This window comes from Electrophorus electricus, chromosome 2, assembly GCF_041902795.1.
Source record: "Electrophorus electricus isolate QZ-2024a chromosome 2, ASM4190279v1, whole genome shotgun sequence".
NCBI classification, from domain to species: domain Eukaryota; kingdom Metazoa; phylum Chordata; class Actinopteri; order Gymnotiformes; family Gymnotidae; genus Electrophorus; species Electrophorus electricus.
This window is the reverse complement of record NC_137498.1, coordinates 18,402,809-18,689,401: the sequence shown is the minus strand read 5'-3', so window position 1 is coordinate 18,689,401 and position 286,593 is coordinate 18,402,809. Positions and strand designations below refer to the sequence as shown.

The window sequence follows — 286,593 nt, the reverse complement described above, 5'->3', positions numbered from 1 at the left end:
CCAGTCAGCTTGGGCTGGAATATCTGTTTGCCGTTGTCAGATGTTAGTTGACTCCATGCAACACAGATGTAAAGCAGTTATCAGACATAAAGGCTAAACAACTAAATATTAGTTCAGTGATCAACAGAAAAGCTAAATCTGTAAACAACTTCAAGTTTATACTGTAAATATTCGAGTTTGTAAATGAAAATGAAGACACTGCTGGTTTTTTTTTTGAACAACCCATTACTTTTTCTTCTTCATTTTCAGTTTAAATACTTCATTCATTTTTTCATTTGGAATCGAATGTGCAGTGCTCCCAGTGCCTTTGTGTATATGGAAATAAATGCTATTATGAGGATTGAGCTTTTTCTCAGTTGATTTAAACACACTGCTATTATTTTGCATATAACTGTATATCTGCCTCGGTCTGTTCGATTAGCTGCCCATTAGCGTAGATACATTGAATACCCATTTGCTTCAGATGTTTGTTCAGGTATCTCCAGGGATGCCTGAAATCCTGTCACTAGTCCCCAATACAACAGAGCCATTCTCTCTTCTCAGCCCTGATCATAGAGGAGGCACAAGCTGGCACAGAAAGACAGTGTGAGAGTGAGTGCCTATTAGGGAAGATATCTCCATACATTTCCTAAATGGCATGGGTTAAAACTGCTCAAGGTCTTGATATTGGAATGCTGGCATCGCCAGGTTTGTGCAAGGAGAGAGAAATATAATTTTCAGCTGTTTAGAAGTTAAGAGGTCTGAATTTGACTTAAAAATGAACATCACCACTATCTAATGCAGGCAAGACATGCATGAATAATATTACTGCTGTGCTGCACCATCCTGGAGGAGACTCACCTTATCTAAATGAGACGAAAGTATTAGCTTTAAGGACAAGTGCAGTGGGTATGTGCACTACTAGTTCTGACTGAAAGGACTCGAAGCTTCATTTCAGAGTTAGCTCTGGAAAGTGAGAGACCAAACCAAGAATGGGACAAAGAGACAGATGGATGGAAAGATGTGGGGAGTTGGGGGCAAAAACAGAGAGATAAGAGAAAGGGAGCAAGGAAGAGAACAATCTAGAAGACAAAAGGTATCCTCTTTGCTAAATATCTGACGCAGTGGTGAGTGTGGGCGAGAGGTTTTGAAAAGCAGCTGGTTGCAGTTCCCTCATGCCCCTAGGGTAGGTAGGCCTGACAGGAGAGAGGCTTGTACCACATTGTAGTCTGCACAGGCTCATGATATGAACACAGCACCCTGCGGATGGAACTATAGGAGGGTTTGCTTCGGCTTTGCAGAGCCAGGAACATATTACATAAGGAGACAGGCCACTGTAAAAGACGAATGTGATCGCAATAGTTCACTGAACATTGAACTTCCTTTTCAATAAGAAGAGCCCAAATTCCTTGGTGCTGAAGGACTGCATTGCATGATCATACTAATGTATGTGTGAAAGGGCCTCATCACCTGCTTAGGCCGGGATAAGATTGCAAAAACAAAACAAAACGAAACGATGACAATGTAAAATGAAGTTTACAAGAATCCATAAATAAATAGATGTGCAAACTTTCAATGTAAAAAGATCAGAGTAGTGAGTTCACATATAGTCCAGTCCAAATCCCCCCATACAAAAAAGGAACACCACCACAAAAAAAAAAAAAAACTTTCATGTTTCCCTGGTATTACTTATTCTGTCTTGCTGGTTCCTTATTCTCACAATGCTTAGTGCTTCACACACAAGACTTCATAATAAATATCAATCCCTATTATAAAGTAGTATCTAATTAATGCCTCATATCGGTCTCATTACACATAACAAAGAACTAATAGTCTTGACATTGCAAGTGTCACACAAACAATGAAGCGGCTAAATCTTTCAAGGCTTGAATTCAGAAAGCAAGACAGAGCTCAGTGCCACTGTATTAAATGGGAAAGGCACCAGCTGGGCATCCATAACTACCATGCATTTAACTTAAAAAAATTTATAAATAAAAATCCCTTTACCCATGAAAGTTTTTCAATTACTTTAATAATATTCCACACCACAAGAACACCAGGATATTACAAATTCTTAATCTGCAATTTTGAACATTACAAATGCAACTGAAGAATGTCACATTCCAATTTCAATATAGTGTGCAAGCTTGTTCATTAGTGAGATGATTGCAGTTCACTGAAACCTCTGTTAAGTCTAGACATAAAACAGCTCCGTTAAGAAAGCCTCATTCAGACTTGCAGCTCAAATCTCCTCTGATTGTTGGTGCAGTGCATCACGGGTGGCATGCCCACTGGGTACATTTAGTACATGCTATAGTACATGCCAGACGTAGATTTGGTGATCCCGATGCTGACTGTTTGATTCTAGTATCTTTGCTGAACTGTGATGTGGAGAATCTTAAACAGTAAGATCGCCTGGCATAAATATTATCCGTTCCTTTTTTTCCAGCGGATTCTCCATTGTTGGCTCTACAGTAACGCAACAGCAGCAGCTGCACACTGATGCATACACACAGATATCCACAGGGGAGCTGCACGGCGCCTCAGAGTGAGGTCAGGTTCTGGACTACTACACTAACGCCCGCTCCCACAGCACTGGGTGAACAGCCGCAGGTCAGCTGGATGTGCTGCTCTCGACAGTCGCTCAGGGAATGCTGCTGCCGAGCTCAGCCCCATGCTGGCCTTAATTAAGTCATCATCGAGCGAGAAATGACGTACATTATTAGATCTTCCTGAGGACAAATTATGCATGCTTCACTAATCCAGATAAATAATGCGGAGAGCCGGTACTAAACGAATGCTTCAGGCACTTCAGATGTTTTATTTAATTCTTTATTTTTGCTTGCTCCCTGAAGCACTGGCTCACCGTTTCAGATCATCACAAAGAGAGACAGAAAGAGAGATGTTACCTTGATTGTCCCGAAATGGCCTTCAGTGTTAATACCTGTCAGCAACTTGAAAACAAATCCCCAAAACAACCACAAGCCCCCCCCCCCCAAAAAAACCCTAAGACAAACACTCTCATCTCTCAGTTTTTAGCAGTAAGGCATGTCCAACCAGAAGCGTGGTGGGTGGGAGCGAGGGTGAAATTAATAATATCTATCTCAGTCCATGGCATCAATTACTTTAGGGCAATTTCCTTTTGTGAAGCAGAGGTGCAGGCGGACTCTACACAAGGGTAGACGTTTGATACTGTGACCCTCCATCTGATAGCCGTTGCTCATAAAACCAAATGACAAAGCTAATTTTTCTCAGGCTCCAAGGCTGTGCCCCAACCTCATATTTGGACAAACATTTACAGGGCTTTACATGAATTTGAACAGTGCAGAACAAAGTGGAGGGCAAAAGGGAAACTAGGAATGTACAGGTGTCATCTTTTAACCACACAACCATTTTTGGATCATATTTAGGATTGTGGTTGAAAGAAAAGGAGATTCTGGTGAAGGTTCGTAAACATGGTGCAAAGACTGCCATCTGGAATGTGTGTTCAACTCGCTATCATTGCCATCTGCAGTGATGACATTCTATTTTGTAATTAATACACAACTCTCTCTCTCTCTCTCTCTCTCTCTCTACATTCATGAGTGAACATAAATGCACACGGAAAATTTCCAAGCACACAAACATATCTGAAAAGAAACTGAGATGATGGGCATCTAAATGGTAGAAATAAGCTCATTTTTTTTGTAGTAATTACTCATACTGGGGTAAAGCAGCATTTCATCACAGTATTGACGCAAGGTGTCTGTTCGTCTTTTGGCTCTGTGTCTCAGTGGACAAACTCCCCTGAGACCTTTGCAATTCCTCATAAGCACCTCTCTGTCTTACTCCTTTTGGGGATGCAGCACAGCACTCCCTGATTTCAGAGCCCATTCCCATGCCTTCCTCCCAGTCCCCTCCAGGTAATCAATACATGCATATGGTCTGTTAGAAGACACACATGCATACACATCGATCTCCCACAGGTACTGTATCCTTGCTCTGCACATTCAATGTAATTTAACAGGCTTTCTCTAACTGCAAATCTAACTGTGTGCACATGTGTGTCTGTGAATTTTTGTTAAGAAAGAAAGAAAGAAAGAAAGAAAGAAAGAAAGAAAGAAAGAAAGAAAGAAAGAAAGAAAGAAAGAAAGAAAGAAAGAAAGAAAGAAAGAAAGAAAGAAAGAAAGAAAGAAAGAAAGAAAGAAAGAAAGAAAGAAAGAAAGAAAGAAAGAAAGAAAGAAAGAGTAAAAATGCACAGGTTTACAGTCACTTTCATTATTTCAATATGAATTCATCTCATGAACTGAGAGTACTCGGTCAAATAATACCCACTGGCAACTATGAAGGACTGTTGTAAGTATGAGAGATTGGTTTACTTTTTATGCCATTAAATTGAGTTCTATAATTACAGTTTTTACGAATCACTTGAATAAAAGACTGATTAACAGATGATATGCTGTACAGCCTAGCGGGATTGTGTCTGTATCTTGGGAGTCCTGCAGCTGTTGCTGTGTAAAGTTCTTTGGGCATAATATTGAATTTCAGCTGCAGAAGACACTTCCATGTCAGAAGTACATCGGATAACAGCCAATTAGAGTCTGCCACTTCACTTTATGCGCTGTTTGATGCTCTGTCTAAATGCGTAGAGAGAAATACAGAACCTAGTTTTTAAAACAGACACACACACACAAAAAAAAACAAAACACACCCACAGCACTCCTTATAGTTACTTATTGTAGATGAAAGCTGTCGGAAATGCCAAAAAAGCCTTGCTCTCCAATATTTCATGTAACACTAAAATAGAAGCTTTATTGAGGTGGAATGTATGGTGTGTCTGTGTGTATGTGACTACAGGCGACCATTAATAAGAGCTAGGGGCGAGGGCTTTGGTTGATGGCTGGTGACACTATGGCAGACATGGTCTTCCTGGAATTTTCAATAGGTGGCTGCATTATCTGAAATGTGTCGGCTTGTGCTCAATCCCACATAATCACACTCACTCTCTACTCTCCCTCCTGGGGGAAAGTATCTCTCCACGAGGGGACAACTGCCATTCTTACATCTGCTCACTTCCCCCAAGATCTGAGCCAGAGTTTATTTCTGTGAACAAACCAGATTCCCAGTTTGGAAAGATTTCACGCAACTTGTACCCTTTCAAATTGACTGAATAAGTGACTCAAGCTTTCCTCTGTGATGTAGGATGTAATACACACATTTTAGAGTGCCATACAGACCAAATGGATTAATAAACAGAAATTGGTGGGATAACTATATAAATCCATATTTATTATCTAGCAATTAGCAGAACCTTGCTTTTAGGCAATATCCACAATCAAATGCTTTCTGTGCCTTTTTATCAGGTTCTACTAGGAGATTTCTGATAATGTTTTAGTTCACATATAATTCAGCAGGGAATTGTTTCAGATCATGCCTTTGACATTTGAATGAGACTGAACGACTTAAGGGAATTTAAAAGATGGAACTGACAGCGACTGACCTGGGTTTTAGGACATTGTGATTTTGCACTACTCACTGTTTTTGGATTTTAGGTCACTATCAGACACCCTGACAATATGCTTTATAATTTCCTGACACAACTCGAAATTGACCTTTACTTCATTAGACAGTGAAGCAGCCATCTAGGTGCTGGCAGTGCGTTACTCATCTGTCCAGAGGACATCATTCTAACAATGTTGTGGAACACCCAGGTCATCCTTAGCAAACCTGAGATGGCCAGCGCAACTTTTGAAAAAAGCAGTGGTTACTTCAAAAGGTACTTTAATAGTAACCAAACAAAACACCAAATCTGTTCAGCAAATGTCTTGTAGTAGACTTTTGAACAATTATGAAAATCAAATTCAGAGATGCTTGTTAGGTGACTGCAATAATGGTGTGCGGTTTGATAAATTTTTTTTCATTATGACCTAGATGATCAGACGACATTTAAGATGTTTGTACAGAAAACCAAATAAATCCAAAAAGGGTTCCCAAACCTTTTCTTATAACTGTAATATTCTAATCACACAACCCTCTACAAAAACACTGAATTAGAGCAGAAAGTTGGATCTTAAACCAAACCCACTTGGATCCAGATAGCAGATAGACATTCATTTCTAATTACTGCACTATCTTATTTAGTTGCTAAATTATCATTGCAGGAAACCCAGGCAAATCATCCTATGGTGAAACAAGGGGAGAAAATGCACTTTGCTTACCAGATAATCTTAAAAAATGATTAAAAACTAACGTGTTTTTATCTCAATGTCCTCAAAAAAAGAAAAAAAAGAAAGAAAAAAGGTGCCCTTACTTTTCTGCCTTATCTTCTCCAGTAATTGCCCTACCTATTACCAAAAAGCACTCTTTTCACTTCTAAAAAAACCCCACAGTTGTACTCTGATCGTTTTTTTGTTTATGTGCTCAGTGATCATGGCCGGTGATTATATGCCCGTGTCGGACGTGTTTGCACTGTGTATTAATCAGATAAATGTTTTTTCCCCCTATGCAGTTCACATCCATGTATGGAAAATGAAGTACTAATTTATGATGTAGGGGAAATCCAGAGTGAGAGGATAAAATGATCCAAGAAAACCAAAGGGATATAAACCAAATGGTGTAAGGGGAAAATTAACAAGTATAAGGTAAAAAGTGATCAGTATTTTGAATAAATCAATGGTGATGTAACACTTCCCATCATAACACTGACTAACTGTGAAACAGTGACACTGTAAGAACCCTATATTAGAATATTCCTGTACTAACCCAAACTCTAGCAACTTCTACCTCCAGTTTTTCTTTCTGTCCTCAGAAATTGAGATACACAATAATGTACTGTACATGTCAACACAGTTTACATATAACTAATGCAAATTAGTGTGAACTAATCGTACATTTCTTTGAACATTAAATTGGATGGAAACACAAAATGTGGCACGACAAACACAAAACATACTGGCAAATAAACGTGATTCTGATGCCAACATGCATCAGCCTGCCGCAGAAACCACCACAGACATAAGACAAACCGTACATGTACATGGGATGTGTGAGTCATAGACCAATCCGTTCTCATACACCCACAATTATATGAAACTGCTCTGAGCCCAGCACAGAGCCCTGACTAACAGCTCGGCACAGTGCGTGACTGGAGTTTGGGGATCTGATGCAAATGCAGCACTGAGCCCTCTGACGGCTGGCATTGGTGTTATTGTAGTGCCGGGGATTGATCATGGAAGCAGGTGCAGACCCAATAACAGGCTGGTATTATGGTGTGACGGCAGCATTGGGAACATTAGTGGTTTCTTCTGTGTGATTCATCTGGACTCATGCCAAAGCAGTCATTAATAGCTTGAGACAGACAGGAACACGCCTACGTACACATTTGAACCCTTGATTCATCTTCACGATGCATGTTTATAGGCTGCTGGGGTAGGTAAGGGATGTCAGGTATTATGCTGATTATTACAAACTATGTTTCGCATGGACATGTAGTATGTCTTGCTTCTGCACAGTGCACAAATCTACAACATTGACAACAAGACAGTGGAAGTCGATTGCTTCTTGCAGTCAGGTGAAGGGGACAGATTGTTTGGGTAGCAAGTTACCACTCATCCTGAGGTGCTCCCAGCCAAGTTGAGACCCATCTACAGGTGACTGGAGAGACTAACTAATTGGTGAAAATACAACTGCTTTCTCGTAAATTCTTCAGTGCCTCAAATGTTTCTTACCTTATATAAAATGTGCTTTAAACATTTTAATATTCAAACAGCAAGCATAAGTGCCATCTGCAAGACTGCCATTTGAAATGGAGCAGAATGTTCAGTGATACAGAATGTTTTCCATGCTCTCTGGACTAGCCTTTTCAGACAGTCAGAAGAACGAGCAAAGACTGAACATCTTGTTCTGACACAGTACGAAGGACATGAGTGTCTCTCTTTACAAGGCTGCTTCATAACCAACAGCCCTAAGCACCGTTTGATGACCAGGTGAATTTAAACAAAAACATGGATCACAGAGGGTGCCATAGCGTGACAGAGAACCTAGTACATTTATAAATGCAAGACAAAATTACCATCATAACCAGATCATGGAGGATTACCAGCCCTGCAAATATTACACAGTACTTGTTATGGCTGGCAGCGGCATGTGCCTATGATAGTGTTTTTCTGTAAAGACGTGGCCACTAACAAAGTTCCTCCGTTTTCTGCCTTGGCTGAGCAATAATACTGTGTGTGATCGGGTATCAGCTGGCAAGAACCACCTCACAGATCAGACACTGCACCTACATTATCCACATGTGCAGAGACAAAAGCACATAAAGGTGGGGGCCTAGAGAGTTCTCTCTAACCCCGGCAGTGAGAGGCCTTTGCACTATATTGGCAAGTCCAACCGGACCTCAGACAGATTGATTTAATAATAATTTTTTTTTTAATTATGACATTCTAGGGCTACTCATATCCTCAGTAATTAGGCTCTTAGGACGCAGCATATTTTAAGGTTATGCTTTCTGGCCAGCTGCCTGTGGCTCAGAGCTCATGGCCACACTAAGACAGGAAAACCAGCATGAAAAATGAACCTCCCCTCTGCTCTCTCAGAGCTCAGGTTCAATATGACTTCATTCTCCCAGGCCTTTGCTGTTCAAGCCTTACATTCGCTTAGTTGGGGTGGCTGTCTTGTTCATTTACAGAAAAGTCACTCACTCTGACCAGGATCCCATGGTGCCCAGTTTCCTGGCAGTAGCAGTCACGAGCTCTGGATTCAGTACAGTTTTGCACTGGAACTGAGCCAGACTCCCATCAGCAGCGTGCACGTGTGCCATGCACGAAGGAGGAAGGTAGCAAATTCCACCTCATCACAGGCTGGTACTTATTTGTGACGCTAAGAAAACGTTGACTTGATTTTCAGACATGCTCTCAATCCCCCAATGTAAAGGGGGTAGGGATTCCAGTCTTGACTACTCTAATTGTAAAGGGGTAGGGGGAAATCATGCTGTGTGATCATTAAAGCCACCATTCAGTAGTGGAAATGTGTTGCACTATTGATGATGGTCCAAAATCCCCACCTGAGTTCAACAGGACCTGATGAAGCACAGTTTGAGGGCTTCAAATGACTCATGATCATAAACCAATGGCATTGAAATAAGTGACGTTCATGAGTCAGCGGACCTCGGTTGTTTTGGACTACACTAATTATTCATGAATATGAGCAAGATGTACTCAGAACTCACTAATTGAAGCAATAATGAGTTCTGAGTTAAAGGGAAGTGATAGGGTAGCCAAACGGAGACCCGGAAGGACACAGATAGAGGGCTTGATTCCAGCCGTGATCCCTGGCATTAATTTTGGAAATGAGACATTAATTTGGGTGCTCTGAAACAGAGGGGGTTTTTTTGGCCAGCCATACAGGCAGCAGTCCACTTATTTGTTTGTTTCTCATGAGTTGGATTTGGATGTACACCAGCTCCCTGCCAAACTGCATCTGCATGCTGACATTCTGCTCCCCGCCAACCAAGACGAGCAGGAAATGTGGAGAGATTGCATGCACGCACACACACACGCACACACGCACGCACACACGCACGCACACACGCACACGCACACGCACACACGCACACACGCACACACACACACGCGCACACACACACACACACAATCCACTAACCATTGTTTATCGTCTCAGCAGAGCATGAGAGAGATAAAGTTAAAGTGAAAGAAGTAGTGAATTTATAAAATGACAGAGACAGAGAGAGAGTGAGAAGGGGAGGAAAGCATGCTGTGCCCAGAGAAGATTTTATTATCAGATTTCAGAGATATGCAGATTAACACGATATGTGATAGATCTCAACATCTCCATCACTTATACACTACCATCAGGAGTGGAAATCACCAACCAGCAGGAGATCAAAACCAATCATGTGTCAACAAGGAAGATACTTTTGGGATACAAAAGTCACTCTAACCTGAACTTTACCCTTAGCATTAATACTTGATTATTGAAAGCACATTCAAAGTACCATTGCTGTTGTTTGCCTTAAAACCCACACTTTTTGGAGAAGAGTCGGTACAATCAGGTATAAATTTAATGCTTTAAGATCCTGAGGGATTGTAGCTTCTCTCATAACCAGAAGTGCTAGATGAGAGAAAGTGAGAGCAGAGACTTTGGTTTGGCAACAAGCACCTTTGAATTTTCTGAACTCCTGAAATCCAGTCCTGCATAAAGAATGCATCAAAGCCCCTGGTTCTGCTCATAGACATATGAAAAAATGTCAAAGTTTTCATTTACATAATTTGGCAGATGCTCTTATCCAGAGCTACTTACAGAAGTGCTCTATAGACCATATCAAAAAGATATCCTCATGTGAGCATAGATAGGTTAGTACCAAGATATCAGGCTGAAGCTCTGGCTATTTTTTTTTTTTAAATAAGTGCATTTTCAAGTGTTTAGGAAACTTGAAAATTCACCTCTTCTTGAGTTCCTAAAGTCTTCCGTAAACATAAAGCAATGGTTTGAGAATGAACAATCAAATAACTGCACATCCTGAATTGCTTCGGCTGACCTTAGCATTCTGCTGAAGTCTGTGCATGAACCTGTATATGAATGTAGCAAACCAGGTCTTCACCCATGCCCTCCTTCACCTGCACTGGCTTTGTACCTGAGGACCAAGCAGATTACAACCAAGGGACACCAGAGCTACTGTAAGTTGTTTACAAATGACGATGATCATGTTGAGGAAGTCAAAGGCCCAGTGCCCAGGCTCTGCGAGTAAGCTCCAGTCTATCAGAGGAAACTGCTTATTCTAATCGCCTCACTCCATGGCAGCACAAAGAAGCCCCTGGCAGAAACATGAACACCCCTAAATGTCACTCCCACTCTCACGTAATCTCCCTGCGTGAATTCATTTCATGATAGTCCTGGAGATGTGAAGCTCTGTGAAGGCACAGAGTCCATTTTGAAGTTGTAGCAACCACCTCTTGAGCGGGATCAGCTGTGTGTCCGTCAACGGGATGTCAATATAGAGCAGATGCATGTGCCAAGTCCAGACACGGACAGAACATGCACTCTGCACAAGAGCGGCTTCAGCTCTGGACACCCAGCTGTACAGAGGCGCCTTTGAGCCCACTCGTCCTTGCTGCTGTTTGTCTGGAGGCTGGAAGTTGTTGACAGGGGACTAATGTGGCTGACAATTCCTGGGCATCGGCAGATAACAGTTTAGAGGCACCAGCGAGAGGCAAGCATCACCCATGGAGACGGCGAAACAGAGAGGGATAAAGGGTGAGAGAAAGAGAGAGATGAATGAGCAGAGGAAGAGAAATAACTAGCAACACCTACGTGCTGCTCTCAGAATGATGACCAGCCCCTCTGAGGTGGAGCTCTGATCACAGTCACAGAGCTGCACTACCGTAGGGTTTGGTTTAATCAAAGACGTGAGCTTTTGGCTCCCCTGGAGCTGCACTGGGGTCCTGGGTTGGAACGAAGAGAGCGCTCTAAAGCAAACACCTGCTGTACACTAGCACTGGAAAATGGGTTTAATGCTCTGTAATACACAGTGGAGCAACAACTGGGAGGTCATTTTCACCAAACAGCCACTTTGGGTTCATGCTTCTGGACCCATGAGTGAACATCTTTAGATTGAATTAGAGGGTGTGGGTGTGTGTGGGCGTGTGTGTGTGGGTGTGTGTGTACACACACACACACACACACACACACACACACACACACACACGTACGTACACATGCATGTGTGTGCGGATGTGTGTCTGCAGCTGAGCTCTACTCACCCCGATGGGCTGAAAGATCAGGCCATCAACTTCATGACTGACCTGAGAGGTGAAACTGCCTTCCAAGAGCTGCAGGAGAAACACACAGACAATGTGTTTATCAACACTGGAGAGAGGAAGGAGCATAGTTTAGGTGAGTGGTAGAGAAAGGGAGGCAGGACTGGGCTGCCTGAGGGACAGAAAGAGGAGAACAGGTGGAAGAGGAGAACAGTGGTAGTGACTTGGGGGTGGTGGGAGATGAAACCTATGTGAGAGAACAAGATAAAACGGAGCAAGGCAGGGATTCCATCGCAGTCCTTGGCTGGCTCAGCTGGCATACATGCACAAACAAATGACCAAGAGACAACATTCACAACATCGCAAGTGCACACCCAACAAGGACGCAGATGCATGCACACCACACACCCACACCCACAACAACCACCTCACCTTCTGGGCAGATTCAAATTAAAAACTCAAAACATAAAACCCAAAAGCCCCAAAAACATTTCCAACCAATCACTGGCATCCAATATAGAACATTGTTATTTGATCATTTTGTAGTAGACTGCAGTGTAATTAAGTGCACAACTGTGAGATCAGTGAAGCAGTTAACCATCGTATGAACTGCTGGGGAGAACAGATGTTCATTTGGACAGAACACAACCTTGTACCCATCTGCAGCACTAACAAGGTTAGCAAAGCCTTCCCTATGACAGAGTTGCAACTTTCTACTTATCCAAGTTCAGATTTTTAGTATTCTCTCAAAATGGTCAGGGTTGAAACTTCAGTATGGAACACTGATCCTAAAATCATGGGCAAATCCCTCTTGCCAGTACAGGCTCTCTTACTGGGACAAGTTTAAAGATTGCAGAGGCTGTATAAGACCTTGCCTTTAATGCACAGCTATTGAATCAAGTGTTTTGGAAAGCAAAATGCTTGAATGTTCTCTTGACAAGAAAGTCAAGCAACTGAGAGGGCTTTGTACATATGCCATGCACTGTTCAAAGGGAGAATGTTCTGGATTCTGTCCTGCAGAAAGAATGAAGAGAATGTTCCAGTCAGGTTTGTGAAGGGCAAAGTAATGTGTTCAATGCTGAGCTCTGCTGATCAAGGTTATTAGTCTAGAGTGAAAAAAGGGTTCAGCTACATAATAACATAAGATAGGACACAAAAACATACACACAACAAGTGTACATGTGTAGTACTCACACCCACACACATCCCTGCACATCCCTGCACACCCACAAAGAGTTATGTAACGTCGGGATACACAATACCTTAATCCTTACAAATAAACACAAAAAGGACCAAGGACATGAAACAAGTCAATACAAAGATTTCACTTTTTTATAACCACTGTACTTTGGATGAATACTTTTTATTACTTCCGTTTCTTCAATGTGTGAGGTGCTGAACAAGATTTGCTGAACCTCCCTTGACAAATCTTCTAAAATCCCATTATACTTTACATTAATACCCACTTTCTTCACCCCAAACACAGCATCAGATATGAAAGCCAATTCATTTCACATTCAGTAAAGAGTAAATTGCATTAATGCACAAGAACAACTAAGAACCTCTGCTTGCAATTTCAGTGCATTAGACACAAGCAGTGCTTATGTTTGTGTAATTTTGAATGCAGTACTGTTTCAAGTGTTGGGGGGCGGGGTGGGTGGTAGGCATACACACACAAATACAAAAACACCTTTTCTTGATGCCGTTCTGTCCCTGAATTAGAAAAGTTCAACAGGTGAGAATGATGGTTGTACATAAGTTCAGAAAAGTTCACAAAACAATACTCATTGCCATTATGGGTTTTCTCTTCTTGGAGTTCTCTTCCTCAGGGGGCCTCTGATCTCAGACCAGGGTAGAACTTGAAACTGTAAACACTCCGGCTGGTGAGTCAAAAATGTCACTGCTGAGTCAAAGCTGTCAAAAACTTTATTTCAAAATCTCACTCACGGGAAGCAGAGAGAGAGATGATGAGGGACAAATCTTGGCACAGTAAATTCATCTTTGCACTTTAGTTTACATGACTTGAATTGCAGTACTTGTTAGAGAATTTGCATTTCTGCCATAGCAAGTCAGTGCACTTTGAGAACAGGCTTAATATTAACATCAAATGGATTAAAAGGTTTGCTGATTCCACAAGTCAATCATGAGGTGTTCTGAGAATCCCTCCATTTCAAATGTCTCGACTGTTGTCCATGAAGGAAAAAAAGCATTAATGAGGAATCCTCACAGCAAGATGCCCGACTATGATTAAGCAAACCTCAGACACCCTGAAGAAGCATTTCATGATTTGTTTTGTTACACGAGACCCTTCCTTGGATGCTTAGACCAAACCAAAGCAGCCCAGTTGCTTTGAGAAGCTTCCACTCTGGCTGGCTCTGAGGACACGTAAGGGGAGATTGCTCAGTCCAGCCATAACTCAGGGGGTGCTGAAGTGGAGAGAGGTTATGGCGCTTGGTCCAAGACGGGTCCAATTCAGCAGGGGAGCATGTGAGTCTGTCGGCTCCTGCCTGGCTGGAGGCGATATGTGTACAGGCACTCGTGCCTTAACAAGCAGAGAGGAGGACTGTCTCTGGCCCACTCCCCACTCCGTATGCCCATGGTAAGTCATCCACTAGAGCCACTTTTCTTTAGCAGAAACCACCAATCTTTTCTGTCAAAATGCAGAGAACTGAAGCTTTCCCATGCATAGGAACACATTAAATAACCAAGCACTGTGTTTGGTTGGTTGTAATTTTTTTCCATGTGGTGTATTTCAATGGCATGCTTTCCTCTGAGACAGGAGTCAAATGTCTCTCCTGACTCTCCAGATAAGACTGGTGAGATGTAATAAAAGCATAGGAAATGAAAAGAAAGAAAAAAAGGTTCTAGGTCTGTGCAAAAGATGCTGACCCATGCCACTTCTTTCAGCCATTTTCAAACTGATGCTGCAGGATTTAACCATGGCCATAAGATCAAACTTTTCAGCAAACCCCCATTTCCCTCGAGCTGTCTCAAGAGCTTAGCGGTTACTTCTCATAGTGACTGTTTGTCTGCTAGAACAGCCACCTTGCACCTCAGTATAGTTCTCTTTATGATGGAGGCCCACAAAAGGTTAACCCCACCTCCTCAGAATTAGCAGCACTGACTCAAGAGCACAGCTCACAGCTCTGACTTTGAGGCCACCTCCCACTCAAATGTCACAAGAGTTGCACTGATTTAAACTCTGGCATTTAAGTACCCATGAGTTCTCCCAATCGCTGTCTGACAATGAGCTCTTACATCTGGGGTAATGCCCGCAAAGATAATTACATCATTGGCTCTGAGAGGAGTCTGGGTGGCTGAATATATAAAGGTCTGCTAAAAACCAGCCAATTGGGTGGGTCTCAGCTGTGTGTGTGAAGGTCTGCTGAAGACAGACATTTTTTCAGCCGGACTGTCCTTAAACTCCAGTATGGGTTCAATTCTAATGAGGTGTATGAGCATTCTGAGTCAGAGGAGACCCAATAGTGCTGAGGTGCTGAGCTGTCACTTTTCTCAGGAAGGCTTTGTGTTTGTCACTGTCATGTTTAAAAGAATGACAAACAAAGAGCAAAAGAAAAAAAGAACAAAACAACTCTCTAAAAAAAGTCACACATTCTAGTCTCCCCATGTATCCAGTAACATGAACACTTATAAAGGAACTATTATATTCACACCACGTGCTAAATTAAAGGAGATGCTATACAGAGTGATGCACAGAGCATGCATAACGTATGAAAACGAACAGGACTGGAGATAACATTCGAAATACAGAGATTCAATATAAATCAACTTGGCCTGTACGCAATAGCATTTCATTTGTGAAATCCACCACAGAACACACAGTGCCACTCAATCAATCAGTAGTTCATTTTGCAGTCTGAAAACATCTCCACAGATGTAGTATGTTGAGGTGGACCTAATGTCTTTTTTAATTAGGAGTCTGCATCTGCTTTTATCCTCTGCCATTATAAACACTTCAGCACCTCCCCATACAAACACCTACACACCCTCCCACCCAAAGTTGTGAAGGGCTGACAGAATGTTAAGTAAATAATGCATCCCAAACTAGCAGCTTATTAATTTAACTTCAGAGATGACAAGCCCCCTTCTACTTAGAAATAATCGCTTTAGGCTGAGTCTATCAAGAAATCTATCAAAGTCTCTCCACACGGCCGACAACTTAATAACTGTTCCTTCAGCATGCCCAAGCCCCAATCAGTCCATCAAGATGACATGCAGATTCAGAGGACAAACTAATGGGAATGGCAAATGAAAAAGGCATCAGAACTTTAACTGACTAAGTCTCAAACAAAATGGCGTTCCTCGTTAATGCTAATGCTTCTTCTAAACAACAGAGAGTGATGTTACACAGGCTTTAAAACCAACACAGAAGTTTTTAAAGCTGAATGAGATGTCCTAGGACTTGTTAAAGGGGGTGAGGTGCAGGTACAGTGCAGATGCGTCAGTCTCACCCGCAGAAAGCATTTCGAGTTCGTCAGGAAGAACAGTGTCAGAAGTCAAGACAGCGAAGCCAAGGTCTGCCTAAGGGGAGCAGTCACTGTAAATCGAGGCTTGCTGGGCTGTGACTGAGAGAAATATGGAGGATGTCGGTAACAAATCAAGTGACAATCCCCAAAGTCGATCTGCATGTCTTGGCCTCAGACAGAATGGAGATCATTAGTCATGGTGGAGCTGACAGGCTGTTCAGCTGGAAACTACTTTGAACCAAACCCGTGTTAAATGATACAGTGCTGGATTAGCATGTGCTGCATCATCAACTACACACATTGCAAAAGGTTTCTGGCCAACACGTAGATGATCTGGGAAGGTGAACCGACATGCCCTTTGCCACTAGCACCATTTTGGAACGCAGTTAATGTGTCTCACAGGCCAGTCATATGCCAGAACGACACTGGATCCCCCTCGCTGCGAGTCTCTACCTATCGGAGCAGAGCGGCCTGGAAATGAAAACTCCCAAAGTCAGTCACAGTGTCACATCACATCCCCACAGCATGGGCTTACCCTCCGCTCCTGACAGTGTTCAGGGAACATTTCTGTTCCCTAAAGGCGCAAGCAAACAAACAGGAGGAAGTGTGTCTCAGCTTCTTGAGGTGTTTGGGGAACGCCATACTGCTGCCTGATGCATTTTACTGCAACAAAGTGCACAGAGGTGTATAAACATCAATAGCAGCTGAACCCTTCAGGGAGTGGGAGAAAGAGAGAGAGAGATACAGAGAGAGAGAGAGATGAACTAATATGTTGCATAGCTGCTGAATGGAAACAATACATCATACGTTACGTTGCAAAATAAAAGGCATATTTGAAATACATGATGGGATGGAAAGAATGTCAAGAGAGCTGCTGAACTGCAGAGTCTCCTGCAAGTGACAAAGCTCTGAGTGTCCATCAGCCCTTCAGGAACTCCAGGCTCAGTTGTATCCTCAGTACTCCTCCACACCTCTGATTACCCACAACACACCTGGAGTGAATTCAGGAGACCCCTCACTCCCCAACAGGTTCCTTTATTTTCTTTTGTCTTCCACACTCAGTAACCGAACCCCGTTGAGTGTGGGTGAGAGGGAGAGAGAGAGAGAGAGAGAGAGAGAGAGCGCAGTAGATTGATATTCCAGTCATTCGTCCTTATGCTGGAGGCGTCTTTCATGCCTAATTCAACACTCCCAAACCCCAGAGGAAGAGACACTTTCCAAGCATTGCTCCCAAGATTGCAGAGGCTGGTCATGACTGGAGCTCAAACCCTCCCGTCACACAAGACCAGCACGTCTGCAGTCACGCCCAACCCAAGTGGCCCAGGTCTCTGGCAGCTAGGTTTAATTAGACCCTTTGCTCCTATTACAGACTCTAAACCGCTCATATGAACTGAATGAAAAATTGGCAATAAGAGGAAAGCAGGCATGGTTTTAGCTGTTGAGATTCAAATTAATGGAGTATTCTGTATGCATGCCTCATCTCTGCCAAGAGAAGAGGTCCGGTAGGGGCGAATTAAATATTTTGCAGGGGAGATTTAGAGTCCTTTTATTAAAAATTAATGCACAGAGGGTAATGGGAAATTAAACTTTTAGCACTATCTAAAGATTAAGGAATGTTATGTTCACCGTTTAAAAACATCTTACAGTATAAGGGCACATTTAAATGCCAATGCAAACAATCTTATCTAGGGAATTTACACACATCACCATTCTACTTTTCATATTCAGAGGCAGAACAGCTTTAATCTTCATATAGATAATTTGAAACAGTCACCCCTATATGAGGTAATATTGGGTCAATTTGAGTCAATCTGACTCATTTTGCAATAGGCACTGTATCATTCTAATGGCTACCACTTTTTCTGGTATATAGCCTATTAGTAGGCAACTGAGTAGATGGTACTATTACCATAGACACACACAGCAGTGTTAGGTCTTACATGATAAACTGATTTATTTATATAAAGATGTAAAGGCACATCATAAGCATGGCTTTTTTCCCCCAAGGATACCCAATTGTTTCCATAAATGGCTGATCTGGCCACATGCTTTTAGCTTTTAGCTACAGCACTTTACATTAGTAAACTAATTTAAGGCCTAAGATGAAGACAACAGCAGCTTAGTTTGAGTTTGGTGTGTTATTCATGTGCAGTCTGTCCACTGTGGTCAGTGCATCTTTAACCCAAAATAGTAATATACTGAACACCCTCTCTCATCCCATGGTGTCTTGAGAGATGGTGTTCAGTGTATTACCACATTTGAGAGATGACGAACCCAAGCATTGCTGGCCACTGTCAGCTGTCCAACTGTACAGCTGCTTCTTGGTGGGCAGTAGTTTTGCTGTGCGCCAGCTCAGGGTCAATACCAGGCTCCCCAATGACCCCGGACTCCTGGCCACCAGTATTTACTCCTTGATTAGTTTCGATTGGCTGGCTTTGCTCTGCCTCTGACACACACCACTCGGATACACACTGACACACACCACTCCGCCCAGCGGAGGGACAACCCGCTCAATGAGTCATACTGGAAATATCACAAAACAAAGATCTGTGGATCCCTGAGAAGCAGCAGCACAACGTCCGAGTAGGGAAGGCAATTTGACAATATTCTACTGTTATTGAGATATTAACATTGTCACAATACACATTTCTGAGCATATTGTGGGCATCACTGTTTCTAGCACATTGACCAGCAGCAACGGTATAAAGAGGTTATGCTCTACATCCCAGAAATCTAAGGTTTTGTCCTCTTATCAAGACAACACAAGTTCAAACCCCAGTGATACCCCAATGATACAACGTTCTCCCCTTATACCATCACCTGGTGCAGTGGTAGCTCAGTGGTTAAGGTACTTGACTTATAATTGGAAGGTTGTTGGTTCAAGCCCCACCAATGCCAAGTTGCTGCTGTTGGGGCCCTGAGCAAGGTCCTTAACCCTCAAGTTGTACTCAGTCATAATTGTAAGTTGCTTTGTATAAAAGCATCAGCTAAATGCCACAAATGTAAATCTTATTTGTTCTCTTCCGCCACCTTTCCTTTCCTAATAGTTCCTAGCTTTATTATTTTATTTCATTTTTATACAGCATTCATGTTGTTCATTGTGTACCTGTTCCAATTTGTTAAGAAACCTCAAAAGAATGTGATGTGTATCGACTACCATGAGAAGTTCTTGTGAAGTATTGTGAATATTTTTGGAATGTCAACCATTCCTACTTACATGGTAAAATGGACAGTACAAGGGGATCTTGGCAAAGCCACAACAGGCAGACTAAGGTTTCAACCAAAGCTTTTCTGGGCCAACTGACACAGGAGGCGGCAGAAAAAGAAAATCTCTAGACAAAAACATGCAAAGGCCACGATGACATACCACTGTCTTCTGAACATGAACTCTTCTGGGGGCAGTTAGACAGTAAAGCAGAGCTTGTATCCCACATTTGCTGGCTCGTTAGACTTTATGTAATCTCTTTGAAAAAGCTCTGCTGAAGCTCGCCTCAAAGCCCAACACAACCGAGGTAAACAACTGATACACTATGAGTCACCAATACAATATGAGTCTGGTATCATGTGGCATCAAGCAATCTCAGAATAAATACCAAGCATTTTTGAACTGCTCTGCATGTAATGCCATAAAGCAGTGGAATGGGCTTAGTGGAAAGCACAGACCCCTAACTCTTAGAGTGTGAGCTGGTCCATGCCCATGAATGGCCAGCATCCAGTGAGAGAGGAGGAGGCAAGCCATCCTTCCAAGTAAGCAGGGTTCCATGAATGTCATCTATAGCCATTGACAACTGCTGAGGAGTCATTGGGATTCAAACCTGGGGTCTCAGAGGCAGGACCCAGTTCTCTTAACCAGCTGAACTCTACAATTACATTTTACACAACATTTGTGTTTATGAAGCAAAATTTCAGTGAAGAATGTACCCAAATCTGAAATTTAATACAAAACTAGGTTAAATGTGAGACCACATCAATAAGTCAGGTAAATGTGTATAGTGAAAATGTCAAAAGGTATACATCCATGACCAAAAAAACCCTGGAAAAATTCAAAAATGTTAGAATATCCTATAAGATGCAACCACGAGCCAGAAATGTCATTTATGTTGCATTGATCACAAAGAGAGAAAGGCAGCAGCTAAAGAGCTGAAAACGTACCATTTGAGGGGAACGCAATGAGGTATTACACGCCTCCCTGGTTTGGAGGAAATTAAACACTGATGACAGCAGAGTGGCAAGGCCTTATCAGCTACACAAATATATGCAATTAGTGCAAAGTGAAATGCATAAATGACTCTCAGTAAATACAGAGTCCTATAGTAGCGCAAGCAAAGCTGCACAGACAAACTATATGAAGCGTTAAAATGAGGATACTGATGCTGATAGCCAAAAAAACACCTCAGCCTGAAAATCCAACAAACAGCATTCAATTTATGCCAGAGATATGCTATGTTCACATGCATATCTAATTATGCATGTGAGACAAGTTCATTGCCATTGATAATTTGGTCAAGGTATTTACATGCATTTGTAATAATGGGATTTCTTTATTAACACAAGTATACATGACTTGTTTGATAGACCGTTAAGCATGATGTGATTTGCAGGTGCAGAAGCATGTGCAGTAGATAAAATATCACAAGCACAGTCGCCACAGCAAACGGAGTCAAAAGATTTAAGAAAAATCTAGGTCTGTTGATCAGTTTATATTTACACCAATTTCTACCTGATCTCCACTGCAATAATCTGATTAAGATGTTTACAGGACAGATACAATAACTGGCATACTGCCTTAATGTAATTATAATCCAATTTTCAGCATGCATGTAAATGTACTAATAGACATATTGGTAAAAGAAAATGCACTCAATTTAATACACAAGTGAAACATGAACAGATTCTCTCCAACAGGTCTAATGACTCAGCATGATGGTTCAAATAAAAACTGAATTTAGATCATACGATTTCTTCATAGTTACCAAACTGATTTTAATAACTGTAGTTCCAGAGTTTGTAGACTTTAGCCATGTTATAACTAACCACAGTCCTTTAAGCTTAGGATCAATGCCTTTTCTTTCAGGAACCTCCATATTTAAAACTGCTGAGTAGAAATGATACATCATTGATTTTTCAATTTGAAAGGGCAGCTACACCCAATGCACTGCTCACAAGCCCAAACTGTGTTACTCCTCTTTTGTTTCCCTCTCAGGTGAGGAAGACAGATTGGTAAAGTGAAGGTCACAGGGTCAATAAAAGGACAGCTAGACAGGTGCTCCTCTGACAGGGACATTCTAACAAGCTCCAGCACTTCAGCAAAGCCACCGCCACTCTGCCAGCCGTTCTGAGCACCGCCTGAGAGGTGCCCATGCCTCCACCCTTTTTTCACAGGAAACCCAGTGGCAACATGTGCCAATTGGTCAAAAATGGACTAACGGGAGCGGGCTGCCAATTGGAGTGAGGCAGCTCTGGCAGTCAAAGGAGAAGATGGGTTTTTGCTGATCTGTGTGGCGAGTAAAACGAATGAGAGGCGCAGTTCACGCTGTGCTGAGGGATAACCTTCTGCTTCAATGAGCAGGCAGATCATTTCACATAAGCATTAGATTGTCGTTATACACCCAGGATCTTGCAGCAAAGTGGCAGCCACTACTTCAGATAAGCCTTCAATCTTCCAGCATGGGCTTCAAATTCAAAGTGTACTCTGTGAGAATGGTGGCAAAAAAAAATAAAAATGCAATAAGGTATGAAAGTTTGCAATCATTTGTCTCAAAAAATTCAATTTCATCCTTAAAGTGATCCCTTTTTTTTTTTTTTTTTTTAAATACATGAGCTGATTGGATCAGGCTTTTTAAATGCACACTTTCAAGTGAATGTGTGGAAGTATATACAGATACACGCCTCTTGGGGTAACTGATTTCCCAAGAAACATGGGGACTAAAGAAACTGCAGAGAATAACTAATCAGAATAATCTAAAGGCCTAATTAAATGTTTTACAAGCCTAATTGCTGAGGATGGTTCATTTACAAGGACTGAATATTGGACTGTTGGGGAACAGAGATACCTGCAGATCACTTAATTAAAAGAAGATAAATTTAGCTAACAGCAGACATCTAGGAGTCAAATTTCATTAGACACAGAGCAGAGGGCTGTTGAAGCCATATTTGGTGATTCCATCACCAAATACAAAAGGTATTAGTAATGTAATACAAGAATCAATTTAAATGACACAGGGAAATGTGTACATCCTTTCTACAGAAGATGCACCTGAGGCAGGAGTATGAAACTCAAGCCTCGGTGGGAAAGTTTTAAATTGCCTGAATCAAAGCATCAGTTCATTATGAAAAAGAAGTGATGTGTCAGACAACCAAACCCCAGTGCCTTGGAGTTTGACCTCCCTATCTACAGGGTAATACGCTACCATGTTTACCATGAATCATTTTATCAGTTTAGCTTTCCATGATCATTAGGACACAAAGTGATGAGTAATTTGCACATGCACGGCATGCAGTGACTGAGTTTGCACTTGGTCACTCTCTTCCCAGGATCTGTTTAAGGACTGTGCATTGCAACATGTGCCAATTACTTTAGGCAAACAGGCTTCAAATGCTTTGAGATTAATTTGATATAATCATTATATTAAATGCTGCTTCTGTGCAGAATTTGTGAAATTGATTTCTAATATAACAGTCGTGACTTTTGTTTGACAAAATTGACTATCCATTAGTAAAAGTTCACTTTGTTAAAGTTTTTGGTGTGTGAAATCAAGCTGGTATGGGATAAATGAATGGATATGTTGTGGCCATACTGAATACAGTTCTGTGCAGCTGAGACATTTTTGGTTATAGTGCCCACAATGTTTGATATATTGATACTCCATGAATCTTAAAATGTGATATAAAGTCATTGTTCAGTCACATTTTATTTTAGGCCCTTTAAGATTTGGTGAAAGTAGTGTGACATACCACACTTAAATAATTGTTATTTAAATAATATATTTCACTGCTTTTTTGAAGGGGGAAAAAAAAACAACACTTTAGAAAACTTTCAAACACAACAGTTGGTTTCCCATAAGTAAAGATATGCTCTCACATGTTGCATTCACAAATTTCTAAACTTACACCTCATATTTCCAGCTTTATGTCCATATTTCTTTACGCAGTGCTCTAGGTCAAAGGGTTCCTCATTAGGAAGGGAGCTGAAATCGGTCTAAACCTTTTGACATGAAACATAGTGTCATGCTATAAGAAAGGACCCTTAAAGTGAATTTAAGAAAATATGCCAAAACTGAGTAAATGCCCTGAGACTTCAGTGGGTTAAACCATGCATTTTGATCTATGTAAAATACTGGTATTGTATTTATACTCAAACATTGCCCATGCAGCATTGTAGCAGAGCAGACAACATGCAAAGCTCAATTTTCAGATGTGTACATTTAACTTGCTAAATAATAGTTCCCATAATGTATTGTTCATATCTCTGCTTACACAGCAAAAAAGAAAACGGTATTCGCACAGTGGCTCTGAGTCCCAATATCAGCCTCGACAGGCCCCTTAGTGTGCAAGCTCTGCTTCTCGGTGAGCTAATTCTAGGCTGATCCATGACAATATACGACAATGTGTACATTCATGATCTTAGAATATGAATAAGCTTCTCTTCTGTTCACTTAAATAAATAAATAGAATAGAATAGAATAGAATAGAATAAAAACATTTTTTAAAAATTAGCTCATGAATGCATGAGGGAAGTTAAACCACTTAGCATTTGCTGATTACAATCAACTCCACTACATGTATTTTTTGGTTCAGTTTAATTTAATTTTGTCAGGCAGTTACTGCAGAGGATGGAATCTCAGAACTACTGCAGAGTAGTAACAATCTCATCTCTGCCTCTCCATGAGCTGTGTGCTTCTGGTTTTCATACATCACCCCTCCGAATTCCCTTTTTAATCTGGCCTCTAATTGGTTCCTGATGTGACACTGCCTTCAGCCTGCCAAACAACCGAGTTGCGTGTGATACTGAAACCTACATACCCTAACTGACCTGATTGTGCAACTGAACTAGCACCCACACTTTGCTTGTCTCGGAAAGGGGTGGGGGGTGTCTGTGGGGTCACGAGAGGGCTGTGGTAGAGTCGAATGCAACCCCGAGGCTACCTATTGCCACATCATCATCTCTCCCCTTTCTCTGCAGCCCAATAATTGGCCCTTAACAGGGCCACCGACTGTGAATCTAATCTGGGCATTCACCTCCTTATCGCTGGCCAGGATGGCAGATGCCTGTCACTGTCCGCAGCCGTTTCAAGATTATGGAGGGCCCAGGAAAGCAATGTGTGCTGTTGCTTGGGAGCAGATGTTCCAACATGAGTGCGCTGTTCTCCAAGCATGAAGGGAAGGACCCTTTTTGATTTTCCGACAGGCGTTTGAGATGCAGCTGTGTCAGATTTGGACAGATGATGCGATTATGGAGCAACAGCGATATGACTGAGACCCTCAATTTACCACAGTGACCTCGCCAGACAGAAGTTCTCAAGAGCCGGAATAGACGTAGGAGGAGAAGGGGATTTCCAGAATATATACCTCGCGAATATCTGTCCATATGAATGGGCAAATCAGATTCCCACTGTCGTTCTTGTCTTTCTCTCATCCTTTGAAACAGAGGCAGTGCTGTGCACTAAGCAGATGGTCCTCCAGAAGAAGAATAAGACCCTTTCACTCGCTAAGGGCCCGCCACCATGACTTCATGCTTCAAGCACGTGTGCAGTGGGACCCCAGAATGGGGAAGGGCCAGTGGGTCACGAAGAGCCAGTGCGGGGTCTCAGGCCGCAGACAAGACCCAAGGTCAACCAGAGGCAACCGTCCCGCTCATGCGTGCCAAGCAAGGGACCAGTAAGATGTAGCAACAAAGAGGTGACTGATAAAGCTGAAGATAGTTCACTGTGCATGAGAATACAGCCCTCAGAAATTCTCAGACAGATTAGTTCTGGGAAACAGCCATGGCCTGTACTGAAGCGTGTGCCCAGGAGAAGTCTGCCTGAGTTTGGTACAACACTGGAATGAATTAACAGACAGACACACACACTGCCAGCAACATGGTGCAGAGGCGGGATAACTGCTCTATGTCCTTGAACACTGCAGGAACATCATCTGAGACTGGACAAACAGTCATGCTTATTCTCTGAGATTTCTATAAAGTTTTGTATAGTAAAAACATCCATTTCTATGGAGCACTCTATAGGTGATACTTCAAAAAGAACTACATTATATTTACTTGTTATTGCTTCATCTGCAATGAAAACAATCTAGGATAAACATGTGCATAAAATCAGGCTCTAATGTACTGGCCTGGCTGCATGTCAGAATGCAACCTGCCCACAGTCACGTCAGAGCTCCACCGGTAGCCATTTCTCATAGAGGTGAGCGGCTGAGAAGCTTTTTCCATTCAGGTCCTCCTGACACATGGCTTCGCCTATGAAAGAGATGCAGCTCCTCGTGGGCTCTTCCGCTTTGGTAATTAGTGAGCGCCAAGAGATCGGTCTCGCAAACCACACCGACCGATTTGTGCTAATTAAAAATGAGCTCTGAACCATAGCCTTTTCATTCTTTCCTGTTTCAGTTTCCGTTCAAAAGGGCTACGTGAAAACGTCGCAGAGCGGGCAAAACAAGTCGCCCACGGTGAAGCGTGACTACCCAGGTCACGTCTATCTGAACTGCACTCATCACGGTGGGAAAACATGACTAAAAACATTAAATTTTTGCGAGCAGTGGAAGTTAAATACTGTTGTTGGATACCTCATGGCAGAAGCCTTTAAGGATGCTCGTTCTAAAGAGACCTCCCTCCCCCAATAATTTAATTGTGTTGTTCAAGGACACAACCGAAGTATTCAAAATGGCATTTGCAGCACACTACATGGCATCATGATCAACTGTAATGCCCTGTACAGTAGCCCTCCAGCACCAATATCTTGCCATCAATAACGCACAGCAGGAACCCTTTACTCAAAGGATAATGTATTAGTTTAGCTTTGCCATTAAAAATGGCATTAAATGATTGAAAATTAAATGCACTTATTGATTTACACCCAGGAAGCTTTCAAGACAACGGAATTTAAAAAGAGTTAACCAACTTGATTTTTACAAGTTAGCAAACCGAGGGGGGTTGGGTTGGGGCTGGTTGCAGGTGTATGTATGACTCACTCACACTCTCACCTTCCGTGCTGCATTAAGGTCGAAGAATGGCTTGTTCCTCACGCTGAATGGCTCCTTGGTCTTGTCGATCTGTCCCATTTTTATTTTCTCAGAACGAGGGAAGATTATTTCCTTCTCTATGCACAGGAGCCGTCTGCTGAAGTCGCACTGACCAACTGGCTGGCCCTGCCACACAAGTGCAAGCAGCATTAATTTAATTGCATTACACAAACTTTTTTGTTTGTTTTTTGTTTATGTGTGTGTGTGCAAAAATACAGAGATCTCGGCTGGTCAGAACCAAGCCTACATGACCAGGGCTCCTTTGTTTAGGCGTATGACATAGATATCATTACAGAAACATACTATTGTAATCTCATTATTCAAATAGGCATATTATAATGTTTAATTTACATCATAAAACTTAATTGACTGGTTGCCATCTATAACCATGGCAACAGGGCACTTAACTGTGATGGACGGGGGACAGCATATAAGCATGTGCTTTCGTATGTATTTCGGTATGCTTTAATGTGCGTCTCTCTACACAGATAAGCACTAAGTGTTGGTATATATAATATCATATTGATGTTTATATGTCTGGGTGCTTTTGTTTTGTGTTTTTGCACAAACCAATTTAAGATATAAGGTTAGCAGTTGCACAGTGGTGTTACACTAAGGGGATTCAAACCAGCAACCTCTTGGCCTGTTACCAGTGACACAAACCAGTTGTGTTCATTCTGTATGGAAGCGTTCAGAAGAGTACATGCAGCACACATCTGTGTTTGGACATGCAGGCAGCTGAGCAAGGAGGGGTGTGGCCACAAGCTATGTGGTAATGACCGTGTATTTAATCAGCCTCCATGCCCCAACCGCTCCCTCAGCAGCCGTTTCCATGACAACGGCTCCCCTCTAATGGGTGTCTGTTTTGTTTGTGTCACAGGCTGCCTGCTGGGACAGCGGCTGTGACCCCAACCCCCGCACCCGCGCCACAGACCCCTGGATAATGACCTACGACCCTTGACAAAGATGTATAATCTCTGCGCGTGGCAGGGAGGCATTTTGCCTACCTCGTGCACTCGTTAAGGAGCAGTTGGAAGTGGCTAGAGAGTGTTAAGCTGTTGTCCTGGTGCAGAAGTTTTTAAGAGTTGTATTTGCCTTGAGCGTGAAGCAGTGTTTTAAAGTTATGAACTGTCTATTTAGAATTAGTTCAAACATATACTAAAAGAATGGCTCGAAATATCAGGAAAGTATTCACATTTGTGCTATAACAAATAAATAATGTTAAGAAAGCAATCATCCTTCCAAATGCTTACTGACACACCTGCATTACGTGTTAATGAGAGATTAATAAATCCCTAATGGGTGTGATAAATAAATTAAATGAATGGCAGCAAGATGAGGCTGAACACATGTTCACACAGCTACCCACTGCCTACAAGCCTGCATTCTAAAAGCACTGTCAATTAAAGGTACAGGCCAGTCTGAGTGTGTGTGTGCGTGCACGCACATGTATCACTTCCGTATTAACATGGTAATGGATACTATCTTCAGTGCAGTCATGAACACCAGTATCACAGCCAGCTCCTTCATTAGTGAGTCGTGATTTGAAAATCTTAACACCTCCACTACTCATCTGGTATGTCAATTTATGAGAAGTAGACAGTAAGTGAGACTGAGAGCGAGATGGAATCATGCCAAAATCAACCAGCAGAATGTACTTTCCACTTGCAATTTCCTTGTTTTTCTATCCCCTCAAGTGCACCTGCATCAAAATCAGAGTTCCAGGGTCCTGGCTGGAAGCTTTCAAGTGCAAATTGGCACAGAACGGTCGATCCAAACACATGCTGAGGTCTTTATAATTCAGTTGAAATCTTTAGTGTCACGTTCTAGGTCAGAATATGAGTGGTGCAGGGAGAGAATGACAGAAGTAAGAAATGAATGAGAAAAAGGAAAAATCAATACAGAGTGATGACAGACCAGCATGAAGACAGGAGAAGAGGGAGGATAAAACAAAGAAGGAAGCAGAAAAAAGAAAATATCTGAAAGATGGAAGACCACAGACCTGGATCAGCGAGTCAGGTGAAAAAAGGCAAGATGCTTAATGCTACTATGACTGCAATACTTGGCTAAGAATGGAAGTTTGTCATTGGCAATACACTCCAAAACAAAACTAAGAAAGCTGAGAAATGTGGAGTGGCAGTGTTTTCTTGCAGTTTTAAGTGAACTGGAGGTTAAAAACAAAAAAACAAACAAACAAAAAAAAAACCAGACACTAAAACTGATAGCTTAAAGTTCATGAATTGCTAAATTAATGGTGTTGTCGCCCTGGTCTGGCTCTGAGCTTATTAACAGAGAGCTGGGTACTGGATGCTTCAGGCAGTCAGCTGTATTTACAAACCCATAATGTCACCAGACCCAAATGCCACAAGAACTGGCATCTGAGGCCCCGAACCACAGGAGCCAAACTGAAGTGACTGGGAGCTGCACCTAATGCAGCCCAGACAACCGCACTGGCTCGGCAACGGAAACCCACTGAAAATTCATGAGTTTCAGATTCAAAAGTAACGATTGACTGACATTTAAAGACTCCATCCTGACACAGACACAGTAGGCAGGCTGTGCACATCATTTCAGGATCAATTCTCCCGTTGTGAGGGGGCAGCAGAGGCGAGGAAATGCTCCCTTTAGAATCATAGACTCCAAGAAGTTTATAGGTAGTTAAAAGGTCACCATTTTGCCACTGCCTCTTTGTGGCTTCCCAGGCCAATATAGGATGATGAAAAGCCCCTTCAGAAATGTGGATTTCCACTCCTGATAACACTGTATGGAGCGAAGCTTCAGCATTCCTTGTGCATGTGTAATGCTAGTGGGATTTCTGTCTTCCACAAAGCATTTCACCCACAGGAGCAACCAGAAAACACATCGATCTACTACCCATTTCTTTACTTTGCCAGAGGCCAGCAGCCCAGGAAGTCGGTCCCGTGAATTAAGCAAAACAAGATCAACGTGTGATCACAGCTCAAACAGCTCACTGTTAGCACCTCAGGAGCTTTGTTCAATTAAAAACCATGTACTGCTACATAGCACACTGGGATGGCAACAAGCACCAGGAGCAGAAGAGGAAGCTCTGTCTTTGAAGATTTTACACTTTGAATTAAACGATTGGGAGGGGGGAGGATTAGCCTTTTCTTACCCCCACCCAGATTAAGAAGGCTCTGAAGGCTTGCCTGTGATGAGCAGAAGACAGATTTCTATCTGTAAGATGGTTAGAGGCTCAAGAAATCATTAATGTGAGGCTCTCTACTTGCACTTTTGCATTTACTAAAATACACTGCTCTTCATACTAATCACTAGGCTCAGAAGGAAGTAAATGTAAAATGTCTTCTTTTGTTCAGATGACTTGGCTTTGCATACACCTATACACTCCACAGCAGTATAGTTTACACAGCCCAACACCAAGCTGCCTAGGCGTTACCATGGCAGCCAGCAGTGAACTTGTGTCAGAAAAACCTATGTAGTGCAATTTGGGCAAAGTGAGGCTCTTGTGCATGCAAAGAACAATTAAGATGACACTGCATGCGCCCTTGTAGGTCTAAACCATTTGTTAGCTGGCCTTATAAGATACAAACCACAGATAGTGCTTAACCAGCTCTAAATATTATGCTGGCTTTCCGTTTGTTTCATGATTTGCGGTTTCAAATGGGTGTCGTTATAGTGGTTTCTGAAAGCTTGCTAACCTACAGGTACACACTGCTCAATAGCTTCACTATGTAAACACATCCCTCATGTAGCTCACACCAAGGGAAATGCTCAAAACATACGTGTGAAAATGGTTAGGTAACTGATGTGTCAAAACAGAAAGGCAGACAGGGTGGGGGGTGGTCTCACAATTCTTTGTGATTCTGCATTAATATGCAAATTCCATTTTCCTATGCAAAGTAGCTGAATGTCCCACAACCTCCTAAATTTCTGATGGCTTGGGTTAATATTGGGTTTGTACAATATGCAGACGTATATGTGAGAAAACTGGGGACTCTCCAATGTCTGCACATACTTCACCAGAGCTTCTCCCTTATGATGTAAATTGGGCAGTCCTAATCTTGAGGGAAGTTTGTGTAAGATTTACCATCTGTGAACATCTCAGTGGTATCATGCAAATATTTTACACTATGTTCACTGGGCTTGGAAATCCTTTGGGCCTTTGACTCTGACCCAAAGCACACATGACAATTTTAAGAACCTAAAAGATATTTAAGAAACACAATAGTCATGTTTTATTTCAAATTGGAAAAAAGTACTGGAAAAAATGTACATGGAAGATAATGTTAATGTTAATGTTATTCTCTCTCTTACTTTTCTGAGTAAAATACGGTGCAAAACATTTTTGGCTATTTGCCCTAAAACAGTATTATATGAACAAATGGATGGCTACATCTCGCTATAGTAGGAATTAAAGAGAGAAAATAAATAGAAATTTAATGTCACAGACTATATTTCATGTTATACATCCACTGCATGGCATCCATTACAGTGAACGTAAGTGATCTGCACAGATCATGTCAAATTTCGAGTAATGGTAAGAAGCATTACCAATGTTGTTTGGACTATGCGAATGCATAATAATTGGTAATAGATCTGACACCATGCATGAAAGGAATACACTGAGAACCACTGAAAATGTATCAGTGTTAGAAAGAGAAAAAGCAATACAGACCATAAACCTTTAAAAAAATCCTCTTAAAAACAGTATTATGCTCTTAACAAGACAAGGCCAGGCAGGCACCAGTGATATACCTGCACAAGGAGATCAGGCAATCAGAATGCCAAACTAGCTCTGGTGTTGCACCCTTCAGTGAACAGCAGAACCTGCCTGGTTAATTCCAAACCATCTACCTGAATGCACCCCAGATAACAAAATGGCCACCAGAGAGATATCTGAACACTGCGCAGAGTGCTTCTAAAATGACGGAGGATGATTTGGGAAGTGTCTCCCTTTCCCCAGATCCAAATCATCCTCCATTATGAGTGTGAATGGATAAACTGGTCTCAGGTCAACAGAAAAAAAAGGCAAAGCTATCAATGGTGTGCTAAGCACATGATTGGCTTCCCCAGCAGTCGTGGGTTCCTTATTGATTCTGTGCATGCACTGACGATGATTGCTCACCCTGTCTCAGCGCTACATGTTCCAACACTCGCGTACTGGGGCTCAACAGTGCATTGGCCTCAACAAAGATGGGAAAGGCACTTGGCAGACTGTGACTGCTTCATTCATTGTTTCTGATTTAAAAGGAAAACAGACTATGGGAAAGATGACCAGTGTCTTGGTTGGACCTGGAGATTGATTCAGATCACTCTCATAGCAGGTGAAAGCTAGCTAGCAGATGATTTCAAGCATAAGTAAATGTCCATCACTAATGCAGTGTTTTAATCTGTACAAACTAGGTTAAAATGCACTATTACTATTTTAACACAGGAAACTTCTGAGCTTGACATAAATGAATAAAGACAGAACAATTAAACCATAAACAGAATCCAAGAGAAGAAATATTTAATCGGCTTTATTTACCAGTCAATTGGATTAGAATAGGAGGGTAAGTAAATGCTCTTCTACGAATGGGTTAATCAAATAGAAAATAGAGCATCTTAATAGCACTAAACAAAAAATCTTGTTGGCATGAATGCTTCAAATTATAGGGAAGATTATGGAAAGAAGTCCCCAATGCAGCTAATTCAGCCTCCAAGAGAAGATTCTATATATAAATTGGTATAAGGCCACAACATGTTCCTGCCAACCAAATGCACACAAATTAAGTTGTCATACAGACAAAGGAAGAGGTAGGGAAAGAGAAAATGTGTGACAGGATTTAAAAAAGAGTTTGAATAAACAATAAACAGGAAACAGCACTGGATACAGAAATTGCACCATATCACCACCTAATCTGAAGCAATATGATTTCAAGACAATTAAGCAACACACGGCACAGCTATGACGAAATGGCATTCTAATCTGCACAAGAAGAAAGATTTGCCTGAAAATTAGCACTTCAAAAGCTGGATTTCAGATGAGGACCATTCTGGCTCATTTGCTCAATGTCTGCTTGGCAATTGTTCCTTGTGAGCAATCTTTGAAACTGAAGAATGTACACAAACAGCACACATACAGAGCACCTCATAAAACATCACCCTCTGCAAATCCCTAGACTGGGATGTGAAGGCATTCGCAAGTCACAACAGATCAAACCATAATGGCTAAGTGCTGGTTTGAGACGGAGGATGTGTGGCACCTCTCAAGATTCTAAATGAAAGGTGGAATGCAGTAGCCTGGTGAAGATGAACACATTAAACACACCATTTAATGAGGTACGGATATTATGCTGCAGTCGCACCTTGTTGTGTCAAATAAGCAATGTACTGTAACTGCTGTCAAATTATGTATTTCTGAAGCCATCACCTTCCTCTCCTGAGTGAAGAGAAACAAGTGCTAACTGACATTTTGCTGCAGCACAGAAACAAACAAATGGAGACAAAACTGGCTGGTGGACTTAAAGCTTCATTTGTTTCAAAATGGGATCCTTGTAACCATGAAAAAAAATAGCAGTTTAACACCAATTATCCTTGAATAAAACTGACTCCATTGTCACAGAATCAGAGACCTGACTAGCCTTGCCACAACTTTTTTTTTTTTTTGGGGGGGGGGGTTAAACATGAGGAAAAAGTAAAACAAAGGGAAACTTCACTTACCAACTCTGACACAGTACAGCACTACAGCAACATTACTTTTTTCCAATTTCAAATAAACTCCGTAAATGCTTATGAGTATAAGCATACAAATCAGACAGAAAAAAATTCTAATTTTCCTCATGACTAATCCACCACAATTTCATGCTGCTCTTCCTTTAAGAGCATCTCATGTATGGATGAAGCCCAGGAAGGCAGGTCTGCAGCTGAATGAAGCAACGCTCCTTTATCTTAAACCATTTGTCGGCTCTGGCTCCTGGGCAGCTGCCTTTCTGAGTTCCAGCCTGGTGCAAAGGTGACAAGAGTTCAAAATAATGGACCTGTGATCGATGTGTGGTCAGCAGAGCCACAGATATGGACCCCATGCTGAGATACTAACCTTTGCAACTCAATTCAACCAACACAGGCACACATCTCCACTTTTTGTGTGTGTGTGTGTGTGTGTGTGTGTGTGTGTGTGTGTGTGTGTGTGTGTGTGTGTGTGTGTGTGTAGTGAGGGGCAGAGAGAGGGATGAAGGATGAGTATGCATAGAGGAGTAAAGGCTGTGCCTGCAGGTGCAACACAGACAAAAAATACTAAACTATGCAAGCTGCCTTTGCAGAAATGCTGTGTCATTAGAACAAGTGGTAATTTAATGTACATCATAACTCTTTGGGGGGGACTATCTTTGCTTCTGTCCATTTGCAGCTCAATTTAGAATATTTCTCTTTGTACTTTTGTGTGTAAAGTAATGTGTGACACATAACTGTCCGAACTGGGGGCGATAGCAGAAAAGCGAAGATAATTAGTGTTTGAGAACAAATATTTCACGCTGGGTGCTCTCGTCGGTGATTACAGCAGCCGCTAAATGAACTCTAAACTCCATAATGATCCATTTTGTGCGAGAGCTGTCAAATGCCACATAATGCAATCTGGTCATGGACATGGTTCTTTCAGAGTGAGAAAACGCATCTCTTCAGAGTCACCATTTCCAGTCCATCAGCACATGTTCTGTGCATTTGTTTTTAAGATACAAAATCAATTGTTAGCATTGCATAGGTCGCTGAAGTAAAGGTGTGAATTGAGGTCACACACTGAAGTCTATTTGGGGCAATGTATCAAGCCAAAGCAAAGGTGCCACTAATAAGCATTATGCTAATTATTTGGCAATGCTAGCATTTTAGTCCAATGTGACATTTTACTAAGCACCAAACCTGTGCTCTTGCCCATCTCCTGTCACTATCAATGACTCCAACGTTGCCATGGAGAAAATTTTTTAAGCAAGCTTTGACTGACAGATCATCTGAACGTGGTGTTCTTTCACTGGGTCCGCTTCCAGACTTCAGTGGGCATTTATACTAGAGAACATTCTTCCAATCAACACACAAGGCCACTTTTAATAACTTATTTGTGAACAGTATTCACCATTTCTTCCAGCAGATTAAAAAGGCAAATGTCAACTAATTTGTGTATCTTTGAATGCAAGCTAACCTTGGAGCGATACTCAATTAAAAAAATGAATACAGGTGATGTAAATGCCCTGGTACTGGCAAAGGAAGGTCAACTTGCAGATCTCGTATTCAGAACATGTTCCTGGAGCTTTATTTATTTTTATTTATTTATTTATTTTTAAAAGCTGGGTTTTCAAGTCTGTCTGATAAGACAGCAGATAAGGCAGTGAGTCCAAAATGGCTCAAACCAGCACTGGACGTGATCAAAGTGCATGCTCGCTATCGGCTTGTGTAGCTTTGACACTACTGACAATACATTGTCAGACAACAGTCCAAATCTAAGGGTGCCAGGGAGGTCTGTCACTTAGCTTACTGCCTGAAAACCAGGACCGCCTTAAATTTTACAATTTATCAATCACAGAGATAAGTTAGTGGCAGATGTGCAAGAGGGCCCTGGAAAGCACACTTTATTATTCAGGCTGTCAGTGCTGAAGACAGGACATGTCTCTAATCTTAGAGCTCCAGCTTAGCCACTGATGCTGTTGGGTACCTGTAGAGACACTCACACTAATTTTGATGATGTCGTAGATGAGGTAGCGTGGGATCGGGTGTCCATTCACTTTGTCAATAATCATCTCCTGTAAAACAGATTGGGGGGGGGGGGGTGGCAGAGAAGATATCTTATAATTCTGAGCATCTCTCATGCCTGAGGGCTAGTTTCAGGATTAAAAAACTTTTAACGAATTTTTCTTCAATTTGAGAGAACCCTCAAAAGGTCTTTTTTTCCAAATAGAGATGGTGAACACAAGAAATCAAAAGTGTAGATGCATTTGAATAAGTGTGTGTGTAGTGTGTGCATGACAGAGAAAGAAAGACAGACAGAGAGAGACACAAAAGTAGAAAGGTACATTTTGTTTAGTAATGAGGTTCAATGTACCAGAACAGAACTCGTCACATAGGCTAATGTGTTACATTAGAGGGTGAGACTACTGCAGTTCTTTCACCTCATCACAGCAGAACACTAACTAAAAGTAGGCAGTAAGCAGGCTGTTTTTGTTATTTGTTTTTCGCAAAATGTCCAAAAGACAAGCAGAAAAAATACATCATTAAATAAATAATAATAATAAAGCATCTGATGATTTGGGAATTCTGACAGATCAGATGCATTCATAGTGCTCGCAGAATGCAATCGCTTTTTAATCTGTGCCTTAATCATGTATTGAATGTCCACAAGTATTGAATGTCCACACATACGATGTCATGAGTCCTATCACAGTTTTAATATTCAGTAATATAATAACATTATGACACAATCCCAAGAGATTTCAGAGAGAGTTTAGCGACTGAAAATGTGTGCTGGAGACAGAGAAGAAAGATAAAGCAAAGCACGAGAATGGGAGAACGACATGACAGAGAGTGAGAAACAGAATGAGTGTGAGCGTGGAGTGAGGGAGGGATCAAGAGTGTCTCTTTTCCAAAGGGGTGCACAAATGATAAAAAGACAGAGGACAAGAACGCAAGTGTTATTAAGAAGATGGAGACAGGTTGCCAGATCGAGGGTGCCATCCTCAGAGGGGCGGACCGCCTCTCCCCATGAGCAGCTGGTGCTCTCGACCTAGCGGCAGGGTGCAAGGGAACTGGGTCAGCAGTGGCTGCAGCTGGCCTCTGAATCTTCCAGGATTCTTGGTCCATGCATGCTGCTTTTTGGGCTGATAAGTACTGGTAAAATTAGCTCCAACAGAGCCACTGATTATCTGTAAGCAATGGGCCACATGCATGCGTACTGCTTCCTGTTAACTGCTGCGTTTAAAGGCCTCTGTTTGCATGTCAGGGGCAATGATGAGGGGGATCGAGTGATGTCACATCTGCTCTTTAGCAGCACATTTATAGCCCCGCACTAAACTTGTCCAACAGAGCTCATAAGGGCTCTCCACTGTCAATCAGCAGACCAGATCAGTGATATAAAGGAAGGTGGTGTTTAATGGATTAAAAAACACACTTTTTTTTGTAAGTAGGGCTACTTTTGTTAGGGCCAACCTAGCTTGTTTACAAGATGGTTCAAGATGGAATTAATAATAAGAGAGACTACAAACTCACCCCATCCAGAAGTGTGTTAGAAAGGTGGGCATTCATGTTCTTGCGACAGGGGAACTCCAAGTTAGAAATGTGAAACACAGAGTTGTCCCTGTCGATCATGTGCACCTCATTTTTGCCATCGATCAGCATCATATACCTGCAAAGGCAACAGGAAGTATTATTTTAGCAATATGCCCAGATTCACAATGAAGAGTTTTCTTATTGGAGGAAATGATAGGCTATCGCAAAGTAAAATAAATCTATATATAGATAAAAAAAATTTTAAAAAAGTGTCAAAAAGACAAATTTAAAGACTGGCCCATATTGCTGCTGAGGAATTAAAATCAGAGGCTTTTGGCTGAAATGGAGAAAAAGCCAATATTTTCTCTCTCCCTCACTTTCTGGGATAGTTAGAAATTTATCAACCTATAAAAATCTAAATGAAGACAAACGATACTGGATAGGCCTGATAAAAGCAATAAAAGCACACGTTGCTATGTGTTGTCAGCACCACTGCCTTGGTTGTGATGGCAACTGACCCAATCACAGCTGTACCAATAACCCCAAAAACACAAAACTTCTGAGTTTTATTTGTGTTCTTCTGAATTATAGAGGCCATTACACCACAATCTGCTGAATACCAAGACCATCACACCAGCATAAACATACTGCAAAGCAGAAGCGCATGGTTGGTACCTGAGACACTGACACTTTCTCAACAGAAGTTTACTTAATGAAAATGTAGGCACAACTAGCTACTGTAAAGTCTGCTCTTCAGTGCATCGCCAGGAGTACAATTGCCTTCAGAATTGATACTGGACTTTAATGGACAACTGGGCTGAGGGGAAGGTTTAAGAAGGTTCTCATTAGTTTTCTGACTCATTTTCCTGAGTCTCTGGAAAGACATTCCATGATATAATCCAGCCACTTAAACTCATCTCTTTACTGCCAAAGGCAAACTAGTGTTGGTCATACACAGGAAAAACTGAAAGGTAGGGAGAAGGTTTGGTTAAGCAGGTGCAAACCTGCCAGGTTTGACTGCTGGCTAGCCATCACATTTAAATATAGCAGGTTTAAAGAATAAGGTAGTTGTGGGGGGGGGGGGGGGGGGGGGGGGAGCATCACTGATACACCACTATCCAGAACGGTGAAGTTCCAAAGGGCGGTCTCTCTAGGCATCTCCAGGACATGGTTGCACCATTACCTGGAAGTTAAAATCACATTTATATCACATTACATTAAAGGTCTTTTGATTGGCTAGACTGTTGAGAAAAAGGCCTTGATTGGATGTCATTTCACTCCAGAGAATGGAGAATCGCATATCTACAGAGGTACAGTGATGGCGAGCCAGGAAGCAGGTAGTGGGATGATGGGACATGCTGTGACAGCTGAATCGGAGAGTTCTTCACTCTGGCAGGATGCATTTCACTACCACGGCCATGTAACTGCAGCTTCCGGACTAAGGACAACTCGCAGACCAAGCCAAATCAACCAGCATGATTACAAAAAAAAACAAAAAAACATTTACACATACAGAATGCTAAACACATAAATTGTTAATTCCTTAACAGGTTCCCCTCACTTCACTAATGAGTTCTTGCCCAAAGTATGTGTGTTTAGTAGGGACAAAGATAATCACAGAGCTTTTGCCTTCAGAGTTGCAAGAGTAGGAGTGATGTGGATCAGAACAAAATGGAACTGTATACCTGTGCACTATGTTCATACAACTCAGGTCTGAGAAAACACACAGTATACAAAGTTATGAAAAAATACAATTATAAATTTTATTTACAAAATCCAACACAACACATTCATCAAAAATCAAAGTGTTTCATCTTGATTTAAAAGAAAAACATACCCCTTTTAAAAATCTTCTTTGCCTTCTGGGTGCCCTTGAAATAGTGAGGAGATATAGTAAAAGAAACTCTTTAGACTCCCACACAAACAAAGAGACAGACATAAATTGATATAGCAGTCATAGTGATTAGAAGTGGTACGTGTTGTGTCTCTGCAGTTTGACAGGTGGTGGAACATCAGGAACCAATTAAAGACCAGATTAAAATAGGAATTTAGGGTTAATGTCTGAAAATTGCAGGATCATATCTTAGACACAGGTGAACGTGTTACTACTCTATAATAACTGTGAACTACCATCCACTGTTTTGTTTAATCAAGCGTTTAATCAATCAATTTGAATCAATTAACTGGTTGAACCCAACACAGTCTATACCGCAATATAACTGGTAATCACATCTGGCACATGCATCAATATATGCTATAGTAAACCTGTTTTGAACAGACCCATCAGTGATGACACCAAACCCATCACAGCCTCCACTAGTTATAAATTTTGGGAAAGGTTTAAAAATGTCTGCTATAAAACTGAATAAACTGAAAACAAAAAGATACACAGCAACAGTAATCAAAAAAGGAATACTGGCTTTCACATTATATTCTTCCTACAACTTATCTGAATTCATGCAACCTACCCCATCCAATGAGGTTTGCTGTGCTTTCACCAGACAAGAAAAGAACAGAAGGGCAGCCAACAACCTCCGGGGACCAAAATCAGATGGAGGAGTGAATTCTTAAAGCTGCCACCCTCTTGGTTCCTTTAATCTTCCCTCTGCGTTCTACAGATGAAACAGAGCAAGAGTTTCAGAACTGAACACCGCTGAGCTGGGAGTGTCCCAGTCAAAACCTCTCCCTGGAGAGATGTTTATGCTTTTACAGAGCAACATCTCACTGATTTCTATGGACTACAGAAGCACACGTATTGTTTTAAAATTAACAAAATAAGTAAACTTGTCAAAAATCGACCAATGGAACATCTCTAACAGGACCAGTGATCTGGGATGACTCCACTTGACATCAATAAACAATCTTTAAAACCTAATTAAGGTTAATTAATTTAATTAACTTCATACCAAAGAAGCCCCACCATTACTCCCACAACACCTGATCAACCATCAAACAAATTCTAACAAACGTGCACACAGCACTCCGTCTGCCAACTTATCCTCAGCTTGTCAAGATGTGTCCTCACCTCTCAGACAGACTGACTTTTAACACAATGCTGTATACTTTCCCACTCCTTACTCTACACCTTGGTGTACCACCGACTCAACAGAGTGACTGTGGAGAGCACCACCATCACAGGATTAATCGCTTGAAGTGATGAGAAGATGAGGAAAGAAGGAAAAGGTGCATCCTTCTACATTTCACAACTCGGCAGTCAATAACAGCACCAAAGAGTTCAAATCTGTATCTGATAAGGCTCCAGCACGTGCAAAACTACTGAACAAAGCAGTAGTCCTTGTGTCTAAAAAAACAGACACTGCCAAAGAGTTTGATTTCCTGTTCATGTTCCCTCTTGAAAGGTTAACCATTACAATTAAACACACCCTGAACCATTCACAATCATTAAGACAGCAATTAAACTCATTACCATGCTTTATCAAATCAACAAAATCACACATATCTTCCAAAAGTACTCACTCACACACACACACACACACACACGAAAATAAACCCTTATCAAGCAGGCAAAAGAAATGTAGGAAATTAACAGCTCTCTGATTAGCAACAACTGGATAGTTGTTTATTGGCCAGCTGTGTATCATTAGTAACATAAGAGATGTAACCAAGTATATGTCACATTTACATATAGCCACCATGGTCAAAAAATAGGGTCAAAAACTTTGCAAAAAAACAGTTTAAGGATGTCATGAATTATGAAGACAGAACTGACAGCAGCACTATCCAGGATGAAGCCACAGATGTCTCCTACCATAAACTACCATAAAGACAACAATTCACCAGCAGGACCTCGAGGGGTTCATCAACAGATGCAAATGATTGGTAAACGACAAACATTATTTGCTGCTACATACATGTGAAAGCTATAAGAAAAGATAGATCGAGGAAGGTTTTGTACAGAAAAAATTAAATCGTTCATGATCCACCTGAAACATGCTGCAATGTATGGCTGTTAGTGGAGTGACTTGCTTGCCTTCATTGTAATATTCTGGGACAAAGTGTCAAGAACATATATAATTGCTGCCCGAGCTAAACAGAAGAAGATCTCTTCACTGCCTGGATCCTACTAAATGTAAAACTCCTCAGAACACAGCAGACGGCGCTTCACCTTGCAGCAGGACAGCGACCCCAAAATAAAACACTAAAGCAGAACACAGGAACTTTCTTAACTAAACTGAATCTCTTGGAGCATTGAACTCTCATTAACAGCTGACCGAAATACAAATCATTAGGAATTATAATGCGTTTTACAATATTAATTACAGGAGAATTAGTGCATTCAGGTAATGAGTGGGACATGTGCCTTACTGATGGACTATGCAATAACGGCACATATGGGGCGAGGATCCAAAAAAAAACCTGTTCCACTCAGTGCACCAAGTTCTGAAAAATTCTGGCCCACCTGCTATTTTGACAGTGCCTCTGGGCGGCTGCAAAAGCCAGGTGCTCGAGTGGAGAGAGAAAGATAGGGGGAAGAAGAGAGCTTTTCTCCAGAAAGTATAAGTAAAATCCATCAAGCAAAGCTGAGGCCAGCTCCAGCACCTTATTCCGGCGATCTGTCTTCCTGCCTCCATTGCGTACTGGCTCGGCACAGCTAATTCTGAGACACTTTTCATGAACCCAGCTCTCTGTTTTTCACTTACTGTCTGCTTTTTTTGTTTACTGCCCGTTTTCATCCCTCTTACTTTTCTTGTTTTAAGCTTATTGGATTTTATGTTTGAAACAGCTTTATCACTGTGCTCAGAGATGTAAATGCACCCCACAGAAATGCGAGTGAGAGGTTAATGTGACAGTCTTTAAAGTCCCATGCAGTGAATAAATGCGTGTTCTGTGAGAGGGAAATAAACTGTTGTGAGGATCCGGCTCATGGTCCTTGATACCTGTACAATCCTAAAGCATCTGAAATTAAATGACTTTTTCCACAAGCATGGATATATACACCCACACCCATAAACACTGTCTAGTGCAGGAAGAAAAGGGTTGCAGTGGCTCTAAAAGGGGGCTTTTGGGGGGGGTATCAATGTAATCTCATTCCTGCTATTACTGGGAGCTGGACGCTGCTTGGTCACGCTCAGAGCCGAGGAGGCAACAGCACTTCGCACTTCCACAGTTATACAGGGATCGATACTTGGTGCCACAGTCTAACCCCAGCCCTGCAGCCTACCCAATCACAACTGGGGTGGTAAAGAAAGAGCAAAGTGAAGAAAGAAGGGGAGAGAGAGAGAGAGCACATGCAAGTAAAGAAGAGAAAAAAGAAAAAGATACAAAGAAAGCTCTCTCTCTCTCCCTCACCCCCCCAAAAGCCCCCCAGAGAGAGAGAGAGAGAGAGAGAGAAAAGAAAGAATCTGGAGGAAAGGAGGTGGAAGACTGACAGGTGAGGGAGGCAGGCAGGGGACAGCTGGGATGTGAGTAGAACATGTGAAAGCTAAAGGCAGAATGAAGCCATCAATCCCACCACCGCATTCCTCTTCATATCCATCACTGGCGTTACATACTACGGCGGAAAGACATGATTGCACAAGACAGAAATGAACCAGCAAATCTGTGGGCTTCTTCTCTTGAAACAAGTGTGCACTGAGGGCAGAGGAAGCCCAAAAGACTGCCTTGCTTTGCCTTCTGGGGCCTGAGGAGAGGCTGCTAGCGAGGTACACACTCGATCCCCTCCCAACCTTTGTCAGGAGCTGCACCGCTCGGCATCCGCCAACATGGAAACCTCTGTCCTCTTCTATATCAAACAGGAACAGCCTTCCCATGGTGCAGCTGGGTGAGGGGCCAGGGCCTAGGGGAAGCCCAGACTCCAGGGTCTGATGCTGCTAATCGGGTAGCTAGCGTACATCATCCACTCACAGCAATTTGTGTGGATGAGGTCATCTGTTCGACATCTCAACTAGAGTGAGTGTTTCATAGAGGATAAAAAAATATTTTGTACATGAGACTGCCTAGTGAAAAACTGGGGAAACTCAAAACTAGGCACAATCTATAGGTTAGTCCTTCTTCTGCCCCAAGAGGAGGCAAAGTAACACGCTGTTCAAGTGCTATGCAAAATCCACTATCCAATGAGCTATACACTGAGGTGGCCTTTGGCCAGTGAATCAGCTGGTGATGAACCTAACAGATATTTAGACTGTTTTTTAAAAAAAAATAAAAAAATCATCAAGCGTGACAGGCCTCCTGACTGCCCCCGACTCCACCCCCAAAGACACACAGCTTTAGCCTAATTAGAGCACAGAGCCTGGAGAGGAGGCTAAGGGGGTTAAAAGCTTCTTAAGCCCTCTAACACAAGATCATTACTGGACCTGACCCACAATAGAAGGCTTCTAACAAACCCCTCTCTCCCCAGACAGGGGAGCTTCAGGCCTGGTGAGAAGGGGCAAGTCTGCCCAGCAGGCTTTGACAGGATATCTGATGCAGCGATGGCCACGAAGCAGGCAGCTGTCGTACTTGAAAGTCCTGACAATAGAGCCCAGATACAATCTAATCCTGTACTTCAGCCATCTCCTCTACTGATAACTCATTTTGCACAATCAAATCTGAGAGTGGTGGAGAGGGAGAAGAGGAGGGAAAGGGAGAGAAAGAAAGGGAAGCAAAACAGATAAGCAGATCGAACACAGTCTCCTTTCCACAAGACCAAGACAGGAAAAAGACCTGCCACCCTGGGTCTGGGAAGGTGGTTACTGCATGACAGGTGTGGACAGCCCCTCGCAGTTAACTCATTACCAGTCATTACCTCTGGTCAACTGAAATTATAATTATCCAGCTTTGAACAGCACTGTTAAATATAATAACAATGTTAAATATTTACATTTTTTTAAATTATTTAGCAGCTCTGAAAAACAGCATTTCTAAACTGTGACTTATGAAGGAACATCACTGTAATTGTGTCTTGAACATTACTTGCTGAACCATAGATTATGTTATGTTAATCTTTTTTAAAGTTTACACTTTAACAGTTGTATTGTTAAAATGCAATAGTGAATGCTTATTTTGCCAGTTTTCAAAAACAGTCCGTTGGGGAAAAAAAAAAAAAAAAAAGAGAATTGTAATAAACCTAATGGCATAAACTCTCCAGTGCCTTTCTGGAACTTCAGGGGTAAAGAAATTCTGAAGCAAACACTACCAACATATGGATTGATCTAGAAATCACTCCAATTTAACTTCTTTATTCAACCTAAAAAACGAGGAAGAGTTGTACAAGTAAACTTAACAAAGAGAGTTCATGGACATGGATTTGCATGTAATTCTAATGTGTGCATGTGATTTCCGATTCAGCAAGAACATGTCAGAGAGAATGAGTAAATGTGATGAAGAAATGAATGTGCCTGCAGGGAAAATGCCTCCTACCAATCTGGCCATCCTGTGCTGGCTCCAGAGGATTTCACACATTTCAAACTGAAAATACACTCACCACTTAAATTACGCAGGGCACACGACACAGAATATTAAACAGCACAAGATAAACACCCCCCCTCTTACAGTGCAAAGCATAATCCACACACAGCCTTAGAAATCAAATTAATACTACTTTTATGGTCAAGAAATCCAAACAGGCCTTTCTAAATTTAAAAAATACCTACATTTAAAACTGCCCATAGACAGACACATGCATAAAATCATCTTCCACTGTCAAATACATTTTCTTTATTAAAGGCCATGCTTAGGCAGTTGAACACGTGTTAATCAGTACAACAGTTCTCCCCAGAGTGGTTGAGCAAGGAAGATTAGGAGCAGAACTAATCACTTCAATGGGAAGGATTTGCCTCTCCAGAGCGCTAACACTAACCAGGGTGTTTGACCTGGGGAGGAAACTGAGGCAGCTGTCTCAGCCTTAATTAATGAAGCTCTCAGATACTCCATGATCTTCCCTCATTCGTACACAAAGCATGGTAGTGAGAGAAGCGGGAGCAATAGACCAAGAAAGCATCATCAACACATGCATGTGTACGTGTACGTACACACACACACACACACACCCCATGTCCAATATAATACCAGGAAACAATGCATGAGAAATGACATCTGATTGAAGTCCCTTTGTACTCTACAAGCCAAATAACACATTAAGTGCACCAAGCATCCACTAAAAATATTTAATGAGCTCCCTCTACACACACGCGCGCACACAGCCAAACATGCACAGAGAAACACTCATCTCTCTGAATAAGGCCGCAGTACGGACCCATTTCCATAACGCTCTCCATAATGTTCTCAAATAGACCAATTACTCCTGCACAATAAGAGACACACTTTCAGAAATATGATGAAGGCCATCTCTCTCCCTTTCTCTCTCATGCACTCTCTCACTCTGCCTCTCGGAGACAAGCAGCCTATTTTCCATCATGTGAGAAAGGTGGAATTGTCACCTGTCCTTGGGGAGAAAGCTACAGCTCATTACATAGAGGGCAAAAAAATAAAACATGGACAAATAACACTGCTCAAGACCTCATAATACTGCAGAGCACATTACTGCAGCTCACCCTCCAAAACAAAGCACTTCCAGAAAATTCTGCTGCAAAAGACCTTTCAACTTCAAATAAAACAAAATGAAATTTTTACAGTCCAAAACCCACACCCCCACTGGCCACAAACCACATACGGGTTTCCTTCCCAGTTTGTTAAAGTCTCACTCGGAAACCCATAAGGTTGAGCCCCCTCAAGCATAAGAAATCTGCTAAGATATTTGCAGAACAGAGAATAAACAGTGCTTTTATTTCTGGTAATGCACAGATTTGGATACATGGCTTGAGTAGACAAAATATAATAAATGGTGGGTAGATGAAGTCAGTGAAACCAGGGTATGTTCTGAATTTACCACCAAAGAGTGTGATGAATGCCCTGCATGCTCGCTGCTGTTCTTGGGCCTCTCAGCACTCCAAGAACATTTGAAGGTCTCCTCTCCTGTAAGCTTCCAGCAAATGTTTTAACTCACTTTCATTCACAGTTAATGACTGTGAACCTCAAAGTTGAAAAATTTGGTTAAAGATACAGAGCAAAATGCAAACACCCCAACCACAATCACTTTTCAAGGGTACACTGGGCAGGAACCTGAATGCACATGCAAGAGCATGTTCAGTTTGACTTGTGGAAGGTGATCACAATAAATCAGGGGTGGGTCTAATCACAACAGCAAAGACGTCTCAGCACGGAGTAAAAAATGGATCTGGCAACTTTATCTAAAACCAGTCGAGGTCGGCTTGGAGGAGTTTGGTTTGGCTTTGCTTGGAGGAGTCAGAGGTTAACTGGAACCGATGCAATGAATGCTTTAGTCTAGCATAGCTCATGGAAGCCATAGACAAACTGCAGCATGACATTTTCCTATTTACACAAATAAAAAAAATATAATGAAAAAGTACATCATGTGAGAACTGACTGCCTATGAATATCAAACCTTAGTTCATTACGCCTCATATCTAACCATGTTATATTTCTGCCATTCTCATTCTATAACATAAGCCATGAAAAATGCCACCATGAGAATCTATAAAAATGTCACAATGCAATTTTTATACCATATTGCCCACCTGTAGTTGACAAGCAACAGTACAAACATTTAACGGTAGATTAGAGTGTTAACCAGGGCTCAAGATCAAAGAGGGGGATCGTTGCTCTCTGGAGCTAATGAGTAACTCCTCGCTGTTCCTGTGCACACATTAAGCACCAATTCAGATCGATCGCAGCATGCTAACGTTGTTACCTACAGCTCTTTAAGGCTCCTCTCGCCTGCGCTTGTCATTAGGGAAATCAGAACATGATGCAGGGAGAATGTTCCATGCTGATTTAGGCTGTTTTTGTACACGTGTGTGTGTCTGTCTCTACATAAGAGAGAGATGTGGGGTGATGAGGGCAGAAGAAAGTAGGGAGTGCGAGGAGAAAAACAGTAAACAAACTGAAAAGTACGCAAACTATGTACCTTCTGTGACTAAAAATGTTTATTTTATAGACATTCAGTACTGCTTTTTCATGTTTAAACACAATAATAGCAAAGGTGTTCACAGGCAGAAGGTTTCTTGGTTCTGAGTGCCTAAGTCAAAATATCATGATGTCTGAAAGCATTCTATTAGCTATGCAGGTGCAACCAAAGATGAAAACAAAAAGATGACTTTCCTGCCTTGGCTGGACAACAAAGTGTGTGTACAGGTTTTCTGGTTGGCTAACTCCCTTTTTGGCTCTAAATATACAACTGTATAAACTGGATGTAATGATTTCCCCCCCTTCACTGCTAATCAACTGTGTGTGTGCATGCGCGTGCGTGTGTGTGAGAACATGTAGCATGCAGTCACTACTAATCTCCGGCAGAAAACTCATGCATCTCTGTAAAATGTTCAAATAGCTACAGTCATGAAATATTCACCCATAAATTCCAAACAGAGCCAGTATATTGCAGAGGAGCAGAATACTAAGGCAGCCTCATCACCGTTAGACTGCAGGTGCCTGCAAATGCAAATCCCCATCGTCGTCACAGAGCAATAGTAAAAACAGCAGCACTGATTCTGCTAACATCAACCTTTGCCACGATGGCTTGAGAGATCCCACTATATCATGACACAAACGTTCAGCAAACTGAAGGTGTTTAGCATGGAACAACTGTTCATGATTGATGCCACTTGCTTTGGCTCATCAATTGGCTTGTCAGGCTCTTTCCCAGACACCTGCAAAACCAGCTGCCATCTTTTAGAAATCGGCTGGGTTTTAAGCAGAGTCAGAACAAATGTGCGAAGGATATATGCACATGACTCATCTAAACAGAAGCTTTTTTCAAAGCTTTTTTTTTTTTTACAGCCAGGCAATACAGCCACTGCACCCTTCACTTTTAATAAATCTTACAGTCTTACAGTAACAGCCAATTAATATGAATAAATAGTGCAGAACTTATGGTCTAAATGAATTTAAACAGTATATTTCATGCTTGATAATACAATAAACAATACAATAAATGTTTTTCAATTTATCCTAAGAAAGACTTTTTTGCATAACATTCAACATAACTTTAAAAAAAAAAAAAGGTTATAAAGCACTTTACCAATCCTACTCTCTGTCACCCACACACACACACACACACACACACACACACAAACACACACACCAAGGCACCCACTCTCTGTGTTACCTTCCTCTGACAGCTACTGTCAGGCTTCGACTCTCCAAGTCTCTGTAAAGAAGCCCTCAGAACTAATGAGAGGCCATCAGCCTGTGGGGATGAGTGCCACGTTTTGTGTGTGTGCCTGTGTGTGTCAGGTCACATGGCTCCCTTCCATAAGCGGCACCGCTACTCCACTGCCAGCTAATGAAAGTCGGCTCCTTCTCCTGTAGATGCTGAGCAGGGGTGGAGGAGTGGAGAACCCTGTGCTAAAAGAACACCCGTCACCAGCACCCATGGCCCGCCAAGCCAAAGCCCTCAGGAGCAGCCTTTGGTCTGCCATGGAGGCTGATGGGCTGGGGTGGTTGTTAGAAGAAAGCTTTGCGACAGATGTGTCATTGTGTGTTTCCAAGTACCAAACCATTAACTGGCACACTGACCTCTGTGTGTGCGTATGTGGGTGTAAAAGTCATAGTTTGCAGCTTAAAGTCACAACCTACTTTCACCATTATTTGGGCAGAGGGAGCAGTACACCACAGAATAACACTCAGCTTTGGAACAATGACCAGTGTCTCTCACTGTTCTGATAGCAGCAACTCTGTACTGGGCGTGCGGCTAAAGTTGTGAGGTCGCCCGTAGGCAGCGTGAGGCGCCCTGCTCTAGACAGCGTCAGCTGGCTGAGCTCTTTCCTCCCAGCCGCCCTTAGGCTTACGCTGCCTCTGGGTAGCTGGAAGCAGACAACCTGAATAAGACAATCTGCCCCAGAGCTCTGGACCACAGCAGCAAGACTACACAAGCAAGCTGAAGCATCCTAGAGCTGTTGATTTTGCCATCAACAGCATCAGCAGTCCGTTTATTCACATGAAGGGCTGGAGAGGGACAGGTCATTAACTCACGCTGAGGCAGTAATGACGAAGTTCTTCAACGTGACCTGGCTTGAAGGGAGACTGGCCAAACCTTCCTGCTCCTGGAGGCTGTGTGGGGCTTGTAATGGAACAGCTTGTGAAAGGTTGTTAAGGGGTGTGTGTGCGCGCACTCTCACCGTGTTCCATCTGCCTTCCAGCTGACCTTGTACCCATTCTGTTCCAACAGCCGAATGTTCCGCCTGTCCATAGACACCGGCTGAGCACCAGGGAACCCAGACCTGACAGACAAACACATATGTACACATACACACACCACAGTGAAACACTTTTCAATTTGAAAGAACAAACCACTTTCTAATCTTCCCTGAGACAATTAAAAAAAAACCAAGAAAGGTTTGCTGCATTTGTCTCTGAAGTGCAGCCTGACTCACTGTTCACACCTCAGAGCTAATCAATATGAAGTTGGAGGACGGCCCATGTGCCAAAAGGCGTTCTTACTCCACAAAGGAGGCCGTCACTTAATAAAGGCACAACTACACTTTCAGACAGTTCAGAGGACAGTTCTGTAGGCAGAACTGCAAACAGAAGTTATTTGTAGCCATATACTCTGTCAGCAGACATCACACTGATGCAAGCTTGACACCAACCCCATCGAGCAGAATTGGTTGTAGAATGTGGTATATAGCAGTGGAAATGGGCTTTCGTTTTAAAGCTCTTCCAGCCAAACACAACAGGTCATACGTCAGAACAGCGCAATATGTTTATACACAGGAAATGTTTTTCTAAATACACTGTGGTTAAAATATTGTTTTTTCTTATTTCTTCTTACTGTGTCTCCAGGGTTCTAAGTGGGGAGGGGGTAAGCAGATGGAGGCAGTGAGGCAAACATGTAAAGGTATGAACTCATCTAATGACGTGCTCGGCACCAGCTCGTTTCCGGGTTGCAGGAGTAGGAGTGCCATTTTTAAAAGGTGAAAAACGTGTCACATTCCCCGTTATAGAGGCATGAAGTCTGAATAAGTCTGAATCCTCTGGCAGCATGTGAAGGAGACAGCAGTGCTGCTTCACTTCTCCAGGGCAGGGAGGATACCTCACAACGGTCAACTGGCTCACAGTTCTCATTTGGCGTGGGGGAAAGAGCATGAAAGACCTTTCACTGTGCACAATCAGGCATGCACTTGCACACACGTGCATACTTACTTTTCCCACTCGCAGAACTCCTGACACTTCCGCTGCACCTGCCCCAGTTTGGGTTGCGTGGTCAGCTGTGTCACCCCTTTCACTGACACACCCTCCAAGAAGACGGCTCCCTGGTGCACAGAACAACACTTTAAAATAAGAGACATAACAACAAGAGACAAAATGTAGCCACATCAACAGACACAAAAGCCTCTTGAAAGCTGGAACGAGTCCAGATCCACAAGCTTGTCATATCTTCCTACACGTAGCCAACTCACTTAAACCTCCTTCCCAGAGTCAGTGCCAAGCAGAGGGAGGAAATATGACTGACATTAATAATCAGGTGGAGGTGGCCGGGGGGGGGGGGGGGGGGGGTGGAAGGAATCAAAAAGATGCCCCTGAATAGAAGCGGAAGTCCTCAAACTGCCTAACACTTGATTTGATATCCTGTGCCATCGGCGGGCTATGGGCACGATGGATGTGTGGGCCTGTAATGTCATTATAGCCGTTACAGGGGGCTTTCCACACAGGCCTAGCTAACGAGGAAAGAGGAAGCGGCCTGCAGCCACTAAGCAACAGGTACTTCTCTAACTAACGAGGTTTCAAGCTTGCTAGCTCCTAAGAATATATAAACAAAAAAGACAACAACAAAACAACAACATGTATATTGGCTGTGTGCACATGTCAAAACCACAAAGCTTGTGTCTAAAACCTTACAAATGATTTATGTTTGGTACAGAACCTTTGATTTTACAGATTTCTCCACCAACAAAGGAAAGGACAGAAATCGTGCACGCACAGCCCCGCAGCCTCATACTTGAGTGCAAACAGGAAAACACCTGCAAAACACATGTCTTCTGGAAATATATCTATAACAACAGCAACATAGCACATGGGTCAAGTGGTGATCTAACATATGCTTCGGGTGTCACAAATCGCACCCATTCATTTCAGTTCCACAGTGCTACTGTATCGGCTCCAGATGTGATCAAGGAAGGCAGGCAGGCTGGAACTGGCACTGACTGCATAGAGACAACATTTGTGTCCTGAATAATAAAAACAACAACAACAACAACAAGAGGGCCTCACCAATTTCAGTTTCTCTTTCTTCTTCTTGCCCGGATTGGAACCCGAAGAGCTGGGGCCAGACTCTTGGCCAATCACAGTACCGTCGTCATCCCCGTCGCCTTCACCATTATCTTCAAAGCACCAGTCAGGGAGCTGAGGGGCAGGAGGGGTGTCGTCGACGTCACCATAGCGACGGAAGAGCTCCTTCAGGTAGTCTCCCTTGTAGATGCCAGGTGAGCGGGCCTGGGCGAATGCCGACACTGCTGCCTCCACGCTGAACACCAGACAGAAACACACTGCACTGCTGCACGCTGGAGCACTGCAAGAGCCCACCTGCTTATCTTCTGCCAAGACACTAGTTACACACTAATAACACTACACACCATTATTAACACTGGCAATAATGAATGAAAGATCAGGACATGTAACACAAAAACATGACCAGGACCAACAACTAAATAATTAAAGGTGATTCTGCCACCCACACAGAGTTCTGTGGTGGTAGCAGATCAGCAATAAACACCTGATTGTGCTTTAACCAGCTCTGCAAGGTGCAAGTGTGTAAATGTACGTGTGTGTGTGTGTGTATGTATATTTACATATATGAGCAAATATATTACAATTAATAATGGGATTATGAAAAGGATAACCTTAATAATTTTAGTTGGTAGTGTTTTAGTGCAAAAGGAGAGTGAAGTTTGACATTTCCTTTTCTTCTTCTTTTGATATATATATTAATTACACACACAGCCTAGTCCAATATGGCTTTTTAAAAATAATACTAACATCTCTCCTGTGTAAAATAAGAGGCTTTACAGTATGATTACCAGGGACTGCCTGACAGTGACCTTACCAGAGCCCATCTGTGACTGACTCAGAGCCTACAGACATATCAGCTATTCTATGATGTAGAAATCAGCCTCTTTCTGCAAAGACCATTGACAATTTTCCCGTTATATTTCTCTCCCTTCACAGAGCAAAGTTACCTTAAGAATAATTTTACCAGGAATCATGGGATTTTTATGACACCACACCTACAGAACCACAGCGTAATATGTAGTAGAGGCCGTCACATCGCCCAATGATTTTTAGTAAGACTTCACAGGGCTGAGTTCCCATTTTGCCCCACGGGTGACAACTTTGCAGTGCAACACCTCTCCCGAGCACAGAGAAGGTCTGGACACCAGGTCATGGCATGAAGACTTTAGCATTTCTATTCTTGGGCTGTTCATTTCCAGACCGTCTGAGAGGTTGGTGGATGACGCAAGCAAACACAGACACAAGTAGAAAGTTGTATGCACGCACACCCGCCACCCCTCACCTCCAGTCCATTCTCTCCACCAGGAAGGCACAGATCAAAAAGCCTGTCCGGTTGAAGCCGTGGGTACAGTGGACACCTGTGGGGAGAGACAGCATGAACAAGCTCTGTCCATCTTATTCAGTTGCCTGCCCCTTCCATCTCTCAACCAGCCATCTGTGTTTTACAACGGGATTGGTCGCTCCCATTCCCCCCCCCCCCCCCCCCTCAGTCTCAGTCACTGTCTTATTAGATGCATGCAAGATGTCTGCAATTGTTGCTCCTGTGTAATCATGAGATTGATGAGGCATCGTCCTGATCATGCTTCAGGTCAGGAGATCTCATGGGTACTCAGTCAGTGGGAAGGGAGTGGAGTGTCACTAAGCCCCACCCTCCTTCTCGTGTCGTCCCGTCATTGCTCTCTAATCTTCCAAATCCATGAATCCTTGCCTTCTCTCCTCTTCCCCGCTCATTCAATCAGTTCCTAACTGCTCCACTCAACCACCTTTCTGCTCACACTCGCCAACATGACCTATTGTTTTCTCTCTCCATGCTTGTCTCGTAGTGATGAATGCCTGCTAGCCATCCATGCTCAGACCCCCACCCGCCTCAGCCTGATGAGTTGATGAGTTTGTACCTTCTGAAGAACAGGGGAAAACAAACCCACTCTTGACTCTTTATTAGCCCACTGTGCGGAAGCTGACCAAAACAAAGCTCCGATTTGGAACCGGCTGTCCTCCATCACTGTTCTCCTTCAGTTGTACAAATACAGCACCATCTGATCCTTTTAATATTTATAACTTTTACTTATCAGAGAATATTAAAAACAGAAAAGGTGAGAAATCAAAATGTGTAAGAAACTAAAAGGACTTTGGAGAAAAAATGGCTTTAGAAAATAATTTGCCATTTAATTATGAAAGAGAGGAGAGAAAGGTCAGGTTCATATTTTGAACATCATAAATTGAATGGAAACAGACTTAACAAGGTAATTTTGTGCTGTGTCCATATTTTTAACTCATAATTAAACAAACAAAAACAAGTAACCCTAGCCTTCTTATTTAAGATTAATGAATGCACAGTCACAATAATGCAAGCCCTGAAAGCAAGATCGGATACATAATTTTCATACTGTAAAACCATTAGGACTCATATGACAAAATAAAAGCTTGCAACCTTCACAACCTATAGAGGACCCTTAAAATAGCAGTTTAATACAAGCCACAGCATCTCTCAGCATCTGCCTTCATCACAGGGTCCTCTGTGCTTACACACACGTCCACTCTCCCAGCAACACCACTTGGTGATCACTCGTAGAGATGCCATCCTTGTTAGAGATGCTCGCACTTTGCAGACAACATACATGTCTCTTTCTTATCTTCAGAAATGATGATAAGCTGCTTCGGCCCTCCTCATGCCCCTCTTTCTCCCCACCCAACTGCCCCCCAGTCCCTAGAGGGGTCGTTTCCACAGCAGCACCAATAACCAGTCTCTGCAGCGATAACAATAAAATTCATATATTCCACCCCTGAGGCCTCCACTATGCTGTGTACAGTTCAGCGCTGGGAGGTGGAATTGGGTGGCATGGGTGGCTGAACAGGCTACATCACTATTGGATGAGTTGGAGCAAAAGAGTGCCTCCTCCAGGGCAGTGGAGAGAATGACACATACCAGGGGCACACAAAACAACCAAAGGACAGTCAGGTGAGGACAAGCAATGCATGATCTGCTTTAAGAAATCACCATGCTGGCAGCAATCCAGAGGCAGTAATAGTTCTAGGAGACAATGAAGAAAAAAACTAAAAACTCTCTACAGAGAAGCAGCTACATTTAGCACCTATATTTTACAAGTCCATTACAGCTAGCATTGCACATCAAGGAGTTCAGCATACACACTAATGATTGTAATTAGGAGAAGTTGTTTATTTCTACACACAGGCACAGCACACTCTGTGAACACCTGTGTTGTGTGAATCATCAGACTGCATACAGGACACAATTTTAAGAGCTGATCTTGGGCAGCAAAAAAAAGAAAAAAAAAAGAAAGACAGAAAATATGAAGAGATTCTTGTTCGCATATGGTTTTTTGATCCATAGAGCTCAATTCTGCAGCCTGAGTACTGTTGACACACACAGCTCCACTGTTTTCCCATAAAAGAGCCAAAAATTACAACATAAATGGTACTTTAAACATACAATCTGGCAAAAAAGAAAACATTCCCCACAGGCACTACATTAATACAATGAGGCACCTGCAGTGTGAAATACAGATGGAGTCTTTTAAAATAGCCACCTGGTATTTTATTCACCTCCTTCACCCATTATAAAAATGCCAGGAGAAATTCTGCCATGCATCTAGAAAGTTCTTTAACATGTCAGCTGGGGGCTGAATCTAAGATTAGAATGCGTCAGGGAAGCAGAGTATGCCTAAAGCATCATATACTGCATCACTGTGCACTTGCTACCGGTTTTATCCAAAATGCTTGATGAAAAGCAGAGGTAAAAAAAATAAATTCTTCAAACCAAAAAAAAATGTAATTTAATTGTGGACCAAGGTCAAGGGACAAGCGTAAAACACCTAAAGAGTCCCTGCACATCATAATATTCCTTCACAAAATTCTATAACTTCCAACACTGGAATCATCAGTTTACCACTGAGCACGATTTTCTCCACACATCATTTTAACAGTACAATGACGCCCCCTACTGGACGAGAGGAGGGTTTTGTTTTCTTTCCCCACTTGAAATACACCTATTTCACTGTAGGCTACCTCTTTAAAATGCTGAAAAGACTCAATGCACTAAAAATAAAATAAAAGTGGCAAAAGCAGAATTCCTCATCACCAAGGATAAAGGATAAAGCTCCCCATAACTAGAAAGATTAATTTTACAGACAACTTTTTAAAAAGTGTAAAAAGTAATTATACCAATAATTTATTTTTAATTAAACCATTCATTTAATCAATCATTCATTTAGGCTCAATCTTTTTTCATGCCTCAAAGAAAAAAACGTGCAAAGTCAGAACCATCAAGTTTTTTTTATCTAAGTAGCACATCATCTGACGCATGCACAGAACAGTCAAGAATTCAACAAAGGAGACTTCCACAGAAATGTATATGCTGCTAAAAATCTATTTAAGAGCCTTGATAAAAGAGCCTTGTTTTATAAGAACCACAAAGACAAATAACCTGTAATGCCAGTGCAATTCACATTTGTCTACATATTCACACTTGGCAAAAATGAACACACTATTCCCAGTTCATGGTTAATTAAAGACTGCAAAATTCTGACTGTGATTAATCATTTGTTATTCTAAACTGCTAAAATAACATTAAACAATTTGATATTACAATGACGAGTAAATAAAAAGGTATCCCTCTCACGATAATCAACAGAAACTGATAATAGAAATTGTTTTGCAATTGCTTAAAAACACACAATTCTGTATTTATGAAAGTTTAAGTAAAGGCCTTAAACTTACCTATGAGTTCAGTGGGATTTTTTTGCATGAAGTTTTCACATAATCTGATGAACATCTCTGTAGCTTCTGTGGTGGGACATTCCCCATGACTGTATAGGAAGAAAATTACATTACCCTGCATAACAACAAAAAATACTCCCATTCAAAGGGACTCAGAATGTCAAAAGTATGGAGAGAAAGAAAAAATACTAATTCATGACACCAGAGACATACCCTTTACACTGAAGTTTCACGTATTTGATGCCTTCTTTTTCAATCTCTGCTCGATCATAAAAGCGGGTGGTGTTGGTTAGATCAACCAGCAAGCCCATTTTCACCTGAAGACAAAAAATGGAAATGCACATACATGCATTACATATCAATTTTGTAACGGTATCTCATTCATTCACAATATACCTAATAGTCTTACAATTGGCAATGACAAATCCAGGGGTACAACAGAACATGGAAACACATACTGCAAGGAAAGTTCCAGCATACCTTCAGACTTTTTAGGTAATTGGACAGCATACTTGGATGGAACCGATTCTCCTCTGGAACTGTGCCGTCATATCTGGGCCCCAGCATGGTTTTCATCGGTAAAAATTTACCTACATAATAATTGAGTTGGAGGAGACAGAATGAAGTTTGTAATATACTCTTTAAATTATGGCATTAACAACACAAAAAGTCATGACAAAAATAGAGTCAACCAATGCCATTAAAAAACGTGAAAGCTATCTGAAGCAACTGTCCAGACGGGTCAAATGACGTTTTGACGTTGAACTGTTTGCTAACCTAATCTGGTGCGCACTAATCCAAAGCATTTCAGCAAACACGTCTTGTATTCAGTTGACTGCTTTGTCTTTTGATGCCACGATTCTAATGGCAAAATCTTAATTATACTGAATATGAATAACACAGTTGCTGTTTGTTTTTACACGTAGTGCAATACAGCTACATTTAGATAAAAACACAGCTAGCAAATTGGCTTGAAAAACATTTGCATTAACCAGTTGGAGCAGCTAATTTAGATGGCTAAGATAGCCAGCCTAATACGTTGAAACTTGCTAGCTAGCTGTTTTGCTAGCCAGCTAACACGCTATCTACCACGGTGCAATGGTCGCAGCTTTGGTAGATTTTGTTTAATAGTAAGCGTAAGAAAGACGTGCTGCTTTTACAGAACATCCTTTACCTAATTGTAATCTACAACAGTAAACTAGCTAGCTAACTTTACTAATTATCTACAACATTACGATAGTATTCTAGCGCTGCAAATCTATTAACGTCAGCTAGCTGGGCATCTAAACCAACGTAGCTACCAATATTAGCTTACTCGGTAGCTGGCTAGCGAGCTCAGATGTTAACATTTGCTTAAAGTAATTTAACGGTTGCTCACCAGCTACAGGTTGGCCTCTTCTAGGGCAATTTAGCCATCGAGGAGGTGGTCCCGTATGTGACATGGTCTCCGACAGATGTTCTGGAGCGGTGTCGCAAATCAGTTACGTTAACTGGGTATATTCCTTTGAAACTGTAGGTTAGCTAGGTTAGCCAACTAGGCTAACGGAACATCGGTGAGACTCCGGAGATCAGCCCTCGAGCGCGGTCCTCTGGTCCCCTCGTGATCCGCTGCCTCGGCCTCCAAATAATAACTAGCAGTATTAGCAACTAGCCTCTTGCCAACAGCCTTGTTTATTAAAATATCGTGTCCAGTTTGCTTTCTCATCAAAATGTTCGCACTTCTAGTATAAATTAAAAGGAGCAAATTCCACGAAGAGCCCACTCACAGACCCACCATCTATACTACAAAGTAGTGATACAAAGCTCGAAAGATCGTTTCGAAACTGTGTCGAAACATCCGATGATCCGAAACATTAGTATGTCGATACGCTGTTTCAAAGCCTCCATCGAAATGGAACGGTCACGTGTGCGTTTGACGCACCACTGTTCTGTATTTGTTATGGTAAAGCAAGAAGTAACCAAATTTTAGATAATCCTGGTTTACAATAAAACTTTATTCGTTTACTGTATAATTTGGATGGGTAATGGATCGTTCAGGAGCACAAGCGATAAATAATGACGATGACAAAAAGTTCGCCTCAAAGGTTTTCTGAAGGAATCGACGCATAATTAAAGACCAACAACAAACCATTGGCAGTGGGAGTGATTAATTTCTAAGATGACGTCCTTTGATTTATAAGGGAACCAGTAGAGGGTGCTCAATGAGAGAATAAAGAGGCCTGTGTGAAATCTTCGAGGAAAGTCTATTGGCCTGCTTAAAAACAAAGCAACCGAACGAACAAATAGATTTAAAAAGCTTTAGAAGTTAAAAGGTCATAACTGCTGCTCTTTGTTTAAGACAGATATATGTGAACATTTGCCACAGACCGCAAATTAATTTTAATGGGGTTTTTTTTTTTGGTTTACTAATTTTATATTTGTCTAACTGAAGAATATACCATTGTGATGGTTGTTAGTGTTCTTTAGCATTGATCAAGAAATATACCAAGGCATAGTGAAGTTAGCACTCACACCCAGGGAGCATGTGTTTATCCAGCACAAACCATCCCCAAAGAAGGCACTTCATAAATACATTTTAAAGGTCCTGCATGAGTGTTGTCACCCTTCACTGGTCATCAGAAACAAACAAGACTTACTTTATTGGCCACAAAAAGAGGCAATACTCCATTTACATTTCTGCCCAGTTACAGTTACAATTCTTGCATTATCCCTGATCCAGTGCAGTAAAGGTCACGCCTACATTTACATTTATGGCATTTAGCTGACACTTTTATTCAAAGTGACTTACAATTATGACTGAATACAACTTGAGCAATTTAGGATTAAGGGCATTGCTCAGAGGCCCAGGAGCTTGCACAGGGGCCTACCTTACCAGAGTGTACTTGCTTGTAAGACCCTCTTACACACAAAGCCAGAGCATTAACTTTTCAAAATCCTTAAAACAGATCATTATGAACACAAATAAAGTGAAATACATGTGTAAAATAATATATGAATGAAATATAAAAGTATCACTACCACACCATCCAATAAAATAAAAGCTATAAGGCAAAGAGTAACTGCATATGGCATAATATTGAACTTCTATATGAGTAATAATTTCAAATATTGAACTGTGTCAATCAGAAATGTCATTAACCTATTAGCCCATTAATAAATTTTCTATATGACAATTTCATATAAACACTAGAAAACTAAATTATGGGTAAAAAAAAAACAAAACAAAAACTTGAGGACAATTTTCTAGAGATTTTGTAATCTAGAATGTGTAGACCTCATTTTCAACATGTATTGGGCAAGCACTCTAATGTTACTCATTAACACTGAATATCACCTTCTGTGTTTAATCCAAAGGAATAAAATATATATTTTACTGCAATGTATTGTCTGAGAATGGTGGTGTTTGAGGACAGGTGGCAATGAATGTCACCAGTCACAGTAAGATGGTGCTGGAGGTCGTGTGATAGGAGTTTCCCCCAGCAACACAGCACTAGTTGTTGCTTGGCAGATTTGCTGTAGCTTATCCAACCAGGCACCCTGAGCAGAAGAGTGCAAGTGCAACCAGCCAGCCTCCTCGAAGATCAGTATAGGAACAGAATGCAAATGTATCATTTTAGAAAGATGAAATACTAATGTGCTATTTTACCTCCTTGGGTGGTGGTGAGGAGGAACATTTAATGTTGTGTATTTTGTGGCTTACCCTTATGATCCGCCACTAAGTCTGACTCTAGTTTAAATAAGGGGAAATATAAAGAATAAATAATGTTTAAAAATTAAAACAAATAATAAATAACTTTTTAAAGAATAAATAACAAGTCCTAATAAGGCCGAATCAATACCCTGCATTTAGAACTCCATCAGCTTCCCATAAACAACCCAAGAAGTACATTGCTGTAAAGAAGTCTTTTAAAAAGTACATACATTTGAAAGAATTAGAAAATTAGAATAAAAGTCTGCCACCGGTTCCTTCCAAGAAAACCATCTTTTATTTACGTTAACAACGATAAGTCTATGTGAAGCATCTCAATCAGAAAGTAAGTGTATGTGTATTCCAGATGTTACGCTCTCCCTGCTAAGGAACTTCAGGGAGAAATGAGAAATTAAGCAAAGCACAATTGTTAGCAAAATGTTACAATGGTTTGAATTTTGTTGCAAGGTAAAACGTTTTGTAACGCGGTCAATAAAACAAAAGATTGAATAAAGACGTTAGGGTCACAAGTCCGTCTGTAGGCAAAACTTCGATTACGTAATGCACCGGATGGAATGGTCAATTTTGGAAATTCCACTCGTGCATCCTTTGTGACGTGGTTTCGATTATGGGAGGAGCGCCACGCTTTGTTGAACTTGACTGGCTTGAATTAACCCAGAGGCGTGCGTACTGGTAATTTTAAAGTGCTCTGGTCAACAAGTTTTATTTTTGCTAACTGAAAGTATTTTCTCGCGCAGCTATTGAGAAGAAAATGCATTAGTACTATTGTATATGAAAAGTGCAAGACATAAATAGTCTGTCGAGTTAAGGTACACGTTAAGTAGCTAGCTTCAATTTTCAGGCGTTAATGAAACTTTCCTTCGATACTGATAGCTATTTAGCTACCTTTTTTTACTTATAGCTTTTTATTTGATCTGTTTTGAGAAACAAAGGACTTTGTTATTCCCTCTTGTTTTCCTTTGTTCTCCGGTGGGCGTGTTTGTCTGTGGTTCGACGACCAGGAAGTTGCGAGCATCTGCGCCATTTCAGAAGACGGACCTAGCTGCGCCATCTCGACGGAAACTTTTGTGTTATTCTTGCCTCTCGTCGGTTTCAGTAACAACGGAATCGGCAGTTATTGCTAAAGATTTCGACAGAGTTATTCTTGCCTTCAAGAAAAACAGCCCAGCATTTCGGGAACTCCTAAATGCGTTTTTTCGTCGCCAGGAATACTATTAGCCAGCTGGCTAACTATAGTGTAGCAACAAAACTTGCTAGCTAGCTAGCCCCTTTAATTTGGAGTTGTTCATCAGTGTAGCTAACCGTTGAGTTGGCTAGTCATTTAGATATCAATATTTAATTCTGGCCTTCAATGTATCCACCCATACCACCGTACGGTGGCTTTGGTATCATGCTGGGCGAAACACTCGGTCATCATATCGAATCAAGTCTCGACAACGTCGAGAACAACAAACCATCGATTCTGGCTTCTCCCCGCGTCGGAAGCAACCTTAACAAATCAAGACAAGCTCTGTTCAAAAAAGGAGGTCGCAGAGTTCGCATGACGACAGGTCTCCAAGGCAAACATCAAGCCCAAGTTCACCAGAAACAGTCGCTGCTGAGAAACAATCCCGCGCGTTTGGCGGACATCAACAACAACAACAACACCGCCTTTAAAGCCAGGTCCAAATCTCCCGCAACGACGAATGCGGAGCTTCCGTCCAACCGCACCGCAGGGAGTACGGCAGTACATTTAAAAACAGGGTCCAAAAAAGAGGTGAATAAAGCTGCGCACCGTCTAATCTTTTATCCTAGCAGTCGTTTCAGTTACTCTAAGGTCATGGTGTTCTTGCGTTGAAATTATTTTGCAGAAGAAAATTGGTCAACGAACCAGTTCATGAACTGGCAACGTAATGGCCAGATGTACTTTTATGGTTGTCATAGATGTGTAACCTATTTTCATAGGTGTTTATCGTGGTTCGTTGTTGATTTGCAGCCAAATAAGGCATTATAACAGGCTACCCAAGCCTTTGTTGTTGTGTAAGTAGAAGCTTGTCGCCTGTATTGGACTACTTGGTTCCGCGTCCTGTATAAGCGGGACAACCGTGGAAAAATCGACGTCATCAACTTCCGTAATCAGGGTCATGTGCAGAACGGTGTTGGGTTGTACGACGCTTGACGAACATACGTTTCCGCCCTCGGTTAATATAATTCATTTATAATATGCTTGTTTATATTCAACCCGACCGTGACGGTGCATAGGGGACTGGACCTACGTGCAAGTCCTTTTTGGTGTGCATTTAAAAAAGTGCAGTTAGACTTATCAGTTTAGAACCAATTTGTTTTTCTTATCTGCTTTGTGATTCTCACGTTCTGGTTCATTCCTTTGTCCTCAGCTGCTGAAATCCAAAACAGGAAGAGTGGAAAGAGGAAGCCTGTCGAATGGGCAGTCTGTCCATGGTCTGCACAAACACGAGCAGCATGCTCCTAACCTGAAAGCGCGCGTCCAGAAGAGCAGACCCACCAACGTGCCCGTGGTTGACCCATCAGCGAGTTGCTGTGAGAGCGACAGCACCAGCGAGAAAGGTCACGGGAGCCCCCTGTCACTCCTCCCATCCACCCGCAGGGAAGGGAAGAGGCCCCTGAGCTCGGCGGACACTCCCGGCAAAGCCGGCTTGTGTCTGACCGATTCTTCAACCGAAGAGAGTATCAGAGATGGGGAGAAGACATATGCTGGAGCCAAGTTCAGTGAGCCACCGTCTCCGAGTGTGCTGCCCAAACCGCCCAGTCACTGGGTGGGCGAGAGCGGGCCCAAGCATTCCGACAGCAACAGGGAGCAGATGTCCGTGCACCTAAAAACACTGCTCAAGGTCCAAGCCAAGCAATAACCTTTGAGTAGGAAAAAAATCCTCATCTGAACTCTAAACTGACGCCTGCACACCTTAATAATAAATTGGCATTGGACAGTAAAGGAATGGAAACATAGTTTGTTGCAACAGGAAGTATTGAGTTTTTACCGTAATGTAAAAAAAATGTCTTGCTTTTGTGTTGATGAAGCGGCCTTGTGTTGTTTTTTTTGTTTTTGTTTTTTTAAACAAACTTGTGTAAATACTGTAAGACATGTAATATATGTGTATATTTTTTTGATGTTATTTTAACATAAGAGTAAATTTAGTTTTGTTACTGAGGCTTATTAGTCATTTGATGACAGTCATCATGGTACATCATGATCTGGTGGTATGCTTTTTTAAAGTGTACTGATAAGCTACAGGAGCCATTTGGGACACTGCATTTAAGAGGTCTGCTTACAATTTTGCACAAGACTGAAAAACCAACACGGGTCCCATGGAGGTGTGAGAAATGACAAGAGTGTGGTGATGTACGGTTCCGTGAACCCACCCACACGTCTTATGGCTGCTATGCTCAAGGGCCCCGTGCAGAGAGCCCGTGTGAGTCTACGACGGGTCTGCCCTGGCCAGTGAGGTGTGGCGATCAACTGAGGAAATGTGAAAGTCCAAACGAAAGGACTCTGGTTTCATATGAGGTACACTGCCTACAACCGAAACTAAATGGACAAATAGCAAACATGCAGTCCTGAAAAACTCATGGTTCTTTTCCTCATCTGCAAGCACTGATCTATTTTGTCTTGGGTAAGGGCACTTTTTATTGTTATTTTTATGCTCTTTTCCATAGCCAGTGCAGTCCTTATCCTGGTTTCTTCAAACGAATGTTGTCATATTGAGCATGGTGTTTACTGAGGGAGAGCGGTTTGATGTCATGAAGTGTTTACTGCGGGAGAGAAGGGTTGGGCGTCCTGATGTGTTTTCCTGTCTGTAAGAAAGCCAGGCAACTACCAGCATCTTTTTTTCCTCTTCATTTTTGTCACACAGCTTAAGACATTTTTGCATTACCCAAACCCAACACTTTTTTTGTTGCAACAATAATTGTTTTCAGACTTTTGACTGCAGTATGTTTTAACCTAAAAAAACAAATTTGCATTCCCATTTATCTAATTGGTTAAGGAAACATTCTGATTTGTTTCATTTTTTAAAACTGAAAATAAGTAAATAAAGAATTTGGCCACCCCCTTATGTCAGAATTGTTTGGCTTTTTTTTTTTTTTTTTTTTTTACAATTTTTCTTGTTGGCTCTTCCTACTATCAAATACCTATATGTGCTCTGCTAAGACAGGAGGATAAAAGAGTGGCTTTAATTAGGAAGTGACATAATATTACACCATTTGCAGCAGTTATGCAGCATTGAGCTTCAGTCCATTCCCATTAGTTATCAAAGCGCTTTGTGCTTTGCTCTTCCCCAGAATGCTGTTGTGGAGTGGTGTTCTACTACAGACATAAGATTATACAACACCCAGGTACTGCCAACGCAGTGGTGCACTGTTGCATAATATTCTGCCCTGCTCCAGTTTACAATGTCTTGACTGGATTAGCACTCTACCTATGGCAGAGCTGTCATGTGCCAGCCCTGGAATCCTGATTCAGCGCATGAAGTGCTTTAATAATGAACAAATCAGATAAGTTGAACCAGAGGCTGGATCTTTGCTCTCCTGCCCAACTATTCTAATGTGGACAAACGGAAACCCCTTCACCACTACCTGCTTTAAATCAGGTACCCTTTCCATTAATAAGATGTTATTTCAACTTCTATTTATGTATTTCCCACTCATTACAGGACAGCAACAAGGAATGGTTTGTTTCAGTATTGTTAATCTACTTAAATTTTTGATGACCCTGAGATATGGTATGCAGTCCATCAGACTCCACTGCCCACAATGCCCAGCTAGTGGCAACAGCTCACATTACTGACAGTAGTCAGCCCCCACTGCTGAGGACTATCTTATCAGAGTTTGCTTAGGCATTTATGATCATTGTGTTGTAATCGATTTACTGACCTATAAACTTGAGCAATCTCAAGAACTGCTCATTGACCTTTTGTCATCTTGGGTTCATTTTTTTCTTGTTCGTTGAAGTGTAAGCAGCACCTTGCAAGAAGAAATGTCTGGGAATATCCAAGCATTGAAGCAGCAGGTCTGCAGTGCCATTGACGAAGCAAAAGACAAGCTTCATCAGTTAGGATCAGACATATGGCGTTGCCCCGAGCTAGCATATGAAGAGAAACAGGCTCACGACACACTGGTCTGTTTTTTCAAAGAAGAATCTGGATGGAGCGTCGAGCCACGATTTAAACTTGAAACTGCCTTTCGCGCCTCATGGGAAAGAGTGGGTGGTAAAGATGGCAGCCCTACAGTAAACATCGGATTCCTGTGTGAGTATGACGCTCTTCCCGGAATAGGACACGCCTGCGGCCACAACCTGATAGCAGAGGCTGGAGTTGCTGCAGCTGTCGGCCTCAAGGCCGCTGTGGAAAGCATTCCAGAATGCCCCATGCATGTAAAGGTGCGCCTTTGTAGATAAAATCTTCACACTGATAAATGCACAAATATGGTGCACTATATTATAAGTAATATTAAAATATATTTGTATCATTGTTATACATATTTAATTATGAAATGTGCATGTTAGAAGAAAATGTACAGAGTGTATAGTAATGGGCAATTGTTGAACTGTCAGGTGACTGTTCTGGGGACCCCAGCCGAAGAAGATGGAGGCGGAAAGATTGATATGTTGCAGGATGGGGCCTTTGAGGGCCTGGATGTCGTATTAATGGTGCACCCCTCTCAGGAGGACGCTACTTATCTCCCAACTGTGGCCGTACATGAGTACGCTCGACTACACACTGCGAATGTTACATTCACCCCAACTACCATTTTAAATTTTACTTAGGCCCATGTGTAGAAATGTTATTTCTCTAATATGTATTAATTGTGTTATTTCTGTGTTGTGGGTTAGTTTAATATTATGGGCTAGTTTTGAAATCTTTCAATGTACTATTCCCTTTGACTCGCAGACATTGTAAACAAACGCCTTGTTTGTTTTTGGGATAAGTTGTGATCCAGTACCGGGAGTGAGGCTCCACTTTCAGCCTGCATGCCAGTGCTATCACGGTGCTGCAGTGAGTGATCTGCTCCCAGAATAGATTACAGGAAAAGCAGCCCTACGTAGGCATTAGTGCGGCAGAGGTGCTTTTGTGAAGGAGTTACAACTATTACAGATGAAAGGAGTCTGGCGCCAAATCCGGCATGTTCGGTGTTCGATGATTTGAGCGCAACTAACCCAGTCACATGTTTAAATATCTAGCGCTCACGAGTCGGCGGGTTTGCGTAGAACTTGGTTATCTCAGCATTTCGGCGTCGTAACTGGTGTCACGTATTACTCTACAGCGTAGTGGTGAGGTACCATGGACGTGCATCTCACGCTGCCGCGTATCCCTGGGAGGGCGTGAATGCACTGGATGCAGCCGTGCTGGCCTACAGTAACCTCTCGGTGCTCCGCCAGCAGTTTCGGCCGGACTGGAGGATGCACGGTGAGCAACGGCAGTGGGAGGTTAAGCATACCTGCTAATCTGAAAGGATGTTAATAATCTCCAAATGTACAAACCGTTGCGCTGCAAGCAACTCGCCTGTAAAATACGATATAAATTAGAAAATTAGGTAAGTACCGCAGTGAAGTTAATCTAGGGTTAGTAATTCTAAATTATTTCGTCTATATCCATGATGCAATGACTTGGGCCACCTGTAATTCCTGCAAACTTCGGAGTTTTCTAAAGTTTATTCATTCAAAAGATGTTCACTTAGATGAGAGAACACTGGATCAAAGCGATCAGGCTGATTTTCAAAAAACAAAAATCAGTTATAATTTTGTCTGTAACTGGCTCGTGAAGGCCTCAAATATCGAAAGTGAAAGTAAGTACAATATAACAGCAGTGCACATAACGTCAGAAACTGATCACGTAGAAAGAGGAAAGAAGGCTTAAAGCAACCTCCCTGAATTGTGAAAGATTTCACGATTGAAAGATTTCGCAATTCAGTTTTTTCCTGCTAGCCAGTGAGAGAGACAGAGAGAGAGAGAGTGTGTGTGTGTGTGTGTGTGTTAACCTTGCTGCTTGCTGTCTGGAGTGCTGAATCGGACCATCTGACTCAGAGGTGGTGACAGGGTTTCTGTGGATGTTGGAGGGTGGCATGAACCCTTAGCCCAGTATACTTTGTCATTAGCCATGTTATTTCACCTTCTTTGGGCATGACCTGATATGTGAAATCATTCACAAATAGATTATATTTACCCTTTACCCTTATAGTTATTTGAGATTGTGTAACCTATAAATAAGTGGTTTCAGTCTTTTTATTTGAAAAACAAACATGACTTGATTCAGAGTGACATTCTTTGAGAAAATGTTAAATGCTAGTTAGGCAGCTCGCTTAGACATTGCAGATGTGCATTTCTAAACTTTCGTCTCTCCCTTAGGCATCATAAAACATGGGGGTGTGAAACCCAACATAATACCTGACTACAGCGAGCTGGAGTATTATTTACGCACCCCCACCCACCAAGACCTTGCTACTATCAAAGGCAAAGCCGAAGCCTGCTTTCGAGCTGCTGCCATGGCAACAGGCTGTGAGGTCTGTTCACCAATCCATAATAAAACATTAGTTTTTATATTATATAGTTCTATATTATTTAGTTCTATATTATAATTAGATCAGTGGGTCGGTTAGTGCGGTATGCTTGTCGCTCTCTTGTTTGACCATGTAAATAGAAAATACTCTTCTATCAGAGTGAGGAATAACCTATTCACTGCAAGTGCTCTTTACACTTTTGGCTACGATCTCCTATGTTAACACGTGGATACACAAACGTGGGTAGTTTTGTTATCATTTCTTCTTGTTGTTGTTCAACAAGCACTGAGAGGGCACAACGAACTGGATGGAATCCTTGTATGAAAACCACAGACATCACTGTGATTTTTGATTGTATTTAGTAAATAATTACACATAAATGCTGTAATAACATCAACAAAAAAGACAAAACTGTCAGATATGGACAAATAGCAGTTACATAGGGGGAACGTAATAACAACTGTACTGCACCTTGAATTAAAGTAGCTAGTTTGGAACATGTGTCTTGAAGGTTGAGCTTCAGTTTGCAAAGAACGAATATTATGAAATCCTGAGGCTCCAGACTCTGGAAGACCTGTATGAGGAGAATGGAAAAGTTCTTGGTATGAAGTTTGTCACAGAAGATTCCTCTGGTAAGAAAATAAGGCAACTTGTGGCAATTTATGGTAACTTATGGACATGCTTCTCTTTTGAGTGAGATAACTTGTCAAAGACAAAATGGCATTTAATTTCACTGTAATTTTAGGCTCTACAGATTTTGGCAACGTTACCTTTGCTGTCCCAGGGATTCACCCTTATTTCTACATCGGATCCAATGCATTGAGTCATACTGAAGAATACACAGCTGCTTCTGGTGAGTCTGAAAAAAAAGTAGGAAACAACGCCCCCTGCCAGCATAATATTATGTGTGTCCCAGCACCTCTAGTAGGAGAGTGCAGATTATTAAAATGCCTCAAGACAACTAATACAAGTTTAAACAAAGCAAAAAGATTTGAAAATCATCTGTTTTGGATTATTATATGGTGTGGATCCAGAGCCATTGTTTGTGATTAAAACAAAACAAAACCCAAACCTCTAATCTAGTTACAGTGCAACAGTTTTAAGGTCAGAAATTGAAGTGGATATTGTGGGGCACATTTTAGAGCAGTAACACATTACCTGGAGCCTTTTATTCTTAGTTGCCTTCTTTCTAAAATAAAATTCATCTCACTTTCATATCTTGCCCTTGGTGTATAATACTGTCTGTGCCATGGTGCTCTCAGGTGCGATGGAAGCTCAGTTCTTTACCCTGCGTGCCGCCAAAGCCATGGCCATGACAGCCGTGGATGTGCTCTTCCAACCAGGGGTCCTGGCCAGCATCCGGCAGGAGTTCACAGAGGCCACAAGTGGCGTGGAAAGAAGCTTGAGAGCCCTGCGCCAAGGTCTAGACAAGCGGCAGCCACGCAAATGCCCGGTTCAGCCACCTGCCGAATCCTAAGGTGCAGCATTTAGGAGCACTGGCTTTTCTTCCTCTTAGCCTGCATTCACCCATCCCCTTGGTCTCTGCAGTAAAATGGTTCTTAATGCAACTGAATATTTTTGTGTGTTGTTAATAGCAGGCAAAATAAAAATGTGACAATTAGAGCCAGCAAGTTTGATGCACATAGAGAAAATATTATTACAGTAGAAAGCAAAGAATGAATGTCAATTTAATTCGGTTAATGTTGTATAATCATATAATCATATAGAACGTTGTTCATGCATATCAAGAGCAAATACCAAATGCACTTGTTATTTTACTGAGCCAGAGAAGAGTATATAAGAAAGGCAAAAATACAAAAGCTGTTTCCTGATTTCACACAACTGATTTAAATCTCCAATAAAGTTTTAATTCTGTAACACCAATATGTATATATGCATTGATACTTTGTTTAAGGGGGCCAAATTCATGCAGGGATAATAATAAAGAATATAACAAAGACATTTTTCAAAGGAAGCCACAGTATATTTTGCTTAGTGTATTCACAGATATAAATAAACCATACACCCCTACCCCTATATTAGAAACACATCCTTTTTATAAGAATCTTAATGGTGTATAGTTAGAGGTTATAGCACACTTGATATTCGTTTTCTTCCACCATAGGGCTACTGTTCGCTGGACATTTTTGGGTGGCAATCTTTCTAAACTCAGCAGTGACACCAACACTTCTGTGCCCAATATATTTACACCAGCTACAGTTCGCAATGCCATGCAACTACTGTGCCACTGTCACTGCTGGTCCAACACCCAAGAAATATCTGCACAGCAATCATCAGGCGGTCAGGGACAACAGTGACATGTCACACCGTGGCAGCAGGTTACGATTTTGCACCTCTACTGTGTGCCTATTAGCAACACAGTGGTGTAGGTGCAAGGTACGTGTTCCTAATAAAGTGTCTGGTCAATGTATATTTGGTACTGCTTTTTTACTATCTTCAGATGCATTACAACGACAGAGGTTTGAAAGAGTTTCTAGCTGCTCTATTTGTCATTTTTTTTTACATAAAATAGGGCTTATGATTGCACACATGACGGGTCGTAAGCCTTTACCTAAGAGTTTATGGACATCTTCACAACACATCAAATGTTGCAACAAATAATTCAACAAGTACTGAAACATATTTCTCCACTTTTCCACAACAGATTAGTTTTCTCATACTATGCTGTTTCTGTGGATGGTGACTGCGATGGGGCAAAATCACAAGCAGACTAAACTGGGATTAGCTTTGGTTACACCTCTGTCTTGAGAGCTGCATGAACATGGACTCACGATAAAACCCTCTCAAACAGACTAAGCTCCTCCTCAGTTTTTGCACAATAGTACGTTTCTATTGACTCTACACAGAATGCCTTGCACAAATGTACAGATTTACAATTGCTTAAACACAAAGTAGAATAGCTCTGCATTGCAAACACCTGAATAGTGGTCTCCTGCTGCATTGCAATGTGAAGACAGTCTACAACTAAAAGAAGATAACTATACACTCATCTGTCCCACGTGCAACTTTCAGAATGGGGAATGCAAAACTCCACATCCTTTATTTTCACTGTGTAACCTGACAGTGAAAAATTGCACAGCAGGTCTCTGGGTCCCCTGCTAAGGTTGCTCAGATCAGGCCCATCATGGGAAAAACACTCAGTCCTTCATCAGAGCCACCCTTACCAAACACCAAGACCTCCAGAAGTTCCAGAGCATCCTTGCCCACTACCCCCAGTAGCATCGGCAGCTGTTAGGAGTAGATCGACCAGTATATGATATTGAAGATCATGTATGCAATTGGGAAGATGACCCGCGAGTACTTGTCTATGGCATGCGTGTCAATCCAGATGCTACGATAGGCACGGCTGCCGCCGTTGCCACCAGCGCCAGCACCAACATGGGCATTCCGCTCGCTGTCCATTGCCAGCTGCACCAGGATACGCTCATGCTTCTCCCCATTGCGCTCCGGCGTGCCATAGTGGCTGGTCGTCATGGCATCCATCTCGCTGTAGGTGCTGCTCATCATTGCCTGACCCGAGTGAGTCACCACACACGTGCACTGCGGCTGCTGGGATAGGTAAGGGTCTTACTGCATGCCTACAGTGCTCACAAAAGAGTACTTAAGAGTAGAATTTAAGAGTGAAATGATCAGCTGCCAGGGAACATGTCCTCATTAAAAAAACATTAAAACAGTTGCTGTATTCAGAAATTCATTCATATTTATGCAATAACCATTCTACTGCATGACGGCTGTCTCTGCTAGCGACAATGGTTCCAAAACAAGTCACAGGGTAGGTTCAAATAAATTCAAATAAATTCTAATAAATACTATTTATAAAGTCCAAGCTATTCCCACAGATTTACAGTAAATTAACCATGTAAACCATCAACCATGTGGACCATGCACACTATGTGACTATAGAAGTGGCCTCCAAATATACACATCTCAGGCCTTATTTTAGTACCCTCTGAGGTGATGAGAGTTTCAAACAAATAATGCACCGCAATGTAGTTGGTCCCTGAGCCAGCTGGGGCCCCGTGGCCCTCAGCTCACCTGCTCTCTGAGGTTCCTCTCCTTGCGGTCATGCAAGGTGGACAGGTAGTTCACCGCCGCATACTCCAGGACGGAGAGGAAGACGAAGACGAAGCTGACCCACAGGTAGATGTCCACAGCCTTGATGTAGGACACGCGAGGCATGGAGGCGTTCACCCCGGTGATGATGGTTGACATGGTGAGAACGGTGGTGATGCCTGTGGAGACGGCAGCATCGCAAACGCTTGATAGATGCACAGCAAAGAGATAATGAAGCTGCGTGCCTCTATGCATTTATGCATTTATGCATAAGAGAGCTATCCAGAGTCTGAATCATCTGCTGTTTGTATCTAGTGTCTGTAGCTTTTGTCTCTCAACATACGGACTAAGTAGGTATCAATGCTAGTAAAGCAGAAAATGATAAATAGCCAATATGCACATACAACAACGCATTGATCAGAAAACGAACAAGAACTAAATAAATGTGCCATCATTTTCTTATCACCGCTCATCCTGCAATGAACTAATAGGGGCAAATGCTAGAAACAGGGAAAAATAAAATCATGAAAAGATTGAAATGTTTTAATATAAATTTCAAACACATGTCTGGGTGTTAAATTCTCCATCTTTTGCTGTTGAGATTTAATATTATGCAATTCTGAGTTTGGTCCATTTCTTGTGTATGGTCCATGATCTTGTGTATATATATATATATAGGCCTGTACAGTTCTGGGAGAGAGTCTTATGCACTTATGACAGAAAGCTTTATATGCAGAAAGAGGAAAGTGTGTGGAATGCAACGTGTGGCAGCCTGAAGCCTGCACTGCACAGAAGCATGATGCTCACATCCAGCCATTACTAAAATATCAAAGGAAAGCTTTTAGATAATGAAAGTCACGAAAAGTGCAGCACAGTGTCACAGCAGACGATGCGGTACAGAAGGTCCCACAAACCCAGCAACTCCTAGATCCTCCAGGACCAAAAGCGCAATATTGCAACTGCTTGTGGAGAACGGTGTGACTCACCGAGAGGGACCCTGGCGGGGACGGCGCGGCGGTCGATCCAGAAGGAGACCCAGGACAGCATGACCATGAGCGTGGCGGGGAAGTAGGTCTGCAGGAGGAAGAAGAAGATGTGTCGCCGCAGGGTGAAGTTGATGTAGAGACGGTTGTACCAGCCTGGAGGACAGCAAGCAGCCAAACAGAAATGTGCATTAACCAGTGTATAAAGTAAAAAAAAAGAAACATAACAAAATCACTTAAAATATGAAGTGACTGAGTTAAGTTAGTATTGTCCTGTATTAGGATTTAAACGATTGAAACTTAAGCAATGTGCATTAACCAGTGTATAAAGAGCACACCTTTAACCATCTGGAGCATGTTGATTTTTAGCAAATCGTAGAATATTATATAAAAATGAGGACAGTCTCACCGTGAAAAAGGCAAAGTACATATGTTAGTACATATTGGTAAAGGTTGAACTTCATAAGTACATAATAATCACAGATTAGAGGACTAAAGAGACTTGACCAAACACACAATTACATTTCCTATATAGACAATATTTACTGATGTGATGCATTTTATATATAATGATCTTGTGGGATGAATGTCAATGTCAATGACTTGCTCATTATTGTAAAGTCGCTAACTATCCAGGACAATTTGGTTAACTGTTTGAGCTGGTTAATTCTGATCTTGTTGTTTACCATAACACCTTCAACTCTACATAGCAGTCAGCTGTTGAGATTAGCATTTTTAGAGAAACCTTTTAAGACAAATTTAGCCTTCCACAGCATTCCGTCACAGCAGATACGATTAACTCCTTTCCTAGAGAAACTTTACGCTGCAGAGTTGCACCATATTTATTAATGATACTGTACTGCATGAGATGCTGCTGGTGACGTGTCACTGTGTTTTATAGACGGAGGAAACCAAACCTGTACTGCTGTAGAAGGCCAGTTTGGTGGTGGTGTGAAACTCCTGAATGAGGAACTGTGAGAGCGAGATCTTGTCGTCCGTCTTCAGTGAGTCGTTCCCTTTCTTCCAGTACAGCATCAGATCATCATCAGTGTAGGCATCTGTGGAGTGGCTCACAGTTGGTCAAAAACCTCAAAATTTAATTCTTCTTGAACAATTACAAATGGTTAACATTACGGTGTTAAATTGACAATACAATACATGCAAGCCTGTTTAATTACAGTAAATTGAGTATAGGTGTGTGAAATTTGAGTTTCACTCAGTTGTGGGTTTACAAAGACCTGACACTTTGGAAGAAAAGACAGCTCTGATTTGTTTGTTTTTTTCAAACTAATGACCATACTTTGGAAACATCACTGAAGTAGTTAGACCAATTAGTTAATTAGCAAGGTGCTTCATTAGTTGGTTGGTTTGGAGTAATGATGTATTAACTGATGTAATAACTAGTAGCTGGTGAGGATTTATCTGTGACTCACAGCTCTCGATCTCCAGTGAGCATGTCTGAGTATCAAGAGGGAAGTGGCTAAGGTCCATGTTACACATAGCTGTCACGGTGACCCTGAGAACATACACACACAGGCAGGCAGGCACACACACACACATTAGAAAACTGAGCTATGATTTTTTTTTTTTTCCCAATGGACCTCAGAAAAGAAAGTGAAAATGGCAAGCTCCCACCAGGACAAAAAACAGACACAGCTTTCTCTGACAGCTTTAACTCTTGTCAGGCGAAGGTGGTAAGAAATACATAATTTACTCCTACGCATATCTGTTGAATTTAGAAGCTCTTTAGCAAGCACTTTGTCATGCGTTAGAGTAGTACAACATGCGTCTCAGTGAACACAGTCCACCGCGGCTGTCCTTGCAGCTCATGAGTCCTCAGCACAGGCTAGATATATAAAAGCAAACATGTTTACTGTGAGCAGACAGGGCACACATATTGCATCATGTGCCAAAGATTCACCATCCAGCAATGAGGCAGCTTGGCATCTGGCCCAAACGCTCACTGGCATGGCTCCTCCTCCATATGCCCATAATCCGAGCTCAGAAGAGAAGCAGGATTAGGGGAGATGGCACTGCATTTCACCCTTCAATCCTTGCTTGTATGGCAGAGATTTCATTGATATGGGCTCTGCAGGGGTGCTTAGTGTAATGCTGTGTGTGTAATAAGGACTCAAATATTACTTACATTAAATGAGACAAGGCAGTCTCCTAAGGTCCCCATGAGCCCAGGGACAAACACAATGAGATTATGTGCTGATGTTAACCTATTCTTAAACAGATCTGAATATTTTTTAAAGCTTGTACTGTAGCAATTATGTTTAGTATTTTTATTGCAGCACCACCCATAATCTTGTTTAAAAGGTCTGCTCCGTGTAAGCAAATAAATGATTGCTACAGTGTGCATAGGATGTGATGAAAGTGCTTTTCTGTGTTGCCATATATAAAAACATCTGAGTAGTACAGTGAAATGCACAAGGAGGAAGGAAAGACATTTGTCACATTTGGCCTGAGATTAGCTAGTAGTTTTCATTCAGAATAGAGTACTGCCACACAGACACTGCACACTGTACATAATGCTAGTGCTAAAGTTCAGATTACAACACGTCTCTTTCGATGTCTAAATGTCTTAAGTTTCATTTGAGGCTTTAAGCAAGGGGGTTACTTGACAGTTTCACTTCAAAAAACAAACAAGCAAAAACAAAAATGAAAACAACAACAACAACAACAACAACAACAATGAAACCTCTGCTCTTCACTGCTCCCATTGTTCACTTAAAAGAGCCAGAATGACACATCACGAGTGTAGACAGATGATGGTAAAACTGCAGGAAAAACCATCTAGTGACTAAGGCAAGGGGGGTGTTTCACCTATGGCCCCAAAATCACTAAATCTGCCCCAAAGAAACACTGTACGCTTTTTATAATATATCATAGTTACTTGTGCATATTGAAAGACATTTCTAAAGAGCACCAATGTTGTTCGTAATGTTTTTTGCTTAGTAGTGTGTAACCACCACAAGGGGGCGCATTGAATCCACCGCCAACCCAAGCACTTGAAAAAAACATGCTTCTGTGTGAAAAAAAAGAGTGCTAGGATTATAGTCTCTGATTTCAGCACTCTGATCATTACTGACACACTTTCAAAGGGGGTTGGGATGCACATACCACCAGACAATGCCAGAATCCACAACAAAAGAAAGCCAGGCTTTAAAAAACACACTCCCTGTTCGTTTCCAGAAACATTATTCTGGCCAACAGCAGAACATTATTCCAGGCAGGTCTTGAACCAGTAGTCAGAGTGAAGTCCTGAGTGGTTTCTCAAGCAACTGTATTATTTGCTTAAAATAACTTTTGCTTCTGCTACCCCAACCAACCCCCCCCCCCCCCTTAGTTTAGCTATGACTGACAATTTAACACAAGTGCCATACTTGAGTTCAGCGCAGGACTGGCACCTGCACTTTAGCATATCCTCAGCAGAGGGAGCACTTTCGAGTCCAGCTCACCTGACGCTGTACAGAACTTTCCCATCGGGGTAGACCCTGAGCATGACGTTGTCAGTGGTCGTATCATGGATGAAGGAGCGCTTGGAGTGGACGAAGAACATGTCGGGCACCCAGATCTTCTTCACCAGGCGGCTGTCAAAGGTCATGCTCTTGTTGGTGCTGCTGGGGAAAGAGAGCCGCTCGTCCTTCCAGTAGTGCCTCAGGTACAGGGTCATGGTGAAGTCCTGGGACACAACACCTGCCATTACACTACACCAGCTATCTGCTACCATAGCAACACCCACCATGCATCTAATCTTACTGGCCACAGGTATGCCTCACTGATTGAATTTCTTGTAGGCTAAACCTAAGACTGCAGCCTAACTGCTGGCAAGCAGAGTTTGTCAGCCATCCTCTACACTATTTATCATGGTCAGTTTCTCACAACAGGATCACTGCTGACTCAAATGAATCAGACAGGAAGACATTCACAGCGCAGCATTAACACTGCCATGATAGTGGAGTGGTTTTGGGAGTCAAGTTTGTACGACCGTGTCAGGCACAGCAGTGCTGCTGGGCGTTTTTACACGTTAGTGTCACTTCTGGGCTGAGAGTGGTTCATCACCACTTAAAAGTACTATGCCAGCAGTGCCCCTGAGATCTAAGTGCACACCTATCAGGCATTCTAATAACATGGTTTGTGATGGGTATCCAGGCTCATCATTTGATAGCATAATTTTGGCTGCCATGGAGAAGGGTGTAGGCAAGTATACCGAGACAGGTGATATTAATTGTTTAATATGAGCCTCCTTATTAACCTTTTGTTCTCCTGTACTAAATAAACAGGGCCCTGAGGGCAGTCAATGACCATGCTCTTTCTGACGTTCTCCTACACTGAGCCAGGGTCCTGCCCTGAATCATTATACCACCTGGGGCTGACCATAAAAGACTCAGCAAAGCTCTAAAATTCAATTTGCTGATAGCAAAAGTGCTATTCTTTCACTATTCTTAGAAGGGGACTCTCTCAATAAATAAATAAGGAAAGAGAGAGAATAGATTCTGTTACCATGTCCACTTCAGAAATGGTATCCAGGCTCTCCACTTGGACATCCACACCCACAGGTATAGCTGGGCCTGAAATGAATGGAAAAGTATGATTTCTGCAATTTATTACCATAAGAATAATAAAAAAAAAAAACCCTGAATGAAAGCATTCATTCCTTTTTAAATTACGCCAGTGATGTTTTTATGATCAAGTTTGTTTGTTTTAAAAAAATTCTCTCTCTAAAGTTATCACTTTTTCTCATTAAAAAAAGGTTTGCATATGTTAATATATCAAAACAGCATGCTTCAAGTCCAGAGTCCAGGTGGATGGATTCAGCAGAGGGGTGGATTTGGAAATCTCCATTATTTATGCAATTCTATTTGCCCTATGAGTTCTCAGCACATCTCTGGCGCACAGGGACGCAATTAGGTCACAGCGCTCCTGAGCAGCCATGCAGTGGCCATGATAAATCGCCCTGCTGAATGCCCAGTGGCTCCTGCCGTATGAACTGCGCAGGATGTTGTGTCATGGTGAATTAGGCTTATGGACTTCACTGCGAGGGTTTTTGCATGCCATCACACTCTTAATGCAGCTCTATTACGCTTGACTCTGTATTCCACAGAACACAAGGTGTGTTATCAGCAAAGGGCGAAACTCAGCAGAGGTGCCCTTCAGAAACACCAGCCTGATATCCGACAGGCAACACTCATCCGCACTGCTCTTCTGAGTTGAGGCGGGGCAGAGCAATATGGACGTAAGTGACTGAGGATTTTGATGCAAACATCAGTCACCATAATCCAGAACGGTATGAGAAGCGTCCCATAATCCCATGCTGCACACATTGCGCCTACCCCAGCAAATCCAAACAGTTTGAGTACAAAGAAAGGAAGTGCCATGCTTCTGTACAGAGGAGTCACACATTTGACAGTCAATGACACGAGTTCCTCCTAGTGAAATGTTAAAGTGCACTCAGTGGGGCAGAAGACATCGCACACCCAGATAGATCATGACAGTAAAAACTACAAACAGCAAAAGGGTGGAGGCGAACAGTTTCAAAGCACAATCCCAGCCGTGAATCGTTATATATTGCATCAGAGTAGCCACTGATGTGTATATGACTGGGGGGGGGGGGGAAGACCTAAGATGCCACACTGGGAAACTGGTTATGACTAAAATGGTGGAAAATATAAGAGTAATATATAAGAGGGTTAAAAAAAAGAGCATTCTAATGATTAGTAGATTATACTGTATATCAGAGCACTACTATTTTACATGTTTTATAATCTAATTTTGAAAATTAAAACTGTAATTTGGGAGAGTTGACAAAGACATCCAAATACTCTTTATACGCATGCTACCTTTTTTAGTGGGATCTCCTCTAAAAGAATCTGAAGTGTATTTCATATTTTCTGTTCACACTGGTTTTCCTGTTTACACTCTGGACCTCCATATTTGCATCCTTCCAGCAATCCAGCTTTCGACATAAGGACCCTGAAGATTAGCGAGACACGTTTGTAAAGAACTGGGCTGCAATTGGCTGCCATTTGTCCATAGTTAATCACACCTGCCCTGCAGGCTGGAATCCTACCATTCAGGATAAAAACTGATGGGTTTTTTCATCACTGAACGCCCACTATGAGACTCGCTGTTTACCTAGCTGTGTCTGCCAAGTGTCTTTAGAATCTGAGCATTGTGTGTGAACACTAATGGTTACACTAACTGAGTCTGATATATTTGCCAGGATGGGTTAACATTCTAGGGAAACGAGTTGGAGTGTGTGACCAATGTATACATTTTTTTTTTTTTTAACCTTTTACAAAGCTGAATGCTTGTACTCCCAGTTGCAGCAGTATATACACTCGCCATCATTTCTAGCTGGGTACATTTGCACCAGGGCACTTGAGCAGGTAAAGTCTACAGCCATACCTGTCCTCATGCTTGGCTTGTGTTGGCCATCCTCTAGTCCTTCCTCAGTGCTCGGTTTCTAAACACATGCTGCTTTTGTTTACATATTTTTGATTGTTTTCTCTCTCCACTCAGCAGTTAACACCCACACCTAGCGCTACATCCACTCATGTCCCTGCCATGCCAACATAAATTATGTGCTAAAAATGGTGTCCCTCCCCAACAGTACATGCTCAGCAGTCGCCTTTCTCAACTTTATGCAAATGAGAAGTGAGTTTCACTGGGCGGCAGCCAATCAGCATCGCACGGTGCATTTTGTGATGTCAGGTCAAGCCACAAACTGAAACTGGTAATGTGACAAAATGGAGGAGTGGATTATCATTGATGTTTCAGGTTTTCTTGTAATTTTCAGGACTTTGTATGGATACACAGATAAAATTAAAAAATTGGGCATGGATGAAGGTGTTTGAAATGATGGTGTCTGAAGATGTCTGTGCGCCTGGAATTTGTTAAAAAAAAATTTTTAAATCTCTAATTTCATGTTCCCAGAATTTAAAAAGAAATTTAACATATGATGTTAAAACTGGATGGTTAACTGGATAGTTGACCAGGTATGTTTGTGTCATAGGATTTGACATCTCTCCACACACTTCCTGTGGATAGGTGAACTTTTAAAAATTATTTTACCAGTTTTCTCCTAGTGTTAGTAGTCTCCAATACCCCCAGTGGCTAGCTAACTCTGCCCCATCACACAGCATCACCATGTGGGAGGGTGAAGGCTAGCATGCGCTTCCTCCACTACACCTGTAGCCAGCCACTGTATCTATTTACGAACTGCTGTCAGTGTAGCATCACCCGGTGGTTCAACACACCTGCTTGTGTTTTCGTGACGCACCTCCAAAATAGCCAGCAGGAGGTGAGACAAGCATGTAAATGTACGGCAATAATGCATTGGTGACTTTTACACAGCTGTGTATCTCTCACGCATCAACTGCCAAGGGTAAGCGCTGCAGTGCTCTACCTCCTCAGTGCTATTCGCCCGTCAGACAGGTTGCCGGATGATGAAGCCAGGACTCCAGACCTACCTCCGAATCCAGGCCTCATAGTGAAGTCGTGGTTCTCTATTCTTAGGAGCTGCTCTGACTTGGTAACCGAGGACTTTGTGATGTCAGGACTCCTCTTCAGAACGGGACTTCAGGACAGAGGTTGTAATGCACAAATAAAAACCAAACAGTAATGCAGAATCAAATCCAAACTGCAGCAGCAACTATAACCAACAACAAAACCCCATTGACCATTTAATATCCTTTTTTCACTTGCTTAGAATGAGAAGTATGTAAATCTACACCCAGTAAATTTGGGCCTTTGAGTAAGAGGTAATGAGGTATTTAATTACCTTCCAGATTTGTGGCCTCCCCCGTCTGTTCTCGTTGTGTCTCTTCGGGATCTGGAAGGAGTCCATCATTAGATCACTGCAACTAAGCTAAGAAGAACAGTTTCTCAGAATCTCCCAGTAATTTTGAGATTACTTGACATTATTATTATTATTATTATTATTATTTTGTTTTGCTTTTTTTGTTTTGTTTTCTACCAAATTTGTGCAAAGGGTCTGTTTTGTCCCATTACTGTAAGTGGACCTGACAGTCTGTTACACTGAAAGCCTGGACTAAAGCCTCCTCTCTCTCTCTCTATGGTAGCAGGCAGATCCATTATTTCTAGCTGACTTAGCTCAGCCCATGCGATTCTCTGGAGGCATGTGGCATTCTGCCATTTTACTTTATTTCATTGTTTTTTGACATATTAATCCCTTTCGCTATAAATATTCCTTAATCTGGAATTTTGATATGACCCTCCATACAGATACACTGAAATAAATAAAATGTAATCCTTTCTTCACTTTCAACATTATGGGGATGGATCTGCAGTAACGTAAATGAGGTAATCCGATACTTGTAGTACTTGTATTACCTTTCAGTCCAACCTTTCATGTTTCAGTGGTTTATTGGTCTTTTACATCACACATGCAGTGTCCTGAATTGCTTTTTGATTATCCAGGCTGGTGTACAGAGTTCATTTTATGCTAATATTGTGTGTGTACTGTGCATTTCATTAACAAGTTCCCAGTTTCTGTACAAACTCTGAACACATGCGTGCTGTGCACTTTCATTCGAAAGTTTTGATCTGCTCAAAGTGGACTGTATGAACCAACCTTGTATCTACAAGCATCATTTGTTCTTTAAACTTAAAAAACTTAAAATATCTGGAGTTAATTGAACAGTCTGTTAACTTTCTATTTGAAATTTAATTAAAGATTTTAGGTTTACCAGTTTACCTGCTTGTTTGAGTTAAACATGCAATCATTTTTTCAATCAGTAAAACAAGTATCAGTCTCATAAGAAATATAAGAAATAAAATGACACCCACAATTAATGTTTATCTGTGGAATAAAAATCCATTACCCTTTAAAGGTCATAGTTGATTAAAGATAATTGGAGTTTCTATTTTACTTTATGCTATACAATTTATGGGTGAGACCTATAACCTTTTGTGATATTTTTCTTCCACCAAAAACCAAAGTATGTTGAACAAAAATGTCATCTAAACATGACAGTGGTATTATGCAAAAATAGAATATGGTCATCTTGACTGCTTTAGTCACTGGTTCCTGGCACTAGACCAATTTGCTGTCCACAAACTTGTGTTATGTCTGAATATGTTGATATCTATTCTCAGTGGCAGTGGAGTGCATGCGGGCTTGTGCTGTCACGAAAAAGCCTGCATTTCCTACATCACTGTTATAAATATGCATAGCTAGGAAAGGACACTGAGCACTCTAAGAGCAAAATGCTTGGTCACATATAATTTGATATATCACTGACCTCATCTATATTCTGTGACCTCATCTGTATTCATCTGTGACATAAGGATAAGGTAGGAACCAAACATAAATATAAACTACTCACTTCTAACACTTGTGTGCCTAAAATTGCAAAACACCAAACAATGCAGACCAGAATTGTTTCTTCTAAAGCAACAAAGGAAGTCCCTGAAATATATTATTGTTCAGAAACATCTTTGAAAGTGGTACATAATGAAGCTAAAACTTATTCCCAGACATTTGTTGCAAACAAAAAGATGACCAAACACCACTAAGACCTGGTAGATGAAAGCAGTGATAAAATGTTTTTCAGTTAAATTAAATCAAAATTGTAGTCTCACCAGATTTGGCAATTCTGTAAATAAACTGAAGCATTACACCCCGCACAGAATTTTGTGGACTGTGTTAGAGTTTTGACATGCATATCTCTTGGGATGGTAGTATATGAAGGTTTTTGTTTTTTTTCCCCCCTTTTACATTCTAGAGTTGTATTTACCCCAGCACATCATGGCCAAAGCCACATGTGGAAATAAAGAGTGACAACAAGAGAGGTCCTCTGCAGACCACGAGACGTGATCCAGAGTGACAGACACGCACACAGCTGCATACCAAGGGCACCAAAGAATTTAAACCAGTGCCACCTAGCAATGTAACCAGTTGCACATGTAATAATGCCTGACAGAGGGATATTTGTGCGCGCGTGTGTATTTGTGGGCAATATGTGTGGGTTGCCAACAAGAAATAAGGCGTATAATGTGTTACTAAAAAAGCTGATATTTATCCAACACCATAACCTTAGCATAGCTCAACAGATCAACTGGGACTAGTAAGTTGTCCATTTTACTAGTAAAATTTCTCAGTTTAGGCAGCTTTGACACATACGCATCTTTTTAACAGACCCCAGAATGCTGTGCTTCTTACTATGATCTCCTTTACATCATAGAAGCAGCCCTAAAAAGTGGACAAGTTATTAACAGCTGTATATCAGAGCATAACAGTCTCTTAGAAGTGGTATACTGTAGTATGACAGGCCCTTGAACACTCTCTCAGCTCTCTGTCATGTGGATTGCTCCTTAACATCCTCTACAGCATTAAGAATCATTCCAACATGGGTATAGATGATATTCATGGCAGTGTTCAGCAAAACCTAGAAAGTATTCAGAGAATCCCAGAATTCTGGCACAAGCTGTGGTAAATGTGTCAGGTACCTCTTAGCTGAAGACTATGGGTTCAAATCCTTGGTACACTAATGAAGGAAAGTGAAATGGCAGACCTGTAGATTATAGCTTCTCTTGCCCATCACATGATTTCTCATACTGCCTAATGAATTTTATTAGTAAAACACAGTGTGATAGGAAGACAATGTGGCATCAAATATGTATGATTGTCTAATAGAAGTTTGGCACCAGGTAGAACCATTCCAGGGTTTACTTTGTAACTTAGACAATATCTAAAACCTCGGAATTGATTAACCTCATGAAATGCCATTTTTTATAGAATGACAAAATTAAAAACAGTAAGAAAAAGAACTATAACCAGCTGACTTGATTAGAAATCCACAATAAGAAATAACAAATAACCCTTACAAACTCACAAAAAACAAAGAAGGAACCCAAAGAATGTATTGCAATCGACAACTTGATTCAGAGTGCACAAGCTAAATACCACCCTTATCTTTCCACTTTGGGCTGAGTGAAGTCCAAAGAAGATGAACACTGAAAACCATGAGGTACATTAGCTGTCAAGCGTGGGGACTGTGCTCTTTCAAGATAAATTAATCTTATACGAAAGAGCAATGAGGTAGAACAACAGTATTATTTTTTTGTCTTATGTATTATTTTTTTGTCCACTTCCTACCTCTCAAGGTCAGAGTGGTCACCCTTAAACGTTTTGTGGGGGCGGGGGGGGGGGGGGGGGGTCCCTTAAATTATTTGTTAGTGCTAATCTAGCCATCAGGACATTTTATTGGTTTTAGGTTTCGCGGGGGAAGGGGCTAAACCATTTCAGGTTTCGGCTTTTATCTGCGCTCGCCACATCAACAAATCAAAGGCAGTCAAAGCAATAAACTGGACTATGTCAGCTACTGCCGCAGAGCTTTTTGTGATGTGTGAGATTTGATTAGTTGTGCATGAGACTGTGAGATCAGAGCAAACTGCATGAGCCTCATAGCCAATGTGTGAGACCCGAGAGGTCTACTCTTGTCACATGACACTATTACCAGCTGGGGATGGCAGAGTTTAATTAGCATGTGCTTCCTCAGATACATCCATAATTTCATATATCATGTTTCATATTTCACAGTCTCTGAAGAGAATGCTAATTACTCACACGATATCTGTGACACTGCAGACTCTTGACTGTCTAGGACCTTGTACAGTGGTGGGTAAGCAAGAACCCCTGGCATCTTCACAAGAGCACGCTTAACTGTTGTCTCATAGAACCCTGAGGCTAGGGTGGGCGTGTGACACAGCTGGCATTCAAACCAGAATCCTGACTGAATTTTTCACCTCCGCACTGCAAGTTATTTTTATATATGAAAAAAAGATTATGCCTGAAAGTTCTTCTACCTTCCTTTTCAAACTTTCTGTACCACTTCATTTAACACACTGTGATGTTTAGGCCCATGGAGGTTCAAAGCATTTCCATTTCAGCTTCTCAGTGTCTGTATAATTGAGGTTTCCTCAGTACTTAAAATTTAGCAAATGATACATCTGCAGGTTCTGATCCTTCTGCAGATTACAGACAGCATATTTAAGAGAACTCAGTTGCAGTCAGCCAGTAAAATAAATCAGTAACATAAATCAAATTAGAAATTAACTCGTGGAATTACAGTTATATAATCAGAGAAAGTGGGGCATTTGATATCCAGGCTCCAGATCACACACCATCGTCCTTGCGTTGAGATAACCAATGGATTCCACTTCAAGCAGTATATACAGCACTGAAGTCTAAAGTAGTGAAGAAATTATTGGAGGAAATTTGAGTAAATTGTTTGAGGAAATTATTTGGGAAAATAAATCTGTCTGGATAGACACAACAAAGTCACTGAACAAAAAAAACCCCAATAAATAATACAAAAGTCTTCAATAAAGATAGTACTACGAATTTTGAAGGCAATGTGCATTACAATATACAGTGACATTGTGCGGCTGCCAGCACTGGTTTATGACTTCAGATCATAGACTTTCACTTACACGTTATTCTAATTTGATTTGGTCCGGTTTATAGACGGAAGAAGAAAACTACATACCAAAATAAGTAAAAGTCACATTTAAGGCAAAAAGCGGAAAAGACTACATTCACACCAGACCTAATGGTTTAGATGTAGCGGACACTGCACCCCGTTATAATAGAGAGTAATAAAAAATGTACATAAAGATCTCACAACTATGGGTATACGGGTTTTGCACATTTTCCTTCATTTCACAGCTATTTGGCTGAGTGATTTCGCTGCCATCTGAGGAGCCTTCACAATGCGCGTAAAAGCGCTCTGGGAGATGGAGTGAGACAACTGTTAAGTGTCTCGTTTTTGCTTGTTCGATTGATTCTATCTATCTATCTATCTATCTATCTATATTTATTTATGTTTTTCACTTTAGATATATATTTATTGTTAGATTTATGGCTACTGATATAGACCATATGGGTGTTTTCTGTTCGCAACGCGTCCATGCATCTTGTGATATGTAAACGCGGAACAGTGCTGGATAAATTAGGTCAACACATTGCACCATGTCTGACTGGTAACACTTCTTCTCTCTCTGACTCACTCACTAATCAGTGCCGTGGTCATGTGAACCTTCGCCTTCAGGTATCACTCCACAGCCTGCTTAATACGCACAGAGGGTCTATCTTAAACTTAAACTTAAAGCGACTGTCCCATAGGGCATAGAAATATGTGGACTCGACGCAGTGCTAGCGTACCTGACTTGGCTGTAGGTCTGAAGCATCTGTCCCCTGGGCCGAGATGAACTGCCACACGCGCCGAGGAACCACACGCAGAACAAGACGAGGACATCCGCGTGCATGGTGCCCACATCAACCTGCAGGGATTAACTGTCCAAAAGTCCAACTGTACTACTAATGAACTCGCACGCCACTTCAGACTTCACGGTTCCCCGACATAATGCCAAGGAGCCGCCGATCAGTGCACTATTCCAAACACAAGCACGTTAATTCACACGCACGTAGAGAGAGTTCAGTGGTGTTTGATCTCTACACAGTGGAAGCTATTTCGGCTAAACCTATAAATCCGAACGTCAGACGGTGATGGCGGCATGAACTGTCCTCAAAAAAAGCGGATATTGTGGCGTGGTCTCTCCTCTCTGAGGCGTGAAGTGGATGCGTTTACGCAAGTTACAAGGTGAGATGCGTCGTACGGACGTTTGTCGTCACCGGCGGACCCCTGTCATCTTTCTTTAGCATAACGTTACGCAGTATTACGCTACTGCCCATCAGATAAGTTTTTACTCTTCAACCCCAATTGATTTAGAGTACTTTGAAATAGACTGTGAAGCTATGTAGCCTATCAAATGTAGTCAAAGTGCAACACTTGAGCATCAAGTGAAACGAAGTAGGAATATAAATATTTTAAAAGTATTTAATAAGTGTCGTTTGCCATGATAACAGTGAACGCTGAAAACATTTCCTTGAGAAGGTGAAGTTAAAAAATGAATAACGCCTTAGAAGTAGGATGCTAAGAGAAAATGTATGATGATATTGACCATTCCGTAACACCCAAAAGGATCAGCAAGTCTTCACATTCCAGTACTCTTCCGATGATACATAAACTGGACTATTAATGGTGTTTAAGTCAGCGAGGACACTGATCTGCCTACAGGCGCTGTTAACGTTTGACTGTGAACTTTTAAAGGTAGGAATAGTTCTGGAAATAGTTTTTTTTTGCCATCTCAGTAAAATTCAGTGGGTAGTGTAATGTGTGTATGGGTTTTAAAAATAATTACCTTAGGAGTTTGAGTTGTTTATGTTTTGGGGCTTTTTTTAATTACAATTTTTTTATTTACTTTTTTTTTTTACAGTCAGTTACATAAACTTCTCAGTTTCATGTTAGCTTGTTTAAAAGTCTTCACACAGTTTATATTACACTGATCTAAGTGGACTAAACTCTTCACACAGTTTACAGTACACTGATCTAAGTGGATTAAACTGTGGCTTGTTCAGTAACTTTCAGTAACTCAAATTTTCATTGCTAAATAAAAAACTGCAGTTGTTGATTTGGTCACCACTGACAACACTGTCCAAATCAGAGAAATTCAGGACAGAGTATTAGCAGACAGTACAGAGTTTGCAAATGTACAATCTATAAGTCTGACTATTTCTGAAGTCCTGAACTAACATCAAATGAGTATGTCAGAGAAGTCAGGTATCGATAAGAAGTCAGGTATCGATAACTAGGTAAGACACCTTTACAACACAGTGCTGTCACTGAATAAAACCAGACAGAGCACAATAGCTATTTTAGATACGTAGTATACATGACTAATGTATTGTATCTAACATATATATTGTTTGTATCTCAAAGAATCGTGGAATTTGAAAATGGACGGACACCTCACATATTTATATTTCTTAATGAGTCTGATTTCAACCTGGCATATAAATGGGAAAAGCGCAACAAGCAGTGTTCCTGGTCAGAGGTATGGCAACATCACAAGGTGTGCTGAGGACTCCACAGAGAGACTGTGGAGAGGCTTATCATTCTGTATCGTCATTAATGGATGTACCTCTGTGGAAGACTTGTGGCAGCAGAAGACAGAACTCAGATGAGAGAGAAGGTCTCAACATTTGTAATTGTTTGGAAAAATGTAGCATTCCTCCTAGAGCTGGGCAATATGGAAAAAAATATGATCATGATATTTGTTTCCCCCCATATTGATCAATATCGATATGTAACATGATATATAATTTAGTAATACTGCCAGCATGAAGAACATCCTGCTAATGTCTGAGTATGGTTTATCAGTGAACAAATAGAATAATATGATGTAAAAATGTAACTGAGCAAACATGCTTTATCTGCCTTATACTTTATTTTAACAAAATAAAGTAATATAAATTATGTACTTGTTTTACATCGCTCAGATGTTTTAAAGTTAGAAATCTGTGTAAAAAGTGCAAAATGTAAACACTGTTAACATTGTCATTATGCTACGGGTGTGCATGTCGTATCACTGAAATTGTGCTTGTTATGCCATTGCTTCTTTTAAATTGATTTTCATATGGGTTAATGGCCACAAAAGACGACACGTTTTATTGTTGCTTTGGTACATTAAGCGCACCTAACGTGGACAGTATAACATGGGCCGCAATTTCACACTGTGGGTGTGGTCGCTTTGTAAAAAATGTTTTGTTTTCCCCATCATGGTTTGCACCGAACAATGATAGGTTATTTTGCAGGTAATCTTATTCTGTGCTTCACTGCTTTTCAGATATCCAAGCCACTTCAATATAACTGATATCTTGGTAACTTTTTTGGCAACACTTTCATCAGCTTTGGAGAAAATCATGATTTCACTTTCACTTTCATGCCACTAGCTGGGTCCACTTATTTTTTTCCTAGTTTTCAGAACTTTATTCAGACAATGCTTTACTGCAGGAAACAGGTGTGTGTTTTGAGGTGCAACTCAAAACTGACTGACTGGCTGTTGTCACATTTATTTCTGCTTTGACAGACTGTTAAATCTATACTTATCGAATAAAAATGTCAAATGCGTATCATCATTATCCACATACATTTTATTGCGATCCTGTTTCAAGATTGCTTTATCGCCCAGCATTAATTACACCTCTCCATGGTAGTCAGGAGGTAATTTGCAGGCTATAATCGAATGACTACCCACTACACTCTCCATTTGTGAACCCCAGAGAGGAATTATTTTCCTTATGGATGTGGAAGGTGTATGACCACCATCTACATACTCAAATGTCCCTCCTTGTTGCTATGAGTGCTGGATGCCATGATATATCTGTAGAAGACTGCCAGGGATGGATAAGACATTCCAAGTGTTTTTATCCCAAATGTATTGCAAACAAGAATATAAAATGTAATATAGATAATAACCAATTATTATTGGGGACAGGGTTGAACAGGCCACTATATATGAATTTATGTATATTTATGTATTTTGTGAGATATAGAGATATTTTTGTTGGGGTGACTGTAGTTTTGTATTGAAATTATAAACACATTATGAACAACACCATTTTTGTATATTTATTTATTTGATGTAATAGTGGAGTGATATAATGTAACACTGGAGCAATATAGAAGACTCTGAGCCATACCATAAATGTGTAACTTCAAACTGATAATCTCTCCTGATTTTTCACTTGCTTCATTTCTGTGTGCTTCTTCAGAAAGGAATCATGAAAAAGGCTTAATTCCCCATGGCATATTGACTTCCCTCATGGTTTTCACACGATTCTTTAATCTGCAGGCTTGTATATTTTTTGTTTGATCAAGTGTGTGTGCATGTATTTGTGTGCACTTGTGTGTGTGTGTGTGTGTGTGAGAGTGAGTGAGTGTGTGTGAGTGGATGTGCACGTCTCCATGTACTGGTGTGCACACGTGTGTGTGTCTGTGTGTGTGTGTGAGAGAGAGTTTGTGTGTGTGTGTGTGTGTGTGTGTGTGTGTGTGTGTGTGTGTGTGTGTGTGTGTGTGTGTGTGTGTGGAGGTGAAGGGTGTGTATTAGCTGGCTTTAACCGTTTGCCAGATCCTTTGTAGCGCTCCTCATCCCACTGAACACAGACACAATCCTATGTGGAGTGTCAGCTGCAAGTACAAAGTGATGTCATATCTGGTGCCATGACTGTGACACTGAGAATGCATTTACTTCTAAAATAACTGCAGCATGTGTCGAGGTCGGACGCAAGTGCACTGCTATTGCAAGTGAGTATCATATTTATTGTTTAGCTGTAAGTGAATCCCTTTGTCACTAGTGCTAAATATACGTGACTTCCACACTAACATAAATTAAAACAGCACATGTTCATTGTTCCACAGACAGTGCTTTGTATACCATTTTAAAGGTTCAGTAAACAAATGCTCTAATGTAAATAAGTAAATAAGAGGATTTTGTAACAATTTATAAGCATTCATGGTCTGTGGATTAATAAACACCACACTAAATCCAGTTTATAGTCTGTGGGTACACTCTCTTAGTCTATGATGCGCGAATGATTCCTCATTCTTAATTTGAGTGTCTAAGGCCTTTATCAAAGCCTTGGGAAATGCTGTTAGAGTGGAATTCTGTATGCAGGCCCTGTCCCTTCAGCATTGGGCTCTCGACCCAAACCATCCTAAAATCAAGTAACCCAAACCATCCTAAAATCAAGTAATTCATATACAAAGTCAAACAATCTCGGGCTCTCGGATCCAAAAGTGTAACAGATCAAGTGGCTACTGTCTCTCCCTGGGTCCTGAGCTCTGAGCTAGCAGCAGACCATGTGACATCTTCAGGCCAGCTGTTGATGTGGGTTGCCTATGGCAAGCAACCTATTTCTTGTTTTACTTATTATCAAGGGAATGGGTTTTTGGTTAGTATTTGAGCTGTTCTATAATGGCAGCCAGGTGACTTGCACTTATGAAATAAAATTGAAAAATATCATACCTGCAGAACAGTAAACTTAGCTTTTGATTTTTGTGTAAGTGGCCTTAAAATTATTTGAAGCCAGTGCCAAAAGATTAGCTCATTCTGTGCTCTTTGGTATGCCAAGACCAGTTAACACTATGCAAATGAATCCCTGTTGCTAAGCACATCAGTATTTTTACAATGGCATGCAATAAATGACAGCACTCCCTTAAACGCTCATAAGGGAATAATATGCACATAAATCAGTGGAATATTTTTTGGCGAAATGTATCATGTTTGAATGCTCCAGCCTCCTGCCACCCTTAATTGGATAAAGCGGTTTATAAGATAAACGTATGAATGAATTTATCGTGTTTGTCATGCTTGTGGACTGTACAGAGTTGTTAATGCTGGTATGTTTAGCCTGTATGTGCAACAGTTCACCTTGTGAGTGATGGCACTAAGGGTTGACCGGCCCCAGCTGTTCCCAACTGACCCCCCCAACCAACACACACAGATTGTCCGTGGTCCTGAAATCTCCGCTAGTATAACTGCACGCACTAAAATGTTTATACTGAACAAATTACGGTTATATTTATATTAATTTCAGAAATGACTGAAAGACACCATACTAAGTACGAAACCTGAATGTTTCTGTCTATTACGTTCTCGAGGCGGAAAGACATTTTTTAGTGTCATTGCACCACCAGGTGTTTCGCGTGAGCAACAGCTCATAGTTCAGTTGTACTTCTGCGCCAACATTAAATTACTACCGCTAGATGGCGGCATTTGACTGAAAAAACAACACAAATTTTTCAAATCAAGTCAAGATTTAAATAGCGGAAGACTTTTGTAAAATAATAGATATGAACTCCAATTGGCTAATCTGAAGCCAAAGGCTTTTAGTGGAATTATATGATATATCTATTAATGATAGATACAGATAGGGAAAGTATTGATATTTAAGTCTACCAGTGTTATACTCCTGTTATAGTGTAGTGTTATACTACTAGTTATACACTCCTGTTATTCTTGCATTTTTTTGCATAATTCCAACAACACAAAATCTCTAGACAGGGATTTTAACTTTTGCAGAAAGCATTGCTCTTTGCAAAATAATTGCACTTGTCTGCATGAAGACTTGTGTAATTGAAACATTATCTGACACAAGTCATCGTTGCCGTGCAAAGAGAACACCCACCCTCGGCTGATACTGGAGTCACCAGCTGTCTTCCCCCTTGGAGATTCCCCTTCATCATTTATTTTGGAAACCCACTATTATTTATCCAAAGCTCTTTGGCACAACAGTGGCAAACCAAGGCAGTGCCTCGGGACTGGTCTTGGAGATTAGGAATTATACATCCCAATCCAGGGGCAGCTAGTAGAGGGAGAAAAAAGCAGGAACTCCCATTTTTTCTTCCTGTTTTAAACAACAAACCAATCTCTCTCTCTCTCTCTCTCTCTCTCTCTCTCTCTTTCTCTCTTTCTCTCTCTCTCTCTCTCTCTCTCTCTCTCTCTCTCTCTCCCTCTCTCTCTCTCTCTCTCTCTCTCTCTCTCTCTCTCTCTCTCTTTCCTGCTCTTGCGCGCTTCATCTCGCTCTCTAGCTACGGATTTAATTAGGATTTGGTGGACGAAAGATTGGCATACTTCATACTGAGACAGCATGGCTGTATACATAAACCTCTATTCCTGCTCATGTTCTTTCGTTAGCGCTTAATCTGCACTAACCAACTGTGGATTGAAGAACAGAACTGGTATGGGCAATAAGTAGTAAAGGGTTTCCTGTAAAGCAGGTACATATGTGGATATTATACAGTTTTGACAATAGATTTCCCTTTATTTTTGATCATACTCTAAACAAGCTATAGTCAATTGAGCAATATCTTAGGCAAAAATTACATTAATGTATCCGAAGCATTCATCCGAAAGATATAACAAATTATTGGACCATGTCAGATTTATTATGACTGGGATGTAGACCATGACAAATATGATGGGACATGCTGTAACTGACACTGACTAAATCCTTGTTTTTGTGTTAGCAACATGTGGCAATAAATAAAGTAGCAATGTGAAATACTCATGTTTAACACTTTAATGTTAGTCTTAATGTACAGAACACTATTCACTAAATATAAATTGCAGGAGAGCACAATGCTTGCAATATTTTCCATGATCATAAAATAATGACACCATATTAAAATACATGGATGTAGAGGTTAACAAATTATTATCAATCTACAAATCATTTTTAATGTTAATAAGTGTTGCATCACTATGTCAGTAAAGGCCATGTATTAACTAATTTCAGATAGTTTTATAAACATCACAACATACATGTAGAAATTATAGCATATCATTATGACTCTTGCAAAGTGTATGCATGCCACCTTTTGTTAAGAATACACTGTTGAGGCTTTGCTTCACTTATATCTTTAGATACATCAGCAGAAAGCTAAAGGAGTCACTTGTTGAGGGAGCTGTATGTGACTAGGTATAGCACTACTTCTAGCATGAGTAATGACCAGAGAATGGGAGGTACAGATGCAGGAGCAGAGTTTAATAGGTGAAGGACAATCCAAAGGCAGAACCCAACAACAATTCAAATATTTAAAAGCTGGAAAAACACTTAAGACAAAAAACAGGCAGAGTTTAGGTATAGTACACAGGAAACAAAGGTTCAGAAATGTAGTTGAAAATGAATTGGTAGGACAGTGCGAACTGCATAGACAGGAGAGTCATCCATTTACATTTACATTTATTTTTACATTTACATTTATGGCATTTAGCAGGCACTCACAACCAGAGTGACTTACAAAAGTGCTTTGTCATTTACTCATAGAATGTATCCTAGCCAGTACAGTAGGTGAGAGTCCAAGATACCACTGAACTAGAATACTGTTGAAATACAGGAATCAATGCTGATGCCTAGAAGTGTAATCCATCCACACTCAAAGAAGCAAGTGGTTCTGACCAGGGGGTCAGTTTATCCAGTGGACTGGAACAATTGCACTACAAAATGAGAGCTCAAAGTCTGGCACTGTGGGTGGAATTTAAGACGTCAGGTAAAAAGTCAGACTTGACCTCCAGGTTGGTAAGCAAGAAGTCTGATGGCGAGCCACTTTGTTTTTTTGGCACCATGCTGTTGCTTCAAGGTTGGCATGCATTGATTCCCATGCACTTACACTATGCACAAACCATGATGTTCCACTTAAGAAGCATCAGGCATGAGTGGGTTCCTCAGGATCCAAGGAGGATAGAAATTGGGCATTGGAAAGGTGTGAGCCAAGTGGATATATTACACAGGGAATTTTGTGCTTAATCTGCTGAGGGTGAAAACCATGCACACTGGTCCTTCAGGCCATGACAGTAAGTTCTGATTAGCCTAGCAATCTCCTATCTGATTCTCTCCACCTTCACATAGGACTGTAGATGATGCCTGGAAGAAAAGCTTTCCAGCCCCTAGAGGTGAACTGCCGACTCCTGTCTGACATGATGTCCTAGGGGATGCTGAATAAACAAAAATCATGATTAAACAGGAGTTCTGTCCATTAAACGGTTTGGAAGGCTCTAGCAAAGGTTTACAAATGGTCTACTACCACCAATATAGTGGTATTCCAAATGAAGGTAGTAGGTCCATCCGATGCCTCCAGTTAATGTCTCCATTCCTCTAGTGCTTCACAGCTTCACAGCTGTCCAACCCCACGAGTGGACAACACTGTAATTCTGGTCTGTGGGTGACCGTTTATGAGAGATCATAAGCACTCACACTTCAGAGGTTGGGCCGGTAGGGGGTAGGGCATGGTGGCAGGGTGAGTTGGGGGTTATCATCCAGGAGATCAGTCACACAATCTCAAGGTCAGTGTAGGTCAGACAGACTCCAAGTTATGAGATGTGGGATTTGCTGTGGTGGTGAAGGACAGTGGTAAAGAGAAACAGTGATGATTACACCAGGGAACCCAGCGCAGACCTCCCAGCATACATGAGCGGACATGACAACATGTTTTGTAGTTGAAGTTTGGGTTGTTTAAATTCCTTGGTATTCTTTTCTCCACACTTTAACTTTCACTGTGTGCAAAAGTTTGAGTTTCATCTGTCCATCAAATTTATTCCAGAACTTTATTCCAGATCTTATATGTGGAGTTTTTAGTATATGGTGTGAATTTTGTAACTTACGGTATAACTCATGATGTTCTTTGGCCAAGAGCAGATTGAATCTGCACATACATTTTTTTTTTGTGATTTCACAAATAACTGTGTGTTCACAAATACACAGGGATTATTTTTGCAGCTCCAGCGCATTTCCTGTCTTCAGACATAGTGTTTTTTCTTAGCCAGGATGGACAATTGACAAATACAACAGCGTCTTTTTTTGCCTATTTTAGCAATATTCCAAATGCATTCTATGCAATGTCCTTGATCTTTTGTCCAGATGTCTAGCATCTGTATTCGTTACTTCATCCTCACAGACTCTGAAGTGTTTACGTTTGATTTTTCCCTAGAGACAGACACCAGGGCAGACACAAACTTCTGTGTACTTTATGGAGAATCACCACCTACTGAATATAAAGCTTAATTGGTTAAAACACATCAAACATGTCCAGTTAGAATCCATCTCTTGCCATGCGCAATTAGGATTTTCAATTTTCCATCACCAGTGCTTAGTTTCTGACTCCATGGCCAATGTTGCTTGAATGTTTCTGGCAGTGCAACACCCACTACAATCCTGCTATCACATCAGTGTTACTGCCCCGTTGAGAATGGTCTCTAACCTGAACAGAATCCACTCATCAGTGGTTGTGTGGACAGATGAGGATAAAAATGAGCGACTGAACTAAGGACAATATTTAAAAGATTTAAAACCTGTAAGATAGGTGTATCTAATAAAGTGATGAGTGGTAATAAAAGCAATAATTTTGAGTTCATATGGAAGACACTGTGAGAGGCAGTGGGAGAAAAATCTACCCCCATTATGTTTAATCCTGCTCCTAATAAAGCTGAAGTAACTCATGTGCTATTTTCCAAGCCTTTCACAAGGTTAAAATGGGTAGATCAGTGTACAGGACAGCAGGGTGTACAGGTAATTTGTAGAAACAGTTGAATGCGAGGGTGGGCACTGTTTATACCATTTCAAATTAGTATTCTTGGTTTGATGACCTTGGGAACCTCTTCACTTTGCAAATGAATCTATAGCAGTTCTACCTTTCTGCTTGAGATAGCAGTAAAATATGTACATTTTCCTTCTCGCCTTCCTCCTGCAATGTGATTTGCTTTCACCGTTCAGTCATGACACAGACACAGCACAATGCTGTGCCATCTCTGGCTGCCAAGAGACTATCTGCAAAACAATGTGCCTCCATGACCCCTTTGAGTGGGATATAATATGATGTGTTTGTTTGCAGGATTGATTAGAGATTCTCAGTATGCTGACTATGATATGGGTTTGTGAGTTAAGAGTTGTGTGTTTCTGAGATTGTTGTGTGGGCTCGTGTTGTTTCTTAAACAGTCAATGTATTGGGGGAGTTTTTTTTACGCAGTTTGTAATGCTTTTGTCACGTTAACCCATGTAACTGGAGACATTATTATGTGGTATTCATGGACTGTACTCATTTACTGAGTGTATACATATGGGTCCAAGACAATGTGCCCCATCCACTCCACATTTGTGGTCTTTTCCCAGTGCACCTGTAGTAGGTTTTGTTCTTCTTCAGGTGTACTGGGTGCTGGACCATACCAAAAATGTAGTCTGCGGTTCCATGAGGACTAGAAAACACTGGTCTAGGGAATCAAGATGTGACTCAGTTAAAAAAAAAGCATTAAGCAAAACCTTTATTTAGGACTCACTACTGTTAAAAAACAAACAAACAAACAAACAAACAGATAGTTACAGAACTATCATGGACATAAGCTCACAAAAGATCTTCATGCATTTAATTTCCAAACATTTAGGCCTATTAATTATTTTGGAATGTCTGCAGATAAAGAAGTAGTATACATTCATTCATCTTTATGTAGATGTGGTGCTGTTGTCAGCCTCCCAATGCATGGAGTAGCATGGTGGGGTGTGCTTTTGGTTCAGAGAGCATGCTGGAATCCTGGCAGAAGAGAAGCTCTACACATGATTGGTTAAAGCAGCAAAATGCCTTCACTGATCTGAATGGACACCTTTTGTCCAGATGTCCTATAGGAGACCTGCATTCTGAGACTGAGCTGACGAGTGTGTCTAACAGACAGTCGCTTGAGTACAAGCAAAAATCAACCAATCAATAAATAAACTACATAAAATTGACTAAAACAAATCAGTGTATGTAAAATCAAGATAAGTGAGACTGCTCAAATAGTTACTAGAAGACAACTTTCTTATTTATATTAGTAACTTGTACTCAAGAGGATCCTCTATTGAACCAAATAAACCCAAGTAAGTCAAGGCAAATTTCCAAAACCCATCTAAGAAGGTCAACCAGCTGGGTTGTAAACTGTAGGCAATCCTCACAGACAACTGACTGTTAAGGCTGCCCAAGTTCATCAAATCAGTGAGTAAATCTCACATAAACATATGAAAGAGAATAAATTGACAAATACATTCCGAACACATTATTTAACAATATAAGTGGTACAACACTTCTGGGTAGATGCATTGCTCTAGGAAGACTACTTAAAAAAAAAAAAAAAAGAACTAAGAAATATGAAGGAATACTTTTTTTGACTATCCTGCCAATCAATCTGTTTTGTCTATGTATGGACTTTCAGTTTTTCTATTTTTAGTCATTTCAGTCGAAAGAAGTAGAGATAATACTTCCTGTTTTGGTTGTAACTTACATAATATGATTTAATACCTATATTTAAATATTTCAGGATTTATTTAATATAAGTATTTATTATTTAATGTAAGATTATTTAAAGTGATGAAGGTCAAAAAAGTAAAGCATTTCTTCCTTATAACACTCTGACAACATGACCACAATGCTACTGAAGGAATACTGAAGGAGTTATGACCAATCACAAATGCATATTGTGCAGATAATGAAATCTTGGAGGCATATATCAGAAGGCCTGAAAAGTGTCAGAAAACATACGTCAAGTAAAATGTCACCCCATGTGAGACAACATATAACCCACTTCTGACAGACAGCACCTAAACACTCCATGATACACAGAGCCCTGTACAGCATTTCCAAGAAATTAAGGTACAATGGTTAGAATCAGTTTGCTTTTACTCCAAAAATGAATAAATGTAAACAAAATCTAACCATCAGACATATTCTAAGATTAGATGCACTTCTCATGAGGGATACTGGCCACCTTTAAAGTGTTCCACCATAACAAATAATAGGAATACATCTACTAACATATGCACTGTACTTAATGTAACTGGCAAAACCAAGCTGTGACTGTATAAGCATTCTAATCCTTTTCATAAGGACCTGCAAATCTGGTTCACCTTATGCACTGGATGCTGGTTCTCTTGAATAGAGGTAAATGTAGTGGTTTTGGAATGCCATGGTAAGCAAAAATGGCTAGCTAGGAGATCAGCACCAAATATGCAGAAAGCACAAAACTGACCAAACTAGAATCTGAACAGATATCTCTGCCAATGTGGTGGCATGACACCAGTAATTCATACAAATAGGGGAGTGAGCCAAGCCAAAGTAAGTTGATTTAAATCCCACTCAGCAGAGCGTGCCATCTAACCCAAATATAAATGTGGTGGGTAGATCAGAGCTTTGGGAAAGTCTCCTCGGGTTGCATCAGTCTTCATGGTGAACAATATGACATCTGAGAAGTGAAACCTCCTACTGCCATCTCGGAGGTTTTCACAGAAATGTTCTCAGAGAAATTACATCCAGTTCTTTGAGAGCCCAGTAGCATTTCCAGCTGAACAACATGAGACTTTCTTGATTTACTTTTTTCCCAGATGGGTATTGCTGGGATTTTTTTTTTTTCCACTTCATTCATTTTACTTCAAAAAGCAGAAGCATAATTGTTTTTAGGTCTATACTGGTGTCGTCAGCCATGGGGCAGCTCACCAGTACACAGCCCAGTATATGAGGTTGAAGAAGATGTAAGCGCCAGGGAAGATCATGCGAGAGTAGGTGTCAATGGCATGGGTGTTCTGGATGATGCGGAGGCCCCGGAGGCCTTTCTTCTTGGTGCCCATCGACTCGTTGTCAAGGGAGAGATGAACCACCATGCGCTCCTGCTTCTCGGGGGGCTCCTCGGCAGCGGAGGCAACAGGGGTGCGGGTGTAGCCCGCCAGGCTGTTGGCGTCGGCCTCGCTGTATGTGCCATCCAGCATCATGGTCCTGGCGTGGGACATGCCACATGTGCAGGACAGAGCCTGCAAAGATACCAGATCAACACTGTCTTGAACATGCACTGAGGCTTAAATGAAAGGTCCCTCAGCCTCCACAGCCATAAAGACAAAAAATAAATCCAACAACCGGTATCCACTGTTACCAGTAAATGAATGCAAAACGTTGAACAGCAAGATAGAGCTGAAGCAGGCAATTGGCTTGGGGGGGGTGGGGGTGGGGATTACCTGTTCTCTCGCCTTTTCCCTGAGCTTACGCTCTTTCCCGTCTTTTACCGTGGTGAGATAGTTCACCGCCGCATACTCCAGGACGGAGAGGAAGACGAAGACGAAGCTGACCCACAGGTAGATGTCCACAGCCTTGATGTAGGACACGCGAGGCATGGAGGCGTTCACCCCGGTGATGATGGTTGACATGGTGAGAACGGTGGTGATGCCTGTGCGAAACAAAGAAGCCTAGACTCAGATCTGTGCAGACATTTTACATCCAATGCAATTTTTATGGCAAGAGTGAAATATTGGGTCACAGGAAGGAAATCCATCTTCAGGAGTGCCATGGTGTTTACAGGCTTTTGTGCCAACTATTTGCGTTAGCAAAGTCAAACTGCAATGAGCATGTAGGGCCAGATGTGAAATATCCCTGCAAGAGCAACATCCTGCAAGAGTGCAGCACACCAGGAACATGTCCCAGGGTATGCAGAGTCATCATGTGCACGTGAGTAAAGGCACTCTGTCAAACTCCATGAACGACACTTGGACACAGTGGTTCACACCTAAGGACACCCTGGCGGGGACGGCGCGGCGGTCGATCCAGAAGGAGACCCAGGACAGCATGACCATGAGCGTGGCGGGGAAGTAGGTCTGCAGGAGGAAGAAGAAGATGTGTCGCCGCAGGGTGAAGTTGATGTAGAGACGGTTGTACCAGCCTGGAGGACAGCAAGCAGCCAAACAGAAATGTGCATTAACCAGTGTATAAAGTTAAAAAAAGAAACATAACAAAATCACTTAAAATATGAAGTGACTGAGTTAAGTTAGTATTGTCCTGTATCAGGATTTAAATGATTGAGACTTAAGCAATGTGCATTAACCAGTGTATAAAGTAAAAGAAAAGCACTTAAGATATGCTAAGACAGAGTTTTTCTGTATTCTTCTGAATCAGGATTTAAGGTTATGCAATTTGTATTATGCAAAATATAGCAGCCATATATTTAGATTAGTGCACTCTCACTGTAACTGAAGCAGATTCGTGGAAATAAAGAAGCACATTGTATTCATATTGAAAAAAGGAACACTGTTGCTGTCAGTGAGTTTCAGCTTTCAGTGGACAGAATCAGGAAGTCCTTAAGTAAAACCTCTTCATCATTCAGCCCTGGGAAAGAGTTGCCAGTTTAACAGCATTGCAGCTCTGCTAGCATTATGTCTCTGTCTCCTTATTTACAAGAGCCAAAGGCAGTCCTGGAGCCTTTTTATGTCAGTCCAACCCAGGGATGTACATAGTGCAGAGATGCCAGATTGAATAAAGGTATAAGTGACAAGCAGACCAACCAAAGTTTACATGTTTAAAGTACATTTCTTGGCGATTAGATGCTGTACAGCTTGAACACACAAATTGATTCTTCAGGAATGAAGAATTCATTTATTTGTGGAACAAGGCATACAATAAAACAAATATGCACAACAGTACGTGTTTGTTTACGTTACGTTTATGTTTACATTTATGGTTCTGCAGAGCAGAAATGCTCCAGGGACAAGAATCACTACCTGTGCTACTGTAGAAAGCCAGTCTGGAGGTGGTGTGAAACTTCTGAATAAGGAACTGAGAAAGTGAGATTTTGTCATCTGTGCTGAGAGACTCATCTCCACTCTTCCAGTAAAGCATCAGATCCTCATCGGTGTAGGCGTCTGTGCACAGAGAGAATACTAGCATTCACAGCAGTGCTCGACTATGGGAAATATAACCATAACTCAAGTAACCTTACACTTGTGAAACATGTATATATGACATATGGATATGAGGAACTCACAGCTCTCTAACTCTAGCGTGCAGGTCTGAGAGTCGAGAGGGAAACGACTGAAGTCCATGTTGCATGCTGCGGTTACTGTCACCCTGGAAACAAACAGAAAGTCACCCCAGTGGACCCCAGTGCTTCTCATACTATTCAAAGGAGCAGATTCAGGATTGCCAAAAGTACTTTAGGACAAAAGCCATCCTGATGGTAATACAATAAACACTGTGTAAACATCTGTTAGCTAAGGTGCTCTTGAAACTATTATGTTTGTGGCAAAGTGGAGTTACAGTCATTGTTATAACCATATAAATATTCAGAGCAAGACTTGCTCTATGTGACAAAGATTGTTCTACCGGCCTTATTAAAACCAAACCCTGTTTATTCAAGTTCATCCATGTCTTATTAGATTGTTTGGACACCTCCTCACCTGAGACTATAGAGAACTTGTCCATCAGGGTAGACCCTGATCATTATGTTGTCTGTTGTGGTATCATGGATGAAGGAGCGCTTGGAGTGGACAAAGAACACGTCGGGCACCCAGATCTTCTTCACCAGGCGGCCATCGAAGGTCATGCTCTTGTTGGTGCTGCTGGGGAAAGAGAGCCGCTCGTCCTTCCAGTAGTGCCTCAGGTACAGGGTCATGGTGAAGTCCTGGGACACAACACCTGCCATTACACTACGCCAGCTATCTGCTACCATAGCAACACCCACCATGCACCTGCTCTCAGATACAGGGTCATGGTGAAGTCCTGCAACACAGCAACTGCCATTACACTACGCCAGCTAGCTGCTACCATAGCAACAGCCACCATGCACCTGCTCTTAGGTACAGGGTTATGGTGAAGTCCTGGAACACAGCAAGGGTGATGTACTGATCTAACCCCCTGCAGAAATAATTGTGTTCCAAGAAACATGACTTTTGATTAATATATCATATAGCCTTGTGAAACAGTTATCAGAACAGTAATTAATGTGGGCTCACTTTAGGATTTATAAAATACTGTTTTAGCAGTTGAGTTTATTCTTGACATGTGGGTTAGTAAAATTTTGGTTGTGCAAAATGTAGTAAGCAGAGCATCTGAGCAGAGTCATTGAAGCAGAGCTCAGAAAGAAAAATTCCTAAATTGTATAATGTCAAGCCCTGCTCCTGGGAACCAACAGCCTGACTACATCTAGCAATTTTCCTGCGCCACAAGTATCACAGCTTCTGAAAGGTGGACATGATACAATGGGAGAAACATAAAACAGTGCTCTCCCCAAGACTGCAATGGAAAAAAGCATTTCCTCTAGGAAAGCATTCAGATTGCAGTACTGATGCTCGGACTCTTCACAAGGCCCTCAGGGGACATGGGTAGTTGAGTACAAATTAAACTACCTTCACTGCCCACTATGGGTCCAGATCATTTGCCCATCTGAGGTGAAGAGCAGTCCTAATAACACCTCCCCTTTGGTCCACGGCAACACAACACATATAAATGCAGCAATGATAACGCCAAAAGCCTGCCTATTGCATGCAAGGCTCAGTACTGTTAGAAGTTATACAAAACAACAAAGGGCAAGACTTTATTTTGAGTGGTCTCATAGATGATTAATAAACTTCCAACAGAGCATCTATAACATTCTCATGAATGAATCAGATAAGAGTTTGGATTCAGTCACAGTCAAGTGATTGCATGTGGCACATGGGGGACATTTCTAAGGTCAGACTCCAGTGATCAGACCTCAAATCAACCTAACTAACCTTTATCTCAACCCAAAATGTAATCCTAACCCTAACCCTATGACCCATGACCTATGTCGGTCTCAATACCTCTGGTTGACTCATTCATTTCTCTTCCCTCTTTGCCATATCACATAACTGCACAGCTTCACAGCCACTGGTAAAACATTAACACCAATACAATAAACATTAAGTTGGTGCACCCAGTTCTCCATCATTGCAGAGCAAAATGCACATGCTTTCAGCTATTAGGCTATGTTAAGATTTGGCGCGGCTAGATTTGGTGTGGCTAGATTAAGATAGGATAGATTTGGCTAGGCTAGGCAGGGAGCAAAGTGGCTCCAACTGTTGGAAATCCTATTTAAAATTTGTCCCGCAGTAGAAACTGACAGAATCTATTCTTATTGTTGCTTTTCATGCCGTCCTATTAAAAATACAATGATCCAAATTAAATATAATCCTTGGTTGTCCTCCCTTATGGAGGCTTACACAACATTCTGACAATTATTATTCCGATTTGCAGATAAGAACAGAAGGCTGTTTTAATTGAATTATCAGCACGTGACCCCACATTATAACACAACAAAATATAGATTTAATAGTATGTTTTCATCTTGTTGCTTTAGTGGTTTATATGAAGCCAAACCTAGGGGGAACCATTGGGCTTGGTTTCATTTAGTGCCAGTATAAAGCTGAGAGGGCCATCTTCATTAGTGTTTGCAGGTACTAAATGTTATACTGCTGGTTGCCTTTAGTCAGTTATGATATAATATCTAAGTGGGATGCTTTCAATTGAATATATCAGAGCCAAAATTCTAGAATCTTCTATAGTCAGTGGTAATAAGTCAGTGGTACACAGAGTGGTATGCAATGTTTCACTTTTGTTTGGATCAAACAAAATTTGGGTACTGTCATCTCACCATGTCCACTTCTGAGATGCTGTCTAAGCTCTCCACCTGGACGTCCACGCCCACAGGAATGGCTGGTCCTGAAGACAAGTTCAAAGTCAGCAATAGAAAAGACTGAACAATAACCATCCTCTGTAACAATAATATGTGGATTTATACATATCCATCTTCATCACTGGCAGGGTTAAGTTGATTGCCATAACAGAGACACTGTATGTTCACAGGTCAGTGTCCTCATCATTGTACCTAAAACAACACAGAATGCAGTATCCAATTTCTCTTTCCAAGGAGACTCTATTATGCAACCAAGTCAACTTGCTTAGTTATGGACGTCTCAGTTGAAATCAGCTTCCTACAAGCTTAATAATTAATAAGACAGCAGATCAAAGGCTGGACCTAAAACTTAAACAGTGTGTTTTTGGTTTCCCAGCCTGTTGATGCCAAGTCTTCTGAAAGGGCTCCTGAACACATGCTCTTGCCCTAGGCTCAGCATGCAATCGCTTTGATCAGCTCTAAAGCCTAAACAAAGGTGTGCAGATGCTAATAATATCTACATCATTCTCCATCAGTGAGGGGCAAGCTATTTAAAACACACATTAAGTCACAGTACACAGTATTCGGTGTGTTCTTTGCATTTATTAATACCAGCCAAGAAAAGCCACCAAGGCAGAACATTCTGGAAAGGACTGAAGAGTTCTGTTGAATTTCACTGGTTTGGGATCAGTGTCATTTTTACACTGCCAGGTCTGCCTATTCATCACTTGTCCTGTGAAGACTTAAATACTTAAATAAGTATTCATAAGAATGAATCCGGTTCAGAAATGTTCTTTGTCTCATCATGGTTAAGTTTTAACTATGCAATAACAACATAAATTACTGTTGCCTACTTCAGAAATTGTGTTTTTGATTAAATGACATATATACTACATTATACTACATATGTAGATTATACTACATATTTTCCATACATGCCCCCAGTACTGCGTGGTACCAATCATCTTCTGGTTGATTGAGGTTTTAAACAAGTGAAACCTCTAATCACACCTCTGCTTGCTAACATTCTCCCCACACGTGGACTAGTCATCTCCTCTCTGATCTCTCATGCCATTATGCCAGCTTCCTGACACTATTATGCAACATATGGCAAAGCCTATCATTCCACCTTCTGATACCTGGAAGCAATGACATGAACTCCCTGCCCCTGCTCCAGGTGCAAGCCCATGCTCACATGTGGTGGCACCATATACACCCTATCAGCTCTCTGCACTGGTGCATACATTTGTCACAGTTGGGCACAATGCCTAGGTCATCTCTCCTGTTCCTGGGCCTGTCCAGCTGCCCATTTCACAATTTTTAATTTCAGGTGCTAGTGTAAAAAAGATGTACCCAGGTCAGTGTCAGAAAAATCTAAATCAAATCAATATTTGTGGTTACTACCCTTTGCCTTCAAACCAGCATCAATTCTTATAGATATACTTGCACAAAGTCAGGAATTTTGTAGGATTATAGTCAGGTGTATGATCGAGCAATTATACCAAACAGGTGCTAATGATCATCAATTTCACACGTAGGTTAAAACACAGTGATTAACTGAAACAAACAGCTGTGTAGGAGGCTTAAGACTGGGTAAGGAGCAGCCAAACTGCTACCAAGGTGAGGTTGTGGAAGACAGGTCATACACCATGGCAAGACTGAGCACAGGAACAAGACACAAGGTAGTTATATTGCATCAGCAAGGGCTCTCCCAGTCAAAGATTTCAAAGCAGACTGAGGTTTTAAGATGTGATGTTCAAGCTCTTTTGAAGAAGCACAAAGAAACAGGCAACATTGAGGATGGTAGATGCAGTGGTTGGCCAAGGAAACTTAATGCAGCAGATGAAAAACACATCATGCTTATTTCCCTTCGAAATTGGAAGATGTCCAGCAGTGCCATCAGCTCAGAACTGGCAGAAACCAGTGGGACCCAGGCATACCCATCTACTGTCCAGAGAAGTCTGACCAGAAGTGGTCTTCATGGAAGAGTTCCAGCCAAAAAGCCATACCTCTGACATGGAAACAATGTCAAGCTACTCAACTATGCACAAAAACATAGGATCTGGGGTGCAGAAAAATGGCAGCAGGTGCTCTAAACTGGTAAGTCAAAATCTGAAATATTTGGCTGTAGCAGAAGGCAGTTTGTTCACTGAAGGGCTGGAGAGTGGTAGAATAAGTGTCTGCAGGCAACAGTGAAGCATGGTTGAGGTTCCTTGCAAGTTTGGGGCTGCATTTCTGCAAATGGAGTTGGATATTTGGTCAGGATTAATGGTGTCCTCAATGCTGAGAATTACAGGCAGATACTTATCCATCATGCAAGACCATCAATGATGCATAGCATTGTCCCCAAATTTATTCTGCAGCTGGACAATGACTCCAAGCATACAGCCAATGTCATTAAGAACTATCTTTACCGTAAAGAAGAACAAGAAGTCCTTGAAGTGATGGTATGGCCCCCACAGAGCCCTGATCTCATCATCATCGAGTCTGTCTGGGATTACATGATGAGACAGAAGGATCTGAGGAAATTTACATCCACAGAAGATCTGTGGTTAGTTCACCAAGATGTTTGGAACAACCTACCAGCCGAGTTCCTTCAAAAACTGTGCAAGTGTACCTAGAAGAATTAATGCTGTTTTGAAGGCAAAGGGTGGTCACACCAAATATTGATTTGATTTAGATTTCTCTTCTGTTCATTCACTGCATTTTGTTAATTGATGAAAATAAACTATTATCACTTCCATTTTTGAAAGGATTCTTAGTTTACAGCATAGATAGATAGATAGATAGATAGATAGATAGATAGATAGATAGATAGATAGATAGATAGATAGATAGATAGATAGATAGATAGATAGATAGATAGATAGATAGATAGATAGATAGATAGATATAGATCTACATCCATAGATCTCAGTCTACGTGCTGTGCTGTTGAGAAATTCAGCGCATTGTTTGAGCGCGTGCAGAAACGTGACATGCCGGACAAAATACTGTTTTAGAAACTAGGCTTCAAAGCCTGTTTTAGAAACTAGGCTTCAAAGCCTGTTTTAGAAACTACGCTTGCATAACTTTTCTGTCGGAGTGAAGGTATCTGAAGATAAACCCGAACTGCATTTCCTGCCGTCTTTCTCGTTAACAGTACAGCCTCGTTAACAACTGCAAACTGTATCGCGGGTGAGGAGTTTGGTGCGCGTGTAAATCCAGACGGTAGTGAAGAGGTTTCGACAGTCTCATCTTCCGCCAGGCGAGTTTAGCGTCGGCACTGTAGCGCCGGAGAGGTTTGCACGTGGAGAGAGAAGGGCCTTCCCGTGAGCCGACTGACATTCTCGTCAGAAAAAAAAACATCACACAGACAAACAGTTATATTTATCAGACTAACAAAATTATCAACACTGGAACGAGCATACACAAGCTTTACCAGAAAGAACAACACGGAAACAGACGCTGTCAGCTTTGTCGAGAGGAAGATTAAATAAATAAATAAGAAAAAGGAGGCTAATAATATATTATCTAATGGCTTATATAGGATTCATGAACAAATACGTAATATTAAAAACTTCACCTAACACCAGCCTTTATCCTATGCCATATCGACCCAACTTAATATATTCTTTTTGTTCTCTAAGGAAAACTGCACAAAGCGATTACAGCACTGGTATGCAGATGCACTGCAAAGGATTTACAGTGTCTCTCACAAATGTAAAACCTAAGGTTCCAATCTTTCTATAGTATAGTAGCAAATGAAGGCAACAGTTCAGGTTAGCTACTCACGTGGACTTCTCCTATGGTGTGTTTCATTCATTTACGGTTCTACATTCTAGATACGGTTTCATTCACTTTCGGTCTCCTTTGTCTTATTTATTTGTAGCTCAATTCTGGAAAGGCTTGATGAGTCACATGGATTGGCAGCCAACATTAATGCACAGCATGTGTGCTTCCCACGAACTTTAAGTCTTTTAATCGCGGTGAGAAAAAATGTTCTAAATAGCAACTCTAAATGCAATTAAAATGACCTAAAAAGATACAGTTGGTTGCACTGCAATATTTGCAGTGTTATGGTAATTTATTGTAGTTTATTTATTCATATTTTGACATTTGTATACAAAAGTGCATAGGCCTACTTAAATTGGGGACACTTACATAAAACGTTGATAGTTTAGCAGAACCATCACAACAAAACAAAAGGTGATGTACCACCATAACTTATAATATTCCAACCGAATAAAGTGCTACAATGAACTCAAAACGTCCGGCCAGCGTGTCTGTGGGGGCATGTAAAACTGATTACAATCGCGAAGTAATTTTCTCGCGTTGGATTTTAAGTGCAATCCTATGCACTCGAAGACCTTGTACTATCCACGTACGAAATATGTACATATATATAAAAGCATTAGCTATCCATTACATCTAATAGACGCAGAGTGCTTCTTCTTCATGAATCATAAGTATTTAATCTGTGGTCAGATTAAGGTCATTTACATGCAATAGGCCAAGCGGTTCCAAGGTAGCTCACCGATGGCGCAACTCGCAGCGGGAGATGCTGCTTGTTAGAAACCTCATAAAATGTATTTGGACACCCTTCCCTCCCTGGGACTGAATTAAACACTTTCCCGACCTGTTCAGAACATGCAAGGCACTCTGGAGCAGCCGAACTACATCTTCTGAATACACAGAAAGCACATGATCTGTGGAGAACTTTTTCTCCCTCAGCCTCATTCGCCTGCTTTTAGCTCTACATACAAGAGTAAAACCGTAAAAATGCAAACACTTTGGGGAGGGGGGGGGGGGGGTGCATTTTCCTCACGCGTGGTTGTTAATGGGTTATATTAATAGAAAATGAAGCCCCCTGGCCCGTCACGTCTACCTCCGCATGCGCTAATATTCTCTTTAATATTAAATTACCGACTGCATTTTAACACCAGTCCCCCATACATTCTTCAAAATGTGCGGTTTCGGAGTCTGCAGCACTTTGTACTTCTGCAGCCCTGCAGCGGTATGAACTGTAGCATAGTTATTATAAAATGATTTCCCCCTCGCGAAATACAGTATTTGTGAGAAGGGCAAGCCACAAAGCGGTGCACCCCGAGCGCAGGGACAATAGCGCCTTTCTTCCAATGGGATTTAGGTGACCGAGTTCACGCTATTTTTCCTCCCATATACCAAGACCCCCTGCTGGTGTATTGCCTTCAACAACGATAAAGGATCCACTTGTGAGCTCGGCTCCCGGTAAGGAGCTTTCATTAGTAACACTGCTCCGCGGCACCTTTTGAAGAAGGAAATCCACCACCTGGGAAAACGCCAACCAAATGACACATTCAGAAGCCTCGCTGCTCCTAATGATAGCGTTTCATAATGTTTGAATTAGACGAAAACACTGAAAGACGTTACTATTTATGGACATGAATCTGTGCATATCATAGATAGATAGATAGATAGATAGATAGATAGATAGATAGATAGATAGATAGATAGATAGATAGATAGATAGATAGATAGATAGATAGATAGATAGATAGATAGATAGATAGATAGATAGATAGATAGATACTTTGTTTTTGCCCTTAATTTCTTCTGTTTTATCCGTTACTGGTTTTTAAACATTCACTGTGGTTCCAGAGGAAGGTAACGAGAATATTTATATAGATCGTCTCTATACTGTTCGTGTTATCAGACGAATGTCATTGTATATAAGTGATTTGACGCAAACTGGTGACAGGTGACACAATGTTATAGTGCCGGTCATCTCGTAATTTGGTTTTAAATGACGTGTGTTAAACAATACTTGATCGATGAATTAAATGGAACACTAAGAATTCTCTGAAATACGATGTGATTCACCTCTCGGGCAAGAGAAAAGACTTCCACAATTGCCTGACCTCTAGAGGGCAGCGCAGTGAACAATGACCACTGTCACCGAGGATTGACACTAAAGGCGCAGATTAAGGATCCCATGACGTGTACAAACGTCATTCTTAATATAAAGTATGTATTATGCACCGACTAACGTTGTTTAAAGAAAAAACTGATTATGATGTTGATCTTTCATTATATTTCGTTGCATAGTCCAGCTACAGCTTACCTGCAAATGCTGGCCTCATGGTAAAGTCGTGGTCTTCCACACGCAGCAAATGGTTGGTTTTCACCTTGCGTGTCTTGGTTCCATCGACAACCTTTTTGGATAATGGCCTACAAGAGATTCTCTCACTTAATTACAAACTTATTTTCTGTCACTTTTTTTTGTGCAACAGCATAGATTACATGACGGTTTCTCAACTGTCAATCATTTCCTATAGGTAGACGATGATCTTTTTATCATGGAAGAAACTCTCAGTAAAAAAAAAAAAAAAACTGGCTCGCATAGTCTAAAATGGTCATACGTTTAACCGGGCCGTGCTCAGAAAATGACTTCTGTCTCTTGCTGTGATGCCACCGATATTACACGTAGCAATCACCCCGAGGGGTGCCATCTAGTAAGAAAAGACATGCGGCGTCTCTGTGGCATGAACCAATTCTCTCATAAATGCATGTTTATTTCCATCCCAGGTCGTTTTTTTTTTTGTTTTTTTTCCCCCGAAAACTCCCTTAGGCATTACTCCTTAAATTAAAATAAAGCTTACCCAAGTTTTACCAAGAAGTAAGAGATATGTGAAAAGAAATAAATGTTTTCCAAAAGGCATATTAAACAGACATACAATCTTGAAACAATGCTTGGTGGACTCTTTTTGGCACGATCAATGCAATCTGGATTTCCTTGTTCTCGTTTATCGAGAGGTCGCACCCAGGACTCAGCGTCATCTTATAATTACAAAATAACCGTTCCACGTCTAGAACGCAGAACATGGACTTTCAGCACAGCAGCGTTTCGTCATATAGATTACATCTGTTGACGCAGCATTCTTGTGAGGTCATTTTCAAACGGACCCCAAAAGCAGTAGGTCTAACACTTGCGTAGTCTCCAAATCATATATTGGATTAAGCACTTGAGTTTCGACTTGCATTACGTCGATTCGCAAGTCGTTTGGACTGGTTGCAATTTGCGTGCGTTCCCTGCCTTTTACGCACAATATTTTGTTCCAGGATTGCATTTACACAATAATGTTGCTATTACTATTACAAATAAATTGTTTGATACTACTCTACGATATATTGCTCAAAGCATTTTCTTTTTTTTTTTTGTAATTTTCAGCATAAAGTTAGAAAACCTTGCAGAGGGCTCAGCATTTGGGTACCATGGACAGCGCACTGAAAAGCGTATCCACGCACAGAAGGCAAAGAGTTCGATTTAAAAGGTGAAAGTATTTTTCAGCAAAATAGAGTAGAACATTCAATAACTTGTACAATAAAACATTACATACGTTCCATGCTTATGGGTTTCCAGGTTTGCTGACCACCTCCGTTTTCTGCTTTTCTGCTTCTCGCAGTCAACGACAGTAAGCAGACAAAATATCAACAACAGTAGTTTTGCAACGTAAGGCATGATGCGGGCAAAATTAGAAGAATCTGTAGATGAGTGTACTGTTTCCGTCAGGCAGCGTCCACGATGTTTTGAGCATTGTACCATCCTCAGCTCGGTGGAGAAGCACGCGTAACGACTCGCATCCCTGCCATAGAAGATGTGAATCGGGCGATTCAATACCAAACACTGATATAATTTAGGCGCGTCTCGATTCGCTTCCCGCTGGTTTCGGACCTGGCCTCTGATTGGTTCGCTGCATACCACTGTGTCTAAGATGAGGACAGGGTTCCTGCGCTCCACAAGCCAGCATTTCAGGGTTATCTCTCCCTGACACATGCGGTGGAGGTAGGCGATATGTATACAATAATACAGTATGCACACTTAGAGAAAGCACGGTGGCTGGGGCAGAACCTGGGTTAGCTTGTCCTCAGTGGCCACGTGAAAAGAGATTCCTCTTCGTGGACACAGGTAAACGTGTAACCAAGTCTGGAATGTAAAGATAAGTAATTGTAAAGACCATCTTAAGCAACCAAACTAGCTGTATTTTGAAATGTTCATACAAACTAAATTGTTTTCATTTTATCTGCATGCATGTGTTGTTACTTTTACACCAGATGTAACGGGACATACACCTTCCAAAAGGTTCAACATTTGTCTCATCAGTCCAGAGTATTTTCCCAAAAGTCTTGGGAATCATCAAGTTGTTTTCTGGCAAAACTGAGACTGAGCCTTTATGTTCTTTTTGCTCAGCAGTGGTTTTCATCTTGGAATTCTGCCATGCAGGTCATTTTTGCCCAGTCTCTTTCTTATGGTGGAGTCATGAACACTGACCATAACTGGGGCAAGTGAGGCCTGCAGTTTTTTGGATATTGTTGTGGGGTCTTTTGTGACCTCTTGGATGAGTTGTCACTGCGCTCTTGGGGTAATTTTGGTCAACCAGCCACTCCTGGGAAGGTTCACCACTGTTCCATGTTTTCACCATTTGTGGAAAATGGCTCTCACTGTGGTTCGCTGGAGTCCCAAAGCTTTAGAAATGGCTTTATACCCTTTTCCAGACGGATAGATCTCAATTACTTTGTATCTCATTTGATCCTGAATTTCTTTGGATTACAGCATGCAGTCTAGCTTTTGAGAATCTTTTTTTTTGTCTACTTCACTTTATCAGGCAGGTCCTATTTAAGTGATTTCTTGATTGGGATCAGGTGTGGCAGTAATCAGGCCTGGGTGTGGCTAGAGAAATTTAACTCAGCTTTCCAAAGATGTGATAAACCAGTTAAATTGTTTTAACAGAAGTGGCAATCTTTTTTTTTTTTTCCACACAGGGCCATGTAAGTTTGGATTTTTTTTCCCCCCTTAATAATAAAATACTTCATTTAAAAATTGCATTTTGTGTTTACTTGTCATCTTTGTTTAATATTAAAATTCGTTTGATGATCTGAAACATTTAAGTATGACAAACATGTAAAATAAAAATAAAAAGCCATCAAGAAGGGGGCAGACACTTTCACACCACTATATTTCTCAGCCGCAAACGAGTATCAATGTTATGCACGACCCATTCGACTTACCCCAGGAGTGCTGAGCTCAGAATGACTCAGTAAGAAAGTACTTGCTGCAGTTTATGCATGACATGGAAAACTGAACCAAACTATAATCACAAACCCCTCTACTGTCCCCCATTAACATGGGGCTGTCTTCCTAAAAGTAAGTGCCATTGTCTTGTAACAGTCATTGTGAGTGTTCAAATTGGAACTCACTCACCCATCTTAAGAAGACAATTGTTTAGTGATGTTATTTGAAAACCAGGCCGTTGCTACATTTGTGTTTGGACCCAAGCAACGGCTGAATATCTGCCAACTCCGGCTAGTGCTCTCAGATGGTCCTTCCCTGTGCCCTTTGCCTTTGGTCCCTCTCTACAACATTCTTTTGCAGAAAACAGCTTGATTATTCAGTGCATTGGATCTCTGGGGTACTCATAATATTGCTCGTAGCTAGCTAACGTTGCCAGGTGATGGTAAAGAGGGTTTTTCCACCCCTGGATGAATATGAAGCATAATAAACTAAAGTCATAATAAACAACACTGATAAAGATTAAATGTCCTTTTTAAAGGCAATTGAAAAAAAAAATAAATCAAACATTAATACTCATTAAATTGTATCCTAATAATTGCATGTGCAGGCTTTAGCACTGTAAATTCTAGTGTCATCCATCAGCACTGGGAAGATCAAAGTTCTCCAACCTCTTCTATTATCTGTTCTCCAAAGGCAGGGATGCACAGCCCTCTTCCTTCAGGCATGCTGTGCTCAACAATTCAAACTGTTCTCAGCAACTCAATCCCACCGCAGAATATTACCGCTAAATGAGTCCAAGCATCACTGTTGAATTTGTGACAGCAAGAGCTGAAGTAACTCCTGCTTGACTGCTTTCCTTTGCAGCCCCATGTCAGTGCCCACAGGAAGCCCAGGGGTCTTAGAGCCAGCAACCCCCTGGGGTGCAGTAAGTCAACAGAATTAAGGGGTGTGAAGTACAAGTACTAACCCCAAGGCTCCTGGAGTGCAGCCGTAACCCACTGCCGTATTCAGCAACAAGACTCACACAAATGAGTTTCTCCCTTTTAATCAGTCTTTTGTTAAAAATCCTACAACTGGTTTACATGATGCGGGTGAGTCTCTGATAAAATTGAACTGTTTTAATTTCAGGCTCACTACAGTAGGACCTGGGCACAATTAAATACACTAAAACCAAACTGATAGACCCTGCCTAAAGAGGCAATTAAGAAGACTGTCTGATCTTAGCATGGGAGGGAAAACCCAGTTTAAGGTGAGTTAAGTTGGCACTCACAGCCTCAACATGTGGAAGTGTTACTGAGTCTAAAGTTACATAGATGTAATGTCTAAATCTAACATGACTCAATCAACTTCATTGCAGAGGTTGCAATACAAAGTATGACTTTGTTGATAATAAGAGGGAGCATACTACAGTTTAAAGCACATGCATCAGAAGAAGCCTTGTAAGGCTTACATCCTTATGTTCATAACTCAGTCTTTTTTTTAGAAGTACATGAAGACAAACTTCAAGTTTAAAAAACAGAAGCCACCACACATATGTACGTACACGCACGCACGCACACACACACACACACACACACACACACACACACACACACACACACACAGACACACAGACACACAGACACACAGACACACACACACACAGACAAATCCTTTGGGAATTAGTTCAGTCCTTTCTATAGGAATGCACAAATTCTGATGTTATGGAACAAAATCCTCTTTACTGGGTATACAATTCGAGTCCTTCCAAATGGCCCTGTACGATAAAGAGCTCCCAAACTGACTGGGGGTGGGCAGAAGGGTCTGCCCAATGGGAAAGAGTCTCAACTGCACTGAGTGGTGGCTCGGATGGTGGTCATGATGGTGGAACTCGGCAGCAGGTAGGAACTTGAAAACTGGGTCAGAGTTCATAGTCAAACTTGTACTCCTGGGCCAAATAGATCCTGCGGAAAACGAGGGCAGCTAGGGCGAGGGAGAGCAGCACAATGAGAACAGCTGAGCCTGTGTGGCTGCCGTCCGGCTGCGCTGCTGCTGCTGGGAATGCCGGGAAAGTGGGCCGGCGGAGTGGCTGGTTTTGTTGGCGGTTCTGGTTCTGGGCACGGCGTTGCCGAGGGCTCAGGGGGCGGGAAGTGGGCGGGGCTGCTGGGACCGGAGCTGCTTCACCTGCAGGTGCCGGGGCTGTTTCAATCTGCCAGAAAAGGAGAAGAGGTGAGAAACTGAACACAAACACGCGCGCACGCACACATGCACACAACCCCTTATAATAGGAACGAGTACAGACAAAGTGGGAGCAAGTGATATAGACTGAGCAAGCATGAGAGAGAGATATGGAGATAGAGAAACTGAAAAAGAGAAGCTGTGTCCTTCAGAAGAGCAATGACTTGAAAGCAAGTACACAGAGGTGTATGTAGATGAATCGTTCACAGAGAAAATCACTTATTCGAAATCTAAATTCCACATTTTACTGAAATGAAGGGTACATGGTTACTGTACGTCAAGCCTCAGTGCTGAAAAGTGACAAAATTTCAGATTCTGGATGATTTTTCAAGTATCTCAATCTCTTCACTAAATAGTTTCATCTTGGATACAGGGTTTTTTTTATGTCAAAGTATCATGTCAAATGTCTACTGTGAATACATTTTTAAAGTTTCAATACAATAAGTTTAATAAAAATAATTAAATACAACAAGTTAAGTAAACCTTCCCTATTCACACAAAGTATGTCACTGGTTTTACAAATGTGTTGCAAACAAGTGACTGATTTGCAAACAAGCAAATAACATGCAGAAAATATTATACAGAGAACTGAAGTGAGTGAGCCACAGAGAGAGAGATTCAGATTAATCACACACACATACCTGAGAGATAAAGAGGGGAATTGTACAATACAGTGCACATAAAATGTTTCCAGACCATTTTGTGTTTTCCTCATTTTAGTACACTTCAGGGTAATTTAAAATAGACTGAGCTATTTTTTTTTCTTCTTCAGTCTACAAACAATGGCATCATTTTGGAATGTTTTGTAAAAACTGAAATACTTCATTTACGCAGGTGTTCAGCCCCTGCATTTAGTATTTGGTTAAAAGCAATGACAGTCACAGGTCATCTTGGGAATGATCATACAGGTCATCTTGGGAATGTTTCTCCCATTCTGCAGGTCAGAATGATTTAAGCACAGTCAAGTCAGAGGGGGAGTATCGGTGCACAGTTATCAACAGGTCTCTACGGAGCTGCTGTTTGCTTCAGGACTGGACTCTCAAGGAACCACTCCAGGACTTTCATATTTCCTCCACACCCCTACTGTGTTTTTTGGGCAGTGCTTTGGGTTTTTGTCTTGTTGAAATATAGACCTTCACCCTAGCCTGACATCTTGGGCACTCTGGAAAAGGTTTTCACTCCAGATTGCTCTATATATATTTCTGTAGCCTACCTACCCTCCATCATGACTAGTCTTCCACTTCCAGTCACAGAAAAACATCCCCACACCATGATGCTGCCCTCAATGTGTCTGACTATATAGATGGTATTTATGAGGTAATGTAGAGATGGAATTCCTGATGGTATTCAATGCTTGATTTCCTCCATACTTAGCACTGAGTTTAGTTACAAACATAAATATTTCAATCTTGGTTTTATCAGACCAGATAACTTTGCTTGTACAGGTTCCTCCAAACTCCAGGCAGGCTCTAATGTGTCTTTAATTGAAGAATAGCTTACATCTTGCCATTCCACCATAAAGGCCTGCCTTGTGGAGCTCTGATCTAATGACTGTCCTTCTGGAACGTTCTCCCATATCCACAAGGAAATTCAGGATCTCATCTTGGTTACTTATTTGACCTATACCCTTTGTTCTCAATTATTCAGTGTGAGTGTGCCTTTCCTTATTATGTCCAACCAATTCAGTTAGGCAAAGGTTGACTCCAATGAAGTTATAAAAGTATTTACATCAATAGAAGAAGAATGGTTAAATTATAAAGTGTCATTAAAAAAAGGTTTGAATACTTATGTAAAAGTGATTTTTCAGACATTGATTTTCAGTAAGTTTATCAAACATGCCAAAATAAAATTTATGCTTCGTCACTGTGGAGTACTGTGTGTAGTGGACTGAATCCATTTTAAGATGACTCTGAAACATACTAAAATGTGGAAAACTTGAAGAGGCCAGAAAAGTTCTGTATACAATGTACACATACTTAATTTCTTTCACCTGCCCATAAGACACACCTGCAAAACACACAGATAAAACCCCCATAAAATTTCTACCCCTCTCCTGCTCTCCATCTCTATTACACGGTTTGCATTCAGTCTTATTGGAAGCACATCCATTCTGCTCTACAGAGGATAGCATCGATTCCTTATTCATGAGGCCCAGTCCATTTACACTTTCTTCTTTCAAAGAACACAAGGACTAGGCTGGGGTGGGTAATGGTGCGGTGTGTCAAACAGCCCATAAGTATTGGAAACCCGTTCTGCTGGGCCAGTGTGTGGTAGAAGGGGTCAAGTCTTTAAGCATGAACCAGCCACACCCACACACTGATGATTAAACTGGAGCGGAGATGTCAGTTCATTGTGTTCAACTCAACTTTGCTGTTTATTAACAGGGTGGATGGCTATGCTAGACTGAGCTGCCAGAGCAGTGTCAGTGAAGAACAGTAAACAGGAAACAGAAGCGTATTAACCTATAGAAAAGGGGTGCATCACATGAAGAATAAACATATATTGCAATTATATTGACACACACTGTGACATTGTGATATGTTTTGCAGTATATTTTAAAACGTAGTGACCCTTTGATGTGATATTAAAGATTAAAAAAAAAAATCACACTGAAAGACTTCAAGAAGTAACATCGCACGCACACACACACACACACACACACACACACACACACACACACACACACTTCTGCTCTTGGTCAGTTAGAATTAGAGCAGGCACTAGTCTCTAGAGCCATTGCCAAATTCCCTTTCTCTGCTCTTGCCTTTCAGGGAAAGGTCTCTTGTGGCACATGGTGAGTACCACTCTGTCATCCCTACGCTCTCCCTCCCTCCCATTTCTCCATCAGAAGTTTATGCGGCCAGCGCCACAGATTAGAAGGCTACGAACTCCCAAACTCTTTCTACATTATGCTCTGTGGCACATGGTGCAATCCATCCACTGTGCATTAAAAAGGATAACACCACTGGATGTTAATTGTTTTTAACATCATTTACAGTGAAGGCACCCATAACCTTATCTTCCAAAGGCACAACCTAGCTTTGTTCAATTTATTAGCAAATTCCCAGTTGGGTACTAATGCCTTTTTTCAGCAAAAGGTTTAGCACAGAAAGCCTGATAGTGTTCTAAAGTTAGAAAGCCTTCATTTGGACAACATGTGTCAATGTCAGGTAAATTCTTATTGCTGTTTAAACAGGATGATCAGACTGGATTATGCAACGGATTATCTACATAGACAGCTAAAAATACACAGGTATTTTATATTGAAGAACAACCAATGAATAAAAAATAAATAAAATAAAAATCAACCATCCCCCCACACTCTCCATTAGTCTCGCTGTGTCACTTGTGCACTGGGTAGAGCATCCACGTGAGGGCAGAGAGGAGGGTATGATTCAATGTCCAGGCTATCTGTTATATAAAACAATAAGAGAATGACTGCTAATGTTAGCAATAGTGCAGTGTTTTCTCTCTCCATCTCTCTCTCTCTGTAGTGCAGACTGACCTCCAGCTGTGCACACACTGTCTGCTCAGCCACTCACAATCAACTCTTTAATTTAATGAGTCTGTAAAAATGCAGGTGAGGAGGAGGGTAGTGTGTGGAGTGAGGCGCGCGTGATCTTGCCACGGCTGAGCGGGAATCTCCCGCTGTTCTGAGGAAGAAATGAGTAATCCTGAGACTGCAGGAGCACTGTAGGGTACTGCTACACAAAACACTTCACAGGCTGAGGGTGTATGTTTGTGTATGTATGTGTGTCTTATACCAAAGAGTTTCTATTGTGAGAAGTACATGATAAAATATGAGTGCTGGATGTTGAAATTGTCTGCGTGTGTGCGCGTACTTTGGGCAGTGTATGCACAGTGATATGAGCGCACATAATGAATAATGCAGTCTTTGTCTGATAGATTTTTAATCCAAAGCCTTTGCTAGCTTTTGCATGCAGAGATTGTCTGGACTCACCTGTTCGGCCTGGGCTACCCTCTCTTCGTTTTGGCCCCCTGATGTGGAGCTCTCCTCTCCATCATTCTGCCGATCAGTCTCTGATGCTTTATCCCTACTGGCCCCAGATGTGCTCGACTCAGCCTGCACAAACACAGTACACACACACACACACATATATATATATATATATATATATATATATATATATATATATATATATATATATATATATAAATCTTTCCATATCCATTCCTCTCTGTTTCTAAAAAAGAGAATCCCATTACTGTCTTTCTCCCTGTTTAGATTCTGAGTAATAGCAGTGGGGTGGTGAGGGTGGAGATGGGTTACTGATGACAATGATGACAGGGGAGGTGCTAATCTGTGTGATGTGGGAAAGGCCATACAGATATTAGTGTGTGTCTGTGTGTGTGGTGTGAGAGAGTGATTGTATGTGTTAATTAGCGAGTTAGGAGTGAGTCAATGTGTGTTCAGTGATCAGGAGTGAATTGGAGTGCATCAGCATGCATTTGTGTGTTGTGCATGGCTAGTGGTTTTGCATGTTTTTTTGGAGAGTGGAGGTCTGTACCTTAAAGTTGATTTGCTGGGCTAATTGCTGAGCCTGGGGGTCAGCAGGTCGATGGTCACTGTTAGGAGAGAGTGCCAGCAAGGCCGTCCGCATGGAGCAGCCACACATCTCACAGCAGAAGTCCTGAGACCTGACACACACACACACATATAAATATAAATATACACACACACACACACACACACACACACACACCAACCCACTCACAAGAGAACACCTTTTGCAAACATTTTGCATTTTGTGATTGAATCCACAGACATTCAGATTACAGAAATGAGAGCACCTAGACTTGCTGAGCCACTGTGTTCAGTTTCATCCACCCAAACGCTCAAAGCCTGCTGATAGGATTAACCAAAAGGGCAGGCTTCTAAAAGAGGTAGGCTTGGGGAAATCTGGAGCTACATCAATAGAAGTACTGTCATCAGTCATCAATAAGAAGCCAACTTCAAACTCTCAGCATTTTGCATCAAAGGCCCTCTAAATTACTCCACACACATTATTTGGGATGGAACGCAAGTTAGTTATCTGTCCCAAAGAGACAGCATCTCTCTTCTACCAGGACAGAAAGGCTTAAAGGTTGTTGAATCATCTAGCTAAACAAACATCAGTATGAATAGCAATATAACCATGTGTAAATTTGTGTGCAATGACATAAATGCTACATCTTCCACAGCAAGACAGGTTTCAAAGAATGTAGGCAGCAATAAGAATAAGAGAATGAACACAGTATGAGCAACATTGAAACAAGCAATGTAATGGGGCCTGAACATCTTCAACACATCTACACTTCAACTTTCACATGTACCACCTATAAAGATACAGGTGGCCACTTACAGGACAGGGAAATCAAATATAGCGCTTAGTGGATTTTTTTAATCCTATGACTAACCAGTCCAATGACTAATGGTCATTTGCCAACATAGGCTTGTTAGCTTGCATCCAAATAAAGTTATATCAGCTGTTATGTGTACTTGATGATAAAAAAGCAAATTTGTACACAGTAGGCCAAATGTTATATATTATTTAAAATGCTAAATATGTAATAATTTAAACTAAATTTTACTGGCTTTGTCTGTCATTTCAACATTTTGTACATTTTGAAAAGAAAATCAAAATGAGATTATAGAATAAAGAAATTAATAATTTAAACACACTTTAATTATAACACACTCTCATGAAGTCTATAGTTATGCTGATATTACCCTTCACTGTAAGGTAATGGCATGGCCTTTAAGACCAGAATAGTTATTTCTCCCCCAAGGAAAAATGGAAAGGTCAGGTCAATAAGGCTATGTTAAGAACTGGGAAGAAAGATGGCCCCAGACTGAAAGCTTGGAGCACAATTTCAAGATGCTCCATGGCAGGAACAATGATGCAGGCAGGATCTCTTGGTGCATCTGGCAACTGGACCGAAGAAACAATCTGAAGTCATTTTCGCACAAACTACATGATGGTATCATGAGGCCATTGGGAGCATACCATTCTGAGTTAACCCCCGTCCTAGTGAAGGTAATGGGTGTGATCCTGAATGAAAGGTGGATTTGTGACAGACACATGGCATGTGTGACGCATGCAGGCTCCAAAAAGGAGAGGACAGTGTGACAGAGATAGTAAATAGGTGTTCTGGTTGAAAGATTTGAATATTGATCCCTTTTTGACATTTTGGTGTTTCTAAAAGTATCTTTCTCATGACAGGGAGATAGCATAGGGAATGCCAGCTTGGATTTGTTTGTGCCCAGTGTCTTAGATTGATCTGTGCATATTTCCATCTGGGAGTACATTTGGATTTATTTAATTATCCAATAGTGGTCCATTTCATGTAATTTATCTCTAAACCATCTTGACTGAAAGCACTGAATTCTATAGATTTGTTCTATAACTTCAGTAATTGTGCAGTGTTAAAGGTGGTTAAGAGTCTATACAAGAGATAATGTAAAAGGAGTTTAAGCAGAATCAGATCCAGCCCATGGTCCACTGGCCCAGAAGAACTTTTATAACCTCAGAGGTTTTATGTTGCACGGTGACAGTGGAAGCTTGCTATCTAGAATACTGTGAGACTCGTGTTTCTGAGCTCTGACTGTTCAAAAGCCTCAGTGAAGCTTGTAGTAAGCCAAACCCATTCCAGGATGAAGACCTTCCTCATGAAGACAAAAAAAGCCTTATAAGAAAGGTTGTGTGACTGGTGGGAATAAAAGCAATGGGATTTTACTGTGATTAAATTAATATTCCCTGTATTTTGGGGCTGTCTTTAAATAGCTTCACTTCACTCATAAGCATCGTGGACTAGATAATCAAAAAACCCATCTGGATTTCACTGTTACTGCCAAAGACACATTAGTCTCTTTGGCTTCAGTATCCAGAGATGAATAATCTTTCACTAAGATGTCACTACTGGCAACTGTCTGAGTGGTGCCACACTCCATAACTAGAAGCACAAAGGCAGGAACCAAGTAGGAAATATCCACTATTTTTCAGACACATAAGGACCTTCATACTTAGAGATATTATGGTCAAAAACATGTATGTATGTGTGTGTGTGTGTGTGTGTGTGTTTCTTTATTTAAACAGGGTGGTTTTCCAATCGCCCCATCATATCCAATCTCCATGTGTTAATTGGATGTCTTTGCATTGAAGACCTCCATCTTTTAAGTGTTAATAGCTAAACTGACTGTCTTCTGTCATTGGTCCAAACTTTTAACTATAGCTCCTTTTGAAAAATAATTTAAAATACTGCATGCCCACACATGCTGGCTCAGAAACACTCTTCGATAATGACTTCCCAAATCTCTAGACACTGATCATGGCACCCGATGCACCATGACAAGCCAACGGGCCAAGATATGGGTTGAGCTGCATCTAATAATGTGCACGTTCACTGCAGTGCACAGCGGACACGCGTCAAGGTCTCTAGCTGTGGTTTCAATTCTCCTCTTCTCTCCCGGGGCTAAAAAGCTGGCAGTTTTGGAGGCTCTCGGTTTTCCTGGTAAAAGTAAATTCAGCCAATCGTTCTAATCACCAGTTCTGTTTGTTCCAGAAGAAAGCTCTGCAGAGGATGATGGGAGATTAATGACGCAGGAGATCCAATGTGTGCGCACACAGCTGAGATATGTATATATAAATAAAGGGGGGGAAAAAAAAAACACTTTAAACTGCTCGTCTCAGATGCTAAAATAAGATAGTTTAATGCATCAAATAGTCAGTCCCAATTAAAGCTTTTACTTGTTTTTGATTAAAGATCAGATAAATGCGGTATTTATGTGGTGTACAGTGTATGATGTTCAGCAGACAGGAGGGGAAGATTAGAGAAAAAGAGAGATCGAGAGAGAGAGAAAGAGTCAGAGATGGAGAGAAAGAGCAAAAGAAAGGGAAGGGGGGAGAGTGAAGGAAAGAGAGAGAGTGCACTTTACAATTGTTCTAGGGCTAAACAAGCCAGTAACTATGAACCCTTGTCACTTCCACACAACTGCCTCGGAGGCTGGAAGCATTTATTTATTTTAAAGAGCATAAGCTTACGACAGTGTAGAGGGATTACAGTGTAGGTCATCTGATTTGCTTAGATACTGGATCACTATAATATCTTACTGTAATCATTTTATAATAAAAAAAAAAAATCTCTTACACAGTAACAGCAGCTCACATATGTTCACTCTCAGACTCAGGATCCATTCAAAGTTCAGTGTATGTTCACGTTTCAAGGTTTTGCAAGAACCCTTTAAACCCTGGGGCTCACATGGAGACCAGAACCGCCATTTCCCTCAGTGCGGAACGCTCCAGCTGAGCCACTGAGCTTCCTGCCACCGCAGTAAGGGTAGGGACGGTTCTGTCTGGCCAACAGAGGGATGAATGGCCATATCCTTGTGCAGCAGGTGAGCATTCATCACAGTGGTACTGCGCCTACCTCGCATCAATCTGGCAAGCAGAGCACAGCCCTGGGGCGATCAATCAATTTTTTAACACCTAGCTAAGCATATTGGAGAACTGGGGGAGTTTCTGAGATAACATGAATTGTCCAAAGATGCTGGAAGAATTCAAGCATTTAAATAAAGTCATGTGACTGGACCTCACGAGATTTGCAGCTTCTGGGTAATAAACCCTCGAGGCTGTGAAGGCCTAAAGGAAGGTTCATGACATGAGGACTGCACCCAGAACCACACGCTACATGCCATAAATGGTGCCAGTGTACGAGTGTGTGCTGTTTATGATTCAATGACTGTTTCAAATATCTTTGAAAACTACCAGATCAGTACACAGCATGGGAGGTGTAACCTTTATGAGGAAAACAGCAAAATCATTGGCAGGAAATCTGAATGGCTTACTATTTTGACATACTGTTTAGTATTGTAGTGTGTGGTTTTTGAAGGCAGCCTAGGACTTTTCCGGCTGTCTGCGCCACTTCTACAAATCAGACGGAATCAGTGCCGTGAGGGTACACCCACAACTGTCACTTATTATGGCAGCAGCTGTGCGGGGAGGCCTGTTCTTATCCGTTTCAGCTGCTAGTCCACACTGCTTTTATGCCACACTTCAGCTCAAAGAAGCATTTTCTAGTTATTATTCTCAGTTCTGGTCATGACAGTAAAAGTTTCTTTAAAACAAACTGAATTGAAGTGAACAGGGGGTAGGGTGGCTTATTTTCCCAGAGGCGTCAAAGTGGTAGGGATGTTTTAAAAATGTAACATGCAAAGCAATTCTGCATGAATTAGAGAGCATTCAGGATAGGCTGGGGAGAGAATGAGAAAGAAGGAGGCTCAAAGACAAGTGAGTAAAGAGTGAAACGGAGGCAAGTGGAAAAAGAGAAAACAGGGAGGGCAGACTTTAATCTGAATTGTCTTACTTTTTGGCGAGAGCTCTTCTTTCCTCAGGGGTGTAATCAAGTGATCCTATCGCTCCCTCTCCTTTAGTTGGCATGAAACCTATAATCGCTATTAATGCTGTCCGGACTGTAACACAAACACACACACACACACACACACACACACACACACACACACACACACACACACACACGAGTCATGACACGTGGTTCAAAAGAGATCTGCCATACCGCATTACACAACTGTGGAACAGGATGATGTCCGTCACGGACAGCAGTACACACTGTGGCGCTTAGCACCCTGGTTTAGTGTGTGCGCGCGTGTATTACATAACACCATGTAATGCCTTGTCCACCGCATCTAAAGGAGGACTTGTACTGCAGGCAGCTATATGGCTGGGTGGCGAACAAAGACTGTAGTGTTACAGTTTAAAGAGGGACCACAAACAGAGTCTAGCGAAATATGGGGTGATGCTCCGCAAATGGTCCAAGCCAAAGCCGGATTTATCCCCGCGCTGATGGAAAACACAACCACGTCGTCAAACAAGGCCGTTGGTATTTCTTCCCAGTACCAATTAAATCCCACATTCTTGAATGTGTCTGCTCTAATACGCATAATTAAATGCACAAAGGGCTCGATAATTAGGGTTGGATGAGAGGAGAACAATGACGCAAACAAGCTCATGGTAGTCATCACCCAAGGGCTGGATTCCACAAAGCCCAGACATCAAAACATTTGACAGCAAGCACAGGGGGGGTTTGATAAGAAATGGTGCCAATACAGGTCATGAATACAGTGCTCAGCAGTGCAGAGGTGTGCCCCGTCACTGCAGTAAAAGACCCACTGACTGGACAGAAACATGCGTGGGTGTGGTTGTCCCCTGACATAAGCGACACAGCAGCAAGCTTGAGTTTTCAATTGCTAATGGAAAATGAAGGCATTTTTCAGAATTGTGAATTTGGGATCAATCGACTGATCGATCGATCGATCTATCCATCCATATGAATGAATATATGAATGAATTAATGATCGGTAATGATAAGATCATTCAAGATTACTCAAACTATTTCCAGATAATGTTTTATCAATTCTAAATAACTATCACTGCATTTGTAATTTGCTTCTTTCAAGAAATAAATACTTCTAGGAAGTAAAACTATATGCCAACAGGGTAAGAAGTTTTCATTTGATAAAATATCTAGAAACAGGTTAAATAAAATTTAAATCAGAAATATAGCAGGTGAAATAAGTTTTGAACACGTCATCAATTTACTAAATAAATATATTTCTAAAAGGTGCTATTGACATGAAATTCTCACCAGATGTCGGTAACAACCCATCCAATCTACATATGCAAAGAAATCAAACCATAGATGTCCATAAATTAAATTAAGTTATGTGTAATAATGAGAAATGACTCAGGGAAAAAGTATTGAACACACTTACTGAAATTTATTTAATACTTCGTATAAAAGCCTTTGTTAGTGATAACAGTTTCAAGACGCCTCCTAGTCGCATGCATTGCTCAGGTGTGATTTTGGCCCATTCTTCCACACAAACACTCTTCAAATCCTGAAGGCTCCTTCTATGAACTCTGAACTTCTTTCCATAGATTTTCAATTGGATTTACAGAACCACGGAACCTGCAGTTTCCTTGGCTGTGTGTTTGGGATCATTGTCTTGCTGTAATGTCCACCCTCGTTTCATCTTCATCATCCTGGTAGATGGCAGATTTTCAAGAATGTCTCGGTACATTTGTCCATTCATCGAAGTGTGCCAATGCCATATGCTGGAAAACAGCCCCACACTGTGATTTTCTCACCTCTAAACTTCGCTGTTGGTATGGTGTTTTTGGGGTGCTATACAGTGCCTTTTGACCTCCAAACATGTTGTATGTTATGGCATCCAAAGAGTTCAATTCTGGTCTCATCTGACCAGACTATATTCTCCCAGTATTTGACAGGCTTGTCTAAATGTTGTTGAGCAAAATTTAAATGTGCATCAACATGTTTTTGCTTCAGCAATGGAGTCTTGCATGGTGAGCGTGCATACAGGCCATGGAGGTTGAGTGTATTGCTTATTGTTGTCTTTGAAACAATTGTACCTGCTGATTGCAGGTCTTTCTGTAGCTCTCCAGAAGTGGACCTTGGCTCTTGGACAACTCTTCTAATAATTCTCTTCACTCGTCTGGCTGGAATCTTGTGGGGAGCTCCTGGTTGTGGTTGGTTTATGGTGAAATGATGTTCTTTCTACTTCTGGATTATGGCCCCAACAGTGTTCACTGGAACCTTCAGTAGTTTAGAAATTCTTCTGTAACCAATACCATCGGTATGTTTTGCAACAATAATGTTGCGAAGGTCTTGAGAAAGCTCACTGGTTTTACCCATCATGAGATGTTTCTTGTGTGGCACCTTGGTAATGAGACACCTTTTTATAGGTCATCAGTTGAACCAGCTGATATTAATTTGCACTAAGTGGCAGGACTGCGTTCTAATTACTGATAGATTTCAGATGGTGCCATGACTTTCCATGGCTTTTGACACCTCTTTCTTCATGTGTTCAATACTTTTTTTCCCCTGAGTCATTTCTCATTACACATAATTTATGGACAACTATGGTTTGATTTCTTTGCATGTATGGATTGGATGGGTTGTTACCGACATCTGATGAGAATTTCATGTCAATAGCACCTTTAGAAATATATTTACTTAGTAAATCGGTGACGTGTTCAATACTTATTTCACCCGCTGTATATAGTGCCTTGAATATGTTTTCACTTGCTGAGACAACATTTGATTTGTTTAAGGAGAAATACTGTTATCAGTGGGGGAACAATGTTGAGTGAATGGATATAGAAATTTCCAGTGGATACATTCATGTGCTTAGAATGAAGCCAAAATGTAAAAATAGCACTGAACCAATCACTGTTCATTCTAACTGGTGCCAACTTTGCAAATCTCTCTCTACAGCTGCTCTTGTAGGTGGTATAAAGAGGCAGCATAAACTGGAGGGTAGAGGGAAAAAGAGAGCCAAGTCAGACGTCCCACGAGTCATTTTAGAACACAAGGCACTGACATAAAACTTTGAATACAGTACCATAAAACAACAACAACAAAATAAATAATTAAAAAAACAAAAAAACAAAACAAAAACAACCCCCACAGCTTTTAGATGCCAAGGCTACAAAGCACACAAAGAACACTCAGAGAGATTTCAAACATAAGGTGTTAAAAAATACAGCTCCATGTACTGTATTCAAAGGCCTTTCCAAGTCTTTAAATCCACTTTCGAGGTTGATTTTCTAACTCTGAAAAATACAGCTGCGAGTGGTGGATAATAATAATATATTATTATATAAACCCTCCAATAATGCAAGAGGATCCTAAGGGACAGAAGCCCTTTTAGACATGCTGGGGTTTAAAATATAAATCTGTTTGCATAATTAAACACAGGCCTTTCTCAAAAAAAAAAAAAGGATGTGAAACACATACAAGAATATTGTGTGGATGCAAAATGCTTAATGCAGAAATTCTGCTACTGACTGTAGTCTGGCGTCCATACTTAGAAGGCAGGATGCAGGTTTACTGCATAAGGACCAACATGCTGAGAAGGTTAGGGGAGTGTGTGGGTGCAGGGACAGGGAGACATTCTACGAGCAGAGAGGGACGCCTGTCCTGTCCCACGTCTCTCCTGGGCTCCTTCAGTCTAATCAATTACGAGCAAGGAGAAAATGTGCTAATAGAACAATGTGGAAGACGCCCATGCCTGAGGACATTAGCATGCCGACTTCATTTAAATTTAAATGAACCCCTTAATCCCTCATTTGCTCTCTCCCTCTCTTTCATGTACCAGCCGAGCATGGAGAGCTAGCATTATGTTTAGTCAGGCTGTTGGTGCTAGCCCAGAGTGAGTGTGCGTGTGTGTGTGCGCGCACGTGTGTGTTTTGCCAGGGGGATACCCACTGCTCCAGGAGGGCTGCCAGGTCTCAGGGTGATGGCCAGATATGCTCAGACAGATCTTTTTCCCGACTTCAAACCTCCCATTGGGCTGAAAGGGAATTCAGCACTGATTAGAAACATGGCAACCTGTCACAGCAAAACAGAATAAAGGATGTGGAATGATTAGGGGAAAATTAAGATGGAAATCGGATTGATGGTGAAGGGCAAGGAAAGCAGACACTGATGTCTGAAAATCAAGAGGACTAGACAGAAGAGGCAACATAAACTGCCTAAAATGCTGGAAGGATTCAAGCATTCACGCAAAGCACAAGACAGAAGAGTGAGGCAGAAGCCCAAATGAAATAGTGAGGCAGAGGACCAGAAGAAAGAGGACCAGACAGAGGAATGAACAGAACAATAGGCTCATCCTTGACAAATGCAAAATCTATAAACCAAGCAGAATGAAACAAACAACAATGTAGTCTAATGAAAGAACTACCCCTATACACAGGTAGTAAATTTAACTGCATGAACGACTCTGGTACTGTGTATGCTCCTCTAAAGAAGCCCTACTGACTGTCAGAAAGGAACATGGGCCTCCCCACAGACAAATTCACATTCTGGGGTGCAAAACTTAAAATAGCTTCAGATCTCTCATCATGTCAGGCAGTTGCAGCCAGGGCTTTGAGGTCTTCATGTCCTCTTCATCTAATGTTGCCTACTGTCCCAGAGAGGGCAAAAATCGGGAATGGGAGAGGCAAGAGAAAGTCATACAAAAATGGTGTGTATGGGGTAATCGACACAAGAGGTTTTGGTATTACTATCTTTCATGATTTAATAATTAAATAAGAAGGGCAGCACTAAAGCTATTTCAGTGACAACAGCGTACTCTTTGGAGAATTTTAGTTTTACTCTAAACATGAGTGACTGAACTACACCCCAGATCCATGAAGCAGCTAATAAGAACCTAAGACTTCTGGAATTTATAGAGATTACTGTGCCTCTGATATCACTGTGTATTCATAAGATTTGTTAATTTCTCTGAAAACATGCAAACGCCTCAACATGAAGTGGCAGGTTTTGAGGTAAGCTGTTCCTTTCAGGTTGGGAACTGGTCCCTGGGGAGTGAAACGACTTACAGTGAGGAGGATGATGCTGGGGGGCTTCATCGGGTACTCGGGGGGGAGAACGATGCGGCCGTGGTAGATCCCACCATCGAAGTCTGAGTCTGGAGGCCCGCGAACAGAAAAGTGCCACTCAAAGAGGTTGTCCTGAAGGGTGATACAGACATGAGCAATCAGCATCTGACATTACCACATGACGATCTGTTAACATGTAATGCTATGGAACACTCAGGAGGATTGAGAAGTTTTCTATATTTCAAACATGTTCTTAAATGGTTGTTCAACCTAACCATTAAGGAATAAAGGACACATTCTTGTATGCAGACAACTTTAACAGGCTTATTACATTTACAGCATCAACCAGTCTGAAGATATTTGCTGGATGCAATGCCACCCTGACTTGACAGAATGACAGTGACCATTTTAGTAAAGGTTGTGCCCAACCGAATGTAAACTGATCCATGTTAATTTACTGTCATTTGTTCTTACATTCTGCCATAAAATCAACATTGTTTTTCAACTTTACAAAGGACTGACTACAATTTATTAATGTTTTAATGTTTCCCATTTATTCAGAATAAACCCTGTTTGTCAGGCAGGCTGAATGTCTGTCACCATGCTCATATGTGCAGTGTCTGTGCTGCTGGTGAGAAACAGCCAGACTGGGATTCATGTGAGACTCACCTCCAAAGGCTGGGCGTGGTAGTGCTCTGTGGGCTCTCGGAGTTCAGCCGCCTCCTTCATCAGCCTCTTCACAGCTGCCAAACAGAAAAACACCCACATCAAGCCAAATGAGCTCCTCCGCTGTCCCAACAGCAAACTGACTGCTTGTAAGCTTAGATTTATGCTCAAAAGATTTACATTCTACACTTGTCAATTCATTTATTGGCTGTTATATTTAACAGGAATCATGTGCTTACAATTGTTCCATATTTACTGATTTTGAACTGAAGATGATCTGTTCAGAAGTATTTACTTTTTTGCAGTTCAACTGCTGATTTATTCTGTTTATCTCTGCAGAACTGTGGTAAGCTGAGCAGAAAAGCAGAAGCTGTGGTGACAGCAGAGCATCAAAGCATGAAGAGAGGAAAACACAGCCACACACACACACACACACACACACACACACACACACACACACACACACACACACACACACACACACACACACACACACTCTCATGGGTGCTCATGCACACGCGCGCGCACACATACACAAACACATGCAAACTGCACTGTTCATAGATTAATCCACCTGGGGCCACTCTGTACAGAGGCACAGAGGACACAGCGTCCTGACTAGCATTCGGCCTAAGCAGGAAAGTGTGACGGAAGCACTGGAAAGACAGACCACTGATGCTTTTCCAACTGTCAAAGCCTTGGATACTTTTATCACATTTCTCAAGGGAAAAAGCTTGCTAGTGAAAAGCTGGCCAGTTAGAAGTCTTCCTGTCCTAAAAATGAACAATCCCGGTACTGTCACAAACACTTTAAGCATTTAAAAACAAAAAGGAGAAGCTGCAACAGTAGTATAGTAGTGAAATGTGGGAAGATGCGAACAAAATAACAGCAACTGGATACTGATACAATTACAGAGTGCAACATGGAGCACAGATACAGACCAAAATTTGCATCTGTCTGAGTCCCTCAAAGGAACAAGACATGGTTTGCTAGTTTCCAAATGAATGAGTCCTGTGGTGTAGGATCGTGATAGATGTATGAACGTGCTTGATTTAATGATGTCTGAGGTAACTACTTTACAAGCCTGGGTATTACAACAGCAAGTTTTGCCTGTTCACAAAACCCATTTAAGTCAGATTGACACCCCTGCTTGCCTCGTACAAAGCAGGTTGTAACCAACATCAGTCATTAAACTCCCCATTACACAACAGCCCATCCCACCTGCTTCACCCCCTCCCCCTCTCTGTAGAAGGGTACAGTAGACGAGGGGCTTAAAAGTGCACACTCGTCTTTTCCTTTAACAACAGGGACTACAGCTATAACTGAAATTGGAAAATAATTGACAAAGTGGAACAAACTTGTTATCACAATGAAATTGCTTCTCGAATTAAACTGAATTATGAACAGGGAAAATGCAACAGAAGTGAATTCAGAAGACACAGAGAGAGAGAGAGGAACAGACCAAGAGAGGGTGGGAGTGTGGGACAGATTGAAGGCAAGAGGGTAAGAGAAAGAAAGAGATGAGACAGAAATACAGAAAAAGTGGTGAGAGAAAGAAATAGACTGCCGCCTGCCAGTCAGAAAAGAAGAGTAAAGCAACTAAAAAGCCAAAAAGTAGGAATACATATGTTTTATGTTTTATATAAAACACGCCTAGAATCCGTATAGCCAGTGTGTCCAGCGGTTGGTAATGGGGGGTTGACGCTGCACATTCCCAACTTCAAAGAGAACATACTGGAATAGCGAGTGACATTTGCAGTTCTGTTCTTGGATCCAACCTGAAACATTGCCGTGCTGCAAGGCGGGAGCGTTGTTGGCCATAAAGACCAACAGCGCTCCCCGGCACCGACATGAACGAGTCTGGGAAGGCCTGCTAAAATCATCAGACGACTCCTTGATTCTTGCTGCTATGCATTCACACTTCACAGCGTGGAAGCTGTTTTCATTGTCACAGTGTGAGCGTTGTGCGGCAATTAAAACGGAGCAACGCACTCACGCATTCTCCGGGGACTACGCTTACACGCCACGGGTAGCGGGATATTAATGACAAATTACGAAACGTGTTCCGCAAAAGTCGCGTCGAGGCACGCTCGCGTTAATGAAGAAGTAAAATTGCGCCCTAATTACCGCGCTTAGATCGCTCAGAAAATGAAAAAGAGAAGTGAAACGCTTGAAATAGAAGCGATGCACAGCTGCGATCCGCAGTTTTCACTGCTGAGAACTTTCCGCTGTTTCGGACAGTCTGTAACCGCTGACACAGGCGGGGCGGCTGTTATAAATGGGCTAACTAGTGAGGCTAAGTAATAGCCAGCAGAATAATCTATCATATTTTTTATATATCGTATTATTTGCTGTTAGGAAATGCCTTGAAGCAGGTTATTTTGGATTCATGGGCACCCAAGAACAATAACACCACCTAAAGGTCATACCAAAATGATGAATTAGCCATAACGGGCTGATTTGATCTAGCCCCGAGCTGTAGCCTATCTGACAAGCGTGTTGGACGTATTACACATGAAATGCCCCCTTAATTAGATATAGATTTGGTCCATTTTTTGGCCTTCCACCTTCCCGCCGTCTGCATTCAGTAGTCTATTCTTTGAAGTAGACAGGCCTTTAAAAAGAAACACAATGACTATAACAATGTTGGAAGTTAGAGAAAATACATGGACGACCATAGCAGTGAGCACGTGGTAGCCGTTTTTCAGTTTGTTCACGCCCAGAAAGGATGGCAAATTCTTAACTAGGTAGCTAATGTATTTCGTGTAGGCTATCATTAATAAATAGCTGAATGATACAGAACACTGGGAATGATCGCAATGTATTGATTAATAAGGCTTAATTAGTGAGCAATAAGTAATGTATAAATTAACATGCCCCTGTGACGGAGCCACTTGTCCTAGCCAGGCCGCCCCCCCCCAAAAAAATGGTGCGATTCTTCTCAAAATCCAACTCAGATTATGATGGAATAACCTGGGGCGCAAAAATAATCCGGCTCCCAAAGCAAAGGCTAGAGTCTTATCGCGTTATCCGCGTTTGACAGAAATCAGAAATGATTAGGAAGTACGTCTTTCCCCTGGCTTTTCACCCGTTATTACTGAGTGACGGCGGCGATGAAGCAATAATTTGTCGAGAAGACGATAAAAATAGACGTGTCGCTCCTTATCCGGATCTGTCAGTTTAAAAAGAATGTCACGGGGACGGTCTACTCGCCTGTTTATTCACTTTTGTGTCAGGTGTTTGTATCAGAAATCGTTAGGTTCCGGTGAGATTTTGTTATCTCACCAGATTTTGTTCACTGGTGAATTTGTCATTATAATCTGAATAAATGTGTAATTAATATTCGAGTACATAAAGCATTTTTGGAACGGCCCGTGGGAATAGGCAAGCGCAGAGTTTAACTGAAGCTGTCGCAATATGCCGTTGGTGACCCCAAGATTATCATATTCATATCATTTTTAAAAACAAAAATCCAGTCTACGTTGTACGAACTCCAACATTGTTATAGCTCATTGTTTTTTTCTATTCCAATGAAACGCGGAAACGCATTCTCAAGATATTGTTTGATTACTTCTTGTGATTACCAACACCGAATCTCAGGCAATTCCACTGTCATTATAAGCAGTACAGTGTTAATTTAAAACTGGAATCTTTCAAACCGCAATAAGACCAGTTCTGAGTGCGCCTTGATAAGGAATGAACAACACAGGACACGCCACCACCCTCAGTGGCGCTCGTTGGTCCGTAGTGTTGAGTAAATATGCCTGGGGGAAATGACCATAATTAATTTGTACCGCATAGCTGAAGCCATCAGTTCAGTTACGCTGCTCAATGTATTAAAACTGCTGAATTTAATATTATAGTTTGGTATATGTAGCTGACTTCTGTCATATTCAGCCTCTGAAGAAATCCACCCGTGCACTTCAATCCCATTCCCGTGGAATTAACTGCAATTTGGAGTTTCATGTTATCTATGTAATATGGAACCCAAGTATCCATTTTACTTTATGATATTCAAGCTAATACCATCCACCAATAACCAATTTGTGTATTTATTTGGACTCTGGGTATTTTGTTGTTTTCTTGTTTTTAAAAAAAAATTTTTTTAGGCACATCAGTTATGAGGTGTGCTTTTCTTGTGGAGCAGTGGAGCAATTTATCATAGCCTATCCTCACTCTAGAAAGAATGAGCATCCTCTGTGCTGGCACACTGGATCAGTTTGGCCTGCGAGCTATGACATCCATGTCCACACACACTGGACTGCAAGAAAGAGAAGAAGACAGGGAGAAAGAGGACCGGAGGAGATCAGGTCCTCCAGGCTCTGAAGCACAGCAGGAGTCTCTCACAGATGCAGTCACATGTACAAGGCATGCTGGGTAATGAGCACAGAGAGACAATCTTGAAGGCCTTTGATCAGGAGAGGAGAAGATGGAGAGAGGGAAGGAAGGGGAGGGAGCGAGAGAAAGAGAGCAAGCGAGAGAGAGAGAGAGAGAAAAAAAAAGATTGCAGAGAGAGAAGGCAGACAGAGACAGGATCATCTGGAGTCGTGTTAAGTGGAGTGCATAACAGAGGCTGCCAATGGCTCTGTGGGAACTCATCCAGACACCAGCATGGATGCCTGGGCATGCCCAGTGCTGGTCTTCGAGCTCCTTGGACCAGCCTTGCCCAGACAAAGGCCAGAGAGGAGTCTCGCTCCAGGACAGCAGAGAAGTTGGAGAAACTTGAGACAACCCTGCTTAAAAGTGACCATACAGTTGCCATCACATGAACTTGGCATCCCAAGCAGTTGTTACTGAACCATATATATTAGGCTATGATATGTTGCAGAAAAATTCAGCATCATGCACCATGTGGTAAACTAAATGTGGATAAAACAAAGGTCGTGTATATATAGAAAGTAGGATAAGAATTGCTTCAATGTGTGTCAGAGTTTTTTTTTAGGGTGATAAACATGCAGCAAAAATGTAGGACTACAATGTGGGACTGTGCAATGTGGCATGCTGTTGTAGCACTCTGAATTCATTATGAAGCCATACTAATATCTCACTCAGCTAGGAACCTTTTCTTAAAAGCATGCCATTTAATCATCATACTCTAAAAACAAAATGAGAGGTGAGAAGACAGAGAGAGAGAGCGACACACACACACATTAAATATTTGAGCATGTGGGAGCTCTAAATCGGCTTGGTCTTGAAGCACCCTCACGCCTCCATGTCCTCTACTTCCTTGTCTTTCTTACCTTCCATATGTTTGTGTTTGCTGAGCTAGAGGCTTAAAAAGGACCATGAAAGAGAGAGCGAGAGCATTCCCTCCTCTTCCTGTGATCCTCCTAGCAGCACTGCTTTTTTTCTCCCATGCCCGAGTGGCTCGGCTCTGCCTGCTTAGGCCGCTTCACTCGTGGGTCAGCCCCCCCCCCACCTTTTAGTCTCAACACAACTCCATCTTAATGGCTCCCGTGCAGTGGCGGTAATGCAGCCAAACACATTGAAAAAACAGCCTGCCTAACAAGAAGCTGTTGCAAGCTTCGTTTCTATTAGGAGATACCAGTCTACGCCCTGATACTGCACCTGCAAGGGCCTAACCTGAATCTGTGGTTTCTTTCTAATTAGGTTAATCTCAATCTTTTTGGCACACACTGTAAATATGCAGAGCAAGTACGCTGAATAGTTTCCAAGCTCAGTAAATGACAAGCGCAGTAAATTTATTTAGCCACAGTTCCTCCCCTTGCAAATGTAAGATGACTAAACCTCAAGTCGGATAAAGTTTATATAAATTTACTCCACCTTCAGAAAGCTGAAGCCCCTACCATGCACTCTGCTTTCTCACTCTCTTTGAGTCTAACTAACCTAACTAACTATCTTGCAAGTTAAAGTTCTCTAGCGAGAAAAAACCTTGTACAGTATAACTTGCATTTTTGGGATAGCTCTGCTTAAGGCCTATATAAAACTGTGCCATCAAACTGAAATGTTGATTGCATAATTTCTACACATAGATCAATATACTGAAGTAACAGATTCTATGCAGATCTAATTTGATTTTATAGATTGTACTCTCACACACACATCAAGGCATCTCAGTGACACCTTTATATTCACCTCTGTTTGAGTAGCATAGTAGGCTGCAAGTCTGTGACAGCGATATGTCAATCAACTGTGGTTTGGTTGGTTTTTTTGAGCAGTGATTCATCATATTTCTGCTGGGGTTTTTTTTGCATGAAAATGAATGTTTGCTGAATGTTTAACAATCATTTTGTATGATACAAACATTTTCAATACTCTATATATTCCCTGAGTCTTTAACAATTCCTAGATTAAATGTAGCCTTTCCTCTCATTACTGAAATGTAACACCTCTCTATGAAGAGCTCGGTCTAATTACTCATACTGGAAGTATTAAAATGTGATGAAGCCAAACTGTCTGTGTGAGGCATTCCCAGAAAATTCCACAAGGTGACACTTGGACAGAAAGAGAGAAGCCCAGTCACCAATGGCTTGGGATGGGGGTGTCTGAAACTGCTCTCCCCACCCCCTGTCTCAGTGATACTGTCTCTACAAATAGCACAATCCAATCTGACTACAAAGTTCCTGCCTGCTTATTCTCCTGCCTGTATATTCTCTACTCCCCCCCCCCCCCCATTCATTCCCTCTCTGTGCCAACACCATCTGTCAAGAAATGGTGACATGTTTAGGTTCCACCTGCAGTTTGGCCCCTGGCTCAGGCGGTGGACAGGGTGCTTGGATGCTCACTGACCCCTAGGGGAACAAGCCATCCATGAAATCACCTTACATATCACTCACGCTCCAAGGACAGAAGTGGTTAATTTACAGGTGTGCTAAAACACGGCAGCCCTCAGCCCTATGCACATCCTCATATACTGAATGACACCATTACAGTGTGCTGTAGCAACCTTTGTCCCCCTCCAGTGGGCAGGAGCAGGCCGCCCAAGATGGTGAACAACAATGTGTTAACTTCATTGGCAACAACATACATGTTTTGATGTTGTTACTCCAGGGAAGCTATCATAATTTTAAAATTTACCTGAGCATGATTCGATCTGATTAACTGAATATGTAAAAAGAGAAAAGGGGATGTGACATAACCGTTTTAAGATGCGCTGAGAAACTAATTGTTATTTCTGAACTGTTATTTCTGAGCTCAGTTTGTTGCAAAGGAATAAGTGAGATGAGTGATATAGAGAAGAGCATGTAAAATGCCAAGTACATCTGTGTAATAGTATTAACAGGGCTACATAAGTGATCTTCAGCTGAGTCATATTGTGAAACATCTGCACAAGTCACTAAAGTAGGAAGTTAGAAGAATGTGATATGCAAATAAAGGCAGTTGAACGATCTTGTAAATATTCTGCACATTCAGTACCTGCTTCCTGTTTGCACTTTATAACCAGCCAAATAATCACAGAACTTCCTGGTGGCAGCACCAGGTCTCGTAGAGACTTGTTGTTAAGCAATCAACACAGGCCTTAGTTCATGCTTCAATGACACAGGACATGTGGGCGATTTAAAAAACACCTATCTAGCTACCTTTTCGCGCAATTTTAAGAGGGCTCATTTCAGATTTGTACGTATTCAGATTAGCCAATCCGAAGATCTCAGCGATTTACAGGGACAACCCAGAGGTGAACTAAACACTAAAAAAGACTTGGAAAAACATATTTTGTATTTTCACTGATAAGTACAAGTGAGCCACAACAAAGGAACACCCCGGAACTCTAATTTCATTGGATTTTTATCCACAGTGCTTTGTTTACAAACACGAATTAGGTCGACAATTCACGAAATAAAAAAACACGACACAATCGACAGTTCACGGACCGGTCTGAGAAGTTAGGCACCTGTTTCTAGAAAAGACCATAGAGAAATAATACGGAGCTGCACGACAACATGATTTAAACTGTAGTTTCCATGTTACCCAAGAATTTCAAAATTCAAATTATACTAGACAAAAACATGAAACAGCGAAATAGCAATAATTCTTATTAGGTTATGATTAAAATGTGCGTAGCAAATCGTATTAACCTAGCTAACTATACAGCGTTATACAAGCTATTCACACCGGCAACCTAGCTTGTTAAATCACACCGATATAACTAGATTAGCTAGATAACTGTCAAAAAGGTCAGCATTTTCAGAAGTATAAAACCATCATTTAGTTTGTCCAACATCACAGCTGACCACAGCTACAGCTAACTAAGATAGTCAGCTAGGTTAGCGTTAGATATCCAACAGATACATTCAGGAAACGTTAACCTAGCTAGCTATAAGATATAGGTTAGCTACCTAGATGTCTTATACTGTGTACCGTAACGTTAATTACTAAAACATTAACTTTGGCTACCGAATTAGACAGTTATCTAACGCTCGAATATGTTAACTGCATATCTGGATGCTTTGTATAATTCAAACTAGCTTGCACCGACGGGAGTGAGGGGCTAGTTAGCTTAGCTAGCTAAACAAACAATAGCACAAACTGTATAATTTAGCTTGCTAGGTTAGCTAACGTTGAAACCGGAAAGTCTGGATTGTTTACTACAACGCGTATTATCAAATGGCATTTCATACTCCGTAACAATCTTTTTGGCTACCTGGACTCTTGAGGTTGTATTTGTTCTCCATCTCGATGAGGTATTTTGCTTCCTTTCTGCCTAGACACAGCCAGCCAGCTTTCAACTGCTGTTGTTAAAAATTTGTCAGACGAATGGCCTGTTAACCTAGCTAGAGGTCGGTTTTCCGTCTACTCTTTCAGCTAACTTGAGCTCTTGTCATGTCCTATCGTCGTATCGGTTTGCAAAATCTGACGTGGCAAAGTTTGTTTTCCTAGTTTCGAGCGGCAGCATTAAATTACAGACTGATTTCAGAAAGTCTCGCAAAACGAAAGCAACAGCTCATCAATTTTTGAATAATAAAACTTTATTTGAAAGCGTTATAATATAAACGTTATTCGGGAACGATATGTGTTCACTTATGTAACTAATTATATCAAAGTTAGGATGGCTACTTTTATAACCCCTAATAGGAGGACGGGTAACACTACTGTTACCAACTTAGTGACTTTGTAGTATATTTAGCGCCTTTTCAGAGCTCTTAGGGACTTTTTAAAAAGGCACCTAGCTAATGTCCGTAGTGATTTCTGCGTCTACTGTGTTCAGAAAGTGTCGGAGAAGCGTTCGCACGGCAGACATTGTTTGTGTGCGCGGCTTTATCCTGAGTGGCAGCTCAGCCGTGGCAGCTCAGCCGTGGCCTTTACATACCGTTATCTATCTGTTAATCATTCTCATATGTTTCCATCATTTTGTATTTGTGGCACTGTATTTGTTTTCCGAATTATCAGATAAAATGTATTCTACTTCATTACGTGCATTCTATTAAATTAGCACTTTGTTATAGTTACAATTCCAGTATTTTAATCAGCATGAACATACCGTTATTTTGAAAAAAGTAAATTTCTTTTGTCAGACAATATCGCGGTTATCTGAATTTTAGCAGTGTAGAGCAGCAGCTCTCAAATGACTGATGGTTAACATGTTAATAGGCCGCGTTTCAGCCACTATTTCACGTCCCGTTGTGTGACAAAAGAGACAGAAAATTATGTAGACTAAATCAGAACAGCATTATTTTGATTTCGTATTAAAATATACTGTATTTTAATAAGAGCTGACACCATCTGATATTAGGCAGCATGCAAATCCGATGCGAAAACCTCACAAATATGCTAATCAGCTGTAATGATGTAGGCTACTCTGGAGACATTTAGCCGCTTTGCGATACGACTTTAGCTACTTTCTATTAAAGGTAATTACCAACATTGACCACTGCACGCAAAATTAAAACCCATAATCTAGCTATCTTGCTAAGAGACCTGATCAATTTGATCTAGAAATCTGCAATATGAATCAATGTTTTACTCAGCAAACTCCATCTTCTTGCAGTGTTTAAGTCTGGCATAGTGTACAGAAGGTATTGAAATTAGTTTTTCCTATTCTTTGTAAGGAAAGGATGTGCTGAATGTGGAGAACTAAAGCTGCTTCTTTTTCATGTTTTTGCACTGCTGTAAACATCCTAATTGACTACCATTCAGTAGACTTTCTGCAGTTGGCTAGGAGGTGAGGTTGGAGGCGATCTGTTAAACACAATGAATGAATGTATTTACTTTTGACATGTATTTGATTCAGTGACACAATGAATGAATGTATTTACTTTTGACATGTATTTGATTCAGTGACACAATGAATGAATGTATTTACTTTTGACATGTATTTGATTCAGTGACACAATGAATCAATATTGATTAAAGGAAGGTAACTAACAGTTCATTCTAGAGGGAAGACAAGTGTGTGATCGTCCAGGCATTCGGTTGGATGGATGAGAGGGAGTTGAAAAACGAGAATGTCCAGCCCAAAAGCAGAGGCCTGCCCCCTATATCAGAGTGGTAAATGCATGTGAAATGCTGCAGAACATTTAAGTGTAGTACACAATGGTTTCTGAGAAACAGGATGTTTATCAGGTTTGAGTGCTTGTAATGCTACTCAATGTCTTCATTTCAAATGGAGCATGTTCATCAACTATGTAAGAAAGGTTTCGAAGCTTTGGGGGTTTTACTTCCTACTGTTTCAGAAGCTCTGTGCTTGTACAGCTGATAAAAGGCTTCTGACTGAAGTGTCCTGTTTCTAAAGAAACCTTGTACTATACAAGAATTTTTATAGCCTCTGCATTTACTGAGGCAATACACTTACTGCAGTTACTTACTGGATCTCTCTTTGACCAACAGACCAAAAAATATTTGTGTGTGTGTGTATGTACGCTCGCTCACACACTTGTTTGTGTTTGTATTGTAATCTATTATATTGTGTGTGAATACATTGTATTGTAATTGAAACAATGGTTTTCTACTTTAATTCGAGGATATTTATCTGCACCGGATGAATCTTTATACTCAATTACCCCATTTCAAAGGACCCAAAGTAATTAAAAGTAATAAATTGTGAAATGCTATCTAGAAGGGGTTGAGGAATGTAGCTGGATGTAAGATACTTCTGTACATTTCAGAAATAGTACTGCTGTGGCCAGTAGCAGACGCCTGTTGAATTAAGACAAGTGTGCTGCTTTCTACAACAGCCATAAGTGTCCATGCCATCATGTTTCTTAGATCAGGTGGAGCACTCTGTATCATGAGCTGTTCTTGTTTTTCTTTCTGCAAACCTTTCTCTTTCCATCGCTCTGGTTCATGTTAGTCTTCATCTGATCTGGAAGTCTTCATCTGATCTAAGATTCTGCCCCGGATATCTGCTGGCTGTTTTTTATCCTTTGCTGTTCTTGAGCTTCAAGTGATTTGCATGGTTATTTGTGGTAACCACCGGAGCTCATGCTGGTGTATATGTTTAATTTTGCTATAGTCTTGTTCATCCACACAAGCCACAATGTTGGCTGTGCCACTGCCTCAGACTATGTCTCCCAGCCTCCACCTGCCAGCAGCGTGTCTGTCACTTCACCCCAATCCACCAATCATAGCTCTCTTCTTTGTTCTGCTTCTCCTAATTATTTTCTTACCAATATAATTTGTCTATTCCGTTAGTGTTCTTTTGAAGTATTGCCATGTGTCTGCATATCAACTTGTTCTGTTTACTGTTCTGTTTCTGGTTTCTCCTGTGCTGGTATGTCTGTGTACCAGTTTGTTCTGTTTACTAGTTAGCTTCTTTTTTTTTTTTTTTTTTTTTTTTTTTTTTAATTCTCTTTGTCCTTTTTAGTTTGGATGCTTGTTTTGGCTGCTTTTCCTGGTATTTGGACGGGACTGTTTTCTAATTTCTCTCTTTGCCTGCCTTGAATGTTTTGGTTGTTTTCGCTCTTGTTATAGACCCTTAACTGGTCTACAGCTTTTAATAAAATGAATGTGTTCGTTCCTGTCTGCAGGTATCTGGGTAGTGTCTTTTTGTGGTAGAATAGTGTGCATATGGTCAACCTTTTTCTTTATGGATTAAAGTATTTGTTGGTTATTTTCTACTGCAGGATTTCTTCAATTTTCTGATATTTTGTTGTGCCTACAGCATGGCTAGTCCAGTATGAATCTACAGGCCCTTGAATTAGAGCCACTTTAACTTCATGATCATTGTTTCATTTTCTGTCCAGAATACAATACCAAAAAAAAAAAATCACAATTTGTCATTTTCCAGTTACTTAAGGACTGTACTGTATATACTGGAACTGCATTCCAACAAGGAAGGTGTTCAGTTTGGAAGTGATCGCAAGCCACGCTGGAGGACGGGATCAAGCCTGTGGAATTGTACTTAGATGAGCTAAGTGATGTGCCTTGCCACTCAAAATAGGCAGTTGATCAAAGAGAGGGAGAAATGTGTGTGTGTGTGTGTGTGTGTGTGTGCGTGTGCGCGTGTGCGTGTGCGTGTGCGCGTGTACGTGTGTGTATCCCAGTGAGGATTTCTTAGCTGTTACTCTGCTCATTCTTGACTCATTCATTTCATGTGTTCTTTGTAAACTCTATTCACACTCATTCACACTTTTAATGTTAATAATTCACAGGAAATTCACAGGCAATGTTATCTACTTATCATGTTATCGCAGTGTTTCTCTTACAGTTTAATCCTATGCCATTTATAGTTCTGCAACCTAAGTGTCTTAGCCAAGGCCAGCTATCATATTAAATTTATTCCTGGCACTTTCCATTGGTGGTGCATGAGATTCACTTTGCCTTAAAGCAAAAGCCCTTTGAGTGCCCAGAAAAGCAATAACTAGACAAGTGTGACTAATCAATCATTTGCAGAAATTGAGTTCTTATTATATGGAATGCTTAAAGTAAACAACACTCTGTAGAGTTTTGAAGGGAATGGCACACAGCCTAGTCACCAGAAATTAAATGCTATTTCATTAGACCTGTGAGTTGCAAAATTGCAGTCATTCTTAATTTTTTTCATCAGTTTTTTTTTTTTTTTTTTTCATTTAATATTCCAGTTTCCTTTTAACAAATACTGGTGCACAATTATTTGCTGTGATTTTACAGCTTTATTTTTGGTAGCAGTGTATTGAAGTGAAAAGCAGATATTCTCTCAGATTTCAAGGAGGCAGCACCCTGATGGATCATCGCTCTCTCCCCATGAACTATTTTCTCACGATAAAAAAAGTGTAATTATAGAGCTTCAAAGTTCCTGGCAATATGAAACACAGAACTTACCATGATATTAACCTGTGATGTGGGGATGTGTGTGTGGGTGGGTGGGTGGGTGGGGCATGAGATATGTGATGAAGAACCTTTGAATCATGGTAAGATGCGCTTCTTCAGATAGAGAATCTGGTCAAAGCTGTGTGGCTCTAAAAACAACAAGACTTACTTTTTCAGAGACTACTGAGGTTTAGACAGAGTCAAGGTAGCAGCCTCCAACTGTGATTATCTTTATTGTGGACTGACAGGCCGATTAGCTCTCTGATCCCGTACATGTGTGATTGTCTTTGGTTACGTAGCCTTAAATGAGCATCAAAATACTGACCTCTGACTGATTTGTTCATAACCAGCAACAGTTCCTTTCTGCTTTCATGAATCTTTTATCTTTTTGTTCTAGAAGTAAGTCATGGGCCTCATAAGGTTGTCATTTAGTAGCATATGAACAAGATCCATATTTTCTCTCAGACAAAGCTGTGGGCTTCCTATAAAGAGCAGTTCTTGACATATGGAAAATCTGTCTGCCTCAAACCTGATTGAAATTTTTGACATTCATGAGGAATGTCCTAACATGTTAATTCACGATTTCACCAGAATGAAATGCAGAGAATTCGTTTACTGAGAATTCTTTAATGAAGCCTTCTAGAACACTAACACTGCTCTGGCCTTCCATCCACCCAGATGCCAGTGTCATTTCTTACTACAGTAAACACCTAATGTGCCATTGCTTGGCAGTAGTTCAGTGCTCCATCAACAAGCTCTATAAATGTTAATTCTGTTTGAGAATGCTATGTGACATCTGAAGAAATTTGTTTTCTCAGTTTATTCATCACCTCTTAAACAACAGTAAACTGCACATGAGTTAGCCTAACATGATAAAAACACAGATGAGTGCACAATAGCAATGAAATGGTCTGAGGTACAAAGTCAAGGGACAAGAGAATGTCAGGGGAAAAAAAACAACCAGTGTCAAAATGGTGAATTAAAGTTGTCTTTCAAAAACACCAGTGCATGGTGTAGACAAGACTCCATCTGGAAAATTCTATATACCTATTTCTTGTCAAGGGTACAAAATTATATGAAGCTTCAGTATACCTTCAGATTTTGAAAAGCTCCTCAAAGTATATCATAGCTCAAAGACCTCTGGCTTGACACAAATCGAATGTGGTTTATGTCAAACTGGAAGAAACAAAAAAAAGCTACTGTCTGAGATAATAAAATACACTACTATGTGAAAACATGCTGTCTGAAGTCAGGAAACCCAACTGTGAGATTTTGGCAGACAGTTGAGTATAATGAGAACCCATCCTAATTCCTAACCGATGTTGGTTCTGGCCAACAGGGTACTGCAAAAACTCACAGACCAGTTCTTCTATTAGGTTTATGGGCCATGGTGCACAAGCCATAATAAAAAATGGCCATCATGATAGCCTGGCACCATTTACATTTACGGCATATGGCAGACACTCTTATCCAGAGCTTACAAAAGTGCTTTGTCATTTACTCTTAGAATCCTAGCCAGTACAGTAGGTTAGAGATCAAGATACCACTGAACTAGAATACTGTTGAAACACAGGGATCAGTGCTGATGCCTAGAAGTCAAAACACGTATAAGTTCTATCTCAGACAACGATGGATGCAATAACAAACAATACCCTACAATAACTATTAAAGTTTCAGTTTCTCAACATGGGTTCTTTTTTTATAATTCACTCAATGTCACCTTCCTTTAGTAACTGATCTTCTCTCTATGAAAAGTTGTGTTTACTCAAAAAGAAGTAAATTGAACCACAAAGGTTAATGTGATTGACAGGCTAACTAATTGATTCATCTTAAACTAAGTAACTGAGCTCAGAAAAGGACATTTCCTTCAATTATTAACTGTAAGCAGGGATGGGCACAAATACATCAAAAATGTATCTTGTTACAAATTACGAACACTTGGCCATCAAATGTATCACAATAAAATTCAACATAATGAAAATGTATTTAATTAAGGTGCAAGTAATTTGTCATTTGAAAATACAAAACTACATTCTATACAAACTGATATCAACTGTAGGAATGCAACTGGAGGAACTGAACATTTAAGTCACGATGATGCAATAATTCTTTCAGATGACCCTAAGCCTGGCGTTTTGCAGATGCAAACAGTACCATTACAGCAGATTATGTGATCAGTGGATATGAGACCAGTCAGGAAAGGACCTTTCTGGGGTCCTCCGGAAAGGGAAGGATCTCCAGCTTTGCTTTGTTGTGGCTGGGCAACATTTCTCTGTCCAACAGCTCCTGTTCCTGGGATTGGAGACAGTAGAGGCAAACAGGGAAACATCTTTATCTTAATTTAACCAAACATTAGTGGGCCAAATGAGCACGAATGAAATACAGGAGGTCGCAATTAGCAGGTTTCTGGCTAACTCATTTCCCCCCGCCCGCCTTACTATGCCTCTGATTGGCTGGTATTTACTGCCTTTGTTGGTTAGTTTGGATAGGTTTAGTCATGAAAGGAGTAACATGGCAGGTATCTATAAAGGTCAGAGCCAGTCAAAGTACGAGTGGTAAGGAAACAGGTAAGGGAAAAAAAAAAAGTGCCAGCGCTTTGTAGACCTGACAGGACATGTCATGTGACTCACTTGAATTTAGCCAGAGATTGCAAGTAGGCTAATTGTAGTACTTTAAACATATGGATAAAATGTGTCTTATTTGAAAATGTCACGGGCGAAGAATGTGCTTAAAGTAAAGAAAGAAATGCGAGACTCCAACTGGACAGTTTTTTTTTAAAAAGACGAAAAAAAAGACGAGGAACAGAAACGTGCACAAACAGTAATTAAAGAAAGCCAATGTAACGTTGATGACGATAGACGGCCATACTAACACAAAAGTTTATAAAAGGAACAACGTATCGACACACAGCTGACACGGAGCGAAGCTCAACATGTGCCACCTGTGTGGGGCGTGGTGCAGAACCAAAACATCCAACACATGCAGCAGAAAATGACAACATAAACAAAAAGTCAGAGACACCGTCACAAAATTAAATTACACAAATTAAGCATTTCAAATCACAAATATAAGTTCTTAATGTATTGTGTTACAAATTACATCTTATTTTTTTCTGCCTAGCAAAAGACAAACTCAAACGTAATTAAATACATATTTTAAATAGCTTACATTTAATTTAAATACTGCCCATCTGTGACTATAAGTCTGATAAAGAGTAGAACACTGTGAGTTTGAACAATGTGAATGCCAGCCTTTATGCCAGGAGTACCCCTTCATCACGCTAGAACATTTTGTTTATGGCATCTGGAAAGTGATGCTGTCAGCACAATTCTCATCAGTTTGTCTGTGTAAGGCTGTAACTCCAGTATGGCATTTATGCTGATGGTATGAATCTCTTCATAACTGTAGTTACAACATGCCCTCTATGATGCAAGATAGCTGTTAATAATCTCTACATTGTGATTTCCTCTATCCATCCTTATATGATTTTTGCCCATAAAGAAAATTTTGTAAATACATTGGAAAATGGAGTAATAATCAAAGACAAAATGATAGGTTGTGCTGCAGCTGCAGCTGTTTCATTTAGGCAAACCTCTGTAGTTGACTCCAGAAACTACTGTAGCCATTGGCATCTCATCTGCAGTTTTAGATGTACTTTATATGTGTAGAGAGATGTGTGTTTATATGTTCAGCTTTGGTAGGTGACAGGCAAAGTCAGGCCAGAGGCCTTGAGACATCACAGCCAATGCCAACTCCTGTCACTGTGTTCACTGCACAGCCCCATCTCTCTGAAGCTTCAGAAACAGACGATCACAGGCTACCTAAGGGCTGTGCAACTGTAGCAGCAACTAGTGTGGGTCGCTGTTGAGATATAGTAGAATCAGTTAGGTCGCTTTTCTATAGCCACTGTAAGTATCTGAGTCAGAGATGTGAGAAGGCAAACAGCCAGTCAGGTGTCAGTTAAACATGACACAACGCCACAGATAGTTTAACTTTCTCAAGGACACGTGTCGCTAGTTGTGCACAGGACTCCTTTCTTGTCACTGGAGTAATTACAGGATATGCACCATGTAGCCTGTTTGGCCTACTAAAAAAAAGGCAGCTGCTTTTGCAGTATGTTGCCTTTGAGCCTCGAGCACAGCTCAGTTTGTACCACCATCCTGACTTATTAGCCAGGGCTTTAGCCTGACAGTATTTTTGACACAATCATATTTATGCTAGGATATGTATTTCTCAGTCTGCCAAATGCTGTAAATGTAAATGCAAATGACAAACGACAAGACAATTAGTGACTCTTTGTAGTATTTTGAGTATTTTGTCAAATATGCACATTGGTTATATCTTTGAAAATAACTCCATCATATATATATATATATATATATATATATATATATATATATATATATATATATATATATATATATATATAAATTCTTACCGTTTCTTGGGCTACAGCGCCACATCTAGGACAAATGTTTTTCTTATAACTGTCCACAAGTCATTTATTTTGAACCTAACAGCATTGAAATATAGAATTTAAATGTGACTCATGAAATATAACACATCTCCTCATACTTACCACCTGAATAGAGTGATAGGCCTGGAATATAAAATATGTGAGCAAACGGCGCCGCGTGATATTTTCACCACTTGATGGCACCAGTGGGTACGGATTGCCCCTAATGAAGGGCGCTTGAGAGGTTTGTTCTCGGCGTTCACCTGAACTTTACCAAGGACCAGGTCACTTTGCAGCGCACTGTTGTTGAAACCAAACCTACGGAGTTTACTTCGACAAGGATACCCTAGGCGCAGTCGATCAGTTCCTTCTATGAGGTAAGTATTGTTTCCTGGCCCTGCGTAGTCTGGGCTGATGTTATGGACGTTTACTAAAGATTTCAAGCATACATTGCGTATTGCGCGCTTTGTTTTATTGTTGACCAGCGCACATGGCGACGCTCGGAGGTCGAACACGCTAGCCAAAGCTGTGGTCTGGTGGAGTTGACGTGTTTCCAGGTTTCTTTTCCTAACTTCATGCGATGTGTCGTACTATTGGAAAGTTAACTTTGCCGTGGCTAGACGTGTGTATATTGAACTGCGCGTTTAGGTGGAAACACCCTTGGGATATTCCAACGCGATGAAGTAAGAATGAAAGAGTGGGTCGTAAATCGATGCTGCTATCTTTATCTTTGTCCTTTCTTTTTGCGCTATGATGGGCTTGGTGGTTTAGATTGCAGAACAGCTCGAACAGGCTGTAGTCTGTTGGGGAACTTGTACACCTACGACCCGACAACTCATGTATATGCCATAAACAAGAACGCACGTGATTCACGTTACTTTTAAGTGAGCATGTCTGGACAAAATGCTCACCAGTTGACTTCTTAGTTTTCGGTGACCCAGAAAATAGAAAGAGCTTGTGACATCTTAAATTGCAGGTAATAGGTGGTGGGGGGGGGGGCTTATCTCTTATCTCTTATCTTGGTAGTTTTTGCCAAGACATGTCCCCGTTGCTGCTGGTACCCTTTTTACTGTCAGGTCTGCTTGTAGAAGCTCCCTCAGTAGGTACTTTCTCTCTTTCTTGTTCTGTTTCTCTCTCCCATTCTCTGAGATTTACGCCCCTCTCTCAGTGCCAGTTTATCTTTGAAATGGAATCAGTGGACAAGGGAAAGATGTCTTCCAAAAGCTGTTTTTGATGTGCCTTATTCAGGGCAGTTTTGCTGAATGACTTTAACATGTGGAAATCTTTTGGTCAGTGTTTTTCAGTGTGGAAGACTAAACGTTCTGGCACATCCTGCAGCGCTCAAGGGGATAACTTGGACTGTGATCACTCAGATTTGAAACCTAGCCCTTGAGAATGATGAAGATGTCCTTGTGTGTCGCTTGTGCCCGTGGGGGATGGGCGTTCTTTGGCACCCTAGGACTGAGCAGACTGAATGAAACAGCTCTTTGGCCATTTTAGAGTTCTTTCCTTTTGGTCAGTTCAGGCTGGGGGGTGGGGGGTGTGGGCTGGGTTTTAGAAGTTAGCTGACCTAAGGCTCAAGTTTGAAGATCTGCCCCAAGATAAACTGGTCAAAAATACTTTGTGACTCATATATCTGAGTTCTGACAAATGGAGGAAAGAGAGAGAGCAATGTATATCTGTGAATCACGGGTGCTATTTCAACACCTACATAGTTAAACTGATCTGTAACAATACTTTGGGTATTTATCATCCCTTGACAGTAAAACAGTATGGTTTTGTAGTTGATAAATGAACACCTAGCAGGCCTAGTGGAGACTGGTTTAATACTATAGGTTTTTATAGCTAGTAATTTTACCCCCACTGACATAACACTTCAGGATGTTTATATTTTGGATTAGCCAAATTTTGCAATTACAGAGAATGTTACATGACTGCAATTTACATTTACACGTATGGCATTTAGCTGACGCTTTTATCCAAAGCGGCTTACAATTATGACTGAGGTTTAATGGTCTTGCTCAGGGGCCCAACAATGGCAATTTGGATATTAAGTATTGAGGGATTAAGGGATTAAGGTAGAAGTATGTTCCATTTAATTCCATTTAGCAGCTAATGGCTCTTATTTGTAAAATGATTCGGGTTTTTGTGTTCGGCATGGCTCTGCATGCTGTTTCAGGATCTTGCTCACATTCAAAACAATGCAGATTGCACCTGGTGTGTGTGTGTGAGAAAGAGAGAGAGAGCTATACATTGGTTGGACCAAACACAATAAGGTCAGGCTTAAACTCAGGTGTCTGGCACTCATTAGGCGCTGTAGTTGGCTCTTGTTACAGATCCCTCCAGGGCAAAGATGGAACAGGAATTATAATAAAGACACACATGCACACATAAATACACTTACACACACCCTCCACACAGACACAGGACTCATTCTATCAAATCCGAGATACAATTTAGCAGCTACTTGTTAACAAATCTGCTTTGTGTAGTAGCTTCTTTAGAGGAAACTGACAAGATTTTTCTTTGTCATTACCTTTTCTCCAAGGCATTCTCTTCAACCACACTTTCTTTATATGTGAAATGTCTCTTCGGTGGTCCATCTTTTCAGTCTCTGTCTCTGTCTCTGTCTCTCTCTCTCTCTCTTTTCTCTATGTCTGGTCCATAAGCCTCCAGGCTATCAATCTCCTGTAATGTATTCCAACACCCCCCCCCCCCCCCCCCCCCCCTCTGTCATATCTCATTTTGTTGACCATCCTGCCGAGAATCCCGCCAATCCAGCCTGCTATTCCCCTCCCTGCGGTAACCGGATCGCAGGAGGGCGTGGCCACTCCTCTGCAGTGACGAGGTCTGTTCCGTGCTGCCGCTGCGACCTGTGGAACTTGAGCGGTTCTTTATGACATAATGCTGTCCTGATTCTGCTCTGGAAGAGCTCACTCTGCTCTCTACACATGCATTAGTGAAGTCTCCTTAGCCCCGTTTATCCACGGCAAGGAAGAGTTAGTATCTGCACCTTCTCTTCTGTATTCATAAAACCGTTAAGAGAAATGAAGGATAAGGAGTTTAATGTATATAACCATTTTGTCTGAGATTACACAATGCAGACTTCCTGAAGCCAGTAATTGTTAAAAGCTATCAGCCCATTCCCCATAATACATGCCCTCAGTGTTTGCTCATGATACATTTATTTAGCATGTCCTAGGATCCTACAGTGAAAGCACTGTAGTGCTATTGTCAAAAACGGCAAGCACATTTTTGACACGTGATACTCCTCTTCCCAAGCCTGGATTTCTCAGTCTCCTGATGTAATTTAAGCCCTTACAACTCTCAATTCAGGTATCGACCAATGGCTCAGAGCAAGAAACAAATCCGCAAAACAGCACAATAGTGTCCATGAAGGTGGAAGGTTGGTTGCGTGGCTTTTGCTATCAGATGTAACACAAATACCAGAGCAAGCCGGATGACTAACTTTTTGGACTTTGTCGTCGTTCTTTGATGATAAACTGTCAAAAACTCTCTCGCCCAGCTGTTGTAAAGCACAAAAGCTGAAATGCTTAAACGATTGAAACTCTTTTGTGTTTCGTATTCTTTAGGGTGACTTATGATACCTAGTTATTACGAATGACTGACCTGATAATAAACAAATAAACATAAATAAATAAATTTTTCATTTATATCATATAGCATGGACGGCCATGTCTTTCCTGGAATGTCACGAGGCGATAATGTGTCCGCACCCGCGCGCTCCTGTGACGGTACGCCCCTCGTCCTCGCGCTGTTGGTCACAGCCCGAAAAGCTACAGACTGCGAGAAACGTATCCGCGCCGCAACACTTTTCATTGCACTGTGAGAATTGTCTGCTGCCTTCGAGTAAACCCTGCTAACAAGAGAACAAAACGCGATAAATCGGTGGTTTTTTGCTAGCAATATTGCTTTTGCCGACCTTTTCATCTTAGATGTTTCCGACATGGTTGTGTGCTTCTAATAGATCCGTACGTTAGGAGGATGGTGCATATACATTAAAACGCTCAGGTGGAATGTCTGAGATCAGGGGACAGGTAGTACACACAAACAAACGGAGGCTCATTCTGCATTGAAATGTGCCGCTCTGATTTTCGGGAAGTGCTGGAAATTGGAGGCCTGACCCTAGAATTTGACCGCTCCTGACTAATTTCCCAGAATCTGTGTTGAATGTTGTCTTATGTGTAGTGAGGTAACCAGGACCGCAGTCACACCTTTAGTATATCCGTTTTAGAATTCAGTTTGACAAAATCAGTTTGGGAACATCAGTTTTCGAACAGAAGACCATGGCTAAGTCCAGCTATATAGGACATTTGTGTTTCCTGTTTTTGTATGTGCGCGCGCGCGTGTTTAAGTGAGAAAGAGTGATAGATTAAGCGACCCAGCACTGAACATGCAGGTTTTTTTTGTTGTTTTTAAAAAAAATAATTTTGGAAAGCTCATATAGGGTGGGTTTTACAGCCACCCATGTTAAACAACTGTAAAGTGTAAGATCCAGATTAAAATTTTGGTCTGAAATGTTTGGTTTGCTTGCATGTCATCTTGGTGTGCATTACATGTGATGACCTCATCGTAAGTTGTTCTGCAGCCTCTTAGAATTTTAGGAAACCATTTTATCAAATGTATTTTTTTTTTCCTATTTGATAAAATATCCACCCTGAATTGCAACTTTTAACTTGCAACAAGTACCTTTTAAGAAGCTTAGACTTTCATTCTTAGGCTGTATGTGCTATTTCAGTAACCACTCTTGGGGAAGGGACTGTTTCAGAGCCCTACCTATAATTGAGTTGGGAGGTGAAAGATTTGCCCACTGTGAGAACAGGAAGGTTTTAATGTAGAGTTTTGACAGTTGTGGTGATCCAGTTTAAAAAGGTGGAATGATTTAAAGTTCTGACAAAAATGAAAAGGGGAATAAAAGCTGCCTTGTTTTGCTCCTGTTCCAAAACGGCTAAGCCCCTTTGCTCAGCCGGCAAGCTTTCAACTAAAGCAAGGGATTAACCGTCAAATTCTGCAGCCGGTTCATCAGAGACGGGGAGGCCGGGAGCCGGAATGGCGGAGTGTCTAAGCCACTGTGACGGAACGCCAGAACACGTGAGTATTCCCAGGAGGCCCGTCTTAAAGCCTCCCAGCTCTAACCCCTGTCTGACCCCCCAGTAATGACTCACCGTTAGCGGGCTCCTCCCAGCCCTGCAGGATCCATCAGCAGAGCTTTCAGAAGAACTCATGTACAACCAAGGAATAGCCGTCAAAAGTAGCACTGTGAGATGAAATTAGCATTGTGTGTGTTTCTGTTCAGTGCCAGCAAATCTTCAGCCTGGCCAACTCCACACTCTTCATATTAACCGCCGGTGTCCCATGGTAAAGGATACCATCTGTGTCCAGCAGAGAGAGGGCACCATGGGGGGGGGGGGGGGGGTCTTTAATTCAGGGGCTGACGGCACATTAATTCAGGGGCTGTTGGGGGCTGCCAATCTGTCTGTAGATATGCTAATGCAGCCTGACTAAAACATCAGACCCTTCTCTTTACCAGACTATAGTCTGGGAGAACAGTCACCCTCTCCTTCTGTCTCTTTATTACAGCCTCATGGGCCTATGTTAGCTTATGGCAAAGCAGTAGCCTCGATTTTAGGGATCTTTTCACAGAGGCCAGGCAAACTACAGGAATTGCTTTGGTGAATCTGGAGTGTTCATGCTAAGGATTTATCTGTAACATCAATGATGAACTAGCTGTTTCTACAGGTAGGAAAGTACATTTTGTGGCACATTCCATTCTTGGAGCATACCATTGTTGTTAAACTGTTCACTTGTCAAACTCTTATTAAACTTCAGTAGTTGGCACAGAGTTGTCTAATATAATGAATAAGAACATGGCAGGCTGCCACAGTTATGGCCGTGTGTGTGACGAGAAGAGAGAGTGTAAGGTGCATCCTCATTTGTATGGCAGACCTGTGGGAAGCAGGAATGTGAGAGGAGCCTGTCATGTTGCTTCTGCGCGACTCAGATGGTCAGGGGTAATTACCACAGCAAGAGCCAGCAGTGAGCTGAAAATCCTCTTTGGTGTCCACCAAACACCCCCTCACTGGAGGCCTGTGCTTCCCGTAGTTGACTGCATTCTTCCACTGGGTTTATTCTCTGCTTAATCTGTAGAGACAGAGAGTAGGCAGGGAGTAGGCAGTAGACAGGGAAGGGAAAGATGTATGCCTCAGTGCAGATGAGCAGTCAAGGAAGATTGAACTGAAACATCTTGTTACATTGTTTTCCATTCCACATGAGTGGTTAAATGTATATACAGAATATAAACTTGTCACAGACACAGCTAATCACTCTAGGTTTCCTACCTAGATGCTACTGTAAAACGGTCTGGATGGTGTATACGGCTCCGTTAAACCATCCGCGTGCGGTAGGACATGCACGGCGAGGTGAATCGCAGTCCATCTGCTTCCAGCCTGTTTGTCTTGCCTTTGGGATGAGGTCCTGGCATGGTAAGGCAGCAGCTACTGGTTGGATTAATATTAAAGTACCAATCTTCTCATACTTCATGTTTCACTGTTCTTGGGAGCTGCTGGGTAGACTTTAGTCACTTTTAAGTCTCTGCCATCCAGGGATGATGTCACACAGAATGGGAATTAGATCAGAGACCATTTCCACAGTTTGTGGTTTGATCTCAATCATGCTCATGTTTCACTAATGCCTTAAAAAGGCATCCCTGCAGCCTCGGCCATGCAATTAAGTGCACTTTGTGTGAGTGAGTGAGTGAGGGGGAGGGAGTGAGAGAGTGAGAGTGACAGTTGCTGTCTATGTTGCTGTTGGGAAGGGGGCATTTTTATGTATTTGCAGATGGTGTTTGTGTGTGCATGTGCATGCATGTAGCCTGTGTTCTGTTCCCTGGGGTCTGCAATTAGTAGCAGGACAGGCCTGTGGAGGTGAGTGGACAGCAGGTGTGTAATGACTGACTGATGGGTACTAATGGACGTAACCGGACACAAGCCACAGGGACTGTTAGTGCTGTTAGCTTCCTGCTGGGGCTGCATGATGGGTGTATGCTGGGGTGGGGGAAGGGTGATGCACGGTAGAGGCTGGCTGGCTGGCTGGAGGATGTGGGTGGAGGCCTTTGAAAGCCACAGCAGCACTAAGACATGTCAACGTGGCAGAGTAGGGGGTGGTTACGGAGGGCATTCCAATTAGCACATGCTCGTTTCACCCTGTGGCCGCCTTCAAAAAGACATGCCTACTTCCCGCCAAATGGAAGAGCATGACATGAATTACATCAACTTGTGAAATGTAACTTTTCCATGATAAATTGTTTTGACTGGCTGATATCAATTTGTTGTACTTGTAATTATGGATGGGCTTCATTAATTATGTGTTACATGCAGTCCACACAGACTTCAAGATGGCCTACTGAAGCAGGCAGTGAATGACCCCATGACCTGCTGAAAGAGGCCTTTATCCCTGCCAGGCATATTTAGACACTTTATGGTCAACTCAGAAAAGCGAATGCTACGTTCTCCTCTGCTCTCTCTTTGTGTGTGTGTGTGTGTGTGTGTGTGTGTGTGTGTGTGTGTGTGTGTGTGTTTATTTGTACCATCACCCAGGAATTCCTTGTAGCAGTAGCACTTAAAGCACAGCCTTTTCTTTCTGAAACACAAGGAACGTTTTGTGTTCTCAGGAACAATGCCCTGAGGCCAGCTTAATAATGATAACTCTCTTGGCCATGCTATGCTGCAGGGAGCTGCCTCCAGCCGTGGGCTTTCTCCATACAGTGACTTAGTAAGTAATAGTACTCCTGTCTTTTGGCAACATACCTTGACCAAAGGGGAGATATATAAATGACTAATTGCTCAAATAACATTTTAAAGGTGTGAACTAGGAAACTACAGTTTCTTCAAGACTGATTTTTTAAAAGCAAATTTTGGGTCTATTTTCTCAGTAGTGTCTGCTTCAGTATATATTTTTAATCACTAAATATTTGGCAAATGTCTCATGGGATAATAGTAGTATAAGTCACTAAAATTTCAAAGTAAATTGAGTATGTTTAGGTGTGAATAATAGTCATGAGAACTGAATCCATTTTAATGCCTTCTTTAAAAATGGTCTCAGTTAAAGTGATGGCCTGCCTATAGCCCTGGTCTCACTGGGACTTTTAAATTGGAGTCTTTATTCTATTGATTTCTTTTATACTCCAGAAAGACTCAAAACAACCAGATGCATGGCACTGAAACGGTTTGGTAAGGCTTGTAGTAAAATATGCAAACTAGAATATAGTCTCTCTTATCGCCAGAATGAGGAAATTAAGCATGTGCTATTACACGAGCAGCGTTTTTAGGAGGTGGCCAGCTTTGCCTGAGTGCTGTCCCTCATTTACCTGCAGCTTCAGGGTTTGCTGAGGATGGGGAGAACCCACACAGTGAGTGCCCCAGGCATATTGTGTGCATGCCGCATTGACTTAGACACAGATGGGAAAAGCCTGTCAGTTTGGAATGGCTTTGTGTTATGATTGGTAGCGTGTGACCTAGAAAGTGAAATGGTGGGTTTAATGTCAAAACTTGGGGCTAGAGCTGGGTGAAAAAATCTTTGTTTTTATTTTTTTTTAATTTTTTTTAAATTTATTTATTTTTAAACTCATGGAAATTTCTTGATTATGATTTAACTTTTTTAGTCCTTATATAGTGTAATTGAACAATGAAAATTTAATTCAAACTGTATTGTTTTTATTAGAATGGACTTTGGATGTGCAAAAATGATAACCAGCCCAAGCTATAGCAGGCATTTATTGAACAAAAACCTCTTTTAAATCTCCTCAGAACAACATAATTGTTCAAGTATAAAAGCTATGCAAGAAACGTTTTAAGCCATTTTTTTTTTGTGATTCTCATTTGGTTTTAGTTTTGTTTCTGTCTCCGCCCTCGTCTTGTTTTGTATACCCCCACCCTTCACCTTTGCGGGCTGTGCACTTGCACCTGTTGTTTTAATGCATTAGTAATTCAGTCTTAGTAATTATCTCTGTGTTTCAGTTTGTTTTTACCGTTTTCTAGTTATGGGTCTTTTGTCCAGCAGCTATCTGACTACGGACTGTATGAAGGATAATGAGTGGATTTACCTTCACTATCACCGCACATATGTCCCACCACAACTCACTTTGTTATAGTATCGCTCACTCTCTTTTCTGTGAGCTCTTCACTTTGCCAAGTGCTGCCTGTTTCCATTGTTGTTGTTTTTTTTTAATGAACTTTTATCATATTTTGAAAATCGCGTTACATACACCTATAACGTACTCGGTTGTTAATCTGCAAATTTGTTTTGGTACAAGTTTTTCTCTGATCAGGCTTTGAGCCCTCTCACTTTGAGAGAAGAGGGGAGGGGGAAAGAGAAGAGGATGTCATGGTTGTAAATAATGGTGCCCCTCTCCCTACATGCCTGGGAATTGCAGCAGTTTCCAAAAATCACTGAACAAAATCATCTGTCCAGAAGCTGTCCACTGAGTGCTCTCTAAAAGCACTTGGACCAGGAATTGTTCACCACTTTTGGGCCTCGTTTCATTTAGGTCTGGGCACCCCTGCTGTAAGAAATGTTCTTGTGAGAGACTTGATGAGTGTTAACGTCTCTGTATTGATACTTGACGTAGGACATGTTGCCTTGCAGGTGAACTGAGCACAAAACTATTGTAGTGTACTGGGGATAGCGTACCTGCATAAAGCATGACATGGCTTGCTGTGTTTCGGGACTGTGCCGGTGATGGCACACACGTCTGATCTCTTAGTCCCCTGCAGTGCAGCCAGTGGTGGAATGCACAACCGTCTGGGTGGGCCATGTAGGTCAGCACCTCCTTTAGTGTTCCTGTCATTCCTGATATGTTTCATTTATCCCTAATCCCCACCGTCACCCTTGGGCACCTTCAAACAGGACAGCTTTGCATTAATGTATTTAGTTGGACGGGTGACACCTCCTATGCTTTGGCTTAACAAGAAGAGCTTGTAAATTGCCTCCTATTATAAATAATTTGCACTGTGTTCATACACTGGGTCTCAGGGGTATGTGTTAATGTGTGAGCTTCAGACTTCAGAATTTCATATTTAGAATGTCTGATACCTGTTGTACCAGGTGTTGGCTAGCTTCTTAATGCTTGGATTTGTTTCAGTAAAATATATATAAAAAGCATTACTGATGGTAACCAAGTGAATGAGAGATGGATGTTTTCTGTTTTAGTGCAATCAGTGAAAAAGCATTAGATTTTATACCACTGAAAAACATTTGTGTCATCCTGGTATTGTAGACAAGCTTCAAGCATTTAGTGTTATGTCTTCTGACTTCTCAGTTGCTCAGAAACAACTTCACCCATGTTTTCTGAGCATTATTTGCCATCATCCAAAATAATGAAAATATTTTTCCTTATAAAACAGATAATCTGAGCATGTAAGATTAAGGGTTATTTTTCCTGTCCAGACTCATGTCATTGAAAGGTATTGCATTCACATGCTTCTGAATGTTTGACAGCAGTTTGAACTTCAAACTTTACCTTACTCGGCAGCCAGCCTGAGGCTGAAGTTTCTCTGGTCTAAAGCAGTGCAGAGTGTAAAAAAACAAAAAACAAAAACAAAAGCTCAGTTGCCTAGCTGCATGCGAGGATTCTGGGCCCGCTTGCTATTGTATGGTCCTGTGGCAAAATGAACAGACCCCTTACGGAGAATCCTGCAAAAATGTAGAGGGAGGAGGGGAGCGAATGTTTCTTCAAGGAGGGGTCCTTTTCAACCGTGGCTAGTTTTGGGACATTTTACTGACGAATAATGGTCTCTCAGACTTGACAAAAGAGGATCTGTATTCGATTTCTAGACTGGCGTAAGAAGGGAAACGGGCAAGACTTCTGCTTATTTTAGGGATATTTTCCTAAATCCCAGGCTTGCTTAGAAGCTTTTAACAGTTTTAACACAGTTTCTACATTACATAACCGCTGTTACAATAACAATATTTGTATTTCATTCTGTTCTAGCTCTATTACCATGTTGTTACACTGTAACCTATGGTTTAGTTACATTTGTCACAGTCAGGTGTACAGTAAACTGTAACCAGAATGTCACATAAACTGGAGACTCTCCCACACCAGCACCGTCCATGTTCACAGTGTATTAAAGTTGTATTGCTTGTGTTGTATTTTAAGTGCTATACCATGTAGATTATTTGATAATTAAAATATAGCTGTCCACAGTTAAGGTGTAGAATGCTGTCTGTGTTGTCATGGAGACTTCGGTAATAAGGCATTTAAGCAGGTGTTTTAACCAGATGTTTAACCAGCTCTTTGCGGCAGCACTGTAATTATCGTAAATGTGTGTAAACATTAAGATTTTTGTCTCTCATTATTTTAGATTTTGTCCTTACAAAGTTAGTGCAGGGCCCACTACAGTCTTGGTGTACAATGCACAGGGTTCAACTGTACTGCTGTATAACATTTTGTTGTTCGAGTGTTTTTTTTCCTGCAAGGAAAAATCAAGTGCCGCTGTTTGTTGCAATAACAGTCCAGAGCCTGATGAGGTTCAGCACCGCACAGTTTAGTATTCTCGCACTCAGCTAAGGCACACACAATCATTCACTACACCATTATTTGCAATGCTAAAGCTCCAGAGGACCCTGGTGTAATATTTCCTGTTCTACAAATCTCTGTCTCTTTCCTGTAGTTCAAACCTATGTGGTTTTGGAGCTATTCCTTCTTTTACAGGCCCAGGCCTTTATGATTTAAAGCAGCACAGCCTGTTTCACTTTCATCTTGCTAGTTTGCTGCTGAATTGGTCCTGCTATGGTGACAACCCCTGTCATTCTATAAAGGGAACTGACTAGAGTCCTACCACCTACTGTAGCCAGAAATCCAACCTGCAACCAGCCACGTAAAACCAGCCCTAACTGTGATGCTTCCTAGTGGCTTTAAAATGGTTTCAGTGCATTAAAGGGGTTTTAGCAAATCAGTGGGGAGGAATGAAAGGCAGGGTTAGGATGTGGTGTGGAACTGTCCCACGTGGACAGCCTGTTCAGGCAGTTCAAGGTCACTGTTCTCTGTAGTTATGGCCCAGAGGTGACCTGCCCACAGTACAGCCCAAGCCCTGGCTGGGGACTGAATAATCCTGCCTCGGGGTTCACTGATGAAATGCATAAGAGAATCTCGTGGTTGAATAGTGTGGAATCATATTGCCACTGTGGAGTGGCTGGGGGGAGCAACCACTACTACTGCATGACGAAGTCGCTACAGACATTGGCGCTCGGGCTTCTGGAGAGCCATGTCTGGATGCACATCTGGATTTTGGAAGTCTGCGATGCTCGAACCACACGTTGAAGTCTCATCATTTATTGTTGCCTGTTGGTACGTCTGTTAGAGGCATTCCACTCTTCAAAGAATATAGACAAATGAGGTCACAACACATGCGCACACATGCACCAACACACTTGCATTCAGACAAAATATACACTCACCAGTAGGCTTACAGGAGCCGCCTTGGTAAGTCATAAAATAAGTGTACAAGAAATTTTTATGCCATTGTGGTACACTGAACTGAGCAGAGTATTTCAGGTCTTCGTTTCTAACCCATAATTACAACTCTTTATATGTTCCTTCAGCCAATCAGGAAATTGTGGGAGGTGGAGGCTCAGGAGGAGCCTTTAATGGGTTCTGCATAAAGGCCCCCAGACACTGATGTCAGTTTCTTTGTGCTGCTCAGTTTTTGCACTGTCAGTAACAACTTGCAGTTGTGAAACACTCGGTAATGTTAGCAGTAAATGGTGTGACTTTCCCTCAGCACCATGGTGAGATTGAATGAGAAGGTGATGCGGTGCTGGCTAAAAAGCAGGCTGTTAGTAATATACGTGGAACAAACAGATACTTTTCCCCCGTCTGTAACTTCATTTGAAACAATGCCCTTTACCTGACACTCTCTTGGAGACACATTTTGAAACGCCACTTTGAACCAAAGCATCGCGCAGCTTCGAAACCATTACTGTCTCTGTGTTTCATCTCCTCGTATCTGCATCTTGGCACAAGATCCTGTAAACTCCTGTAAATGACAACCACAAGCCTGATTTGTGGCTCTGACGTTTTATACACCCTGCTCAGAAAAAAGAGTAGTCTAGCTGCTGGCTCAACTCGTTGACGTCTGGAAATGAGAGAGGCAGGTGTTTTGTTGAAGCTAAGAAGCTTCAAGTGGCGTACTGAGACGCCTGTGGTCATATTGCGCGTCTCCCACACAGATTGCAGCATTGTACCTGTGACAGCTGCGGCCATGTAGTTGCATGTATAAATTGTAAGTTCTGAAGTGTTGCTCCTGGTTGTGTTTTATGTTCATATTGTATCGCCAATTCATTTTACACCTCAGGAAGGTTTGATATTCTTACATCATCTGGAATGGCCTGATTTTTTAAAAAAGAGGTACCCTCTTGTATGTATTTGTTAACATTTTAATAATAGATCTGGATCTGTTTTTGAATTAATAAAATGAGTTTTTCATCTTCTAAAACAATTTTGTTTTTTTATGAGTTGGAGAAAGTACCTGGGATGTGCTGGGCAGAGTCCAAGAAAACTTCACTCCAAACTGCACATTCCTCACATTTGTTGTTATTGACACAAAGACTACTGTTATTTACCTGTTCAGCACATGCGTGCCTGTTTTCACACCTGGTTTTGCGTGCTCTCTTGCTCTCGCTCCATCTATGTCCTGCCCAGGCCCGCGGAAGGACATGCCGGTTTGATCGCCCCAGCGGCGGACGTCAACGGTGCCTCCCTAACTCTGCCACCCCAATCGGCAGACATGAGTTAGCGGGGTGCCGGCCCTGCGCCTTCCTGCACGGGATCCCGCGCTCCCGCACGATCCACGCCGTGCTTCATGACCCAGCAGGATGCATCGTCGGTGCGCGCACTCTCCGAGCGTCTCTTGGTCGCCTCACACAAGGGCCACGCCGACCACGTGGTGCAGCTGATCAACAAAGGCGCCAAGGTGGCTGTCACCAAAGTGAGTGGCTCAACACATAGAGATCCGCCAGCTGTATATACGAAAACATTAATGTGCTGTCTGCGATTGGCATATAAATGTTCCCTCAGTATGCAATGTTTGTTTTACTTTTTTGGGTTGTTGTTTTTTTTTTCCCACTGAATCCTGCAGTTATGGTTTTGAGCTGTTGGGCAGTAACAAACAAGACAAAGGGCGGTATCCCAGTCAGAGACAGTCCTCTAAACTGCTTTAACCTCAGTGAGAGGGAAAGAGGGTGAAGGAGATCAGCTCCCCAGAGAACCCTCTTTTACCACACCTCTTCAGTACAGCCGATACATTATTTATCTGCTCCAGGCTGCACCAGACATGGTTCTACCATTCCGGGGTATTTAACACCTGTGAAAATTGTCATACAGTGTAATTTGCCTGTTTTATGTGGCAAATTACTAAAATGTGTCTACATTAGACAATGTACTCTGAAGTGGCCTCTTTCTATAATTGAACATCTGAATAGGTGCCACCCTGATGTGTCTTCTGTACTTTGCAGTGTTTGGGGTCTAGCTGCAGGAAGACTAAGCAAATTCTATCATGGGTTTACACTGGCAAGAGCCCACTGAGGGAGTCAGTTCCAGGATGGATCAGAGGGTACATACACAAAAGGGCAAGGGAGGGGAGGGTCTCACCAAATGGGAGAGCGCATGTGGCAACCCAGGGCGGGGCGCCCCCGGTGTTCAGCTAGTGCCATGCCAACAGGGGTCACACCAGGTCACAGCATGGTAGCTATGGTGACTGTGCGCCCATAGCCCACGAGGGGCGTCCACCTGGAACTTGTGTGTGGCAGCTCTCCAACACAGTGCCCAGCGAAACCCAACCCAGGAGGCCCTGCAGAAGCCAAGCCAATCCCTCGACTCACTGCCCCATCCCCGAACCCTGAAACAGTGCACCCTGCAGCCTGTTCAGAGCACTTACACCAAAACAGACAGCTTTTTCCTCCAGATGAAAACCTTACTGCAGACAATGCGAATGTTCCTAATTGCAAAGTTAGCAGGGCGCAGCTAGCATTGTTTTAACAGCCTCTTGCTAATGTGCTTCCTGCTAGCTTTTATTAAATGAGGTTAGAATCATTATAATAATTAATTATAATCTTTTTTTATACTCATTCTTATAAGTCTTTGAAAACAAAGGGACCTGAGAGAGACCACCTTCTAGGTTTGTGATGCTGGTGTGTGGTTGGACAAGAGGTTCTTGAATTAAACTAAATGTATGTTTGCTCAGTGGCCAGAGATTACAAAAATTTGTGTAATCTTCTGCTGTGGTGGCCAAGACAAAAATAATCTAGCACACAGCGGTGGATGTCCACAGCCCACTCATCACCCTCAGTCCGTAAAATGATGCGTCACGGTTCTCATCAGTGTCTGACTGCCTGTCTGTGTGTGTGTGTGTCTGCAGTATGGTAGGACTCCACTGCATTTGGCTGCATATAAGGGCCACATGGAGGTGGTGAGGATTCTCCTGATGGCCGGCTGCGACCTGGACATTGAGGACGACGTGAGTGTGAACTCCACTCTAACCACTATACCTCTTTTCCACACTGCTGTAGAAACAAAAATGCTTAGACCAGGGCTGAGTCATCCAATGTTGCCTATCAGCAGTTTCAACACAGAATTGTGTATCTTATGGAAATTATGATGAAGTAGTTGAAATTGAGTTAATGTTTGAGCCATTGTAAACTATCCTTGATGTGAACATAATTGCTGGAATGTATTCCAAAAGCATTGGTATTGAGTACAAACTACACTCAAGTTAAATGATTTTGGAAACATTTAGGCTTTTTGCATATCAGGAGTGTTTTTCGTGCTTGAGCACATGCAAAGCCTCTTTAATAGCCCTGAACAGGTGCAGTTGCAGGGAGCAGTTCTCAAAACTACATCAGCACAACCACTTTTCAGCACCAATATGGCAGCAGCAGATCCACTGAAACCACTGTGTTGTGTTGATGTTATTTCTGTTCAGTGTTATTCCTGTTCCTGTGCCAGACTGTAGATATTGTGTATTTGTCAGGCACGCATTACGGGATAAACTAAAGCTAGCGGATTTCCATTCGCAGTACGTTTGCTATAAAGCTCAGTTGCATGCGTGTGTGTGACTGACAACTGAGAGTAATGACATGCTTTCTCCATCTCTCCTGCCTTTGGGCAGGATTCTTTCTGTTGCTGCTTTAATTACCGTTTGCTGCTGTTGTGGGGTTGGTGATCTGGGAAACTAACGTCTCACACAGTGCAGCCTGTTTTTGCATTGCGTGCTTTGCATGGCCCGTAGCGAAAGTGGCTTGAATTTTTTGGCTAGTATGTGTTTGTATGAGATTGTGTGTTTGTATGGGACAATTGTATATATTAGAACTGCTCAGTGTGTGTGTGCTGTATTTTAGGGGTTACTTTGAACACTGGTGATTTTACAGTTCAGCAAGAATCACTCTAAAATCAGCTCGTCCTCTAACAATAACTAATGATGCTTTGGAGAACAGTGTCATCCTCTGGTGGTTTGGAGTGGGATTACTATAACTGGCAGTGAGAGGAATCTCCCATCAGACCTCCAGCAGACTTGGATCCAAGACTAGAACCAGAGCTCAGGGGTCCCTCTCCCAGTTCTCCCCAGGAATCTAACCCATGGCTCAGGCAGGTCTTCATCCACCAGCCCCCTCTGCAAAGCTGCATCCAACTGCATCCAACAAGCACTCAAGTCTCCCCATGAAGGGATACATTTTAGGGATGTTCACCCTAGTTCACACATGGCCCTTCACCCTATTTCTCTTGACCAATCAGTCCTTTTCTCCATTACATGGACGTTTAAGGCCAGCAGCACAACACCTGCTTTGTTGGGATTTGGCTCCATATGGCCATGGTTTAGGAGAAGGGAATCAGTCTGTTGTGAAATGCTCTTTATCCTCACCACCACCCTCCATTCTTTTGACTTTTGATTAGCTCCCCACCCAACCCACCCCGGCCTTGTTCTGCACTGCTGAGGTCACTGGCACCGCTAACGCCCACACACCCCCTAGGGGGCCTACTAGTTCTGGCCTGCATCCAGAACTGCAGAAAAAGCAGTTTGGGCAGTTCCATAACTGGACACCTGCTGGATCTGTGTCTGTAGATACTCGAGCCCTGATCATGTTCCATGCCAACTCCAGGGTCGGTCTTGGCAGAATGATCAGTCGAGGCCTCGCTGAAGCGGCAGTCGAGACATTTTTGCATTGGAAAGTGGGGAAGGAAAGCTGCTGACCTAAATTCTGTGGGTGAAATGGACTGTGGGTAAAAAATGGGCAAAGGAAACAAAAACAGGAAAAGTGTGCTTTCACATGAATTCCCTTTCATGTGGTTTTACTTGGTCTTTTACTTTACTCTCGTCTTGTGTCTTGTTCACACTTTGCTATTTGGCTATGGCTTCTTCTTTTCTCCTAAAGTTGTGTTTTGACGGACAAACTGTTTGCGTTCCTGTATTTGGTCTCCGTGCGACACTCAGGCTTGTTCACGAGTGACTGAACTGCTGTTTGAGATGGGGGTCGGGGGAGAGAATCAGGACTTGAATTTTGATCCTGTCAGGACTCTGACACAGCTGACCAGTATTTGTGCTCCTCTGCTGTTACCAGGGCGACCAGACGGCCCTTCACAGGGCAGCCGTGGTTGGACACAATGATGTCATCTCGGCTCTCGTTCAGGAAGGGTGTGCGCTGGACCGGCAAGACAAAGTGAGAGATAGATAGATAGATATAATATAAAATACACACACATAAATGCTTTCAGTATGTCGATGTGTGATTTCCCTTCTTGCTGATGGTTTGACAGGATGGGAACACGCCGTTGCACGAGGTAGCTTGGCATGGGTTCAGTCAGTGCGTCAAATTGCTGGTCAAGGCCGGTGCCAACGTTCACGCCAAGAATAAGGTGCACCAATGTTCCCGGGCCACTAACCTGCACGAACACGCATGCAGAGTGTATTCTCTCTTTTTCCTTCTTTTTGTATTTTCTCTCTCTGTCTCTCCCTCTCTCTTGTTCTCTGGTTCTCAGTGTTGAGGCTCATTTATGCAAACACTGGTTGTTAAATGTTTCTAGAGAGACAGTGCTGAGGGTTTGGAATCACTGAGGAGCTCAGGCTGCTTTGTCAGCTGCTGCACTCTTTCAAACATGCTATATTTTAGTAACTCTCATTCCCCTATTCTGACTGACTGCTCATGTTAATTACAGAGAACATCTTGTAAGAGATTTGCTGTCTGAAATGCTCTTTTAATCCTTCTCCCGTGTGCTCTCTCTCTCTCTCTCTCTCTCTCTCTCTCTCTCTCTCTGTCTCTCTCTCTCTCTCTCAGGCTGGAAACACAGCTCTGCATTTGGCCTGTCAGAATGGCCATGCCCATGGCTGTAAAGTTCTTCTGTTGGCAGGAGCCCGCCCAGACAGCAAGAACAATGTGAGAGCCTCTTTTCCTACCCTGCTGTACCCATATCTCTCTCTTTTGGACCCTCACACTAACTCTCTCTCTCTCTCTCTCTCATTCACTCACTCACTCACACACACACACACACACACACTAGCCATGTGTTAGTGTTATGTTACAATTGGGCCTGAGTGCAACACACCATCAGTACTGATTCAGGAGATATGCTTTTTTGTGTGTGTGGCCTTAGGCCGGTGACACTTGCCTGCACATCTCTGCACGCTACAACCACGTGTGTGTGATCCACATTCTGCTTGGAGTGTTCTGCTCAGTGACTGAGAGGAATCAGGTGAGTGGCAGTAAATCCAGCTCTCTCCTGAGACCAAATGGTGCTGCCTTTGTCTGATTAGAAATGTGGACAAACACTGGAGTCAGGGCATTTGTGGATGAACTCAAAATCACTCAAGTGAAATAAAGCAAAACCTTTTTCATCCACGGCATTTGGAAGTCCACCCATTTATAAAGAGGAAATGTATTTCTTTCTTGAATATATGCCTAGATGGATGTATCTGAAGTGTGTGTACTGTGTATATGTAATAGATATGTTTAATGTGAATGGTGAATTGTGCTCTGGGTTGAGGATGGTCATGGTGTGTTCTATAGCAGTGTTTCCCCACCCAGTCCTCAGGGACCCCCAGATGCTCTGACCCAGCTCCTGGCCCACCTGAACCAACCAAACAAAGTGCACCCAAGACCTGGTTCAGGTGCACTAGGAGCTTGGCTTGACCAGATCACGTAAACTATGGATGGGATTGGGAATCACTGCTGTGACCCGTGTTCTGTTTGGCTGGCGTCGCAGGTGGGAGACACGGCCCTGCACGTGGCCGCCGTCCTAAACCACAAGAAGACAGTCCGTCTGCTGCTGGAGGCCGGTATGGACAGCGGCATCCAGAACAACGTGAGGCCCTCTGGCATGCAAACTCGCACCACCTTTCTTAAATGCTTTGCACTGGCCACTTGTCACGGACCACTTGCTTGTCTGGCTTGCGCCGAGGCGGTTTATTCCAGCCCCCTTTTAAAAATGATTCACGTGGTGCCTGGTCATAATGAAATCTGGACTTAATAAAGCAAGAGGGAACGATAAAGGGGAGAATACTTTATGGAAAGTTGAAAAGTATCATTACGAAACTTTATTAAAGACTTTATGAAGTCGAATTTATCTGCTTGGAGTGTTCTGCTCAGTGACTGAGAGGAATCAGGTGAGTGGCAGTAAATCCAGCTCTCTCCTGAGACCAAATGGTGCTGCCTTTGTCTGATTAGAAATGTGGACAAACACTGGAGTCAGGGCATTTGTGGATGAACTCAAAATCACTCAAGTGAAATAAAGCAAAGTGGGGGTGACCTCAGACTAGGTGGATTTGGTGCTGTAACTGCTTTAAAACGGGAAGTCTTGTGATTTTTTATTTAATATTTTGAATACAGCATGGGAAAAAAAAACACCTTCGTCTCCTGTGTGAAGAGATAGACATGTTTAGAGGTCTATGTGTGATTTTAATTGTGTAAAGCTCATTATTAGTAGATTTACACTGGAGTGTGTGGTTTTTAATTTTTTTTTTAAATAAATCGGTGTGTGTATATAGAATACAGGTCTGGTGGGCATTAATCATGTGTGTATGGGGGTGGGGTATACAGGCAGGACAGACAGCACTGGACCAGGCCAGAGAGCATAACAACCCTGAAGTAGCCCTCCTTCTGACCAAAGCACCACAGGTGCGCACACACACTGTTTCACACACATGCACACAAACACAAGCCTTAGCTGCTTTGAAAAACACCACACATAAAAGTTCATAAGTTTTACAAACTTTTCCAAAGTGTTGACACAGATTCAGGCTGCTTCTGACACTGAAGCTGCAGGCACATTTAATGAAGTTGACTGTGGCAGGTTTTAGGTGCAGCTCATAAGAGCACAGCACATCACAACACAGATTGTGGTGAAACTGAAATTGGATACAAGTACGGGCAGAGACACAGAGGTGGGGCACAGTTGATCTAAACCCATGTTGTTTGCCCATGCTGAAACCATAGAACACTGCAGAATCCACACAACAACCACCACTATGAAAGAAGTGGAACCGCCTCACTAACCTTTCTTTGGAATCTTTGGTCCTTCAAGTATCATTCTCATCTTATTTTTATTGTACACCTTCTTCTCACAGTTTGGCAACCAATAACCCTAAATAATAACTCTAAACTCTAAAACTAGCAACTAAAATAGCCGCACCCTCCTCTCTGGATTACTGTAAATTATTGAGGTTATGATCAGAAACATGGTAATTATGAAGGGTTAGTCAGCTTTGTCAAACAGCCTAGAACTCAGCTAAAATAAAGTTGAAGCTTCTAGTTTATGCACCCCCTATTTAAATGGGGGGGTGTGTGCATAAATTAAAAGCAGTTTTTAAATGAAATATTCATATATCTGAGGTTGGGTTGGTTGTTTGGGTTGTAGCGTTCTATAAGGAGTCTTATGAATGTCACCTGTGTCTGTGTGTGTGCGTATGTGTTCAGATTCAGAGCTTCACCCGTGGGAGGAATGTGCGGAAGAGGAGGGACAAGCTAAAGGCTGAAGGACGAGCACAATCAGTCCCTCGGGATGAGCTGCTCCAGAGTAAGGTAGAAAGAAAAGCATACACACACACACACACAAACACACACACACACACACACACGTGCACACACACACACACACACACACACACAGACACAGAAAGCAACTTTCCCTTTATTCTTTCTCTCTTCCGTAACTACATACACATTCAAGCAGTTCTGAGATAGAATGTGAAGTTAACACTCTGACACCAAACATGCAAAATAGATGCCTTCACGAACACACGCACGCCATCTCTCTCTCTCTCTCTCACACACACACACACACACACACACCTAAGTCCTGGATCATTGATTTGTGAAGCAACATCTTATAGGGTCTCAGTTCAAACCCAGTTCTTGCGTTTAGAGTAGACCTAAAACACAGCAGACCTTGAGTACCAGACCCATAGCTGGGTCAGGTGAATCCCCAAGACTCCTCATTGAATTTCAGCCTGCTCAGTGGAACTACCTTGACAGGCTGCAAAAAATCGAAATCAGTTACTGCAGATTATTGATTACCATTTACGTCAGAAGCATTTGAGATTGGCAAATTACTTAATATGCTGTCCAAATGTCCATTGACTGAATCAAATCATAACATTCATGGGGTTTGGGATGTTTTTTCCTTAGGCACTATATTAAAGTCAGAAGGATTTCATTTTTTATAGGTCAACCAATCTGAAACTTTTTCGCAAAATCAAAGTATACAGCATATACAAAATCAAAGTACATTATTTATATAAGTTAATAAATCTGAATATAGAGGTAATCAAAGTTACAGTGAAGTTAGGATGTTTCAGACAGCTGGTGGAATGAAGGACGACTTATACATATTTTAAATTTAAAATGTCTGATTAAAATGTATGTATTAGCACCTCAATATGTTGTCCCCATAGACTCATCTGAAACATGGAATGGCCACCACAGAAATGTCTGGGACTGTTGTTTTTGTTTTTTTTTTTTGTTTTTTTTTTATTGCTCTTTTAGCCGTGTGCCGACATCCTAAGAATCTGCTCTGGTTCCAGGAAAGCGTCTCCCCGGAGGACGACAGTCACGGCAGCGAGAGGAGCGTACGGAGACGCAGTGTCCGCGCCAGTGGGCCCCCTGGTGCCACAGACGCGCACCCCAACACGATCCGCAGCAAAAGCCAAGTCAAAGACAAGGTGGGACATATTACCCTCCTTCAAAAAAAAACATTTGCTACACAGTATCGATACTGCAGAGGCCAGAAAATCACAGATCGTTCATCCCTATGCCGTAACGCCCGGGTCCTGGCCGCACTGATTTTTTGTTTTGTGTGTGTGTGTGTGTGTGTGTGTGTGTTTCATTGCAGCCCTCCCTGTCTGACCCTGTCTCAAGTAGGCAGAATAAGCATACTGAGGAGAAGAAGAGGAGCAAACAGAAGGCCCCGCCACCCACCACGTGCGCTCCACCGCACAGCTACAAGGCCTACCAGCTTTACACGCTCTACAGGGGCAAGGATGGCAGGATCATGCAGGTAACGCTGCCCTTCTCGTCCAGCGCCCCCTTCAGGGAGCAAAGGAAAAGCTTTGCCAGCTTCCTGAGCCCCAGGGCTCAATGAAATCAAACTCCTTTTAATGGTTTCATATAAGGATGCGGTGGCGCATTAAGTTAAAAGGCATAGATCACCCAAAGAGTGTTAATGCAGCGCACAGTACATTTCCCAATTGTTACTAGCGGCATCGTTTTTAAAGTTCATATCAAATCCAAATGGTCATTGCGCTCAGTTAAAGACCCAAAATCACCTCAGTGCTGGAAATCACCAATATGCATTGTTTATTTTAGTGGTGGTGTTTTGTAAAGGCTTGACTATGCACTGACTCACCACTTACAAAGACTCAAGTGACTCCTTGGAGTCTTGATTATATGGCTGACTGAGTGTTTTGGGGCACTTGGAGCACCCTGCCGAATGTGAGGCAGTGCTGGGGTGTAGTGCAGGGACCAAGCTCTTTATTGTCTGTCCTGGCATCCTACAGGCTCCTCTGAATGGCTGCAGGTGTGAACCCCTCATCAACAAGCTGGAGAACCAGCTGGAGGCCACCAAAGAGGAGATGAAGTCTGAGATACACACTATCCAGGAGCTCATGAACAGTAAAATGGGACAAGTAGACTGCAAAAGCCAACATCAGGTACGCACATACGCACGTACACGTGCGCGCGCGCACACACACACTCACATCAGTACCTCTCCCTTACAATAAAGAAGATGCACTGTGAATCCTTTGTGAATGTTTCAAGAGGCTTTAATTTATGTTTACATGCACATTTCAAATTAGAATAACTTCTTCACTTTTTTAAAAAATAGACCATCGTAGTTCTTGGGTGGGGTGTCATGGTAAATGCATCCACAATTATGGTATATCTGCTGATGATGATAGAGAAATCATGTAATCAGTGGCATTGTAAAAACAAAAGTGATGTCCATAATGATAAGTGAGGTGTGATATTGTTGCTGATCTCAGATCAGGGCTCTAGACAAGCTGATGATGGAGAGAGTGTCTGCTGAAAGGATGGAATGCTTGCAGCGCATCGACCAGAGAGCCAAGCAGGAGCAGCTGGCAAGCAACAAGAAACAGGTAACTGGCATGTTCTGCTGGTGGCCCTGCCCACAAGGCCTGCTGGTGCAGATGTTCCAGCCTCCATGCAGCTGTAGGTCAGGGGTCAAGCAGCCATGCGCATCATATGTTTTAATTTACAGCAAGCAAATATATAAGCTGGATTTGAAGGTCTTGTTTTTGTACTTGTGTAAGAGACACTTAAATTGTGCAGGGCTTGCATGAGGGTCTGAGGATGGCGCAGGACTAAGTGATAAACATCAATAACATGATTGTGGAGATAAACTGAACTCAAATTTGGGTGATGGCAGTGTCACTGCAAGCATCCCTACTACCTCACATCACTGCTACTGACTTTTTGAGCTGAAGTTGGTTTAGAAGCAAAGTGTCAGTGACCTACAGTGGTGACCTCCTCTCTCCAACTAGGCCTCCATGGTGAGCGAGCTAAGGAGCTGGTGTTTGTCAAAGTTCCAGCAGATGGAGGCGCGCCTGGCATCAGAATCCGGGACCGGTCCCCTGCGCCACACTACCTCCCTGGCCAACACACTCTCTGAGCAGGACCAATACGGGGGCAAGGTCCTGGGGAGTCAACCTGCGGGATTCCCCATCACCAACACCCTTTCACGGCCCACGGACTCGCCTGAACCTGCGGAGCAAAGGGCTGCTGGGGGCTTGCAAGAGGACTGCTCAGCCAATCACTACTTTGTGGTTCAAATGAACAGCTCTCCTGGTAGGTAGAACACACATGACTTGTAGAGGTAGACAATGTAGCACATGGTAAGATGTGCTCCCATGTGCATATGCACACTATAAAACATGAATCATAAATCCAAACATTATCTCTGTGTGTCGCACCCTCACACAGAGATAAGCAAAGCAGGCTTCTTCACTCACACACACACTCTCTCACACACACACACACACACACACACACACACATGCTGCTGTCTCACGGCCTACCAAACCAGAAAATGGCCAAACACTCAAGGATTTCATTTTACTGCATGTTTCATTAGAAGTATAAATCATTGATAGTGTCTGCTTCCTCGAAGATGACAAGCCGAATGTCCGAGAAACGTCCTGCCTCCAGGCTCAGAACAAGTCTATGCCGTCTTCTCCCTGTGTGGTCCGGCCAAAAGGGCGCATGCTGCTCTCTGCTGAGCCCAGCTGTCCACAGGTGGAACTGCAGGACACGGTTATAGAGGAGGTGCAGCCCGGCGGCCGGCATCCGGACCGGGCCAGCAGCCTCTCGCCGACTGCAGCACGCCGCAGTGGCAGCAGGCGGGACCGTGACCGTGGGCGGGACCACAGCCGGGGGAGGCACCACAAGCTGCACTCCCGTTCGAGGACTAAGCCGCGCACCAGGCCCCTCGAGGTGTTCAGCAAGCGCACGGTGGGCGGGGCCTCGTTCTCAGCAGAGCAGGAGAACATGCATGCACTGGAGGTGACGCAGTGCTACTTCGAGGCTATGTCAGCACATATGGAGCGCTGGTATGAGAAGAAGATCGAAGAGGTGCGACAGCAGGCAGACCAGCGTGCACAGGCTGACAGCGCCGCCCTGCTGGAGAGGATCAGCTATCTGGAGGATGAGCTAAGGCTTCTCACGACTCAAGCAGGAAGGGAGCTAATGGCCAGCAGTTCTAAGGACAGCTAATGCTACATGCATGCTCTGTCAGAGATGGCACCTGCTGACCCTGCAGAGGCATGTATATACAGGCTAACACAGAGCTAATGGCAGAGTGGCAGACTTTTAGAGCTGAACACTTTTTTTCCAGAAATAGCCCATATGTAGAACTCTGTAAAGAAAGTGCATCTGTGGCTGGGACATAAGCCACATGTGATCTTAAACCTATTATTTTGTGTTGCCATAATTTACTGCTCTCTTCACTATTCATGTGTTGTACAAATTCAGTTTATATAACATATTTAAGGGCTTAGATATGAATAAAAATGTGTTTACATTATAAAAAAAACAATTACACTGGTAGTCAGTCAGACATCTAGCCTATAGAGGAGCATTGGTTTGACTTGGTCACTTTGAAAGATTTTTAAAAGTTAATAGTGTATAAGCTGTTAAGGGAGAGCAGTGCAGGGCGTGAATGGAGTATGATCCTTAATGTTTATTAAATAACTGCAAATAACTTGCCCATGTCAGTGGATAAACCTAATATTTGCTATTGACTTATTTTGCATGCCAATATTAAACTATGTGAGGAATGATTTAGGACATGTAAATGACCCAATTTATTTAAGATGTCCACAAATAATGGGGGCTAACAGAATATGTATACTCATCAGAGCACAAAGGAGTCACAGTTATTGTTTTAGTATTATTTACAATAAATTGAAGTCTTGACTTGTGTTGCAGTCAGTCAGTCTGGAGTTGGATCACCCTTATCTATTTTTGGAATTTGTTTATAGCAAATTCCAGCTTGTGTAAAACAGTGGTCTAGCTCATTAAGAAAGCATATTTCCATCATTTGAAATAGAAAGCCAAACCATCTGTATCACGCTAATATTAGAAGGCTTTGCCCTTTCCCCAGTTAAAGCCATTACGAGACAACAAAAGGACTTGTAGCGTGCTCCATGGTCTGTGACAAGCCAGTAGAAAGGCAGGGTGTTCTGACCCAGTCTGCCTTCAAGGCTGCCATTGCTAAGCTATTTAACATGAACCGCAGCTCCATTTCAAAAGAAGCTTGTCTGGCAAAGGGGATATTCCTTCAAATGTTGTATGATGGAGGTTTAAGTTTTATGTAAAATGACAATTATTTGCTTTTATGCTGCCAAGTGTAAACCAAGAATCTATGATATTCTGCTTGTATTATGTTCTATATTACAAACGGTTGTAATAGGACATTTGCCTGTATATAGTAATATATTGACTGCTGTAGTGAGGCATTGTTTGCTGTTGACATTTGTATGTGGAAGGACATCCTCTGTATTAAACACAACAATGAAACATTTGATAAAGAAACCATAAATTAATGCAAAATGCATTTTTATTCTCATCTTCACCCCCGAATCACCTTATTATAAACAACGTGATTTGAACAGTACACACAAGCTGATCTGATTGGCAGATTGGCCTTTTTCAAAAATGCACATTAGTAATCATGATCTGAGTTGAAAACAAAGGCTATGGACCTCTGTTACAGTGTACACAGGGTTAGCGACCTTGTCAACTGTGCCAAGCCTCTGTTCAGTTCAGATCATGCCATGTTCCAAGTCTAGCTAACAGCCTTGGCTCATATAACATCACCACCAGGCTATTTAGTTCTATTCCTGAGATCAAGACAAGCAGAGGGGACAGGTTTCTCCGTGTGCCACGCCACTGGTGGTTTTGGATATCGCCTTTGTCTGCAGACCACAAGTCAACATCCTGCCAGAGCAAGGGTTTTTCTCAGCTCGCCAAGGTGGTTCTGGGCTTGTGTGATCATCATACGAATGTCGTCCTGTGGGAACACGATGGAGTAGTGAATGTGACAGAACGGCACTTTGCCTTTGAGTTTGCGAGCAAGATACACATAACACGTATGTTATCTAGTCCCATATTTCAATTGTTTACTGATGAAATATAATAATCATAAAAAGAAGAAACATTTTAGGTCTAGTTCACTTGGTGTATGAGTAACGTTGGCTAGAGGACCTGGTTGGTCGCATCCTTGTTCCTCTTGAACTCTTCTCTTGCCCAGTCCCTCAGATATTTGCGATCGGCGTCATCGGGAACCTGACGAATGGTTCTCAGCATATTGCGGTACAAACTTAACACTTTCTGTCTCTGTAAAAACTGAAAAATATTATTAATCATGACGGCTTACTACCCACAAGACAGTTGGGTTAACCTAACGCTAGCGAGGTTGGCTAAACTAGTTAGGTTAACGTTTTCAAAATGTCAATCATCACAGCCGTTACATTGCAAAGCTTTATAAATGTGTAGAAAACAGAGCCGTAGACCAGCTACTGTTACCTGCTTAAAGCTCAAGACAGCAGGTGGTAATTTTGAGACGGACATTTCAGACCCATGACTCCCGAGTCCCGGCGGTACATGTGTTTTCCTCGTTTTTTGTTTTTTTTGCCGTGTACCGATTGCGTGCAGTTTCGCCCTCTATCGGGAAGGAGAAGCAACGTTCAGACGCGCATTTTACACCCGAAATGTTGCGACGGGCGCGGTAAAACCGCAGCTACTACGAGACGCTGTTTCATCATGAACCCGATTTACCGCGGTAATCCGCAATGAAGATGTTTTTCCAAAGTGAAAGCGGGAATGCGGACGAGTTTTCCGGCAACACAGTCGAGTGAGAATGATAGTAAAATATCTATTAATAACTCGCTAATGATGAGGGTGTTTTTCACGTATGTTTTTAATCTAAATTAGTATATTTGCTCAAGTGTTTTATCATAGCTTTCTTCCAAAAATTTAAAACACAATCAGAACAGCTCATTTGTCTCACATCTGCCTTAAAGGCGCAAACAGCCCGTTTAATTCTAAGGGATAAATGGTAATAATGAATTATTACTATTGTCGGAGCATAAAAACAAACACCTACGTGGACATCAAGTAAAAATCTAAACTAAAAGAAAAAATGTAGCATACCAACCCTTTAACATCAAATTTTAAGTTAAAATATTTTAATGTCTATAGTTTTACTTAAATATAACTAGAATTCACCAAATAGTTTACCATAAACATAACCAAGGAAAGACCAAAGCTGAAAATACATGTGCATCATGGCACATGTGCAACTTCATATTTAACCTTATCCTTTGCTCATGCATGCACGTTGTGGTTGCCAGCTCCCTTGAGTATCTACCCCATTGTCTTACGGAAACCAAACCAAAATAAGCCTTATGTATTCCATCATCTGCTCGCACAATATGTATTGTGAAACATGGCCTTGTGGTATCAACAACACAGTGAAAAGATGTGGTTTGTTTTGTTCTGTACTTTAAATGTTTTTCAAATGGAGGGAACTGGCACACCACATATCAGTAGCTTTCCTGTTAAGATCACTAAGCTCAAGGACTTGCTGAGGTCACTTACATGTGTTAGGGTGCAGCTTAGGAACCACTGGGGTACAGGAGAAAAATAAAATCTTTTTCTGAGAACTGACATCATGCCTGGTCTCTGTTTGTGTGTATTGGCACGTCAACAGTGAATGTGTGCATAAGAAACAATGTTAGAAACAAAACACAAAAGGCCCGATGACAGTAAGAGGAAGGGAGCTTGCCCTTGGGTTTATTTCCTACACCAACAGAATCAAGAATGAAAACATAAAAAAAGTACAAAAATGTACACTCCATAACTTATAAATACATTTTTCAGCATATAAATTAGAAAATACACAGAAGGCTAATAATACATTACACAAATTTATCGCCAATCTTGCATAAACTAATTGTCAGTTCAATTGACCAGCTAAGATGCTACTTCCCCTCGAGTTTTTGGTGAAATAGTGTAAAATAAAAGGCACAGCAATACAGAGAGTTAATGATTCAACCAATCCCTGTACAGGCCATTCAAGGCCAGGTCAGAGCAAGAAAGAAGCCTATTCAATCATAAATTAACATGTAATTTGTAAAGAAGGCTGAATGATGTTTTCCACTAATGTCCTCATTTTACAATGTTTTAAATAAATTAAGGCTTAAAATGGGCTGGAATGCATCATTCATTCAGACTCCACTGTTAAGAGTGCAATCAATAGAATAAGTTATATACAACCACGTCATGTAAAAGCAGACTCAAAATAGATGTGCGGCTGAAACCCCCCCCACACACACACACCCCCACACGCACACCCTGACCAACCCACCCACCTCTTTGTGCAGAACCAAGCTAAACATAGACCAGGTCCCGCCCATGTCCCACCTCCTTTCCATGGGTGGGGATTTCAGGCTCTTCCTCCCCCTCCTCACTGTAGTCCTCATACTCGATGGGCTTGGGGCAGCTGTACGGGTGGCCATTGTCGTCAAAGAAGCGGCGGAAGGTGAACTCGTAGAAGGCATGCTCCGGGTGCTTGCCGTTCTTGAACCAGAAGCTCAGCGTGTCGTTGTGGCTTGTGTCATCATCGCTCCACAGCTTACCCGGGTCAACTGGGTCGAAGTTGGATGTGTCCGTGCAGTGGGCGATCTTGGGCACGTAGGGCGCCGGGTGGTGCTGTTGTCGCAGGTCCACGGAGAAGTCGACGCCTTTGAAGAAGGGGTGGGCCTTTATCTCGTCGGCGCCATTCTTTCCCAGGCGGTCCTCAGGCCCACGACACAGCTTCACAATCAGGTCTGATGCCTGCGCGCTCAACTTGGCCTGCGCCGGGATGTGCAATGTGGTCTGCCAGTTTATCACCTAGGACACATACGTAGAAGGACACTCGAAGCTGGAACAGATATCTTTGAAACACTGTCTACTTGCTACAAGTTTGGGGGTCACAAAATGGCACTCTTATTCCAAAACATTCATCAACTCACCAGCTTTAGTACAGTACAGTTTAAGCTTTTTCTGTATTAAAAAAGGTAGTTTTGACTCAGCAGCTATTCATCCAGATCTTCTTCAGTTAAATCAATTGTGCTTGAGCAGGAGTATAACGGGAGTATAAAAGAATATAAAAGCACGACCATAACAGGGCTGTTTTACTGTGTGAATTTTTGTTCGCTTTTTGTGTTTTAAGTTTTACATAGATCTTGCCTCACCTTCATCTGGGTCTCCAGGGGAGTGGTAGCCAGGAAAGGAGGCTGGCCGATCAGCATCTCGTACAAAATGACGCCCACACTCCACCAGTCGCACAGCTGTGTGTAGCCTGCCACAGCACACAGAGCAATATAGTGAGTGTATGCACTGTGAATGGAGTGTGCACAGAGAGGAATGTGGGCAGCAAGTGTGTGCATGGAGGGAGGGCTGTACCTGTGCGCAGGAGCACCTCTGGGGCAATGTAGTTGGGCGTGCCCACCAGTGAGTGGGCCAGGCAGCGTTGGTGTTGCCTAGCAGCCCGCCGTTCCAGTGGCTTGAGCCTGTCGCCGCAGCGACAGTTCGCAGGGTCCTCCCACTCCCTACTAAAATCCATACTGTCCTGTCTCACATGATCACCTAAAAAGAGACAGACAGAAGTACAAACACATTTATTATAACCCTTACCAATCTGTGTCCACTACACCTGAACGAGAGGCTAAACACTTCACGTGTCTTGACAGCATCCCCCCACCCTCCAGCCACTCACCGCTCTGGTAGTACTTGGAGTCGTGGGTCCAGCGGAAGCCCGTGCACAGGCCGAAGTCGGTCAGCTTGATGTGGCCATCGCGGTCAATCAGGATGTTGTCGGGCTTGATATCGCGGTGGATGAAGCCCATCTTGTGCACGCTCTCCACGGCGCACGCCAACTCGGCGACGTAGAACTGCGTTAGCTCCTCGCTGAACACGCCCAGCCGGATGAGCAAGCTCATCATGTCACCACCGGGGATGTAGTCCATCACAAAGTACAGGTTCTCCTTGTCCTGAAACGAGTAGTAAAGGCGGACCACCCACTCATTGTCTGCCTCGGCCAGGATGTCCCGCTCTGCCTTCACGTGTGCCACCTGGTTGCGGAGTAGCACGTCCTTCTTGCGAAGCGTTTTCATGGCGTAGAGTGCGCCTGTGTCCACCTTCCGCGCCAGGCACACCTCGCCGAACGCGCCCACACCCAGCGTCTTGATCTTTTCGAACATGGACTTGTCCATCTTGGCACGCTTCAGCCGGATGTAGTTAGACTCCTTCTGGGAGAGCATCATGCGCATCTGCTCCTGGGCGTCCTCGGACAGGCCCACCTGCAGACAGGGTACAAATGTCTTGCAACAGTGTTCTTCAACACGGTCCTTAGGACCCACAATATGGTGCATATTTTTGCTCTAACCCAATATGCCTGTGCCAGATATTCAGTCTCCAGAGCAAAAATGTGGAGCATCTGGTGGGTGCAAAGGACTGGGTTTAGAAAAACTACCTTAATACCCACAAACCCAACACACACATACAACACTGAAATCAGACCACTCTTTTATGATTAGAGCATACTTAACCCACACAAAATCACACAGTACACCTTTAGAGAGATGGACCGTCACATTAAGGTTATCTAGAGCAAACTGGACTGCACATCATGGCATTGAAAAGAATACCTCACCCAAAAACATGAACATGGAGTGAGAGAGCAGGTGCAACAATAAATGGTCCCCAGCAGTGACGCTCTTCATCTTCAGTAGCTTTCAATTAGTTTTTGTTAGCAACAGCAGCATTTTGATGTGAGGTATTCCATTCCATTCATAAGAACACCACTTCAGGCAAGAGATGCTTGCATTCAACTGGATCGAGCCATGCAGTCATGCATTCTGCACCTTAGCTACAGAAGCACAATGTAAGCTCTGTATGCATTTGATCATGCTAGAACAGACTTTCACATGCTGTTCAGTCACCACCTCTCCGTCTACGGAGCCTTACTTTGTCAGCCAGATGTGCGGACTATTCGGCTGCCGGCAGATAACGCTATACCCTCAAAAACTGCTGCCACAAAGAGAAAGCGAGAGAGAGAAAGAGAAATAGACAGGCCTAGGAGCAAAGAAAAACACCAGAGAGTGGAGGAGAATCTCCCACAGAGTATGATGTGAAAAGAGATAGATGGAAAGAAGGAAAAAAGAAGAGAGTGAGCAACAAATGGAGAGCAGGACAGAAGAGGCGGTCCTAACCCGCTGCATCTCGCTCTCCAGCTGTTTCTTGCGCCGTATCCGCTGCTGGTGGTTCTTCAGGATGTTCTCCACGTGCTGTTCCATGAAGAACTTGAAGGCCTGTGGTGAGTAGAGCTGCACGCGGCCCTCCCCCCGCCGCTCCTCATCCCGCTTGTTCCGCCTCACAGGCACAGGCGATGTTGAAATCTGCTTCTTGTCACGCTCCCGTTCCACACCAGCTACCATCGCTGCCGGACCTGCCGTCTCAGAGATGTCCATGCGCTCACTGGAACACGTGCTGGTGTCGTCTGCTGCATCGTCTTCACCTTCTTCCTCCTTGCCCGTGCTGAACCTACTGCTGGGGTTGGGATCGTAAACTGGGCAGGGAGCAGGTGCTTGTTGCTGCTGCGGCGGAAGGAGGTGCTTGGGGTAGGGTGGTGGCGGGCCCTGGTAGCTGGGTACCTCAGAGACAGCTGGCATCTGGGAAGAGGTGAGACCAAGCCCTGGGGCGTCCTGGTAGGCAGACGGAGGAGGTGGTTGCTGCTGTTGCAGCCAGGGCGGGTGTGTTGGGGCCACGGCTGTATGCAGCTCGGGCTTCTGCACGCGCATGCTCTTCACCGGCTGCAGAATGGGTGCCTGGGTGATGGCGGTGACGGTGGTGGCAGAGGGCTGGGAGCTGGGTGCTGGTGCGCATGGGCGTCCCCCTGTCGCAGCGTTAGTGAAGGAGTTGGAGCGTGCTGGGATGTTGTGGGGCCACGAGTGGGGAGGCAGCTCTTGATTGCTGCCGTTTCCAAGGGAGGGCTGTGTTGGCTGTGCCGGAGGCCTGGGCTGGGACAGGGCGCCCAAGTTGTACATGTCCAGGTTGTGGCTGTTGCGGCCAGGCGCCAGCATGGATGGCGGCAGGCTGGCTCCATTGCAGTAGGGCGGGGAGGGTGCAGGGCTGGCTGCCTGCATCTGCTGGGCCGTGGGACTGTGCCTGCTCGTCTGGCTCAGTGGATATGGAGGAGGGGGTTGCCTGCTACCACTGGCAGCCATGCTCATATACTCAGCCTGTGCAGAGCCATTCTGGGGCCAGGAGGGGGGAAAGCTGAACTTATTCCCCCCAGATGAAGGCATGATGATGGGCTGGCGGCCCATGGGCACCGGGCTGAGTCCACGCTGAGCCTGGGCCGGAGCAGCCACGTAGTTATCGGCCCACTGACCCTGGGGTACAGGTGATATGCGGGGAACAAGGTAGTCCATGTTCCCAGAGTATCGCTTAGTGGAGGGGTTTGAGTCCCAGGAAGAGGGGGGAGGTGTGACACTTCGCACTTGAGGCGGGAGTGGGGGGTTCACCCGCTGGGCACCGACCCCTGCCACGTGGCTCTGGGGGAAGACAGAATTCCGGGGCAGCTCGGACTGGGGGCTGGGGCTGCTGGAGCGGTACATGAGGCCGTCGGCCATGAGGGGTCCATGCCGTTGTGGAGCCAGGGACTCCTTGGAGCCCTTCCAGCTCAGCCGCCGCAGCACAGGCTGCTGGATGTGGGTGGGGCCTGCATGGGAAAACACATGAGGGAAAATACCTTCAAACAAGACTTCATGAGAAAAGACCACAGCATGAGCAGATTTAAAGCAGGCCATTTTAATAACATACACAATACAGATACTAATCCATTTGGCATTAACATATCAGAACTTTCCTACATTTTAGAAATAATTATGAACAATTCTGAAATGAGAATAAAGGCTGTCCAGGTTCCTGATTACTACAGCATTCCTGCAAAAGATCTGAACCATAAGCACAGAGTTATACTAAGGAGGAGTGAGCCGCCACTGCACCCACCGGCTGATTTGATGGCCGCACTGGTTGGGCGCACTGCTGCAGCTGCCATTTGCTCCCACACTGGGTCCTGGTAGCTCATCTTACTGATATACTCTATAGCTGCCCCGACACTGCGACTGTTGGTGTGCTTCAGAGCACAAATCACCATCTCCTACTCCCACACACACACACACACACACACACACACATATATACATTTTAAAAAATGCACAAATTCTGCAAATCAATCATGCTGTCAATCACAGGACTCTGGGTCTCATTAGTGAAGTCTCCTGTCTGAGCAGCACATAAGAAGCAGCTCAATCAGGTTAGCAGCAAATGAACCAGATCAGATGTGGACAGGTTTCTCATGAATTAACCATGCATGTTATGTGCAAAACAAGTCTGTCTCCCAGGTCCTCTACAAAACCATTCCTCAGATACAAAACATTACTAGAATCTTTTCTCCAAGAGAATGCTGCTTTCAAAGGAAACACAAAGAACAAGGATCGCATACTTGTGGTCAAAAACAAGTCAGCATAATGATTCGCTGAGCCTTGTACTACAGCTAAAACCCGTTTGTCCACATACCATCGCTGTCATACCAAAGCTATGCCAAATGATCACCTGACAAGGGAACATGCATATCTTTGGCCAACATAAGGCCCATGTGTTCACAAGAAAGAATAACAAAACATACATAGGAAGACTGCTTTGAGTCAACCCTGTGTTGTTATTTGGACAGTTCTCTTACCTCTTCAAAACCAGCAGCCACCAGGTCTTGTAACATTTGAAGGTTGACCTCAGATGTGCGGCCAGTTGATGCTGGTTCATTAGCAAATGGCATCAGTGATTTGCGGATCTCCTGTAGGGCTTTGTGGTAGGGGTTTTTAGGGTTGGTGCTGCGCCCTTGATGCCGGGCATCTTCAGGCAGTCCTTTACTCCCACCCAAATCCATCTTGGGAACATCCGACGGCCGTGAGAGGTTCCGCAGGCTCTCGCGGATCTCTTGTAACATCAGCTGGCTGTTGCCACTGTAGTTGCTTGCGGGAAATGTCTTGGGCCGCATTTGCCTGTATCCTTCAGGTTTTTCGCCTCTCTTCATGAAAAAACATGTACCTTGCAAGCCAAGGAGTTGAATGAGGTTGGAGGAACAAGAGCGATACTGGGAGGGTGTTAACGACGCACTGCGTGTTTTACCTGCATACCAGATGTCAATGAGTCTGTATTCAAGTGTTTAAAGAGAGAGAGAGAGAGAGAGAGAGAGAGAGAGAGAGAGAGAGAGAGAGAGAGAGAGAGAAAAGAATGCGGCGTCATTACAATGGCACTGCAGAAACTAAGGAATCTGATTTAATGAAACTGAGATACAAGATCCAACTTCCAGAATTATTACCCCGATTATACAGTTCCAGCTAATTACGTTTGAAGACCAGATTATATCTGTACTTGCTTGAATAGTTTCCCAGCCCAACCATATAAAAGCTATGGCTACGTTATCCAGCTAATCTTGTAAATGGTTTGCTGTGTAAACACTGCTGAAACATATTTGAGCAGGTGCTGACGATATTCAAGAACTGCCGTTGTCACTGGCATGTAGCGATACAGCTATAACTCGGCTGTCATGAAACAGGCAAAATGTGAAATACTTGAGCCAAGTATTGACATTCTTTATTCTTTAGCGCATACTTACTGACTAGTTAGATTAACCAAATAATTAAGATGGCTAGCTAGTTAAATTGCTAGCAACTTCAACAATAAAGGTAAATGCATAAATTAAGTCTAACGTTCCAATTTCACTACACGATTGTTCATGGGTTTGTTCAACTAAGGATTTTATCAAATGTCAGCTGTGACTTACGCCTTACAGAGTCCTTGCTAATGGGCCCAGAAGAAGAGAGAAATTAGCTAACAGCTAACACTAACTAGGTAGCTATTACGAGTAGGCTGTTAAGTAGCGTTAGCTAACCAGGGTTTAGCTATGCTAGTTTGCTCAGTTCATAGCTTCGCTAATTAACGCTGTCAGTGGAGGAATGTTTTATTTTACCTTGCAAAAATATCACACGTCGCTATTCCAGAACCACGTTTTATATTTGGTTTCTAGTCAATGAAGTCAAAGAAAAGTTAGCTAGCCACATATCCCTCGGATAAGCTTCAAACCTGTTGACAATACGAGTGCGTGGGGCCTAACTAACGCTAGCTATTAGCACTGAAGCCATCGGTGAGCCACACAATGGATCGGTACTTACCTTTGACTAAAGAATATCCATTTTGTTCACACCAGACGCCTTTCAAAAAGTATCAGTTGGTGGAGCTAACAAAATCCTAGCAAACCAGTCTCTGGAAACTCGGACAGCCAAGACCTTGTTGCCTTTATATTGACACCGTCGCCTTGGTACTTAGTGTCTGTCAGTGCCACTGGCCGATACCCGGATGCGATTCACTCCACACTTCACTCCATTTCCCAATATGCTTAGCACCAAACACCTTCCAACCCGTGTGAACGATGCCTCACACTTCACATGGGCAGGGTTTCTAGTTTAGTCATCGTTTGGAGTAATAAACTAATTAATTTCATAAGGAAAATACCATGGAAGGTTATGCCCTGTAAACAAGCAAGAGCTGAAACCATTATTACAGTGATATTTCAGATGTGACTTAATTCATATCAGTAGAAGCCCAACAAAAACTAGCAAGAAGATATCGTTTTATTTTTTGCAAGTGCACTGAACAGTGGGGGGGGGGAAAAAACAGCTAGTCAAAAGCGCATTTCGTCACAATTATCAAAATCCATTAATCCCCCACATCATACAAGGACCCGTCTGTGTATGTACACGGCCTCCCCATCAGTCCCGCACACCAAGCACTGTCCGAGGACATCCAGGCTGTTGACGGACAGCGTCTGGCTGGGCAGCATGTGGGTGGTCTCCAACCGGCCCTTACTGGAGTCACCACTGAGCCACGCACTGATGAGCGACTGGTTTCCTCCCGCTGGTGCCGTGGCGCTGCGTGACATCATGCTGCTATTGCGACCTGACAAAGAAAAAAAAAAAAAAAAAAAAAAAAAAAAAAAAAAAAAAGCACACTAGAGTGAGGTAAAACAAGGTAAAAACCAAAAACAAAACTCTGTTCAAGACACTGGAAAAGTGCACATCATATGGCCTCTCCGTCTCAGGAAGAGACAACCTGTAATATCAACCAAAACAAGCTTCCCTTTATATGCAACATTATATGATGTCCTGTGAAGTATAGTCTTAGATCTGTCAGCAACATTTGTTGTATAATTGCTTATAACCTGGTCTATACATAGCCAGTACCATATGTCTGAATTTGAGTGTCATGGATTTTTTTTTTTTGGGCCTGATATTGGCCAGGCTGTGGAGTCCACGTACCCTGCAGGAAGGAGGGTGTGTCTGACCCAGACGAGGTCTCCCAGTGCAGCAGGGAGCCGTCCTCCGAGCAGGTGAACAAGTGGTCTGGGTTTGATGGGTGAAAATGCACCTCCCACACTAAAAGGGAAAAAAAGACACATTATCAATGCTAGATTCCATGGACTTACTGTGTGCAAATTAAGGGATGCATAATATTTTGTGTCATTTGTTACAGCAATGTCAGCTTTTGTAATATTGATATGATGGGAGACTGCAATACACAGATTAGCCAACTAACAAATTGCTTATTTTTGTACTCTAATTTTTGACATTTCAGATGTTGTGTTGTTTCAATCATTTCCATCTGTCAGAAATCACAGGATTAAAATCATATGGGCTGATTGTTAACCATGTCACATCAAGCATTCACACATGTGAACTTAATACATGGCAAAAGCATATGTCAGCCACTATATTTATTGAACCCCCCCGTTATTTTGTCCTCATCATGATGCAGCCCTACTACAAACATCTCTACCACTGAGGAACAGGAAAAATACACTTCGCCACATCTCTGCATGCATTCACTAACAGATCAGGCACTCACTTTCAGCAGAGTGGGCTTCCATCAGAGAGAAGGGCACACTGCCCTGCCTCACGTCCCAAATGCACAGCATGCCATCCTGGCCTCCCGTGGCCACTATATGCTGCTGGTTTGGGTGCTTGTCCACACAGTGCAAGGGCACTCTGTCCCCCGTGCTACAGAGACAACACGATACAGTGTGACTACCGTGCATAACCAAAACCATCTAAAGCCCGAAGCGCAGCTGGAGAAATGAGAGGTAAAAGATTTAATTTATGGTGACATCACACCTGTGCTTAAAAAACAGAGCGAGGGCTAAACAAACAAAAAAACAACAACAACAACAAAAAAAACAACAGTCTGTCAAAGTCAGAAGATAACTTTTGACACTGAAGCCAAGAGATACATTCTGAAGCTCTGTGTTGTTTTGTTATATCCAAATTGCTTATATTTTATCTTAGGGTGTGAGAGATTTATACTGAAATAAAATAGCAACAAGGGAATTTTGGCTTTAAAGCATATTTCCAATAACCAAAAAAATTAGTTGTTAGGTATGTTTGTAAACATTTTGAAATTTTAAAAACCATGTACCATTAATGGAGAGGAATAGTCTACAGAGATATACAGGTTTACATGTCTCCTCTATTCTCCATTCAGCCCTTTAAAAATCATAGCATTCTACATTTTGTGTGTGTGTGTGTGTGTGTGTGTGTGTGTGTGTGTGTGTGTGTGTATTGCAATGTCACTCTGTAAACATTAGGGGGAGACACCACACCAATGGTGTGAGGTTTTCCATAGAGTAAATTATTCTCACAGAGTAAGGATCTGTGCAGGCTCGTTGCCCTGTCTCAAGTCCCACAGCTTCAGCTGTCCAATAGAATTCACCGTCAGCACTTCAGCCGTACGAAGAAAAGTCACCGCATGGATTGTGCTACTATCCGCGTTTTCTGGAAAAACAGCAGCATGCAAACATACATTTTCAGCATTTGATCCTACCCCGTATCCCCTCACTGCATCATTAAAAGACAGACTGCATATAGCTGCCACTGAATTGAATACTATTCTGTTGTTTTCACATTTAAAAAAACAACAACAACTCGCTCAGCAACTGCGAATGAGCACGCTGAGGTCAGGTGAGGCAGGCATCAGTACTGACCGATGGTGCGAACGATCCTGCTCTGGTCGGCTTTGTAGAGGACCACCCTCCCGTCCTCGCCAACGGACACCAGCTCCGGACTGCTGCAAACCACCGCGGTGCATGGCGCCCTGGCACACTGGTAGTGATGTGCCCCCTCCCATGTATGCAGCACAGACAGAGTCTGCAAAGTACAGCAAACACCAGAGACATTCTCATCTGTGGAGTCATGCCTGCTGAACCACACAAGTCATCAATTAACAAAGCAAAAGCAGCAATTTGCAGACTTTATTGTATGTGAAAATAATAATGTTAAAAATAGACATTAAAACTCAACAGGTTGACCAGCAATCATAGATGTGGCTGTCAGAGAACTTGTAAACATTAATTGGGTTCATAATCATAAATAGGTTTTTCTAAATCTTTCATACCTGGCTTTCAGACTTGAGATTATAGATAGTCACCGCTCCTGAGGAAGATGCTGTAACTAGCCTGTCTTGATCCAGAAACTGGAAGAGATTAAAAAAAAAACCAAAAAAAAAAACCTGGTAGATAAGTAAATAGGACATTTAAACACTAAGACATATTACTATATCCCACATCAAAAGTATTGTCCATGTCAGCTTTCAGAAGAGAGGTTAAGCTTAGTCTTGTGCCAAACCACAGTACACTGTAGTTTAAAGTAGGACTAGGCTTAATTTAGATTCAAAAGTCTACATGTCTGCCTAATGATGTTGCAATGCCAATCCCTTTTCCATTATTAAAAAAGAAAACGGTATCTGTGAGGAAACGATCAAATGAATCCAATTTATACACTGTCAACTGTAAGTCAGTAGGCAACGCAACATTTTTGACTGCGTTGTTTGGGAATGGTGTCTGTTAGCTGTACCCAAGAGCAAAGGTTTTTCTGCGAAAGCGTGTACAGTTAGCTAACCGAACCCACCTGAAGGTCCAGCACGTCGCCGCTGTGTTCACACTCGCACAGTAACTGGGGATCTCCCTCAAATTCATCCTCCATATTAGACCCTCCATTCTCTCCGACAGACCAGATGGAAACTTTATTATCCTAAAACACCATTAGTAACGCATTGAAAACAATAAGTGCATATACATTTTATGCATTTTGTTTTCCCTACATCTGATTAACTATCAAACTTGCAAAGCAGCGTTACCTAACTAACTAGTTTAATTAACTAGTTTATTAGCGTTAGCTAGATAGCTCTCATTTGCACCTCGTTGTCCCACGATCCTGTAGCCAGTAACTCAGGCTGTTGTAATGACGACGCTGAAACGGGTCTCCATCGCGTTTTACTAATCTTCTGTGATACATATTTAGCATTGATACAATCCATGATTCCACACAGATCTTAACTTGTGCTTGATTTTATGAGTTACGGATAGTTAGTTGTTTTTTTTTTTTGCTTTTTTTTTTTTTACATGGGTCAGGTTACGATTTTCCTGTATCCCGCCAGCTCCTCCCTTTCCGCTGAAGTACGGCGGCTCCATTACGACAAAACTGATCTTCAAAAAGCGAGACAAAAAAACAAAACAAAAACAAAATAAACAAACAAACAAAAAAAACACTTTCAAGCGGAATTCGAAATTGCATACTAGTACATACTGGTTACTGCACACTTGTAACAGTATACAGTACAGTATCCAGTGACATACAGCATGCAGTGTCCTGTAATATGACTACCATGCTGCGGAAGTATCTATTCAAGAACTGTTAGAGGGAGAGTTGTCAGCTGCAGCTGCCAGCACCTAAAACCAACACCAAGGCAACAGCATGGTGACAAAAGAATGGAGCAGTACTCTAATGGCATAACTCCCTAAATTGTATACATTTTCAATTATAAGCAAATTGAAAAAAAGGGAAATTACTAAATTCAAAAACATTCTATCGATAGCCCACCATATACCATAACTATAACTTTTCACAGGGCATAGTAAAGACACTTTACTCTTTGTAAACATCACAAATGGTGTTGGACATCTTGGTTCTTGACATCTGGTGGCGCCTCATATTGTCGGATACACAAGAGATCTGGTCAGTTACTGACATTTTACCATAGAGTAAATACCCTTGCATGGGAGTCCAAAGGGAGCCTTCTTGAAATATTTACTGGAGTTGGCACTGGAATACTGAGAAATTAATGTTGGTAACATCCCGCATACTACTTGCTTCTTTTGGCAAAATTAGTATGTGACCAAATGTAAAACATGCCATTTTGAACAAAACTTCTCGTTCTCTCGGTTCTCTTTAATTCTTAAACAAATACATTGCCCCGATCAGTTCGTTAGTTATAAAATAAATAAATAATTCGAACAACAAATTAATAAGCTAAGTACCATTTACAGGTTATTGTGAAATTAGTTTAGCTTCACATGAATCTTTTCAGACATTGACGTTTTTTTCAAATAAAACAGAATATTGAATTCTACCATAAGGAACCTAAATAATAGCTATTATTTTATAACCGTGTTGTTAACTGTAGCACTTATACAATAACTGCTCTTTTAAAATTTTTGCAATCAACACAATACACTCGCTGTGTTTTACTGAAATAGCATATTGTTAATACTACACTTCTGGGGGTAGTCTCCTCTGAGACTGCATTTCTCAGCTGGTTCTTCTTCGCAGCGATGCCTCTAAAACCACTTGTCTAAAACCAATGTCTACATGAAGACCGTATAGCTGTCTGTAGAAAGACAGTGGATGCTTAGAACAATTTTCAACCACACGCACTGGGGCCATAGAAAATGTGCGAAATTCAAAATCTGACACACCCAAAAGTCTCAGAGTCACGTGTTCATGTATGTCCCCGTGTTCTCCTCCTGGTGGAGGCATGTGGCAGAACCATTCCCGCCTCCTACGATTTCAAATTCCCCCGCTGTCAAATGAACAGAAATTCAAACTGAGGCATGCATTTAGTGGGCTCTGGGTCGCTCCTGGGGATGCACGGCGACATACTGAAGTGTTGAAGGATCTGGTGCACCGACATGTCCAGTGACGTCTCGCCTGCCTCCGTTTGGGAAGTCGTGAGTGTTGTAGGAAAGGCGGTGTGCGCAGGCGCGGCACTCACAGCCGCTCTTTACTTGATCCGCAGACTGTGTTTAATAATGGCCTGGAAATCAGGAGGAACCAACCAAGCAGAGCTCGTAAACAACCTCCGCAGTAAGTTTTGTTCTCTTTTCCCCCGCGCCGACGAACGGAAAAGGATGGTTCTAAGCATTAGAGACGTCTACTTTACTTCAATGCTTGGATAGCTCGGTGAATTTGTTTATTTAGTGGAAACGGTACAGTCAGCTAGCAAGTCCAACGAAACCTTCCTGTAGCCATATCACTAACCACCGGAGCTGGGCTGCTTTTGGTCTATTGCACATTTTATGGCCCCGTATGACGGGACCATACATTTATTGTTGGTACACGCAAGCACATACCTTTGCTCGTTTTTGTCTCGTCAGCCAGGCTAGCTTGCGAGCTGTTAGCTTTGCAGTAACGCGCATCGGTTGCTTGCTAACTGGCCACCTGCAGGCATCTGCCGTCAGAGGAATAAGACCATGACGCAGTGTTGAGGAAATCGTGCGTGTCGAGTACAGCCGTTCGTGTCAGGTGAAGCTGTTTACCTGTATACCTGTGGCCAAACAAGCTAACGTGGCTTAGTTAGGCGAGCAGCACTGTAGCTAGTTGGCTAGGCTATGCTAGATGGCTAGCCAGCGTGAATCTAGAATCAACCCCTTGAAAACCCTCATCTTTGCATTCATAAGCTCCAAAAGATAACCGTCCAGACAGACCAGTGGGCATCGCCCTCACCGGCGGGTTTCGCTTGACTGCTGCTTATATTTATATTATTTTAGCTGTCTAACCTAGCTAGCAGCCTGGCTAAGGATAGCGAGCCATGTCGTTGTTTGCGAGTGGGCGGGGTTCGCACTGCAGGTTAGGCGAGGGGAGACCGGGGCCGTCAGGGTGGACACGCCTGTCGTTGGTCAATTTAGGGAGACGGAGATATTTCTGTCGTCTTATGCCGATATTGACATCTGACACTCCATGGAAAAAGAGTGTCGATTTTAGAATATAAATCGTGTAAACATAATTTTTTTAGGATATGAACATGCTCCCCAAGGGGTGTAAAGCCGTTGGCTATTTGATGATACGACACAATATGCAAAGATCTGATAGCAAAGTAGAGGGTAAATTAACAAAACCTATGATGTAAACGATACAGTAGGTTCAAATACACTGTGTTTAGCGTTTTACCAGCGGATACCCCGAAACACGCAGACTAGTACATCCACATAAACAATGCAGTAATAGCATTTGTTTGTATTTTCTGTTGTTGTTGTACAATTATTTTTACGTACGTGTACAAAATGGTCTTTGTAAGATTTAGAGGAGATTTATTACATTTCTGCATAATATGTAAAATGGTAAAAATAAACTGGAAAGAGTTTGTTGCAAATTTACTTTATTCCTATTTATCTGGTTGTTTATTAAACACTTCAAATAGAATGGGTTTCAAATATACTTTAAATCGTTATGACAGTGCGCGTGATTTACTGTGGCCTGCATGTATTGCATCTGACCACTCTTTTGCACATGAATACAGAATTGCATAATGACCCTGTAACGTGTCTATTGTTTGTCACTGAGATTATCGCTAACGTTAAGCTAAGAATACTCGCACTAATAATATTTTTACTTGCATGTAACTCATCCTCCTGGGCTTCTGTTTTCATGCTGCGGGACAGTGTCCAGTGCACTATATTTAGGATAAATGTGCGACCATAGATGATGAGGGCTGGGCATGTGAAGCTGCTCTCTGAAAGGACTTGGTGTGTTAGCAGAGCAAAATGTTGAGACGACTCTCTACCTTTGTATGGCAGCGCAGATATATTTATAGTGCAGCAAAGGGCAGTGTGATTCGAGACAAGCCAAGGTTAAATCGAACAGAAAGGATGTTGGGCTGCTGCCAAAACTGTTGTGCCCTAATTCCAGCCAATCTGAAAGGCTCAGACATGAGGCATGAGCTCAGGCTGTGAAAGGTGATGCAGAATTCCTCGCATATGGGAAAAGAAGGGCTAGGTTTTAGGATTGGCATAGACGTTAGGTCTTGTGTCCTGTAGTGGAGCACCTGTGTGTAAACACACTTTTTCATTCATTGCTCTCATGGCAGTCATAGCATTAGGTTTTAGTTGCTGAGTAATCCTTTGCTTATTTCCTTTGTCACTTGTACTGCTGTGTCTGAATCTTTTGCTCTGGCCCCTGTATTGCACTGCTGTTTTGGCGTATCCATATTTGGCTCTATTGGAGCTGGTTCTTATTCAGCGTTCTATTGGTCAGGGGAAAATGGGTCCGTGTCACGGTGTCGCATAGTACTTCTGGACGTGAGGTGGCCTAGCAGATTCCGGTAGAGGAGTTTAGATATGCACAAGAATAGCTCTGATCATCTTAATGGTACACACAGCTAAATTGTTTATCTGGACCTGAGTAAATATTTCATGAACAAATGTTAAAACAATTGTTGTTGTTTTTTTTTTTAAACAAATGTTAAAACAAATATTAAAAATAAATAAATAAATACTTTAAAAATTATTTTACATATTAGTGCCATGACAGCATTTCCAAAAAAATGGTGTTTTTTCCATTGTTTCTGTAACATTGGGGGGGGGGGGTGCGCGTGTATGTCTGTCTGTGTGTGTGTGTGTGTGTGTGTGTGTGTGTGTGTGTGTGTGTGTGTGTGTGTGTGTGTGTGTGTGTGTGTGTGTGTGTTGAAGAGGGTGACCTTTTGGCCTCTCATCTCTTTTGTGCTGCATACCTGTTGGAAATAGCCAGATCTCCACAGTGCTCAGCTTGATTCTACAAGACTAGATGTACATTACATGGCTTCCACATTGTGTCATGACTTTTATGACTATATGACTGAAGTTATGACAGAAGCAATGTGATGTTTATAGCACTTATCATTGTTTAAGACAGACCTTATGTATTTTGCACTTCTAGGTATCAGCATTCATCCCTGTATTCTAGTTCATTGGTATGTTTAATTCTAACCTACTGTACTGTCCTTGGATATATTCTATGAGTAAATGACAAAGCACTTTTGTAAGTCGCTCTGGATAAGCGCGTCTGCTAAATGCCGTAGATGTAAATGTAAGTTTCCTATTCTTATGTTAAATAATAGGCCTGTTTTATTTAGGCTGTGCTCTGATTTAAAGTAGTCAAACTATTTATTCAGTATTGTTTAAAAAATTTTTTTTAAATCGAAATTAGGTTCTCAGCATTCACCTGTGTGTGTGTGTGCACGCGCACACGTGTGAGCACATGCACTTGAATTTAACAGCAGCTGCTTCAGGCACCTCCAGCTTTTGCGACCACTTGTCAGTCAGACTGCACAAAGATATTCTTATATTGTTTGTGTGTGTGTGTGTGTGTGTGTGTTTTGTCTTTCCAGAGAATGGCATCATTAAGTCAGACCGTGTGTATGATGTTATGCTGGCGACAGACCGTGCCCACTTCTCCAGATGTAACCCTTATATGGACTCTCCACAGTCTATAGGTATGTGTGTGACTCCAGTCATTTGTTAGTTCATTCATGTGTTCATTCTTATGTTACTTCCTGTAACCCAGCTGCATTTTAGCCACTGCACGTCAGTATGCCATGAATGTTTGTGAACGCAGCTCTTCTGAACCTCCACAGGCTACCAGGCAACCATCAGTGCACCACACATGGTAAGGTCACCGTGTTTTAGTCTTACAACACAAGCTCTTTGTGAGCCAGTTGTTGCTGGGCCACTGCAGTGGGAACAGGTGCTGATGAGTTCTGTGTTCGGGCTCATGTGTTCAGCACGCCTATGCCCTGGAGCTGCTCCATGATCAGTTGTATGAAGGCGCCAAAGCTCTGGACGTGGGTTCTGGCAGTGGCATCCTGTCTGTCTGTTTTGCCCGAATGGTGAGTCCCGTTGTGGTGTAAGGGTACAGGAGGTGAAGGGGGGTGAGTAGGAAAAGTATGCCCCCCCCCACACACACACTTACCCCTCTACCTCAGAGCTCTGGACCTGTTATAGAGTACCCCTAGTGTATGCATTGTGTGCACACTCTCTTATAGCTGCGTTATCCTGTGTGTGTGTGTGTGTGTGTGTGTGTGTGTGTGTGTGTGTGTGCATGCGTGTATGTATGCAAACACGTTTGAATGTTTTGACGTTACAGCTTGTGTTCTTATTTGCAGGTGGGGCCAAAGGGAAAGGTCATTGGGATTGATCATATAAAGGAGCTGGTCGATGACTCAGTCAATAACGTGAGGAAGGACGACCCTACGTTGATATCGTCAGGACGTGTCAAACTTCTTGGTGCGTGAAAGTGCTGCAGTCAACAAAGCATTGTCCAAAATTCTTAGCATTTGAGAATTATCTTAATCAGATGATGGAAGATATGTTAACTGCTTTATATTTGGAAACTTTTTTTCTCTCTGCAGAATAATTGCAGAATAATCTGTTAATGTGGACTAATTATTGACTGTGGATGTGAGTGTATGGGTGAAGCTAGCTGAGTTGTAGAAGAGCAGTGTTGAGTGATTTGGTCAGGAAGGATCAGTGCTGAGTGCCTGGGCTGTGTCTTGATCACGCTGAATCATTCCAAGGTGCTGGGCATTTTTGCACTCATATAGCATCACCACCAGACTGGAATCACTACGGCAACCTGCCCTTCTGTTCAGGGATGAAGCCGGCACTGAAGATACCCTGGTCGTGCTGAGTTGCACTAATGACGTGTGTGTGTGTGTGTGTGTGTGTGTGTGTGTTGTTGTTGTTTTTCTTGCTGTCAGTTGGAGATGGAAGGTTGGGCTATACAGAAGAGGCACCCTATGATGCTATACATGTAGGAGCAGCTGCCCCTTCTGTTCCACAGGCTGTAGGTTCCCCTCAGGCAACACAAGCATCACTTTAGTTCCTCCTTGTTAGCCATACACTAAATAGCATGTGTATTTTTAAAAATATATTTGTCCCAAACAGCAGATCTATGCTAAGTGTAAAGAGTTATAGATGTGCTATTTAGCATTTTAAATGTGTGTAGAGGTGTGGGTGAGTGTGTGAATTTTGACTCTTTGGGACCGATGTGGCCAGTGGTTTTTGCTGTCATCATATTACATAGGATAATGTCATAATGACCAGGATTTGTGTGTGGCGCTGTTGCCTGTGTATTTGATGTTCCGGTACGTGTGTGCTGCTGTCATAGCTGCTGGACCAGCTGAAACCTGGCGGCCGTCTCATCCTCCCCGTCGGGCCCGCAGGTGGGAACCAGATGCTGGAGCAGCATGACAAGATGGAGGACGGCAGCACCAAAATGAAGCCCCTGATGGGGGTGATTTACGTGCCTTTAACAGACAAAGACAAGCAGTGGTCCAGGTGGAAGTGACTTCCTGTCCCCTCTTCTCCCCCTCCCCTTCCGCAGGGCACAGGTGAAATTGTGTAGTCCAAAGCAGAAGAGGCTGCATCTGCTGCTCCATGCCTTTTTGTTTTGCCAATACAATCCCCCCCTCCACCACCACCATTGCACGACTTTAACTTCCCTCCACCCAAAGATGTCTTGATTCTGTAGAATTAAAAAAGGAGAAAAAAAAGTTTTTTTTGGTTTTTTTTTGGTTGTTGATATTTAACCATATAACCCTGTTCTTGTTTCTGTTTTCCTGAGGATGGGGCTTGAGTGCTGTAGGCACTTAGTGAATGCTTAGTAAGAGAGGCATGGCTCCCACAGCAGTGCTTTAACAGGCTGACTTTCAGCCCTGTCAGAAGTCATGGAAGGTCATAGTGATGCATTTGGACTGACAGTTTGAAAATAGATGCATAAGATTTATTTTTTTTGGTTTTTGTGTGTGTGTGTGTGTGTGTGTGTGTGTGTGTGTGTGTGTGTGTGTGTGTGTGTGCGCGCGCGCATGTGTTGGATGTGGAGGCCAGGGTTACTGGGTGCTCAGAGGCGAGCATGTTCTGTAAGGACGTTCTGTGGGCACGCTGAATCTTAACGCTCATTGCATGATTGACAGCCGTGGTGTGTGTGTGTGTGTGTGTGTGTGTGTCCAGAATAACCCTTTTCTCTTTGTCTCTCATAGGGATGAACTTTGAATCGACAGTCTGGCAATATTCATTCATTCACTCACTCACTCACTCTCTCTCTCTCTCTCTCTCACACACACACACACACACACACACACACACACACACACACACACACACACACACACTCTCTCTCTCTCTCTCTCTCTCTCTCTCTCTCTCTCTCACACACACACACACACACACAGGAGTAAAATACGCCATCAATCTGGACTTAACAACTAACTACATGATGGTAACAGATGGAGGGGGAGGAGCCATGCTGATTGCGCTCTTGGGACAGCTGTGTGGCTAACGAGTCCTCAGAAAGGATGGAACAGACTGATTGCTTAAAAAGGAAAAAAAAAAAAAAGAGTGGGCTTAGCCATGACATTTTCATGCCTGCAGTTTGCTTTGTGAACTTTTTCCTCTTTTGATTGTTGATTGGCAGGTGCACTTTTTTTTTCTTTTTGTGATAAATACAGTATTGGGGTTTTCTTTTTCATTTTATGTGTATTTCAGCTTGTTTGAAGCTGAGGGTAAGAAGGAGCTGATTTTCTGTGGACTGAAGGAGTAAGTGGAGGGTGCCTGCACTGCGTGCACCGTGCTAATTTAATATTCAAGGCGTGCGCAGTGTTTCTGAACGGGAACTGCATGGGGGCTAAAGATGTCTAGGCTGAAGCGCTAGCTCAAATTGTAGACTCTAAAGTCCTAGCTGAGAACTAGCAGGTGCTGGAATACTAGCAGGGAGTTCTAGAGTTGACTGACAGCACGATCTCAAACAGCTTCCCAAACATTTTCAAACGAATTCTTGAATGAGGACTTCACCACATCACTAAAACTTATAAATGAATTGAAATGTTTTTTCTTTTTCATTACTTTTGTTTTTCATTGACGTAATGAGTAACAAAACAAGTGAATGTCCTTGGTTAAACAGATGCTGTGGTTCAGCTGGTTTTACAATTTAGGGAGTACCCTATATTGGGGCAGTGATAGCTCAGTGGTTCAAGCCCTACCATTGCCAAGTTGCCGCTGTTAGGCCCCTGAGCAAGACCCAGAACCCTCAAATGCTCAAGTTGTACTCTGTCATAATTTTAAGTTGCTTTGGATAAAAGTTCCAGCTAAGTACCATAAGTGTAAAAATGAAACAATAAGAATGATTGATTGATTATTGGCTTATAATCAGTCAGTGCAAACATAATGCAACTACTCCTACCATTTCACTGGATATAAACCAAATTTCTTGCTGAGTTCTTAACTTCAACCATACCCATTTTTTAGGTTTTGAAGTGAATTATCTAGTTGGTCTGTGCAGGGGTGGAATCCCTGGCCTGTGACTTCCTTGCGGCCCCCTGTATAGAACCTCTGCTCTGGATCCCCATTCAACTCCATTTAAATTTTAGAGATGAGTTAGTGTAGATTTGCGCTGTCCTGTATACCTTGCTCACTCTAGAAAATTGACCTGCAGCTCGTGCTAAATGTAATCTTAGCTTGGCTGCGCGTATTCGCACTGATAAACCTGCTACTGGAGGTGTACGCCGCATACAAACAACACAAAAGCCAAATTTCGTCTGCAATCCACCACGCAGAGCTGAGCTTGTGTCCCTCGTTTACTGGAAGCGCTGGCTGCCACTGGTCACCATGCTGATTTATCCGCGCAGACGGTGCGTCCCCTGCTTTCGCACAAACGTGGCTTTGTACAAATAAAACTCGACGCAGTGCAAACCCTCTGGCTGATGACCTCTTATTTTTTTGCTGTGCCGCCAATTACAAGTAATGCCGAATAACAGAAATTCAACCCGGCTTGACGTAACTAGAAGATTCACTTAAGTCTTTGTCACTTAATTAGCAACATATGTTTTAGGTACGTTTTGAAAAGTTTATAATTTGCTCACCAGTTGGCATGCAAATCTAATAAACCATCTGTTCATCACTTGTAAATCTACCACAGGGCTAACGCACTGGATATTATTTGGCTTTCGAACGATCTTTAGGATAGCCATGGCTGGATTAACAGTGTATAGACTGCATAAGGTCTCACATCAAGGGGATAAAACCCCCAAAGATTCACAACCTTTTGGCCATTTACTTCACTCGTTTTCACGTCCTACCTTTTCTACTAGTTAGGTTCAATTTTTGCTTTTTGCATTTCATCAGATAAGAGTAAAATGTATTATGATGGCACCAAATAGGAAATTTGTGAGTGGGGTCAACAGATGAAAACTGCATCAAGACACAAAACTAACTGTTGAGATAATGTATAAAACTAAACGAATCATGAATTTCAGAAGAATCATTTTATCGATAATTTGCTAGGCTATATCCCAGTTCAGATTGTGCATATTTTATTTTCATGTTGCAAAGGAATTTCTAGGCGCAATATTTTTCGTTTCGTAATGGCTTATTATACGGTCCGTCTTTATGAGGTGTATATAATCTTTCATATCCTAGAACCTCAAATGGGTTTACCAGACTGACACCGAGATCTGAGTTGCGTCACTCGTTGGTCAAGACGCGAACTGGAAAAAGGTCGTTTCTTTTAGTAGGCCCATTTCACCCATGCACATGAAACGTAAAACATCTGACCAGTAGTTGATAACGTTGTTACACTCCCCGCGGGGAAAAAAAAGGCAAGCTTTACTCATCCTAGCAAGGACTTAAGTGGACGCCAGAGAAAATAATCGCAAATAAAACGGATTGTTCCTGCACATACGCCAATAGAACGTTAGGAACATGTGCGCCCTCAGTTTTGTAAGTTAGATTTTTTTATTGCAGGCTATTAAAAATTCACGCACATCATATTTTGATGTCATTTGTTAAACACGTTGAAAACGATGTAAAATTAAGTAACGACAAATTATGAATAACATCTTATTTAGTAAATCTCTAGATTTCTGATCTCCTAACGCGTGGTCATTTAGGCTAGTCTGCGTCCCAAAATAATTTACAAAAGATATGACTGACGCCCCTGTTCCCGCAGTTCTGACCTCTTTTCATGCTTAATTCCAACATAAAGAATATAGGATGCTTGCAGAATACCCTGCGGAGGTCTTTCTACTTTAAACAAATCAAAACACAGTGCGTTTCCTTTTAAAATAAATGACCCATCATCAATCATGTAATTGGCGCTTTAGTATACACATATTTTTATTCAAATATAATCTCTTCCCACAAACATTGCCACACGTATGCATACATCGTTTACAGTTCGGAAATACAGCAACGCATTTACAGTAGCAACACTGAGCAGCTAAAGATCTGATGACCAAGCAGGACTTCACAGAGCCCATCACAGAGCGGCCTTGGTTGGAACTTCTTTCCTGAGATTAGACTCGTTCATTACACACACTGACTAGCGTCGACATTCACAGACCCGCACAGTTCGCTACCTTTGGTCAAACACTCGATCAAGCTTGTTCAGCATGTCGTTGAACGACCCAACTGTAGTTCTGGACCGAGTTTGGAATCAGCGAGTTCAGAGCATGTATGTCCCAGAAGACAAAAGTGAACTCGAATCAACATCTGTGAAACCGTGTACATATACCCATCCGGTATATGTTGGGGAGGGGCGTGTGGCCTCAGTTGGTAAGCACATTGCGCTATCGATCATTCAAAGTCACAGGTGACCTGAGCCTAAATTAGCATTACCGAAAATCTCAGACCGTCTCTTGTTTACAGGCAGGAGGCAAAAGCAGGTGCGTTTCCTGTTGGCAGAAATGTCACATGGCGAAGGATAAATATTTCAAGGAAAAGGGAGAGGTTCGTTCTAATACTGGAACCATGTCTTATGAAATATGTCTTTAATCGCAGAGGTTTTGTAGAGCTTGCATCTTTGATAAAAAAACCAAAACAAAACAAAACAAAAAAACAGCAGGAGCTATCAGGAGCCAGAGGCCCTGGGAGCCTCCAGTGATGCAAATTGAAATAACTAGCAAATGAAAATGAGTTAAGCCGGATCTCCAAAATTACAAGTTCAGTAAGACACAATAACAGTAAGAGACTTGGTTTGTTAGAAATAAAGAAGAAAAAGAAAAAAATCCCACCCTCTGCCTGGTCCGTGTACTTTTTGGTATATTAAGCGGACGGTTACATAATTTATGGCTTTTGTCATGTCTTACTCCAAATGTGCATCGGAGTTGACTCCATTTTCAGCACAAAATTTCCTAACTCTACTTCAGGAAAACCTATTTCTTTCCCTAAAATTCTTCAACATAGTCGAAGATATTGCTCTAGAAAATAGTCCTCTTCTCGTCTAAAATGATTTTGAAGTATGGGTCCACAGCCATCCTGCAAACTAGCTATCATCTCTGCTAACAGTAAGAGTGAATTGCCTTGATGATGGCTTTTTGAACAAAAATATACAATCTAAAAAATATATACCCTTTTTGTATTCATTATACCCTTTTTGTATTCATTATTCATTATGACTTTGTTTTGCAAAAAAAAAATGTAATTCACTTTTTGTATATTTGTGACAATAATGAAAATTAACTTGTTTTTCTTTTTTCATGTTCGATTTTGAAATGATAATCAAATAACTGTTTTTCATTTTTTATTTATATTTTTGAAATGAAAATAGAATGACCAAAAAGTACATGGACCTTGTCTTCTCACCTTAATATTCTTATTGGAGTATTCTGAGTGGAGAAATAGGTCATTTTAATAAATGTTTGAATTTAAAAAATAAAAATAAGAAAAACCACGACAGGCATCTACTCTGGACAACTAAACAGTTTTCTAGATTAATCTGTCTGCCTGAAGTAATCCACAGTATTTAACAGCTATTCTCATTTGAATTAGTGATAAACTGAGATAACAGACAACAAAATGTTTCATTTTAAATGTAGTGTAAATTACTGAAAAATGAAAGTGAAAAGAGCAAATGTTTCCCCCTCTGCATGCCATTAAATGCTGTTTGTCCATAGAGGGCTTTTATTTTGATTACTTTTCGATACTTGAATATCAAAACGGTCAGCCAGCAGTTTCAGATCTGAAGATTTTGATGGTGTGACTGAACTCAATGCACTGGATGATGTTCTATATAATATTTCCAGAAATTCTTCTGTGCCAGCCAGCGTACACACGTGCTGACTGTCGGGGCCTCTGCTACAAGTACATGCCGTTAATGAGGTAGTCTGACTCCTCTGTTGTGAGGGGCTGGGCTTTCTTAATGCGGCGATGCACGACACGCATCCTGCAGGCCACCATGAGCAACAGCAGAGCACTAATAATCACCCCCAGGATCAGGGGCACGATCGCACCTACACACACACACACCCACACCCACACACATACACACCCACCCACACACACACACAACATATATATCCTTGGTCATTATTCAGCTTTAAACTAACCTTAGCCTCTTTAGGTCCAGACCCTCATTCCTCTTATTAGTTTCAATATAGTTACTGAATAATTCCCAGTAGCTGCTGAATGCAATGCCTTAAATGCCATAAATGTTAATGTAAATATTAAGATTAATAACAGTAAAAAGCTGTAAGGTTAACCTGAGTATTGCACAGACCTGATTCAGGTGGCGGCTGTCCCCCTGCTACCACGTGAGCTTTAGTAATTGGCTGAGCATTGCGGTAATCTGACACAGCTTCCTCATGTTTGGCTTCTGAGCTGGGTAACTTGGCATCTATAGTTGCACAAACATTTCAACCAACAGTTAGTGGTAGTGGCTAGTGTAAGACAAATATATTAAACCCTTACTGATATTTAGATTGTCACACAAATTATGCTTATATTTGAAACACTGTCTAACAACAGAGCCCCTGTTAAAACACCCATATTCTTAGCATGAAATGTGTGCAGGACTTATTGCACAGTAATTACATATTGTCATGGTTAGGAATCTATGTAAAATATTAAATACATCTGAAAATATGGAAGATAATTAACATATTCTGTGCAGGTAGATATGATAATACCTGTAACTGTCTCTCTGGTAGGGGTCGGTGCTGCAGTTGCTTGCTGAACCCGTGGAGCTGAAAGGTATTTAAAACTTCATGAGGGAGAAGCTCCGTCATAAATTAATGAGAAAAAAGGGAATTTCCTAATATTTTCTGGTGTGGCACCTCCTTTCACACACACTCACCAGGTTTCTGGATGCACTCGTTCACACAGTCTCCCTGCTGCAGAAAGTTGTTGTGGTTGCCTTTGCAGCCACCATAGAGGAAGTGCTTGCACTCTCCAGCTGCGGGGTCATAATACCAGCGAGGGAAGGCACCTTTACACGGACCGACCACTGGGGGCGCTGTGCAGGGATCTTGGAGAGAGGGGAATTGGTAGAGAGAGAGAGAGAGTTGGTATGTGTGTGTGTTTAAATGGGTTAGACTGAGAGAAAGGCCAGGGAAAAACTGAAGGGAAAATGGAATGGAAGAGAAAGGGAGCCCTCAAAGTCAAGCTGCCAGTCTTTGCTGTGTGGCAGCTTTCGGCTCTGCAGAAGATCAGGTAACAGGAGACACAGAAGCTTTGTTTTTCTCTGAAAGAGACAGAGAGAGGGAGAGCGAGAGAAAGACAGACTGGGAGCAGGGAGGAGGGTGAACTCGAAAATCTAACAGCTAATCTCTTGTGATTAAAACATTGACATTCTGTCTGCCCAAAGAATTCTCCCAGTGCACCATTAGCTGACAGTGCATGAGTCATCGTAATGTGTTTTGTAGCCATATGCTCAATCCTAATGCTGGCTGAACTATAGAGGAGAATCTCTGCAGTTATGTCTGTGTTTGTGTATACCCTTTGGCAAACTGCCACGACAATACAACTTTTAATTGTGAACTTGTCCATGTGTCCATGATCTGGTTTGAATGTTGTGTGGATAGACTGGTTGTTCTATAGACTGCAGGGTTGGTATATTCAGTATTCTTTCCTAGCTGCCTGCTGAGATATAAGATCACCTTTGTTATTATAGGTTACTGTAAACTTATTATTGATCTTATGGGCCTGAAGAAACAAGGATGCTACCATCTTGTTAATCTTCTCTTTGAACTTGAATTGAACAATACATAAGATCACCTTACTCTAAGTGTATCTACTGACACTCAGTTACTGAATCAAAGCAGTAAATGTGAGCAGTCTTGGGTTCTTTTGTGAAAATACAGGGGGAGGTTTTGAAACATTTTAAATTAGGGGGTTGAGTTGGTAGGTATTAACAACCCACAGTTTAGATCTATGTCTGGGTTAATTTAAATAACTATTAAAGATGCACTTCATAACATTAACTTTGATGTCCAGTGTAATTTGTGTTAAACAGAGAGTGTTTACCACTGCTAAACTGGAGCTTACAAAAACAAAAAATGAAATCTTAAGGCACACATAATGGGCAGGGCTAAACAAGGTAAGTAAGGTTAACACTGTTACCTTGGCTTGCTAGTCCTGCTTTAGGGTTAGTATCGTTACTCACTGTACACTTTCCATGAGCATACCACTGTTACTCACAGGAGGCCTGCTGTGACGTAAGCGTTGCTACTCTGGCTGACCTTAATGTTACTTAAAGGTACCACTGTTACGGATCGCAGAACTGTTCTGAGGCAAGCGCTGTTACCTTGGCTGACTGCAGGCTGGTTTTGCTCACTGGGCTCCTCGGAAATCTCACCATGGTGAGGCTCAGCCGGGATCATGGCTCGCCCGTCCGCCTCTCGCGCTGGGGCGTTCTGAGAGGGAGCGTTGTTTGCGTGAGTTACGACCTTACGCCCTCCGTCAACTACCAAATGGAGAAATGCACATGAACAAAATCCTGTTCAGCTCACCTGCTTTCAGCCATATTTGAAAATCCTGTCATCATTAGAAACATAGCTTCACACTTCACACCAAAAAAACACTATTCCAAGTCCCGCAGGCAGAGTGAGTGCAGCTTTATGATGACGTTGACAGTTATAATCCATATAATTAACCCAATACTCTACTTGGTGAGATGCTAAAAGTAGCCCGGAAACCTGGTCAGGCTGAGTTTTAAGGCAAAAGCTAGCAAATGATCTGAAAGGCTGAAAGTGGCCTCTGCCCACAGCACGAGGCCACGGTGCTGTGGCTCAGCTACACGCACAGTGCTGGCAGAAGTCCTCGTCAGAGCGGTCAGGGCACTGCTGTTTGCCATCACACGCGTAACTAATGTCAATGCAGCAGCCGTCATCGCACATGAACTGGTAGCGGGAGCAATGGCGAGTGCATACTGCAGGGAAACACAGATGCGCGCATACTTAGGGTTAGAATGTACACGCATGCTCAAGAATATATGCACCTAAAGCATTTCATATAAAGACTTACATACAGAGATGGGTGGACAGAGATAGAGAAAGAGAGATATGTAGGTACAGAAAGAAAGAGAAAGAAATACAGAACACAGAAAGAAAGAGAAGGAAAGATGAAGTCATGAAACAGACAGTGGGAGTTTTGGAGGGAGGCTTTTGAACCTTCTGCATGGTGTGCAGGTGCCAGCACAGTGACAGTGACGTTGTCTGAGCTCCTCTGCCCGATGGTGTCAGTGACGGTCATCCGGAAGGTGTAGAGGCCCTCTCTCAGTCCGCCCAGCTTCAGCAGGCCCGGGTGAGTCACCTGAGCGGGCAGCAAAGGGGCCTTAGCTGGACCGACCACACATTACGTCCAATAATACCACACACGCTGAGACCTTCGTCCTGAGATTCACCTCCTCCAAGTATGAGAGCCGCACACTGCTCAAAGCAGTCTCAACCTCGGAGGAAGTGAATGCAACACTGTGGGGCTCCGTTCATCACCAGAGATGGTACTCTGTGCCAGGGTTCACATGTCACAGGATGCAAGTTTGAGTGAGGTCGCATTGTAGTTATTGTAGCATTTGGCTGAGATGTAATAGATATGCAGTTAGATGACCTCAGTGTGAAACGATAAGACATGCTACGAAGAAACCAGTTCAGTCTGTGCATAGCTTTTACTGGCAAGAAATCTGATCAATGGATATATTATCTGATGCAAGACTATTCTTATTATTGCAAATGATCTATATCCTAAAACTGATGTATATGAGCATTTAAATATACTTTCATTTAAATATTTTATAATGCAATGACTATCACTGTTAATCTAGCTACAATGTATTGCTACAATGTAACAAATCCTAATTTATTGTATGGGCCACTAGAAATTACATTAAGACTCACTAGTAAAGAGCTCTTAAACTAACCTAAAATGACATATTTTGTAGCATTTACTAATTGGCTGAAAGTTCCAAACCAGAAACATAATTTTAAAAGCGATAGTTGGGGAATGTTAAAACAATACATGGCGAGCGTGTATTAACTGAAGGATACACTCTGTATGAACCGTGAACAATGCAGGTTCAACAAGACCTTTATTTTTCTGCTTAGCAGGTGAAAAGGAGCATAGCTGCGTGCGTGTGCGTGCACACACACACACACACACACACACTCACTCTCACCCCCCCCCCCCCCCCAAATTATACCAGCCTTGTCTAACCATGTGCAATATTGCAGTGTCAGTCATGGCTGATTGACTCTCTGCGTGCATATGACCCCCAGTGTGTATTCACTAATTCACCTTATCAGTTATTTCTATACCAGCCTTGAATATCACTATATATATATATATATATATATATATATATATATATATATATATATATATATATATATATATATATATATATATATATATATATATATATATATATATATATATATATATAATATATATATATATATATATATATATATATATATATATATATATATATATATATATATATATATATATATATATATATATATATATATATATATATATATATTAATATATATATATATATATATATATATATATATATATATATATATATATATATATATATATATATATATATATATATATATATATATATATATAAACACACACACACGCGCACACTTTAATCATGGTGCATTCATCATGCTGGTATAATGGGTATAATGAACCTTTATCTTGATTTAGGGAAGAATCAGTGTGACATAGCTACGTCCTCCATCATGTAGCTCGCACCACATGATCTTTAAAATAACTTCCTTGATAAATCCGGAATGAAGTGTCTATTTGTGTGTTAGTTAAACTGTGTAAGAACAACTCAAAAAAAGTTGAAGCCAGACTTTTACCATAATCCATTTCATCCATAAAGTCACTGATGAGCATTTACCTTCATGCTGACAGAGGGATCTCCTTTAACGATCGCCCATTCGTACCGCGTGACGCCGTGGTCGTCAATACTGTCTCTGCCGTCCAGGATGGCCCAGTCCGTTGGAAGCTGGACCACCACGTCGAGTCCTGCATCGCTTCGTGGGGGTTCGTCCAGTTCTGACGAAGACCAAACATGAGCGCATAATTCCTCAGCAGTACTCACCTCCAAAAAAGGAATTCACTTTCATTTCAACCAAACAAACATCAGCTTTATCTGGTATGTACCACCAGTCCAAATACTCTCTGCCAGGTTCACATCCTAAATACTCTATAGGTTATTTCCTACTTGCTAAGACCACTACCTCTGGTTTATAATGTTGATAACCAACCTAGAACACTTCACAAAATGTATGTTTTGTTTTATCCGATCACAATACTAATGATTATGTGTTTTTAATTCACAGAACTTGGTAATTTATTTGAAACCAGAATATTAGGATGTACTCTCTCTCACATCAAAACGTAATTGTATCAAAAGCTGCTTTATAAGGCTTGAAAACAAGAATTGTTCTGTAATGATTAACACCAGACCAAACACCACGTCAGCTGCTGCAGAAGTGTAGGGTGCAGCGTAGACAGGCTTTGTAGCCTAACATGTACACCTAAACAATGCCATCTGCATTAGATTTCAGATTAAACAAAATTTAGACCTATGGAAAAAAATGAAAACAAACAATTATAATAACTGTTATCAATGGAATCTGTCTCTCAGTAGAGAATTTCAAGCAGCTTTTTAATAAGGGTATTGTGGCCTACAAGTACAAAGGCCTACCTTGCATAGAGGAGTCGCCTTGTCCATTTGCTTCATCTAAAGGCCTTCTAACACCACTACTTTGCTTGTTTAAAACACCGCTGCCGACTGCGGTTGTCCGGTGATGCTCTCGAGATACGGTGCCATTGCGTACCCCTCGGCTGTAGGTGCTGAATCCTTGCTGGAAGGAGAACTCGCAGACATTTTCGCCTCTGTACGTACAGTTGAACAGGTAGCAGCGGAGGCTGTCGTCCGCCTGCTTCAGGTCCTCCTGCATCACGACCACGGTACAATGCGGCTCGGCGCAGCACGCGTGAAGGCAGTCCCTCCAGCTATACACGCGGCTCGGGGCCGACAGAAAGGTGGCCCCCTGCTCTATTGAAGCCATCGCCCGTATGATGCGTTCCTCTACCGCCTCAAAATCGCCCAAACACGCATCCGCCCCGAGTTCCTCTTCTTTTGAGTAGGTTTGATCCTGCTGAAGCTGTTTACGGAATTCTTCCAGTAACTCCTCCACACCAGATATTTTTGATTTTAAATCCGAAATTTGAGAGGATCGGGAAAGGCATGTCCTCAGGATGCAGAAGAGGATAAAGCACATCAGTGGTCGGTGCTGATGCAACGCGGGAAAAAACATATTTGCATTCGATATTGTTATTCTTCTGTTTCACTTTGCGATAAAGGAAGCAGTCGCCTTTGATACCGCTGTAAAGGAACAGATCGGCATGATCTTAAAATAATCAAATTTACCGTTTCCGACTGTAACGAAATCACAGGTGAGCGGCTTTGTCTTCGGTGGAGCTGGGAGCCTGCGATGGTGACATGGTGGTACTGCAGCAGGCAGCAGCACAGAGACGGGAAGTCAGACGGCGCTAAGGCAAGCGTGTACGACGTCAGGATCTTCGCAACACGACGATGCTCTTGCCTTATTTCATCCATCTTTTCTAAAATCACACTCGTCAAGTAATCTCCAATTCTTAAAAAAAAAAAAAACTAAATTCTTTAAAAAATAATTTACATTTTGATTAAACGTGACACTGACCCAAATATTTTATTAATAATGGCTGAGTTCTACACAAAGCGAAATATTCCCCTTTTACCCTAAATTGTCCGAGTAGAAAGTCTGCTGTATGTGTGAGGTCCTAACACCCTAAGTCTCTCCCCCCTCCGCCCCCCGCCCCCCGCCCCCCGAACCATTAGCCACGACATACCACTAGATGTCAGCATCATGACTTGCACGTCAAGTTTCTCACAATAAGGAAAGTTATTCGCTTAGCTCTTTTTCATCTCAAAGATGCCTTTTCACAATCTATAGACATTCGATTTAATTTATTGTGCAATCTCAACGTACACTGATGCATATTTATTTCATGAGCGGTTAACACCATAACTTAATAATAAAGTTGCCTTCCGTGCGCTACGTTTGCAGTACGTAGTCTGTAATCGCGAGAGAACTGGAAACAAACTTGTAAGAAAGCTTTCACCTTCAGATAAAGGCGCTCCCTAAATGGCAGTCACCAGCCTGTCAGTGGCTTAGGCTCCGCCTGTTTTGCATAAGTGGTGTGTAGAAGATAATAGTGGCAGTAGGGCAGGGTCCACGGGCAATGGGAACAATACGTAAACGTTTGTTTTCGTTTTTGTACGGTCGTTCGACTAGAAGTCTTTGGTCCTTAACGTCGAGTATCGTCGAGATTTCGAAAGAAGATGGCCTCCCTTTCAACTGCTTCTCAAGGAGTTTTTTGATCTGCAAGCCTACATTCTGTGTTAACTTTGGGAACTATGTGAGCTCGCCGAGGAAACGCAAGGCTGTGTTGAAATGCCTGGAAACACCTCTATGCTCGGAGACTAGATCGCTACTTGTGTCCAAGTCTTCACTTGAGTCGTGACGAGCCTTTGGTTGACAACAGCAGTGCGCTCTGATATTTAACCACGCTTTATTTCAGTTAAAACATGTTTTCTTCAAGCGCGAATATTTTGCAAATATAATGACAGCATGTAGTAGTTTAAAGGAAGGTGGTCTACCAACGGCGAACAGTATTTCTATGTTATTTCTTTAACATATCGGCGAAGATGAATCCGGATCGGGAGGTGATTTCTCTCTCAGTCCCATCTCTTGAGGAATCCACGGACGCAGAGAGCTGTGGAGGCGCCTTGTGTCACTGCAGGGAAAGTGGTTTAAACAGTAGCTCGGCGATCCCCGCTGCCGGGACGTTTTGGCAGGATCCCGCTGCCGGTAGCAGCGTGACCACCACAGGGGTTATAAGTTGCTCCGGAGACAGCGGCAGCTTGTTGACCACGGGGAAATGTAAGAACCGAAACGTGACCGTGGTTTACGTGATGAACTCGGAGATGAACCAGCCTCAGAGCGCCGAGAGCATGGCTCTGCAGTGTCTGAAGGATGCCTGCGAGATTGTCGGAAGCAAACTAGAAATAGTCCTTTTTGGTAAATTGGACTTTGGCGAAACCTTGGTGCTTGACCAGTTTTACAATGCAGGTAGGTTCACGCGAGTCTCGCTGCCTTTGGAGTTACTTTGGGTCCTTGCTAGTAAAGACGCTTGGTAATGTGGCTCTTTTGCTACAGTAAAGGTACACTTAAGTGCTGTATTACTGAAGTGGGAAAAGCATGATACATTTTTAGTGAAGTGGACTTGCCATATGCTTGGTGATTAAACACCAAAGGTAGCATTTCTTCACAGTGCGCAACATTTGCCCATTTCTTTGCAACTTTATAAAAAAAAAACTAAATTTCCTCTGATAAAAAATCAAACAAACCTGGGCTATACGGGGCTGACTGCACCCATATGCTTCTGGACTGGCCAGAGCTAGGCTTTGCCAGTGTTCCTTATGTAAATAAGTATGTGGGTGGTGTGCAGTGGGTCACCAGTCCACACGTCCTGACATGATGCTGCAGGAGCTGGGCACCCGAGCCTTCCACTTGGTCCTGATCCAGCCTCAGAGACCTCCATCCAGAAGATGGGAGAGATGTCTAATGCTCTTCATGGCTTTAGAAGTGTTATTTAAAAACAAACAACAAACAAACAAACCCAATTAAATCTTGCTTTTTCCTGCAATTTAATTCACTTGAGCACATCAAAGCATCAAAGCCACTCTCCTATCCTCGCTTGTGCCAGCATTAAGTAGAAGCTCCTGACTTCTTTTTAAATAGCATAATTATACGATGCATTCCTATTGATGTCCATTTGTGGAGAAGCAATATTTTCAGGGTCACTGGTGCATGCAAGACGTGCAGTAGAATCACCAGTGTGTGAAGCAGCAGTCAGGAATTCATGCAGGCAACAGGCCAATCAGGAATGAGGACAGTTGGCAGGCAAGTTAGTAGTCCTTCGATCATGGGGAATTTTGGTGTAACAACAATACTCATACAAAAAACGTAGTACGCACCTTTTGTTCCATTGTGTAGGCCTAGACTTTTCTAATTGGCTGTGTCAATGGTACCACATAGAAGTGCTTCTGAAGTCTCCAGGACTTCCTCCAACACAGAGAGGGTTTGGTAAATAGGTGAGGGCTTGCGGGGAGCCGTGTGAACACTAGACCGCCTGGCAGCCGCCTAGAATGAGACTGGAGCCACTGCAGTCCGTGCCAGCGGGATGGGTGTGGGGGATATGGTGTGCACTTGAGAAACTGGTTCAAAAATCGGCAGGAAAAAAAAGAAATCGCATGAAATGACAATTCGACCTTTTGAAAGAGTAAAGGGAGTGTGGCGGTGCCGTTGTGGGTCAGCCCCCTCCCACATGAAAGGTCGGAGAGCGTGTGAGAAATGTCAACCAGTGGCACTATGAGGGAGCGCTCTGCCACTTATTGACTGTTTGGTAGAATGGGAGAGCCAGGGGGAACGGGAAGGCAGGAGGAGCAAAATAGAATAGGGGCGGATGGTAAAAAGCATGTGTGTAGGAGAAGAGTCTCCAAAGGATGTTTCCTCCTGTTTCCTGCTGCCAGGAATTCCATGCTGTTGAGCTGGAAACATCACACCACATCAACAAAATAGCTGAGCTAAAATGATGTCAGTAAGGGCTGTACTGTGTACCATTACACCTAGGGGTGTAATGATACACACACACACACACACACACACTTTCATGCTGTATATAATTTTCATTTATGAGGTTTGATATTTTGCATGTTAAAAAAAGATATTTATTGTACAGAGCTCTAATTGCATACCAATACTAGACACACACACATACAAGACATAGACTAATTTTAATCCTGCTGGATATGCATTGACAGAGTGACTGACATATGAAAGCAAGATTAATCTGGCTCTAGAAACATCTTAATTTGGCTCTGGACACAGGCCTGAAGTTGTTTTAGGTTATTTCAATGATTGCCCAGACATTCTCTGAATTCTCTCCACTCTCTGTTCCTGGCTCCTTTTCCTGCAAGCGTCCGGAACATTCCTATGAGCGGCTGCCTGGGATTCTTTTCATGGGGTTGTGAGGTGGTGGAGTGGTTAAGGGGCAGCAGGGGGGCAAGTCAAGGCACATCAGAAAACACACCGCTGGCAGGATTAGTGCCCCTTCGCACACAGCTGGGTCACTGCCACACAGCTGTGCTCACCATGGCAACGCAGAATGTGAGGCATAATATAACTGCTCTGCTGAGCATAATATCGTATGCGCATTTGCACATGTACAGTTTGAATTAAGCATATGAGACAAATGTGAACTTTGCAAACATTGCTTTGCAGCGAGCATTTAATAAGGGCAATGGCAATACTGAGAAATTGAAGTGTTCTGGCTTTATGGTCGCGAAATATGTCAGTGTGAAAGTATTTGATTTGTATTTGATCTGATTATTCACTATTCTGCTTAAAAGTGCAGATAGGAAATTTACTCCATCCACCATTCCCTGTCAGAGACCAAATTAAGTCATCTTTATGATGTTGTGGAGTGGGCCTCAGAGCCTCTGGAGGCCATGGTATAAAATACGGTAAACAGTGCATTTTCTGATCTAATCCAACAAATTATGAGCTAAATATGAAGCTGTTTGTGAATTGAACATGATATGAGTTCTATTAGAGCAGTTTAAGCACACTACGTCCAAAGATGTTGAAAACGGCCATTGTGTCCAATCAAAACCATGTCTATTTTTAGTTTTCTTTTACATACTTCTCTACTTATGGTTTGAGTTCTTGCACCACTGCAGTATTGCAGTGTCAACTGTGCAAACTAAATGGGCCACTGTATCTTCTGTCTTGTGATGTCACATCACAACTGCCAAAGTTGTTGTAATGTTCCACTGGTAACCCAACAGTAAAATCACATCACATATGGTGACCAGTGAACTTCAAAGCAAGAGATAAAGGATAAGCGAGAGTACAACTGGAGTGGAAATATTTTGGGTCTTGTAACGCTTTCGGTCTCTCTGCTCATTTGAGTGTGCTTGTCCCTCTATGTGGTCGTCTGAGAGAGTACCCAGAGAATTAGAACTAAACAGGAAATGCCTGAGAAGATGATGTAACCAGAAGAAGGATAGTGATGCTCATTTCTGTATGTCTTCATTGTCATGAGTCCGTTTTACTCAGATGGCTGATAGATGGGCAAGCTGACATCTAAGGTGGATTCCATACTGCGTATACCTAAACATAATGATGATATCCTTCCCGTTTCCAACTTTCATCTAACCATCCATCACCTCCTGATCTTTGAGATTTTGTACACATATTTGCATCTAAGGCAACCAGCCATTGTCCTCATTGTTCAACAGTTCTGTGGTAGTGGGAGAAGGAAAGAGTGAATAAGCATCAAAGATCAAAGGCCCTAAACAGAAATGACACTATGCAGGCACACATACATTTGTGCACACCATAAATGCAGGGCCAGAGAATAGGGCATGGCCATGAGAATCTGCAGTGCACTTGTGAGAGGGTGTGCACCGTTGGGTCCACCGGCAGTGTGGGTCTCATCCAGAGCCTTTGCTCACTTGGCCTGGGAACTCAGAACCCGCGTGCAGTGTCATCCACTAATACCTGATATCACTTTCTTGTAGCGTAATTATCCCTTTACTGCTTTCATAGACAGTTAAAACTCTAGCGAGTATGGTCGGGGGGCCCTTGCCGGTATGTACTTGTAAATCACAACCGCAGCACTAATTGTTTATAGACAGCAGTTGTAATTATTGGCCGGAAGTTTGCCCACTTAAATCACACCAGCGAATTAGCCAGCGGATATTAACATCCAGCTGATGTCTGATGTTGGGAGGATGTCGCAGGGAGTTTCTTATACTGGGTGTGCCATACTTAAGCTTACCTAGATGTAAAGGTAGCACATTTACTTTGAAATTTACATTTATTCATGTGGCAGGAGCTTTAATCCAAAGCGACTTACGGCTGAGGCAAAGCACAATAGCAACTAAGCCCCCCTTTCTTTTTCAGTGCTTTTTATCAAAGGCCCTTTTGAAAAGGCAAGATCAAGGGAAAATCAAAGTATTGAGGAGAGAGAAAGGAAGTGAACGACAATGGTGCTGATTTGAGTTGAACCTATCTATGTCCAGTTTGTGACCATGTATGCCACCAGGAAGCAGAGCACCATGGGACATATACACAGCAAAACCAGAACTCGCCCATGCGCCCTGTGAACTAGACTGTCTGGGGACAACGGTTTTGGATCATGGTCAAGTTCTCCCCAGATGGCCCAGTTCACTGGGCGCATGGGCGGGTTCTGGTTTTGCAAGAAGTGGGCACTGTTTCTGCTCCCAGTGCTGGGTTAGTCCTCTCTGCATGCGCCAGAAAGGGAGGAGAGAGGGCGAGATCATATTAGCCAAAACCCAGGAGACCTGCTGAGTTACCCGAGGGTGTACTTGTTTTTTTATGTTAATGTAAAGGGAGAGGACTTCGGTGACCACAAAGGAGAGAGAACGTACCGTTCTGGTTCATCTTGTAGCAAAGGCAGCGTCATCGTGCTTCTGTGAAGCTGCTGTTCTAGGAATCAGCTAGAAGTGCATGAGGTCAGGGCGTCCATGGCCTGCTTCCTCGCTTTCTGCTCTGCTCTGCCTGACAATGCTCAGTCATAAAAACCACCCTCTTCCTCTGTCTGGAGGTCTGAAAATCCCCCCAGACCTTGGGGGGGGGGGGGGCATGACCATTCTTCTACACACGTCTAGTTGTTTGTCCCAGCAGCCTGTATTTATGTAATTCACCGATATTTAAAAACATTTTTTTTATAGTAATTCCTCAAATTTCTTCAACAGGCTGAGGGTGTCGCCTTCCCGTTTTAGCTGCATGAGTTAATACCACCGAGCTCAGCGAGCCCTATTATCGGGACACCTTGCCAGGCAGCGTTTTTGTGTATCTCTTTGTTTATTTATTTATTTGTGTGCAGTGTAAAAACAAAACAAAAAAAATAAACAAAAAACCTGGGATTCGAAGGTAGCCAGTAGAGTGGCACTGTATCAGGTTGCGTGTGCTGCCATTGGGCCATGTTGGAGCATGTCGGGTGAGGCAGGTCCTTTGTGTGCGAGGTGTGTCGCTGAGCCTTTCCTTAAATTGTGCCAGGTCCCTCCCCGACAGGCAGCTCTCCAGTGTGTCCCCCTGTCACATCAGAGACATGAGTGACATCGCACCCGTCCCCGTGTTCATGCATCCCGCTCGCCTCTGAAACGCTAGACCTTAAACTCACTTGTTCCTTTGGTATGAGATTGACTTCCCATGATGTCTTCTGCCCATCATTCAATAACCCTAACAACAGGGATGAGGTGAGAGGTGGGACTAGACGTAATTCTTCTGTCATGCGTTAAGTAACTTCACATACTGTGCCCTTTGGAACAAAGCGGTCAAAGTTATGTTGTTGCTGTTGTTGCTAAGTTCTTTGGACTGAACCCAAACTGGTATGTGAAACCAAAGTGCAGAATGTCAGCCTTCAGATGTAGGTGTTTTTGTGATCATTCCGATTGTAGTTGTTTTTATTTGTTATTGAGTCAAAGTACATTTTATGTCAAGCCCCCAATTTCTGTCGAGCAAATGAAACAACAGTATTGGGCATTAGCAGGCACGATGGAAGACACGTTGCTCCTCAGGACCGTTTTTGGAGTGTCAATGATGGTGCTTCTGCACTACCAAGCAGGAACTCTATTCACACCCGGGTGTAAAAAAAAACCGAGGTGCACAAACCTCCGCCATCTGAAAAGCCTCTGTTGCAGTATTTTTGGTAGACAGATTTACATGTTGTCTCTCCATGCCAAACTAACACACACACACACACTGTATCTGAAATTCCACGCATTGCTCAGCAAACTGAAGATTCTCTAGGCCTATCGGGCTAGACAAACAGTCTGAGGTAAAGGGGAACGCCTTCCTCTGTACTTTCCAACAGTCATCAATGACACTCATAAGGCCTGCAGCAAATGTTGTTGCCGTACCCTTCAAGGCCACAGTGGCGACGACGTAGAACTTTATCTGGAGTAGGGGTTCAGTTGCATGTGCAAGATCCCCGAGACCGTCTTAGCTGGGCACCAAGTAGATCCAGTGTCCCTACAGGAAAACTCATGCCTGTCACGTGTGAAACTCTACTGTGTCTTATGGGTATGGCAACATATCTGTCACGTGCAAAAAAAAAGCCCCAAACCTCAGCACTAAATCATGTCCATTTTGGCAAGGGGTTTGAGGTTTTAGTTGAGGAAATGCATTTTTCCTATAAGTGAAAGTTTTAAATGAGAAAACAGAAGTGCATGCTTAGTCAAACACGTGTGCAGGCTAACAGATGTCTCAAGGCTAACAGATGTCTTACGCTTTTTCATAATCAGAAGTTTGCTCCTTTGATCCACTGCTAATGGACCTGTGGGGCTGTCTCACAGACCAGAGCGAATTATTCTGTGCGCCAAAACCGCCAGCCACCAACAGCCCCCATACCACCCCTGTGTAGCGTGTGCGCACGTGTGTGTGTGTGTGTGTGTGTGTGTGTGTGTGTGTGTGTGTGTGTGTGTGTGTGTGTGTGTGTGTGTGTGTAAATATAAAGGGGGAGAATGTTTTCTTTCTCTCTCTATCTCTCGGTTCCCCTTTGCAGACATTGAGTTCAACTGAGGACAGCGGTATGGCTGTTTGATCAGTTTAAGTTGAATTGAAGGGTGTGTTTGATACTGAACAGGCATAAGAGAAAGGCAGGCGAGTGGAGGGGAGGGGAGGGGAGGGGAGGGGGTCTGCAGCCAATGAGATGAAAGCATCTTGTAATGCCATCAAATCATGCAAGCCCAAGTTCCTAGCTCCACTAGAACACAGATCTGAATGCAAGACAGGCAGAGGGGGAAACCCAGCATGCAAACAGAGCTAGAGAGAGACAGTGAGAGTCAATGAGTTACAGTAATGTTACAGTAATAATGTTGGTGCACAGGGTTAATATATGGGTGCATAAATCACATCCATATATTAATACAGTTCAGGCATGATTCAGTTGTCACCAGTGGCATTTCTTCAAGATATGTGATGAGTTTGTAAAGTGATGTTTGATGTAAAGTGTTGCCTATTGTAAAGTGTGTATTTGTGTGTGAGAGAGGCACAGAGACAAAGTGAGAAGAGGGAGGACCTTTTTTTTTTGTGTGGGTGTGAATAAGGAGATTTTATTTGTGCGCAAGTGTGTGTAGCTCTGGGTATAGGTGTGTCCTTGCCTATTGTACTTTACCATTTTTAACTTCAAGGCATTAGTAATTCAGAGAAGAAATAAGTATGAGAGTAATCTGAGCATTAGAGATTAGTGAGGCTGCCTAGCCTGTTCGACATCTCCACCGGCACTTAATGGGGCACTCCCTCACCCTGAATAATGTTGTTATTGTGAAACTACAGGAAAGAGCTATAGACAACTCTCTCACAACCTCCAGCACATATGTATGCACTCTGGACATAGCTTACCTTTCTTGCATTTATTAGGGTTATTTTTGACAAAGTATTTCTTTAAATGCTATATAAGCAGATGTCTTCTAACCACTTTTGGGTTTATGAGCGAGAATTGTTTATGAGGGTGAGAACTGGCAGCAGGTTAGCCTGCTGGTGCTCTGTGTGGATGGCCATGTTAATTAGGATTTGCTAGCTAACCTGCAGTACAGTATGCAGTGTGCTGTGTATACAAAGTTCTACCCTTAGCCCCTTCGCTTCAGTTTAAGTGTGTTGAGTTTCCTTTTCGTTTATGTTTCCTTTTGCTTAACTATGAGCAGAAGTTGTGTCTCTCACTTGCTCACACACGTCAGAAGAAGTGACTTCCTGCAGGTATGTACATTCAAGGCCTCAGAACTTGGTTTAGGGACAGGCCCTATGGAGCTCTGCCTCTCAACACACATTTGTAAATCAAGTAGGGTAAACACAAGACATTCTTTCTGCTATCTAATATATTCAATCTAAATATTCCTGTCTCCTTCTGTGTCTCTCTGTCTGTCTGTCTCCCTCTCTCTCTCCCTCTGTCCCTATTCTTCACTCTCTGTCTGTCTCTTTTTCTGTCTCTCTTTCTTACTCCCTGCAGACATTGCAGTGGTGGAGATGACCGACGCTTTCCGGCAGCCGTCACTGTTTTATCACCTGGGAGTGAGAGAGAGCTTCAGCATGGCCAACAACATCATTCTCTACTGTGACTCAAACTCAGACTCGCTGCAATCTTTGCAGGTAGGCACATAACATGGGGCAGCGGTGGCTCAGTGGTTCAGGTACTCAATTAGTGGTCAGAAGCTTGACGCTTCAAGCCCCACCACCAAGCTGCCACTGTTGGGCTCCTGACCAAGGCCCTTATCCCTCAATTGCTCAAAGTGTATTCAGTCATAATTGTAAGTTGCTTTGAAAAATGGTTTTAGCTAAAATGCCATAAATGTAAATGTACAGGTAGCCTAAGCTTCCTTCGTTCACAAGATGCCAATGATTCCTCCCAATGTGCTACCAAACTCTCAAAACTATCCCCCGATACATCACAAGTCACACAATATGACAGTGATGTCAAGACTTCATTAAGATGTCAAGGCTGCATTAAGTGATTTTTCCAATAACACCTTTTGTAGAAGCAACTGTTTTTCAAACCTTCTATTAGTTATCCATAAAATTGTTGCTCTGTTAAAAAAAAAAAAATGCTTTGTGACTGTCCTGCACTCTGTAATTAACAACTGAAGAATTCAACTGCCTGCATTAAGCAAACAGGATACTTCACAAGAAGGCAGTTATTTTGCATATTAGAATAAGATAGATGCTAAGAATGCATGCCTTTGGAGGGAGAGGCTTTGGAGAAAGGCTTGCACAGAGGGAGTGGGATCGAAAGGAAAGAGGTGTACTTCCTTGTCAATCAAGGTCTGTGGAAATTAGCTCAAGAATTCTAGCTAGCATTGTTCACAGCAGCTGTAAAGCACAGCTTGCAACTCTGACAGAAGAACTGAGGTGCACTCTTCTGTTCCTGAGGTCAACTAGATGAACACACAGAATCACAGAATTAGAATGAGTGCAGTGAACGTGGCCCTGTGTTGTGTTGCGGTGTCATATTGGAAAGGGCTTTTGCCTAGCGTGGGCCAGAGTTTGAGGCAGCTGCTTTCACAATATTGCACTGCCACGTTTTGCTGCCGTGCTCTATTTAAAGCCCGAAGTATTTTAGCGTTTAGCGTTGCACTGGTACGTTTAGCGCTGAGGATGAGTCATTTCAATTCCAACGCCTTCCATTGTGCTATACAATGAGATCGATGAGTTCCCACCGATGCCTGTTTCTTTTTCAACCTCATGCAAACAGGCTTGTGAGGAGTTAATGTGTATTGCCATGCAGGGACACTGGTATTCGGGCATCGCCCAAAGAGACACACTCATGCCTTATTCTGCTCTTGCCACATGTACGTGTAGGTCGCTGTGGCTACAGGGGTCACATAGCTCGCCTACAGTGAAGGTCGCAATGCAGATGCTGGGAATTTGTGGTTTGGCTGCGTTGTAAGTTGTAAATTCACAAATGTCCCATGTGTTTCTTTTTGCAGGAGATTGTGTGCCAGAAAAACACTGTGAGTACATGCGCGTACGCACGCGCACACACACCCACACCCACACCCACACCCACACCAACTCATATAATGGATGGACCTCAATTGAAGCTTTGCAGTAAAGGTTTATTGTCATAGAGCCACTGTTATACATGTTTTACATCACTGCTGTAATAAATCCAATAACAGCAGTCACACAGCAAGATAAAAGGCATATTCCAGCAAGTCGCACCTATCTGGCCCAGTAATGGATAGCTCTCTTCCTCCCCACTGTCTTTCTCTGTGTATTCCCATCTGTTTACTGCTCACTTTCCCTCTCCATCCCTCTCTCCCTCCATCTCTCCCTCTTTCTCTCTCTGTTTCAGCACAGATGGGGAGAGCAGGGGTTAGTGAGTAGCTCAGTGGGGCTTACTGAGGCTATAAGTGGCTTTAGGGGATCAGATGTCTTTTGCATCTGCAGGTACTAGGAAACCCACTGCCTCCCCACTCTGTACCTGTCTCGCTCTCACCCATCCACTCTGTGCTTCTCTCCCTCGCTATCTCTCCTTTCTGCCCCTCGCTATCTCTCCTTTCTGTCTCTCACTCTGCCTGTCTATTTTTTTCTTCTCTTTTTCTCTTCCTTCCGCAAGCACCCACCTCTCAGCTCCCTAACCTCCATCCTCTGCGTGACATCTTCATCAGTGCCTGAACCTCTTCCTGTCAAAGACGAGGGCTTGGTTTTGCCTTCTTGCTTTGCTCTGCTGTTCAGTGGTTTTGTTGTGGTGGCGGGGCCGGCTCACACGGGTTTGGGAGAGGCAGAGCAGGTGGGCTGGGGTTTGGCACACATAAACTAAGGCCTGGTCTGGCTCAGATGAAAGAGAAAGGGGTTGTTAGTGCTCTTGTCATAATGATTAATAATGATCTCAGCAAATGGAGCTTCATGGGGAAATACTGAGTTTCAAATTGCTTGCTTTGTAAATCAGTCATTGACTGAAACAACCACTACCATGCTACCATGCTATATATATATTACATACATACATCATTTTATATATATATATATATCTCCACACACATGCACACACACACACACACACACACACACACACACACAATCTCTCTCTCTCTCCCTCCATGTCCTGACTTCCTAAAATATGAATGAGCTTGTGATAGGGCAGCAGATGATGCAGCCAATTTGTGTGGGTGTGCGTGCGTGTGCGTGCGTGCGTGTGCGTGCGTGTGTGTGCGTGCGGAGATATATATATATATATTTAATGATGTGTGTATGTATGTATGTATGTATGTATGTTTTTATATATTATATATAAAATGTATGCGGGTGTGCAGGTGTGCGTGTGTGCGTGCGTGTGTGCGGATATATATATATATTTATTTAATGATGTATGTATGTATGTATGTATGTATGTTTTTATATATATATATAAAATGTATGTGGGTGCGTGCGGAGATATATATATATATATATATATATATTTAATGATGTATGTATGTATGTATGTTTTTATATATATATATTATATATAAAATGTATGTGGGTGTGCAGGTGTGGGTGTGTGTGCGTGCGTGCGGATATATATATATTTATTTAATGATGTATGTATGTATGTATGTATGTTTTTATATATATATATAAAATGTATGTGGGTGCGCAGGTGTGGGTGTGTGTGCGTGCGTGCGGATATATATATATATTTATTTAATGATGTATGTATGTATGTATGTATGTTTTTATATATATATATTATATATAAAATGCGTGTGCGTGCGTGCGGAGATATATATATATATATTTAATGATGTATGTATGTATGTTTTTATATATATATATTATATATAAAATGTATGTGGGTGTGTGTGCGTGCGTGCGGATATATATATATTTATTTAATGATGTATGTATGTATGTATGTATGTTTTTATATATATATATTATATATAAAATGCGTGTGCGTGCGTGCGGAGATATATATATATATATTTAATGATGTATGTATGTATGTTTTTATATATATATATTATATATAAAATGTATGTGGGTGTGTGTGCGTGCGTGCGGATATATATATATTTATTTAATGATGTATGTATGTATGTATGTATGTTTTTATATATATATATAAAATGTATGTGGGTGCGCAGGTGTGGGTGCGCGTACGGGTGTGGATCTGCATGTGTGAGTGTCTGCTCCAAGCTCTGAAATCTTCTAGACATGTTTGAATTCCTTCAGTCATACTCTGCTCCTTGTCCTCCTTTTCCTCTCCTTGTCTGTGTATGTCTGTAAGTGTGTGTGAACCACATTTGTCTCCCATTGCTGACATTGCTGAATCATATGCTCCTTCAGCAGTAACCATTATTCTTTATAATGGCTAATGTATGATGTGCCTGATACACTCCCCCCTCTCTCTCTCTCTCTCTCTCTCACTCACTCTTCGCCTCTGTCTCTCTGGCTCTCTGTATGTCCAGACGTGCGCTGCTAACTACATGTTCATCCCATACATGGTGACACCCCAGAACAAGGTGTACTGTTGTGAGAGCAGCCTGATCAAGGGGCTGAGTGAGCTGATGCAGCCCAGCTTTGAGGCTCTGCTGGGGCCCATCTGCATGCCCCTGCTGGACCGGCTGACCCAGCTCCTCTCCAGCACACAGACCAGTTCCTGGTGAGGGCGGCTGTCGAACACACACACACACACACACACACACACACACACACAACACTGCCATTTCTCAGTCACTCTCTGTCTTTCTGTCTGTCTTTGTTTTTATTATACCCCGGTTAGGTTTCTGATTTATGTTTGCATACCATGATTAAAAAGTGTTAATGATTACACCTACATTACTCATCACAGGGAAGGTGCAGAAGTGAATGGACTTGCAGGTCCATGTGTGTGTGTTTGTACAATGTGTGAGTTCCTCTTTGTAACATTGATAGCTCTCTGAGTCATAGCCACTATACTGAGAGAACTCGCAGTCCCTACCGATCAGATTTTGAACCACCTGCAGAGAGAGAGCTAAGTTTACCAGATATAAAGAGAAAGCTTGTGCATGCGTGTGTGTGCATGCGTGTGTATGCATGCGTGCGTGTGCGTGCGTGCGTGTGCGTGCGTGCGTGCGTGTGCGTGCGTGCGTGTGCGTGCGTGCGTGTGCGTGCGTGTGTGCGTGTATGATTGTGTATGTGTGTGTGCGTGCGTGCATGTGTGTGCGTGTGTGCGCGCGTGCGTGCGTGCGTCTGTGTGTGTGTATGAGTGTGTGTGTGTGTGTGTATGTGTTTGTATGTATAAGTGTGCGTGCGTGTGCATGCGTGCGTGCGTGTGCGTGCGTGTGCGTGCGTGCGTGTGCGTGCGTGTGTGCGTGTAAGATTGTGTATGTGTGCATGTGTGTGCGTGCGTGTGTGTGCGTGCGTGTGTGTGCGTGCGTCTGTGTGTGTGTATGAGTGTGTATGTGTCTGTATGTATAAGTGTGCGTGTGAGCGTATGTGTGTGTGTGTGTTTGTATGTGTGTGTGTTCATCTGTGCACATGTATGACATGTATGACATGTTTCCTGGTTTTTGCGCTATTCGATCCTGTCCATGTCACCAAGATGGCGGCAGGATTAGCAGCTCTGTAGCCTGTGAAGAGCAGCTGCTCATTGATACTGAACAGAATAGGGTGTGAACTCATATGTCTGCCGTATGTTTCACACAGCTGCACCTACTGACACACCTCATCAGTTTCTCCGTGAATCTTTACTTCTGTTTCATGTAGAATTGTAGAATCTATATATACAAGGTATATGGATTCTGGGTTAGCACAAACACCTTACATCTCAGAACTTTAGTAGCCCATTTGCATTAACCACCCTTAGTGTCAACATGTCAATTTGTACTAAAAAAAATGCATCATGGGTGGGTTTAGTGACGTTACAACTTTATACGAAATCCAACCATAATGTTTCCACTCCTTATTTATTCTGCAGAGTTCGCGTGTGATGCCAGAGTCAAGGCAAAGTGCCTCGAGTTCAAATCTAGACAGCATCTGCTTCAGTTTGGTTATTTCCAGACATGCTCTACTTCAGCCGTTTGTAGATGTTGCTGTTTGCTGGGTTGGTGTGTGAATGATGGTCACTTGGTGTGCTAATGGGTTACTCAGAAGCAAATGTTCTAAAATATAGAGGTATTTTCTTACAGGCTTAGCCAAGAACAGTAAGTGATAAACTGAAACTGTATCTGAACAGTAACTGAAAAGCAGTTTTAAACATTTGGTGTATATAATAGAAGTATGTCACATTTTCTCAAAATATTTTAATCTTTTTTTTGTCTTTTTTTTATTTTTTAGAATTGTACCTGTAGTTGAGACTTAAGCTGTTATGAGTCCATTTTAGCTTCTTGACAGAAATGTTGTAAAAAGCTCTTAACCCAGTGTTCAAGGACTGCCATCCAGTCAGCAGTTGTATTTTCCTGGACCTCCCAGTGCCCTTTCAGTAATGCTAAATGACTCTAGAGTTGCACCCTGTCTAGCTGGAGGGCCATCTGGGCGTGATCAGTGTGGTCTAGCCGGAGATGGGGCTAAAGACCTGGATGGAGAGAGGAGGCCCGGACATTGAACGCTGGGCTGAATGTGCCGTGTTTTGTGGTGTCCCTGCAGCCAGTACTTCCGGGAGACCATTCTCAATGAGATCCGGAAAGCACGGGAGCTCTACACTGGGGCGGAGCTAGCGGCAGAGTTGGGGCGGATCCAGCATCGATTGGACAATGTGGAGTGCCTGTCAGCGGACATCGTAATCAACCTGCTGCTGTCATACAGAGATATACAGGTATAAACTCAGGCTCTCAACCACCCTTGAAAATGTTTAACTATACATTTTTCTTGAAATGAAACTCATTATTTCAGTGCTAATGTTACTATATGTCATTATATTCTGTCAAAAGCAGCATACCCATGGCGTTCTTAGTCAAATTTTGTTTGCACAGTAAAAAAAAAAAAAAAAGCTGCATTCACCATGGAAACCTTCTCAAGAGTGTGTAATTATTTTCTAGTGCCACAGCAGTTCTGAACGTTCTCTGGTGCCGTTGCAGCGGAGCTCATCTACCATTTGAAACAAATTTATAATCAATAAACCCTCTGTCACTTCCTCTAGCCACTTCTGCTAGGGAACTTTGAGGGGGGGGGTATTACACAGTTTAACCCTTTAAATAGCTCAAACAAGCAACATTTGTCAAGATGGATGAAGGGTTTTTCTTGACAGTTAATGTTTGACCACATCAGTTCAGTAGTAAATTGATTAGAAGTGACCTGGGGAAATGCAAAGCATGCATGTTTTGAGTTGGAACCGGACCCTCTGAGTGCCTGCGTGTAAATGTTTAAGGAGTTTAAGGAGCTCAGGCTGTCTCCAGACTGTTTGTCCTCAGCCCGGCTGTCTCAGATTTCCAGCTGGCTGCGAGCCTAAAGGAAGTAGACCATGAGTGAAATTTTAAAGGAGACAGAAAATTTGAAGTATGTAGACCAGTCTAATTTTAAAAAAAAGAAAAAAGAAAAAAAAAGACAGTTCAGTCTAATAGATGCAGGCGTGATCCAAACATGTATAGTCTAATCAACTGGAGTTAGAGAAAGTCCAATCAAGTGGAAGTCCAATCCGATGGTGTTTGTAACTCCTATAGGCTAAAATGTATCAAACAGCTATATCTCCTAGAGCTGATCTGAGCACTGTGAAAGGAAACTGGGAAAGGTGAATATAGGTAGACAGGGATAGCTTTACAACACAGTAGTGGTGGTTGTCGCAGCCTGTTTTGCAAAGATTTAAATATTTATTCACATATTTTTGGTGTATTGTGTGTGTGTGTGTGTGTGTGTGTGTGAGACAAGGACCCAGAGATATGAAACTCAGCTCAGTCTCGAAGGCCTTCTGTCCATTGATTTCCCCACTATACCCTACCTATCAAGGTTTACTTTGCCATGCACAGAGCCACTGTCATATCCATCATCAATAAATAACAACAATGAATGATAAAGGTTAACTGAATTATTTAACTTGGTTATTGGTGCATGATTGTTGTGCAGTTGGATCAGAGCACATAGGAGCATAGGAGGGTTTCAATAATAGTGCAAGTTGCTAAATATGAAGTGATAGTTTATTGGTGCATTCTAAACAGTGTAATGAATTAAGGACAAATTGTTTAGTCCTAAATTTAGATAGGATTTTAAGACTCTGTAGAAGGTTGTTGTTCATTGTGAGCTTGGATTGAATCTTGACCATCAAATGATCTTGATCTTGGCCAATGAACGATTTGTAAAATGATTCATATATACCAATACTAAAGACACTGCTGGGTGTCCCTTGATTTTTCCTTATCATTGAATAAAATATTTACCAATACTAGCTGCTATGAATGGAAATTAAAACATGATCTTGTCACTGTCATTTAAATAACAGAGATGAATAAAATGCATTTTAATAAATAACAAAAATCACAAAACATTTTATGAACCATGTCTTTATTAAATAAATGCTTTACATAATCAAGCTCATTGATGGAAAAGGTGTGATTTATTTTTTAATGTTTTCTGGATTTTTGCTGCAACTAGCTCAGTTGTTAAGGAGCTTGTGTTCTAATCGGAAGGTTACTGGTTCAAGCCCCACCACTGCTAAGTTGCCACTGTTGAGCCTCTGAGCAAGGCCCTTAACCCTCAATTGCTCAAGTTGTATTCACTCATAATTGTAAGTCTTTTGATAAAAACATCAGCTAAATGTACAATGTTTTTTTTTTGTTTTTTTTTTAATACCTTGGAACTCTTAGATAACTGTGATTGCAATCTGTCCACACAGGCAAACCAAACCATCATTATATTCTCTCCAGCTTCATAGCTGGGATGAGGTTTAGATGTTTGTAGATATTTGAGTGCAGTGTCTCCATATGTATTGCTGTGTACAGCTACCAAGAAGTTAAATGTTTGTCTCGACTGTCCACAGAATGCCGCTCGAGTAGTGATGTGGAACATCTAGGTGGTAACAAACCTGATATTGGCAGCAGTTGTTTTCAGTGCTTTTTCCATGGGATCCTTCCACTGATAATTGCAGTCACCGTTGATTATCTTGGTCAGTGTTTTTCCTATACACACACGTCGTTAAGTGCCAGGAATGTGTGTAGGCCCGTAGCCACCAACCTCGGGATCGGTGTCACATGACTGATGATTCGGTGGTGTGCTCTTTTCAAGCATGTAGCAACACTGCTGGATTCCAGTCTTTAGAAATCCTTTTGCAACCTCCTCCAGTCTTGTTAGCCTCAACAACTGTTTTTCCTCTAAAATTTGAAGGTCCTCTAAAATTTGTTTTGGTTAGACAGTATTGCACCATATTGCATATATTGGCTCACAGATGTTCACTTTATCCATTAATAACCTTGATTATTTGAATAATTTCTTTAATAAAGATGACATATAAAATGTGTTACATAGTAGAAGATCTGAGATAATAACATAGAAATCCAGGCCACAGAAAGTTCACAGACCTTTCCTCACAGCGGTACGTCAGCTTCAAATCTCTGTGGAGGTTCTTACTCATACGTGTATTTCTTTTACAGGATTATGAGTCTATTGTGAAGCTGGTTGAAGCCCTAGAAAAACTACCAACATTTGAGCCTGTGGCCAATCCTCACATCAAGTTCCACTATGCCTTTGCCCTCAATAGGTGAGTTGCGTGTGTGTGTGTGTGTGTGTGTGTGTGTGTGTGTGTGTGTGTTTTTGCACATTATATCTCTAGAAGAGAGGGCCTGTGTGTGTGTGTGTGTGTGTGTGTGTGTGTGTGTGTGGATGGATGTGTCAACATGCGTCTACGTGAGGATTGTTTGTTTGTGACAACACCAACACTGTGTGAATATGCAAATGAGTGCTTTTCAAGTGTTTGCGAGATTTCTTGTTTGTTTGCATGTGTCTTATTTTCCAGAAATATTGGTCCATGTGTCTATGGCAGTAATATGCTCAAGGCTGGTAGCTAGATGCCCTTTACAACCTGTTTTTTTTCTTCCAAACACTTGCAGTGTATTTCATAATGTTTCCAGTTCCCAAAAATAATACAGCAGTTGTCACAACTCAAGTACCAATACTCAAAAAATAGCTGCCTGTTCTGTGAGGGGAGTTTTAATCATACTCATTTGCTGCATGAAAAGAGAGGTTTTGCAGGACCAAGGGACTCTAAACTCTCAGGGGAACATTCAATTCTCTGGTAATTGTTGCCCTGGGGACGGTTTATCATGTCACGCCTCAAAGCCAGAAGTGTTGAGTGACTCATGTGTGTGTCACGGAAGAGATGGAAAAAGAAAAAAAAAACCCTCAAGCTGATGATGTCATCTGATGCTGCTGTATAATGGATAGCAGAGTATTACTCTCATGCCTGGTGAATGAGGGTAGTGGAGCAAGTGCATAGAATTGGCCTGTAGAGAGACAAAATGAGGATAAAATTGTGAAGTAATTGGGGTATTCCTACAAAGGTAAACCATTCTCTAATCCTTAAGTCTGTCCCCTGCTCTTTTCTCAAATAAGTCTAATTTTCAGCTTTCTCTCTCCCCCTCTTCTCATTCCCTCTTCCTAATTGTTTTCTCCCCACTTCTCACTCCCCTGCCTCTCTGTCTCTCTCCCCTTCATTTTGTCTGGGCTGAAGGCTAGAGCACATTGAATTCATTCTTTGGCCTTGCATTAAGCCGGCTGGTTTGGAATATGAAATATGTGACATCACTGCGTCAGTCGCCGGTCAGTGTCCACAACCTGCAGCTCCTGCCTGTTGCCACAGCTGGGGGGAGGGGGAGCTCGATGGAGGAGCACATAGCAAAGAAAAGAGAATGTTGATGTAGAAAAAAAAATCTGAAATTAAATGCTCTTTCCTTTTTTTTTTTCTTTGTATTTTCTTTCTTTGTATTTTCCCTCCTCTGTCACTCGCTCTTTCACTGTCTGTCCCACCCTTCTCTCTCTCTTTTTCCCCTTCTCTCTCTCTCTCTCTTTCCACACCCTTTTCTCTCCCTCTCTCCCTTTCCGTCCCTCTTCAGGAGGAACCAGTCAGGGGACAGGCAGCGTGCTCTGGACATCATGCTCCCGCTGTTTGAGGCCGAGGACCAGGTGGCGTCAGACATCTACTGCCTGGTGGGACGCATCTACAAGGACATGTTCCTGGACTCCCACTTCACAGACACGCAGAGCCGGGACAGTAGCATACAGTGGTGAGCAGACACTCCCCCTCCCAGCTGCACCGCTGGAGCCATTTAACGCCTTTCAGTTGGAGAAATTAATTTACTGACAATGGTTATCAGAGAGTGTAAATATTGACATAAACATTACACTTCCTTTCATCCTCTTCTTTCTCTCTCTATCTGTCTGATTCTCTCTCTCTGTCACTCTCTTCTTTTTCTTTCTTTCTTTCTTTCTTTCTTTCTTTCTTTCTTTCTTTCTTTCTTTCTTTCTTTCTTTCTTCTCTGATTTTCTGTCTCACCTCCCCCTCTCTGGTCAATTCAGTTATAATCATGCTTTATTGTTATGAATAAGTTATAAGTGGAGATGGGGATGGCTATTACTAGTGACAAGATGCTACAAATTTTGCTGCTTTCATAATCATCCCACAATCTCTCTCTCTCTCTCTCTCTCTCTCTCTCTCTCTCTCTCTCTCTCTCTCTCTCGCTCTCTCTCTCTCTCTCTCTCCCTCTCTCTTCTCTCTCTCCCCTGGTCTTATCTCCTCTAGGTTCAGGCGAGGTTTTGAGTCTGAGCCAACTCTCCATTCTGGCATCAACTACGCTGTGCTCCTGCTAGCTGCCGGGCACCAATTTGACTCCTCCTTTGAGCTCCGTAAAGTGGGTGCGTGCTGATCCTGACGCTCTGCTCGGAGGGAGGACCGAGGAGCGCCCATTGCGCCCACTACCGCCTCCAAGTCTCCTTGTGATCAGTTTTTGATTCAGAATCGGCGAGTCCAATGTCAGGGATACAATAAAGTCTGTTCGCCATTCCATTCACCCTTCATGATTGCAGTGGGTGAAATTAGCATGAGTTGACATAAGGAAACAGTAATGACATGGTCTGCTCAACAGTTTGTATCTGTGTATGGCAGAGTGGAACAGATTTAGTGTTGTGGGAAGATCAAAATTGCAGTGGTGATGAAAGGGTTAATGAAACAAAGCCAGTCACGTAGGGGAAGTTTATGTTTGGAACTGGACAGACAGCTCTCTCTCTCTCTCTCTCTCTCTCTCTCTCTCTCTCTCTCTCTCTCTCTCTCATTCATATATATATATATATTATATCTCACGCAATATGTGATTATGTAAAGAGCAACTCAGGAATAGTTATGAGGTCAGGGCCTTAGCATGTATAGTTTTAGTGGGTGTGTGTGGGCGTGTGTATGTGTATGCTTGGCCGTCTGGCCATTTGTGTGTTTTTGGGTGGTTTTGATGGTTTCAGGTTAGAATTAAGAGGTGCAGTGTACTATGGGCATGTGTTTGTGTGTGTGTTTGTGTGGTTTTGATGGTGTCAGGTTAGAATTAAGAGGTTCAGTGTGGTTGAGCTGCACTGTGCCCATGGGTTTGTGTTATAATTCCAACTGTGTGAGAGAGAGATTAAGTGACCATTATAACATGCATTAGGGGTGTATGTAGAATCTGAACAATGCATTTCTCTTTCTCTCTCTCTCTCTCTCTCTCTCTCTGTGTGTGTGTGTGTGTGTGTGTGTGTGTGTGTGTGTGTGTGTGTGTTGCAGGAGTGAAGCTCAGCAGTCTCTTAGGGAAGAAGGGTAGTCTGGATAAGCTGCAGAGCTACTGGGATGTGGGCTTCTTCCTGGGGGCCAGCATCTTGGCCTGTGATAACACCCGGGTTATACAGGCCTCCGAGAAGCTTTTCAAACTTAAAGCTCCCGTCTGGTACACACACACACACACACACACACACACAATAATGAAAGATTAGACAGATACAGACAACCCACTGGTCTCTGTAATCATTTGAATCATATAAAACTAATCAGAATGCCTTGTACTGTAATGTACTTCAGATATAAAGTGTCTTCAGAGAAATATAACGTTTTCAGTGGTAATGAACCTTTATGAGTTAACACTGTATGCATGTGTGTTTCAAGGTACCTTTGCTCGTTGGTTGAGACCTTCGTAATCTATCAGCACTTTAAGAAGCCTTCCTCTGAGCCACTGGGGCCCAGACAGGAACTGATGGACTTCTGGATGGACTTCCTGGTAGAGGCCACCAAAAAGGATGTTTCATCTGTCCGCTTTCCTGTATGAGCAACAGCCCCAGTGCAAACACACACACCTGTGTAAATGTAACTTGTAAAAATGCTACCAAGTGATAGTAATGCAGTAATTAAAAAGTTAATAATGCAGTAATTACCTTTGGACATTTGGGGTTGTGCAGGTCTTGATACTTGAGCCCACGAAAGTCTATCAGCCATCATACCTGTCAATCAACAACGACAAGGAAGAGAATACTCTCTCGATTTGGCATGTGGCTCCTGATGACAAGGTAAGCATTCATTCATTCACTCATTCACTCACTCATTCATTCATTCATTCTGTGACTCACCCATTAACGCACTTCATTTATTCTTTCGCTGACTTGCTCATTAATCGCTCACTCACTCATCCATCCATGCATCCATCCATCTACTGTCTCGTGTTCTCAGTCAATCGATCACTTGTTCATCGATTCAGTTTAAGTCTAATCTGACAGTCTTCCCACTACACACAAGTACATAATCTATGCTGCATCCAGTCTGTTCCCTCTGTGCTTTGTTACACACGCTGTACTGTGTGAGATCGCCTCTGGGAACTTATTACTTTAGGCCTGTTTTATGACATCGCACACCTGACTTATGATTGCTTCAGCCAGACTAGTCTGTCGATTACACATGTGACTGAGATGGATTTGTGTCAGTATTGTGTGTGTGTGTGTGTGTGTTTGTGTGTGCGTGCACGTGCCCACATGTGTGTGTCTAAAGAAACATTCCTTTAATGAAGCCTCAGTCTCCTCATTACCCTCTGCTTGTTACTGACACTCACTCTCACAATCACTCCCTCACTCTTTGACTGTCTCTTTCTCTAGCTCTCGCTCACTCTTTCTCTCACGTTCTCCCACACATACATTTTCAGATGCGAAGAAACAAGCTCGAACATGTGAGAAATCTTTGTCCATTATGTCATAATCCTCTCTCTACTTTCCTTTCTCTCCTTCTCCTTCTTCCTCTCATCCCATCTTTCTCTTTGTCCCCCTCCCTCTCTTCTGTCTGGTCCTCTCTTTCTCTCTCAGAATAAGGGCATCCATGAGTGGAATTTCAGTGCTGCCTCTGTACGGGGTGTGAGGTGAGTTTCTTCGACCATGTGGCCCAGATGAGATGGTGCTGGTCCTACACCTGCACTCCGGTGTTCTGGACGGCACTGCCCTGCAGGCACTGGCTCTCAAGACAGTGACAGCTGGAGGGGAAAGGCTGGTGGGCAGCTTCTCCAGTCCTATAGTGCTTAAAAGCATCCTTGTGAAGTAGTAGTGTGGACTGGAGTGCTTCCCCTGCCATGATAAGAGAACAGTTTCAAGGGCTCTTCCTCGGCTCACTGAATGCTGCCTTGTGATTGGTCTGGATGTTCCCTGAGTTGCTAGGGAACATTCACTGCAAGCCCACTTACTATAGAGGTTTACATGAGGTGCAAAGAGGAGACATACACGCACATACGCACACGCACACGCACATGCATGCATGCACGCGTGCACGCACATACACACACATTCTGTTTCTTCCACTCTCATCGTGGCACTTAAATGAGCAGTTGTTTAACACTCAAGCTGTCTAATTCTCACCACCAAACCCACTCCTCTCTCTTTTTCTCTCTTTTCTCTCTCTCTCTCACTCTCCCTTTCTCTCTCTCTCTGACACACACACACACGCACACACAAACACACACATGCAGAATGAAAGTCCCTAGAGACTGGAGTGCTGTAATTGCTCAGAATGAGATCTTTGATGATTGCTCTGTTCTGTGTTTGCGTATATTTGCTAGCTTTTGTACTGTGTTGAATTCTCCATAGTGGGCCAAGAAAGTGATAAAATATCATTTCCTTTTCATACGATGTTCACCATAGTTTTCTTTCTCTAATTGCAGATTTAAGTTAATAAACAAAATGCAGCCCATACTAGCAGTGTGAACATTTTGAGCTCTATGAACAGGATAAGGGCTAGAAGTCAACATTTAATTTCTGTTGCAGCATTTCCAAGTTTGATGAACGAAGCTCCTTCCTCTATGTAGTGAACAACTCAGAAGACTTCCAGATCTACTTCTGCACTGAGATGCATTGCAAAAGGTGTGTGTGTACATGTGTGTGTGTGTGTGTGCATGTGCACATGTGTGTGTGTGTGTGTGTGTGTGTGTGTGTGTGTGTGTGTGTGTGTATGTGTATACAAGTGCGCATTTGTGTGTGTCGTTTTGTGTGTTCTTTTGTGGGTGCTTGTATTTGTGTGTTTGTGTGCCTGTATATGAGTGCTTTTGTGTTTGTGTGTGTAGACAAATTAATAAATGTATTTTGTATTTTTTTGTAATGCAAATCAGTGAAAGACAGAACAGGAACAGTAGCAGCAGTTAGTTAATGTGTTCATTTTAAATATAAAACAATCCACTTCTGTTTGGGGAAATAAGATCACCCTTATATGCATGTGTGACTTTGTATGTGTACATGCATGATCTGTGTTTTGCCTGTCTTTGTGTGTGTATGCATGCTTCTGTGGTTTTTTTTTTTTTGGTGTGTATATGTGCATGCATGTGTCTGTGTGTGCGTGTGTGTATGTGTGTGTATGTGTGTGTGTGTGTGTGTGTGTGTGTGTGTGTGTGTGCGTGCTGTAGGTTCTGTGAGCTGATGAACAGTCTGACAGAAGAAGCATGGCACGGTACGGATGAGACGGAGTGCGATTCTGAGGCTTTAGAGGTAAACGTGTATAATCATGGCTCTCACATAGTACTGTAAATTAACCCCAATCCTAAAACTATCCCTGAAACTCACTCTGAACCTAACTTTGAACTTCACCCCTGAACTATCCTATGCACTGTGCTTAAAAAGCAAGTACACATGTCTGCTGCATGTTCATAAACGCTTCCTTACTAGGCTCCCCATCACATTTTTATGTTCCCTCCTTTTCTGAATGGTGTACTTGTCTGGGCCCCCCTCTCTGGGGCCCAAAGTTCCACACTGCTAAGCATGCTCCTCTCTGGCCTGCTTCAATGTGGTGTGAGCCAGATTTACCCGGAGCACTGGGAACGTGGCAGATTTCTCTCTGCACACACATGAGCCATGCCAAAGCGTGTACCAAGAGATGAATGTGAGCTCATGCATGTGAACTTGTGCATATGCAGGAGTGCCCCGTGCTTTCACCTGTGCATGCCTGGGTGGGAACCTGCTGCTGTATGCTCTCTCTCTCTCTCTCTCTCTCTCTCTCTCTCTCTCTCTCTCTCTCTCTCTCTCTCTCTCTCTCTCTCTCTCTCTCTCTCTCTCTCTCTCTCTCTCTCTCTCTCTCTCTCTCTCTCTCTCTCTTTCTTTCTCTCTCTCTCTTTCTTTCTCCCTCTCTCTCCTTTTTTAGCCAGTGTGGGTTGATGCATCTGTATTTAACCTGTGCAAGTTGATATCTCATGGTTTTGATCTATTATTGATGCCCCGTATCTTTTACTTAAGTGTTAATTTGTTTTCCCTCTGTGTGAGGCTGTAGTACTATAATATTTTAAAAAGTACAGGAGAATATGGTATAATATAATGGGGGGAGTGGGGGTGTAACTTATTTAAATAAATTGTGTAACTAAAAGCGCAGAATTACTGTTCTTCTGTTGTTGGTAATCCTCACAAGTAGAATAATGCAGTGTGTGTGTGTGTGTGTGTGTGTGTGTGTGTGTGTGTGTGTGTGTGTGTGTGTGTGTGTGTGTGTGTGGGGCGGGGGGTTTGGGTGTGGGCGTACACATGCAGTATGATTATGAGTATGATGAACATGGAGAGAAGGTGGTTCTGGGTAAAGGCACTTTCGGAGTTGTCTACGCAGGTCGTGATCTCAGCAACCAGGTGCGACTGGCCATCAAGGAGATTCCTGAGCGGGACAGCAGGTATGTGCCCTTGTCAGTGTGTACGGTGTAAATCACAGTATGTATTGTGCATTTGCTTGTGCTGTGCCTTCACGGGATTCCCATGACATCGATCTCGCCAACTATGGTTGGAGCGGAGTAGAAGATCCGGGTGGTGTTCTGTTGCAGCAGCGGGTGGGCATGCAGGTTTTCTTCCAGAAATCGCTGAGTCATGAAGTCACTGAGCCAATATGGCTGATGATGACTTGACTCCTCTTTCATCTGTTCTATGGTAACGAGAGGAGCCAGTGGTGTTGGCTTGACTAATCACCACGAGGGAGTGTAGCACGTCGGTGCATGACGCTCCCAAGCTCTCTATCATCCTCCCCTGAGGAAGCTCTGGTCAACCTAGTGCACCTGCCCACTCTGACACATTTGGGCACGTGCAAACACACACACACACACACACACACACACACACACACACCTGTCAAACAGCTGCATATTGTGTAACCTTTCTGTAATGGTTATGTAAGCACTTCCTGTGCGAGGTTATAAAGTAGGCAATTATCTAAATTGTTTTCTTGAGGGTGGCGCTGCATGCGCATGGTACAGAGACACTGGCTGTAGGCTCTCTCGCTCACCCTTTTTGTAGTTCTCTGGATCCACCGTCGTCATGCATCTCGCTGTTACTCTCCTTAACTGTCATCCTGTATGTGATTCTCTGTCACCTGCTTCCTCCTTTCTCCCTCTTTACATATGTCAGCCTAAAAACTGTATCCCTGTTTCTCTCTTTCTTTCTTTCTAGTGCTCTCTCTCTCTCTCACTCACTCACTCACACACATACACACACACATATTTTGGTCTTGGCACTCCTGTTTCACACCGGCTCATTTCTGAGGGCGGTAGAGACAGGATTCAGGCAGGGAGGGTCGCATAGCAACAGCTGCATACTCACAACCGTCCTTCCCCAGCTCTGGAGGTGGACAGCTACATGCACTCCTACAGGCAGCTAGCCTCTGCCTCAGAAAGCTCACAAGTGGCGCCCCCTTCTGGTAAAAAAGATGTCCGTGGCCTGGGTCACCACCATACTATAATAGATGCAACAAAAATCAAGCTGAAAGACTTTAGCCTTTTGCCAAATTGAACATATGCCCACTTCCTTATGCTTGTTACCATGTGCAAACACACATACTCTCACACCCACACATACATGGGCAGTCTTGCTGAGGTGTGCTTGCTGTGTGCCTGCAGGTACTCCCAGCCCCTGCATGAGGAGATAGCCCTGCACAAGCACCTTAAGCACAAAAACATCGTGCAGTACCTGGGCTCCATCAGTGACAACGGCTTCATCAAGATCTTCATGGAGCAGGTTCCTGGAGGTGAGGGCACAGAAACCGGGCTGGTTCAAAAACATCCTGCCTCATGAAAATTTCCTTTGTTTGCGGAACCTGTGGTTGTTCCGTGTGTGTGTGTGTGTGTGTGTGTTTACACAGGCAGTCTGTCTGCACTCCTGAGATCCAAATGGGGTCCTTTGAAGGACAATGAGCCCACCATTGGCTTCTACACCAAGCAGATCCTGGAGGGGCTCAAGTATCTGCATGACAACCAGATCGCGCACCGTGATATTAAGGTAACTGCCTCCACCCTCTCATCCGAGTTCCCACCCACCTGCTATGGGTGGTGGTGGTGCAGAGCCATTTATTAACCAATCAGAAATCCTCTCTGCAAGAAGGCAGTCCTATGCATTTTGCATAACTGCTAAGCATGTAGACGTTTTTGGAAGTCTTTGGATGGAGAAGGTTTAGTTTGGTGGGAGTGTTTTAAACTAACCCCACCACCACAAAGGACAGTCTCTGAATGGAGATTTTTTTAATGACATGCAAATGGAAAAAATGAAATGTTAATACAAAATCCCAACAAAGTAAGTAACTCACTAGCTATTTATAGCTGTAGACCAGAAGCAACAAAAGCAGCTTACATCATGAGAACTGTAATTTTTCGGTTGTTAGGAGTGGTATGTTTGACAAGTCGTGCTTTATCCCTGTGTGGGGTGGAGTCCAACAGCATGGCTCAGTTCTAATCTTAATCTAGTCTTAGTCTTATATAGAAGGTCATTATGGGCTCATGCATGGCTCTTTGGTGGTCTTGTGTCTGAAAGCACAGGTTCTCATGTAAATTTTAATGTTTTTCCCCCGTTGGCTTGACTTTGTGGACAGCTGCTGCTGTGTGACGCGTAAAACCCTGACAACCTCAAACCAAATCTGTTACTGTGGCTTCAAATGAAGCCATGAAATGAAGCACTCTGCGCACAAGAACAGGGCTTTGCATGATCACTCTATCTATTCACTTCTTCTTCCAGCCATGCCCTTTTGCTTTGTTTATCTTTTTTTTTCCTACATCTGCATCGGCACGTTTCAAGGTGCCTGATATGTGCTTTCACGTGACTCAGCTGTCGTGCGTGTCCCTTCTCCTAAACCACGCAGGGAGACAACGTCCTGATAAACACCTACAGTGGTGTGCTCAAGATCTCTGATTTTGGCACGTCGAAGCGTCTTGCTGGCATCAACCCCTGCACCGAGACCTTCACTGGTAACCCACACTTTACTGTAAACTTTACTGTACACTTTACTGTAGACCTGCTTATAGGTAACATGAAACAAAAATCAGATCACATTTCTGGGTGAAACAGTTTTATTAATCGCGATTTGATGACATCATGACAGCTAGAGATGATGTTATTGGATTATGTTATTTGCCCACTGTCTGCTCTACCTTGGCGTCACAGTCAAAAATCATAAAGCCATATTGCTTTGTTCTTTATTCCAAGTGGATGTTCTTTACGTTTGGTGTCCATTGGCTCAATGCAAAGATAATGTTTTTGTCCTCTGGGCATGTCTGATCAGGCCTTAGCCTGTCTGTAAAGATCTCTTGGCTCCCTTTGACTGGTTAAACGCTCCTGCAGAATAAAACTCAGCTTGTTTGTCCCGTGCCTGTATCTGCAGGGGTTCCCTAGATGTCCTGCACACAGCTGCGATGTCAGTACGCTGGTTTAGTTGATGTTATGAGTGTGTCACATTAGGGCTAAGGTCTACAGACTCTCCTACAGAGACTTTGAAATGCAGTTCTAAAATCTGCTGTTGTCCAAGTTTTGTTAGGTAGTTTGACTCAAAGCCCTTGCATGACATTTGTGATATATTTACATGCCATTTTTGATGAGTTTGGATGCTGTTTATGGTCTGTTTGTGTGATGAATTTGTGTGCTGTTTGTGATACATGTGTACTATTTGTGAATGGTTCGTGTGCTACTGTTGTGTGCAGGCACGCTGCAATACATGGCTCCGGAGATTATTGATAAAGGCCCCCGTGGCTACGGCAAGCCAGCGGACATCTGGTCGCTTGGCTGTACCATCATCGAGATGGCCACTGGGAAGCCACCGTTTTACGAACTAGGAGAGCCACAGGCAGCCATGTTCAAGGTCTGAGTCGTTCAGACGATGTCACAGAGTTGTTCATATGTCCATATGTCCATATCACTCAATCATTCTGAATGTTCTGCTTGGCTAATACTTTAGTATATGTCATAGGTTCCAGAGGAGATACTTTTGAGGTAGTAATCAATGTAAGGTAAAAAAAAAAGGACATGAATGTGATTCTCCCCCTTGTGGAGAATTTAATATTTATCATAAATGTGATTGCGTGTGTGAGTGTGTGTGAGCTAAAAACCAGGTCCATGAGGTGCTTATGAATGACCTGATTCAGTTAGGCATTTAAAGCAGCAGATTTCATGCAGTACATGCTGTTTGGGAAAATGTTTGAGATGCCAATCTGCACTTTATGTGCAATTCATAGAGACAGGAATCTTGAGAAGCCAAATAAACACTCCCAAGCATGTTTTCCTGAATTCATGAAGTTTGCCCTCAGCTGGTCATGCTGTGTAAGGGCCCTGCATTTCAAAATATCTTAGTGCTGAATAATTACTCTTTTTTTGCAGTGGGAATTAAAGCTCAATGTTTAGCTGCTACCTGTCAGGATTAGGTAGCTTTAGTGATGTAAATGTTTAGCTGGTTCTTTTAATGAAGTAATAGCTTTGCTGTTTTGTGTTGGCTGTCAGAGCTAATGTGTGTGTGTGTGTGTGTGTGGGTGGGTGGGTTTGTGTGTTTGTAGGTGGGGATGTTTAAGATCCACCCGGAGATTCCTAACTCCATGTCAGCTGAGGCCAAGGCGTTCATCCTGCGCTGTTTCGAGCCTGATCCGGACCTGCGGGCCACGGCCAATGAGCTACTGATGCACGAGTTCCTCACCGTCACCTCCCGCAGGAAACGAGCCAAGGGCAACAACTTCACAGGTGGGCTGCGCTGCGCTGGGTGCGTGTGTGCGCGTGCGCGTGTGCGTGTGCGTGCGCGTGTGTGTGTGCGTGTTCGTGTTCGTGTGCGTGTTCGTGTTCGTGTGCGTGTTCGTGTTCGTGTGCGTGTTCGTGTGCCTGTTCGTGTTCGTGTGCGTGTGTGCGTGCGCATGTGTGCGTGCGCGTGTGTGTGTGTGTGCGTGCGTGCGTGCGTGTATTGTATTACAGGCTACTATAAAGTTCTGTCTCTATTAAGCAACCCAAAGCTTTCGGAAAGCTGTCAAAGCTAATCAGGTTATACTTTTATGCATTTGTATATTGTGTTAAACAATTAACTATATTAACATTTCATATGAACATATTTATGATACTTTCAACTTTCTTGTTGCTTTTACAGCTTTGAGCCCTGGAACTGGTGAGTGTGCTTGTCTTTGCGTTTTTCTTTAGAGTCTGCTTGTGAAATGAAACACCTGTATGTGAAGTAACACTGAATTTAGTGAGCCAGCATGCTACAGCATCAGTGTGTTATTTCATCCCATTAAATAGCCCAGCAGAGTGTAGGCCAGTATAGTGCCACTCAGAATGACGTGCTCCTGCAGTGTGTTTGCTGTTGGAGGTCACGGTATCACACTGGCCTGGTGTGCGATGGTGTGTGGGAGCGCTAACGCTCAGAGCAGGTGCTTGTGGTGGGATGTGGGCACGCACGCCTGCCATGGCTTGCCTTCCGCTCCAGCAGAGTACCTGCGTAGCGTCTCGCTGCCCGTGCCTGTGGTGGTGGAGGACACCAGCAGCAGCAGCGAGTATGGCTCTGTGTCGCCCGACACTGACCTCGCCGCCAACCCCTTCGCCTTCAAGGCTGCCGGCAAGAGCTACAGCGAACGGGATGGTAAAGGGCCTCGCTCGCTCTTTCTCAGGTAAACGCAAAGAAAGGGTGGGAGAGAGAGAGCGAGAGAAGGGAAGGAGGGAGATAAGGAGGGGAGGGTTGGGGAAGAAGAGTGTGACAGGGTCTCTTCATTAATAATTAATCCCTTGTACTTGCATGTAGCCTGAAGCAGCACTAAACAATTAATTATTATGGCAAGCTGTTTTTAGCCCTAATTAATATTTTAGTCATAAAAATTGAATTAGTACTGGTCAGAATTGATTCATCACTGGTAAGAACTGAATTATCACTAGTAAGAATTCCACTTGTGAACATTAAAAGTTAAAATGACTTACTGTATAATACAGTAAGACCCATAATCCATTGCGACATGGAGGGTTGGGCTCTCTGGGGGTGGGGCTCAGTGTTCTCTGGGTGTGGTACTTACCTGGCGGGAGGTGGGTGGGAGCTGGGCGTGTTCTGAGTTGTTGGGTTTTTTTTTCCCCAGCATCCCTGTGGAGCAATTTGAGGACCACAGCGCGCCACCGTCGCCCGAGGAGAAGGATGCTGGCTTCTTCATGCTGCGTAAGGACAGTGAGCGCAGGGCCACGCTGCACCGCGTTCTTGATGAGGACCGTGACAAGATCGTAATCAACCTGCTGGAGGCGCTCACGCAGGTGAGCGAATGCATGCAGGCATGTGGGCAGACCACGCCCTCAGCTGAGTACATGTGTTTGCAGTGGACTAACACGTCTCTTGTCTCTCTGATTCTCTCCATCTGTTTCCTTCTTTTTCTTGCTCTTCTCTCTCTCTCTCCAGGGTTCTGAAGAGACCAAGCTGAAGTCCGAGCACATCTCCATGCTGGTGGCCAGCCTGGGTGAGTTTGTGCGCATGGCGGACCGGAAGATTATCGCCAGAACACTGTCCCAGCTGAAACTGGAGCTGGACTTCGACAGCACAGCCATCAGCCAGCTGCAGGTGGTGCTCTTCGGCTTCCAAGACGCCGTGAGTCCCCCTTCAATCTCACTCTTGGTTGTTTCCTTTGAGCCAGTCAAAGATAAGATGAAGAGGAGGGATTTACTGCCCGTCAACCAGTGTGTATAATGGATGTAAAAACTGCATGTTGATTGTAGTGTCCTTGGGTTCTGAAAAAGGTGCTATATTCATTCATTAATTCATTCATATTCAGTTTCATATTGAAATTACACCATCATGTCCAGACTTGTAGCAATGTGGGAGACTAAAATAGAGGCTTTGACCCAGTCCAAAAATAACACATATGTCCTTAGAGGATTCAGTATGCATATTCTATTAAATTCACATCATATTTAATCAAATACTTCGTTCAAAGGCATATTAAATGCTATGAAATTGCTTTTTACAATAATTGCTTTTATTACATAATGAAAGCACATGCGCGCGCGAACACACACACACACACACACACACACACACAGAGAGGAGGGGGGGGGCGCTTACGCAGATAATATTAAACATGTCTCCTTTCAGAACTGGATTAGCCTAGTCACTAATACTTTATTGATGAGGCGGGTGTTGTCGCTCTAAATCGGAAGTTCTTCGGATTCTGAAATGATGTCCACCTTATGACTGACAGGGTGTGAATTTGCATTGGTTGCAGTGGTTGCAGTGGTCAGACTGGGTCTGTATGTCTGTGTGTGTGTGTGTGTGTGTCCAGGTGAACAAAATTTTGCGGAATCACAATGTCAAACCTCACTGGATGTTCGCGCTGGATAACATCATCCGTAAAGCTGTGCAGACAGCCATCACTATCCTGGTGCCAGGTCCGAAATGCTCCACAGCACTAGTATATGAAGTAGTCAGAACTAGTTTGTCAGAACTCATACAGCCATTATGTACCAGGGCATTAAGGGATATAACTGCGCCCATGACTGGGTTCCACCTGTGGCATGCATGGTGTACTCAGGAAAACAAACAGAAAAGCAAAAATAACAGAGCCAGTGCCATTGGTTTTGAACAAGAATAATTAATGTGACCTCACCTCTCATATCACTTCAATGTAATGTCAGCTATATGCTCTGTGCATGTTTTTTTGTGTTTGTATTGATACGTCTTTATTTATTTATTCACCTGTTTGTTTGTTTGTTTGTTTGTTTGCCTCTTCACACCCAGAGCTTAGGCCACACTTCAGCTTAGCCTCTGAAAGTGATCCGGCGGACCAGGAAGAAGATGATGATGATGCTATGCCTCGTGGAAGCCCTGCCCATAAAAGCAGGGCACCTCCCATTGCGAGCCACGATGACACTGTGGCCACTTCAGGAGTGAGCACGCTCAGTTCGACCATCTCCCACGAGTCCCACGCAGTGCAGCGCTCTGTCACCATGGAGCTTGGGCGCATGAAGCTCGAGACCACAAGGTGATCTACTTTTATACTGTTTATCTTGTGGTTTGACTACTGATGACTACTATATGTGAGCTGTGTGTGTGTCTGTGTCTGTGTGTGTTTTAGGCTGTTAGAAGAGCTGCTGGAGAAAGAAAGGGAGTATCAGTGTATCCTTCATCAGGTTTTGGAAGAGAGAGAGAAGGAGATTAAACTGCTAAGGAATCGCTCGGAACCTGTCGGTCAGTATATTTAGTCTGCACACACACACACACACACACACACACACACACACACACACACACACACACACACACACACACACAATTTTGTGTGTGTGTGTGAGAGAGCGAGATTTATGTGGAACAAAGAACTTTCTAAGAACAAATTTGGCCCTTAATTCTAACCTTAATTTCAGTAAACCAGAAACAAGTAACCATGCTTTGTAAGAAGAACTTCACCTTGTCAGGACTAATTTTTATTTACTAATTAATCTTAGTGTAATACCACAAGTCCTTCTGGTTTATCAGGGCTGAATGTGGTGTTTGTTCTTATTTCTGTGTGGTAGATGTTGCCACAGCATCGGTGAACATGCCGAGTTCATTTGGTGGAGAAGGTGATCCTGAGTTACATAAGTGGCTCCAGCTGCATGGAGCTGACGCAGTCTCTATAGACAGGGTAACGCCCCCCATTCTGTCTGTATCCACTCGGACCCCAGTCCCTGCTCTACCATCGAGTAGTTTGGGCTAAACCATCTATGGTCATGACATATATGTTGAGAAATTAATAAGCGATCATGTCTACCAGCACTAAATGACGGCAATGCTGAACTCAGCTTTCTGTTTTATAGATCTTGGCAGAGGAATACACCCTAGACGACATCCTTCACTACATCACCAGGGATGACCTGAAGAGCCTGAGATTAAAGTGAGCACTCCAATTCACATACACCATTTTCCCCCATGCTGTGTACCTTTCAGTAGCTGGTACCCAGCATCAGCTTGTGTTGTATTTGGTTCTGTTATGGTTGCGCTGCCCCCGCCCCATTGAGCTATTTCTGATTTTTTTATGCTTAGAAGTCAGCTAAATGGGTTGATTAATGAATTTTAGGGCAGCATTTTTTGACCAAGTCCCCACTGATGGCTTGGTTGAACTGTGTTGGGAGTCAGGATAGAGCAATAATGTGGTCTGTCTGGCTTGGGAAGGAATGTACTGGGCTGTATAGTGCGGGGAGCCTTCGGGATCGGGGAGCACAGTGGTGCACAGTGCACAGTGGTGAACTCAGTGCACAGTGGTGAACTCAGTGCACTCTTAGCTTTTTTCAGTTCAAAATCTGACAAGAGGTATTTGTGGAAGATCTAAATTCCAAAGGGGGACATGTCTACCCCAAACATTTCTCTGCTTAATCTAATCAAATACCTGCATCTATCCTGCAATGCTTGTCAGTTTAGCAAGCAGCTATAACAAAGTTTTAGTATTCCTTTGGTATTAAACTAGTGAAACTAGTGTTTCTGCTAGCCCAGTCTACATACATGAACGCTTGACTAACACATTGATGTATTCAAGACTTTACTATAGTTAAGGTAGGACTACACCATGACAAAAAAAAAAGAAGTATATTAGACAAAAATTAGACTACGGTAATATGAATATGTAGTGACTAAAATTTCGCAAAAATTCAGGAAATAAATAAATAAACTACTATCATTAAAGACTTCAAAAAAAGTATAGGACCAAAACTAAATTGGAGAATCAGGCCAAAACAATCACTGACCTGACCCTAAGTTAACTTTTTGTGCTGTCTTGCACAGGGGTGGAGTCCTGTGTAGGTTATGGAAGGCCATCATTGAACACCGAGAGAAGCCCAGCTGAGCCGGTCTTCTTTCTTCTGTACCATGCTGTGGCATGTCCCGGTCCAAGCCCTGTGAGCCCACTCCAGACGCAAATATGTCTGGACGATTCAAAACAGGACTACCTGGCTGGAACTCTGACCCAAACACTGTCCTTTGGGCAATTGGACAATGCCCGCTAGGCAGTGTTGCCTTGGGTTGTGATTTGAGTTTTATTACAGCCTGTACCCGATTTTTGGGTGAGCTATTCAGTTCACTTGCATTCAGTGGAAGGACTGTGTAGTGTGGTGTGTTACATTTTTTCAGTAATTGTTGGAGGTGTTTGTGTTGGAAATGTTTGAGTCATTCAGGGGTGTGCGCGCGCGTGTGTGCGCGTGTGTGTGCGCGTGCGTGCGTGTGCGTGCGTGCGTGCGTGTGTGCGTGTGCGTGTGTGTGTGTGTCTGTCTGTCTGTCTAAAAGGCTGTGTATGGAACAAACACCAACAGAGCTGATACTAGTATAGTGTATGGTGTGGCTTGGTGCTTCTTTATAAAGGAAAATTATGATTTGTTCACATGCTATTTGTTTACAAAACACATACTGAGACTGATTATTTGAAAACAAGGCAGAGTACTTTATTTAGATTGTCTAGAGATGCCCTTTAACCTGAAGCTTCCATTTCAAACATCTCACAAATGTTTTCATCCCTGACATTGTTTTATTATTATTATTATGATTATGATTATTATTATTATTATTATTATTGTCTTTCTCTGTTCTTTTTAGAGAATTGTATGCTTGATACTGATTTTACTATTTCAGCTTTTGTACTGGGTCCTGTTATTAGTGAAAGTATGTTTGTATCATATATTAGGTAACCAGCTCAAACTCATACCATTTTCAGTTGTATGCATAATACGTAGGTGTTTAACACAATTTTTAAAAGTTGTATTGTATTGGTTAAACAAATGTGACAATTGAAAAAAACAGTTTTAAGTTGTAAATATAGCAGCCAAATTCCCGTAATATTCAAACTGATGTAAGTTTTTGCATTTTCATTGCTGGTCTTTCTTTACTACATACCTCTGCTAAATATACATTATATCATGTGTGGCTTTCTTCATCTTAACGCCACTCAGCAAAGTGATTAACATATTTACTGTTTCCACCGAACATCATCCCTCTTTATTTAAACAATCTCTGTGTTGGATATTTAATGTTATTTTTGTTATCTATTTAATCATGATGGACTTATGAGATTAATTGTATAATGTTGTATGACAATCCTCAGAATTAACTGTGAAATTAAAGTGTGAAAAACACTTGGAAATTATGCATTTTTAAAAAAAATTTTTTAAAAGCACATTTCTTCATAGTAAAAAAGGTGGTGGTCTGGCTGCTGACTGTAATAACACTCTTAATGTCTCTGCCTGTACCTTTCATGAGGTCTCCTCATTTGAATATTTGGTGTTGAAGCTAACTGTTTCCTTAACAGTACTATTTTTGTTAATCTACCGACCACCCAGTACATCTTCAGACTTTCTGTCAGAATTCAGTGAGCTTCTCACTCTGGCCAGCACAATGTGTTCAGCGATGGTTGTGCTAGGGGACTTTAATATGCACGTTGACACTGATTGTTCACTTTCAGTTGAATTCCTATCTGTGCACATTTTTCTCTGACTCATGTTGATTTTCCTTCCCACTGTCATGATCACACATTAGATCTAATCTGCTCCTCTGGTTTGGATATTACTTCTGTTACTGGATCGCTAGTCGGTATCTCTGATCATAAACTTACCGAAGCCGCTGCTACCATCTCAGTCACTCGGCCACGCACCGAATCCCTCATCCCTTTCCGCGATATCAAAGCTGTTGACCCTCTCGCTTTCCCTGCTCACCTCCACTACTCCTCTCCCCTGATGTCCGTTTCAAAACTGTCCTCTCCTGATGATGTTCTCTCTATATAACGTTTCCATCTCGGAGCTGCTGAAACTCCAGCACTTCTCAAGTCTTCCCAGGTTCCCGCTGGTGGTTCTTCTCCATGGCCTCTATAAGAGAACTGGTCTCACTGGTCATAAAGTAGCCTATTCCGACCATATGCTGAATTATAGGTCAACTCAAAATACTGCCCGCTCACACTTTATCTCCTCTGCCTTCATCACACTCCTTATCTCCTCCTCGACATAAGCCCAAAACTCTCTTTTCCACTATTAATAAGCCCTTTCATCTTACATCTTTCTCTCCATCTGGTACTATTGAATAATGTGAAGGTTTTCTTAGATTGTTTAATGAAAATATAACCTAAATTAACCAGTTTTTTCCCCCTGCTCTCCCTACATCTTATGGGGACACCCTTCTCACTCCTGCTGCTGAACAATTTTCTGCCTTCTCTCTTACCCAACCTTCCCTAATCTCTGAGATTATAACAAAATCTAGTTCCTTTACCTGCCAATTTGATCCTGCCCCCAACACTCTTCTTAAGAAGTGTTGTTCTGCTATTTTTGCTCCCATCTGTCATCTCATTAATGCATCCCTTACCTTAGGTTATGTTCCTTCAGCTCTTAAAAACTCAGCTATCACTAGCGTTCTTAAAAAATCTGGACTAAATGCTGGACTTCTTGATAATTACTGGCCCATTTCTAATCTCCCTTTACTGGCCAAGGTAAATACACAGGCTCTTTTCAATCTGGTTTCCACTCCATGCACAGCACTGAGGCAGCCCTCTTACGTATTCTCAATGATCTTCTCTCTACTGATTCTGGTGACCTGAGTATTTTTCCTTCTTCTAGATTTAAGTGCCGCATTTGATAGAATTAATCATAACATACTCATTGCCCGCCTCTCAACCACTTGCATTACTAACACGGTTCTTGAATGGTTCGCGTCCTATATTTCTAATAGAACACATTATATTGTTTTAGGTAAACACAAATCGCACACTGCTACCATCACTCAAGGTGTTCCCCAGGGATCCATCCTTGGCCCTCTCCTGTTCATTATCTACATGCTACCAATCGGTCAGATTATCCGCAGGCAGGGTCTTACTTTCCACTGTTATGCGGATGACTCTCAGATCTATATTAACACCAAGGCTAACACTACCCTACCACCTCCTGTTTCTCCTGTCTCCAAGATCTCAAGCAGTGAATGAGCATAAACTTCTTAAAACTCAATTCTGATAAAACAGAATTTCTACTTATTGGCCCGAAGTCCAAAATATCAAAATTCTCCAATCTTAAATTAAATCCGAATGGTATCTTGATAAATTCCTCATCCATGGTTAGGAACCTTGGCGTAGTCTTTGACTCCTCTCTCTCTTTTGAACCACACGTCAAGTCTCTGGTCAAAAATGCCTTTTTTCACCTCTGTAATATGCTAGGCTTAGGCCCATGCTCCCCACACACGACGCTGAGACCTTGCTTCACGCCTTCATCACCTCCCGTCTTGATTACTGTAACTCTCTCCTCACTGGCATCCCTAACAAAACCATCCGCTCACTACAATATGTCCAAAACTCAGCTTCAAGAATCCTCCTTCATACAAGGAAATCACTCTACATCACTCCTAGTCTACATCAGCTACACTGGCTCCCGTCCCTAAATGCATTGAGTTCAAAATCCTCCTCTTTACATACAAAGCTCTGCACGGTCTTGCGCCTCCCTGTCTAGCTCAACTCTTACCCCCTTACTGCCCCACTCGTACACGTCGGTCCTCTAACGCAGGTCTCCTCTCCATCCCCAAGTTTAGACTGGTGTCTGTAGCAGGCAGATCCTTTAGTGTCATGGCCCCAAAACTATGGAACACTTTACTTCAATCTCTCCATCTCTGCTCTACACTCTCCTCCTTCAAATCTCAACTTAAAACACACCTCTTTTCCCAACACTTTTCATAACGTCTTTTCTTATCCATATTTGTTATTATTGTGTTGTCAATTTGTGTCAATTTTATTAACTTTTTTTTTCTTTCCCGACTATCATTGTAAAGCGACCTTGTGTCTGTGAAACGTGCTCTATAAATTTAAATTATTATTATTATTATTTTGAAACAAATACACACACACACACACACACACACACATATATATATATATATATATACACATATACACAGTTGTGTTCAAAATAATAGCAGTGTTTTTAAAAAAGTGAATAAAGCTCAAAATTCTTATAATAGCTTTTATTTTCACTCCACATTCTATTCCAGATCAAAACATGAATTAAAATTCCGGAAATTTATTACTTTACAGAAAGTGAAGAAAAGGGAATATTCAAAAAAATATTCAAAAAAATAGCAGTGTGCATTTTTCTTTACAATCTCAACCATTTACTGTATAAACTGAAAAATGCTTGAATATTTAGCTTTCCTGTGAATCACTAAACAAATTTTAAGATGTATAACCACTGTTTCTGAGAACTGGTTCACATCTGTGTTGTATAGAGTTGACAAACTTCCGGTACCTGTGAACAGATTTTCCAGATTCCAGGAAAGGACGATTGCACTACGTTCCACAATTCCTCTGCATTTCTTGGTTTTGCCTCAGAAGCAGCATTTTTAATGTCTCCCCACAAGTTTTCTATTGGATTAAGGTCCGGAGATTGGGCTGGCCACGTTAATCTTGTTGGTGTGGAACCAAGATGTTGCATGCTTACTGCCAATACTTCTTGCCGATAGCTTGGCTTCATATAGGTGTCTCCTAATTATTACTGTATTCACAGGTACCTTTAGACATTCTTTGATCTCCCTAGAGCTGATCATTAGCCGAGCCATTTTGGCTGTTCTTCCATCCATTTGAATGGTAGTTTTCAAATGATTGGTTTCAAGTGAATGATCTGGTTAGTGATTTTGGACTGCTATTATTTTGAACACAACTATATATATATATATATATATATATATATATATATATATATATATATATATATATATATGTTGGATGAGAAGGCCTGGCTCGCAGTCTCCACTCTAATTCATCCCAAAAGTCTTCTATCTGGTTGAGATAAAGACTCAGGTCAATCAAGTTCTTCCACACCAAACTTGTTCATCCATGTCTTTATGGACCTTGCTTTGTGCACTAGTGTGCAGTAATATTGGAACAGGAAGGGACCATCCCCAACCTGTTTGCACAAAGGTGGGAACATGAAATTGTCCAAAATCTCTTGGTATGCTGAAGCATTAACAGTTCCTTTCACTGGAACTATGGGGCCGAGTCCAACTCTTGAAAAACAACCCCACACCTTAATCCCCCTTCCACCAAACTTTACACTTGGCACAATGCAGTCAGACTAGTACCGTTCTCTTGGCAACCGCCAAACCCAGGCTTGTTTATCGGATTGCCAGATGGAGAAGCATGATTTACCACTCCAAAGAACACGTCTCCACTGCTCTAGAGTCTAGTGGTGTCATGATTTAAACCACTACATCCACGCTTTGCATTGCATTGGTGATGTAAGGCTTGGATGCAACTGCTTGACAATGGAAACCCATTCCATGAAGCTCTCTACACACTGTTCTTGAGCTAATCTGAAGACCACATGACATTTGGAAGTCTGTAACGATTGACTCTGCAGAAAGTTGGCAACCTCTGCGCACTATGCACCACAGGTGGCATCCTATCACGGTATCATGCTGGAATTCACTGAGCTCCTGAGAGTGACCCATTCTTTCACAAATGTTTTTATAAGCAGTATGTATGCCTAGGTGCTTGGTTTTTTACACTTGTGGCCATGGAAGTGATTGGAACACCTGAATTCAATGATTTGGATGGGTGAGTGAATATATATATATATATATATATATATATATGCTGAATAAGGAATTCATTGCAAGGTGCTCATTTTCAAAACTTTAATTTGACATTAACAGATGGTACATACACCTGAACACTAAATATATATCCACTCCATTTTGCTTCCCCACAACAGAAATACGTTTATGTGCAAAATAATAGCAGTGTGTTTAAAACAACTGAGAAAAAGCTCAATCCTCATAACAGCATTTATTTCCATGTACACAAAGGCACCGGGAGCGCTGCACATTCAATTCCAAATAAAAACATGAACAAAATATCAATTTTTAAACTGAAAATGAAAAAAAGAATAATGGGCTGTTCAAAAAAAAATAGCAGCGTGTTCATTTTCATTTACAAACTCAGATATTTACAGTATAAACTGGACGTTTACAGATTTAGCTTTTCTGTTGATCACTGAACTAATATTTAGTTGTATAACCTTTATGTCTGATAACTGCTTTACATCTGTGTTGCATGGAGTCAACTAACATCTGACATCTGTGAACAGATATTCCAGCCCAAGCTGACTGGAATACATTCCACAGCTCTTCTGCATTATTGGGTTTTGCATCAAAAACAGCATTTTTGATGTCGCTTTACAAATTCTCAATTGGATTGAGGTCTGGGGATTGGGCTGGCCACTTCATAACATCAGTCTTATTGGTCTGGAACCAGGATGTTGCCTCCTTGCTTGTGTATTTGGGGTTGTTGTCCTGCTGAAACACCCATTTCAAGGGCATTTCTTCTTCAGCATAAGGTAACATGACCTCTTCCAGTATTTTAATATATTCAAACTGGTCCACACTGCCTGGTATGCAATACATGGATCCGACTCCAAAGTATGAGAAACATTCCCAAACCATTATGCTTGCACCTCCATGTTTTACAGTCTTCACAGTGTACTGGGGTTTGAATTCAGTGTTTATGGGTCATCTCACAAACTGTCTGTGGCACAAAAAGAACAATCTTGCTCTCATCTGTCCATAGAATGTTGTGCCACTTCTCTTTAGGCCAGTCAATGTGTTCTTTGGCAAACTGTAAGCTTTTCAACACTTTTTTTTTTCAGCAATGGTACTTTACAAGGGTTTCTTGCAAATAGGTGTCTTCTGATTGTTGCAGTACTCACAGGTAACTGAAGATCTTCTTTGATTTCCCTGGAGCTGATCATTGGATGAGGATTGCTTCTTTGCCATTCTTGTTATTCTATGAGCTACAATGGATGGTAGCATTTCTTTTCCTACTACATGTTTTGGGTTTTGTTTGCTATTTTAAAGCATTTGAGATCATTTTAGCTGAGCAGCCAATTATTTTCTGCACTTCTTTATATGCTTTCCCCTCTCCAATCAACTTCTTGATCAAAATTCTTTCTCCTTCAGTACAATGTCTGGAACAATCCATTTTACTCACTGAGCAAGGGCAAAAACCAGCAGGTACAACATTTGCTCCTTTAAATAAGGGCCATAATTGACACCTGTTTGTTCATAGAATGAATGACCTCATTAATTGAACTCCACACTGCTATTAATTTGAACACATGCCTTTCATTAAATGAGTCAATTTCACCCAATTAGCAGCGTACATGTCATGACTGTTGATTCTGTTGGTTGCCCATTACTCGGCTACACCTAGTTATGAATTTTTTCCCATGTTGTATTATCTTTTCTGCCAAAATCAGTAATTAAATACATTAGTGATGTTAAACTGCTATTATTTTGCACATAACTGTAAATAATCAGTAAAATATGGCATGAAGTGAGTTAGAATGCGATTAATGCTTGTCAACATTATTTAGACATAAGGAATTAACCAATATGAATGTGAAAGCAAGCAAAAACATGCTTTTTAAAATATCTATTAACTTACATATTCATGCAAAATATGTAGGCTCAATTTTAACACCAAATCATCAGGTCACATTCTGTATTTTCTGTATTTAAAAAGCAGAGATTGTCTTGCTAAATTACTGTTTAAAATAGCAAGAGTGAATGAATCTAGACTATCAAATGGTGATGGTATGCGAAGAAGTTCAACCTGTTGCAGTCATGCGTTAAGAGCACATGTTAACGGGAAGTGACGCCATGTGACGCCATATGACGCCGTTTTAAACGAAGAGCAGCGTGCTGAAATACATATTTAAGATGCAAAATTCAAGGTAAAAAACCCTTCATTTGGCTTTATTAACTAACAACCTGTTTTAAACAAGTGATTTGAATGTTTACTTAAGATAGTATACTCAGAAAAATACTCACGCTCAGTGCACAAGACTTGGTCAGCACAAAAGAAATGAAGTCAAGCGAATGCAAGCATGCTAGCTACAGAAAATGGAAGTTTGAATAAGCGATTATTCACAAGATTCACTATCACATTTGAATAACATCTAATAATAGTTCTACTTTCACTTTTGCTTTTAGTAACAGAGGTTGCAAAACCGAAGCGAGTAATTTACGTATGTGGCATGGATATGAATTAAAACTTTTCGTGTGTTACCAGGATTACAGCTAACTGGCTATGCTTAAGCTTTTGATCATGATTATCCACTTTAGCATTCTGAAATGAAGCACAATCTAATACCTGCTGCAGTTTTGAGTAATTAATGTGATTAAATCTTAAGTCAGAACAAAAGAAAACACCATGGATTTGAGATGATAGCATTAGTACTAGCTCTGATTTACATATAAAGTAACCTGCTTGTGAAGTTTTGTCCCAGATCTGGATATGGAAGTCCAATCAGTAAATGTGAACCTGTGGCTGCATAAAATCTCATGTATGGTATTAAACATCTGATGGAGAGATTATAACTAAAGTATACCTTTTATGTTTTTGCCACTAGTTTCTATCTTTACATTTTAGATTAATACTGACTGTCCACTTTGTGCCCTACAAAATCCCATAATCAGTTCAGCTTTTGTTCCCTGGTAATATTTTATATGCTACATCTTTAATGCTTCAGGGAAACCTCACACTTCATCAGCATTTAACATCTTAACAGCATTTTCTGTGATTTAACAGAGCTTTCGATCCCAAGCGACGGTGCAAACATAGGACACCCAATGTTGAGAGTAAAACGTCCTTTTTATGTTCTTTTACAACTTTCATTGCAGTGCAACTTTTTCAGGAATTGTTGTCTGCTAGCATGCAAAATAAATCTATGCCCTCATTTCTCATTTTTCCAAATTTAGATCCAAAATCAGACAATTCTGCATGGTAATCTTTAAATTTAACATCTCCTTATTTTGAAAGCAGAAAGGATTTATTAAAAATTCTGACATTGCTAACTTTTAACATTGACACAATCTCTTTCAGTTCTCATTCCAATTCAGGGCTGCCAGAAGTGCTCATGCTGATGATAGGAGCTATGCATTCTTATATAAGGGCCGGTGGTCATCTTGGCTCATCCCAGTTGACCAACACATGTGTCCTAGATTCAATCTTGGCTGCTTTACATATTTGCTACATCAAATACCCAAACATAAAATCACTTTTACAGTCCCACACCCCATTCTCTGAAATCATGAATTATTTAAATGGTGAAAGTTACAATGATGGAAAGTTTCTTTGGCTAAAGAAGCTAAACAGGTTTGCACTAAAGGAACAAATGAATATTGCTGGGACTGTAAAAGACCATTTGCCCATGTTTGATGAACTGGTCTGTGCTAAAATCGATTATCGTCAAGAAACCCCAACACACAGTCCAATATATGAAACAACACTGAGGTAAGCAAGCATACAAGCAACACAGACAAATAAGAGGATAATATGCTTTATTTCTCAATTCTTATATAATCTCACATTTGCCATTTACAGCAAATTTAGGGCCTTTGGTAACGTGATGGCTTTGGGTGAAGAGTCAAATCCTCCTCTCATTCTAGTGGATTAGGATGCTGGGGTTGACCATAAACTTCTCAATCTTCCTGTATGCCCTGTGACAGATGGCCTTAACAGGTAGCTTCACCTACTCATTAAACACCAGAAAACAGGCCTGATGTCTGTTTTGCTATGCGATCTCCATTGTGCCACAAACACTGTCTCCATGTTTCTTTTAGGAGGTTTGAGCTGGATTTTCTGCTCCTTGGTAGAGACGGCCACATGGTCATGTGCTTCAGCTTCTTTAAGGACATGTGGTTTCTCTTCGATGATGACCCAGCAAGGCCTGCCTTTCGGATTTTTAACTATAAGAATGACCTTAAAGATTACATAATCTACTTGGCTGGATATGTCAATAAAACAGAGGCAAATGAGTATGACCATAGTAAGTGTTTCTGTGGTTTTACTAATGACATCTCAGTTGAGTGTTCACCCATATCTGTAGGTTCTGGAGTTGTTCTCCTTAGACAGTGACATTTGTCTTTGTTTTTCCTCTGTAGGTGTTCCTGAGACTGGAGTAGGAACAAAACCTTTTAATTTAGGAACAACACGACAGCAAGAGAATTGTTCTGTAGATCCTGTGGAAGGCCTGTTAGCAGGGTTCAGTAATCTACAATGTACTGGGGTCAGAGGTCTAATGTGTGACAGCTTTGACTCTGAATAAATGACTGAATAAATCTGATGTCTATAATAGACCCTGTGGATTAAACACACCTCAGTTGGAGACAGAGTTCTCCAATAGGTGCTGCTATGGCTAATATGGACTAGTAGATAAAGGTCCAGTATTGAGTGTGTATTTCATCAGACCCAGAATTACAGCTGGCCTAAGTTCACATAGTGTCATTGGCCTCTGGAATGGGCTGCAGATTCAGCCTTTATAAAGCTCCTTTATAAAACTTTGTTTTTAGAATAAGCCATTGATGATATCCAATTGATTGATATAAACTGGATATAAACTTGATTATGTCTTTTATTATGGAGTTTCAATCAAAGATCCTTGAAGTTTTCAGGCTCTTGGGGAGTAAAAACAAGTTTTACCTACTAAAAGGTTCATTAAGACAACATATTCTTTTTGTTTGAAAAATTACTTTTATCAGATACTATTATCAGATTACACAGTAAAGCTTGTATCTGAATATATTTCAAACAGATCATTACATTTTGGGTTTATTTTCACGTTAACATATCACTAGACTGATGAATATCTGACTGTTCTGTGTGGAAGCATCCTTGCTATCCTTGCATATAATATTTTTCCCTATACAGTAAGCAGTCAAGATGACAAAGAGGAATTTTGAATTTTAGGTCACTCATTTTAATTTCAGTGTTAAAGTCCTACTAGGTCCAATATGAATGTAGTTACCAAGGTTCATTAACATGATTTTGTTAACTTTATTTGGAATTGAAAGTTTACATCTATTGCTTGCTCAAATATGAAAATGAGTAATACAAATGGGTAAACATATGTAAATGGGTAAACAACTGTATAATATTAAGTGTGGTTGTCCAAACTGTCCAGTTAACCTGGGAAAGTTATATATATACATATATTGTACATAAATTGTTAATATATTTTTGTAGATATATAGAATATATATTTCTCTATGCACCCCTGTTTTCTTTTCCTCAGTTTGGACAGAGCACTCTCAACCATTTCACTGCCAGTTATACTGTGTATGACTGTGTATGTGACAAATAAGCCAAACTTAAACTTGAAAGGTCTGTGAGTGCTCTACAAGAAACCATCTTTCACTGTCCCAGCCTCATGTCTCTCATCTTTGGGCACACCTTAACACCTTAAATATATTTATTTTTCTCTCCCCAATTTTCTGCCAACTTTAGTCATTATACTAGTTCATTTTTATATTTACTTTCCTCACCATTGATAGCTTTAAACATGACCATCTATCAAGATGACATGGTATTTTATGTGATAATGGTTTAAAATGAACTTTCACTAAATCTTTCAACTGAGGTGGAAATTGTGATAGAGGCGGCACAGAGGAAGCGAGAGGCGGGGTTGCAGGGAAGTGCTCTGTATTATCCACAGAGAATAACATTAAAGAAGCACTGACGAAACCAAAAAAAAAACAACACAAAATGCAATTTCTTGCACGAAGGCAGAGCAGCAACATTCAAAGATCGTCAGGTCTGTAGTCCGCTAATGTGCAGCGGTGTCGTCACGCACCTGTGGGTTTAAATAGATGGGTGAACAGAAGGAACAGGTGAATACCATCAATACTCTGGTGACTGAGAACGAGGCCGGTAAGTGGGTTGATCCCTAGCATGAGTGGGCATTTCTCTCATGCTGGATGGCCAGACTTCTGTGACAGAAATAAAACTCCTAAATATCTAATTGCATGCTTGTGCCATTAAAATGCCCCCAAATGGAACACCACAGTAGGGCAATATGCCCTTAAAGGAAGAGCGTCTGATGTGGACCAATTCACCCTACAATCAGAAAACTTCAAAAAATATTAATAATCCTCAGGAGACAAGGTATGGATTTATCAGGGTCAGTAATACGTAATATCATCTGCATAAAGCCTAAGTTTATGTTCCAATCCTCCTGCCAAACCCACTGAAAAATCACTTTGGCCCCTTATAGCCTCTGTTAAAGGTTCTAAGACTAATAGCCTCTAAGACTTAAGACTAAGTCTAAGACTTATAGCCTCTGTTAAAGGTTCTAAGACTAATAGCCTGTAAGACTTAAGACTAAGTCTAAGACTTATAGCCTCTGTTAAAGGTTCTAAGACTAAGCAGAACATCAGTGCATAGAGAGGACAACTTTGCCTTGTTCCCCTCCAAAGTATAACAATCTGAAATCACTTTATTAGTTTGTACTGCTGCCTCTGGTTATTTATGTAACATTTTACTGAACAGTTTGGTCATTTTAGCTGTAACACTTGTTTAGTCCCAAATGTGTTTCCCTCTCTCTGGTAATAACAAATCAACTCACCTCCAAAACTGCACTGATGCTATTTATTAATTGCATATGCTAGTGGATTTTGAAACGGAAAAACCCAAGCTCTTTGTTCTTGGACTCTAGGTATCAGGCCTTTTTTATCGCTAATTTTTCTAACTGGTCTAGGGATCAGGATGACTAGTCTGTGAATTAACACAGTTTGGCCTGTGAAGACTTCTGGGGCATGGTGGCTTATAGTGGATTGCTGTAATGCTAATATGCACATTGGTCTTATTACACACCTGGTGGCAGATCCTAGCAGAACCTTTGATTGTGCTCCAAGCATGCATGCTGTTTTTTCACTTATTGTTATGGCTAATGTCTTTTGGTCAGTTCCGAGTAATCAGGGTCTCAGCTCATACTATTGGCTGGTGGCTCTGAATAACGCCTATGTTGTGCATCTGGTTTTACAGCTATTGTCCTCGAGGGGCAGCCAAAAAGTTGTGCCAGAATAATGGGCAATGATTAAAAACCACACAGCTGCATCACTGGAGATTAAATGGAAAGCCTCTCTTCAAGCTCTTTTAGTTAGTAAGCCAGCAGTACTGTGCCAAGAGTGTAAGGTCCACCCTAAACAGCGAAACAATGTGTGACTTTAAGAGGAGCTGTTTGATAAGAACTTTGTGATATGTGTTGAGTGCTCCCTACTTTTAGTGGTAGGTAGGGAAAGAATGTGGCTCATGAGTAGGGTTTAAAGTAAAGCCCATAGGGGTTATTCAAAAAATTCTATGTGATTATTGCCAGATATTGCTGCTATTGTGTGTTTATGTGTACTCCTAGAAACACCTAGGCTAAGGTGTTAAAAACTCCTGATGATGTGCTGGAGAGTTTGCAGAGTTTCCTGAAGCCAGCACAACCCTTTTCTCCACAGCACATTCTTTTCATCATGTCATTGTTATAATGTACTTTTTGACATGCACGCTTGTCTGAGAGTGCAGCTCTCCAATCGTTAGATATATCACCAAATCTGTTCTGTGTTGTCATCCTTCTATCCATATGAAGTGAACTGTTTTAAACACATTTGCCTATAGGTCAGAATCGAGTGTTGAGTGTGTTTCTCATCAGACCCAAAGTTACAGATGGAATACATTCATCTGGTGCACTCGGCCTCTGGAATGGGCTGCACATTCAGCCTTTATTAAGTTACTCTATAAGACTTTTTTTTTTTTTACTTTTTTTTTTCTTTCTATTTCTCCTCCATTTTTCTCCCAACTTTAGTTATTATGCTGATTCCAACTAATCAGCTATCTATCTCTACCCTGTCATACAATAGCTACCAGTCGTAGAGTGTGCAGTGAGAACGTGCTTCCTCTGAGACCAGTGAAGCCAAGTTTTATTTCATTGTTCTTTTAGTGCACTTCCAATTCTGAAGGACAAAGTAAAGCTTGTGATAGGTCATCTCCCAGAGTATGCCTCTCTATATCTTTCTATAGACATAAATATACACACTAAAGTGGGGGCGCTGTGGTATAACAGAGTAATGAATGTTGCCTTTAACAGAGGCAAAACTTAATATTTTTCAAATGACACATTTTAAACTCTTACAATCTGAAATATTTTTGTAAACTAGTTTACTGTTCAAGCAGGTGAAGGTGAAGATGCTGTTTCTCAATAGAAGCTTAATAACTAAAATAACTAAGTTATAACTTACATTTTAAAACCTTTTTTTAAAAACATTCCATTTCACATTTTTAAATCCAGGCTAAATAATTAGTTATTAAATTAAGCTTTTGGGTTACTCTCTGTATAGAAAGGTGCAGAACTTGAGGCCCCCAGTCATAGAGTTTTCTGGTAATCTGAGGTGTTGATGGCACTGTCCATCACTTCATGCGCTCATTTGGGCTTGTGATGATGTAGTGGAAGGAATGTAATATCTTATAGTGTCCTCAGGACTGTGGTTGCCCTCTGCTCCTCCCTTTTAGTTCTACAGTTACAGATACACCTGCTGGAGCTGCATGATATATGGACTGTTCATGTGTTCATCCTTACAGATCTAATGACATCTTTCTGTATTATGTGCACGTTACTGCACAGATGATGACGCCGATGGACTGGACCTGCTCATTGGTGACACAGCATCTAAGATAAAGCCAGAAAGCATCCCAGTGCCACCAGTCGATGAACTGATCTACTCCAATGGATGCAGAAACAGCTCACCCAACTTGTTTATTCATCAAATTATACCAGTTAACCCTTTACTCTCATCTGTGATAGAGCCTCCTCAGTTCTATAATTAGTTCTCCCTCTGGCTGTTTCATGATGGTCTCCCCTTTTTCCTTGAGTCTTCTGTTACACTTTTAGACATGATATTTCACTTCAAATCTCGTTTGATTAATACATTTCCTTTATTGATCTTGATTAGTTGAGTCTTTCTTTTGCTTCTCCTTCTATTCTTCAGTAACCTAGTTAGCTACCGTTTATCCACCACGAATAATTTGTGTTAATTTTGGCTTGGTTGCATTGTTATGATGGTTATTATAGTGATTCTATTGAAATTGATACTTCTGGTCATGAGTCAAGAGTCATATTCTACGGTTTGGTAGACAAGAAATAATATACATATCAAATTGGTGACTTTGGTGAAGTGAAATTCAATTATCACTAATCATTAATAAAGATTATTCATTTTTTTATGTAGCAGAAGTGAGGGAAAGACCGAGGAAGTCAGCAGAGCACTATACACAAGCTACATATTTTTACATAAAAACCAAAACAACAAACACATACAGAAGCAGAGAAGTTAATATTAGGAGTGCCTTACCTGCCTGTTGCTGCCATGTGTTAAAAGCATCCACCTGCATTCTGCTTTTCTGACTAACGACCTTATGCCTAATGCACGGTGTGAAAGAAAAGATGTCATGTGGTCATGGGTATGCAAGTATGGAATAAGTAAATATGAATAAGAGGCGTTTAGGAGTCTCTATCACAATATTTAATGTGTAAAGTTTTATTCAAACTGCCTAGGCTAATCAATATTTGAAAAGATTAAATTTCAACTTTTGCTTCTGTTTACAAGAGTTGATTGAACAATTAAAGGCTGTTCAAACACTGTATGTGGGTTATGTGTGTTATGATCCACACACAAGGAAGTGGATCTAATCGCAAGAGGTTTTATTAGGGAACTCATACAAATCAGAGGGGTCGGGCATGGATTTGTAGTCTGGGTGGTTCAAGGTCGATAGCACGGGGCAGAGTTTGGGGGGTGTCCAGGGGTCAGGCGGAAGACGAGGTCCGAAACGTAGGCAGGAGTCAAAAACCAGGAAGACAAAACTGCTTGGTACGCAACACGAGGTTGGCAATACTTCATGACGCTAGTATGGAGAGGAGCTTAAGTAAGGGAGCAGTGATGAGGGAAACGATGATCAGGTGTGTGCTAGTATTCCGGCGAACCAGATCGGAGGCATGTGTGGGAAGTGGTAGGAATGGCAGTGCGGGGTTGAGCATGATTCCTGGCCTTCGTAACAATGTGCTTGTAGATGAAAAAATACAGCTCCTACAGGGTATTGCTTCCACTACACTGAGGCAAGACATGGTGTTGTACTTTGAAAGTTAATGGATAGTTTATTTTATAGAGTTAACAATTCTATTTCAGGATGCAGCTAATGAAACCTTTGAAAGGAATAAGCTGAAGTACGCAGGCTTGGTGGCTAACGTGAGAGAACGTGGGTGGCAGGTGTATATAAGGCCTGTAGAGAGAGGTGCCAGGAGGTTTGTAGCCAAGTCTGACACATCTTTGCTTGCGGATTTTGACCGTAGAGGCTATAAAATAAGGGCAGCTGTGAAGAAATTATTGGAAGTAGCAGAAAGGGTTAGTCAGTGGTTATTGATGAAGAGAGCACAGGCTAGTTTGGGAAATGCACTATAAAGATGGAATACTGTTTTTTTTTTGTTCAGGTACATGGAGGTCTGGGCAGGTGAGTGGATTGTTGTGTCATGTCATTGTGTAATATGGTAGATTCAGATAGACCCAGTGTCACTAAGCATGCATTAACAGTGCCAGTGGGGCTGGGTATATCCTCAGTGACTGAGTAGTCATTGGGTGATCGTCATTGCTCATACCAGTTGACCAAAACGTGTCCTAGATGCAGACCTAACTAAGTCTTACACCCCAGTCTGTGAAATCATGATTTATTTAAATGACGGCTTTGGGTGATGAGTCAAATTCTGCTCTCATTCTAGTGGATTGTGATGTTGATGTTCACTATAATCTTCTCAAGCTTCCTAATCCCTGTGTGAAAGATGACCTTAACAGGTAACTTTATCTATTCACTAAACAGCATTTTTGAGTTAGATCAATCTTCTAGCATTTTTGAGCTGGATTTTCTGCTCCTTGGTAGAGACGGCCACATGGTCGTTTGCTTCAGCAAACAAAGAACGTGTGGATTCTCCGTGATAATGACTCAACAAGGCCTGCCTTTCAGCTTTTCAACTATTAGAAGGATCTTCAATATTATATTATCTACTTGGCTGAATATGTCAATATAATAAAAGAAGAATGTAAACACAGTAAGTGGTTTTATTGGCATTTCTGTTTGGGTGTGAGTGTACTGTAACAGCCCAAGTGCTGCAGGGCTGTTACAGCTGCAAGAAGCAGGATGTACAGACTCCCTTGATGGAAACAGACATTTTCCAACACATGATAGGAACACTGGCACTCATATGCAACATATACAGTGACAAATACGACAGACCGTGAATTCCCACTGTATGCGGTGGGCCGTACTTTGTGACCAGTGGGAAGGGGAGTGTTCCGTGAAAGTAACTCCCCACCCCCCCAAGGGGCTAGGCTCTCGACGCGTCCATCCCCGGGACAGCAAACACCAGGCCGCCACGCACACACTCAAAACACATAACATAAATGGCAAAGCCTGGTGCCCACCCAACACAAGGCAGGCTAGGAGCTGCCAACAAGGGAGGCTTCTCAGTACATGAGGGGGAAAGGCAAAGTCCCTGCCTCTCCCAGGGCAGTCCGGTTGTGCTCTGTGGTGGGTCAACCAGCTCCAAAGAATCAGCTGCACTTGTTCAGCAGCAGTTCCAGATGTGTGGCTATGACTTTCAGTGGATGCCACTTTTCAGTGGCAACAACAGGAACCCAGCCTGGACAAACAACATATTGCACACACATGTTCTGTGGGTGCACACAACAAGTAGATGTGCCTATAGACAAACACAAAAGACGCTTTGACGCAGCGCCCGCTGGAAGAGCAGGCACTGGAGGCGTGTCCCTGGTGCTACTGATGCAGTCCTCCTCCAGGGCTTTGGGCAGACCTGTCTAGTACTTGTGGTCTGTACTCAGAAGAGGGAGAACACAGGCTACATCCGTGCTAGCCAGGGGCCTAGCCGGCTCCACCAGACCACCTACACCGGGATGCCCGTGAAGCCCTTCAGCTCTCCGTGGTCCCGGCTCGGTAGCCCCCACCCCCCCAAGAAATTCCAGGGGACGTTCCCCTCCTCTTGTGTGGCCACAAAAACTGGTTGCAGTTCTCTCACCAACATCCAGGTGTCCAGGCAGCAGCTTGGGATGTCCCTGAGCACATCTCCGTAAGAAGTCTGTTTGCCGTAGAGGGAATAGGCATCCGGGGGAGATCGGCCGGAGTGCTGCTGGGCAAGAAGCAGGATATACAGACTCCATTGATGGAAACAGACATTTACTAACACATGATAGGAACATCGGCACTCACATGCAATATATACAGTGAACATGAATATGACTTTGGCTAACATGGATACCATGAACAATGTGAACATAAACAATGACCGACAACGATGCACACACCACCAGGGGTTTAAATACATACAGACATAATGAGACTAAACCAGGTGCAGGTGTGTGTAAACAACATAGGTGTGGTTACAAATGAAACAGTTGGAGTAGGAACAAAGCCTTTAAATTTAGTGTGGCCTTTGGATATCTGAGGCCCTATTGGGTCATATATACATATCTGAGAGTAAGAGGATACCAGTCACATCAATTAAAAATATATGTAGTTATTTTAACTTTCAGCTGGACTCATACACTTGTATGCATGCAGTACACTGAAACTAGCGTATGCATAATATGCAAATACGCTGTTTGGAAAAAAAAAAAATCATTATGCCATCAAAACTGTATTGTAAAGGGTTACAAATAGAATCTTCTAGAATGATATTTGGCCTGTTGTGCCTGTACTTACTTTGTTCACATGTGCTAAACCCTAGTACACATGTAAGCTAAACACTGGAACTTATCACATAGTGATAACTCACATAGTATGGTGGTACAGGCATGATCCAAGGTTTTTCACCTAAAATTGTTCGTTTTTTAACATATGTGTTAATCCTGCTTGTTATTGCGATGCCACCACCTGCTGGTCTTAAGGTACCATGACATATTTCCACAACCAGCTTTGTGTAGGCACAACTGGTAATCACCTGATACTTTAGGATCAACACAACAGCAAGATAATTCTTCTGTAGATCCTGTGGAAGGCCTGTTAGCAGGGTTCAGTAATCTACAATGCACCAGCACTTCTTCCCAGAGGTCTAACGTGTGACAGCTTTGACTATGAATAAATCTGATGTCTGTAATAGACCCTGTGGATTAAACACAGCTCAGTGGGAGATGGAATTTAAGCATAGGTGCTGCTATGGCTTATATGGACTAATAGATAAAGTTCCAAATGGTGTGAGGCCACCAGTGTGGCACAAAATACAAATAGTTTACTTTGCAAAGCTAGAATTTCACTTAATGCCAAGTAGCTTGAGAAAGACACGTATGGGCCGAACTGCATTTTATTTTTTATTTAAAATTATATTTAGCAAGTTACTAATATATGTGTATGTTTGTGAATGTGTGTATGCTATTTCTCAGTAATAGATATAGTGGTTTTGTAGTAGTTATTTAGTAGTTGTTTGCGTTGACCTTTAGGGCGTTTGAACACTACAGGGAGGTGAAGATTCTGGGCTATGAACTTGAAAATCCTTGTTTGATATTGACAAATGTAAATGGGCATATGGACTCCTAGACATCGTATCAGAGATGGAACAGGTAAATACTGCACACAAGATTTGTGTAAGAGGGAGAATGATGAAAGTGTATATAACGGTATAGATTTGTTTACCTAGATAGTTGTGACATTGGCAAGGAGGGAGTGAGGCGCAAATGCAGGAATGAGGTGTCTATTCTGCATAACAGCAAATAAAGAAGCTGGTTAAAACAAACAAAAACAACACAGCGCTATCAGCAGGCCCGCAGGCGTGCCCCTTGGATGGGGTGAGCCTTGGGTGGGGATCCTTGAGCACTGTAACAGCAATTCCAACTTTTTGACAACACTACTGAAAATGTATTATCCTAGTAATTGATGGTACAGGTGTAACACCATGAGCTCCAATGTCTAGGATGGGCGATAGGTTCCTGGTTTTTAAAGAATTTTACCCTTGTTACCCAATTTTATGGATATACTATCCCTAGAATGAATAATATCTATCACCCAAACAATGTCAGTCTGATGCAGTAAAACAAACAGACAATTATCAACAGTATTAACAATTTATTAAATAGAATTTGGGGTCTTTATTTGCAGGAATAACATGTTAACAACACCACTTGCAAATAACTTCTCTTTATACTCTTTCAAACTTAACTCACTTTACACAGTGATAAATTAGGTGTCTGAGTTTAACCACCATAGCAGGCTACTGTCCACTTGAAACAAAAAGAGAAAAGAAAAAAAAAAAACACTTGTTGCAGACCTGACCATTGCTTGGGTATTACAAGGGTATTACCACAGGAAGATGGAACTACATTTGCTTTACCCATACATTACAACATGTGGTTTTCTTGAGTTCATCTAGAGGAAGCTGTTCTGGAAGACAAACACAAGGTGGCGTGTTGTGCTAATCTAACATTCTTTTGTAGGTGAAGCACTGTTCCAAACACGGTGAGGCACTGTTATGCAACTAACTTTATCCTTTGAGTTACTGGTTTTAATAGCAAGGTAGGACATCAACAAGATGGAAATTGAGCAAATATAAGATCAATGTGCAGGGCTGTTATGCCAACTCATACTACAACAGCTGAAGGAGGTATATGTATGTGCAAAGGTTTGTGCAGACAAAGAGAGAAGGCACATGTTGATTTGATTAATAAATGAATCAGTGGAAAAAGCTATAGAGGATGAGGATATAACTAAACAGTACTTGATGAATCTTTTAACACTGTTCAACCACCAAGAAACAGAGACTGCTTGCAGATCCAGAGATGGCACTACTGGCAGGGTGGTGGCTGACACAGAACAGCTGTGGAGACAGCACATGGAGATGCAGGTGAATTTTCAAGCATCAACAAAAGTACTTGAAGAGGAAATTAAACTATAGGGAGAGAAAGTAGGCAGAAAAGTACCCCAGCCATTTGAAATCCCAACAGGCCTTTGCACTCTTGCACAGTCCTTCTGTGAAACAGAGTGTGGTACAGCAACCACCTTCAAGAGTTCCAGAAGTGATTATTATACCTGAATTCCGAGTTAATGGCTAATGAGGTGAGGCCCACACATTCTTAACTCTTACTTGACGTAATCGAACCTCTACTGAATATAATAAACTCCCTGAACACTGACTATGTCCCCAAATTATTCAGATTAGCAGTCATCAAGCTACTTTTCAGGAAAGTTAACCTTGCGCTATGTCAGCTGTCAAATACAGGCCGATCTCATACCTTCCCTTTATTTCCGAGATCCTATAAAAAGCTGTAGCTCAGCAGTTAAGCTCATACCTGCATCATAACCAGATAAATTTCTTTCAGTCAGGGTTTAAGACTCATAGTACAGAAACAGCACTGACTAAAGTAATTAATGGCCTGTTGTTGGCTACCGACCAGGGTTATGTCTCTTATATCACTTATATTGCTTGATCTCAGTGCAGCAATTGACACCATAGATCACGACATTTTATTAGATAAACTCAAAAATGATGTCGGGTTTAGAGGAATAGTTATTTCCTGTCTTAAATCTTATTTAGCTGATTGTGAACATAAATAGAGACATTTCAGTATACACCAAGGTTAGTTTTTTTGTCCCACAAGGATTTGTTATAGGGCCTATGCTTTTTGCTTGTGCTAGTTTCTACTGCTATACTGATGATATTCAGTTATATGTCTCAGCCAAACCGGAGGACAAATATCAGCTTAATATTTTTGAGGAATGTGTAAAGATAAAGGTCCAGTGTTTAGTGTGTTTCTCATCAGACCCAGAGTTACAGGTGCTGTACGTTCACCTGGTGTGATCGGCCTCTGGAATGGGCTGCAGATTCAGACTTTATAAAGCTCCTCTATAAAACTTTGTTTTTGGCATAAGCCATTGATGATACAGTGAGTCTTGATTATAGAGTTTCAGTTAAAAGTCCATGATGTTTTCAGGCTCTTGGGGAGTACAAACCATGATTTGACCAGTAAAAAGTTGATAAGACGATGCATTTTTTTTCTTGGACAAAATACTTGTATTAGCAGAATGGCTTTCTACAGCTTAAATAATGCCCTCTGTATTGGATATTTAATGTTACTTTTGTCATCTATTTAATTGTGATAGAATTCTGAGATTAATTATATAATATTGTATGACAATCCTCAGAAATAACTGCGAAATTAAAGTGTGAAAAACCCTTGAGCATTATGCATTTTGTTTTAAAGAGCATATTTTTAATAGTATAATTAACAAATAACACATGTAGGGGTATATATATATATAATCTCCAAAACAATTTGTAGCTCAGTGTTCCAACATCTGCAAGCAGCGACTGCTATTGCAACCAGAGACTAACAAGGTACAACACACAGCCTACAGTGAGGGGGAGCCAGGACAGTGACAGGTCAGAGGGGACATGTCATCATCATCCTTGAACTTGGGGCCAAGACGCAATGAGTCCCTGCACCAAGCTCAATACTAGAACTGCTGTCTAGAGATTGAAAGTCATGGCTAAGATGAACAGACTAGCAGACCGCCAGGAACAGGTAAAGTACATGAAAGGCTGCTGGTACATGTGAATGCAGACCTAAAGACAATCCCTACTGAATCCCCATCACCAAAATTACTGATATGTCACTGATATTGCCACAGTGACAGTGATACTTGAGCTGCTTGGCTACATGATGAACACCATCATCGTGGCCACACTGAGCGAAGTCAGCCAGCTTACAGAAAAGCACATGAAGATACCTGAGAAGTATAACAAGCTGTCCATACCTGAGGCCGGACAGTCCTTATCCTGAAGAACCCCCATAAAGGGGAAATTCCATCCCACTAACAGACCGATTGATAGGCCTATGATTCAATGCCCCACATGGATCCTGGAATGTTTGGAAAGCTGGAATGCTTGAGGCTGTATAACATCAACAGGAGTCTATGACAACCCTAGAGTCCATCTTTAAGCCAATAGCACAAGTCATCATCAAGTGTGGTATTTGTTCCAAAGCTATTCTGTGTAGGCCTGAACCCCATCAGTGATCCTCGGCAAGAGGTACAGTGATGTGAAAGTGTTTTCCCCTTCCTGATATCTTATTTTTTTGCATGTTTGTCACACTTAAATGTTTCAGATCATCAAACAAATTTAAATATCAAAGATAACACAAGTAAACACAAAATGCAGTTTTTAAATGAAGGTTTTTTATTATTAATGGAAAAAAAAATCCAAACCTACATGGCCCTGTGTGAAAAAGTGATCGCTCCCATGTTAAAACAGAAATTAACTGTGGCTTATCACATCTTTGGAAAGCTGAGTTCAATTTTTCGAGTCACACCCAGGCCTGATTACTGCCACACCTGTTCCCAATCAAGAAATCACTTAAATAGGATCTGCCTGACAAAGTGAAGTAGACCAAAACATCCTACTAGACAGCATGCTGTGATCCAAAGAAAGTCAGGAACAAATGAGATACAAAGTAACTGAGATCTATAAGTCTGGAAAAGGTTATAAAGCCATTTCTAAAGCTTTGGGACTCCAGCGAACCACAGTGAGAGCCATTTTCCACAAATAGCGAAAACATGGAACAGTCATGAACCTTCCCAGGAGTGCTCAGCTGACCAAAATTACCCCAAGAGCGCAGTGATGACTCATCCAAGAGGTCACAAAAGACCCAACAACAACATCCAATGAACTGCAGGCCTCACTTGCCTCAGTTAGGGTCAGTGTTCATGACTCCACCATAATAAAGAGACTGGGCAAAAATGGCCTGTATGGCAGAGTTCCAAGACAAAAACCACTGCTGAACAAAAAGAACATAAAGGCTGGTGGTGGTAGTGTGATCGTCTGGGGCTGTTTTGCTGCTTCAGGACCTGGAAGACTTGCTGTGGTAAATGGGGCCATGAATTCTGCTGTCTACCCAAAAATTCTGAAGGAGAATGTTCACCCATCTGTTCGTGACCTCAAGCTGAAATGCACTTGGGTTCTGCAGCAGGACAATGATCCAAAACAAACCAGGAAGTCCACCTCTGAATGGCTTAAGAAAAACAAAATTAAAACTTGAGTGGCCTAGTCAAAGTCCTGACCTAAATCTCATTGAGATTTAAGTGTGACAAACATGCAAAAAAAAAGATATCAGGAAAGGGCAAACACCTTTTCACACCACTGTATGTATGACTGGCAGATAGTGAAGGTGGCTGATATAGAGAAATCGTACCAATGGCTGGAAAAGGCTGAAAGACAGCACAGAGGCACTAATCATGGCAGCACAGGAACAAGCACTAAACACAAGATCAGTGGAGGCTGTGATCTACCACACCAGGAAGGCCACCAGATGCACTCTGCAAGATGCTTCCATGCAGGGCGTTCATGGAATGCCATAACCATTGTGTACAGAAACATCTGTGCCATGTACGGGCTGGAAGTTGCAAGGTCTTAGTAGGATATACCCCCCAAACGTGGTGGAAAATGATCCTGTGGCACTTCCAGATACAGACAGACAAGATGGTAATGGCTAACCAACCAGACATAGTACTAGTGGACAAACAGCAAAAGAGGGTGATTGATGTACCAATCCCAAATGATAGCAATATCAGGAAAAGGGAACACAAAAAGCTCAAGAAATACCAAGGGCTAAAGGAAGAGATAGAAAAGATATAGGGGCTGTAGACTGTAGATCCTGTGGCCACTGTGGGTCAAGTGGTAATCATAGCACTAAGGGCTGTAACCCCACTTATAAACATCTGTATGTTCCCCCATCAGATTGCTTTGCTGATGTCATTCCTAGACCTTCCTAAGTTCAAGACTGTTTACTCAATACACATTAAATAGAAATAAAGATGCAGACTCTGGAATTAATTGAAGAGAATTGCTGGTCCCATCTTTATTCTGAGCTCAATGTTACAAACGAGGCATTGTCTGGAGAATATCTAACAGTCTCAAGTGGGCACACCTTTTATACATTTTCTTCATAGCCATTTTAATTTTTTCATAAAGATTTGTCCCGGTTCCACTATTGTTCTTCAAACCATAAATTGTATGCAAATTGATATTCAATACTTACACCAACTAGTTCTTGGTGTCATTAGGTTCATCCTGAACTACTTCTATTTTTTTTAAAAAGGTGATCATATTCCATATCACCAGCTACCCATATTGTTTCATCCGGTGCTTGGCCAGGATGTCCCGCCCTTGAACCAAGGCTCCCTCCTCGACTGAGGCCCCTAGAGGCCTGTCAAAGAGGCCTCCTCAGGATTTACGCTGAAGCCTACAGAGGCCTTTCCTGTATGAAACCAGTTTATTCTGAGCCATCCCTATTTTTCTGCTTAAAATATTATTTTATTACCTCAGAGGCCAGTATGCAACTGCTGTGTTGGGGAATGCTTGGTGGTGTAATCGGTAAAATCCATATTGAATTGGCAGCACTGAGTTTGCATTAATGGTGACAGTGGGGCTGGGTATGGCCTTAGTGACTGGGTAGGCCTATATGGACTTTATGGATTAGGAAGTGATTGGCTGAGCGGGTAAATTCAATGGGTAAATATAGAGAGATTAGCATTGTGCTTGCAGTTAGGTCTATGCATTAAACCCATATGGAAATGATGGCACTAAGCACGCATTAACAGTGTCCGTGAAGCTGTGTGTGGCCTTAGTCATCAGGGATGGCAATGTGAATTTAAAGAGGTGTATGTCATGGATTTAAAAGTGAACTTGGAGGGCTGTAGGGCTGGGGTGCCAGACCTCACTGAACCTTCTGGAGGCGTTAGGGGGTTTAATGTAAATCTATATGTCAAGAGAGACTATTTCCTTGAATGAGACAAGGGTAGGAAAATAAAAGGAACCTCCATGTAAATAAGCTAGCTAGGCTGTCATACTATTTCGTTAGCTAATTAGCTAGTTACTTGGAGCTTGCTAGTAGCCAATGTTAGATATACTAGCTAATGAGCTACTTGCTTTTGATCTCGACAGCAACACAAAGTAAATCAACTAAAGTTGCTTGCTCACTTTCAGTGTTAGCTCACCCAAATATTTTTCAGTGCTATTATGTGTACTTTGTGACTAGCACACTTCTTGCACAGACATTTAATTTAGGTGCAGAGTTCATTTTTATGTTTACTTTCCTCACCATTGATAGCTTTAAACCTGACCATCTATCAGGATGACATGATATTTGATGTAATAATGGTTATAAATGAACTTTCACTAAATCTTTCAACTGAGGTGGAAATAAAACTCCTAAATATCTAAATACATGCTTGAGCCATTAAAATGCCCCCAAATGTAACACCACAGTAAGGAAATATGCCCTTAAAGGAAGAGCTTCTGATGTGGACCAATTCACCCTTCACTTCAAAAAATTCACTTCAAAAAATATTAATAATCCTCGGGAGACAAGGTATGAATTTATCAGGGTCAGTAATACATAATAAGATATCATCTGCATAAAGCCTAAGTTTATGTTCTACTCCTCCTGCCAAACCCACTGAAAATCCCCTTGGCCCCTTATAGCCTCTGTTAAAGGTTCTAAGACTAATAGCCTCTAAGACTTGAGACTAAGTCTAAGACTTATAGCCTCTGTTAAAGGTTCTAAGACTAAGCAGAACATCAGTGCAGAGAGAGGACAACTTTGCCTTGTTCCCCTCCAAAGTATAACAATCTGAAATCACTTTATTAGTTTGTACTGCTGCCTCTGGTTATTCATGTAACATCTTAATGAACAGTTTGATCATTTTAGCTGTAACACTTGTTTAGTCCCAAATGTGTTTCCCTCTCTCTGGTAAAAACACATAAACTCACCTCCAATACTGCATTGATGCTATTTATTAATTGCATATGCTAGTGGCTTTTGAAACTGAGAAACCCAAGCTCTTTGTTCTTGGACTCTAGGTATCAGGCCTTATTATCACTAATTATTCTAACTGGTCTAGGGATCAGGATGACTGGAATTAACACTCACGGTAACTCTGGTTTTCCAATTTGACTTGTGAAGACAGTTTCTGGGGCATGGTGGCTTATAATGAATTATTGAATTGTTAATATGCGCATTGGTCTTATTACACACCTGGTGGAAGATCCTAGCAGAACTTTTAACGGTGCTCCAAGCATGCATGCTGTTTTTTCATTTATTGTTATGGCAAATGTCTTTTGATCGGGTTCAGCGCCATCAGGGTCGTCTCTCTGATCATTTCTCAGATCATCTCTCAGCTCATACTATTGGCAGGTGGCTCTGAATAACGCCTATGTTGTGCATCTGTTGTGCCAGAATAATGGTCAATGATTAAAAACCACACAGCTGTATCAGTGGAGGTTAAATGGAAAAGGCCCTTTTAAAGTTATTTTAGTTACTAAGGCAGCATTGTGCCAAGAGTGTAAGACCTGGATGTATGATTCAAACATGCCACACTAAACTGAGCCACCCTAAACAAAGAAATTATGGGTAATTCTTTGATAAGAACTGTGAGTGATATGTTGTGAGTGCTCCACTGAGTGTTAGGTAGAAAATGTCACTAGGGAAGGAGAACACACCAAGGCGAAATAACTATTACAGGTATTTATTGTGATAAATCCCATGTGAGGATTTTAAATGAGATGTAGGAATCTACAACAAGAAAAAAAAAAAATATATATATAAATATGTGTATGTAATATACAGAAATCAAAATGTGTACCTATGAAACGAAACAGTAGCCTTTTCTTTGAGAAATCAGAGAAGAAAACAATTTTGCTGCACAAAGAGCTTAGTAGCTTTGAATGGTGGAAATACACGCACTAACAAGAAAATGGGTGACTTTTTTCTCGTACCAAAAAATGATAACCTGCCTACTTCACCCACAAATCACTGCGCACTCTGTTCACTAATCTCCCTACAAGTCAGCATCACAGCAATCACGCCTCGATTCGCTGGGTGAGCAGACAACAAACTGTACGCCACAAAACTCATGGTTAATCACATGGAAAATTTACCATCTGTGAACTACACAGCTAACATTTCCCATCCTGGTTTTATACCTCTAATTTAGTTTCACAGCCAGGAAAATATACCACTACGAATGTTTATTAATACATAAAACAGTATCCTTTATATGCATCTATGTATGTCTACCTTTCATTTGACCAGGATGGCACTGAGTTAAATCACAGTCATTTCTATAACAATTTGGTGGACTTGACATTCTGCTTTGTTCACAACTGGCAGTAAGGGGACATTCACTTCTGGATGCCACTCTTAAAGCGACACCACACCTAATAATGCCAACACCTGCCATCACACCATATCCATCATCTGGCTACATAAAGAATGTGGCTCATGACGATGGTTTAAAACAAAACCCACAAGGGTTATTCGGACAATCTGTGATTAATTCCAGATATTGCTGCTATTGTGTGTTAATGTGCACTCCAGGAAACATCTATAGGGCAGAGTGTAAGGGACTCATCAGGCTGTGCTGCATGAAACAAGGGTTTGCTGCGGTTCCCGTGGTTTGCTCCTGATTCCACAGCATTCTTTTCATCGTGTCATTGCTATAACATGTCCTGCATGACTTGCACACTTGACTGAGAGTGCACCTCTCTGTAATGGGCAGATATATGACCAAGTTTGTTCTGTGTCTTCTATCCATACAAAGTCTACTGTAAAAATGGATATAGACAGGTATCGTATCTTAAAATTAAAGGCTGATGGTCAATATGACACATGAAAATTCATAAACACATGTGTCCTTGACGCAGTACTGGTTAGCATTTATATCTGTTACATCATGTATGAACAGATTCAAACGCTTTTCTTGGCCGGGCAGCCAGAGGGAGGGACACGCCCACTCCTGCTAGGGATCACACTAAACACCTGCCTCATTCCCAGTCTCCTGCCTACTAATCACCTTCAACTGTTCCTTGTTCGTTCTCTCTATTTAAACTCACAGGTCATGAGAGAGCGCAGCAGATTAGTGGCCTGTCGGACTGCTCACTCCCAACGTGTACATCGCTACAAGGACTACTGGAACAGAGTAGTGTTTGTCATTAGTAGTGGTATCGTCACATATTGACAATGGAAAATAAAGAGCACTTTGGCGCAACCTTGCCTCTCGCTCCCTCTGAACTGCCACCATCACAGAATGTGCATCCACCTGGAAGCAGGGCAAGCAGCACTGATTGGGCCAACTGCTTTCTATCCAGATGGTGGCTCTGGAGCAGCAGAAGCAGGAGATTGGGAAGATCCGCTCGCTAGTTCAGAATTTCGGGCAGCGTGTGAACTGCATGACCATGAGTCCCGAGCAGTGAGCAATCCCTCCTTTTACCCCACCTGTTCTGGTGGGGGTAAGATGTCTGATTGCTATCCCCGAGGCATACGGGGGGGGACCCAGAAGGCTTTGTGGTGCAATGCAAACTTTTATTTGGGTATCAACACTGTTTGCCAGAACATGCCAAGGTGTCGTTTGTTATCTCCAGGCTAACTGAGAGGGCACACACCTGGGGAGCTGCACTTGTGGCCAACTCGTCCCCGTGGATGAACGACTACCGCGGTTTCATTCAAGAACTGAAAGCAATATTTTACCATTCACGTCATCCAGTATTTTACCATCCTTGCTACGATTAAGGCAGGGATTCAGGACTGCAGTGGACTATGCTATGGAGTTCCAGACACTTGCTGCGGGATCTCACTGGAATGAACCTGCCTTGATGGACATTTTCATAAACGGGCTGAGGGCAGACTTGTAAGTGGAATTAGCTTGCAAACAGGAGGCTACCTCACTGAATGAAGTGGTTCACCTCACCATCACATACAACCGCCTCCTGCAGGAGCAATGATGCTACCTCCACCGAGGGTTGCCTCAGTGGGAGGGGACTCCAGTGACTGGGCAGACGGAAGCTCCAGAGGAGCGGATGCAATTAGGCGTGGCAAGGGTAAGGAGCAAGCCCAAGAATCAGAGGAGAGGCAACATTTGGTGAGTTGCTTCTCGACTCTTTCCATGTTTAAATTCCCGGTGAAAGTATTCCACCAGGGTCGTCGGCTTACTGCATCGACTCTGGTGCAGCAGGCAACATTATGGACTGAAGTTTCGCAAGGAGGTAGGGAATAAAAGCCATCACCCTCCCCTCCCCTTTAAGTCTGCAAGCACTTGATGGAGGACCAGTATGGTCGGGTTACATCATGCACGTCACTCCTCAAGTTGTCCTCGAAACTAACGGGGAGCATGTTGAGCATATTGCTTTCTACCCCCTTTTCTCTCTCTCTCACCCCCTCACGCTAGGTCTACCATGGTTGCGTGCCCACAGTCCTCATCTGCTGTGGAACAAGAACCACATCCTTAAGTGAGTGCCTTCCTGCGACCGAAGATGTTTGACAACCCAGGTTATCCCACTCCGAGCGACATCTATAGAGAGTCCTGAGGCTGAAAAACACTTCAACATTCCTGAGGAGTATCGAGATCTGATGCAGGCTTTCAGCCCCACCAAAGCCATGCAACTTCCCCTTCATTGTGAGTGGGACTGTGCCATCACCCTCAAGGAGGGATCAGTTCCTCCCAGGTGCAGAATATATTCTCTCTCCCAGGAGGAGGAGAGGACTATGGAGCAATACATAACAGAGGCCCTCGGGCAAGGATACATCCATCCCTCTAAATCACCGGCTTCTACTATTGTGTTTTTTGTAAAGAAGAAGGATGGCGGACCATGTGTGGACTAGAGAGGGCTTAACCAGCTGCTTGTGCAGTACCACTATCCCCTGCCCTTAGTTCCAGCAGCACTTGAACAGTTAAGGGGAGCCAGGTATTTTACCATATTAGACCTACGCAGTGCATACAACCTAATAAGGATTAGGGAGGGTGACCAGTGGAAAACTGCCTTCAGTACATCATCAGGACATTATGAATATTTAGTATTGCTCTACAGCCTGGCCACGGCTCCTTCTATCTTCCAAGTGTACATCAACGAGGTCTTAAGGGAGTTCTTGGGTAGATCCATTGTCGGTTATATCGATGACATTCTGATCTATTCCTCCTCCTGGGACCAACATGTGCGAGATGTAAGGACCGTTCTCTGTACCCTATTGCAAAACTCCCTCTACTGCAAGGCAGAGAAGTGTGAATTCCACCACAGAGAGGTAACCTTCTTAGGTTATGTCATTCAGGAAGGCAGCATGCATATGCAATCTGGCAAGGTGGAGGCCATGATGGCCTGGCCTAGACCGCAGACTCGTAAAGAGTTACAGCGGTTCTTTTGATTTGCGAATTTTTATTGGAGATTTATTAAATCCTTCAGCACACTGGCTAAACCTCTCACTGACCTCCTAAGGGGACAAACACAAAGGGTGAAATGGAGTCCCAAAGTGGAGAGCACATTCAAGGGGCTCAAGGCCACCTTCTCTACCACCCTGGTGCTACAACAACTGGACCCAATGAAACTCTTTGTGGTGGACACATCAGATGTGGGAGTAGGCGCAGTGCTCTCACAATACATGGGAAAGGTAGAGAAACTGAGGCCCCTAGCCTACTGATAGGGGCATGGTATTGGTGACCAGCCATGAACAAGGAGGTGGTGAGCTATGTGGCTTCATGCTCAGACTACGCACACAGTAAGACACCCCAACCCTGCCTGCAGGTAAACCTCTTCCATTGCCTACTCCTCTGCATCCATGGTCACACATCATGGTGGACTTCATTACCGACTAACCTGCCTCTGAGGGTAACATGGTCATCCTAGTGATTATTGATCGGTTCTCTAAAATGGTCTGGTTTATTGCTTTAACAAGACTGCCTATGGCCCTGGAGACTGCTGATCTACTCTTCCATCACATCTTCAAACAGTTCAGGTTACTGGAGGACCTAGTTTTAGACAGAGGACTGCAATTCACATTGAGAGTATGGAAGGAGCTACTTGGTCAGCCTGACTTCCGGCTACCACACCCAAGCTAATGGTCAGGTAGAGAGGGCAAATCAGGAATTAGGTAAGTTCTGCATCACACAGGGACTGGTTTATCACTGTTTCAGTGCGTTTGAGTACCAGCGACCACTCTACCCCTGAAATACTCCTGTGTCCGACCAACCAACAGTAGAGTATTGGTGTCGGCGCAGCGAACAAGTCTGGGAGGAAATGCATCAGCGGCTAAGCAGAGCGATCACAGCTTACAAGAAGATAGCTGACAGGAGATATGGAGAGACCCCCTCATATGATCCAGGACAAAAGGTGTGGGTGGCAACAAAGGATGGTCGCACAGGTTCTATGGTTCAAAACTGGTGGCTAGATACGAAGGTCCTTACACCATCACCAAGCGGATCAACGAGGTCACCTATTGGGTAGGCCTGCCTGGCAACAGCCGGGTATCAAGGACCTTTTATGTATCCGCCCTAAAGCCTTTGGCGGAAGGCCCCCTGCAGAAGACTCTGGTTCCTCAGTTACCCCGCCCCCACCTATAGACTTGGACGGGGGACCAGTTTATCGGGTAAGGAGACTGATTGATTCCCGGAGGCGGGGTATCCAGTTGCAGTACCTGGTGGACTGGGAAGGGTATGGTCTGGAGGAGCGCAGCTGGATACCAGCCTCCAAGATATTAAACCCTGACCTCACTGCCTCTTTCCATAGGGAACACCCACGGAAGCCTGCTCTGCCACTACATTTGGTATTGTCATATATTGACAATGGAAAATAAAGAGCACTTTGGTGCAACCTTGCCTCTCGCTTCCTCTACCATTACATAACCACGCAGGTTCTCCTCCACCCCTACACACCCATGCAGGTTCTCCTCCACCCCTACACACCTAAGCAGGTCCTCCTCCACCCCTACACACCCACACAGATTTTCTTCTACCCCTACACACCCACGCAGGTTCTCCTCCACCCCTACACACCCACGCAGGTTCTCCTCCACCCTTAGACACCCACGCAGGTTCTCCTCCACTCCTACACACCCACCCCTGCTGTCAGGTCCTCCTTCATCCAGCTGTTTACTGTCCCATCCTCTAATCACCACTCTTCAAGTATTTTCTAGAATTGTTCCCCATCTCATGAATCCACCCCCAAAATCTGTGTATTCAGATCTGATTCTACAGTTTAATCTAACAACAAAACAAAAAAAACCCATTTTTTCTCTAGCATACAACCTGCCCTAGACCTGATCTGTTCCTCTCATTTCCCTATCTGTCTCCCTCCACAGTTCATTTAGTTGATCTTCTCTACACCACTGCTTGCATGTTCTTGTCCTCTACAGTTATTGCTTTGTATTCTTTGTTATGACATGCATTACAAGTAACTAAACACTAAAATATTTAAATTTTGGGTTTATTTTCACTTTAAGGGCATTGTAATATGGGTCAAGTCAAGTAATGTGTTCAGACCTTTGTGCCAATCGCATAGGCAAAAAACATTATGGAGAACACAGCTGTCCTGTATATGCTATGTCTGTGTTACATCCATGCTCAAGAACAATGTATAAGAAATTGATAAAAACTAAATGATTTGGCATGCTAAGTGTAGTACATCCACCAGAGGGCAGACAGGTCACAGTTTACATACAGTAGTCTAGTGGAAGGCTTCAGACTTTGGATAGCATGCTCTGGATCTTATGACTGAAATAGGAAATAAAGATTTAATATACAGAGGAGAATAAAGTTTAACATCAATCTGAATTCTTCTCTTCATTGCAGCAGCTACCTGCTGTAAGGGCATATCTTAAGGTCCTCTGTCCGGTCAGGATACTGTAGAGAACTTTGAAGAAGTTCCATTCCCATAAATCCATGACACTAGTCTTAGTGGAATAACCGAGGAGTGCTTCACACACTACAACAATACCACAGTCGGCTTCTACATGTACAGCCACATGAGCAAACTGAGGCCTGGAATGAGAAGCTCTTTGTAATGTGTTGTTATATAACTTCATACAACAGTTAGTTCAGACCTCGCAATTTGGTGGTTGTGAACTTTCTAACCATGCTGCTATTGGTGAAACAGCATGATTTTTTCACAACAAAACTGCATCAACCCACTGACACATTTCTAAATAACAACCTTTGTGCATACAAAATGGGTAAAAAAATTGCTTTTATAAGATATCATTTGACCTGTAGTATGAGGGACCATATGACTGCAGACTAATTAAATCTGCCATTTAACCAAACAGGTGGTACTTGGGGGACCACCAAGAGTATGCAAGAAGTCTTTTCAAATGTGGTAGAACTTGTGAATAGTTTAATATTATTTTTATGGAGAAAAAACATCCACATTCTATAGTCTTACTGAAATGTTCATTTATGGGATTTGGGACAAATGAAATTATTACATAACCATCCTATCACAGAGTAGCACTCAGGTTAAAGTCACTTTAGTTGGTCAGACAGCCAAAACGCAGTCTAAATCCCAAATCGATTCATGATAGAGGCAAAGCAGACTAGCAAACTGCAAAAGACCAGGAGAGTGAGAGGAAGTCATGAGAAACAGGCAGCAGAGCACTATACACAAGCTACTTATTTTTACATAAAAACCAAAACAACAAACACATACAGAAGCAGAGAAGTTAATATTAGGAGTGCCTTACCTGCCTGTTGCTGCCATGTTTTAAGAGCATCCACCTGCATTCTGCTTTTCTGACTAACGACCTTATGCCTAATGCACGGTGTGAAAGAAAAGATGTCATGTGGTCATGGGTATGCAAGTATGGAATAAGTAAATATGAATAAGAGACTGTATGTTTAGGAGTCACTATTACACTATTTGAATAAAACTTTGACTACCCTCAGCAATATTTGAAAAAGATTTAAGTTCAACTTTCACTTCTGTTTATAAGAGTAAACAGAAGCATAAACAGGGTGTTCAAACACCCTTTATTGTATGTGTTTGTAGATAAACAAAATCTACAGGTCGCACAGTGTATTGCTTCTACTACACTGAGGCAAGACATGGTGTTGTACTTTGAGTTTTATTTCACTAAGGACATATCTTAAAGGCCCATGTGGAGTGACAGGTCAGGATACTGTAGAGAGCTTGACCATGACACTAGTCTTAGTTGAATAACTGCAGAGTGTATCACTCACTACAACAATACCACAGTCGGCTTCTACTTGTACAGACCACACAAACTGAGGACTGGCATGAGAAGCTTTGTTATGTATTATTGGATTGTGTCTTAAAACACCAAAACAGTGATAATTCTGAGGCTTTCAAAAAAAAAATCACACTCTATATTATTACTGAAGTCCTCATTGGAGGGCTTTGGGACAATGCTGACTGTTATATACCCATGATACACACACACACACACACACACACACACACGGAAGCAGGGAAGTCAATATTTAAAAGTGCCTTACCTAACCCTAACACTGACCTGTCAAACCTTTGGGTACATGTCCCCATAAGTGAGTAATTGTCAGGTTTTTTATCCAATTGGGGACCAGGCACAAAGACCCCATAGTGGAAGAGAAAATAGTGGTGGTCCTGTGAAAAAGGTGAATAGAGGTTAGGACTGTGGATATATTCATCATACAAGTTTGTCACTGCTGTAATGTCCCGTGTCTCACATGGTTGTCTGAGATGATCAGATCTATGATTTCATCTGTTCCATGTCTTTTCTCTTTTTCTCATGTGAAACGCACACATGCAGGTCTGAAACTGAGAGAGGACACCTCTGAGAGGTGATCATCTCAAACTCCTGCTTAGTTTAGTATGTGCATCTTAAAACAAATTTTGCAGCCTTTATTATGCAAGGTGTGTGTAATAATGTGAGCAATAATGTGAGTGGTACAGCATATGTTGTACAGGGTGTGTGTGTGTGTGTGTGTGTGTGCGTGTACCATTTTATAAATATGCACAAATTATGGGTGTTTTGTGGGTGTGGCTTTTGGGTCATCACAGGGTTATATCATATTTGTGTATATGTGTGTGTGTGTGTGTGTGTGTGTGTGTGTGTGTGTGTGTGTGTGTGTATGTGTGTGTATAGTGAATAGTCTGAATGTGTGTGGTCTCAGAAATGATACCCTGCACACAGCAGGACTGTGTGGTCCACCAAGAAGGTGTAAACAAGTATGGTAAGTGTGTCCGGCAGAACCATGGGGAAAACATGGAGCTATTACAGGTTTACATTTACTGCATTAAACTGTGCCAAAAAGAGCAGGAGGGAGGTTGGAAGGACTTAAAATATAACAAGATTTATATAAAAAATATATTTTTATTCCAAACTACAAAAGTTGAAAACATGTAACTTTTTTGGTCAAATTTCTCAATAAAATAGTACACGAACTGTAACAAGAACAGTCAAGTCAGCAAAACAAGCTATCATTACAAATACTGTAGCAAGAAAAACAATGTCAAATGTTTTAAATTTAAATTAACTTAAACTGTACAAAATATGTACATTATTTACAGCGTTCAAACTCCAAAAAAAATTTATTATTTTTTTTAAAAAAAAAGGAATGAAGCTGCAAATCGTCCAGTCTTTTTGACAAACGTACTGACTCTCTCATGAGGAGTCAGTTAGTCCAAATCTGACACTCTCAATGCTGCAGGAGCCCTCTGGCCTTCGGCCGGTCTTAACGTCTCTGAAACTCTGGCCAGCCGCCTCGCATTGAGACGCACTGTTAAGTATACACAAGAATGCATTATCTCTCTCTCTATCTCTCTCACTTGGGTGAGGCGTTTTTATCTTCCATTCAGACGTGAAACCCCCCCCCCCTCCCACACCTTTCATTAGTCTTGCTCTCTGAGTCTGGATCTGCCCACCACAGTTTAAGGGAAGGGCTGAGCTTCGTGGGGTCAATCAGTGACAAAGGGGCATCACCGTGTCCAGCTATAGTGCAGTACTGTTTTAGGGTCGTCAGAGTGACACCCTCTCATTTTAACCCCCCTCCCCCCAAGTTTTCTTCCACTTGCTTTGAGACAAATGAGCCCCTGACATCCACCATTACACGCTGGGTACATTAATACAGTTTTGTGTCCAAGTACAAGAAACACGCAGACACAAACACACAACACACAAATACACACATACACAGAAAAAAAACAACAACACGTAAAATGAAAAATAATAAATCATAAGAAGACGAGTATTGTGCTGGGATATGAGATGGATATCTGTTTGATTCAAGTGGACAGTCACTGGACAGAAGTCCTCTTGTCGCCTCGCCGAGGCCACCTCCCTCTGCACTCACGCCATGTCGCCGAGCATCTTCTTGTAGTACATGGACTCGAAAATGTCGTTCTCACCGGGACAGTTGTAGTGGCATGCGCACGTCTTGATGAACATCATCTGCTTCTTCATGACCTGCCCGTCAGGGCACTTGAACTCCATGGGCAGTGTGGTGGTCCTGTGGGGCGTGCAGCAGCGGCCATCCGTGCACACGCCGCAGAACTTTGGCCGGTACGCTTTGGTGGTGGTGCAGCCTGAAATCTCGAACTTCATTGGCTTGGATACTCGAGGAGTGCGGATGCATTTCTTCCCTTTCTGCAGTAGCCATGGAAGGAAAAAAAAACACACAAGGGCTTCACACAACATGTTTCCGCAACGTTTGATGCTGTCGGCTGGTGCAGCTCGAGCTACGGATGTGATTGGCAAGTCAGTGCTTACCCTGATTTTCTCTTCCAAGTGGGACTCACAGGGACGCACCATACAGAGGCGTGACTGCTTCTCTAGACGGCATTCACGGTTGTCATTGGTGACGCGGGTGGAGATTCCAAGGCCGCAGGTCTTTGAGCAGGCACTCCACTCGGTGGTCTGCACCAGGCAGTTTTCACGCATCATGGAAGGGTCTGGGCCATATGTCTCCTCTTCTCTAAAAGCTACAGATGCAACAAAACAAAATGGTTAAAACAAGGTAATTCCTGTCCTGCAGTAACACCATGAGTATGCGTCAGAATCTAATTGGAGTGCCTGCTTTTTCACACGTATCTGTGTGATGTCATTCACCGCTTGCTCTGAATAAATGCATCAAACATTTGACGCTTACTCTGCATGCTCAGGAGAAGAGGTGGAGTTTCTCACCTGCGAGGGCGGAGCCCACAAATGTGTTGGTGTGTGGTGAGTCGCAGACCCACTCTTCACAGCACTTCCCAGGCACCTTGACCCGGCGGGGGGCGGGGCAGTCCGGGCTGGGAAGCCTCACGTCCATGCCGCAGAGGGGCACGCAGCCCACGGCTCCATCCAGGCAAGTGCACTGGTACTTGCAGCTGCTCTGGAATGACTCGCCACTGCGGTACACCATGCCTCCGAAAACACAGGGGGCACCGTCCCTGGCTGTGGTTGAGAGAGTGAGAAGCTGAAGAAAAGGTGACCCGGAACAGAGGGTTGTGACATTACATGGCACAACTCCTTTATAATACATAAGAATCTTTCAAGTGCTCATGATAGAGGTTCACGTATGTGAACAAGGGATATCTCTGAACTGTGTATGTTCATGTGGATCTGACGGTGTGTGTGATGATGGTGTGAGCAGTGATGCTCCCTTACCAGTGCAGACTCCGATACGACGGTTGCTCGGGGAACCATAGTCACAGAAGAGGCCTTTGTGGGGGTCACACGCATCTCTCTCTGTGCAGAGCTCTCCCAGCTGCTTCGCACACACCCGGCAGCAGCCACAGGTGTCCAAGACCAGACTCACGCCTGGTGGGCACTGGGGGTGCAGGTCAGGACACTGGCACTCCCCGCTACACTCCTGGGCTACAGCCTGGCAATCATGAGTAGAAAACCCATTTATACGTCTAATTACCCGTGTTCACTCATTCATTAATCCATTCATATGTTGAGAGGCTATGTACAGCGTTCTACATATGCAGGTATGGTTGTCACAGGAGTTAAAAACTTGGGTTCAAAGCAGGTTACTTGCTGTGTCGCTATTGCAATTTACAGTATAAAGTCCTAAACACCACAGTAATGCCATTATAGAGGTAAAACATACACTAAACTTACCCAGCTGAACAACGCGATGCAAAGGACAAAAATAAGTCTTGTGCTCCTTCCTGAAAACATGTTGCCTCTTTTTCTTCTTCTATTAGACTGTTTCAAAAAAAGTTTAAGAAATTCTCTCTTTTGAGCTCACAAAAAAGTCTTCGTCCGTCTCTGTAGAGTCGTATTCTTCTTGGCGGCTGGGGTGTCTGATCGCGTTGATCTCGTCCGGGTCAGGCTGTTCCTAGGCGTTCCTGTGAAAGCTGAAGTGTAGCTTCTGTAGGCTGCGTGGCTCACAACTCTGGCTCTTGAGCCCTGCTGCTTCCCTCAGGAGGAGTGTTCTAGGTCTGAAGCAGCACGCCGCGCTGCCTTTATACCCTCCGAGAGCCGGAGGCTGCCGCTGGCTCAATGGAGCTCTGGATAAACATGGACATTCCGAGCATTCTTTCCTAGTTTCCTGCCCCCCTCCCCGCTCCTCCCAAACCCTCCAGTCTCGCACCCCCTGCCATCCCACATTCCAGCTGTCTGAGGCAGTGAGGGCTGTCACATATCAAAATAAAAGTGAAGGCACGCTTTGCCCTCGCTGTGTGTTTTGGCCAGTGTTTTTTTTTAATTTAAAAAAATAATAATTTTTTTTCCTTAATATCGGCTCATCTAATAGACCCATGACTGTATGTTTGTCTGGTTTGGTAATGCCTAGTGGTTGTATGAACTTAGAGCACTTGTTTTTAGAGTGACTATGAAATGTTTGGTACTTTACTTTAAGAACATCTTTCCAACAGTAGGAGGAAGAAGAGGCTTTAAATAATATAACATATGAGCGACAATGCCTTACACAGCTCAAGTGAAAGAGGTTTCACTTACAGTCGTACTCTGAATATATCAGACAAACCAAAATATACAGGCATATCAGCTGAAATCCTTTTGTATATTGTGTTTATAAGGTTGGCTACAGCAAAGCTAAATCTTACTTTGGCCATATTCTGCAACTGCGGTCTGACCCAGTCCTTTAATCATTTCATGTTTTTTGTTCCAAGGGTTTTCACCTTGCTAATAAGGTTTAGTCTGTATTCCGCATGGTGCAGGTGTGTGGTGGGGTCTTGTTTTGCTCCAGCAGATTCTAGACAGCGAGCAGACGGAGAGGTGCAGGAAAGCGGCTAGACTTCTTCACTTGTGTATTAAAAAAAAAAAAGACCTGTTGAGCCCCAGACCCCCCAACCGCTTTCCCCCACCTCCCTCCCCCCGTCCCCCAGCCAAACCACCTGCCCCCCCCCCTTATGGAGTGCCTGCTCTCTCACGGCAGCCAATCGGAAATGAAAAGCCCTGGCTGAGAGGCGCGAGAGAGCAGGAGGAATGTATCAGCCCTGCCAGCAGACATGCTGTTCTTACATGCCGTCTTGGAGGAAGAGTCTCCTTATAAGGGAATCTTTACTCTGGGCCCCCATTTCTTGCTCTCTCTCTTTTCCTCTCTTCATCTTTTCTCCAGCGCCCCCTCCCTTGTTCCCTCGCTTTCGCTGCGGTTGGGGCTGAGTGTACAGTAGGAACTCTGCTGGTTGCTGCTGTCTGGAAGCGGAGATGCGACGGCTGTGCAGGATGGTAATGTGCCCTGTCTGTCAACAACCTCTCATTCCAGCTGAAGTCAAGGATGCCAGGGCTTACCCTCTGTTAAGCCTCCCAGCATAGACACACACTCACACACACACATACACAAGCGTGCACACACTCTGGTGAGTTATAGTATGTTGGGGATCATCACACCACCCCTGTGTGACTCGACCCTGTGCTTTGCACTCACTAATGATGTGGTGCAGGCATCTGTTCCGCCGTGGCTGTGGTAGGATGTGGCAAACCCACAGGCAGGCGGCAAAATAAACCAAGCTCAGTGTGTGGCGTGCCTGAGGTGCATTACCTTTGTGTTTCTTCGAGGCTTAGTGCTTGACGCTAAGAGCCTCCCCCACCCCCTGGATCGCCTACAGATGCGTTCCTTCATCAGTGGAGTGGGGATAAATATGTTCGGCTCCGTTAAACTTAAATGCCATGTCCTGTGTTCCTCTGTGGTGGGATAGAAGTGAATTGAAACTCTACCTCCAACAGGGCTTTTCTTCCTGAATAAGCACTTCATATCTTTTAATAATAGCTTCACCTTAACCATCACATACCAAGTTTATTGAAGCACCAACGGGCCTATGATTCCTGGGTAGGTCTGCTGCAGACTCCTGTGAAGAATGGTGAACAGCTTCTTGCATGGGTCAGAGAGTGACACGGGCTATAAACAAGGCTAAATTTGGCAGCCAGGCATAGCACACACAGGGCTGCAGGTAAAGGGTCAGTTTCTTATGATGTAATGGATAAGATTCTTCTGTAAAAAAATGTAGCCTGCAGATATAATTATACAAGGGGGATGTGGTCATTGGCGTGCAATTCCCATTCCTTTCCAGCAGGAGTGGGGACTTTTTTTAGTCAGAATTCCTTGGTGGTTTATTGTTTTCTGTACAAATATAACAGATCCCAAATACTTGGGGCAAGCAGCATAGCTGCCAGAGGGCAATTTTCAATCCAGTTCCAGGATGGCATTGTTCACTCCCCTTTGGTCATGCCATTAGCTGATTTGTCACCAATCCAACCTTTTATCAAAATATGATGACTGTACTCCTCCTTTTTCAACCCTGGTTCTTGACATGATATTCTATATTTAAGTCTTGTGACTGATTGAAAATTTTGAACTCATCAAGTTGAGTCATTGTGAATGCAATTGCACACACAGTTAAACTAAAGAATGATCCAAAGTGCAATAATACAAGAATAGCAGCAGTGCTGGGCCCTGGTTTTCAAAGCTGCCATGTGTGTTATTAAGTGCTTATGAGAACACTCCTCCCAAGTTTCTTGCCTGCTTCTCTTGTGTCAGCGTGGTGTCTAACGACTACAAAAACTTTTGACGGATGCTGAACTAGACTGTTGGTTGTGATTCACTGCCAGAAGCTGTCTGACAGTTCCTCCTGCCTCAGCCCTAAAGATACCTCCATGCGTTATTCATTCCAAATGTGCGAGACTACATGAATGCATGGGAATACGAACTGTGTGCGAGGGTCGGCTCACCGGCTTGCCGGCGAACGACTGCGGTCAGGAGCTCTTAGCTCGGCCGCTCAGGGCTGCCAGAAACACGGCTGGACCATTTAATCATAACCAGATGTTCTCAGATTTGAGCTCTCTGACACATGCTAATCTTCTTTTGCTTTCTTAGCCCAGTCTCACAGCCAGCCTCTGTTCTACGCTTGTCTGGTGCACAAACGCCTAATCATGTCGCCAGCACACTGCTGTCGAAAGGATTTACAAATGTTTGAGCACAATAACAACTCTTACTGTTGTTACTGTACTTATTCAATTGAGATTACATGCCTCACATGTTGGACACCATAAATGCCGTGAATCCTTTTAGGATCTAGTGGTTTGTTTTTCTTTTTGGTATGAGATTCCAGAATTCTTGTTGGGATTCTAGACCATTGACTGTAGTTGGAGATGTCTCGCTGCTCTTGTTACATTACAAACAGAACTCTGCTATGTGGCTTCCCAGTCGCACTGGGTGATCTGGAATTTGAACCATTTGAGGAGAATCCTGTGGCATTGTGTGGTAGCCTTTCCCTTGTGAAAGTTTCCTCCATGTGTCTGCCAGGGCAGGACAAGGTGAGTGAGGACAAGGGATACCCTCACAGCTCTGTTGTCACTGAGTTTCTGTGGCAGCATTCCTGTGGGATTCAGCAGCACATTCCTCATGGGATTCACCCTTGTGCTTTCTCTCTCTTTCTTCCCAACCTATGTCCTGCATGATGATGTCATTGGTTGAAAGCCTTTTGCTTTTTATAACAATGTATTTTTCCCCCAACTGAATTTCTGTTCATCATCTTAATCTCAAATAAAGTGAAATAAATTCACATTCACAAAACAGTATCACAACAGTTCTCTGTAAAATACATTGCAAAGAAGACTGAATGGCACCCAGATCATGTGCATTTAGGCCACTGTGAGGTACTTTGTGAGGTGTTTTTCTCCTGTGTTTAAGGAAACTGTTGAACTGTTCCAGGTTTTTTTTTTTTTCCAGTCTGGTGCAAGGCATGCGCACGCCCAACACTGATGGATGTTTCAGAAGCCGCACCATATGGAATCTACACATTGTGTATGACTGGATCATATTCAAGTGGTAGTCATTTGCAAATATTCCAAATATAAAATGTTCTTCTGCTAATGTACCTGTGGCAATTAACATCTAACCAATATATATTAACTGAATTATCCACCTAATAAATTATATATATCAAATAAAGTTATGGTGTTGTGTCCAAGAGCACAAGGTGCTGTTGTCCTTATCTGAAGACCCCAGTTTTATGATTTGATAAGAAATCTGATTCACTAATCACATCAGGTCTGAATGGAAGTATAAAAACAGATCATCTTAACAACTAATAGGAAGTTTGCATTCCAGTATTTGTAGACATGGATCAGCACAACATTTCTGCTACTCTCTCTGGATCTTCTATGACAAAACACCAGAGTAAAATCATTACTGCCATTTGTTCAGCATACATATCTGTCAGATTGCTTTAGTGGGTTGACCTAAAGGAAAACGTTTTTTTCCTGACTGAGTGAGTGAGTGCATGAATTACTGACTGAGTAAGTGAGTGGGTGAGTGAGTGAGTAGGTGAGTGAGTGGGTGAGAGAATAAATGAGTGAGTGAGTGAGTGAATGAGTGAGTGAGTGAGTGAGTGAATAATGGAAACAAGGGGTCTCTGCATGTCAGTGCAGTAGCTACCTAGTCAGGTCTCTATCTAAGTTAGCAGTACATACAAAATAGCTACTTTTCTGCCTGTGCAGATTGATTGTGGGGTTCCTTTATAATTAGGTATTTGTACAGGTGGATTACATCACAGGATGATTATTTTCATTAATGTTATCTAGTGCCTTTCCTGGAGAGGTCAGACCTGCAAACATAAACTACTATTAGCAAGCCAACAGCAGAGAAATGTATTAGCTTTTGGCATTTTAGACCATTGACTATAGTCAGAGATACCTTGCATGAGTTGTAGTCTAAAACACAAAGTGCTATTGTCTGAATGTAGCGTTCATGTAACATGAAAGGTTAGTCACAATATATCCTATCTGAAACTAATAGTTGGAAACTACCATGTGAACTAATGTCTTGGCAGTCTATGCAGCAAATTAGCTTGCATAACAGCAGACCTTTTGGAGTGGAGGCATTTTCTCAGCAGAATGACACAGAAAAACACTAAATTTTTGTTCTTTCTTGAAATATTTCCATGCGTTTCAGATTTCATAA

At 42.2% G+C, this 286,593-nt stretch overlaps 14 protein-coding genes and 2 long non-coding RNA genes across 43 annotated transcripts in view; 7 read left to right on the top strand and 9 right to left on the bottom strand.

The window, feature by feature from the left end:
- Nucleotides 1-57,736, bottom strand: part of rngtt (RNA guanylyltransferase and 5'-phosphatase) — a 76,251-nt gene extending 18,515 nt beyond the window's left edge. For 2 of the 6 annotated variants that reach the window (XM_081695551.1, XM_081695550.1), the window contains exons 1-12: nt 57,021-57,733; nt 56,123-56,232; nt 55,856-55,959; nt 55,643-55,731; nt 52,188-52,263; nt 50,888-51,221; nt 49,820-49,929; nt 48,796-48,897; nt 36,662-36,797; nt 35,131-35,202; nt 26,417-26,581; nt 11,736-11,804 (exon numbers count right to left, since the gene is read on the bottom strand). In XM_081695551.1, the coding sequence (XP_081551677.1) occupies nt 11,736-11,804; nt 26,417-26,581; nt 35,131-35,202; nt 36,662-36,797; nt 48,796-48,897; nt 49,820-49,929; nt 50,888-51,221; nt 52,188-52,263; nt 55,643-55,731; nt 55,856-55,959; nt 56,123-56,232; nt 57,021-57,084 (1,431 nt within the window). In that variant the 5' untranslated portion in view covers nt 57,085-57,733. Of the gene's footprint in view, nt 1-9,727; nt 11,145-11,735; nt 11,805-26,416; nt 26,582-35,130; nt 35,203-36,661; nt 36,798-48,795; nt 48,898-49,819; nt 49,930-50,887; nt 51,222-52,187; nt 52,264-55,642; nt 55,732-55,855; nt 55,960-56,122; nt 56,233-57,020 lie in introns of those variants that run through there. The other 4 variants (XM_081695553.1, XM_081695554.1, XM_027029927.3 and 1 more) reach the window with 4 other exon arrangements.
- A 2,262-nt stretch (nt 57,737-59,998) lies between these two features.
- On the top strand, nt 59,999-63,421 carry pnrc1 (proline-rich nuclear receptor coactivator 1). Its single transcript, XM_027029936.3, has 2 exons — nt 59,999-61,107; nt 61,727-63,421. The coding sequence occupies exons 1-2, from the start codon at nt 60,703-60,705 to the stop codon at nt 62,216-62,218; spliced, it is 897 nt and encodes a 298-aa protein (XP_026885737.2). The 5' UTR covers nt 59,999-60,702; the 3' UTR covers nt 62,219-63,421.
- Nucleotides 63,422-63,540: 119 nt separating this feature from the next.
- Nucleotides 63,541-69,291, top strand: LOC113590002 (xaa-Arg dipeptidase). 3 transcript variants are annotated; one of them, XM_027029931.3, is made up of 8 exons: nt 63,541-63,955; nt 64,317-64,743; nt 64,918-65,066; nt 65,628-65,770; nt 66,709-66,863; nt 67,372-67,492; nt 67,606-67,713; nt 68,123-68,744. In XM_027029931.3, exons 2-8 carry the CDS (start codon nt 64,342-64,344, stop codon nt 68,335-68,337), a joined length of 1,293 nt encoding a protein of 430 aa, XP_026885732.2. In that variant the 5' UTR covers nt 63,541-63,955; nt 64,317-64,341; the 3' UTR covers nt 68,338-68,744. The 3 variants fall into 3 exon arrangements, with proteins under 3 accessions (XP_026885732.2, XP_081551675.1, XP_026885733.2); XM_027029932.3 differs by lacking the exon at nt 63,541-63,955 and adding an exon at nt 68,986-69,291 and having other exon boundaries at nt 64,008-64,743; nt 68,123-68,338; XM_081695549.1 differs by lacking the exon at nt 63,541-63,955 and having other exon boundaries at nt 64,005-64,743; nt 68,204-68,744.
- Nucleotides 68,373-86,011, bottom strand: gabrr1 (gamma-aminobutyric acid type A receptor subunit rho1). 3 transcript variants are annotated; one of them, XM_027029929.3, is made up of 10 exons: nt 85,113-86,011; nt 79,707-79,757; nt 79,396-79,502; nt 76,427-76,494; nt 75,382-75,605; nt 73,351-73,433; nt 72,835-72,975; nt 71,921-72,073; nt 70,917-71,113; nt 68,373-70,427 (listed from the first exon to the last, which is right to left on the bottom strand). In XM_027029929.3, the coding sequence occupies exons 1-10, from the start codon at nt 85,214-85,216 to the stop codon at nt 70,113-70,115; spliced, it is 1,443 nt and encodes a 480-aa protein (XP_026885730.2). In that variant the 5' UTR covers nt 85,217-86,011; the 3' UTR covers nt 68,373-70,112. The 3 variants fall into 3 exon arrangements, with proteins under 3 accessions (XP_026885730.2, XP_081551672.1, XP_081551673.1); XM_081695546.1 differs by having other exon boundaries at nt 68,373-70,430; nt 85,113-86,010; XM_081695547.1 differs by having other exon boundaries at nt 68,373-70,430; nt 79,707-79,793; nt 85,113-86,009.
- Nucleotides 85,391-87,921, top strand: LOC145649458 (uncharacterized). Its single transcript, XR_014116587.1, has 2 exons — nt 85,391-85,551; nt 86,731-87,921. It is a non-coding gene; the product is annotated as an uncharacterized LOC145649458 (long non-coding RNA).
- Nucleotides 87,922-95,613: 7,692 nt separating this feature from the next.
- On the bottom strand, nt 95,614-112,682 carry gabrr2b (gamma-aminobutyric acid type A receptor subunit rho2b). 2 transcript variants are annotated; one of them, XM_081695543.1, is made up of 10 exons: nt 110,851-112,682; nt 110,118-110,704; nt 108,842-108,948; nt 102,740-102,807; nt 100,527-100,750; nt 100,115-100,197; nt 99,852-99,992; nt 98,864-99,016; nt 98,319-98,527; nt 95,614-98,117 (listed from the first exon to the last, which is right to left on the bottom strand). In XM_081695543.1, exons 2-10 carry the CDS (start codon nt 110,552-110,554, stop codon nt 97,803-97,805), a joined length of 1,737 nt encoding a protein of 578 aa, XP_081551669.1. In that variant the 5' UTR covers nt 110,555-110,704; nt 110,851-112,682; the 3' UTR covers nt 95,614-97,802. The 2 variants fall into 2 exon arrangements, with proteins under 2 accessions (XP_081551669.1, XP_081551670.1); XM_081695544.1 differs by lacking the exon at nt 108,842-108,948 and having other exon boundaries at nt 110,118-112,682.
- A 137-nt stretch (nt 112,683-112,819) lies between these two features.
- On the bottom strand, nt 112,820-138,006 carry ube2j1 (ubiquitin-conjugating enzyme E2, J1). 3 transcript variants are annotated; one of them, XR_014116576.1, is made up of 9 exons: nt 137,696-138,006; nt 129,097-129,170; nt 128,428-128,559; nt 127,313-127,397; nt 123,371-123,476; nt 118,537-118,666; nt 117,969-118,091; nt 117,513-117,660; nt 114,237-117,418 (listed from the first exon to the last, which is right to left on the bottom strand). XR_014116576.1 is itself a non-coding variant. In XM_035529213.2 (8 exons), exons 1-8 carry the CDS (start codon nt 137,724-137,726, stop codon nt 113,691-113,693), a joined length of 969 nt encoding a protein of 322 aa, XP_035385106.1. In that variant the 5' UTR covers nt 137,727-138,002; the 3' UTR covers nt 112,820-113,690. The 3 variants fall into 3 exon arrangements, 2 of the variants coding, with proteins under 2 accessions (XP_035385106.1, XP_081551671.1); XM_035529213.2 differs by lacking the exons at nt 114,237-117,418; nt 117,513-117,660 and adding an exon at nt 112,820-113,978 and having other exon boundaries at nt 137,696-138,002; XM_081695545.1 differs by lacking the exon at nt 114,237-117,418 and having other exon boundaries at nt 117,452-117,660.
- An 8,963-nt stretch (nt 138,007-146,969) lies between these two features.
- Nucleotides 146,970-173,355, top strand: ankrd6b (ankyrin repeat domain 6b). 5 transcript variants are annotated; one of them, XM_027029555.3, is made up of 16 exons: nt 146,970-147,111; nt 160,455-160,740; nt 162,169-162,267; nt 164,366-164,464; nt 164,562-164,660; nt 165,080-165,178; nt 165,396-165,494; nt 166,005-166,103; nt 166,838-166,915; nt 167,714-167,818; nt 168,820-168,957; nt 169,128-169,292; nt 169,792-169,944; nt 170,278-170,391; nt 170,797-171,100; nt 171,423-173,355. In XM_027029555.3, exons 2-16 carry the CDS (start codon nt 160,615-160,617, stop codon nt 172,022-172,024), a joined length of 2,379 nt encoding a protein of 792 aa, XP_026885356.2. In that variant the 5' UTR covers nt 146,970-147,111; nt 160,455-160,614; the 3' UTR covers nt 172,025-173,355. The 5 variants fall into 5 exon arrangements, with proteins under 5 accessions (XP_026885356.2, XP_081551667.1, XP_035385322.1 ...); XM_081695540.1 differs by lacking the exon at nt 146,970-147,111 and adding an exon at nt 151,662-151,846; XM_081695541.1 differs by lacking the exon at nt 165,396-165,494.
- Nucleotides 173,352-174,492, bottom strand: lyrm2 (LYR motif containing 2). Its single transcript, XM_027029556.3, has 3 exons — nt 174,338-174,492; nt 174,017-174,157; nt 173,352-173,822 (listed from the first exon to the last, which is right to left on the bottom strand). The coding sequence occupies exons 1-3, from the start codon at nt 174,380-174,382 to the stop codon at nt 173,742-173,744; spliced, it is 267 nt and encodes an 88-aa protein (XP_026885357.1). The 5' UTR covers nt 174,383-174,492; the 3' UTR covers nt 173,352-173,741.
- A 1,081-nt stretch (nt 174,493-175,573) lies between these two features.
- lats1 (large tumor suppressor kinase 1) lies at nt 175,574-183,294 on the bottom strand. 4 transcript variants are annotated; one of them, XM_027029549.3, is made up of 8 exons: nt 183,097-183,290; nt 181,605-182,073; nt 180,872-181,022; nt 179,071-180,581; nt 177,576-178,158; nt 177,263-177,445; nt 177,052-177,158; nt 175,574-176,707 (listed from the first exon to the last, which is right to left on the bottom strand). In XM_027029549.3, exons 2-8 carry the CDS (start codon nt 181,953-181,955, stop codon nt 176,204-176,206), a joined length of 3,390 nt encoding a protein of 1,129 aa, XP_026885350.2. In that variant the 5' UTR covers nt 181,956-182,073; nt 183,097-183,290; the 3' UTR covers nt 175,574-176,203. The 4 variants fall into 4 exon arrangements, 3 of the variants coding, with proteins under 3 accessions (XP_026885350.2, XP_026885352.2, XP_026885354.2); XM_027029551.3 differs by lacking the exons at nt 175,574-176,707; nt 177,052-177,158; nt 177,263-177,445 and adding an exon at nt 178,826-178,933 and having other exon boundaries at nt 178,019-178,158; nt 183,097-183,294; XM_027029553.3 differs by lacking the exons at nt 175,574-176,707; nt 177,052-177,158; nt 177,263-177,445 and adding an exon at nt 178,826-178,885 and having other exon boundaries at nt 178,019-178,158; nt 183,097-183,294.
- A 243-nt stretch (nt 183,295-183,537) lies between these two features.
- On the bottom strand, nt 183,538-187,413 carry nup43 (nucleoporin 43). Its single transcript, XM_027029546.3, has 8 exons — nt 187,169-187,413; nt 186,880-187,002; nt 186,368-186,445; nt 185,958-186,120; nt 185,616-185,748; nt 184,826-184,977; nt 184,240-184,356; nt 183,538-183,880 (listed from the first exon to the last, which is right to left on the bottom strand). Exons 1-8 carry the CDS (start codon nt 187,286-187,288, stop codon nt 183,654-183,656), a joined length of 1,113 nt encoding a protein of 370 aa, XP_026885347.3. The 5' UTR covers nt 187,289-187,413; the 3' UTR covers nt 183,538-183,653.
- A 1,364-nt stretch (nt 187,414-188,777) lies between these two features.
- pcmt (protein-L-isoaspartate (D-aspartate) O-methyltransferase) lies at nt 188,778-196,748 on the top strand. Of its 2 annotated transcripts, none has more exons than XM_027029547.3 (8): nt 188,778-189,114; nt 192,392-192,496; nt 192,638-192,669; nt 192,785-192,889; nt 193,166-193,286; nt 193,760-193,845; nt 194,170-194,339; nt 195,041-196,748. In XM_027029547.3, exons 1-8 carry the CDS (start codon nt 188,940-188,942, stop codon nt 195,051-195,053), a joined length of 807 nt encoding a protein of 268 aa, XP_026885348.3. In that variant the 5' UTR covers nt 188,778-188,939; the 3' UTR covers nt 195,054-196,748. The 2 variants fall into 2 exon arrangements, with proteins under 2 accessions (XP_026885348.3, XP_026885349.3); XM_027029548.3 differs by having other exon boundaries at nt 188,779-189,114; nt 194,170-194,392.
- A 1,397-nt stretch (nt 196,749-198,145) lies between these two features.
- lrp11 (low density lipoprotein receptor-related protein 11) lies at nt 198,146-207,079 on the bottom strand. Of its 2 annotated transcripts, XM_027029559.3 has the most exons (9): nt 206,002-207,077; nt 205,189-205,346; nt 203,441-203,582; nt 203,074-203,199; nt 202,576-202,734; nt 201,127-201,297; nt 200,960-201,016; nt 200,551-200,667; nt 198,146-200,284 (listed from the first exon to the last, which is right to left on the bottom strand). In XM_027029559.3, exons 1-9 carry the CDS (start codon nt 206,615-206,617, stop codon nt 200,130-200,132), a joined length of 1,701 nt encoding a protein of 566 aa, XP_026885360.2. In that variant the 5' UTR covers nt 206,618-207,077; the 3' UTR covers nt 198,146-200,129. The 2 variants fall into 2 exon arrangements, with proteins under 2 accessions (XP_026885360.2, XP_026885362.2); XM_027029561.3 differs by lacking the exon at nt 203,074-203,199 and having other exon boundaries at nt 206,002-207,079.
- A 393-nt stretch (nt 207,080-207,472) lies between these two features.
- Nucleotides 207,473-243,687, top strand: map3k5 (mitogen-activated protein kinase kinase kinase 5). Of its 2 annotated transcripts, none has more exons than XM_027029545.3 (30): nt 207,473-208,474; nt 216,444-216,583; nt 217,918-217,941; nt 220,384-220,577; nt 222,542-222,710; nt 225,475-225,581; nt 226,933-227,103; nt 227,619-227,731; nt 228,624-228,783; nt 228,999-229,152; nt 229,289-229,396; nt 230,180-230,232; nt 231,128-231,223; nt 231,760-231,841; nt 232,868-233,001; nt 234,214-234,341; nt 234,456-234,592; nt 235,446-235,551; nt 236,281-236,438; nt 237,127-237,307; nt 237,702-237,719; nt 238,041-238,218; nt 238,675-238,843; nt 238,986-239,171; nt 239,863-239,968; nt 240,318-240,561; nt 240,655-240,767; nt 241,094-241,203; nt 241,376-241,452; nt 242,337-243,687. In XM_027029545.3, exons 1-30 carry the CDS (start codon nt 208,051-208,053, stop codon nt 242,395-242,397), a joined length of 4,101 nt encoding a protein of 1,366 aa, XP_026885346.2. In that variant the 5' UTR covers nt 207,473-208,050; the 3' UTR covers nt 242,398-243,687. The 2 variants fall into 2 exon arrangements, with proteins under 2 accessions (XP_026885346.2, XP_026885345.2); XM_027029544.3 differs by having other exon boundaries at nt 238,038-238,218.
- Nucleotides 243,688-247,310: 3,623 nt separating this feature from the next.
- LOC113589760 (uncharacterized) lies at nt 247,311-253,878 on the top strand. 6 transcript variants are annotated; one of them, XR_014116548.1, is made up of 5 exons: nt 247,311-251,201; nt 251,322-251,346; nt 251,446-252,084; nt 252,186-252,391; nt 252,507-253,878. It is a non-coding gene; the product is annotated as an uncharacterized LOC113589760 (long non-coding RNA). The 6 variants fall into 6 exon arrangements; XR_014116549.1 differs by having other exon boundaries at nt 250,276-250,294; nt 251,152-251,201; nt 251,322-252,084; XR_014116546.1 differs by having other exon boundaries at nt 251,322-252,084.
- A 24,657-nt stretch (nt 253,879-278,535) lies between these two features.
- Nucleotides 278,536-281,612, bottom strand: ccn2a (cellular communication network factor 2a). Its single transcript, XM_027029558.3, has 5 exons — nt 281,289-281,612; nt 280,830-281,046; nt 280,365-280,616; nt 279,951-280,162; nt 278,536-279,827 (listed from the first exon to the last, which is right to left on the bottom strand). The coding sequence occupies exons 1-5, from the start codon at nt 281,346-281,348 to the stop codon at nt 279,531-279,533; spliced, it is 1,038 nt and encodes a 345-aa protein (XP_026885359.2). The 5' UTR covers nt 281,349-281,612; the 3' UTR covers nt 278,536-279,530.
- Between the last annotated feature and the right edge of the window lie 4,981 nt (nt 281,613-286,593).

Excerpts from the sequence above, each read along its gene's own strand:
- pnrc1 (XM_027029936.3), top strand. The coding sequence starts at position 60,703 with ATGTATCCACCCATACCACCGTACGGTGGCTTTGGTATCATGCTGGGC. Across the intron at positions 61,108-61,726 it reads AAACAGGGTCCAAAAAAGAG|CTGCTGAAATCCAAAACAGG; the intron begins GTGAATAAAGCT and ends CTTTGTCCTCAG.
- LOC113590002 (XM_027029932.3), top strand. The coding sequence starts at position 64,342 with ATGTCTGGGAATATCCAAGCATTGAAGCAGCAGGTCTGCAGTGCCATT. Across the intron at positions 65,067-65,627 it reads CCAACTGTGGCCGTACATGA|CGTAGTGGTGAGGTACCATG; the intron begins GTACGCTCGACT and ends ATTACTCTACAG. Across the intron at positions 66,864-67,371 it reads CCATGGCAACAGGCTGTGAG|GTTGAGCTTCAGTTTGCAAA; the intron begins GTCTGTTCACCA and ends TGTGTCTTGAAG.
- gabrr1 (XM_081695546.1), bottom strand. The coding sequence starts at position 85,216 with ATGCACGCGGATGTCCTCGTCTTGTTCTGCGTGTGGTTCCTCGGCGCG. Across the intron at positions 73,434-75,381 it reads AAAGTTCTGTACAGCGTCAG|GGTCACCGTGACAGCTATGT; the intron begins GTGAGCTGGACT and ends GTATGTTCTCAG. Across the intron at positions 72,976-73,350 it reads CTCACTGGAGATCGAGAGCT|ATGCCTACACTGATGATGAT; the intron begins GTGAGTCACAGA and ends GCCACTCCACAG.
- gabrr2b (XM_081695543.1), bottom strand. The coding sequence starts at position 110,554 with ATGTGTCAGGGAGAGATAACCCTGAAATGCTGGCTTGTGGAGCGCAGG. Across the intron at positions 102,808-108,841 it reads CATGAGGCCAGCATTTGCAG|GACCAGCCATTCCTGTGGGC; the intron begins GTAAGCTGTAGC and ends ACTTGTCTTCAG. Across the intron at positions 98,528-98,863 it reads CCCCGCCAGGGTGTCCTTAG|GCATCACCACCGTTCTCACC; the intron begins GTGTGAACCACT and ends TGTTTCGCACAG.
- ube2j1 (XM_035529213.2), bottom strand. The coding sequence starts at position 137,726 with ATGGAGAACAAATACAACCTCAAGAGTCCAG. Across the intron at positions 118,667-123,370 it reads AGAAGAGCTCTCGCCAAAAA|GTCTCAGGACTTCTGCTGTG; the intron begins GTAAGACAATTC and ends TGTGTGTGTCAG. Across the intron at positions 113,979-117,968 it reads GGGTAGCCCAGGCCGAACAG|ATTGAAACAGCCCCGGCACC; the intron begins GTGAGTCCAGAC and ends CTTTTCTGGCAG.
- ankrd6b (XM_027029555.3), top strand. The coding sequence starts at position 160,615 with ATGACCCAGCAGGATGCATCGTCGGTGCGCGCACTCTCCGAGCGTCTC. Across the intron at positions 166,104-166,837 it reads ACAGCGGCATCCAGAACAAC|GCAGGACAGACAGCACTGGA; the intron begins GTGAGGCCCTCT and ends TGGGGTATACAG. Across the intron at positions 168,958-169,127 it reads AAAGCCAAGTCAAAGACAAG|CCCTCCCTGTCTGACCCTGT; the intron begins GTGGGACATATT and ends GTTTCATTGCAG.
- lyrm2 (XM_027029556.3), bottom strand. The coding sequence starts at position 174,382 with ATGTCCGTCTCAAAATTACCACCTGCTGTCTTGAGCTTTAAGCAG. Across the intron at positions 174,158-174,337 it reads CTGTCTTGAGCTTTAAGCAG|TTTTTACAGAGACAGAAAGT; the intron begins GTAACAGTAGCT and ends AATATTTTTCAG. Across the intron at positions 173,823-174,016 it reads ACAAGGATGCGACCAACCAG|GACGACATTCGTATGATGAT; the intron begins GTCCTCTAGCCA and ends GTGTTCCCACAG.
- lats1 (XM_027029549.3), bottom strand. The coding sequence starts at position 181,955 with ATGAAGAGAGGCGAAAAACCTGAAGGATACAGGCAAATGCGGCCCAAG. Across the intron at positions 178,159-179,070 it reads TGGAGAGCGAGATGCAGCGG|GTGGGCCTGTCCGAGGACGC; the intron begins GTTAGGACCGCC and ends CCCTGTCTGCAG. Across the intron at positions 176,708-177,051 it reads CCCTGGAGACCCAGATGAAG|GTGATAAACTGGCAGACCAC; the intron begins GTGAGGCAAGAT and ends TATGTGTCCTAG.
- nup43 (XM_027029546.3), bottom strand. The coding sequence starts at position 187,288 with ATGGATTGTATCAATGCTAAATATGTATCACAGAAGATTAGTAAAACG. Across the intron at positions 185,749-185,957 it reads CAGGATCGTTCGCACCATCG|AAAACGCGGATAGTAGCACA; the intron begins GTCAGTACTGAT and ends CTGTTTTTCCAG. Across the intron at positions 184,357-184,825 it reads GGAAGCCCACTCTGCTGAAA|TGTGGGAGGTGCATTTTCAC; the intron begins GTGAGTGCCTGA and ends TTTCCCTTTTAG.
- pcmt (XM_027029547.3), top strand. The coding sequence starts at position 188,940 with ATGTCCAGTGACGTCTCGCCTGCCTCCGTTTGGGAAGTCGTGAGTGTT. Across the intron at positions 192,497-192,637 it reads GGACTCTCCACAGTCTATAG|GCTACCAGGCAACCATCAGT; the intron begins GTATGTGTGTGA and ends GAACCTCCACAG. Across the intron at positions 193,287-193,759 it reads AGGACGTGTCAAACTTCTTG|TTGGAGATGGAAGGTTGGGC; the intron begins GTGCGTGAAAGT and ends TCTTGCTGTCAG.
- lrp11 (XM_027029559.3), bottom strand. The coding sequence starts at position 206,617 with ATGTTTTTTCCCGCGTTGCATCAGCACCGACCACTGATGTGCTTTATC. Across the intron at positions 203,200-203,440 it reads ACCTGCACACCATGCAGAAG|TATGCACTCGCCATTGCTCC; the intron begins GTTCAAAAGCCT and ends GTTTCCCTGCAG. Across the intron at positions 201,298-202,575 it reads CCAGCCTGCAGTCAGCCAAG|ATCCCTGCACAGCGCCCCCA; the intron begins GTAACAGCGCTT and ends CCTCTCTCCAAG.
- map3k5 (XM_027029544.3), top strand. The coding sequence starts at position 208,051 with ATGAATCCGGATCGGGAGGTGATTTCTCTCTCAGTCCCATCTCTTGAG. Across the intron at positions 229,153-229,288 it reads TTTCATCTGTCCGCTTTCCT|GTCTTGATACTTGAGCCCAC; the intron begins GTATGAGCAACA and ends GGGGTTGTGCAG. Across the intron at positions 234,342-234,455 it reads CATGGAGCAGGTTCCTGGAG|GCAGTCTGTCTGCACTCCTG; the intron begins GTGAGGGCACAG and ends GTGTTTACACAG.
- ccn2a (XM_027029558.3), bottom strand. The coding sequence starts at position 281,348 with ATGTTTTCAGGAAGGAGCACAAGACTTATTTTTGTCCTTTGCATCGCG. Across the intron at positions 281,047-281,288 it reads GCATCGCGTTGTTCAGCTGG|GCTGTAGCCCAGGAGTGTAG; the intron begins GTAAGTTTAGTG and ends CATGATTGCCAG. Across the intron at positions 279,828-279,950 it reads ACTTGGAAGAGAAAATCAGG|AAAGGGAAGAAATGCATCCG; the intron begins GTAAGCACTGAC and ends TGGCTACTGCAG.